The 277,828-nt window shown below is 47.6% G+C and overlaps 14 protein-coding genes, 2 long non-coding RNA genes and 3 pseudogenes across 65 annotated transcripts; 9 read left to right on the forward strand and 10 right to left on the reverse strand.

Moving 5' to 3' along the window:
• Nucleotides 1–9,494: 9,494 nt before the first annotated feature.
• Nucleotides 9,495–13,629, forward strand: LOC100897012 (uncharacterized). Its single transcript, XR_143977.6, has 2 exons — nt 9,495–9,641; nt 13,320–13,629. It is a non-coding gene; the product is annotated as an uncharacterized LOC100897012 (long non-coding RNA).
• An 8,270-nt stretch (nt 13,630–21,899) lies between these two features.
• On the reverse strand, nt 21,900–22,491 carry LOC100409104 (small ribosomal subunit protein eS12 pseudogene; annotated as a pseudogene).
• Nucleotides 22,492–25,785: 3,294 nt separating this feature from the next.
• Nucleotides 25,786–41,751, reverse strand: GNL1 (G protein nucleolar 1 (putative)). 2 transcript variants are annotated; one of them, XR_013533897.1, is made up of 13 exons: nt 41,392–41,751; nt 40,817–40,982; nt 40,317–40,453; nt 40,028–40,179; nt 39,843–39,914; nt 38,613–38,820; nt 38,348–38,443; nt 37,736–37,930; nt 32,115–32,293; nt 31,875–32,037; nt 31,706–31,764; nt 31,443–31,583; nt 25,786–31,049 (listed from the first exon to the last, which is right to left on the reverse strand). XR_013533897.1 is itself a non-coding variant. In XM_002746302.7 (12 exons), exons 1-12 carry the CDS (start codon nt 41,462–41,464, stop codon nt 30,808–30,810), a joined length of 1,824 nt encoding a protein of 607 aa, XP_002746348.1. In that variant the 5' UTR covers nt 41,465–41,751; the 3' UTR covers nt 25,786–30,807. The 2 variants fall into 2 exon arrangements, 1 of the variants encoding a protein (XP_002746348.1); XM_002746302.7 differs by lacking the exon at nt 31,706–31,764.
• Nucleotides 41,752–42,578: 827 nt separating this feature from the next.
• On the forward strand, nt 42,579–49,489 carry PRR3 (proline rich 3). 2 transcript variants are annotated; one of them, XM_002746304.6, is made up of 4 exons: nt 42,579–42,725; nt 43,442–43,504; nt 47,639–47,929; nt 48,182–49,489. In XM_002746304.6, the coding sequence occupies exons 1-4, from the start codon at nt 42,620–42,622 to the stop codon at nt 48,286–48,288; spliced, it is 567 nt and encodes a 188-aa protein (XP_002746350.3). In that variant the 5' UTR covers nt 42,579–42,619; the 3' UTR covers nt 48,289–49,489. The 2 variants fall into 2 exon arrangements, with proteins under 2 accessions (XP_002746350.3, XP_008992356.3); XM_008994108.5 differs by lacking the exon at nt 43,442–43,504.
• Nucleotides 49,490–57,360: 7,871 nt separating this feature from the next.
• On the forward strand, nt 57,361–76,866 carry ABCF1 (ATP binding cassette subfamily F member 1). 2 transcript variants are annotated; one of them, XM_035297498.3, is made up of 25 exons: nt 57,361–57,467; nt 64,873–64,919; nt 65,279–65,368; nt 65,533–65,662; nt 65,794–65,831; nt 65,916–66,020; nt 67,298–67,372; nt 67,452–67,565; nt 68,850–68,957; nt 69,521–69,643; nt 70,063–70,163; nt 70,267–70,352; nt 70,650–70,789; nt 70,876–71,024; nt 71,653–71,736; nt 71,957–72,081; nt 72,277–72,389; nt 72,531–72,702; nt 72,864–72,938; nt 73,031–73,101; nt 75,245–75,277; nt 75,363–75,531; nt 75,708–75,772; nt 75,865–75,937; nt 76,088–76,866. In XM_035297498.3, the coding sequence occupies exons 1-25, from the start codon at nt 57,395–57,397 to the stop codon at nt 76,252–76,254; spliced, it is 2,526 nt and encodes an 841-aa protein (XP_035153389.3). In that variant the 5' UTR covers nt 57,361–57,394; the 3' UTR covers nt 76,255–76,866. The 2 variants fall into 2 exon arrangements, with proteins under 2 accessions (XP_035153389.3, XP_035153390.3); XM_035297499.3 differs by having other exon boundaries at nt 65,536–65,662.
• A 2,825-nt stretch (nt 76,867–79,691) lies between these two features.
• On the forward strand, nt 79,692–80,493 carry LOC144582075 (uncharacterized). The gene is made up of 2 exons (XR_013533898.1): nt 79,692–79,815; nt 80,264–80,493. It is a non-coding gene; the product is annotated as an uncharacterized LOC144582075 (long non-coding RNA).
• Nucleotides 80,494–80,498: 5 nt separating this feature from the next.
• On the reverse strand, nt 80,499–88,451 carry LOC108591052 (translation machinery-associated protein 7 pseudogene; annotated as a pseudogene).
• On the reverse strand, nt 87,860–105,137 carry PPP1R10 (protein phosphatase 1 regulatory subunit 10). The gene is made up of 20 exons (XM_002746320.7): nt 105,079–105,137; nt 104,328–104,854; nt 97,764–97,881; nt 97,058–97,144; nt 96,759–96,894; nt 95,857–95,908; nt 94,154–94,231; nt 93,843–94,016; nt 93,522–93,627; nt 93,311–93,423; nt 92,413–92,513; nt 92,031–92,178; nt 91,791–91,949; nt 91,446–91,692; nt 91,214–91,277; nt 90,898–91,092; nt 90,639–90,714; nt 90,273–90,386; nt 89,404–90,114; nt 87,860–89,119 (listed from the first exon to the last, which is right to left on the reverse strand). Exons 3-20 carry the CDS (start codon nt 97,868–97,870, stop codon nt 89,010–89,012), a joined length of 2,778 nt encoding a protein of 925 aa, XP_002746366.3. The 5' UTR covers nt 97,871–97,881; nt 104,328–104,854; nt 105,079–105,137; the 3' UTR covers nt 87,860–89,009.
• A 567-nt stretch (nt 105,138–105,704) lies between these two features.
• Nucleotides 105,705–112,661, forward strand: MRPS18B (mitochondrial ribosomal protein S18B). The gene is made up of 7 exons (XM_002746309.6): nt 105,705–105,801; nt 107,031–107,139; nt 107,247–107,344; nt 107,462–107,530; nt 109,520–109,586; nt 111,164–111,223; nt 111,795–112,661. Exons 1-7 carry the CDS (start codon nt 105,724–105,726, stop codon nt 112,088–112,090), a joined length of 777 nt encoding a protein of 258 aa, XP_002746355.4. The 5' UTR covers nt 105,705–105,723; the 3' UTR covers nt 112,091–112,661.
• Nucleotides 112,662–113,128: 467 nt separating this feature from the next.
• On the forward strand, nt 113,129–134,475 carry ATAT1 (alpha tubulin acetyltransferase 1). Of its 6 annotated transcripts, none has more exons than XM_035297524.3 (13): nt 113,129–113,268; nt 113,744–113,804; nt 113,921–114,012; nt 114,136–114,196; nt 114,311–114,424; nt 114,608–114,709; nt 127,741–127,786; nt 127,901–127,969; nt 129,855–129,926; nt 130,456–130,699; nt 133,539–133,618; nt 133,711–133,753; nt 134,109–134,475. In XM_035297524.3, exons 1-13 carry the CDS (start codon nt 113,162–113,164, stop codon nt 134,287–134,289), a joined length of 1,272 nt encoding a protein of 423 aa, XP_035153415.1. In that variant the 5' UTR covers nt 113,129–113,161; the 3' UTR covers nt 134,290–134,475. The 6 variants fall into 6 exon arrangements, with proteins under 6 accessions (XP_035153415.1, XP_035153417.1, XP_035153418.1 ...); XM_035297529.3 differs by lacking the exon at nt 113,129–113,268 and adding an exon at nt 113,414–113,550; XM_035297526.3 differs by lacking the exon at nt 127,901–127,969.
• A 270-nt stretch (nt 134,476–134,745) lies between these two features.
• On the forward strand, nt 134,746–139,453 carry C4H6orf136 (chromosome 4 C6orf136 homolog). 3 transcript variants are annotated; one of them, XM_035297551.3, is made up of 7 exons: nt 134,746–134,913; nt 135,211–135,449; nt 136,465–136,866; nt 137,370–137,458; nt 137,645–137,845; nt 139,010–139,079; nt 139,159–139,453. In XM_035297551.3, the coding sequence occupies exons 3-7, from the start codon at nt 136,822–136,824 to the stop codon at nt 139,300–139,302; spliced, it is 549 nt and encodes a 182-aa protein (XP_035153442.1). In that variant the 5' UTR covers nt 134,746–134,913; nt 135,211–135,449; nt 136,465–136,821; the 3' UTR covers nt 139,303–139,453. The 3 variants fall into 3 exon arrangements, with proteins under 3 accessions (XP_035153442.1, XP_035153441.1, XP_078224625.1); XM_035297550.3 differs by lacking the exon at nt 135,211–135,449; XM_078368499.1 differs by lacking the exons at nt 134,746–134,913; nt 135,211–135,449 and adding an exon at nt 135,026–135,210.
• Nucleotides 139,454–139,480: 27 nt separating this feature from the next.
• Nucleotides 139,481–158,164, reverse strand: DHX16 (DEAH-box helicase 16). Of its 2 annotated transcripts, none has more exons than XM_078368497.1 (20): nt 157,794–158,164; nt 156,146–156,307; nt 155,899–156,061; nt 155,519–155,575; nt 150,787–151,041; nt 150,361–150,564; nt 150,091–150,282; nt 148,510–148,620; nt 148,243–148,358; nt 146,363–146,573; nt 146,067–146,165; nt 145,803–145,955; nt 143,294–143,434; nt 142,937–143,099; nt 142,729–142,847; nt 142,536–142,603; nt 141,709–141,871; nt 141,451–141,612; nt 141,000–141,173; nt 139,481–139,711 (listed from the first exon to the last, which is right to left on the reverse strand). In XM_078368497.1, exons 4-20 carry the CDS (start codon nt 155,543–155,545, stop codon nt 139,583–139,585), a joined length of 2,487 nt encoding a protein of 828 aa, XP_078224623.1. In that variant the 5' UTR covers nt 155,546–155,575; nt 155,899–156,061; nt 156,146–156,307; nt 157,794–158,164; the 3' UTR covers nt 139,481–139,582. The 2 variants fall into 2 exon arrangements, with proteins under 2 accessions (XP_078224623.1, XP_035153350.1); XM_035297459.3 differs by having other exon boundaries at nt 156,146–156,393.
• Nucleotides 158,165–161,525: 3,361 nt separating this feature from the next.
• LOC118153098 (casein kinase II subunit beta-like) lies at nt 161,526–162,298 on the forward strand (annotated as a pseudogene).
• Nucleotides 162,299–165,321: 3,023 nt separating this feature from the next.
• Nucleotides 165,322–175,677, reverse strand: PPP1R18 (protein phosphatase 1 regulatory subunit 18). 2 transcript variants are annotated; one of them, XM_008994115.6, is made up of 4 exons: nt 175,584–175,677; nt 172,908–174,540; nt 168,088–168,298; nt 165,322–166,225 (listed from the first exon to the last, which is right to left on the reverse strand). In XM_008994115.6, the coding sequence occupies exons 2-4, from the start codon at nt 174,510–174,512 to the stop codon at nt 166,206–166,208; spliced, it is 1,836 nt and encodes a 611-aa protein (XP_008992363.4). In that variant the 5' UTR covers nt 174,513–174,540; nt 175,584–175,677; the 3' UTR covers nt 165,322–166,205. The 2 variants fall into 2 exon arrangements, with proteins under 2 accessions (XP_008992363.4, XP_035153391.3); XM_035297500.3 differs by having other exon boundaries at nt 175,327–175,677.
• A 1,581-nt stretch (nt 175,678–177,258) lies between these two features.
• On the reverse strand, nt 177,259–179,987 carry NRM (nurim). Its single transcript, XM_035297554.3, has 4 exons — nt 179,845–179,987; nt 179,054–179,250; nt 178,301–178,477; nt 177,259–177,695 (listed from the first exon to the last, which is right to left on the reverse strand). The coding sequence occupies exons 1-4, from the start codon at nt 179,975–179,977 to the stop codon at nt 177,414–177,416; spliced, it is 789 nt and encodes a 262-aa protein (XP_035153445.1). The 5' UTR covers nt 179,978–179,987; the 3' UTR covers nt 177,259–177,413.
• A 6,141-nt stretch (nt 179,988–186,128) lies between these two features.
• On the reverse strand, nt 186,129–206,329 carry MDC1 (mediator of DNA damage checkpoint 1). 35 transcript variants are annotated; one of them, XM_078368510.1, is made up of 16 exons: nt 205,463–205,615; nt 205,092–205,310; nt 202,487–202,625; nt 200,504–200,884; nt 200,342–200,417; nt 198,303–199,744; nt 198,084–198,149; nt 197,663–197,752; nt 193,728–193,949; nt 192,983–193,050; nt 189,587–192,307; nt 189,384–189,503; nt 189,074–189,256; nt 188,722–188,847; nt 188,522–188,632; nt 186,129–186,944 (listed from the first exon to the last, which is right to left on the reverse strand). In XM_078368510.1, exons 3-16 carry the CDS (start codon nt 202,623–202,625, stop codon nt 186,777–186,779), a joined length of 5,913 nt encoding a protein of 1,970 aa, XP_078224636.1. In that variant the 5' UTR covers nt 205,092–205,310; nt 205,463–205,615; the 3' UTR covers nt 186,129–186,776. The 35 variants fall into 35 exon arrangements, with proteins under 35 accessions (XP_078224636.1, XP_035153327.3, XP_078224634.1 ...); XM_035297436.3 differs by having other exon boundaries at nt 193,158–193,949; XM_078368508.1 differs by having other exon boundaries at nt 197,663–197,755.
• A 1,768-nt stretch (nt 206,330–208,097) lies between these two features.
• On the forward strand, nt 208,098–212,224 carry TUBB (tubulin beta class I). Its single transcript, XM_035297523.3, has 4 exons — nt 208,098–208,310; nt 210,225–210,333; nt 210,578–210,688; nt 210,989–212,224. Exons 1-4 carry the CDS (start codon nt 208,254–208,256, stop codon nt 212,044–212,046), a joined length of 1,335 nt encoding a protein of 444 aa, XP_035153414.1. The 5' UTR covers nt 208,098–208,253; the 3' UTR covers nt 212,047–212,224.
• Nucleotides 212,225–215,322: 3,098 nt separating this feature from the next.
• FLOT1 (flotillin 1) lies at nt 215,323–226,453 on the reverse strand. 4 transcript variants are annotated; one of them, XM_003732611.5, is made up of 13 exons: nt 226,270–226,453; nt 225,873–225,929; nt 225,533–225,608; nt 225,355–225,445; nt 224,930–225,073; nt 224,439–224,558; nt 224,256–224,351; nt 223,918–224,070; nt 218,408–218,589; nt 218,177–218,222; nt 217,922–218,059; nt 217,516–217,680; nt 215,323–215,626 (listed from the first exon to the last, which is right to left on the reverse strand). In XM_003732611.5, exons 2-13 carry the CDS (start codon nt 225,913–225,915, stop codon nt 215,597–215,599), a joined length of 1,284 nt encoding a protein of 427 aa, XP_003732659.2. In that variant the 5' UTR covers nt 225,916–225,929; nt 226,270–226,453; the 3' UTR covers nt 215,323–215,596. The 4 variants fall into 4 exon arrangements, with proteins under 4 accessions (XP_003732659.2, XP_035153422.2, XP_078224655.1 ...); XM_035297531.3 differs by lacking the exon at nt 225,873–225,929; XM_078368529.1 differs by lacking the exon at nt 225,355–225,445.
• A 444-nt stretch (nt 226,454–226,897) lies between these two features.
• IER3 (immediate early response 3) lies at nt 226,898–228,211 on the reverse strand. Its single transcript, XM_002746312.6, has 2 exons — nt 227,977–228,211; nt 226,898–227,865 (listed from the first exon to the last, which is right to left on the reverse strand). The coding sequence occupies exons 1-2, from the start codon at nt 228,184–228,186 to the stop codon at nt 227,605–227,607; spliced, it is 471 nt and encodes a 156-aa protein (XP_002746358.1). The 5' UTR covers nt 228,187–228,211; the 3' UTR covers nt 226,898–227,604.
• Nucleotides 228,212–277,828: the final 49,617 nt, after the last annotated feature.

Consider the following 277,828-nt stretch of genomic DNA (forward strand, 5'->3'; position numbering starts at 1 on the left):
CACCTGAGGTCAGGAGTTGGAGACCAGCCTGACCAACATGGTGAAACCCCATCTCTACTAAAATACAAACAATTAGCCGGACGTGGTGGTGCATCCCTGTAGTCCCAGCTACTTGGGAGCTTGAAGCAGGAGAATTGCTTGAACCCAGGAGGCAGAGGTTGCAGTGACCTGAGATCACGCCACTGCACTCCAGCCTGGACAACAGGACCGAAACTCTGTCTAAAAAAAAAACTCTATCTCTAAAATAAATAAACAAATAAAATAAAAATACAAAAATTAGCCAGGCATGGTGGCACATGCCTGTAGTCCCAGCTACTCGGAAGGTTGAGACAGGAGGATCTCTTGAACCCAGGAGGCAGAAGTTGCAGGGAGCCAAGATTGCACCACTGCACTCCGGCCTGGGCAACAGAGTAAGACTCCATCTCAAAAAATAAATAGATAGATAAATACATAAGCAAAATGTATTTAAGTTTTGTCACTTCACTCTTACTGTTTACTATTCTAAGTTCTTAAATTTATAGATATCAAAACACTGCACAATTATTATTTCCAGATGAATAACAACACATTAACAATAGAAACAAGGAAAAGCCAAACAAATATACTATTTCGAAGTTACAGCAGTATGAGGATAATAATTAACTGATGATTTTCCTAAAGCACAAAACAGTGAATGTACAATGGTGACATGGCTGCACTGGCAGGTGGTGCCATAAATGAGTCTCAGATGTTGCAGTGCAGGAGGCCCATCCGTTGGTGATCACTGTGAGAGTCTAAGACAAAGAGTTAATGAGACATTAGAATTTTTAGTACTTCTTAATTTTACCACCTATCACGCATTCTATTTTCTGTAACAGTCAGTATGGCTGTGCTAGTGCACACCGGCTGGATGCCAGTGTGTGAGACAGTGCCATGAAGGGCTATATGAGCATGCACTACCATGCTGTGACTTTTAACATTAAGTATTGAGTGATTAGGTGCAAGGGTCAGATGGGGCACTTTTAGAAATTACAGTAATAGAGGCCCTCAGGAGGTAGGATTTTTTTTTTTTTTTTTTTTTTTGGAGACAGGGTCTTACCTTGTCATCCAGGCTGGAATGCAGTTGCGGGGTCTTCGCTCAATGCAACCTTTGCCCCCGAGTTCAAGCAATCCTCCCACCTCAGCCTCCTGAGTAGCTAGGATTACAGGCAACTGCCACCATGCCTGGCTAATTTTTGTATTTTTAGTAGAGTTTCACTATGTTGGCCAGGCTGGTCTCGAACTCCTGACCTCAAGTGATCCACCTGCCTCAGCCTCCCAAAGTGCTGGGATTACAGGTGTGAGCCACCGCACTGGGCCTTTTTTTTTTTTTTTTTTTAAGAGACAGGGTCTAACTGTGTCACCCAGGCTGGAGTACACTGACATGATCACGGCTCACTGCAGCCTGGAGCCCCAGACTCAGGTGATCCTCACACCTCAGCCTCCAGTACTGGGACTCAGGCAAGTGCCACCACACCCAGCTAACTTTTTAAATTTTTTTATAGAAATGAGGTCTCACTATGTTGCCCAGGCTGGTCTCGAACTCCCAGCTTTAAGCAATCTGCCTATCTCAGCCTCCCAAATTGCTGAGGTTACAGGCATGAGCCACTGTGCCCAGCAGTAGGTGGGATTCCTGCTCCTAATGCATGGTTCTTGTGGAATTGGGGGACAAAAGCAGTGGTCTATCTTTTCCTGATTCCCTTCAGTTAAATGAACAGAGACAAGTAATTGAGTTTGAATGAAAAAGAGAAATTGTCTCCACTTTGGTAGTTATGCTGTATATTGGTGGTATTGGTACTGCTGTTGATAGTTAGGTTCAGTGCTGACAGGCTACCTACCACCTGCAGCTAGCTGTAACAAACTGGTTAGTGCAAGGAAGGGGTTTACCAGCACTCTCTGGGTTGGTTATTTCATACTCTGAAGGAAGACAGGATGTGAGTGGATTTGTTTTCATTATCTAAATCAGTTGTCCAATAAAAACAGAATGTAAGTCACATGTGTAATTCAAATGTTTCCTGTAGCCACATTAATCAATTAAAAAGGAAAATAATTTAATAATATATTTTATTTAGCCCAGTATAGCTAATGTATTACCATTGCCATATGTACTCAATATTAAAAATATCAATTAGATTTTTTACATTTTTTATACTAAATCTTTGAAACTTGAAGTGCATTTTATATTCAGTTCCTCCCTTGCTCTAGCCAAAGTAGTCTCACTTTTCTCACCTTAAAATGGGAGAGAAATTGAACCTACTCACAGGATTGCTGTGAGGACTGAGACCTGTAAACATCTATTCCTCGCTCACTGGGTATCAGACACTATACGAAATGTTTGTGTGCACTTCATCCTCACATTCTTCCCGTGAACTAGGAACAGTTACCACCCCACTCAACAGATGAGCAAACCGATGGCTAGAAAAGGTTAAGGAATTTCCTCAAGGGTACACAATTACTAAGAAGCTAAGCTGGAATGTGGACCCAGACAGCCTGACTCCAAAGTTGGACATTTTATCCACTCTGCTAGAAAAGCAAAGGAAATATGCAGTCTATTTAGGAAAGAATGCATGAGTTTGTTCATAAAGCATAACAGTTGGTGTGGGTAAACCAATGAAGACTGCTTGATATATCCATTAAGCACAAATTCATGGGAATACACATAAGAGCACAGCCACCAGATTCCACAACAAAGTGCATGTGTGTGTGTTGGCATGCGTGTGTGTGTGTGTGTGTGTGTGCGTGCATGTGTGCACATGGGTGTGTGTGCTGGTGTGGAGAAAACCTGACTAATAATGTCCAAGCCGCTCTCCAAGACATCTTCCACTCAGGGTCCCAGGAGCAGATGGTGGGCAAAGCGTAGGCAAATCGGTCCCTCAAGCTGCAGACAAGAGCCATAAAATAGCCAAAAGGCAGTGTTTGGGGTGAAACTAAACTTATGATGCAAAGAGGAGAGACTGGGAGAGGGCTGCGAGAGGAAAACCAGGTGCGAGGTTGTCATGCAAAGCAGGTCCCTTGGGCTCATCACCTGTGGTTCACCAGGGATCAGGATAAAAGCCAGAATATCACATGCTATGGATAAAAAAACAGGCTTTGAGGGAATTTTCAATTCAGTGCCAGTAAGTAAAGAGAAGGCATGAGTCCCATTCCTTCTATTTTTCCATAGAAGAGCAAACTGGGCACGCTACTGGACATGCAGGCAGAGGGGAGGTATGCGGCAGTGGGTTATTGCTCTCCACTGTAAGTCAAGCATGAGAGCAGCCTTATCAATGAAGAGACACACAAACAGCGTGGGCACCTAGCACTCTTGATTAGCGTGTCAGTTATTGACAGGGTGTGGTAAGCTGACTTCTAAGGTGGTCTCCAGTAGTCCCCCATCCTGGTATTCAAGCCTTTGTGGGATCCTTCCCACCTTGAGTTTGATATGAATCTAGTCACTTAATTCTAACCAATGGAATATGACAAAGGTGAGAATCTATCATATCCATGATTACGCAATAAGAGTTTGTGGCTTTTATCTTGCTAGCTGACTCTCTCATTTACTGACTTAAGGAAGCAAGCTGCCATGTTAGAGAGGTCCGTGTGGTGCGGAACTGAGAGTGCTCTCTATCCAACATCCAAGCGGAACCAGAGCCTTCACCTACCACCCTTCCTGCTTCCTACCAGCAACTAAGCCAGTGAGCTTGAAAGCGCCTCCTTTCCTAGTCAAGTCTTCAGAGAAGACCCCAACTGTGATTGCAGCCTTGAGAGGCCCTGAAGAGAAGACCCAGCTATGCTGTATTGAACTGCTGGCCTGCAAATATTGTGAGATAATAAAGGTGTGTTGTTTTAAGCCACTTATTTTAGGGTGATTTGTATGCTATAATCATAACTAGTACACTGGGGATGTTCAGAAATGCCAGCTACCCAGGAACTGGAGACCTAGGGACCCATGGCTAGTTGCACGCTCCTCTGCCAGGAGTGAGAAAAACACCACTGGTTCCACTGGATTCTAACTTTTGGAAACCTCACTCACTAGAAGAAGGAGTCCCAGGTTCCAATTAGTTCATTTTTCAGGCAACCCAGAATGAGCTCCCAACATCATTTCCAGACAGTGCTGCTCCTGATATCACAACTATAGTACAATAACAGCAGACTGAGTAAATAGGACAGTAGGCTGCAGACCCCCTCATGTACCAATGATCTTTATAGACTTGAAACCTCACTATGCATGGAGTTGATAAAGGCGCCAAATGAACTAGACAGAGGAAGAAGACTTGAGTCGAGAAAATGTCTGTATCTCAACTAAGAAATGTTTCTGTGACCACAGAGAGGAGGAAACAGGAGGATGTGGTAAACTGTGGCAGAAGTTAAGGCTAAAAAAAGAAAAAAGAGAGAACCAATGAATTTAAAGATACTTAAGAGACATAACAACAAAAATCAGTAAGTGCATCTCTTTGGATCATAATATAAACACATCCATTTTTAGAAATAAGTTATTGTAATTATGAAGTTCATGAAGTTATGTCAAAGCCACATTTTAAAATGTTTACTGATGAAGTATGTCTGAAATGTTCTTCAAAATATCCAGCATGTATTGAGGGTAGGAACTCGATGAGGGTATAAATGATGCAAGATTAGCTATGAGTTGATGATTGTTGAAGGCAATTCACAAGTGAACCATATGATGGTTCATTGTACTATTTACTTGTGTCATACTTGAAGTCTCAATAATATTTTTTTTCAAAATAAAGATGCTGAAAGCCAAGATAAAAGAAATTCTTAAATAAATTAAGACGTGGCAGCCCTTTTTCACAAAAGAATTCATTGGCAAAGCCTAACGGCTAGCCTAAGTCATAATAATGTTTGGGAGAAGCAGCAAAACAGCAGACTAGGCAGAATTTTTTTTTTTTGAGAGAGAGTCTCACTCTGTTGCCAGGTTGAAGTGCAGTGGCACGATCTCAATTCACTGCAACCTCCAACTCCCAGGTTCAAGCAATTCTCCTGCCTCAGTCTCCTGAGTAGCTGGGACTACAGGCACCTGCCACCATGCCCAGCTAATTTTTGTGTTTTTAGTAGAGATGGGGTGTCACCATCTTGGCCAGGCTGGTCTCAAACTCCTGACCTCAAGTAATCCACCCGCCTCGGCCTCCCAAAGTGCTGGGATTACAGGCGAGAGCCACCATGCCTGGCCTAGCCAGAAACTTAAAAGGGAAATCAAAGGAACAAGAGAGCCAAAGAATGCCTTGGTAAAATACCATTTAACGTTGGTAGTTTTGAAGGCTGTGTGCATGCACAGGGCTATAACAGAGAAGAGACCAGAGAAGGCTATAGGAAGCTCCTCATCCCTGCAACTAAATATGAGGTCTCAGAAATAAAGAGAAAGCCATGGCTCACTTGTAAACTCTCTGAACTTTGAAAGCACCTTCCAAACCACACACAGCTCCAACAGCAAGGGTAGAAACCTTATTGGCTTAAGGCATTTAAGCACAACCTCTCACAGTTCACTGGTTGACCATTAAGCTATGCTGATCCAAGGGAAACCCCTAAGAATTCAGGTTTAAATAAAAAAAAAAGAATTTAAAAAGGAACTTGTGCAGAAATACTCGAAGCCTCATACTGCAAGGGAAAGGGACTCCACAGAATTAGTACAGGTAAGTCACTACACAAACAAAACAACAACCTCCTTCACCCGCAATAGAAAGAAATGGGAATCCAGAGCTGCTAGCATATATTGTCCAAAATTTTCTGTTTCCCAAAAAAGTTACAAAAGGGCAAAGAAATAGAAAAATGCAATCCATTTACAGGGAGAAATAGTCAATAGAAATTGTTGGCCGGGCACAGTGGCTCACGCCTGTAATCCCTGCACTTTGGGAGGCTGAGGTGGGTGGATCACTTGAGGTCAGGAATTCGAGACCAGCCTGGCCAATATGGTGAAACCTGTCTCTAATAAAAATATAACAATTAGCACAATAATCTTAATAGCTAACTTCTCATTAGTAACAAGGAATGTTAGAAGGCAGTAACATGGGCCAGGCACTGTGGCTCATGCCTGTAATTCCAGCACTTTAGGAGGCTGAGACAGGTGGATCATGAGGCTAAGAGTTCAAGACCAGCCTGGCCGACACGGTGAAACCCCATCTCTACTAACAATACAAAAATGAGCCAAGCCTGGTGGTATGTGCCTGTAATCCCAGCTACTCAGGAGGCTGAATCAGGAGAACTGCTTGAACCCGGGAGGCAGAGGTTGCAATGAGCAGAGATTGTGCCACTGTACTCCAGCCTGGGCAACAGAGCCAGACTCCATCTTGGGGAAAAAAAAAGAAGGCAGTAACATATGCAAATTTTGGGGGTAGTAGGGAGAAGCTGGCAACGAAGAATTCTATACCAAGCAAAATTATCCTTCAAAACTCAAGACAGGTGCCTAGGCACAGTGGCTCACACCTATAATCCCAACACCTTGGGAGGCTGAGGTGGGAGGATTGCTTGAGCCAAGGAGTTCAACACCAGCCTGGGCAACAAAGTAAGACCCTGTCTCTACAAAAAAAAAAAAAGCCATGTGTGGTAGTGCACACCTTAGTCCTAGCTACTCAGAAGGCTGAGGCAGGAGGATCTCTTAGCCCCAAGAGATCAAGGTTGCAATGAGACATGATCATGCCACTGCACTTAGACCTGGGCAACAGAGCAAGACCCTGTCTCCAAAAACGAAATTATTTAAAATTAATAAAAAAAAAAGAAGGCAAAATGAACACATTCTTAGATAAACAAAGACTGAAAGGATTTATTTCTTGCAGACATCTCTTACAAGAAATACTAAAGTAATTTTTAAAGTTATTCAGACTGAGAAGAAATGACACCAGATAATTCCAATCCAATGAAAAAACAATTATTATCTGTCAATTAAACATAAAATTTATAGCTGAGCAAAGTGGTGCACACCCGTAATCTCAGCTACTTGGGAGGCTGAGGCACAAGAATCACTTGAACCCAAGAGGTGGAGTCAGCTACCTGCAGTCATACCACTGCAGTCCAGCCTCGGCAACAGAGCAAGACTCCATCTCAAAAACATTAAATGAAAAAAAATAAAATGTGTAAAAAAACAAAGAGACCCAGAAGAAATAATATGTAGGTAATTATTTTTTAAAAACCAAAAACCACAAATATCTTCTTTTTCTTTTTCTTTTTTGAGAGACAAGCTCTCACTCTCTCACACAGGCTAGAGTGCAGTGGTGTGACCATAGCTCACTGCAGCCTCAAGTCCCGGACTCAAGTGATCCTCTCACCTCAGCCTCCCGAGTAGCTGAGATTACAGATGCACACCACCATGCCTGGCTCCTTTTCATTTCTTAACTGTTTTAAAAGAAATTACATAAAACAATAACTATAAAATTACAGCATTGGACGTGTAACATCTAAAGATGATGAGTCTGTATATATGCACTCACACCGACAGAGGATAGGGAAAAGATGGAGTTACACTGAAACAAAGGAATCACATCGATAGTAAGTCCAATCCACAAGAACAAATCTAGAATATCAGAAACACTAAATAAGTTTAGTATGAAAAAAATTTATTAAGCATATTTTACTCATTTCTTCTCTTAATTTTTTAGAAGACATAGAATTTGACTGGGCACAGTGGCTGACACCTGTATTCCCAGCACTTTAGGAGGCCAAGGTGGGTTCAAGTGTTCCAGACCAGCCTGGGCAACAGGGGAAAACTCCATCTCTACTAAAAATACAAAATTAGCTGGACATGGTGGTGCGTACCTGTAATCCCAGCTACTCAGGAGGCTGAGGTGGGAGGATCTCCTGAGCCTAGAAGGCAGAGGTTTCGGTGAGCCAAGATCGTGCCACTGCGCTCCAGTCTGGAGCACTCCCTACACCCACTCAGGTTCAGTCTGAACTGAACTGGAGATACCTGTGAAAGGAAAATAAATCTTGGGGCCCCAAAATCACTAAGCTCAAAACCACTAAGGGAAAAGTCAAGCTGGGAACTGCTTAGGCAAACCTACCTCTCATTATATTCAGTCACCCCTCTGCTCACTGAGATAAATACCCACCTGACTGCTGCCTTTGGAGAGGCTAATCAGAAACTCAAAAGAACGTAACCATTTGTCTCTTATCGAACTATGAACTGGAAGCTCCCCAATTTGTTGTTCTGCCTTTGCTTTGAGTTGTCCCACCTTTCCAGACTGAACCAATGTTCATCTTACATATGTTTATTTATGTCTCCTGTCTCCCTAAAATGTATAAAACCAAGCTGTACTCTGACCACTGAGGCTGTGTCACCGGCCCATGTCCTCAAACTTGGCAACATAAACTTTCTAAATTAGCTGAGAGCTGTCTCAGATATTCAGGGTTCACACTCCCCTGGGCTCCCTGACTTTCTTCAGGGCACTGGCCCCTTTCTTGTCTGTCTTTGGACACCCTCCAGGGAAGTCTTTGAAATTCTTGAGGCAGGAAGGACCATTTCCCAGCCCCGAATCTTGCATAAAGTGGGTCTCTTATAAATGGAAATAGGGCTTCTCCTCAAAGGCAGGCTGGGAATTTTGCATGTATGACCCTAGCGGTTCTTCATAGAGGGTTGTTTCACTTGCCTTTCCTTCTGCTTTTTTCTTCACTTGCTTCCCCACAGAGCAGGACGAAAGGAGCCAGCAAGGATGGCTCTGGTGTTGGGGTCTGCCTTCAGCCACCCAGGTGGAATTGCAAAGAGGAGGACAGGGATGGAAAGAGGAAAGTTTGATTTGATTTGCCTTTTTTTTTTCTTTCTTTCTTTCTTTTTTTTGAGATGGAGTCTCGCTCTGTCACCAGTTTATCACCAGTCTAAAGTGCAGTGGGGCAATTTCAGCTCACAGCAACCTCCACCTCCCAGATTCAAGTGATTCTCCTGCCTCAGCCTCCCGAGTAGCTGGGACTACAGGCGCGAGCCACCAACCACCTCCAGCTTATTTTTGTATGCTGATTTTTGTATTTTCAGTAGAGACGGGGTTTCACCAGGTTGGCCAGGACGGTGTCGATCTCTCGACCTTGTGATCCGCCCACCTCGGCCTCCCAAAGTGCTGGGATTACAGGCGTGAGCCACTGCGCCCCGCCTTGCTTGTCTTTCTTCTGGCACCACTTCCTCATACCAACCTCATCATCCTACCCCATCCCTACCGACCCACTGCGGGCGTCTGAGCCCAGTCCCCTTGATCCCTAAAATCTGGGAGAGGCTCTTTCCCCTAGGGGCCCTGCCTTCGCAGACTTGCCCGAGGTGGGGGCGGGGTGGAATTCTGAGTGGCTCAGTGGCCCCCGCCGCACTTGCTCACTGGAGAGCCCCTATTTTAAGGATGCTACTGCAGTTGGAGAAGGAACCCCACTTTTAGGAATCCTCTTCCGTGCAAAAGGCTGTCTGAGATCAGGCGCAAAAAACCTCCCGCTCAGGTTACCCTACGGGCTCGTTACCCCGGACTCCGCCCCCGATTGCAAAACAACTGAGGGGTGGATCCTTATTTTCCCTTCTACTCGCTTGTTCTCGAGGTAAACAGAACCACCGAGTTCCTCTCAGCGGACAACTGTAGCTGACCTTCCGGTGAAAACGAGGATGTGGGAGCGGCGGGGAGCGCGTGAGGATCAGGGCGACCGCTAAGGCGTAGAATAACCAGGTCAGAAGCAAACGTGAATGCTCAAATTCCATAATTATCAAATGTACTCAGATTTAAATTTTACTTTCCACCCTCCCCCCTCCCCAGACGGAATCTCACTCTGCAGCCCAGGCTGGAGTGCAGTGGCGAGATTTCGGCTCATGCAACCTCGGCCTCCCGAGTTCAAGTGATTCTCCTCCCTCAGATGAGATTACAGGCTAGTGCCACCACGCCCGGCTAATTTTTGTATTTTTAGTAGAGACGGGGTTTCACCGTATTGACCAGGCTGGTCTCGAAATCCTGACATGGTAATCCGCCCTCCTCGACCTACCAAAGAGCAAAGATTACAGGCGTGACCACCGCCTAAATTTTTTACTTGTGTAGAAAAAATGTAATCTGTTGAGAACATTTAATGAGAAATGGATCTTTATCGGGTCTGCGTCTCTGTCCCTGCTTCCTGAATAGGGACTACGCCTCTTTTATATCACAGGAGGCACCTTCTTCCTGCTGGCTGTGACAGCTGCGCACAAACTGGCTAGTGAATTTCCTGCACAGCCCTCCTTGGCTTCGCCCACAGCATGCTTATTGCCGCGCCCACATATGTGGCCTAACCGGCTTCAGTTTCCTGGTTCTGAGTTTCAGTCTTACTCAAGCATAAATTTCTCTTTTTTTGAGACAGTCTCGCTCTGTCACCCAGGCTGGAGTACAGTGGTGCAGTCTTGACTTGCTGCAGCCTCCACCTCCTGGGTTCAAGTGAGTCTCCTGCCTTATCCTCCTGAGTGTGGAACTTCTCTTTTTATTTATTTATTTATTTGAGACGCAGTCTCGCTCCTGTCACCCAAGCTGAAATGCAATGGCACGATCTCACCTTACTGCAACCTCCGTGTCACAGGTTTAAGCACCGCCACATCCAACTAATTTTTTGTATTTTTCGTAGAAATAGGGTTTCACCATGTTGGTTAGGCTGGTCTCAAACTCCTGACCTCAAGCAGTCCACCCACCTTGCCCTCCCAAAGTGCTGGGATTACAGGGGTGAGCCACCGCACCCTTTACTTGGAGGTTTTCTTTTTTTCTTCTTTTTTTTTTTTTTTTTTGAGACAGAGTCTCACTCTGTTGCCAGGCGCTGGGCTGGAGTGCAGTGGCTGGATCTCGGTTCACTGCAACCTCTGCCTACTGGGTTCTCCTGCCTCAGCCTCCCGAGCAGCTGGGACTACAGGCACACGCCACCACGTCCAGCTAATTTTTGTATTTTTAGTAGAGACGGGGTTTCACCATGTTGGCCAGGATGGTCTTCATCTCTTGACCTCGTGATCCACCCTCCTCAGCCTCCCAAAGTGCTGGGATTACAGGCGTGAGCCACCACACCCAGCCTTCTTTTCTTTATTTTTTACTTTATTTTTTGAGACAATGTCTGCTCTGTTGCTAAGGCTGGAGTGCAGTGGCGTGATCTCAGCTCACTACAATCTGCCAGCCTCAAGCAATCCTCCCATTTCAGCCTCCCAAGTAGTTGGAACTACAGGCGCGCCACGCCCCACTAATTTTTGTATTCGTTGTAGAGACGGGGTATCACCATGTTGCCCAGGCTCATCTCCGTCTCCTGGACTCAAGCGATCCTCTCCCCCCTAGGCCTCCCAGAGTGCTGGAATTTCAGGCATGAGCCACCACGCCTGCCTAATTAGAAGTTTTAGAGTGCGATGGAGATCACTTGGATAGAGGTTACTGTGGCCTTAATTAAATGAGACAATAGGTTTCATAAAACTTGGAAATTGTAAAGGATGGGGAATCACTCCAATTCAGAACATCAAAACAACCTTATTTTGTGTATGTTACCTGTCTTTTTCCCTACATATGTAATGTTTGTTTATTTGACATGATTACCATTTCCGTTTCCATAATATGTTTAATACTTTTCCTCCACTTAACAAACATGGCTACAGCTTGCCAAGTTGCAACCTTCACCTCCTGGATTCAAGAGGGTCTCCCACCTCAGCCTCCTGAGTAGCTGGGATTACAGGCACCTGCCACCACGCCCAGCTAATTTTTGTATTTTTAGGAGAGAAAGGGTTTCTCCATGTTGGCCAGGCTGGTCTCGAACTCCTGACCTCAGGCGATCCACCCGCCTTGGCTTCCCAAAGTGCTGGGATTATAGGATTATAGGCTCGAGCCCTGCCCAGATCAACCTTTTAAGTGTTCCTTGCTTTTTCTTTTCTTTTCTTTTTTTTTTTTTTTTTTTTTTTGAGACGGAGTTTCGCTCTTGTTACCCAGACTGGAGTGCAATGGCGTAATCTCGGCTCACCGCAACCTCCACCTTCTGGGTTCAAGCAACTCTCCTGCCTCAGCCTCCCGAGTAGCTGGGACTACAGGCATGCACCACCATGCCCAGCTAATTTTTGTATTTTTAGTAGAGAAGGGGTTTCACCATGTTGACCAGGATGGTCTCGATCTCTTGACCTCGTGATCCACCCGCCTCGGGCTCCCAAAGTGCTGGGATTATAGGCGTGAGCCACCGCGCCCGGCCCCTTGCTTTTTCATGTATAGATTTGACATTATCGGCTTTGGGGTAAGGAAGAAACCACCACGACTCTGAGGGTCGGAGACTCGCCCAGTCATAAGCTCAAGAGAATGGGTCTGTCTGGGCTAGCCTTGGGCTGTTGGATGAGTAGGGTTGGCCTTTTCATTTCTCTGGAGGGATTTTTCATTTTCTCTGGAAACCAACTCCAAATTCCTTCTTCCGGAAGGCGTTTTGGAACGCTTGACTGCCTGCATGCGACCTCGGGTTGCCTCCCTGGTTTCCTCGCCGCTTCCTGCTCAGCTACCAGTTTCTGTTCTCAAAGGACCCTCTCATACAGCATGTGCAGAAAGGAGAAGTGAGTCAGGCTGTCCCGCACTGTGTCCTGACTCCTGTGTGCTCCCGCAGTGGGGCCAGGGGCCTGGGGAGAGTTGCAGGAGAAACCCCGCGGTAGAGAAAGACTCCAACCTGGGAACCTCGGGTAGCGTCCAGTGACTTTCCAAAATCTTGGTCGGGGTGGTCACAGGCCCCTGCTCGCCATGCTGGTCTCTGGCAAAGAAAAGCGGGTGGGGCATCCAAGATGCTCATGGACCTCCTCTGAATTTTGCACCCCTGTGTGTTAAAAACAGGTATTTCTGGTCTTTAAAGACACTTAGAAAAGACAGACTTGCTGAATACTTAGAAAGGCCAAGCCACAGTCAAAAGCTTGGTATCTGGGATCCATTATCTCCAAGGTTTAAAAGTATCTTCCCTACTTTTTAAACTGTATGTTTGCTTTGTAGCAATATATTACATACGTTATAAAGTGTTTTCAAAGAGTAATTTTAAAAGGTATGATACAGATAAATGATTTAAATTTAAATGACAGTTTCAATTCAAAATACAAAGACTATTTTGCCCTTATAACATTATCAATTATAATACTTTCAAGTGAGAGCAATATGACTAGTTATGAAAAATTATTTTTGAAAATGATGCTTTAACAATTCATAATGCAGACATTTGGTGGTCTGGTTCTAAGGTGAGTTGGTGTTGCTGCTTGGTCTTAAAGACGGTTAGAGCTGATAGAAATAACTTGCACACACATCATACATTCATACATAACTGAGTCATTGATGTACTCATTAAAATGTGATGCATCCAGGAAAATCCCATCTCTAAATTATATAAAACTTTTTGTTTTCCTTCAGCTACTATATTTCTGTTCTCCCTTATGCAACATTGTCCCGTCTGCCAGCATGGTTGAGCAGCAGCTGTTGTCAAACTGCAGAGTACAAAGTGCACCGTAAAAGACAGATGGCAGATCCGCCTTCCTTGCTGGTGAAATGTTCACTGACCAGGGAGAAACAACCACGTGGAAAATTAAATAAACCCATGACATTCATATCTAGCAGCTCTGGTTTTGTAGGGTTTCCCCTGAGAAGTGGGACTATTTGCATGAGTCACTCTTTTTTCTTTTTAGAGTCTTCTCTATTTGTGAATAAATGTTTCCAATTAAAACATTGCTACTAAGCCTCAGTTTTCTCACCTCTACCATGGAGTTAAAATGTCTACTTCACACTGTCCATAGAAGAATTAAGATAAGCCAGGACCAGTGGCTCACGTCTGTAATCCCAGAACTTTGGGAGACAGAGGCAGGATCACTTCAACCCAGGAGTGTGAGACTAGTCTGGGCAACATAGTGAGACCCTGTCTCTTAAAAAAAAAAAAAAAGAAAGAAAGAAAGAAAAGAATCAAACTAAAACAAAAAACACAGAACAAGTGCGTCATCATAGTGCTGATAATTTTTAAGAAACTTTTTTTTTTCCTGTGTGAAACTAACTGATCGAATAAGGGAGTTTAAAGGAGTAGTGTATGGGCCGGGCGCGGTGGCTCACACCTGTCATCCCAGCACTTTGGGAGGCCAAGGTGGGCGGATTATGAGGTCAGGAGTTCGAGACCAGCCTGATTAACATGGTGAAACCCTGTCTCTACTAAAAATACAAAAAATTAGCCAGGCGTGGTGGTACATGCCTGTAATCCCCGCTACTTGGGAGGCTGAGGCAGGAGAATTGCTTGAACCCAGAGGCGGAGGTTGCAGTGAGCTGAGGTCATGCCATTGCACTCCAGCCTGGGCAACAAGAGCAAAATTCCATCTCAAAAAAAAAAAAAGTAGTGTGAACATTTCTATGTTGGTACATTTTTTATGTGCCTAAACGGACAAAGTCACCCAGGACCTGGCTGCTGGACTCATCCTTAGGAAGAATAGAGAAAAATAAAGTTTATCTTTAGCATCTTGCTCTTGGTGTTGTTTTTTCCTCACCACAGTCACGTCCTGGAATCCAGTGTCTCTGAACGTCTAGCGGCCTCTCACCCAGCATAACCCCTGATGAGGTCCAAGGTACGATGGTAGGAGTGGTTGCAGACGAGATAGACCTGTAGTTTGAGTGTCTAGGGTTTGAGTCCTCAAGAAGAACTTCTTGGCCGGGCGCAGTGGCTCACACCTGTAATCCCAGCCCTTGGGAGGCCAAAGTGGGTGAACCACCTGAGGTCAGGAGTTCCAGACCAGCCTGGCCAACGTGGTGAACCCCATCTCTACTAAAAATATAAAAAGTTAGCTGGGTGTGGTGGCAGGCACCTGTAATCCCAGCTACTCAGGAGGCCAAGGCAGGAGAATTGCTTGAGCTCGGGTGGCAGAGGTTACAGTAAGTCAATGTCACACCAGTACACTCCAGCCTGAGTCAAGAGAGTGAAACTCATTAAAAAAAAAAAAGCGGGGTGAAGAAGAACTTCTTGACTTGACACAGCAGGGCTTTTTCCATGGGTCTAGAGCTAGGTGTGAAGAGAGCGAGTTCTTGGTGAGAGGCGAAGGTTGCAGTGAGCCAAGATTTTGCCAGTGTACCTCAGCCTGAGCTACAGAATGATACTTTGTCTCAAAACCACAACAACAACAAAATAAACTAAAAAGCCAGGAGACTGAAGTCTTTTTAGAAGGAACTTGTTGGTGGAGAGGAGTCCACGCCCAGTGGCAGAAGTGGAGAGGTGGGTATGGGACACTCAGGGAAGCTGCTCTTTTTTGTCAGTGGCTCCTGTTGGAGGATGTGCTGTGGGAATGCAAGGAGGAGATGGAAAGAAGGTGTCAAAATAGCTTTAAAAAAGGAAAACAAAATGAAAAGAGTGAAACCACCCTTGCAAAAATTGTAACAGTGAGAAAATTATGACAGTGAAAAATATCTAATCTAACCATCTCGTTCTTGCCTTTAACCTCCATGTTGCACTTGGTCATTCCTGAGAATAGGCCAAGCTACTTTGGGAGAAAGTTCATTTACTGTTTAAATGATAATAGCCCTTCCGAAAACTGAACTGTCTTTGTAAAAAATAATGAAAGGCCACCAGGTTAGGGAGGATGAGAGGGGTCTGAATTCTGCTAAGATGCAGGCGTAATTAAACGATGACCAGCCATTGTTCCAGAAGTCATAAGACTTGTAACTTCCCCAATTATTCCTATAAATGACATCACTGCTGTAGTTGACCTTTTGGCCTTTTGAGATGTCTTTTCAGTTTTGTTTTGTTTACTTTGAGAGAGGTTTTGCTCTATCACCCAGGCTGGAGTGCAGTGGTCATAGCTCACTGCAGCCTCTATCTCCCAGGCTCAAGTGATTCTTCCACGTCAGCCTTGCAAGTAGCTGGGACTGCAGGTGCATGCCACCATGACTGGTCAATTTTGTTGGCTTTTAATTTTTGGTTTTGTGGGGGCGGTTGTATTTTTAGTAGACATGAGATCTAGCTCTGTTGTTCAGGCTGCTCTCAAACTCCTGGACTCAAGCAATCCTCCTGTCTCAGCCTCCCAAACTGCTAGAGTTACAGGTGAGAGCCTCTGCACCCAGCTCAGGCATTTGCTTTCCAGAAAACCAGATGACTCCACCCAGATCCAAGACTCAGGATTCACTTGTCCTGTGGCCCTACCCAGAAGTGGACTCAGTGCACAAGGACCATTTTCCACATCCCTATGATAGCAACACCAATCAATCATCACCACCCATTCCCTAGCCACCTGCCCACCAATCTATCATTTTTCTTCTTTTTTTCTTTTTTTATTCTTTGAGACAGTATTTTGCTCTGTCGCCCAGGCTATAGTGCAGTGGTGCAATCATGGCTCACTGCAGCCTCTACCTCCCTGGCTCATGTGATCCTCTCACCTCAGCCTCCCAAGTCACTGGGACTACAGGTGTACACAATTACACCTGGCGAACTTTAAAAATTTTTGTAGAGATGCTGTCTTGCTATGTTCAGGCTGATCTCAAACTCAAGAACTCAAGCAATCTTCCCACCTCAGCCTCAAAAAGTGCTGGTATTACAGGTTTAAGTCACCATGCCCAGCCCAAACTATCTTGAAAAAGCCCTGGCCTTCAAATTTGGGGGGAGGCCAATTTAAGTAATAATGAGACTTCAGTCTCCTGGCTTTTTAGTTTATTTTGTTGTTGTTGTGGTTTTGAGACAAAGTATCACTCTGTAGCTCAGGCTGAGGTACACTGGCACAATCTTGGCTCATGTTCAAGTGATTCTCCTGCCTCAGCCTCCCAAGTACTGGGATAACAGGCACGCAGCATCATGCCTGGCTAAATTTTTTTTTTGAGAAGGAATCTCACTCTGTTGCCAGGCAGGAGTGCAGTGGCGTGATCTTGACTCACTGTGACCTCCTCCTGGGTTCAAGTGATTCTCATGCCTCCACCTCCCAAGTAGCTGGGATTACAGGCATGCGCCACCACACCCTGCTAATTTTTGTATTTTTAGTAGAGATGGGGTTTCACCCAGATCCAAGACTCAGGATTCACTTGTCCTGTGGCCCCACCCGGAAGTGGACTCAGTGCACAAGGACCATTTTCCACATCCCTATGATAGCAACACCAATCAATCAGCACCACCCATTCCCTAGCCACCTGCCCACCAATCTGTTGGCCAGGATGGTCTCGATCGCCTGACCTCGTGATCCACCCACCTTGGCCTCCCAAAGGGAGGGATTACAGGCGTGAGCCACCGTGACTGGCCAATTTTTGTATTTTTTATAGAGACGGGGTTTCTCCACCTTGGCCAGGGTGGTCTCGAACTCCTGACCTCAGGTGATCCACCTACCTCAGCCTCCCAAGTTCTGGGATTACAGGCGTGAGCCACTATGCCCCGCCCCAGTCTTTTGTTTAACTGGCTGTATGTGTGTAAAGCTCTTTCTCTACTGCAATTGCCCTGTCTTCATAAATTGGCGCTATCTGAGCAGCAGGCAAAATGGACCCATTGGGCCATTACAACAGTATCAACATATACAGCAGAGTTGTAATATTCATCATATAGCAACTATAAATTACTTTTTAAAAATATATGATGTTGTTAAAAGCATATAAGTGATATGAATAAGTAATTTACAGAATAATAAATTCAACTGGACAATAAATATGAAATTATTTTCAACCCCTCCAATTATATAGTAAAAGTAAATTAAAACAATGTTTCATTTTGTTTTGTTTTGTTTTGTTTTTATACAGAGTCTTGCTCTGTCACCCAGCCTGGAGTTTAAGCAATTCTCCTGCCTCAGCCTCCTGAGTAGCTGGGATTACAGGTGCCCATCACCACACTTGGCTAATTTTTGTATTTTTAGTAGAGACTGGGTTTCACCATGTTGGCCAGGCTGACCTCAGGTGATCCACTCACCTTGGCCTCCCAAAGTGCTGGGATTACAGGCTTGAGCCACCTTGCCCAGCCTAAAACAATGTTTTAACCCCTTGCTGATAAGAGTGTAAACTGATGATGTTTGGGGGAAGTAATTTAGTACCTGTTAATATTAAACATTTTTATAACCTTTGATTCAGCATTTCCACTTAAATTAGTGTCTTAGTTAGTTTGGGCTGCTATAACAACACCACAGACTGGATGGCTTAGAGACAACAGAGGTTTATTTCTAGAGTTCATGGGGCTGGGAAATTCAGGTATCAAGGCACTGGCAGTTAAGCAGTTTGATGAAGGGCCTTTTTCTATTCCTAGTTCATAGATGTCCCATTTTCATTTTCCTTCTTTCTTTCTTTCTTTCTTTCTTTCTTTCTTTCTTTCTTTCTTTCTTTCTTTCCTTCTTTCTTTCTTTCTTCTGTCTTTCTTTCTTCTTATTCTTTTTTTTTTTTAAACAGATGAGGATCTATCTCTGTCACCCAGGCAGCTGGAGTTCAATGGTGCAAGTTTGACTCACTGAAGACTCAACCTCCTGGGCTCAAGTGATCTTCCCACCTCAGCCTCCTGAGTAGCTGGGACTACAGGTGCATACCGCCATGCCTGGCTAAATTTTTGTAATTTTGTAGAGATGGGTCTCACTATGTTACCCAGGCTGGTCTTGAATTCCTGGGCTGAAGCAGTCCTCCCACACCGGCCTCCCAGAGTGCTGGGATTACAGACGTGAGCCACTGCACTCAGCCCATCTTGCTGTATTCTCCTGTCCCACCATCTTGCCGTGGCAGGGAGAGCAATAGCCTCTCTTTATCTCTTTTTGAGGGTTCCAATCCCATTATACCCCCATGACTTTATCCAAACCTCATTACTTCCCAAGGGCCCCACCTCCAAAGACTATCATATTGAGAATTGGAGAGCTTCAAAATACAGTTCAAAGGGAAAACAAGCAGTCCATTCGTAGCAACTCGGAAGTTGTGGAAACACTCCCTCTAGTGTGCAGATAAGTAAGTACAAGAATTTTTTTGTTTTTTGTTTTTGGTGGTGGTGGTGGTTTGGTTTTTGTTTTCTGAGACACGGTCTCACTCTGTCACCCTGGCTGGATGGAGCTCATTAGCATGATCACAGCTCATTGAGGCCTCAATTTCCCAGGCTCAAGCAATCCTCCAAATTCAGCTTCCCAAATAGCTAGTACTATAGGCATACGCCACAACACCCATCTGATTTTTTTATTTTTTGTAGAGATAGGGTTTCTTGGCCAGGTGTGGTGGCTCATGCCTGTAATCCCACCAGCGCTTTGGGAGTCCAAGGTGGGAGGATCATGAGGACAGGAGTCCAAAACCAGCCTGACCAACATGGTGAAACCCCATCTTTACTAAAAACACACAAAATAGCCAGGTGTGGTGGTACGCGCCTGTAGTCCCAGTACTCAGGAGGCTGAGGCAGAAGAATCGCTTGAACCCAGGAGGTGGAGGTTGCAGTGGGCCGAGATCACGCCCATTGTGCCGTTGCACGCCAGACTGGGCAACAGAGCAAGACTCCGTCTAAAAAAAAAAGAGAGAGAGAGAGGGTTTCACCATGTTGCCCAGGCTGGTCTCCAATACCGGGGCTCAAGTGATCTGCCTACCTCAGCCTCCCAAAGTGCTGGAATTACAGGTGTGAGCCACGGCACCCATCCAATAATATTTTTTGAGGCATTATGTCTACTAATGAATAATGGGGGAGGCACTGGGGTGAGTACTGGAATAGTTAAACAGTGTGTGTATATACAATGAAATACCACACTATCATTTTTTAAAGATCTATATGTATTGACATGGGAAAATGAGCTCATCATAAATTAATAATAAAAGTTGTAGAACAGTATAAACTGGGCTGGGCATGGTGGTTCATGCCTGTAATCCCAGCACTTTGGGAGGCCCAGGCAGGTGGATCACAAGGTCAGGAGATGGAAACCATCCTGGCCAACATGGTCAAACCCCATCTCTACTAAAATTACAAAAATTAGCTGGGTGTGGTGGCACATGCCTGTAGTTCCAGCTACTCGGGAAACCCTATCTCTACTAAAATTACAAAAATTAGCTGGGTGTGGTGGCACGTGCCTGTAGTTCCAGCTACTCGGGAGGCTGAAGCAGGAGAATCACTCCAGGAGTCAGAGGTTGCAGTGAGCTGAGATTGTGCAGCCTGGTGACAGAGCAAGACTCCATCTCAAAAAGAAAAAAGAACAAAAGAACAATATAAACTAGAATAACCTTTTTTTTTTTTTGAGACAGAGTTTTGCTCTTGTTACCCAGGCTGGAGTGCAATGGCACGATCTCGGCTCACCGCAACCTCCGCCTCCTGGGTTCAAGCAATTCTCCTGCCTCAGCCTCCTGAGTAGCTGGGACTACAGGTGTGCGCCACCATGCCCAGCTAATTTTTGTATTTTTGGTAGAGATGGGGTTTCACCATGTTGACCAGGGTGGTCTCGATCTCTTGATCTTGTGATCCACCTGCCTCGCTTGGCCTCCCAAAGTTCTGGGATTATAGGCATGGGCCACCACGCCCGGCCCTGGAAGAACCTTTTTTTTCGATCTTCCCCCTCCATCCATCTTCACTGATATATACAAAAAGAAAAAGTGGGGAGAGAATACAGGAATAAGGAAAAAAACAGTTAACAATTGTTATCTCTGGATGTGATTGGGGGCATTTCTGTTTTTGGTTTTCTTTTTAAGATTGAATTTTGGCCAGACGCGGTGGCTTAAGCCTGTAATCCCAGCACTTTGGGAGGCCGAGGCGGGTGGATCACGAGGTCAAGAGATCGAGGACATCCTGGTCAACATGGTGAAACCCCGTCTCTATTTAAAATACAAAAAATTAGCTGGGCATAGTGGCGCGTGCCTGTAATCCCAGCTACTCAGGAGGCTGAGGCGGGAGAATTGCCTGAACCCAGGAGGCGGAGGTTGCGGTGAGCCAAGATCATGCCATTGCACTCCAGTCTGGGTAACAAGAGCGAAACTACGTCTCAAAAAAAAAAAAAAAAAAGATTGAGTTTCACTTTTTCACCCAGGCTGGAGTGAAGTGGCACCATTTTGACTCACTGCACCCTCCAGCCCTGTGGGTTCAAGTGGTTCTCCTGTCTCAGCCTCCCGAGTAGCTGGGATTATAGGCGTCCACCACCACACCCAGCCAATTTTTTTGGGTTTTTTGTTTGTTTTTTAGTAGAGACAGTGTTTCACCATGTTGGCCTGGCTGATCTTGAACTCCTGACCTCAGGTGATCCACCCACCTCAGCCTCCCAAAGTGCTAGGATTACAGGTGTGAGCCACTGCACTCCGCCATAGAGGGCATTTTTGCTTTGTGAATTAGGGTTCTCCAGAGAAATATAATACACATACATACATACTTGCAGAGAGCGAGAGTGTGTGTGATTTATTTTTAGAAATTGGCTCACAAAATTTTGGAGGATTGGTGAGTCCAAAGTCTGACAGGAGAGCCCAACAGGCTGGAGACATAGGAAAGAATTGAAGTTCAAGTCCAAAGATGGTACACTGAAAAATTCTGACTAGAACAAAAAGGAGAACAGCCTTTTGTTCTATTCAGGCTTTCAATCAGTTGGAACTCCTGGGCTCAAGTGATTCACCCACTTCAGCATCCCAAGTAGCTGGGACTACAGGTGCATACACCATAAACCAGCCGATGTTTTTTTTTCTGGTGATGGAGTCTCACTCTGTCGCCCAGACTGGAGTGTAGTGGTGCAATCTTGGCTCACTGCAACCTCCACCAGCCAGGTTCAAGTGAGTCTCCCACTTCAGCCTCCCTAGTAGCTGGGATTAGAGATGCCCACCACCACACCCGGCTAATTTTTGTATTTTGATAAGAGACGGGGTTTCACCATGTTGGCCAGGCCGGTCTTGAACTACTGGGGTTACAGGCGTGAGCCACCGCACCCGGCCCATTGCAATTTTGAAAAGATTTTATGTATATTGTAGGATAGACAAATAGGTAAATATATTAAGAGTGTTAAGAACCAAAACTTTCAGTTGCCCTGATAAAAGATATATAAATACAAAATCAAAGAAGAGGAAAAAATCTATAATGTACAATTTAAATTGGAAATACCAATATGAATTGGTATTCATATTTTTTTTTGTGAGCCAAAGATTGATCTCTTCATTTCTTGTGTTTGAAGGACTCTTCGATGACGTTCTTGGCCTGAGACTCCTTGCTGTAGTCCTTAACTGCTACACACCTGCAACCAACCACTTTACGGGTTTCCCTCTGTCAATTTTACAGAGGCCGACCCACTCCCCGAGTTTCTTGTTGTCATCACCCTTAATTAGGTTGATTTGGTGTTCAGCACAAAGGGCCTCCACCAACTTGACATTCACAGGCTCATCACGGTTGGATGCAAGCACACAAAGATGGGCTTGGCGCTTTTCTAAGGCTTTGGCAGCTTCGTGAATTCCACGTGCTAGGCCGTCGTGGATGAGGGCTGTCTTCAGCACCTCTTGTAAAGCAGTATTAACGTCCATGACACCTCCAGCAGCAATACCTTCCTCGACCATGGCGGTGGGTTATGGATGAAGCAGAATCTTGAACGCACCCAAGCCTTGGCCTCCACACAACCCGTCCACAGCAGGGAAAGAGCCATGGTTTTTTTAAACCCTAAATGTGACTTAAAGCAATGATACTTCTGCAGCAATGAGCTCTCCCAGCACTAAAGTCATGAGCCCAACAAGAGAATGGGTCTGGCTGGGCCCGGTAGGATAGGCCTGGTGCGGTGGCTCACGTCTGTAACTGCCGTACTCTAGAAGGCTGCGGTGGGAGGACTGCTTCAGCCCAAAAGTAGTTACTAAAGACCATTCTTTACTAAAACGAATTAATGTTCCTTAGAAAAATGGCTGATTTGGGCCAGGTGCAGTGGTTCATGCCTGTAATCCCAGCAACTTGGGAGGCTGAGGCGGGCAGATCACTTGAGGCCAAGAATTTAAGACCAGCCTGGCTGACACAGAGAAACCCCATCTCTACCAAAAATACAAAAATTAGCCAGGCATAGTGGCAATGCCTGTAGTTCCAGTTACTCAGGAGGCTGAGGTGGGCCTGATTGCTTGAACCCCAGAAGCAGAGGTTGCAATGAGCTGAAATGACATCACTGTGCTTCAGCCTGGGTGACAGAGCAAGACTGTCTCAAAGAAAAAAAAAAAAGAATAGAAAAGAAAAATGGCTGAGTCCACATCTGGAGCTGGGAAAGTAAAAATTGAGCCTGGGGCAACTTGTGTCAAAAGCAAGCAAGTGCTCACAAAACCTTGGGGCACGTCAGAAAGGATGTAGGCATTAGCTTAAAAGGGCTCCCATGGAACACATAAGTTCCAGTTCGAGCACAAAAAGAATAATAACTACAATCGATTGTGAAATATTACATGGAGGCCAGGCACAGCGGCTCATACCTGTAGTCCTAGCACTTTGGGAGGCCAAGGCAGGCGGATGGCTTGAGCCCAGGCAACTTGGCAAAACCCCATCTCTACATAAAACACAAAACTTACTGCAGTTTGGGAGACCAAGGTGGGTGGATCACCAGAGGTCAGGAGTTTGAGACCAGCCTGGCCAACATGGTGAACCCTGTCTCTACTAAAAATACAAAAAAGTAGGCCAGGCACGGTAGCTCACACTTGTAATCCCAGCACTTTGGGAGGCCAAGGTGGGCAGATTACCTGAGGTCAGGAGTTCCAGACTAGCCTGACCAACATGGAGAAACCCTGTCTCTACTAAAAATACAAAATTAGCCAGGCATGGTGGCATATGCCTATAATCCCAGCTACTCGGGAGGCTGAGGCAGGAGAACCACTTGAACCTGGGAGGCAGAGGATGCAGTGAGCCGAGCTCGAGCCCTACCCAAGGCAACAAGAGCAAAAGTCCATCTCAAAAAAAAAAAAAAACAAAACAAAAATTAGCCAGGCATGGTGGCACACACCTGTAGTCCCAGCTACTCACAAGGCTGAGGCAGGAAAATCACTTGAACCTAGGAGGCGAAGGTTCCAGTGTACAGAGATCAAGCCACTGCAATCCAGCCTGGGTGACAGAGCAAGACTACATCCCCCCCAAAAAAAAAGTTTAAATGGTTGAGAGAAGAGAATCCTGTATACTGTTGGTAGGAATGTACAGTGATTAGTAGAGCAATTATGGGGAACTGTATGGAGGTTCCTCAGAAAACTAAAAAAAAAATTACCATATGATCCAGAAATCTGACTTCTGGGTATTTACCAGAGATTTGAAATCAGTATGTCAAAGAGATACCTGCACTCCCATGTTCACTGCAGCAGTATTAACAACAGTCAAGTTATATAGTCAAACCGAGTGTTCATCAGCAGATGAATGGATAAAGAAAATATGGTGTATATATACTGTGAGATGCTGTTCAGTCTTTAAAAAAATTTTGTCACTTGAGACAGCGTTAATGGAATTGGAGAACATCACACTAAGTGAAATAAGCCAGGCATGGAAAGACAAATACTGTATGTTATCACAAAACTCAAAGAAGGAGAGAGTAGAATAGTGTTTACCAGAGACGAGCCTGGAGGAAATGGAGATATGATGGTCAAGGGTACAAAGCTTCATTAGACTTGAACAATAAGCTTTTCTTTGAGATATATTGCACAGCAAAGTGAATATAGTAAGCCCTGTACATTTCAAAAGTGTTGAGATAATTTTCTTTTTTATACTTTTAAATGTTTTCCCTCCACTATCTGAATGTAGAGAGTAAATTTCAAACATTCTCACCACAAAAAAAGTATTTAAAAGTGATAGATGTTAATTAACTTGATTTAATCATCCTGTGGTGTATTCATGAATTGTAACGTTACTTTGTACCCCATAAATATATACAACTATAATCTGCCAATTTACGATTAAAGATTAAAATTTTTTTTCTTTTTTTTTTTTATTGCATTTTAGGTTTTGGGGTACAGGTGCAGAGCATGCAATACAGTTGCATAGGTACACACAGGGCAGTGTGTTTTGTTTGCTTTCTCCCCAAAGATTAAAATTTTTAAAAATAAAAGGTAACAACAAAAAAATGGATAAGTAGATAGAAAAATCGATGAATACAGAAGCTGGTGAAAACTAGTAAAGCGAATATCGCAAAATGTAGAATTTGTTGAATATTTGAGTATTTGGGTGTTTATCGTTCTTTTTCTATGTTAGAATTTTTTTTTTCTTTTGAGACGGAGTTTCGCTGTTGTTACCCAGACTGGAGTGCAATGGCACGATCTCGGCTCCCCGCAACCTCCGCTTCTTGGGTTCAAGCAATTCTCCTGCCTCAGCCTCCCGAGTAGCTGGGACTACAGGCGCTCACCACCAGGCCCAGCTAATTTTTGTATTTTTAGTAGAGACGGGGTTTCACCTTGTTGACCAGGATAGTCTCGATCTCTTGACCTCGTGATCCACCCGCCTCGGCCTCCCAAAGTGCTGGGATTATAGGCGTGAGCCACCGCACCCGCCTAGAAATTTTTCAAAATAAAAAGTTGGAAATTCTGATATTCACACAGTAACAGAATCTAACATTCCAGGCTGCACTGCAGCTCATTAGTATTTCTCCTTCTTCCTTCTTCCTTCTCCTTCTTCTTCGACAGTCTCGCTCTGTCCTCCAGGCTGCAGTGCAGTGGCATGATCTCAGCTCACTGCAACCTCCAACTCGTGGGTTCAAGCGATTCTCCTGCCTCAGCCTCCCAAGTAGCTGGGACAACAGGCACGTGCTACCACGCCCGGCTAATATTTTGAATTTTTAGTAGAGATGGGGTTTCACCGTGTTAGCCAGGATGGTCTCCATCTCTTGATCTTGTGATCCACCCGCCTCGGCCTCCCAAAGTGCTGGGATTACAGGCATGAGCCACCGGGCCCAGCCAATATTTCTTTGTTCTCCTGAGGAATCGAAAGATTCTCATTTGTGGTATTTCAAAGGCACGTAAAGAAACATATCCAAACTGTTGACTCTTCATTCAAGTTTGGCTTTAATAGTAAAAATTATAGAATTTGTAAATATTAAAACACTGAAACTTGCTACAAGAACGACAGTGCACTAACAATAAAATCAAAGTAGAAGCTAAACTATTCAGAAGCAGTAGCAACTCCATGATTCCAAGGTAATTTAAACAGGCAATTTCAAAGAATGCTTCATGATGAAGGCGCAAAGCAGCCTCTCGGCCTGCAGTGATACGACGACACCGGCAGATGGCGTTGCAAAGCTTCTCAAATGCGGCGAGAAGTCCATTTACCAATGGCTGTTGCGATCTCTTAATTCGCTTGAACTGAGTTTGTATTAAAATTCATAATTTTTACTGCTTATTGCAGTTACTCGTATACTACTGACACTGGAACAGACGTGTTTTAACAACTGTTGAGCCGTACCAGTGCGAGCCAGCTGAATGTCAGCGCTGTTCCCTCCTATGACAGACGCCACCGGCGCCTGCCTGAGGGCACTCCCCTCACCGGGATTCTCAGTACCACGCCCACAGATCCCCAAGGCTTGTTCCGTCCCTAAGCCCCATCTTCCTGCATTCTCACCCTTCTCCTCCACTTAATCTTTCTTCCTAGCATCATGTTAACCGGCTCCAAACTAAAAAAATTCCTCAATTGCCTATACTCTGCTCCTTCCATTTTTTATTTCATTACAATCACTGCCAAACAACTTGAAAATTCTCTCCTCTACTCCACTGCCTTTACTCTTTTCCTCCAAATTATTCCTTAACCCTCTGACATCTGGGGCCTCTGATTCCACCTCTCCAAAGAAACTGCTCCCACCAACACCGTGGAGGCCTCTCTCGCTGCTGATGGATAGTCTTCATTCTCCACGCCACCACCTTACATCAGCAGCATGCCACACCGCCCTTCCTTCCTTCCTCCCCTAGCTTCATCACACCATGTTACTAGGTTTTTTCCTGTCTCACTGGCTCCTTTCCCTGCTCTCCTTTATGTTTCCTGCTTTCTTCCTCAGCCTTCTCTGCTCCCCACACCTATATGTTGATGATGCGCAAATCTGTCTCCAGCCACGACCTCTCTTTCCCCAAGCTCCATTTGCATAAACTGTCTCAGATGAGATCCAGGGCACTCATGGTGGTATGGCTGTAAACAACTGTCTCAGGAAACAGACCATGACCCACCCAGTTGCCAAGTGAGAAAGAGGATGTATACTCTTGACTTCTCCCTCTCCCCTACACAGCAAAACAATCCCAAGATAGAATCCCAATTCTATCTCCTAAGAAACCCATAAAACGATTTCTCTTCTTTCCATCTTCCATTACCCTAATTCTGGTGTCCATTCTCTCTCTCAGCGATGGCTGCAAAAGCCTCTGATTTCTCCCCTTTCCAAACCAGTCTCCACACTGCAACTATAGTGATCTTTCTAAGGCACAATTCTCACCTTTTCAGTCTTAGGCTTAAACTTCAATGTCCCTCTGGATAAAGTCTAATCTTTAACACAGCTGACAAGGCCCAGCAAGAGCTGGACCAAGCCCACCTCTCCAGCTTCACCTTTCCTCATTTCTCCTTTGCACCCTCTGCCCCTGAACAAGTTACAATCTTCCAAAGTTGTCATATTCCTTAACCTTTACTGTCTCCTCTGCCTGGAATGCTATTCCCCTCTGTCTGGAAAACTCCTGCCCAGTCTTTAGGCCTCAGCATGGACATCTCGTCCTCTAGGAGGATTTGCCTGATTCACCAAGACCAGCTTAACTGCGCCTACTGGCTGTTCCTGTAGCAATTCTTTACCATAGACTACTGATTATTACTATTTTTTTGGCAGTCTGACATAACTTGATTTACTAATGCAGCTTCTAGCCCTGTTCCCCACTTCTCCCTGATCAGTACCCCAAGATCCCTCCTATATGCCACTACCCCACAGGATCCTGTACCAACCTTCTCCCAGAACTTATCACACTTATTTTTATAATTGTTTCTATTCTCCAATAAACTGTGAGCTCCACAAAGAACCATTTCTATCTCACTTACCACTTGGAAGTAATGGCAGTAATTTCTCAACAAATGTTCTATGAGTGAATGAATCCTTTGGATAATTATGGTACTAACCACCTTATTTAGTTTTGACAGCTGAATAGATATACATAAAATAATGCTTTTATAGTTTACACACTGCTATAGAACTATTGTATTATTCTATCCCTACCCTCTATTCCTTGAGGGTAAGATCTTGCTTTATTAAATTTCGGTTATTGTCTCAGAACTCAGGGAGATATGTCTGGCATATATAGTTTTTTTGTTTGTTTGAGAAGGAGTCCTGCTCCGTTGCCCAGGCTGGAGTGCAATGGCACGATCTCTGCTCACTGCAACCTCTGCCTCCCGGGTAGAAGCAATTCTCCTGCCTCAGCTTCCCAAGTAACTGGGATTACAGGAATGTGCCACCAAACCCTGCTAATATTTGCATTTTTTTTAGTAGAAACGGGTTTTCACCATGCTGGCCAGGCTGGTCTCGAACTCCTGACCTCAGTCGATCCGCCCACCTGGGCCTCCCAAAGTGCTGGGATTACAGGCGTAAGCCAACATGCCCGGCCATGGAATATATTGTTTTCAACCAATTTTTGTTGACTGCATCAATGATTATAAGAAATGAACAAAGACCCAGATAATTGAACCATCCTGGACCACAGTTACCTTGTTCCAGAACCAGGACTAGAATCCTGTCTGGAAAAAGGGAAGCTTGGAAGTTGACTTCTACAGAAATTCCAGCATGGATGAGAGCAGCTCTGGTTTTTCTCCATCAAGAGACTAATCAGCTATGGAAGCTGCCAGAGCCCCAGACCTCCAAGATCAAGCGTTCACATAATAGAGACATGACCCAGACAAGAGGGTGTGAGGACAAGGGTATTTCAGCGTGGAAGGGAGACTGGGCCCTTGGTTTCCTGTGTCTTTGCAGTTAGTTCTAACCTCAGCCTCAGGCACTGGTGTTGGGGTCCTATTCATCCTGATCTGCAGGTCCCTGTTATTTTCCTATTTCTATGACCAGCAAGTCACTGGTAAGAGGCCTGGGAAGAGGTTTTACAGTCTATCCCAGTGGGGATGTTGTAGTTGCCTCCTGCCAAGTCTTCGGCATAAAAATCCCCGCTCCTCAGCTGCCTGTCCAGCTCAGCTCCCAGTTAACTATTCATCCCCACCCCTAGACCCTCTCAAATGCCCCTGATGAAACTCTTCAGGTGGAAAAAGATATAAACAAACAGAGAAGCAGTGCAAGAAACAGAGGTGCAAACAGAATTCTGATTTTTCTCCTTTCTCTCCACATTCTAAGGAAATGAATCCAATGTTCTCCCCCCACCTCCTGCAGCAGAGAAGTCCCCTGAGCATCTGTGAACATCACGAACCCTCAAAGTAAGCTTAGCTTGGGCCCCTTTTCCTTTTCCATCAGTGAGGCTAAAGAGCCCCAGATGGAAGACAGGTGGATTTTCCTCTCAGCTGGGACCTCTTCTCTTTTCTAGCACATTTTGGGAAACCTTCAAACATTCACATGCTGGTAGTATTTCAACTTTGCACTAGAGTGAATTCCAGCGGTTATGTCCTCACTGGAACCAACGGAGATAAACCTAAAGGAATATATGGGCAAACACCTCAGCCTCTTTTTTTCTTTTTCGAAGCTTCTTTAAACATACTTTCCTTTGCTCCTTGGTTAAGAGGACCTCTCTGCCCACGTTAGAGAAACTGCCCAGTGACTCTGATCCTGAAAGGGATGCTTTAGAGCAAAGGAGTCTGGTACTTCTCACTCCTCCATCTAGTGGTCAAGCTATCAAACTACACTTCTTGCTATCATCCAACCCAGACAACACTGGCAGTCAGTAAAACAAAGCCAAAAACAAAGCCAGCTCATTCTCCCATCTCTCAAAGAATTAAATCTAGGAGTCCACCTGCTGGCTTAGCAAAGGAATGTACAGCAAGGCCTAAGGTGCCCTGATTCATGAGAGAACTGATCTCTGCTACAATGCTGAGATGAAATCCTAAAATGATTCTGTCCACCTGCTAGCTTCTAGCTCAGACCCTGCACTGGGTCATCTTTGTTCTTCTACCCCCAAATCAGAGGAAATGGAATTCAGAAGGCTGGTTCTGTACCTGCCTCTATGTACCTCATACACTCATAGTTGCCAGGCTCTTGAATAATGAAACTTAACCCTGTACTTAAAGGGCTGTTCTGATCAAATCACAAATGTGCACGCTAGTGTTCTCCAGTAATTAAAACTCTACTCGTACACATCTAATCAACATATTCACAAGTGTTTTGCCTTAACTAAAAATTTATATTAACACAAAGTCCTAGAATTATACTGCATAAACCCCCCAGGATTTGGAGAACATCATTCACCCTTCTTAATCCAAAACCTTGGGTGCCTGAAGATGGGGTTTTGATCATGGCCAGGCTGCAAATTTAGGTCAGGCTCTGGTGGTACATCCTTATATGCTTGGTGCTTTGCACAAGTCAAGACACACAATAGACCCTCAATAAATATTTGCTGAATTTGAACAATTCCTGTAAAAAACCTCACTTAGAGACATCAGCTTGGGACACCTCCTCTCTTAATGTTCCTTCTCACAGAAGCTCCTGGAATGACCAGGTCTGGCAGCAGGGAGCACACGGGGCTGCTCTTCAAATCAGAGAATGGAACAAACTCCAAAAGGGAACTGGAGTTAGACCTCCCCTCCCCATGTAGATAATGGGATTCCTAAGGTGCAGAGTGGGAGAGTGGGTAGAGGAAGCAGGTTTCAGAGACTGAGAACCTACTAAATAAACTCCTAAACGAACTTTCCCTTGTAAAGAGAATGCATGAAAAAAGAAGGGAGAAGAGGAGAGAAGCCTCCCATAGCTGTTAGCCTGGAACAGCCGCTCTCACCTCAGTTCATCTGGGGAAGGGGCTACAAAGCAAACAATCTTTATTCACAATTGGGGCAGCAGAGGGGAGTTACCCCCAGGTCAGTCCAAAGCAAAGATATTGGGTGGGAAGATGGCACTGGGCGAGGAACTCAGCACTCATCCTCACCCAGCAGGGCATAAGGGTTTCGGCCAGCCAGGCTGGACCCTGGAGCCGAGGTTGGGGTGTCCTCATCCCCTTCTCCCTCCTCATCCGCATCCCGGTCCTCCTCTCCCTCCTCCTCACAGGAGCTGCTCAGCTCTTCCTCTTCCTCCTCCTCCTCGTCACCTGCTGGCCCCACCCTGCCCTGCAAAACCACCAGCTCCGTGGTCTCTGGATGGGACTCCCAGGTGCCTGGGGAACCAAAACAAGAAAAGAATGGAGGAGAGTTTTGAGCAAAGAACTAAAGCCAGAGAAAGATGGGGAAGAGGCAAAGAGTAGGAATAACAAGAATCTTTATACCTGCTTGCATTCATTCATTCATTCATTCATCCATTCAACTTCCTATGTGCAGATTGCTGAACAGAAGCTTTGTGCACATCAATTTCAGTCTTTACAATCACCATGCTAAGGGTCAATTATTACCCTCAGTTTGCAGATCAGGAAATCGTCTCAGACATTAAGTAACAGAGTTGGCCAACAGGGACAGAATCCAGGTTTGACCCTCTCTCTCTCTCTGGCCACAAAGCCCACACCCTTTTACCTATACCATAGCAGGGGACTGGGGAAGAATATCTGGGCTCTGACCTTTCTGTTCACTGTAGCCTGGGGGATGAAAACACAGGCTGAGGCGGCCATCCACTGCCAGCCGCAAGAGACTATTGGCTGCTCTGTACACATCATTCCGAGCTGCCTTGGCTGTCTTGTAACCACGTTTCTCTGCCCAGGCTGGAGAGAGGAAAGAATAATGGAAAGGGAAGGCATTAACCAGGTACCAGTTATCATACTCCCACTCCCATAACACAGTCCTTCCAAGTTTTCCCCAAAACATTCCAGGCCAGAGATCTTACTGGCTTTGCAACAAAAATCTAGGGGTGAGTGGACAGCAGCTTCATCAATGGCAGAATCTCTGAGGAGAGGAAAGGAGACAGGGTAGGGTAAAAGGCAAGGCCAGAAGGCTGGCAGGTAAGGAAGAGCAGCTGAAACCAGGTGGGGCGAAGCCAGGCACATGGAACTCACCTTCACAGATGTCCCAGGCACACCAGGGGTGTTCCATTGAGGGGTCCTCAGTCTCTGGGTGGCGCAGGTGGAGCAGGGCCTGCACAGGGATTCGGGAGGCCAGGTAGCCCACAGCGGTATAGGGTTCCTGGATCTGGGCAATGGGGTAGATCCCTGCCAGAACCTGAGGGGAATGAGCACTCAGTACCTTCCTCAATGTCGCACCTTCTCTCCTTCCCTTACCCACCCTCCCCATCATACCTGCAACTGCCTAGGCAGAAGAGATGGGAAGATGAGGCCCGGGCAGTCACAAAGCTTCACGGATGGGGTAAGAAAGTAGGTCTGAAAGTATCGGGTATGGCCTGGGGTTCTGGAGACACTCACAACTTTCCGCCCCACCAGCCCATTGATCAGCGAGGACTTTCCCACATTAGGGAAACCTGAAGAACGCAAGGAAAATTAATGTTTAACAGATCTTTACTCTATGATGGGAGGACTTGGTGCTATACCTATAGGTAAAAGGGGAACTAAGGCTCAGAAATTAAGGAAATGGTATTGCAGAATACAAATCACGCTCTGAGCTGCCAAGGTTAAATCTTGGCCCCTCCACTTACTAGCTTTGTGATATCAAGGGAATTAACTTTCTGAGTCTCTGTTTCTTCATTTACAGTGTGTATACCTCCTACTTCAGGGTGGTCAGGATTAAATGAGATAACCAAAAAATCTTGTGTGGGTCAGTGCCTGCAGTACAGTAAGTACCCAGTACCAGTGAGCCACATCTCATAATAATAATTATGACTTGGCTGGGCACAGTGGCTTACACCTGTAATCTCAGCACTTTGGGAGGCTGAGGTGGGCAGATTACCTGAGGTCAGGAGTTCAAGACCAGCCTGGCCAACATGGTGAAACCCCCATCTCTACTAAAAATACAAAAATTAGCTGGGCGTGGTGGCAGGCGTCTGTAATCGCAGCTACTTGAGAGGCTGAGGAGAATCGCTTGAACCCAGGAGGCAGAGGTTGTAGTGAGCTGAGATCATGCCATTGCACTCCAGCCTGGGCAATAAGAGCAAAACGCTACCTCAAAAATAATAATTATTATTATTATCAGGCCGAGTGTGGTGGCTCATGCCTGTAATCCCAGAACTTTGGGAGGCTGAGGCAGGCAGATCACAAGGTCAGGAGTTTGAAACCAGTCTGGCCAACATAGTGAAACCTCATCTCTACTAAAAATACAAAAATTAGCTGGGCGTGGTGGCAGGTGCCTGTAATCCCAGCTACTCAAGAGGCTGAGGCAGGAGTATAGCTTGAATCCAGGAAGTGGAGGTTGCGATGAGCCAAAATCATACCATTATACTCCAGCCTGGGCAACAAGGGTGGAAGCCTCAAAAAAAAAAAAAAACCTATTATGACTTGTCCAAGGAGACTGAAAGCCTTGGGGTTCAATGCCACTCTGTTCACAACCACCACCATCTTCCTTCTGGCTGACTTCAGTGCCTTCATCTCACTTCCAGAGAGCATCTCCTTTACTCCACCTCAGCTGTCCACTCCCATGGTAATACCTGCATCTTGTCACTTCACAGCTCCAAAGCCTCAATTTCAAGCACCTCTCTCTGCCCTGACAACCCATCTTTCCAGCAAACTTATTCTGGTTCCTCCATTCCAGTAAGTCTTTGACCCCTGACCTTATCAGAGAAACACTATGCAATACCCAACTCATGTCCTCAATTTTCTTAACTGACTCAGATTTCGTGATCCAGCTCCATAGCCAGGCCCATTCACAGACCTGGAACTCCCTAGTCCCACCTCTCCCCTCTATCTTACCCACCTCGCAAAATCCCAACCCTGTAAAATCCAACTCTGTCCATTCAGCACCTGCTCCTGGGCAGCTGACTGTGGCTCAGAAAAGATGTACCACTGTGCTGACTGCACCCCTTTACAACACATGGAAGTATCTAGGAAGAAGGGAGGGAAGGAGGGAGAAAACAGTTCTCCTTTGACAACAATCACCAGACCCATTTCTCTGATACTTTGTAAGAAAACCCCTTAAAAGACGCATCTACTTTTTTTCACCACTTCTTCATACTATCTTCTTTGTAACTGTAAACTGTTAACACATACAAAAATGCACAGAACATACCTGTGCAGCCTGATGAACCCCATACCACCCAATGTGTGGCAACACGTTCCATTTGACCTTGTTTTGTTTTTTTGAGACAGAATCTTACTCCCTCACCCAGGCTGGAGTGCAGTGGTGCAATGTCGGCTCACTCCAGCTGCAGCCTCCCAGGTTCAAGTGATTCTCGTGCCTCAGACTCCTGAGTAGCTGGGACCACAGGCATGCAACTCCAAGCCCAGCTAATTTTTTGTATTTTTTTTTGTAGAGGTGGGGTTTTGCCATGTTGGTCAGGCTGATCTCAAACTCCTGACCTCAAGCAATCCACCTGCCTCAGCCTCCCAAAGTACTGGGATTACACGCGTGAGCCACCACACCCAACCTCCATTCATCCTTCTTGATTATAATCCTCTCCCTCCACACATATGTGAACTTTATACTTTTAAGGGAATCTACTTCTTATGTTTCTCTTTAGTTTATGACCTGTGTATCTCTGAACAATGCAGCTTAATTTTGCAGCTTTCAAACTTTATACAACTGAAACTGTGCAGTATGTATGCAATTGTGTCAGGTTCCTTTCACACAACGTTATATGAGGTTGTTGCACCTGCTCTCATGGGCCTACTCCAATTTGGCTTTCTCCACCCCACTGAAACCACTGATCTTCATATTACCAAGCCCGCTGAGCAGGTCTCTGTTCTCTCACTTGGCCTGTAGGCAACAGCTGACACAGCTGATCCCTCCTTTCCTCTTCAAACACCTTCTTCATTTGACTTCTGGGACACTCCCTTGGTTTTCCTCCTTCTCACTCTCCTTTGCCCAGCTAAATGTGGCTTGTCCTGAAGCTCGGTCCTTGACCTCCTCTTCTCTGCCTGTTTCCTTTCTCTCCTATATCTCATCCAATCCCACGGCTTTTTTTTAGACAAAGTCTCACTCTGTCGCCCAGGCTGGAGTGCAGAGGCACGATCTCAGCTCACTGTAACCTCCACCTCCCAGGTTCAAGCAATTCTCGTGCCCCAGCCTCCCAAGTAGCTAGGACTACAGACATGCACCACCACACCCAGCTAGTTTTTTGTTTCGGAAGAGACGGTTTCACCATGTTGGCCAGGCTGGTCTGGAACTCCTGGCCTCAAGTGATCCACCTGCCTTGGCTTCCCAAAGGGCTGGGATTATAGGCATAAGCCACTGCACTCAGCCTAATCCCACAGCTTTAAATACCACTTATATCCATCAATGGCTCCCCAAATTTAAATTTTTCCCAAATTCAAATTTCCAGTCCTCTTCTCTCCCCTAATCTTCTTTTTTTTAATTTTAGCAATTCATTTTTTTATTTTATTTATTTTTTTTGAGACGGAGTTTCGCTCTTGTTACCCAGGCCGTTGTACTATGGTGCGATCTCCGCTCACCGCAACCTCCACCTCCTGGATTCAGGCAATTCTCCTGCCTCAGCCTCCCGAGTAGCTGGAATTACAGGCACGCGCCACCATGCCCAGCTATCTCCCCTAATCTTCTGACTATTTGCCCACTGCCTATTTGACATCTCCACTAGGGATATTTAAAAAGAATCTAAAATTTAATTTCTGATTCCCTTTGCCTCCCCAAAGCCTTCAAATCTGCTTCTCCCCTAGTCTTCCCATCTCAGTATTTGCAGTTGCTCAAGACAAAAACCTGGAAGTCCTTCTTTATCCTCACTTTCATGTGCCAACTGCAAGCCATCAGTGATCTCATTTTCTCTACCTTCAAAATACATCACGCTTCTGGTCCTGTCTCACCACCTCCAGCTCTAGCACCCTACTCTTAGCAACTCTTATTTCTCCTCTAGACTACTGAAATAGCCTCGGACTGCTCTCTCTGCTCCCTTTCTTGCCACTCCCCATCATTTATTCTCTACTTAGCAGGTAAACTGCTAAGAAAGAAAATCAGATCCTGTCATTCCCCTTTTCAAAACCTACCCTTGGCTTCTCATGAGACTTGGAATAAAATCCAAAATGCCTATCACAGCCTCAGGACTCTACATGATGTGGGCCCTGGCGATCTTGATGACCTCATCCGCAATACTCTATCCTGCCTCTCATACTCCAATTCCCTGGGCACTCTTGCTGGTCCCAGAATCTCCAAGCTCATTCCCACCTCAAAATCCTTTCCCCATAGCTCTGAATGGCTCACTTCATCTCATTATCCAGTTCTCTCCTCAGGGAAGTTTTCCCTAATCACCTCTCCCCTCGGCCACTCTTTATTCTCTTTCATTGCTTTACTTTCTTCACTGCCCCTACATGATTTCAGATCACAAAATCTATTTATTCACAAAACAATAAGCTCCATAAATGTACAGAATTTTTTGCCATTTTCATAGCAGTATGTCCCATTCCTAGAATATCTGGCACCTGGTAAGTGCTCAGTACATATTTGTTGAACGGCTAAATGAATGAGAGCTGGAGGGAAATACAAACGCAGGGGTACCTGTGCCACAGCAAACACACTCCTTCTCACACCATGTGGAATAGAGACCAGCTAGAGCAGAGGCTGCCAAGAGAGGGAACAGAGACTCCTTGTGAGGGGGAGCCTATGATCAGAAGTCAGGGAAGGGACAGCCTGGGGGAAATGACTGGAACGAGGAGCAATCACTCAGCAGTAAGGCAGGTTTTTCAAAAGACAAGAAGGACACTGAGAGATACATCAGGGCACTTCCAAGGAGCCCAACTACATACTCCACATTCCCCTGTTTCTTCTGGGTTGGGCCCTTTTTGGTTCCAGTATCACCTCAGATACCACAACCTGGCCAAGGTCTCTTCTTAACTCTCCTATCCAAAATGAAAACAGGCTCTGGGTCCTAATCATACATTCCTTTTTCCTCTACTGTGAGATGAGATAAAGCTCTTAATTAAGGAGAGATTCTCCTTGACAACAAACTTCAAAGGGTTAAAACCTAGAAGGAAACTAATACTTGCTGAGCTTCTACTATGAGTTGATAATCACTGTGCTAAAGACTAATTACTACAATTCAAACAGTTAATATATATAAACCACTTAAAACAGTGCCTGGTACATAGTAAGCACTATATAAATACTAAGTTTTAACAATACTAATTGTTACTATTGTTACCACTATTTGTCAGGCGTTCTTAGGCTCTCTCAATACTATCCCTGTCATTCTTCACATCCATTCTTTTTTGTTGTTTAAAAGACAGGGTCTCACTCTGTCAGCCAGGCTGGAGTACAGTGGCACAATCATAGTTCACAGCAGTCTTGAACTCCGGGGCTCAAGTGATCCTCCTGCCGCAGCCTCCGAAGTAGTTGGGACTATAGGTACACATCACCCTACTTGGCTAGTTTTTATTTTTTATCTTTTGTAAAGATGGGATTTCACTATGTTGCCCAGTCTAGTCTTGAGCTCCTGGTCTCAAGCTATCCTCCCACCTCAGCCTCCCAAAGCACTGGGACTACAGGCATGAGCCCTCATCCATGGCCCTGATCCATTCTTTTAATCAGGTATCAATGTCTTCATTTTAAAAATCAAAGTAACCAAGACTCAGAGTAGCAAAATCACTTGCTCAAGACTTCACAGCTGAGAAGAGGCGGAATTTAACTCAGGCTGTCATGATCTTTCCACCACAGCAGATGCCTCTTCTGCCTTGCCCGTGACCACTGGCAGAGATCACCCCTCAGACACCCTGGGGCCTAATAAGACCAGATCACCCACCCTCTTTTCCAAATATGAAAACTCTGTTCCTCCTTGGAGGCCACCAAGCATGAGCTGCCACTTCCTTACCCACACAACCGATGGTCACCACCCCATCCTTGTAGCGCTCCCGGGTTGGGCCAGTTGGCTCCATCGCTGAATCAGTCTGCTGCTCCACCAGGACTGCTGGCCCATCCTCTTCGTCCTCCTCCTCCCCGGAGCCATTACCCCAGGTGGCCCCAGCCACATCCCGAGCAATCTTCTCCCGCCAGCTGCTCAAGTCCACTGCTCAAAGAAGGAGAAGATGAGGAGGTTCTCCCCGGGGTTGCTGTGTATGATGGCACATACTGTGCCCTGCACAGATGATGTAAGATGGCACCCTCTGGAGTTGTACGGTGCCAACCTGAACAAAAGTAGGCCAGAAAACTCTCCCAGCAGTCACTTGACCCCACCCTCCCTGAAATCATGCACATTTCTGTGTCTGAGTTTCTGAAAAGTACTGGGAAGGCTGAAGGCAGTAAGCCACTGAGGCTCCCAACTACCTGCTGCCTCTCATCCCACCAAGTCAATCTGCTCCTTATTCTTTCCCTTTCCCTGGCTTCTCACACACATCCACCAGAGAGGTGGAAAGGTGAGCCAAATGATTCTGCATCTTGGGTCTCCCCCATGGTCCCCAACAGCCCTCCTCTAAGGGCCACATACCTTTTCCGACAGTGATGGCTTCACAGGCTCTCAGCAACTGCTCTGGCCCCAGGGCCCGAGTCCATCCTCTCCCCCGCCTCCGACTCTTCTTCAAGACTGAGATCAGAGCGTACAAAAGGACTGGCACATAGGCTTAGGTCTCTCATCTCTCCCAACACCCTTAGGCCTAAGACCAGGTGCCCCCTTGTCAACAAGCCTCTCTGTTCTCCCCTTTGTCCCCTGCCAACTCGCCTCTCCCTAGCTGCCCTCCTCATTGCCTACTCACCACTACTAGGGTCCTGTGGAGTGCGGGGGTCCCGAGGGAAAGAGGTGAAAAGGACGACATGGAGCTGGGGATAGTGTTGGTGGAAGTAGTGCTTCCAGGCAACCACAAGAGCTGGCGGGGCCAGATCCACCTTGTTCAAAACCAGCACGAGAGACAGCCCAAGTTCTCCAGTCACGTACTCATAAAGTGCTGGCGGGAAATTCACAACCTAGGACAGGGTTGGTAAGAGAATGGAGCAGTAAGAGGTCAACCCAGAGTTCTCTGCCTCCAGCTGCCCACTCAGCAGGCATAGCTCAGAGACAAGACCCTGGCAGTAGCAGGTTCTGGGCTGAAAACTATAAACTACCCAAACTGAACAAGGAAGACAAAACAGGGTTAGTAATACTTCTGAGTTTCAGGGGGCTTCCTATAGGTCATGATTAGAGATGGAAATAACCCAAAACAAGACAAGGAAACAGCATCCCTTAGCACACTGAGGTAAAGGCTGGGATCGGAAATAGGGATGGGGTTAGGGTAGAAATTAGTCTGTTTTTGTGTGCATACAACCATGTAAGTGTGTACATATGCATTTATGCATGCATGCAAGTACGTGCCCATGTGTGCATGTCTGTGTATTAAGAATGTGACTGTGAAAATGTGTGCAAACATGCCTGTGTATACTGATATGCACATGAACACATATATGTGTTTGTGAGTATGTGTGTATATATCATTAAGAAGGAGCTCCAATCTAAACGTCCTCACAGACCTCTCTTTCTCCCACTTGAGGACAAGAGTGAAGTGGCAGAGCCAGGATTCACACTGGGCAGTCCAGCAGCAGTCTACAGCCTTAACTACTACTCTAGCATTCCAGGTAGGTTCAGTAGCAACTGATATGGCTGTGCTAGAGAAATGAGATAAGGAAGAAAGGGCATCTTTGGGCTGGGCAGGAGAAAGTGCCCAACTGCATTCATAGAATCCCTTGAGCTCCACACTTGGATTTTCTATTGGTCTAACTGTGGTGGGCTAAAAGACAGGACATGGTGTTTTGAAGAGAGAGTGAACTGGCCAAAGGAGGAGTGACAGGCCATAAGACAGAATAAAAAACTGAGTTCCTAAGACATCAGCACTAGGTAAAGGTTAGAAAGACAGGAAGATGGATACCTGTCTCCCAACTCTTGCCTCTGACCTGTGCTCCCCAAAACCTTTTCTCCCTCCTCCCCCTTGCCCACCCTTATTGCTAGTACTCACTGGATGTCGGATATCAGTGATAAGCAGGACAATGTCAGACATCTCTAACACCCGCCACAGCTGCCTCCATGTCTAAGAAGACAAGATCCAGAAGAGAACCTCAACACAGAGTCTCTCTCCGCCTGACCCCAAACCAATTTGACCATGGGTCACTATGCCCCACTCTTGTCCCTACTCTGAGTCACCTCCAGATTGTGCTCAAAGTAGCTGAGTTTCTCAGAGGAGTAAGCCCCATGAATCTTCCCAAGATACTCTTGGAAGCTCCGTTCCTCTTGGCTCATTAGTTGCTCCTTGGACATCTCATAGCTCCAAGGAGGACGTCGAGGAAAGTCCAGAACTGGGAAATCAGGAAGAAGTCCAAGTGTGAGGAAATTTTCAGTATTCAAGAGTACATCCCAGACCCCTCCTTCCTCACAGTCGGCTCTTACCTTTCCAAACTCCTTCCCAGCCCATGCCTGTCTTGCTCTCACTCACCTGAGCCAGGCTGATAGACCTCTCGGATGTCCAGCTCCAACACTTCAGCACTGACCGGCTGTAAAACTTGCTCACGGGCTGCTCTCTTTCTCCTCTCTACCTCCTCCCTGCTGTCTCTTTCAAAATGCAGTCGGTATCTAAGGGAACAGGGACCGAGATATCCAGCGCAATCCTGTGGCCACAAACTCCCATTTTCTCCCCTCTTGGACAATCAACTTCGCAAAGCATTCTCTCCAGAGTTGTTGAAGCCTCCTGTCTCAAGTCAGCCTTCCCCCAAGTTCCTCTTTCACGCAATATTCAGCCTCCTCCTTTTAAAAGACAAATTCTCTCCAGCCTCTCTGGAAAGGAAGATTGTGACCTGCTCTGGGGAGCCGAGAGGCCAGCGGAGAACTGTGGCATCCTAGGCCCACCGTCTTCACCAGTAGCATCCTGCTTTCCCCCAAAGCTCTGACTTCCGGGTAGGCGGGAAAGTCGTAACCAGTGCCCCCTCCCACCCTCACCGATTTGGGTCGTAGCCTCGCGGACCCAGCCCCTGAGAAGGCTGCTGGTTAAGCCTGCGGATATGATGGGTCACAGACTCCCCGTCCGAGGTATCGGTCTGTTCCTCCCGCCGCTCCCGGCTCCCGCTGCGGCTGTTGGAACTGGAGCGTAGCCCATCTTGAAGCCCTGCGGAGAGGGGCGGGTGACGCCAGGGCTGGCCAGCTCTCAAGCGCCGTAAGACCCTCTCCCGCGTCGGCCTGACTCTCCTTCATCCCACTCAACTTCTTTGGAGGCTCCGTCCTCCCAGCCACCCTGTTCGGGACCCTCCCGGATGTGCGCGGGGGAGTCACTCCTCCAGGGAGCAGTGCGGACCGTGCCCTGTACGAGCTGAAGGGATTCCCCTCCCCCAATTCTCCATCTTTCCCCACCCCTTCCAGATGTAGGGGGGGTGGGGAATCCCCTCCGCGAAAGGCCTCGAGGGTCAGCGCTCTCCCACGATCCCCTCCCACGCCCCCGAGAAGTGCAGCTAGCACACCCCTCCTTCCAGATGTGCGGGAGCCTGAGCCCCGCCCCCTCCTCCCGCTCCCGCACTGACCTCTCTTCCGCTCCCGCTTGTCCTGCAACTGCTTCTTCTTCTGCTTCACGCTGAAGGGCTTCTTCCTCGGCATGGCCCGGACCAGTCACCTGGCCCGCCCTCCACCGAGCTCCCGCCGCCTCAACTAACTGCCCCCGGGGCAGCCCCCGCCGCAGGGGCCCGGGACCCTAGAGGAGGCGGGGCTAGCAGGTGACGTCAGCGGGCGGGCCCGACCGAATTGCCGCGGCGGCCGCGATGGAAGACGACCGAGGGAGATATACAGTCACTTCCCTCCAGGAGCTAGGCGAGAGGATGATGCGGGGTGGGCTACTGGCACGTGAGAGCCAGTGGCACCGAGAGGGCGCCCCGGCGGCGGCGAAGGAGGCGCGCGTGGGAGGACCGGGCTAACTCCGTCACGGACGCTACCAACTTGCGTTCGGAGAAGGGGGGATGCGTGTCATCACTACTTTGCGCTCCCGGGAGAAGCTACCACTCACCTGGAGGGGGCGGTGGAGTGGAGGGCGGGGCCTACTACCTAGGGGAGAGGAGGCGTGGACTCGCTGAGACTACAAAACCAACCCTCGGGCTAGACCTTACTGGAAAACCGAGACTGTGCGTCCCGGGTAAGAAGCCAGGTTGCTGAGCTACACCGGGGGCACGATCAGAGGTCTTTAGGGGAGGGCGGCGGTCTGAAGAGTCCTGGGTGCCGACCTGCTGGGACCCAAATTCCTTGTGAGAACGATGATAAGTAGCAGGTTTACAGATGAGTGCAAAAGGGGACGAGAAGGGAAACCCAAACGGCACAAGGACTTTGGAGGGAGGTCAGAGGGCACGAAGTTGTGCCTGCAGCTGTTACCATAGTAACCGGGGACCGGATGTGGCGATCTTACGGTGCGACAGTCCTCTTCTCAGGCCTTCTGGCCAGAGAGCCTCTTGACTCTGTGGCACACTCCGAGGAGCTGGTTGTGGTGGTTTCCAACGAGGGAAGAAGAGAGGAATTTTTTTCAAAGCAGTTATAGAAACGCAGCAAAGGGAAGGTGTGAGGTTGCCACCATGCCTAGCAGAGACGGACAGAGGCAGTTTACTCCAGAATGCGGCCGCTGCAGATGTTCCCCGCAACGTTCCGGAAATGGAATGGCGGGAGCCTCATCCTCGCTGCCCACCGCCCCGCCGGAAGCGGAAACAGAATCCCCGTGTGCCCCTTCCTCACTGCCCTCCAAATCCCGCTGCAGCCATTGCGGCAGCCACGATGCCGAAACGAAAGAAGCAGAATCAGCACCAGCCACCATCACAGCAGCAGCCCCCACTGCCCGAGCGGGAAGATACTGGAGATGAGGAGGATGGGAGTCCCATCGGTGAGGGGTCGGGGAGGGACGTGCACATGCCTGTCAGCCCGTCCGGGCGAGGGGCTAGGGGCTGGTAAGGTGCAAAGGAGGGGGCTGTAACGGAAGGAGGAAGGGCGCACGCGCTGGGGAGGAATGGAAGGGGCTGTCCCAAATGGAGCCTTGAACGAGGAGTTCTCTTACTGGAACCATCAACCTCAAACTGGCCCCAAACCTTTCTGGAGAAGGCGGGGGTGGCGAGAATAAAGAGCTCTTTTGCGCAGTCGCAGAACAATAGGGGAAAGGGACAGTAGAGATGTTGCAGATTGTGATGACTGGGATGACAGTTTGTATCCAGACTGACTGAAGAGGTGCAGGTGCAGCTTTCTCTGAACTAGTCCTCTGGCCAAGGGGAAGGAGAAGAGAATTGACTGGCCAGCAGTTGAGGGATTGGTTTATGTCTGGAGACACTTGGATTGTTTTGGATAGCGACGGTACGGTGAGGAAAAGAAAAAGTTTTGTCTTTTCCTGCATTATCCCCTTTGATTGAATATCTACTCTTTGCAAACCCGAAACAGCTTTGCAGAAAAAAGCGCAGGTAGATGGGGTGAGAACTCCTAAGACTGCTGAAAATATACCTGACTTTACTGGTTGAATTAAGAAATGAGTAATAGAAGAAAAACACCTAAGAACAGAATCATCAGTCCCTTAATCCATTCTGATGACCGTATTTTCATGTCTGCTCTTAGGACCACCCAGCCTTCTGGGCCCTCCCCCCATGGCCAATGGAAAACCTGGTGACCCTAAGTCAGGTGAGGAGGAAGGGGCCCTGATCCTTGTATTAGGTCGTGGAGAAGAGAGCAAGGGAGGGGATAAAACCCAGAAAGGACTTAAAAATCAAAAGATCAGGGATTCCATACCTAAATGAATGGAGAAAAGTTGTATATTTGCTGATTGAAAAACTCGATGTTGTTAAAATGTCACTTCTTCCCAAACTGATGTATAGATTTCATGCATTCCAAGCCAGAATATCTACAGTGTTTTTGTAGAAATACACATTTTTATAGGGAAATGCAAAATATCAAGGTGAGAGACTGTCAAGATGATCTTGAAGTGGGAAGGCTTGCTATGAATATCAAGATTTGTAAGCTGGGCATGGTGTCACATGCCTATAGTCCTAGCTACTCAGGAGACTGAAGTGGGAGGATCGTTTGAGGCCAGCCTGGGCTACATAGTGAGACCCTGTCTCTAAAAACAAGAGAAAAAGACTATAAAGCTATAATAGTTACAACGATGCAGTTTGGACACAATTATAGACATAAGTCAACAGGACTTAGGTCCTGAAGACTCCAATAACAGACCCATACATGTGTGGACACTTCCTTTATGATGAAGATGGAACTGAAAAGTTGGTCTTTTCAATAAATGATACTGGATCACTTGGATATTCATGTAAAAAAATGGAATTTCACCTTGCACTCATAATCATATATAAAGATCTATTTCAAATGGACTGTAGATTTAAGTATAAAAGGTAAGAGAGGCCAGGTGCGGTGGCTCACACCTGTATTCCCAGCACTTTGGCGGGCCGAGGCGGGCAGATCACCTGAGGTTGGGAGTTTGAGACCAGCCCGACCAACATGGAGAAACCCTGTCTCTACTAAAAATACAAAATTAGCAGGGCATGGTGGCACATATTCCCAGCTACTCAGGAGGCTGAGGCAGGAGAATCACTTGAACCCGGGAGGCAGAGGTTGCAGTGAGCCAAGATTGCACCACTTGCACTCCAGCCTGGGCAACAAGAGCAAAACTCCATCTCTAAAAAAATTAATAAATAAAAGGTAAGAGAATAATTATTCTAGACAATAAATGGGCTGGGTGCAATAGCTCATGCCTGTAATCCTAGCACTTTGGGAGGCCGAGGTGGTGGATCACCTGAGGTCAGGAGTTCAAGACCAGCCTGGCCAACGTGGTGAAACCCCACCTTTTAAAAAAAAAAAAAGAAAGTAAATGTATTTTCATGCTCTAAGAGTTCTTAAACAGACCAGAAATGCCCATATACATACTAACCATAAAGGAAAGATTGGTAAATTGAACTGTTAGAAAATATAAACTTGCTAAATGACACCATCAAGAAATTAACAGGAAACCATACAGTAGAAGATAATGGCAACAAATATAACCAATAGGCGGGGCGTGGTGGCTCACACCTGTAATCCAAGCACTTTGGAGGCCAAGATGGTCGGGAGTTCAAGACCAGCCTGACCAACATGGTGAAACCCCGTCTTTTTAAAAAAAAAAATACATATATATATATATAACCAATAAAGAGCCTGTATCTATAATACATAAATAACCTTTCCAGACAAGCTATTTGAAAAACTGACAAAAGACCAGAACAGTTACCTTATTAAAATGCAGATATAAACTAATGATCTAAATGAATAAGCATCAACATCATTAATAAATGCAAGACAAAAATATACCACTTTGAAATTAGAACTCTTGGCCAGGTGTGGTGGCTCACACCTGTAATCCCAACACTTTGGGAGGCTAAGAAAGGTGGATCACCTGAGGTCAGGAGTTTGAGACCAGCCTGGCTAACACAGTGAAACCCTGTCTCTGCTGGAAATACAAAAATTAGCCTTGAACCCAGGAGACAAAGGTTTTTTTTTGTTGTTGTTGTTGTTGTTTTATTTATTTTATATTTTTATTTATCCCTGTAATCCCAGCTACTTGTGGGGCTGAGGTAGGAGAATCACTTGAACCCAGGAGGTAGAGGTTGCAGGAGGTGGAGATCATGCCATTGCACTCCAGCCCGGGCAACAAGAGTGAAACGCTGTCTCAAAAAAAAAAAAAAAGAAAGAAAGAAATTAGAACTCTGTGTACTGCTGCTGAGATTATAAAATGGTAAACCTACTATAGAAAACAATATGAAGATGTTCCTCTAAAACAATTAAAAATAGAACTACTCAGAACTCCTGCTTCTGGATATATATCCAAAAAAAAATGGAAAACAGGGTCTTGAGATTTGCAGACTCATGTTCATAGCAGCAACCCACATATCCAATGATGAAAAAAAAATGTGGTGTGTACATACAATGGAATATTATTCAGCCTTATGATGGAAGAAAATGCTGTCATATACTACAACATGGATGAACTTTGAGGACTTTATGTTAAGTAAAGACATAGTGTATGATTCCACTTATGTGAGGAGTCTGAAGTCAAATTCAGGGGCCAGGCATGGTGGTTCATGCCTGTAATCCCAGCACTTTGAGAGAGCGAGGCAGGCGGATCACTGAAGGTCAGGAGTTTGAGAGCAACCTGGCCAACATGGGGAAACCCCATCTCTACTAAATACAAAAATTAGCCCAGCATGGTGGTACACGCCTGTAATCCCAGCTACTCAGGTGGCTGAGGCACAAGAATTGCTTAAACCTGGGAAGTGGAGGTTGCAGTGAGCCGAGATAACACCTCTGCACTCCAGCCTGGGCAGCAGAGCAAGACTTTGTCTCAAAAAAAATTATAAAAATAAAGTCAAATTCAAAGAAACAGAATGGTGGTTACTAGAGGCTGGGGGAAGGAAGATGGAAGAAGGGGAGTTTTGTTTAATGGGAACAGTTTCATTCAGTTTTGCAAGATAAAAAACTTTTGGAGATCTGTTTCACAACAATATGAATATATGTAACTACTGAACTATATATACACTTAAAGACAGGTAAGATGGTAAATTTTATGTGTTTTTTAGCACAATAAAAAGCAAACAAGATGAGACATGATGACTCATACCTATAATCCTAGCACTTTGGGAGACCAAGGTGGGAGGATCATTTGAGCCCAGGAGTTCAAGACCAGCCTGGGCAATGTGGCAAGACCCAATCTCTCATTTAAAAAATTAAAACACCACTTTTCACACTCACCAGAATGGTAAAAATTAAAAAACAATACCAAGTGCTGTCAAGGCTAAAGGACAACTGCTGGTGAGAGTGCAAATTGGTACAACCACTACGGAAAAAAGTTTGGGCTCATGCCTGTAATCCTAGCACTTTGTGAGGCCGAGGTGGGTGGACTGCCTGAGCTCAGCAGTTTGAGACCAAGCCTGAGCAGCATGGCGAAACCCCGTCTCTACTAAAATACAAAAAGTTAGCTGGGTGTGGCAGTGTGCACCTGTAGTTCCAGCTACTCAGGAGGCCGAGGCAGGAGAATTGCTTGAACCCGGGAGGCAGGGGTTGCAGTGAGCCAAGATCATGCCACTGTACTCCAGCCTGGGCAACACAGTGAGACTCCATCTCCAAAAAGAAAGTTTGGCATTATGCATGAAACTTGAGCATAACGTACACTCTATGACCCAGCAATACCTCTACTGCATATATACTCAACAGAAATGCATACATATGTGTAACAACATGTATAAAAATGTTTATAGTGGAATTTCTCGTTATAGCCCCAAACTGGATACCACCCACAAGTCTATCTGCAGTAGAATGGATAAATAAGTTGTTGTGTATGCATGCAATGGGATACTACACTGCAGCGAAATGAATGAACTACTTCTACAGGCAACCTGGATGAATCACACAAACATGATGTTGAGCGAAAGGAGCCAGACATAAAAGAATGCAGACTGTATGATTCCATTTTTTGTGAAGTTCAAAAACAGGCAAAAACTAACCTATGCTGTCAGGATAGTGGTTACCTTTGGGGAGGAGGGTGGATAGTGGGAAAAGGGGCACAAGGGGAGGATCTACTGAGGTGCTAATAAGGCCTTATCATTTGGTGGCGGAAAGTCAAGTGTGTCTACTTTGTGATAATTGGGTTGTGCACTTAAAACTGGTGTGTGTTTATGTATGCTGTTCTTCAATAAAAAATTTTTTTAAAAATCAGGGCTTATTAGGATTAAGCTGCCCATTGGTCACCTTTTTTTTTTTTTTTCCTCTCTCCAGCTTTTCACAGAGGTCCTCCAGGATCAAGGGGACCATTGATTCCACCACTGCTGAGCCTCCCACCTCCTCCATGGGGTAGAGGCCCAATTCGGGGAGGCCTTGGCCCCAGGTCTAGCCCATATGGTCGTGGTTGGTGGGGAGTCAATGCTGAACCTCCTTTTCCGGGGCCAGGCCATGGGGGTCCCACCAGGGGAAGCTTTCACAAAGAACAGAGAAACCCTCGAAGGCTCAAAAGCTGGTCTCTTATCAAGAATACCTGCCCGCCCAAGGATGACCCCCAGGTTATGGAAGGTGAGGTCCATTTTGTTATGCCCCTTACTCCCAGAGTGACAGAACATTCATGATCATCTCTGGGCTTTCCTTGTTTGCTTTTGAAGCAGAAATAGACCTGAATGTTATTTCTCCCAGAGGAAAGACTACCATTTCAAAATACCTGGAAATGGTAGGGGTAGGAAATCTGTCCTCCTTTTGTCTCTGCTTTTCATTATATTTGTTTTCTTTCTTGCTCAAATTTTTAAATGTTCAATTTTCACTTGTTCACAGACAAATCTGACCGCCCTGTCTGCCGACATTTTGCCAAAAAGGGCCACTGTCGATATGAGGACCTCTGTGCCTTCTACCACCCAGGCGTCAATGGACCTCCCCTGTGAGACTGTGCCTTCCCATCCAGGCTGGAAGGAGCTCTCTGTGACCTAGTGGCAATGCATTTCCCTGTAGCCCTGTGATGGCTACTGTGAGGCTCTTCCAACACCCTCAGTCAGTGACGCACCCACCCCATCCGCCACCTCCCCAATTTGGGGTCCACAGTTGTGTTGTGTCACTGGTGCGAGGTGTATGCGCTTTCTTCTGATCCAGCCTGTAGAGACTCACCTTCGGGACCCATCTTTGCTCCCTTCAGTTGCCTCCTGGATCTTCTTTCCCGTCATCAAATGACTGCTGAACAGGAAACTTCTTTGGTGCTGTTTCTTGTGCATCTCTCCACCTGCTCCCCAGTACTGCCCTCAATTCCTGAGAGCCCTGGAGTGGTTTCTTACCATTCCCTTCTTCTAGCTGCTTGTTTTGTTTTAAGTCATTTTTATGTGACAACTCCTACCCCCAATGTTGTCAGCTGCTTGTGAAACTGCCAGGTTGTCTAACCTGGGGTCAGGTTTTGGTGACTGGTGCAGAGTTACTTCCTACAAGGCCACTCTCCCTACTTTTGGATTTCATAGTTTCTGTCAGTAGCATGAGCCCCACCACTATGGTCTGTGATCACCGTGCTTTGTGGAACTGTGCATCCCCTTGTAGCCTTTTTCAGTGTCCATGGCATTTTTGTGACTTCCCAACACTAGAGTAAGTTTTTCTGCCAAAATGAGTGAGGCTCTTGGTGCCCTCTAGCCTTTCCCACCTCCCAACGTGGGAGAATTGTGAACTTTCCATCAAACTGCTTCCCTGGCCCTCCCCATTCTCCTGTTGGTTATTCTGGGTCTGACACAGGCCCTTGAGATGTCATGTAAAGCCTCCAGTGGCTTTATCCTACCTAGATCCCTTCTAGCCCATTTTAGTTAGACTGTCATTGTGAATGCACCAGTCATTTCATTTGAATTCTGTGAATCTCCACCTTGCCTATGTTTGGGTGGAAACTGGACAGTACTGTTGCCCTCTTCCAACCCCTCTTCCCCTACATCCTGGTACTGGTTGTTTTCTGTGAAAACAGCAGTGAACAGGTTCCGTTTTGAACTGACCCTGAGGAAGTGAGTCAGGAGCTGTACTGGCAAGAGGGAGGGGATGAGAGCTATTGGAGAACTGAGAATGAGGTTTTTTTTTCTTTTTAACATTTTTTTATATTAGTAATAAACGCAGTGGAAACCAGCATTTTCTTTAATCCCTGTGTTCTAGTCATCTCTGGAGATGCAGATGAAGCTGTTCTTACCTGGTGGAGTCAGCTCATTCTAGTTGAATGAGCTGACTAGAATGTTCATACATTCCCCATCAGTAGTTCATATACACTAGTGATGGGGAATGACACAATTTAAGGTTCTTTCAGGCTGAAAGAACCAATGGGGGTTCCATTAGCCTGTAGGCTTCAATCAGACCAAGCTGCCTTATGTTCAAGGGCAAAGTTTTGTAGGAAAAAGGAAAGGCCAGGTGTCCCTGGAGTTATTTTTAAACATTTTGCTTTATGGAGTTTTGTGTTTATGAAGTGGTTAATGATGGAGTCTTTCAGCAACAATTTGCAGAGTGTCTGTGGGCCAAGCAATATACTAAGCACTAGAGATAACTGACAGCCAAAGCCAATTTATTTAAAATGTACAGGGAAGACCAGTTTATCAAATAATCACAAATAGCATGTGAAGTTAAACCTGTCAAAAGTGGTGGGAAGAAGACAGGGTGAAAGGGAAGTGTGTAATAAAGGGAGTCAGGGAAGGGGATGCAGCTGAGACATGCTCCAAAGGAAAAACAGGAGGTTTTCGCTAAAAGACCAAGGGGAAGAGGAGCTAAGAAACCTAGGGACAGTGGGAGGTGACACAGAAGACCTCCAGACCACTCAGGGCCTTGGAGAACATGAAAATGTGGCTCTTTTCTTAGAATTGAAGGCTTTGGAGAATTCTAGACAGGTGAGTATCATGGCTTAGGTTGGCTTTTCAAAAAAATCAGCTTGTATGGAAAGGGCCAGCCTTGGACCTGGAAGTTAGTTAGAAGCTACTGGCTACTTCAGTAGTACAAGTGATGAAACAGACTTGGGTAGCAGAGGTGGAAAAAAGTGGGCATTTGAAAATTACTGGTCAAAACAAAGTATCAGATTTCACCACATAGTTCTGGCTTATGTAGCTGCCATTTAAAAAGAAAAGTATTGGGCCAGGAGCGGTGGCTCACAATTGTAATCCCAGCACTTTGAAAGGCCAAGGCGGGCAGGTCACGAGATCAGGTGTTCAAGACCTGATCAACAGGGTGAAACCCCTCAGGTCTCTATTAAAAATACAAAAATTAGCCAGGCATGGTGGCGCATACCTGTAATCACAGCTACTTGGGAGGCTGAGGCAGGAGAACCGCTTGAACCCAGGTGGCAGAGGTTGCAGTGAACTACGATCTCACCACTGCACTCCAGCCTGAGCGACATAGCGAGACTGTCTCAAAAAATATATATTGGCTAGGCACGGTAGCTCATGCCTATAACCCCAGCACTTTTGGGAGGCTGAGGCAGGAGGATTGCTTGAGCTCACAAGTTCAAGACCTGCTTGGGCAACAGCAAGATCGTCACAGTTTAAAGTGAAGATCTTGTCTCTACTAAAAATAAATTAGCCAGGAGCAGTGGCACACAGCTGTAGTCCCAGCTACTCAGGAGGCTGAGACGGGAGGATCACTTGAGCCCAGGAGGTCAAGGCTGCAGTGAGCCATGATCATGTCACTGTACTCTAGCCTGGGCAACAGAGTGAGACCCTGTCTCAAATAAATAAATAAAAATTGTGTGGCCGGGCACGGTGGCTCAAGCCTGTAATCCCAGCACTTTGGGAGGCCAAGGCTGGTGGATCACGAGGTCAACAGATCGAGACCATCCTGGTCAACATGGTGAAACCCCGTCTCTACTAAAAATACAAAAAATTAGCTGGGCATGGTGCTGCGTGCCTGTAATCCCAGCTACTCAGGAGGCTGAAGCAGGAGAATTGCCTGAACCCAGGAGGCGGAGGTTGCAGTGAGCCGAGATCGCGCCATTGCACTCCAGCCTGGGTAACGAGCGAAACTCCGTCTCAAAAAAAAAAAAAAAAAAAAAAAATGTACAAATGTCCCATTAGAAAATAGGCAGAATGCCGCTAATTAGCTTTTGGCATGGTTGAGTCTGAGATGCCTTTTAAGACATTCAAGCAGAGATATAAAGTAGGTAGTTGCATATACAGATTTTGGTGTTGAGATTAGAACTAGAGACAAATCTGAGTTATCTGTATATAAGTGCCAGTTGAGGCCATGAGCATGGATGTATTTGTTCACTCTAAGTGTTAAGTACCTGCAATGTCCCCGTTCATCAGGTTTAGGTTCACTTGTAATAGAAACCCCAAATTAGTCTTAAGATAGAAGTTTATTTCTCTCACAGGTCAAGAGGTAGACAATCCAAGATATGTGACAATGCCACCACTACAAGATCCCTGAGTATTCAGAACCTCAACCCCCAGGTTCTAGATTCACAATCACAAACTTCTATTCACAGGTTAAAGTGAAGATCTAGCTTCCTCGTCCATATTCAAACCCTTAGGATGAAAGAAGGGCCAAGAATACCAGTTGTCTGGGAAGAAACTTCTTCAAAATTAACTTACAGCTCTTCAACTTACAGGCAAGCATTTAAGTTGAGTTTATTAATTCTACAGAGGTTATCTCCCTAAAAGAGGGCTTCTAGGAATGACAGGATTAGGGTTTGTGTTCGTTGATTTCAAAAGAAGCAGGAAATTGTTCTGGCTTAGATGCTGTCAGAAAGCAGGGGAAATTCTATGATTACATCTTAATCTTACCTAGAAGGAGGGAGAAATGAAATATGGCTAAAGATGTAAGGCAAAAAAACCAACACATTTTAGCTGAGAGAGAACTGTTTGGTGGCTCATGCCTGTAATCGCAACACTCTGGGAGGCCAAGGTGGGCAGATCACCTGAGGTCAGGAGTTGAAGACCATCCTGGCCAACATGGTGAAACCCCATTTCTACAAAGTAAAAAATTAGCTGGGCATGGTGGCGTGCACTATAATCCTAGCTACTTGGGAGGCTGAGGAAGGAGAATCGCTTGAACCCAGGAGGCAGAGGTTGCAGTGAGCTAATATTGTGCAGTTCACTCCAGCCCGGGCGACAGAATGAGACTCCATCTCCAGGAAAAAAAAAAAGACATGTGGCTAGGATAGACCTCTCAGGAATCTGGGAATCTGTAGATGAAAGGCCCAGGACTTAGCCTTGAGGAACTCTGATGTTGAATGGCTGAGTGAAGAAGGACAAGGATAAGCCAGACAAGGAAACCAAGGAATGATGACGGAGAGGCAGGGAGAGATCTCAGAGTAGGGCACTGCCTGGCTGCTTCCTCTGTGTCAGGCACCATGCTAAGCTCTTTATAGGCACTATCTTATTTAAGCTTCACATACTTTTTTTTTTTAATAATCTTTATTCTTTTCTTTTTTTTTTTTTTTTTTTTCCTGAGATGGAGTTTCGCTCCTGTTGCCCAGGCTGGAGTACAATGGCTCACCGTGTAACCTCCACCTCCCAGGTTCAAGTGATTCTCCTGCCTCAGCCTCCTGAGTACCTGGGATTACAGGCATGCGCCACCATGCCCAACTAATTTTGTATTTTTAGTAGAGATGGGGTTTCACCATGTTGGTCAAGCTGGTCTCGAACTCCTGACCTCAGGTGATCCACCCACCTGGGCCTCCCGAAGTGCTGGGATTACAGGCATGAGCTACCGCGCCCAGCCCATACTTTCTTTTTTTTGTTGGGGGATTCAAGCGATTCTTCTGCCTCAGCCTCCCAAGTAGCTAGAATCATAGGTGCCCACCAACATACTCAACTAATTTTTTTGTATTTTTAGTAGAGATGGGGTTTCACTGTGTTGGCCAGACCAGTCTCAAACTTCTGACCTCAGGTGATCCACCTGCCTCGGCCTCCCAAAATGGTAGGATTACAGGCCAAAGTGCTGGGATTATAGATGTGAGCCACTGCACCCAGTCAAGCTTCGCATACTTTCAATGAACACTTTAGTGCCTACTGTAGGGCAAGCACTATATTAGGAACTGGAGATACATCGATAAAAAGGTCAAAATCCCTGCCCATACGGAGCTTACACTGTTTTGAGAGTGATAGACAATATACATATATAATGTAATTTTAAGTAATAGTAAGTGAAAGAAGTGGTTAAATAGTGACAGGTGGAAGAGAACAGGTTGATACAAAGAGAGGGCTTCTTTGAGGAGGTAACAGACAGAAACCTAATTAAAGAAGGGAACAAACCATATGAACGCACAGAAGAAGTGCATTCCAGGCATGGGGAACAGCAAGGGCAAAGGCCCTGATGTAGGAATGACTCTGGGGTGTTTGAAGTGAAAAAAGAAGGCTAGGCCAGGCATGATGGCTCATGACTGCAATCCCAGCACTTTGGGAGGCTGAGGCAGGAGCATCACTTGAGCCCAGGAGTTCACGACCAGCCTAGGCAACATGGTCAGACCCTGTCTTTGTAAAAATTTTTAAAAAGTAGCCAGGCCTGGTGGTGTATACCTGTACTCCTAGCTAGTTAGAGGCTGAGAAGGGAGGCTCCTTTGAGGTTATAGTGAGCTATGATTACATCACTGCACTCCAGCTTGGATGACAGAGCAAGATCCTGGCTCAAAAAAAAAAAAAAGAGGTCATACTGTACAGAGCCCTATAAACTACAGTAAAGCATTTGGATTTTATTTTGGATTTTATACTTTTTTATACTATTATACTATTATAAAAAAAGTATACTTTGAACAAACAAATTTACATTTTAAAACTATCTCTGACTGTAGGTGTGAAGGATAGACTAGAAAATGAGAATGACAGCGGCAGACCAGTTAGGAGACCAGTGTAGTGGTCTGGGGAGAAAAGACGATGGCTTGGTCTGGGGTAGAGGAGGGAAGCGGTCAAATTTGGATTATGTTTTAGTCTCAGTTGATGGCAATTCCATCTTTCTAGTTAACTCAGGCCAGAAACATTGGAGTCATCCTTAATTCGACTTGTCAAATATGACCCCAATCCATTAACAAAACTTGTTGGCTCTTTTCCAAAATATATTCAAAAACCAGCCCTTTCCACATCTCCACTGCTGTCACCCTAGTCTGAGTCACCATCACCTCCTAAGAGCTCCCTGCTTCTGTCATATCTGCCCACTTCCTGCTGCCCCACCCCCCACCCCCTGCCCAGGTTATTCTCAGCACAGCCTCCAGAGTCATCCTTTTTATTTATTAGTTTTAACATTTAAAAAAAATGTTGGCTGGGCGCAGTGGCTCATGCCTGTAATCCTAGCACTTTGGGAGGCCAGGTGGGTGGATCACCTGAGGTCAGGAGTTCAAGACCAGCCTGGCCATCACGGTGAAACCCCATCTTTTAAAAATTTTTTTTTTTACTATATACAGAGACATGGGGTCTTGCTATGTTGCCTAGGTTGATCACAAGGCTCAGGCAATTCTCCTGCCTCAGCCTCCCAAAGTACTGGGATTACAGTGTGAGCCACTGCACCTGGCCAGGTCATCTATATAAAATGTAGACTATCACATCACTCTGCTCAGAACTCTGCAGTGACTTCCATTTAAATAAACAGAAGAAGCCAAAATCCTTAAGATCATCTAAAAGGCCCTTCCCAATCCAGACCCTGCTTTACTTCTCTTTTCACCTTTCCAACATCTCTTGCTTACTCATGCTACTCCAGCCACACTTGCCTCCTTCCTGTTTGTTTCCCATGTATGTCCATACACTTCTGCCATTGGGCTTTATTCCAGCTGTTTCTTTTTTTTTTTTTGAGATGGAGTTTCGCTCTTGTTACCCAGGCTGGAGTGCAATGGCGCGATCTCGGCTCACTGCAACCTCTGCCTCCTGGGTTCAGACAATTCTCCTGCCTCAGCCTCCTGAGTAGCTGGGATTACAGGCACGGGCCACCATGCCCAGCTAATTTTTTGTATTTTGAGTATAGACGGGGTTTCACCTTGTTGACCAGGATGGTCTCGATCTCTTGACCTCGTGATCCACCCGCCTCGGCCTACCAAAGTGCTGGGATTACAGGCTTAAGCCACCGCGCCCGGCCATTCCAGCTGTTTCTTCTGCTGGAAAGCCCCTTCTCCTGGAAATCCATGTGGCCAAAACTAATCTTCTTCAGTGATTTGCTTGAATTTCACTTTCCTGAGGCCTCGTTTAGTACTAAAATCTGTTCTCCTGATACTTTTAAACTTGATCTGTATTTTCTTTTATCCATAGCATCATCTCCCCTGCTAGAAATGTAATCATAGGTCTTTATTTTATTCAGTAGTAACCCAAGAGCCTAGAGGAGTGCTGGACACATACTACATATTCAATAAATTATTTGTTGAAAAGATGAATGAATCAATGAGGCAGGCTTAGCTTGCTGATGGACTGATTAGGGGAGGAGGAATAGAGAAAGAGGATGACCTTTCAGTTTTGGCCTAGATAACTGAATGCCATGTGGTGCAATTTCATGATGGGGAAGCCTGGAAGAGACACAGGCTTTAGCAGTAAAAACAAGAGCTCCATTTTGTACATATTAGAGATACTTATTAAAGATCTCAGAGAAGATGTCCAGTAAACAGTTGAATTCATGGGCCTGGAGCTCGGGTCAGAAGTTGGGGGCCAGCAAGAAAAGTTTGGGAATCTTCATTGGTATTTAAAGTCAGGAGGTAATAGTTGATAAATCGAGATTAAAGAGAGTGTCAAAGATTGAGGCCTGAGGCACTTCAACATTTAGACTTCAGGAGGAGAAGCCCATTAGACACAAAGGAAACCTGTGGAGAGTAATATCCCTGAAGAAAACAAAGGAAAGAGGGAGTGAGAGACCAGGTGTATCACGTTATTGGGAAAGTGAGTAGGATGGCCCCAGATCTGTTGACTTTGGCAAGTGTAAATTCAGGGAATGGTAGGAACAAAAGTATACTGATTTAATAAAATCACTACTCACGCCTGTAAGCTGACAGAACTCGGGAAGCATCTAGCTCAAGCTCCTGTATAAATAGTATAGTTAGAAGTGAATCAAAATCTTGATTGTGGTGATAGTTTATTGGGTTTATGCATGTCAAAACTTATGTAAGCGTACACTTCGCGGTTTATTGTGTGTGCCATTTAATTTGTGTACAGTTTATTGTATGTCACTTTTATCTCAGTAAAGCTGTTAACGAAAAAAAAAAATGAACCAAAACTCCACCACCACTTCTGCATGTTTGGCCTAGGTAACTGAATGCCATGTGGTGCAATTTCATGATGGGGAAGCCTGGAAGAGACACAGGCTTTAGCAGTAAAAACAAGAGCTCCATTTTGTACATATTAGAGATATTTATTAATCTCTCTAACAGTTCCCTGTTCACAATTGTACACTTTTGTGTACAATTGTTGTTGAATTTTGTGACACAGTTCAACACGGGACCAATCAGACCTCTCCCTCAGTAATTGGACTGCGCTGTCTTTTCTGCCCATGACCCAGTCAGTCTCGCGCCCCATGACCCTCTCCTAAAACACGCACAATTTCCTCTCTCTCCCCCTTCTTCCCTTGTTTCTTCCTTGCCTACCAGCCTCACCTGATGGGCTCGTGCTCTATCCGTCCCCGATCCACTCGGGCTCTGGCGGCTGCTGTTTGGGCACCTTCGAGCATTGTGGTGGCAGAGCTAGACACGAGAGTTAGAGATAGAAACTAGAATATGCTTTAAAAAAAAAAAAAAAAAGCCTCAACACCTTCATACTAGTCCGAAATTATTATGTTCCATTTCTTGAGTCAGGAGGCGTCGGGAGGTCACGGGGAAAGGCTTCCCAGACAGTAGTAAACGCCGTGTGGACTCTACGGAAGCAGGCAAACAAGTGGGGAGCAGGGGGACGCCGACCCCGCCCCGTCATTTCAGGCCACGCCTCCACGGGACTAGGACCTTGGCTCTGAGAAGACTACAAAACTCGCACGTGCGCAGCCCGGGGGCGGGGTTGGCCGCGCCGGCGTAGAGAGCCCGCCCCGTCGCCGGGTTTCACGCCGCCGGAAGCGGAAATAGCACCGGGTGCCGCCACAGTAGCTGTAACCGCCACCGCGATGCCGAAGGGGCCCAAGCAGCAGCCGCCGGAGCCCGAGTGGATCGGGGACGGAGAGAGCACAAACCCATCAGGTGAGGCTGTTAGGCAAGGAAGACACAAGAGCAGAGGGAGAAGAAAGAGGAGACTGCGCCGGTTCCTAAAACCTAAAGAGAGTCATGGGGAGCGAGACTCTCCTAAAGAGAGTCATGGGGAGCGAGACTGACTGGGCCCGTGCGGGGATTACTGCGCATGCGTGCCGTGGGCCCGGGAGGAGTTTGCCGGGCAGGAGTGGGTTTGGAATCGGGGTTAAAGTAAAGAGATCCAGATGTCGCACGCGACCTAAGTGAGACTGGGCAAGAGAAAAGAAAGAGCATATGGTACCGAGGGAGAGATGGGGAAAAATGGGAAAGCTTTGCTTAAAAAATTTGGACATCCGCCCCACACACATTGTATTCCACAGGAATGTATAAGTCCTGCCTCGACCTCCCCATGCCCCTACGCGTGCACACATAAACTTTGGGAGCCTGTGATCCCACTTGTTTCTCAAAAGAGGATGACTCCTTCGTGGATTCTTTCTTAAGACACCCCTGTCACTCAAATGGAGCAAGAGTGTAAATTTTGGATGTTGGAATGAGGGTTAAGGTTTACTTAAAATCAGCGAACGTTTGTTAAACGTCTTTTTAATTAAGCACTGCATATACTGTGCTTTAAGACGGGAAGGAAAAAAACATGAACACATCCTCCCAGGGTTGAAATCACTTTTAAGGGGGAGATAAATGGACACAACTAACTACAGTAGGTATGCAGTGACTAATTTTAAAAGCACTTATTGGGTGCTTACTGTATACCAGGTACTGTGTAAAAGAATTGGGAATATAGAGATAAAAGGTAAGACTTTCCTTCAAGGGGCAACCCAGTGTAGTGAGGGGCCAGAGCATTAACCAGACAGTGGTTGTCAGAGCCTGATGAATGTGCTTAAGAATGCTATGGGACTGGGCCAGATGCGGTGGCTCACGCCTGTAATCCCAACACTTTGGGAGGCTGAGGTGGGTGGATCACCTGAGGTTGGGAGTTCAAGACCAGCCTGGACAAACCAACAGAGTTTGAGACCAACCAACATGGAGAAACCCTGTCTCTACTGAAAGCACAAAATTAGTGGGTGTGGTGGTGCATGCCTGTAATCCCAGCTACTCAGGAGGCTGAGGCAGGAGACGAATCGCTTAAACGTAGAGGCGGAGGTTGCAGTGAGGGAGATCCTGCCATTTCACTCCAACCTGGGCAATAAAAGTGATACTCCGTCTCAGGGAAAAAATAAAATGCTATGGGACTATAGAAGAGAGGAGCATCTACTCAGACAGGTAAGGGAGTGTCAGAAAAGCCTGCGAAGAATATGTAATAGCTGAGTCCTCTTTCTTTCTTTCCTTTTTTCCTCTTTCTTTCTTTCTTTTGAGGAACAGTGTAGCTCTGTCACCCAGGCTGGAGTGCAGTGGCATGAACATGGCTCACTGCAGCCTTCACCTCCTGGGTTTAAGAGATCTTCCTGCCTCAGCCTCCTGAGTGGTTGAGACCATTGGCATAGAACACCACAACTGGCTAATTTTTAAATATTTTGTGGAGATAAGATCCGGCTATGTTGCCCAGGCTGGTCTCAAACTCCTGGGCTCAAGTGATTGTCCTGCCTCAGCCTCCAAAAGTGCTGCAATTACAAGTGTGAGCCACCTCAGTGGCCACCTTAGTTTATTCTTGAAGGATCATTGTGAATTAGCAAGGGGAAGCACATTCCAAGCCAAGGAAGTTTGTGGAAAGGTAGAGATGTAGGTGAACCTGACTGGTCCCACTAGAGCCTAGTAACTAGTGTGATGAACTCAGAAAGATGCGCAGGAGACAGATAATGAAAGGCTTTAGATACAATTGTGTCTTTAGGATTAAACTCCTCAGGAATGGTATCTAAAGGTGGCTCATGCTTGTAATCCCAGCACTTTGGGAGGCCGAGGTGGGTGGATCACCTGAGGTTGGGAGTTCAAGACCAGCCTGACCAACATGAAGAAACCCTGTCTTTTAAAAATACAAAAAATTGCCCAGGCATGGTGGCTCACGCCTGTAATCCCAGCACTTTGGAAGGCTGAGGCGGGCAGATCACAAGGTCAGGAGATCGAGACCATCCTGGCTAACACAGTGAAACCCCATCTCTACTAAAAATACAAAAAATTAGCTGGGTGTGGTAGCATGCGCCTATAATCCCAGCAATTGAGGCTGAGGTAGGAGAATCGCTTGAACCTGGGAGGTGGAGGTTGTGGTGAGCCAAGATTGCACCGTTGCACTCCAACCTGGGCAACGAGAGTGGAAAAAAAAAATTAAAAAGGAGGAAGGCCTACTGAAGTGCATAAGATGAATGATATGATAACCGGTTCACCCTGCAGCACTGAGCAATGGAGAAGGGCCTTGAACTGGTCAAGATGGAGGCAGGGAGACCATTTAGGAGGCTCTGGCCATGATCTAGGTGAGAAGTAGTAATTGGATAAGCCAAGGCCTGAAGAATAAAGAGTTACTAAGGAGGTGGCATTGAGCAGAACTGAGAACTGATGAAATGAAGGGAGGAGAATTAAGAATGACACTTAAGTAACCCTGTGAGTAGTGGACTATTAACTGAGAGCAATAATGGGCAGGAGAGTAAAAAGTGGGAAGACAAAGTGTTGGGTATGGAGGAATCCCCTAGAGAGTGTTTGCAGATTGAAGCAAAAAGAAGGTGAAAGGTGGGAACCCTAAAGAACTTCAGCAATTGCAGGAAGCAGGTAGGAAAGGAGGCTGAAGAGATGAGGCTGAGAAAAGCAAACAGCCAGAGAAACTGGAGGCAAACCAGGAGTGAGTGGGATCCTATAAGTTAAATATGATGGAAGAGAACAAAAAAGGTGTGGAGGTAGGCAGCATGGAATGCTGCAGAGAAGTCAGACTGATAATCAGGACCAAAATATACTTCTAAGGGATCAGTGGCAACTTCAGCAGAAGTAATGTTCATTTGGGAATGATACTAGATTGCAGTGTTTCAAAAGGTATGGGAGAAGAGAAAGTGAAGCTCGTGTGAATTAGTTTTGAGACTCAGTGAGGACAAGGATACAAAACAGTATCGTGGGAGAGGGGGATAAGGGTAGCGAAGGTTTTCTTTTTTGCTTTGAAGGAGCAGCTTAATCAATACTCTAAAAGAGAGAAGACACAGTATATCTCTAGCCACACTTAACCTTTTTCAGTTCCTTGGGGCTTATACTTCCTCCCAGTGAACGAACCTGTGCAGAGGCTTTTCTTATCCCTATGATCAGGTAGATAAGCATAATTAAAGTACAAAAGAGTTTTTTGGTTTGGGTGGGTTTTTTAAATTTAATTTAATTTTATTTTTTGAGATGGAGTTTTGCTCTTTCTGCCCAGGCTGGAGTGCAATGGCACCATCTTGGCTCACTGCAGGCTCTGCCTCATAGGTTCAAGTGATTTTCCTGCCTCAGACTCCCGAGTAGCTGGGATTACAGGCATGCGCCACCGTGCCTTACTAATTTTGCATTTTTAGTAGAGATGGGGTTTCTCCATCTTGGTCAGGCTGGTATCGAACTCCCAACCTTTTGATCTGCCCGCCTTGGCCTTCCAAAGTTCTGGAATTACAGGCTTGAGCCATGTGCCCGGTCTGGTGAGTTTTTAGAGACAATATCTCGATTTGTCATCCAGGCTGGAATGCAATGGCATAATCTCAGCTCACTACAGCCTCAATCCCAGGTTCAAGCCATCCTCCCATGTAGCTGGGACTACAGGTGTACACCACCATGCCTGGCTAACTTGTGTGTGTGTGTGTGTGTGTATGTGTTTTGTTTTCTGTAGAGATGGAGTCTTGCTATGTTGCCCAGGCTAATCTTGAACCTCTGGCCTCAAACAGTCCTTTCACCTTGGTTCCCAAAATGTTGGGATTACAGGTGTGAGCCACTGCACCTGGCCACAAAAGAGACTTAAAGGAAGGAGAAATGGTGTGGCTGTGTTAGTCCTAGAAATTAGTGTCTAGGATGAGTCACTCCTGTGTGTTGATGAGGTGAGCTGATCCTGTTTTCCCTTCTTAGGTACTTCAGTAGATCTTTCCTCTTAATGCCTTTAGGATTAAACTCTTTGGAATACATATAAAGCCTTCTATTATTAATACTGCACAACTTTTCAACTCTCACGCTAGTCACCCAATACTGGGCTCAGATTTTTTTTCTTAATTTTTTGTTTGTTTGTTTGTTATAAGCATGCCTGGGACTTAATAAAGGATCAGAAAGAAGCCAGTATGAGACTGTAGGTGTGAGTAGGGAAACAGAAAAGATAGAGTAGGGCTCTTTTAGTCTGTGAGGCCTTAAATTATTGGGATTGTCTCATTATCTCCAGTTTTTTTGAAAAGTAGAAGCAGCATAAAACTTTACTGAATAAAGGATTACTTTGGAATACATGGAATTCTGGTCTGAGAATACTTTAATATAATGGATGGTAGATGCCATTAATTGATTTTTTTTTTTTTTTTTTGAGACGGAATCTCACTCTGTTGCCCAGGCTGGAGTGCAGTGGCGTGATCTTGGCTCACAGCAACTTCCGCCTTCCAGGTTCAGGCAGTTCTCCTGCCTCAGCCTCCCAAGTAGCTGGGCCTAAGGGAATGCACCACCACACCCAGCTATTTTTTTTTTTTGAGACAGAGTTTTGCCCTTGTTACCCAGGCTGGAGTGCAATGGTACGATCTCGGCTCACTGTAACCTCTGCCTCCTGGGTTCAGGCAGTTCTCTTGCCTCAGCCTCCCAAGTAGCTGGGATTACAGGCACACGCCATGATGCCCAGCTAATTTTTTATGTTTTTAGTTGAGACGGGGTTTCACCATGTTGGCCAGGCTGATCTCAATCTCCTGACCTCGTGATCCACCCACCTCAGCCTCCTAAAGTGCTGAGATTATAGGCATGAGCTGCTGTGCCTGGCGATTTTTTTTATGTTAAATACTGAAATGCTTATGGGTAGAATTACATAGCAGTGGATGGAAGGGATGTTTTGGAAGGGAAGATAATAGGCCTAGGTGTGAAGGAAAATCATGAGGCTGCTGGCTGCCTCCCATTCTGATTGTGGGGGCACAAGAGGAGGGAGTTAGATATGGTCTCATACCTTCAGGAAAACAAGGATGGACAGAGGGTAGAGCTAGAATCTGTTGAGTCAGTAAATTTTTATTGGCTTTCCTGGGAACACAGGCTATACAATCTCTCAGGTTACTCTCTAGAATGAAAGAATAGCACACAGACAGATAAATATGACACAGTGTGATTTGTGATATAATATTCAAGCACAGTAAGTAAGATGTAGACGCAGATATTCATTTGCTTACCAGATAACTCTATTTACATGGCCTGTAGGTTTTACGAACAACATGTCCCCCTGGCCAGGCACAGTGGCTCAGACCTGTAATTCCAACAGTTTGGGAGACTGAGGCAGGAGGATTGCTTGAGACCAGAGGTTCAGGATTAGCCTGAGCAACATAAAAAAATTGTTTTGTTTAACTATCCAGGCATTGTGGTGCTTGCCTGTAGTCCTAGCTACTCAAGAGGCAAAAGTGGGAGGATCACCTGGGCCTAGGAATTTAAGTTTACAGTGAGCTCTGGTCATGCCACTGCATTCCAGCCTGGGTGACAGAGCCAGACCCTGGTATCTTAAAAATAAATAACATCAATTTGGGAGGGTGTATGTGTGTGTACCACCAAGTACCAAGGACACACACATACACCCTCCCAAATTGAATGTATAATATCTTCTTTCTTCCTATAAGACCTTCTCTTCCACTGTCTCCTGAATCAGTGAGTGATACAGGTGTTCTGAAGGTGAAAGGTACACCAAGTCCAGCTAATTTTGCTAAAAACATGGTAGTCATCTCTGAATGCTCTGCTTTATTCCCCACCTCTAGCCCCATCCTGTGAATTCTACTTCTTTCTGTTCCCTTGTCACCATCCTAGACCAAGCTACCATTGTCTGTCTCCAGACTACTCCAACAGCCTCGCAACACATTTGCCACTATGTTTATTCCCTTCCATTCTTGCTCTACTCTGAAGCCAGAGTGAAACTTTAAAGTGTGAAAGTGGCCTATAATCCCAGCACTTTGGGAGGCCAAGGCAGGTGGATCACGAGGTCAAGTGATCGAGACCATCCTGGTCAGCGAGGTGAAACCCCGTCTCTACTAAAAATACAAAAATTAGCTGGGCATGGTGGTGCGCGCCTGTAGTCCCAGCTACTCAGGAGGCTGAGGCAGGAGAATTGCTTGAACCCAGAAGGCGGAGGTTGTGGTGAGCCGAGATTGTGCCATTGCACTCCAGTCTGGGTAACAACAGTGAAACTCCGTCTCAAAAAAAAAAAAAAAAGTGTGAAAGTGATCATACCAATAAAGTCCCCATTCCTTAATCTGATTACAAGGCCCTCACTCCAGCCTTACCTTGCACTATTCTCCCTTCAGTCTTTTTTTTTTTAAATATGGGGTTTCACCATGATGGCCAGGCTGGTCTTGAACTCCTGACCTCAGGTTATCCACCCACCTTGGCCTCCCAAAGTGCTAGGATTACAGGTGTGAGCTACCGCACCTGGCCTCTCCCTTCAGTCTTTAAGCTTAGCCACACCAAACCTTCCCCTGTCTCTCAGCGTGCGTGCTTTCTCACAGCTGGACCTGTGTACAGTACTGGCATTGCACTGTGTGTCTAACTTCTCATACTCTTTGTTACTTCAGTTATTAGCTTAAATGCCATCTTTTTAGAGAGGCCACTGGAAATGAAGCCAGCCACTCCCCACCACCAAGTAGGCTTTACCTTTTCTTTTGGAACCTTCAGTACACCTGTAATTAGCTATTTTTAAATCTCTTTTCCTGGTAAGGCGCAGTGGCTCACGCCTGTAATCCCAGCACTTTGGGAGGCTGAGGCAGGCAGATTGCCTGAGCTCAGGAGTTTGCGACCAGCCTGGGCAGCATGGTGAAACCCCATCTCTACTAAAAAAATAGAAAATATTAGCCAGGCATTGCAGTGTACAGCTGTAGTCCTAGCTACTCAGGAGGCTGGGGCAAGAGAATTGCTTGAACCTGGAAGGTGGAGGATGCAGTGAGCCAAGATCATGCCACTGCAATCCAGCCTGGGCAACAGCAAGAGACTCCATCTCAAGAAAAAAAAAAAACAAAACTCTCTTTCTATAGCTTGCAAACTCCAGAGGAGACCACAGTATCTTGTTCATTGCTATAATCCCCTACACTAGCACAATATCTGACACATGGTAGCTGTTTAGTAAATAAATACTTATTGGATGAATGAATAGAGATGGGAATTACTGTTTCTGCAGAAGTTGCGAGACACTGCAAATATCTAAGAAATGATAGTTAAGCCAGAAAAATAATAAAATAGGAGAGGCTATAGAGATCTTTGCAGGAGAGATCAGACTGCTTTGGAATTTGTAGATAACCAATCATGATGCTTAACTTTCTAGACAAAGTGGTGAAGAAAGGGAAGAAGGACAAGAAGATCAAAAAAACGGTGAGAAAATGAGGGTTGAGGATAAGAAATGAATATGGGTGTTTCCTACCTAAATAAATAGCCAGGCGAAAGAGGTGGGAGGACTAAGGGAGGAGAGGAGATCTTGTCAAGAGAGAGAGGCTGGGCACAGTGGCTCACGCCTGTAATCCCAGTGTTAGGAAGGCAGAGGTGGGAGGATAGCTTAAGCCCAGGAGTTTGAGACCTGCACGCTCTGTTCTCCACAAAAAGGAAAAAAAAAAAAAACAGAAAGAGAGACAGGAGGTCAGGTGAGGGTGGAGTAGAGGGCCAGTATGGCAGAGCAGAGCTTGATTGGATTGATCTTGGAAACATGTTTACCTGTATCTTAACTCCCTTTATAGTTCTTTGAAGAGCTAGCAGTAGAAGATAAACAGGCTGGGGAAGAAGAGAAAGTTCTCAAGGAAAAGGAGCAGCAGCAACAGCAACAGCAGGTACAAGTGCCATAGGGTCACCAATCCTGGGAGGCACCTGGGCTCCACCAGCCCCTTTCTAGCCGATGTTGCTCCACTCAGCTGATGGGGAACCCTCTCTGTGAGACAGAAATATAGCAGGGGCCTCGACTTCATTTTCTCACTCTCTTTTGTTTTGCTCTCAGCAGCAAAAAAAGAAGCGAGATACCAGAAAAGGCAGGCGGAAGAAGGATGTGGATGAAGATGGAGAAGAGAAAGAGCTCATGGAGCGTCTCAAGAAGCTCTCAGTGCCAGCCAGTGATGAGGAGGATGAGGGTAAATGACCTGAAGGGGAATGGCTACCCAGAATCCATGAGTCATGATACCTTGATCTTCGAGTTGGATTAAATTGGGGGGCCAGACATCATAATTCTTTCCTATCTCATGTTCTCCCCTTGTCATTTCAGTACCTGCCCCAAAACCCCGAGGAGGGAAGAAAACCAAGGTAAGCCATCTTTGTGGTAAACAGAGACCCCATGGGTACAACCTTGACCCTCCCACTGACTTCTGTGGCCCTTTCATTCTCTAGGGTGGTAATGTTTTTGCAGCCCTGATTCAAGATCAGAGTGAGGAAGAGGAGGAGGAAGAAAAACATCCTAAGCCTGCCAAGCCAGAAAAGAATCGGATCAATAAGGTGATAGTGGTGTCTCTATAAGTCATGCTCACTCCATTTAGCACCTTCTGGCCATGGTGGAGTAATTTCCTGCTTCTAAACTAGCTCCTCTTGGTCTGTCTTCCTTATACTGTCAAAATCATCTTTTTAAAATACACACCCAGGTGTAGGTGCAGTGGCTTACACCTGTAATCCCAGCACTTTGGGAGGCCGAGGCAGGTGGGTCACCTGAGGTCAGGATTGAGACCAGCCTGAACGACATGGTGAAACCTCATTTCTACTAAAAATACAAGAATTAGCCAGGCGTGGTGGCACATGGCTGTAATCCCAGCTACTTGGGGGGCTGAGACAGGAGAATTGCTCAAGCCTGGGGTGGAATTTGCAGTGAGCCGAGACTGAGCTACTGCCCTTCAACCTGGGTGACAGAACAAGACTCTTATCTCAAAATATATATATGTTATATATATTATATATTTTATATATATTATATATATTGTATATTATATATTATATATATTATATATTACATATATATTATATATATTATGTATTACATATATATTATATATTATATACTATATATATTATATATATTATATACTATATATATTATATATATTATATACTATATATATTATATATATTATATATTACATATATATTATATAATATATATATATGTATATATACCCTTTTTATCACTCAGAAATCTACAGTGATTCTATTGCTTCAAGCACAGAACCTGAAACAAATGCCCTCAGGTCCTCGCTCTTCTACTTGTGACTCTTCTGGGTGTGCATCTTAGTCCGTATCCATTTGCGCTCTGGAGAAAGCCTCCAGTGCTAGTGCCACACACTCTGGTTGCCCACTTGCCTGACTCACAATCCTTAGCCTTGCTGATGTTCCCTGGTTATCTCTTCATCATCTAGTCTCAAGCTGTAGTGTAGGGTTTTTCTGGGTCTCATTTTTCAGCAACAGCACTCAATACAGATGGTCTCTGACCTATGCTTCAGCATATGATTTTTCTGCTTTATGATAGTATGAAAGTCATACTCATTTTGTACACTCCTCAACTCATGATGGGATTATATCAGATAAACCCATCATAAGCTGAAACTATTATTTTCGACTTAATGATATTTTCAGTTTATGGTAGGTTTATCGGGATGCAACCCTATTGTAAATGGAGGAGCATTTGTATGGCTAACACAGTAGACTCTCTAGAAATGCTTATTATACAGCAAAGTAGCACAGTAATTTATATGTATGTGTTTAATGTGTATGTGTGTCTCCTCCAGGCCGTATCTGAGGAACAGCAGCCTGCGTTCAAGGACAAGAAGGGAAAGGAAGAGAAGTCAAAAGGGAAGGCTAAGGTGAGAGAGTAACTAGCAGGAGGAGGTATTGGGGCCTAGGAATTAAAGCATTTCATCAGATCTGTCTTTTCCCTGTTAGCCTCAAAATAAATTTGCTGCTCTGGACAATGAAGAGGAAAATGAAGAAGAAGAAATAATAAAGGAAAAGGAGCCTCCCAAACAAGGGAAGGAGAAGGCCAAGAAGGCAGAGCAGGTGTATATTTGGTCTTGGGGGAAGGTGGAGTGAGGGACTGGGGCTCCGTGGTCCTTACGGGAGAGTCAGGACCTGGGGATATAGTTACTATCCCAGCAAACTTTTTCTCTTTTTTGTTTTTTTGTTTTGGGGTGTTGGGGGGCTGTTGTGGTGGATGGTTGTTATTTGGGGGATTTTTTACTCAGGATCTTGCTCTGTCACCCAGACTGGAGTGCACTGGGGTTAACACGGCTTACCGGAGCCTCAGCCTCCTGGGCTCAACAGATTCTCCCACCTCAGCCTCCTGAGTAACTGGGACTAGAAGCATGCACCACTAACCCTGGCTAATTGTTTTCTTTTTAGTATAGAGAGGAGGTCTTACTGTGTTGCCCAGGCTGGTCTTGAACTTCTGGGCTCAAGCAGTCTTCCTGCCTCACCTCCCAAAGTGCTGGGGTTACTGGTGTGAGCCAGTGTGCCCAGCCAGCAGACTTTTCTATAAAGGGCCATTAGTAAATGTTTTTGGCTTGCAGGCCACATACAGTCTCTGTCACATATATATATATTTTTTTTTCTTAACTCTTTGAAAATACAAAAACTATTTTTATAAAGTTCAGGAGCCATATAAAAACAAGTGTCTGGTCAGCTTTGGCCCATGGGTGGTAGTTTGTAACACGTAATCCAGTGAAGAAGGGGCCTGGAATTTATCTCAGGTGATCTGGGTCCCGGCTCTGCCTTCACTGGCTGTGTGACCTTGAATACATCTTCCCATTTCCTTGGGTCTCACTTGTCTCCTTTGTGTGCTATAAGGAGGAGTCTTGAGATCTCTCATGCTTCTGGCACTTCCTGGTTTTGTGATTCTGCTTGATTCCTCAATGACTGTACGCTAGGGCTACCTAATCTTTTCTTTGCCTGTTAACAAGGAAACCACAGAAACTCATTTTATACAAATGAAATTCTTGAAATCCATTTACTCCACGTTCAGTTACATTTATAGGAACATACACATTGTTACATTTCTTTTTTTTTTTTTTAACCATTATACGATCATGGCAACATTGTTACATTTCATACATACATATTCATACCATTTGTCTTGTGCCATTCCTGGTAGCAGAAATTGATAAAGGTCTGCAGGGAGACCAGGGGCTGGACATGAGAATGAGAGAGGATCCCAAGATATTTTAGGACTCCCAAGTAGTAAAGGAGGAGCTAGCTGTGGAATTGGAGCAGGGATGGAGGGCAGATGATATGAAATCTGAGTTCTGAAAGGAATCCTTAGTTTTGACCATTCCCGGGTTCTCACAGGGTTCAGAAGAAGAAGAAGGGGAAGAGGAGGAGGAAAGAGGAGAGTCTAAGTCAGATGATCCCTATGCTCATCTTAGCAAAAAGGAGAAGAAAAAGCTGAAAAAACAGGTAAGACCTTGGTTCTTAGCAGTCAAAAGTAAGGGGATTGATTTTTAAATACTTCAACTGGGGGACATGTGACTGGGGACAGGAAGGAAAGCTTTGGGGGCTACTCCAGGTAAAACCATTGGAGTACGAAAATGATTATGTTCTGTGCCTTATCTCAATGTCTGGTTACATGGGCTGTGTCACTTTTGGGGTTTTTTTGGGGGGGTTTTTTGAGATAGGGTCTCACACTGTTGCCCAGGCTGGAGTGCAGTGACCTGATCTCTGCTCACTGTAGCCTCAACCTCCCACGCTCAGGTGATCTTCCCACCTCAGCCTCCTGAATAGCTGAGACATGAGTGGCATCACCATGCCCAGCTAATTTTTGTATTTTTTGTGGAGATGGAGTTTTGCCATGTTGCCCAAGCTGGTCTCAAATTCCTGCACTCAAGAGTTCCACCTGCCTGAGCCTCCCAAAGTGCTGGGATTACAGCTGTGAGCCAGCACACCCAACCAGCATGGGCTGTTTTATGTTGATGGGAAACTGGTAGCTTATGGCTTCAAATATAGTTTTTCTTCCTTCTCAGCTGGAGTATGAGCGCCAAGTGGCTTCATTAAAAGCAGCCAGTGCAGCTGAAAATGACTTCTCCGTGTCCCAGGCGGAGATGTCCTCCCGCCAAGCCATGTTAGAAAATGCATCTGATATCAAGGTTAGGTCTCAGGGGGCCCCTTCTAGTCCACTTACCTAGGGAAGAGCCAGTTCTCTCATCTTTCCTGAGTGGCTGTGGTGTGTGAATGGGTTAGTTCAGTGGGAAGAAAGATTGGAGACATTTTCCACACCTTGGGTTCTGCCAACTTGAGCAAGCAGATAGAAAAACCAGTAGAAGTGGGGTCTACCCTCAGCAGAAAATAGTGTGGGACAGACTAGACTAGCTGAGGATGCATGGGACTCCCATTACAGGCAGTAGACAGGGTGGGGACCAGCTGTGGGGAGTGGAAGGGGATTATGCTGGAGGTAATGGTTTGTCAGAGGCTTCCCTGCAGGGAGAAGGTGGTTGCTCCTGTCCCAAAGGGAGAATTTTCATGTGCTTTTCCCTTTCCTCTGCCCCCTCTCTCCTGATGGCTACAGCTGGAGAAGTTCAGCATCTCAGCTCATGGCAAGGAGCTGTTCATCAATGCAGACCTGTACATTGTAGCTGGCCGCCGCTACGGGCTGGTGGGGCCCAATGGGTGAGAAGAAGAGGGACCTAGAGGCAAAAAAAGGGCAGGGGCCTGGAGGGAAAAGAAGAAATTTCTCAGTGGTGGCCTCGTCCTAATAGCTTTCATTCCCCAGCAAGGGCAAGACCACGCTTCTCAAGCACATTGCCAATCGAGCCCTGAGCATCCCTCCCAACATTGATGTGTTGCTGTGTGAGCAGGGTGAGGCCAGTGGGGAGAAAAAGGGCTTGGTGTGATGGGCAGTTGGGTAGAAAAGCCAGCCAAGAATAGAAGAAATTGTGGCTATGGGGTTGGAAAGGATGTGGAGGGAGACTGGGGACCAGGAAAGGGATGCTAACAAAAGGAGGGGAGAGTCAATGAGGAACTTGAGAATGTTTCATTTGGAACAAGTAAAATATGCTGGGCAGGGTCAGGCGAAACAGAAATGCAACTGAAGGGAAAGAGGGATGAGACTTTTGGCTCTTGAGGCTGCCTGACTGTTCTCCCTCTGCTTCCCAGAGGTGGTAGCAGATGAGACGCCGGCAGTGCAGGCTGTTCTTCGAGCTGACACCAAGCGATTGAAACTGCTGGAAGAGGAGCGGCAGCTTCAGGGACAGCTGGAACAAGGGGATGACACAGCTGCCGAGAGGCTAGAGAAGGTAGAGGAGATGGCGCAGGGGACACGGGCTAAAACTCGGGGGTTCCTGGGGCCCTCAGACATGTGTCCTCTTCTCCCTCCTCCCAGGTGTATGAGGAATTGCGGGCCACTGGGGCAGCAGCTGCAGAGGCCAAAGCACGGCGGATCCTGGCTGGCCTGGGCTTTGACCCTGAAATGCAGAATCGACCCACACAGAAGTTCTCAGGAGGCTGGCGCATGCGTGTCTCCCTGGCCAGGTGGGCCATTCAACTCGCTGCCCTCCCTTCCAATCTCAGACCACCAGGGCCCTTTCCCTTCTCCTCATTCTTCAACGCCAATAGTGAGGCTCAAGGCTTACCTCTCTTTCCTTACTGTGTTGTGAGAACTTAGGGTCTTTCTCTATTTCTCTCCCTACCTGGTGGTGTGTTCTCATCAACATATCCTGCAGCTGGGCGCAGTGGGTTATGCCTGTAATCCCAGCACTTTGGAAAGCAGAGGCAGGAGGATTATCTTGAACCCAGGAGTTTGAGACCAGGCTGGGCAACATAGGGAGACCCTGTCTCTACAAAAAGTTTTAAAATTAGCTGGACATGGTAGCGCACACTTGTGGTCACAGCTACTCTGGAGGCTGAAGTCGAAGTATCACTTGGACCTGGGGGATTGAGGCTACAGTGAGCCATGATTGTGCCACTGCGTGCCAGCCTGGGCAACAGAGTGGGAGCCTGCCTTGGAAAAAATTAAACCACATCCTGCCCAAGAACTTCTCTGAGGAGAGCTTGGGAAGGAGTGTTCATGGTCTCAGGCTCTATCTCCCTGTTTTCTCTGGGGTTGTCCAAGCAAGGATCTTTCTCTCCCTGACCCTACCCTCTGCTACCCACCCTCTAGGGCACTGTTCATGGAGCCCACACTGCTGATGCTGGATGAACCCACTAACCACCTGGACCTTAATGCTGTCATCTGGCTCAATAAGTGCGTTGCCCGTGATTACGGCCTTTGCATCATTTGGTTCCCATTCAGCCCTTCCCCGTCCCTCCCTGCCCTCTTTTCCTTTAGCCCTTCTCCACTATGCCTATGACAGCTCTATCCAGACCTCCCTCTTTCCCTCCCAGCCCCCATTGTCTGCCTGCTTCCCCTGACTTATCTCTCACTTGACTGTTGTGACACTTACACCCTTTTCTCTGAAACCCAGCTACCTCCAGGGCTGGCGGAAGACCTTGCTGATCGTCTCCCATGACCAGGGCTTTTTGGATGATGTCTGCACTGATATCATCCACCTCGATGCCCAGCGGCTCCATTACTATAGGGGCAATTACAGTAAGTAGGATTGTATGTGGATACAGGGAAGAGATAGGACCTGAAGAGAGGCCTGGATGGGAGGGTGTATTTAGATCAACTGAATCCTGTCACAATTCCAGACAGTGATGCCTACCCCATCATCACTAGTCCCTGGTTGTCCCTTTGCTGGGGAGAGGAGCAACCACTGATGCCCAGTCCCCTCTTCTGCCCCAGTGACCTTCAAAAAGATGTACCAGCAGAAGCAGAAAGAACTGTTGAAGCAGTATGAGAAGCAAGAGAAAAAGCTGAAGGAGCTGAAGGCAGGCGGGAAGTCCACCAAGCAGGCAGTGAGCACTTGGGGGACTTCTGGGCGGGGGGGCACTCTTCTCTCCTGACAGAGGAGGAAGAAGGAGACTCGAACAGTGGCCTACCTTTGGAGGACTGCTGTGCAGGGTGCAGATTTCTCTTTTTTCCCTCTTCCTCTCTAGGAAAAGCAAACGAAGGAAGCCCTGACTCGCAAGCAGCAGAAATGCCGACGGAAAAACCAGGATGAGGAATCCCAGGAGGCCCCTGAGCTCCTGAAGCGCCCTAAGGAGTACACTGTGCGCTTCACTTTTCCGGATCCCCCGCCACTCAGCCCTCCCATCCTGGGTCTGCATGGTGAGTGCTGTGGACTTCTGCTGCTCTGCAGGAAGCACCAGAGGCGGTGTGCACCCTTAATTCTCCACCAAGGCTGGGATTGCTCCTGTTCTCCAAGGCCAGCACATCAGAGGAACTGTGCAGTGACTGAAAACAATATTGCTTCTTTTCCTGGCTTTCAGGTGTGACATTTGGCTATGAGGGGCAGAAACCACTCTTTAAGAACCTGGATTTTGGCATCGACATGGATTCACGGAGTGAGTTGGCAGGGGTGGCTCAGGAATGTGCAGCAGGAGCCACAGGGAGAGTCTCTGGGGACCTCTTTGACCACCTGTCTTCCATCTCGCAGTCTGCATTGTGGGCCCTAATGGTGTGGGGAAGAGTACACTACTCCTGCTGCTGACCGGCAAGCTGACACCGGTGAGTGCTGGAGCCAAGAAGGGAGAACATGAGAAATGTGAAAACACAGGTGCTTGCCAGAAGGTGAAATCAGGGAGCTTCTCAAGAATGGAGAGTTAAATACAGAACTCATCATAGATGATTCATTTCCCTAAGAGGGACAGTAGAGGAGGAGAATAGCTTAGATCAGTTCAGGAGAGCTAAGAGAATTGGGATCACATTTATGTGTTTTGGTCATACGAGAAATATATGTCTATTAGAGAACGATTAAAAATTGCATAAATGGGCCAGGCACGGTGGCTCATGCCAGCAGTTTGGGAGGCCGAGGCAGGCAGATCACCTGAGGTCAGAAGTTTAAGACCAGCCTGGCCGACATGGTAAACCCCTTCTCTGTTAAAATTACAGAAAATAGCCAGGTGTAGTGGCACGCATCTGCAGTCCCAGCTACTCAGAAGGCTGACGCAGAATTGCTGGAACCTAGGAGGCAGAGGCTTCAGTGAGCTGAGGTTGTACCATTGCACTCCAGCCTGGGCAACACAGTAAGACTGTCTCAAAAATAAAATTGGCCTAGCACAGTGGCTCACGCCTGTAATCCCAGCACTTAGTGGGAGGCTGAAGCAGATGGATCGTTTGAGCTCAGGAGTTAAAGACCAGCCTGAGCGACGTGGTGAAATCCCATCTCTACTAAAAATCCAAAAATTAGCCAGGCAAGGTGGTGAGCGACTATAGTCCCAGCTACTCAGGAGGCTAAGGGAGGAGAATTGCTCAAGCCCAACGGGTAGAAGTTGCAGTAAGCCAAGGTCATGCCACTACACTTAGCCTAGGTGACAGAGTGAGACTCCATCTCAAAAATAAAAGCTTAAGTCTAGAGAAAAATCTTGAGATAACTAGTATAAATGTTTTGGTGGATATCTTTCTCCTTTTTTCCTTTGCAAATGTGCATATAATTTTTTTAACAAAAATGGGCTGTCATGAATTGTTTTGCAGCTAGATTTTTCCAAATAATATGCATCATGCATTTTTCCATGCTAATAATATACAAACACTTATTTTGTATGAATCTACCATTTTATTTGAACTTTTGTAATATAGTGCTTCTGAAAGTTTGTAGGCATTTCTGCCCCCTCAGAGTGTTTAGAGGCCATTTTCTCACATCCAGAGATTAGATCTTTAGAAAGATGTTATTAGATCCTCCCCAAAACTCTAAACTCACCACATGAGGCCGTTACAATGTATTGTGAGTCTTTGCTGTATAGAGAGCAGGTGTTTAGCTATGGTTAGTCCCTCCTGCTTGTCCCTTTTGTCCTCCCTCCATTCTGCTTCTCTTACTCCTCTTTGGCCCCTTACACCTTTACTTTGCTCAGTGTGCCTTTGTCATATTAGGGAGAACATCCCTGTTTCTTCTCTTTTTTTTTTTTTTTTTGAGACCGTCTCACTCTGTTGCCAAGGATGGAGTGCAAGTGGCATGATCTCAGCAACCTCCGCCTCCTGGGTTCAAATGATTCTTGTGCCTCAGCCTCCTGAGTAACTGGGATTATAGGCATTTGCCACCATGCCCAGCTAATTTTTTTTTGTTGAGTCAGTCTTAATCTGTCGCCAGGCACCAGGCAGGAATGCAGTGGTACAATTTCGGCTCACCACAACCTCCGCCTCCTGGGTTCAAGCAATTCTCCTGCCTCAATCTCCTGAGTAGCTGGGACTACAGGCACACGCCACCACACCCAGCTAATTTTTGTATTTTTAGTAGAGACAGGGTTTCACCATGTTGGCCAGGATGGTTTCGATCTCTTGACCTCGTGATCCGCCTGTCTTGGCCTCCCAAAGTACTGGGATTACAGGCTTGAGCCACCGCGCCCGATCCCAGCTAATTTTGTATTTTTAGTAGAGATAGGGTTTCGCCATGTTGGCCAGGCTGGTCTTGAACTCCTGGCCTCAAGTGCCTCCTGACCTGCCTGCCTTGGCCTCCTAAAGTATTGGGATTATAGGCGTGAGCCACCACGCCTGGCCCCTGTTTCTTTTCTTTTCTTTTTTTTTTTTTTCCTTGTGCATACTTGTACCCTGGCCCATTTCTGGTGTTTGTCTCCCCTTCAGAAAAGTTGGTGTATGGAGCTGCAGTGCCTTTTCCCCTTTGCCCTCCTCTTAACTGCTTTCTCTTCCCTTGCAGACCCACGGGGAAATGAGGAAGAACCACCGGCTGGTAAGTTGGCTTTGGGATTTAGGGAATGAAAATCTAATGGAGGAAGTGTGACTTTAAGTGACCACCTCCCTCTCTTCTTGGGCAGAAAATTGGCTTCTTCAACCAGCAGTATGCAGAGCAGCTGCGCATGGAGGAGACGCCCACTGAGTACCTGCAGCGGGGCTTCAACCTGCCCTACCAGGATGCTCGAAAGTGCCTGGGCCGCTTCGGCCTGGAGAGTCACGCCCACACCATCCAGATCTGCAAACTCTCTGGTACCATTGTGGGACCAGGGAGGGTGCCCTTCACCTTATCATTCGTGTCTACAAACTGTACCTAGAGGAACCAGGAATGAGGAAATCTCAGCACACAAACTGGCACATCTTCAGGGTTTGCCTTTAGAATGTGAGGTGGTAGAAGGTATGACAGCCCTCCTCTTCCTTTGCTACAGGTGGTCAGAAAGCACGAGTTGTGTTTGCTGAGCTGGCCTGTCGGGAGCCAGATGTCCTCATCTTGGTGAGTGAGCTGGGCTGTGGGAGAGGGGTTAAGGGTAACAGTAATGGAAGATGGGAGTTGCTGTGCTCAATCATGGAATTCCTCCTCTGTAGGACGAGCCAACCAATAACCTGGACATAGAGTCTATTGATGCTCTGGGGGAGGCCATCAATGAATACAAGGGTGGTAAGTCAGCTGAGAGTGTGCCCTCCCCTCATGGGGACCAGGCTGTAGTGTCCTTCACTACAAAAGGGCCTAGAGCTCCCTTATTTCATGCTCTGATTCCCCTCTTCCTCCTTTCTTCCTGCCCTCTGTTCTTGCCATCTTTCTTCAAAGCTGTGATCGTTGTCAGCCATGATGCCCGACTCATCACAGAAACTAACTGCCAGCTGTGGGTGGTGGAGGAACAGAGTGTTAGCCAGATTGATGGTGACTTCGAAGACTACAAGCGGGAGGTGTTGGAGGCCCTGGGTGAAGTCATGGTCAGCCGACCCCGAGAGTGAGCTTTCCTTCCCAGAAGTCTTCCAAGAGACAAGCTTGTACGGCTTGAAGTCCCCTGTTGTCTCCCTTTCTCCTCTGAAGACTGCCTCTGACCTGCAGCTGACCTGGCAACCACTCAGACACATGAAGGTGGAATGTGACCTTGATGTGACCAGGATACCACTCTGATTGCATCCATTTCTCTGAAAGACTTGTTTGTTCTACTTTTCTTCAGATAACTGACCTGGCCTTATCCTTGGCATCCCTGTAAACAAGCAGAGGTGACCACCTTATTGTGAGGTTCCATCCAGCCAAGTTTATGTGGCCAGTTGTCTGAAGACTCATCACTGAGAAGCCTGCCTCTGGTTCACCCTACAGCTTCAGGCCCAGCTGCCCCCTGGTCTTTGGGTGGTGCTGTTCTTTTCTGGTGGATTTAATGCTGACTCATTGGTACAAACAGCTGTAGAAGCTCAGAGCTGGAGGTGAGGGTCTGAGGCCTTTGTCATTATCCAGCCCAAGATTTGGTGCCTGCAGCCTCTTGTCTGGTTGAGGACTTGGGGGCAGGAAAGGAATGCTGCTGAACTTGAATTTCCCTTTACAAGGGGAAGAAATAAAGGAAAGGAGTTGCTGACATATGTCACTGTTTGGAGATTGATGGGAGTTGGAACTATTCTCAGTCTTGATTTGCTTTATTCAATTTTCTAGTAGCTTTTAACAGTCCTTTCTTTCCCAGTAAGGCAGATGCATCTTATTTGCAGTCTTGCTGAACTTTGGACAGTGTTTGCTGTTTGAGGATCATAGGATCCCTTTTCCTCGACCCTTCACACAAGGAAAAAGCACAGTGATCGTACTCTGCCTCTTGGAACTTGTCTCTTTCCTACCTGCCCCCCACCCCCCACATCCCCTGAGTTTGAGTGATTCTCCTGTCTAAGCCTCCCTAGTAGCTGGTATTAGAGGTGTACACCACCAGGCCCAGCTAATTTTTTGTATTTTTAATAGAGAAGGGGTTTCACCATGTTAGTCAGGCTAATCTCGAACTCCTGACCCCAAACAATTCACCCACCTTGGCCTCCCAAAGTGCTGGGATTACACCTGTGAGCCAGTGTGCCCAAGTTCGTGTGTGTGTGTGTTTTGTATTTTGAGACAGGGTCTTGCTCTGTTGCCCAGACTGGAGTGTACTGCAGTCTCAACCTCCTGACTCAAGCAATCCTTCCACCTCAACCTCTTGAGTGGCTGGGACTACAGGTGCATACCATCATACTCAGCTAATTTTTTATTTTTAGTACTAGGCAAGGTCCTGCTATACTGCCCAGGCTGGTTTCAAACTCCTGGCGTCAAGCAATCTTCCTGCCTAAGCCTCCTGAGTGGCTGGGACTACAGGTATGTGCCACCACACCCAGCTAATTTTTTTTTATTTTTAGTAGAGACAGTGTCTTGCTATGTTGCCCAGGCTGGTCCTGGCAATTGCAAGCAATCTTCCTGCCTCAACCTCTCAAAGTGTTGGGATTATAGGCATGAGCCACCATGCCTAGCCAGAATTTGGGTTTCGTCCAAGCTAATCTCATGAATGAGGAGGTGCTTTGCTCTGTGGTCAGGGACCAGAGTATTGGTCCTCTCAAAGTTATTAAATCATCCAGCCAACATGTACAGTACTGTGGGGTATACATAAGAAGGGAAAAGACGAGATCTGCCTTCATTAATAGTCTGGTTAGAGAAGACTTTAAAATAAGCATAAATAGATCATGTAATTTGATCAATTGCCTAATATATAGTACTCTAGCTTCTAAGTTGCCACATACTCAAAAAAAAAAAAGGAAAAGATTGTCCAGGGCTTATTTGGCAGAGTCACTTGAGGGTGGACCTTGAAAGATGATTTGAAGCCGGGCACAGTGGCTCACGCCTGTAATCTCAGCTCTTGGGGAGGCTGAGGTGGGCAGATCAGGAGGTCAGGAGTTTGAGACCAGCCTGGTCAACATAGTGAAACCCTGTCTCTACTAAAATTAGCCAAACATGGTGGCAGGCGCCTGTAATCCCAACTACTCAGGAGGCTGAGGCAGGAGAATCACTTGAACCCGGAAGTCAGGTTGTAATGAGCTGAGCATACCATTGTCCTCCAGCCTGGGCAACAGTATGAGACTCCACTAAAAAAAAAAAAAAAGGAAAAATGATTTGAATAATCAGGGACCAGGGAGCCGTTTTTCAGAACTAGGAAAAGTAGTCTAAGGCTTGAGAGGAAGAACAAGCTCTCTGGGAGTTAATGGGTGATAGCTGGTTTGGCCATTTTTCTTAGAGTTAGGCTGGGAGATGGGTTTGGAAAGTAAAATAGAAACAGTGGATAGTGGTATTAGGTGGTGATGTGCAAGGTGTGTTACAGAAACTTGCAGGGCGAAGCCCATAACTTTTGTCATGGGAATGAGATAATTCAATCCTGAACTAGGTAGGGGAGATAGGGATGCAAAGAAAAAAGGCAGATGGAAAGAACAGATACGGAGGGTGGGGAGAAGAGAGCGATAGGAGAATGTATCCAGTTCCAGAGGAATATGGAGAGCTGTCTGGCTAAGACTTAACTGTTCAGACATTTAATTTGGGGAAATTATTTTCCAGCCAAGAGAATAAATTATACTGGACCTCAAGTGCAAGCTTCATAAAGGGAGTGAAGGTTTGGTGTGGGAACAGCTGCATAGGCAGTTAGGGAACACTCTAGAAATAAGGAAACATACCTTGTACGCAATTTGAGGGGGAAAACTCGGGGTCTTGGCAGTGGCCTTGGACAAGCTACTTAGCCTCTTGATACCTCTTTTCACAACTGTAAAGTGAAGGTGATAGTACCTACTTCACCAGGTTACCAGGGGATTTGATTGTACTTGCCTTAAAAATCTTTTGCTTTTGTTATATGTATTTTATATTACACTCTTTTTTTCTTTTTTTGTAGATGGAGTCTTACTCTGTTGCTCAGGCTGGAGTGCAGTGGCTCAATACTGGCTCACTGCAACCTCCATCTCCTGGATTCAAGCAGTCCTCCTGTCTCAGCCTCCCGAGTAGTAGCTGGGATTAACAGGCATGCACCACCACACCTGGTTAATTCTTTTTTTTTTTTTTTTTGAGACGGAGTTTTGCTTTTGTTACCCAGACTGGAGTGCAATGGCGCGATCTCGGCTCACCGCAACCTCCACCTCCTGGGTTCAGGCAATTCTCCTGCCTCAGCCTCCTGAGTAGCTAGGATTACAGGCACACGCCATTGTGCCCAGATAACTTTTTGTATTTTTAGTAGAGACGGGGTTTCACCATGTTGACCAGGATGGTCTCGATCTCTTGACCTCATGATCCACTCGCCTCGGCCTCCCAAAGTGCTGGGATTACAGGCATCAGCCACCGCGCCCAGCCAAGTTTTATAATTTTGGTAGAGATGAGGTTTCACCATGTTGGCCAGGCTGGTCTGAAACTCCTGACCTCAGGTGATCCGCCTGCCTTGGCCTCCCAAAGTGCTGGAATTACAGGCATGAGCCACTGTACCCAGGCTATACTTTCTCCCAGACTGAAGTTCAATGGTGCAATCTTGGCTCACCGCAACTTCTGCCTCCCAGGTTCAAGCAATTCTCCTGCCTTAGCCTCCTGAGTAGCTGGGACTACAGGCGTGCGCCACCACACCCAGCAAATTTTTTTGTGTTTTTAGTAGAAACGGGGTTTCACCATGTTGGCCAGGATGGTCTCGATCTCCTGACCTCATGATCTGCCCACCTCGGCCTCCTAAAGTGCTGGGATTACAGGTGTGAGCCACCGCGCCCGGCCCCAGGCTATACATTTTTTTTTTTTCCTCAAAACCTTATTCTTAAATGTACAACAGGGCCAGGCGCGGTGGCTCACACCTGTAATCCCAACACTTTGGGAGGCTGAGGCGGGGGGATCACAAGGTCAAGAGATTAAGACCATCTGGGTCAACATGGTGAAACCCCGTCTCTACTAAAAATACAAAAATTAGCTGGGCATGGTGGTGCACGCCTGTAGTCCCAGCTACTCAGGAGGCTGAGGCAGGAGAATTGCCTGAACCCAGAAGGCAGAGGTTGCGGTGAGCCGAGATCGTGCCATTGCACTCCAGTCTGGGTAACAAGAGCGAAACTCCATCTCAAAAATAAATAAATAAATAAATGTGCAACAGCTCCAAGACAACACAATTCCAGCTGTAGGTGGCAAAAGATGCTATGGCAGAGAATACAGATGTTTACGGATGAAATAAAGGTTCACCATCTTAGGGACAAGAAACAGCTTCCTTTTTGCCAGATTTCTTCATTCCAGCTGTGGCCAGGGGCTCCTTCCCCATGGCCTTTGCTTTTCACTCCTCGAGTTTCTTCTGCGCTTCTTTTTCTGCTTGAAAGCCTTATCTTCCTCATCCATCTCCTTGGCCTGCTTCTTGGACTGTTTCAGGGGCTGCTTCTTGCCACCTTCCCGGCCTACTTTTACATTTTAAAGTTTTTAACTCACTAGGGTAGATGAGTGTTACCTAAAATATATAGGAATGTTATTTATAAAGTGAATACCAATGGTTGCATTTCAAGTATTTCATCACTAATTTCACTACTTCGAACATAGTGGAAAAAAAAGTACTTCAAATGCTCCAAAATAACTCCCACCCCCTGCCACAGCATAAATTTCATCTGTCTTTTTTTTCCCTGTTAAGATGGGGTCTTGCTGTATTGCTCAGGCTGGTCTCAAACTCCTGGCCACAAATTTTATCTCCTCCAGTGTATATATTGTTTTGTTGTTTTAATTTCCATGGCCTCTATAGCCAATCATACATACTGTTAATGGAATTAATAATTCATTTACATCTGGCAATAATTAATTTTTTGCCCCTACAAAAAGCAGCATAGAAATGGAACACAAAAGGGAAACATTTACATGGTAGTAGATGGAAATTTCATTAAGCAAATAAAATTTATTCATAAACAGCTTATTACCTATAAGTGATGCACAAATGTGCACATAGTAAACATTGGAGAGATGTGTGTTTTGTTGTTTTGAGATGTGGTTTCCCTCTTGTTTCCCAGTCTGGAGTGCAGTAGCACAGTCATGGCTCACTGCAGCCTCAACCATCTGGGTTCAAGTGATCCTACCTCACCTTCTCAAGTAGCTGGGACTACAAGAATGCACCAACACACCCAGCTAATTTTTTAATTTAATTTAATTTTTTTGAGATGGAATTTCACTCTTGTTCCCTAGGCTGGAGTGCAATGGCATGATCTCGGCTCACCGCAACCTCCGCCTCCTGGGTTCAAGCAGTTCTCCTGCCTCAGCTTGTATTTTTAGTAGGGACAGGGTTTCACCATGTTGACAAGGATGGTCTCAATCTCTTGACCTTGTGATCCACCCGCCTCAGCCTCCCAAAGTGCTAGGATTATAGGCGTGAGCCACCGCGCCCGGCCTTTTCTTTTTTTTTTTTTTTTTTTTTTTTTTTGAGACAGAGTTTCGCTCTTGTTACCCAGGCTGAAGTGCAATGGCGCGATCTCGGCTCATTGCAACCTCTGCCTCCTGAGTAGCTGGGATTACAGGCATGCACCACCATGTCCAGCTAATTTTTTTTGTATTTTTAGTAGAGACGGGGCTTCACCATGTTGACCAGGATGGTCTTGATCTCCTGACCTCATGATCTGCCCACCTCGGCCTTCCAAAGTGCTGGTATTACAGGCATGAGCCACCGCGCTGGCCTAATTTTTTTATAGCAACAAGGTCTTGCTCTGTTGCCCAGGCTGGTCTCAGACTCCTGGGTTTAAGTTACCCTCCTACCTCAGCTCCTGAGTACTGGGATTATTTATAGGTGTGCACCACTACACCTGGCTGAAACGATTTTAAAAGGTAGTCATTCTTTACACCTTTCTAATGAGGAAACAGACTCAAAGAACACTAATCTGCCTAAAGTCACTCAGCCCGTAGAGAGGTGGAGCTGAGACGGTGGCCTTTATTTGACACCAGCATCTTCAGGTTTTCCTCCTTTATCTGTCGAAAGTGGACAGGATGACCGAAGAACACATCCTAGAGGGCGTGATAGCCAAGACTGGACTGTTCTAGGAACACACACGAGGCATGTTAGGGAAGAGCCTTGTGGCCATATGGAACTTAAAGGGAAACTGGGAGTGTAAGAAGTTAACCTTGTGTGGCCAGAGCCAAATACAACCACTGAGACCCTTGAACTGGTTATCAAAAGTGTCTCAGACCAGCATCATCTGGGAGTTTCTTAGAAGTGCAAAGATAGGGACTCCGGTGCCTTTGGAGCCAGTCAAAAGATACGAGCTTGGTGCTGGGGGTGGGAGGATCACCTTTAGGTTGATTGGAGAAGGGCTGAGGTCACATTAAAGCCAAAGCCTGAAAGTAGGAAAGGAGAGCCTTCAGAAAAGGGACCAGAATATGAGAATGTGCAAAGCCCCTGAGGCTGAAAAGAGGTGCATGCACATGGTCAAGGAATGTGGCTGCTGCTCAGAACTTGAGCAGGGACGAGTACACACGGGGCCTTATATGCCTTGACAGGGGGTTTGGGATGTGACTAGGAGAGGCTGTTTAGCCAGGAGTGCAAACTGATGCAGTTTTCCTTTTTACAGAATTGCTCTGGCTGCTGTGTGGCAAATAGTGGATGTGAGGAGACAGGTAAAGGAGATGCCAGGAAAAAAGTTCAATATTACTTTGAAGATTCTCTTCATCTAAGAATGGAAGGGAGATATTTCCATGTGAAGAGAAGGGGAAATGTTGCTCATAGACGATGGGACTCACTTTCTCCCAAACTTTGGTGCCGGAGAATCAAGAATAGACCGGGCAAGGTGGCTCAAGCCTGTAATCCCAGCACCTTAGGAGGCTGAGATAGGCGTATCACCTGAGGTCAGGAGTCTGCGACTAGCCAGACCAACATGGCGAAACCCCATCTCTACTAAAAACACAAATATTTGTCAGATGTGGTGGCATGTGCCTGTAATCCCAACCACTCGGGAGGCTGAGGCCTGAGAATCACTTGAACTCAGGAGGTGGAGGTTGCAGTGAGCCGAAATCACGCCATTGCACTCCAGCCTGGGCAACAAGAGTGAAACTCCATCTCAAAAAAAAAAAAAGAAGGGTTAGAAGTTCGCCAAGCAGCAATAAGTGTAGAATTAATGTTAACATTAATTTGTACTGGGCCAAGATAGTAGGATTTTGTAATTTTTCAACATTAGGTTCACTGCCCGGGAGCGGGAATGAAAGAAAAGGATAATTATTCTGAATGGAAGATAGAACCCGTTGCACCTGGGGAAGGATTGACAGGAAGAGAACGTTGAATAGCCAAGGGTATTTTTTTTTTTTTTTTTTTTTTGAGACGGAGTCTTGCTCTGTCACCCAGGCTAGAGTGCAGTGGCGCGATCTCAGCTCACTGCAACCCCCGCCTCCCAAGTTCAAGCGATTCTCCTGCCTCAGCCTCCTGAAGAGTTGGGACTACAGATGCCCACCACCATGCCCAACTAATTTTTGTATTTTTAGTAGAGACAGGGTTTCTCCATGTTGGTCAAGCTGATCTCAAACTCCCGACCTCAGGTGATCCACCCACCTTGGCCTCCCAAAGTGCTGAGATTACAGGCATGAGCCACTGTGCCCAGCCATTATGAGGATATTTTAAAGGGGAAAAAATGGAAGCAGAAAGGCAAAACAAACTGAAACAGCAGAGAGAAAAGTGCCTGCAGGGCTTGGTGAAGAAACATTATTGTAGAGAAATGGATGAAATGTTCGACCTATCTCCCCCTGCAAAAAAAAAAAAAACAAAAAACTTCTCTTTATATAGTCTAAAGCTTTTGCATCAGTAAAAACGAACAGGTAGGCCAGGCAATGTGGCACACACCTGTGATCCTAGCACTTTGGGAGTCTGAGGCAGGTGGATCACCTGAGGTCAGGAGTTTGAGACCAGCCTGACCAACATAATGAAACCCCATCTCTACTAAAAATACAAAAATTAGCCAAATGTGGTGGCAAGAGCCTGTAATCCCAGCTACTTGGGAGGCTGAGGCAGGAGAATCACTTGAACCTGGGGGGCAGAGGTTGCAGTGAGCCAAGATTGCACTACTTCACTCCAGCCTGGGTGAAAGAGTGAAACTCTGTCTCAAAAAGCTGGGCACGGTGGCTCACGCCTGTAATCCCAGCAGTTTGAGAGGTTGAGGTGGGTGGATCACAAGGTCAGAAGTTCAAGACCAGCCTGGCCAAGACTGTGAAATCCATCTACTGAAAATACAAAAATCAGCCGGGCATGGTGGCAGGCGCCTGTAATCCCAGCTACAGGGAAGCTGAGGTAGAATTGCTTGAATCTGGGTGGTGGAGGTTGCAGTAAGCTGAGATGGCACCATTGTACTCCAGCCTGGGTGACAGAGTGAGACTCTCTCTCAAAGACATAAATAAGAAAATGATCAAGCTCATTCTTAAAACACAGAAAAAAAATTAAACTCTCTTTAAAGGTTCTTGTGGCTTGTTGAAGGAGATAGAAGGAAGAGGGCGAGAAACAGGCAGTAGATGGAACAAGAAAGAAAGAGACACAATGTCAGGTGCAGTGGCTCACACCTGTAATCCCAGCACTTTGGGAGGCCGAGGTGGGTGGATCATCTGAGGTTAGGTATTTGAGACCAGCTTGGCCAACATGGTGAAACCCCGTCTGTTAATAAAAATACAAAAAATAGCGGGATATGGTGCATGCACCTGTAATCCCAGCTACTAGGGGGTGCTGAAGCAGGAGAATTGCTTGAACCTGGGAGGTGGAGGTTGCAGTGAGCTGAGATCACACCACTGCATTCCAGCCTGGAAGACAGAGCAAAACTCCATCTCAAAAAAAAAGACACAAAGTTGTGACCACTAGGTTGTGATATGTTGGGTTTTTTTTTCTCTTGAGCTGTGTACTTCTTGGGTATTTCAAATCTTAACTTGGTCCTTAGATTATGTCTTCTCAGGTCTTCTCCAGTGCACAGAGCAACCCTGGAGAACACCTCTGCCCACACACACACCAAGCCCGGGCAAGGGTAAGGTAAAACTACCCACTTTGGTCCTAAATGCAGTGAGGCCTTTAAGATATATCAATAAAACATTGTTGCCCTCATGTGGCCAATGCTGGAAATAACAGCTGAGACACGTGTTCTAGGCAGTGCAGCAGCATCAGCAACTGGGAATTTGTTAGAAATGCAAATATCTCAGGATCCATCCTGACATCCATCCTGACTTACTGAATTAGAATTTTGCTGGATCCCACCTTCAATTTATCTCTTTTTTTTAGATGCAGTCTCGCTCTGTCACCCAAGCTGAAGTACAACGGTGTGATCTTGGCTCACTTCACTGCAACCTCCACTTCCTGTGATTCTCCTGCCTCAGCCTCCCGGGTAGCTGGGATTATGTTATGGGCACAAGCCACCATGCCTGGCTTGCATTTATTTATTTATTTATTCATTCATTCATTCATTTGATATGGAGTCTTACTCTGTCACCCAGGCTGGAGTGAAGTAGCATGATCTCGGCTCACTGCAACCTCTACCTCCTGGGTTCAAGCAATTCTCCTCAGCTTATCCAGTAGTTCATAGTACAGGCACCCACCACCATGCCCAGCTAATTTTTTGTATTTTTAGTAGAGACGGGATTTCGCCATGTTAACCAGGCTGGTCACAAACTCCTGACCTCAGGTGATCTGCCTGCCTCAGCCTCCCAAAGTGCTGGGATTAGGGTGTGAACTACCGCGCCCAGCCCCAGTTTTGTTGTTGTTGTTGTTTATTGAGATGGAGTCTTGCTCTGTCGCCCATGCTGGAGTGCAGTGGTGAAGTCTCGGCTCACTGTAACCTACACCTCCCTGGTTCAAGGGATTCTCCTGCCTCAGTCTCCTGAGTAGCTGGGACTACAGGTGCATGCCACCATGCCTGGCCCCAATTTGTTTCCTAATAAGCTCTTCAGATGATTCTGATGAATGCTAACAGACTTGAAAACCAAACCACCATTCTTTTTTTTTTTTTTTTTGAGACGGAGTTTCGCTCTTGTTACCCAGGCTGGAGTGCAATGGTGCAATCTCGGCTCACTGCAACCTCCACCTCCTGGGTTCGGGCAATTCTCCTGCTTCAGCCTCCTGAGTAGCTGGGATTACAGGCACGCGCCACCATGCCCAGCTAATTTTTTGTATTTTTAGTAGAGACGGGGTTTCACCATGTTGACCAGGATGGTCTCAATCTCTTGACCTCATGATCCACCCGCCTCGGTCTCCCAAAGTGCTGGGATTATAGGCGTGAGCCACCGCGCCTGGCCCAAACCACCATTCTTAACCCACATGCCAACATCAGTATTTCCAACTGCCACATGCCAACATCAGTATTTCCAACTGCCCCATATCTGCCACACACATCCCAGTGATATACCCCTAATTTCTGGGTGTTTTTTTTTTTGTTTTTTTCTGATACAGAGTTTCACTCTTTTTTTCCCAGGCTGGAGTGCAATGGCGTGATCTCGGCTCACTGCATCCTCCGCCTCCTGGGTTCAAGCGATTCTCCTGCCTCAGCCTCCCAAATAGCTGGGATTACAGGTGCCTGCCACCACACCCCAGCTAATTTTTGTAGTTTTAGTAGAGACGGGGTTTTACCATGATGGTCAGGCTGGACTTGAACTCATTTTTTTTTAATTAGAAATGGAGTTTCCTGGCCAGGTGTGGTGGCTCCCACTTGTAATCCCAGCACTTTGGGAGGCTCAGGTGGGTAGATCACCTAAGGTTGGGAGTTTGAGGTCAGCCTGGCCAACATGGAAAAACCCCATCTCTACTAAAAATACAAAATTAGCTGCACGTGGTGGTACATGCCTGTAATCCCAGCTACTCAGGAGGCTGAGGCAGGAGAATCACTTGAACTGGGGAGGCAGAGGTTGCAGTGAGCCTAGATGGTGCCACTGCACTCCAGCCTGGGCAAAACAGCAAAACTCCTTCTCAAAAAAAAAAAGGAAAGAAAAAAAGAAGAAATGGAGTTTCCCTGGCTGGCTGCAGTGGCTCACACCTGTAATCCCAGCAGTTATTATTATTATTATTTTTTGAGACGGAGTTTCCCTCTTGTTGCCCAGGCTGGAGTGCAGTGGCATAACCTGGCTCTCTGCATCCTCCTCCTCCTGGGTTCAAGTGATTATCCTGCCTCAGCCTCCCAAGTAGCTGGGATTACAAGCACCTGCCACCACGCCTGGCTAATTTTTTGTATTTTTAGTAGAGACAGGGGTTTCAGCCTGTTGGTCAGGCTGGTCTCAAACTCCCAACCTCAGATGATTCATCTGCCTCAGCCTCCCAAAGTGCTGGGATTACAGGTGTGAGCTACTGTGCCTGGCCAATAATGGCTTTTAAAACAAACAGTCCAGGCCAGGCGCAGTGGCTCATGCCTGTAATCCCAGTGCTTTGGGAAGCTGCAGTGGGTGGATTGTGAAGTCAGGAGTTCAAGATCAGCCCGGCCAACATGGTGAAACCCCGTCTCTACTAAAAATACAAAAAGTTAGCCAGATGTGGTGGCAGGCACTTGTAATCCCAGCTCCTCGGGAGGCAGAGGTTGCAGTAACCTGAGACTGTGCCACCACACTTCAGCCTGGGCAACAGAGCAAGACTCCATCTCAAAAAAGAGTCTGAACAACCAGGGGTTAAATAAGCTGCTTCTCTTTCCACTGTTTATTATTAATGTACAAAATATACAAAACCAAAAGAAAAAGAAAATACTCATCCTCAAATCCATTGTGGCTCTAACCCAAGACCCTGCACAAGACCCAACCAATCCACTGTTTTCATAGAAAACAACTGATGCCAAGGTGAATGAGAGGACTGGGAAAGGGCAAAATCATCTTGTTGAATCCACCCAGGAAGGCACCTGGTGGGGATTCAGAGGCGGTTGACAGGGTGAAGCAGCAGGAAGCCGCCTTCACACTGACAAGGTTCCAAGTAGGGGCAGGGAGTGCGCTAACTCCCAAAGGCAGTGCATGTAGTGTGACTTTCAGGCCCAGCACGCCGGGCACAAGTTAATGAGAAGCTGGTCTCACTGAAGTACTTTATCAAGTCTACAGACTGGCTGTAGTTGGCAAGAGCAGACCAGCACCACTGGCCTCAACTCTGCCAGCTACTTTCACTGGATGCAGATATGAGTTCACGATCGTCGAACCCAGCAGACCCAGGACGCAGAATGGTTGTTCACACTAAGTTCAAGGTCCCACTTGAGAAAGGACTCTGAATGGAGCCCATGCTGGGGGAGGAGTGGGGATGATGTGTGTTCCAGAACTCAAATCCAGCTGATTGAGCCCCCTCAGTGCAGTGGGATATACAATACCCCTTCACCATCTCCCCACCCCATGAGTAATAATGAGCTTAGCTGGGATTTCTTAAGTGCAGCTGATCCTGTGTCAGAGTTCTGTGTGCATGTGGGGACCCGCAATAGAAGGGTAGGGGTTTTCTCCAGGATAACCAGCTTTACGTTCTCAGGCATTATGGGCAATACTGGAAAGGGGTTTGGGGTACAGGGCGAATCTTCTCAAAAAGTGAAGCCAACTGGGTCTCCTCTTCAGCAGTCCAGGGTACAGAACGTTACCAGTCTCTCTCCTCCCCAGACTGGAGGAAAATATGTACATCAATGCGCACCAGTGATCAGAAAACCCCCAGGAACCCAAGCAAGTGGGAACTGAGGGGGCTGGCTCCTCATCAGCTGGGGAAAGGGGAAAATGGGCCTCACAGAAGCCATAACAGGGTGGAAGGAGCGAGGCTGCAGTCCACAGGGGTTGTGTGAACAGGACAGGCAAATGGTCCCTAGGGCAGGGGGGGCCCATTGACACCCGGGTGGTAGAAGGCACAGTTGTTTTCATAGCGGCAGTTGCCCTTCATCATGAAATGTCGACAGACAGGGCGGTTTGACATGTCTGTGGGAACAAAAGCAGAACAGTTAGACAGGAAATGGCTGCGGGCAATGCCAACACCTTCACCACCCCAGTCCATGGCATCCTGAGAACTGTGTTTCAGAGACATGATCTTGTGGATCTGGGGGAAGGGCAGAGTAGGAATTGCTATGCATACTAGGACACCAAGGAAATAAGGGGACTTCACATTCTGCCTAGCTACCAACAGTGGTGACTCTCCCCACCACCACTCCCTAAAATCTTGTACGGCACATCAAAAGGTATATGGAGGCAGGGAGCATCCTCACCTCCTCCATGGCTGTGGCCTCCATCGTGCCCTCGGTGGCCCCCTCCCCCATGGCCAGGGCCATCATGGCCACGGTGCTCATGAGGTGGTGGCCCTCGATGATCATGGCCTCGGTGACCAGGAACATCATGAGGCCGGTGGCCATGGGGCCCCCCGTGTCCAGGGCCTTCATGGGGGCGATGTCCACCTCCGGCACCCATTCCTCCGCCAGGGCCTTCGTGGGGACGATGGCCACTGCCACCACTGATGCCACCGCCAGGGCCTTCATGGGGACGATGTCCTCCACCCCCGCCCATGCTACCAGGGCCTTCATGGGGGCGATGCCCACTGCCCATGCCACCGCCAGGGCCTTCGTGGGGACGATGTCCACTGCTGTTGCCCATACCACCGCCAGGACCTTCATGGGGACGATGCCCACCACTTCCAACCATGCCCCCACCAGGCCCCCCTCGTCCATTTGGGGGACCTCCTCCAGAGCGACCTCCTCTGGCGCCTCTGAACGGAGGAGGAGGAGGAGGAGGAGGAGGTTCGTTTCCCCCTCGGCCACCTCGGCCTCTATGGTATGGTCCAGGACCTGGTCCTGGACCCCCCCGCATTGGGCCACCCCTCATGGGGTCACCTGGGCCATCCCAGAAGGGATCACCCCCCCGGGGAGGGGGTGGAGGACCCAGGAGACGTGGACCCACTGGCCCACCAGGGCCTCCGTGGGGACCTGTAAGAGAGAAAAGAGAGAGCATCAGCTATCTACTACACTCAGGAATTGCCGTCTCCCAACAGAAACCACCACCTCCCGCCTTCCAGGCAATCCCATACTATTATCACTTGAAATTAGGCCGATTAGCCCATTCCAACCTCTTACTCACCACCTACCTGGCATAGGTCCCCCAGGTCCAGGGGGAAAGTGCTGCATGCCCTTGGGGCCCCCAGGACCCCCTGGTGGGAAACCATTGGCTATTGGGCCAGGGCCTAAGAGTCCATGTGGCACTGTTAATGAAAACAAGAGTAACACAGTCAGTATGAGCACTCTAGAAGACTAACATGATCTCCCGTTTAGGTGTGCCCAACTGACCCTCTCAGACCAAGCTGGCAGAGCAGTGCTCTCTGTCCAGTCTTCCCCTCCCACTTCTTGTCTAGTGGCAATAGCCCTATACTCTTTCACATCTGTGAAAACCTGCCTCCCCAAACTCCACTGAAGGCTTCCTCCCCCAGGCCTCTGGGGCTTGCCCTGAAGATTACCCAGCATCTGCTTGATCTTGTCTGAATAGTCTGGTTGTTTCAGTAGTTCCTCTGAAGGATGACTGTTTGGGCTACCCTGTGAGCATATAAGAAGGCAAAGTCAACAGACAGAAAGGGTAACAACCATCGCAAAAGGGACTCAAAGATTAGGAGTAAGTGGGTAGATGTGGAGGACCAAGGTAAGGTGAATGGGAGACAGAGTGAGGACAGTGCACTTAAGGAGGCTCCAAGGAGGTGGCGAAGGGAAGGGGGTGCATACCATGATGGAGGTAAGGATCTCCTGCACATTAATGCCTCCTCCTCCAGGGCCTTGGGGGCCCTTTCCGGCACCCATGCTTCCCATAAGATTGGCCAGAACTGGAGGCAACTTGGAGCCTCCTGCCCCATCAGGTGAGCCACCTGACCCCCCAGGTTCCAGGGTCTCAACATATGAAGTCTCATCCATGGAACACTCCTGAAAGAAGAAGAAAAAAAATCAGGCCTAACTGAAAGAATGGAGACATTTTCTCGTGAAAGATGCACCAAAATCAATGATCATCACAACCTCTATCATCACATAATATTGACTCACTCACCTCATCTAGGGGGATGAGTTTAGGGGGTATGGGCTCATAGGGCTCAGGATCAGGTTCATGAGGACTATCAGGAACAGCACAAGTGATGGAAAAAAGAATGACAGTTAAGTTATTAATTTAGGCCCTGAAAGTTATTTCTAACCTCCACCCATGCTTAATTACCCCAAGTCATGTTCCCCTTAGGAGTGTCCAAGCCCTCAACATCCCAGGGCACAAATCCCACTCTGCTCACCTCTCCTTGTTCAGGAAGAGCTCCTGAAGGATTCCCTTCTCCCGCTCAGCCTGGATATATCGCTCCTGACTATTGCTTCCAGGGGTGACAAGAGGTGATGGTAGAACCAGGGGCCGGGGGCACACCCAGGGCACCTTCTCCTCCATGTTGTCATGGCTCAGACGCCGGGCTGTCTCAAATGCATGTCGGTCTGACAGTATCTCTCGCTTAGCTGCCTCGCCAAAGTCCTTGATCTTATTCACATTTACTATCGGCAAGGGAAGAAAAGGAAGAGGGAAAGTAAGCACAACCAAGTCCTTTTAAAATCCCCTAAAGACACCTATTACATAGAAAATGACCTCTTACCTCGTTCAGTTTCATCCAATTCAAAATAGAAGTATTCCCTCAGTTTGCCCTCCTCAGGCCACGTCACAGTTTTCCTTTTCCTGCCTTTCCGGGTCAGCTGGTTAGGATCTCCAGGACTCTCCACTGGCTTGGCATCCAGAGCTCCTGGCTCCAAAGAGGCTGTGCACAGAAGAGGTTTCAGACCCAGATCTCTCCTTTCCAAAACCCCCTTGCCACAAACTGAACCAGTTTCTAAATTACCTGTATCCATGAGCTCTGGGACTTCAACAGGGGGAACTGGGGTGCCTGGACGGTCTGTGTCCATTGCCTCAGAAGGTGGTGCTGGTTCTGGGGAAGAAGGTTTGGCTGTGCTTGGTTCTGTGCTCGTTTTCCCTTCAAAGGGGCTTGGCTATTATGAAAGAAAAGGACGTTAATAAACTGACTGGAAAGCCAAGGGCAAGGCAGCTAGTCCAGCGTCCCAGGCACAATTCCTGTATAAAGGAAGACTCTGTCTCCAATATGGTCTCACCTGCACCAGTCTATACCCAAGGCAAAACAACAACTGACAACTCCTGGCTGCTGTGCCCTTTCTTCTGCTTTACCTTTTATACTGTCACTGAAACCTACTTCTTGGAGCCCATACCTTGGCAGCTGTAGGTGACAGCACTTTTTTCTTCTTCTTAATTTTGATGCCTGGAACAGGGGCTGAATTGAGAGCATCCAGAAAGCCGAGGCCCTCCATAGCTACAAAAGGAAAGAGCATCAAATAGCATCATCAGATCTCCTTCATAAGCCTACACCTGCAAACACTGTCCAGGCATAAAATGGGCCAATGAAGACCGTGCCTCAACTTAGGACACAATAAGCTCAAGAGGACCAGGAAGCACATGTAGGATTCTTCTTGTTATTTTAGGTTTCTCTTGGCAGGCAAGCCATAGCTTTGGATATGAATTAGAGCTCAGGTAAAACTGATGAAATGAACACGACATATCACCAGGTGCCCCTGACCAGTCACAGAATGGCACATCCCTCTATCTTATCTCCAAAATAACTCCCGGCCGGGCACAGTGGCTCATGCTTATAATCCCAGCACTTTGGGAGGCCAAGGCGGGTAGATCACAAGGTCAAGAGATCGAGACCATCCTGGTCAACAAGGTGAAACCCTGTCTCTAATAAAAATACAAAAATTAGCTAGGCATGGTGGTGCACGCCTGTAGTACCAGCTACTCGGGAGGCTGAGGCAGGAGAACTGCTTGAACCCAGAAGGCAGAGGTTGCGGTGAGCCGAGATCGTGCCATTGCACTACAGCCTGGGTAACAAGAGCGAAACTCCATCTCAAAAAAAATAAATAAAATAAAATAACTCCTAAGTGACCCCTGAAACAGGAGCTCCAGGGGTACAAAAAGTAAGGGATACCAAGAAATCAAAGGAAAATGGAGGGAAATAATAAGAGAAGGGAAAAAACTTCTCATTTCTGGGGACATTTGTTCCCATGATAAGAGTTTGCTAATTCAAAGTACATCTCCCCACTTCAGACTCACGCTGTGGTGGGATGATTTTCACTTTGATCTCTTTGGTGGCGTTAGGTGTTGTGTTGAGTGGCTTGTATTTCTTCTCTGCAGTGGGGACAGCATCTCCTGGGGCAGCTGCATTGCTGTCAAAAGAGGAACTGTCAACATCTGACTCACCCACTTCTTGCTCCCTTGTGTCCACAGATCTACCCCATTCAGAACCTGAGAACAGGAGCCATACCTCTGACGTTTGAGGGGGATGGGTTTAAGGTTGTACTTGTCAGAAACCACCACTGTGCTGGCATTCTTCTTCACAGGCACCAAGGATGGTGTCTCCAGCTCTAGTCCTGGGGAAAGAAGCATGGTATGGAGAGTCGAACTCAAACCCCCAGGCCGCTGAATTTTCCTCCCTGTTCTCACCCACAAATGTTCTTCTAGCCTTGTAACCAAAGCTTCTTCCCTCTTCCTTACGATTAATGTATCACACATCAAATGATTCCCCCATAAGGCTCTGGGAGTACACATGCCCACGAACGCTCCCGAGGCCAGCCGCCAGTCTTACCAGTGGAACGGAACTTGGCATGACTGGGTGCTGTGGTTCGAAGAGACTTGGGCTTCTCCCTCTTCTTCTCTGGGGCCTCCTCGGCCCGGGTCTCAGCCTTCACCTCAGTCAAAGGTCGCTCAGGAGGGGTAGTTCGACTTTTTCCCTCATCTTTACGTTTCTTCTTATCTTTCTCTGTTGTGAAAAAACAAAGCAGAAAAGGATTTTATTTAAATAAACACTGTCAGAGGTGAAGCAGAATAGGAGCATCTAAAGGCCATATCCCAATAGGAAACAAAAAAATATAAAGGATAAAGGACTAAGGAGCTCACCAGCGGGCTGGGTACTGCTCTGAGAACGGATGACAGCCATCCAGTCGCTGACAAGGACTGAGGCCAGTTTCCGGAGCTCTGCAGGTGAGAGAAAGGGGAAATGCCTAAATAAGGTAAAATATCATTCTTCTAGGAACAGAAAATGGGAAGTTTGAGAGAATACTGTGAAAATCTGTGCAATGGAGAAAGTAACCCAATGTTTTAAGAAGAACATGAGATATGCTTAAAAACCAAGCTCTTAAAAAATGGAACAATGAATTGGAATTGTGCTCTACTCAAGATAACTTTCAACTCTGATGCTATCGCACCAATATGAAGTAAAAAGACTTAATATTTATTTAAGAATATGTGGTTAAAATCTATTAGTAAAAGACTATACACTGGGTTCAGTGTACACTGCTCGGGTGCCCCCGACCCCTGGTTCTGCCATCACCTCTTGTACCAAAATCTCCGAAATCACCATTAAAGAGCTTATATATGTAACCAAAATCCATCAGTTCCTCAAAAACTAACTTTTTTTAAAAAACCTCCACTAGTTGCTTTACATATAACTCACCTAATTGTCACAACAATCTGAAGACATTTTATTTTCTTTCATAGATGAGAAAACAAGAAGTGAAGTTTGTTTCTAAATACATGAAAAAATACTTTGTTGTAGTTCTTTCCTTTTGTACTTGGTAAGTAACATCTTTGATATATGGTACCTCTCTTTTGGCCAACATTTCCACCTATAGACTCATTCCATAATTTATCATTTAGTAGTAAGATTTTCATAGAACATTAAAACTTAACTTTTCAAAACAGTCACACAATTGGCAATTTCTGTACCTAAGCCAACACGAACAAATCTCAATGCAAGAATATCCTAAAACCCTTCTGGAGCAACTGGTACTATGATCCAGTGAGACTTAACTACAGTCGACAGGGAATATACAAATTTCAATGAATGATGGTAATTAAATCCATATTCAGAGAGGGCAGCACAATTAAGCCAGCTGGAAACAGATTACTGCTCACTTGGTGGGGAATTAGTATCTTGTGCTCCTCGCTCATGCCCTGGGTAGAGATAAAGGAAACTCGTAATTTCTAAAGGAGACAGGCTTTTGTCTTCAAGCCAGAACTGTATGGTCCTTGCCAGAAGCTCCACAACCCTTTTAGAAAAGGAAAGAATCAGAGCTTTGATATATTCCAAGAGTCAAGATTTTGCCCATGTCCTACAAGAATATGTTTAATGGTAGAACTAGAACGAATACATTTATTGTTAGGAAAACAGATACTGAAGGTGCCAGAATATTATAGTTAGAAAAACAGTTCCACTGGAGGCTTTTTAAAGGAAAAAAAAAGAAAGAAAAAAAGAAAAGCAGAAGTAAATAACGACAAGCTACTCTAGGATCATACTATCTCCTACAGTGAATTTTAAGTGTATATGTTTTATACCAAGCAATCTTAGGAATCAGCTTCCGGTTAAAGTATGGCACCTTATCTTATATTCAACAACAAAATAATGAACAACTTCCACTTGGAATTAAGAACAGGAAAGAGGGTACAGGTTAGAGGAACTTTGTTTAAAAGGAGGAAAAAAGCAAGGTGAGATACAAAAAGAAAAGAAGTGAAGGGACAATCTAAGGATGGGAAGAGATATGAAGGTAATTAAGTAGAAGTAATACAGGAAAAGCCCATGAGAGGAAGGACTGGTACCCTACCTTCATCCTCACTTGACTTGCTCAGTTGCTTCACCAGTTTAGCTGTGTTGTTCTATGAGAGATGGGAGCAGCAGAAAGGTAAATGCGAAAAGAGAAGTAAGTCTACTTAGAGCTAACAACCACACAAGTTACAATCCCTTTTTTTTTGATACGGAGTCTCGCTCTGTTGCCCAGTCTGGAGTACAGTGGTGCAATCTCAGCTCACTACAACCTCCGCCTCCTGGGTTCAAGCGATTCTCCTGCCTAGCTTTTGAGTAGCTGGGACTACAGGCGTGTGCCACCATGCCCAGCTAATTTTTTGTATTTTTAGTAGAGATGGTATTTCACTGTGTTAGCCAGCACAGTCTCGATTTCCTGATCTCGTGATCTGCCCGCCTTGGCCTCCCAGTGTTGAGATTACAGGCGTGAGCCACCATGTTTGGTCGCCACACGCCTTTTTTTTTTTTTAAGGCAGAGTGTCACTCTGTGACCAAGCTGGAGTGCAGTGGTGCCATCTTGGCTCACTGCAACCTCTGCCTCCTGGGTTCAGGCAAGTCCCTGCCTCAGCCTCCCAAGTAGCTGGGATTACAGGCACCTACCACCATGCTCAGCTATTTTTTGTATATTTAGTAGAGATGGAGTTTTACCATCTTGGCCAGGCTGGTCTTGAACTCCTGATCTCATGATCCACCCGCCTCAGCCTCCCAAAGTGCTGGGATTACAGGTATGAGCCACCACACCTGGCCAGCCCCACACCTATTAAAGGAGATAAATTCAAACCAAGTCTTCTTATTCTAAATTCATTTTTTTTCTGCCATTCTACCTCACAGACCAAAGATTACATTCACACCAGTCAGTGTGAGTTTTTCATCTGTTAGACTAAACCAAAAAAGGAAGAATCAGGGTTTAAAGACTAAACGTACCTGCTTGAGATGGTCTACAGTGAGCGGCAGGTGCTGCAGGGTCAGTAGAATTTGCTGGAGGAGGGGAATGTTGTTGGTTGTCTTTGAATATGTTAGCCAATTGTTGAGAAGTTTGTAGCCACCGACATCAATAAATCTGCAGGCAGTCAGGAGAGTCTATCTGTAATGCCCTTTCTGGGTTTTGAAAGTACCACAGCCCACAATCCCCATCTCCCATTAATGACCCAGAAACCCCAAGCCTCACTGACCCCATCTTCTAGCTGTATCGTCCCATCCCAAACATCCAGATCCCCACTTACTTGACCAGTATTTCTGGTGAACGGGTCTGCAGTAGAATGTTCAAGTAAGTGCATCGACTCACCATCTTTCGTGCTTCCTTCATTAAACTGTAGATGAGTTAGCGTTAGAAATGAAGCAGCCAGTATGTTTTCTCTTAGCAAAAGTGCCTCTCTAATCTGTGAACTGCCTAGAGATTCCTGATGACTTGGGACTTTGCTCCAGAGAGGAGTGCAACATGGAAACTTATGGGAGAACAGACCCTGAAGTCTCTGAGCTGGGAAGGAAACCATCACTGCTTCCCTAACACACAGGATCAATTTCAATCTGCCTTCAGGTGATAAGGCTAGCCCTCAACAACTGTTCAAGACTGGCTTAGTTATTTACCCTCCCCTGGAAAACATGATAATCCCTGAAGGAAAGTAACATTATAGGTAGATGGAACACGAACCAAAACAATTTAGAATTCTGTCACCAGGCTCCCCTGCTCTCATTCCAACCCATGGTTCCCTTGAGACTGTGAATGTTCAAATCTCCAGCTTCCATTATGGTCAGAATCCAAGTGATCATCTTTTCCTATCCCTTATCCTAAAATTGTTGGATTTTAATCCTATTGCATTATCTTTCCCTTTCCATTCCAGAATCATTTCAGTCTGCCCCAACTGTAGCCATATTTTAACACACAATATTCTCTACTCACAATGAATCCAAAAAAGTTTAAAGACTCACCTGAATATCTTGGAAATGCCATCCACACTTTTGACTTCCCCATCTCGGTTAAGGAAGCTATCCAGGCCCTTGAGAAGTTCCTTGGGGTCTATGGGACCCGAACCCATGATGGTGGTTTCTATTGTTAAGAGGACAAAGCAAACGCACAGAATAAATGGGTGGCAAGGACTACTCGTGTACCCTGACTAATAAACCCCATCTCTATATTTGACAAAGTGTAGTGACTAATTATTCAACTACACTATTTTTTAGATACAAGAAAAGCAACACAGACCACTGTCACTACCAAAAAAATAGCCCTGGCAAGTTAAGCATGGGAAGCATACGTGAATGAACAGGAAAGCGATTTGACAGGATGAGGGCAGCTCACTGTCCCTCCCTCCCAGCAGCATCCTTCCCAGGATGGCTGAACTGCACTAGATCATACTAGAGCTAAGATTCAGTTCTCATAACAAGATGTTCAACTCTCCAGGGCATTTTTACCTATTCTTAAGTCCTGTCTTCCCTGGTTGCTGATAAATTTGGCTTGAAAAACAGCCTGTAGGCTTGACAGAAATTGGGCCAATCTTCGGTGTTCGGGCTAAATGTCTTGTAAGAGTTGATTCCTTTTTATCTTGGCCCATTAAGAATCATATTCACAAGTAACCAGATATGTATCAGCTGAAGTGGCAGATAATAGAGAACAAAACAAAACTTGAAAACAGAATCCCTCCCCAAGGAGATCTGGGGGTAGGTCCCAGAAAGGGAGACAAATGGATGCAATGAAATCAAGCAGGTCCTCTAGCCCTTGAATAGAATGTCACTCATTAACCAAACACTGCACAAGCTTTTACTGTCTCCAAGTTAAACTGAAGCTAGTGATTTGTGCTTTCAAAAGCAAAGATGCAAATCTGGATCTCCTCAAAATTCACACTGTCCAAGATCCCCAAGGAAAGCCTAAAATTGAAAACCAGGGAAGCTAAAGAATGGAACAAATAAAGCCAAAGGCTAGAAAAATGCCCTTAAATTTTAAGCAACTGTTTTAGACCAGAGTGGAAAATAATTTGTTAAAAGCTAAGCTCCTTTTATGGAAGGGACAGAAGTGTGAAGCAAGTTTTAGGCCACAGCTGAAGTTCCAGAAAGGTAATTCAGGATCAATAAGGTTCTAATTGGGATTTTTATCTACACTGCCTCTGAACACTTCCTTCTAAGAACCAAAAAAGAAGCCAGGTGCGGTGGTTCATGCCTGTTAGCCCAAGCACTTTGGGAGGCCAAGGTGGGCAGATTGCTTGAGCACAGGAGTTTGAAACCAGCCTGGGCAACATGGCAAAACCTCCTCTCTACAAAATATAAGCCAAGCGTAATGGTGTGCACCTGTAGTTCCAGCTACTCAGGAGGCTGAGGTGGAAAATGGGAGGACTGTTTGAGCCCAGGGACATCGAGGCTATAGGGAGCTGTGATTATGCCACTGCACTACAGCCTGAGAGACAGAGTAAGACCCTGTCTCAAAAACAAAAACCACCAAAAAAAGAAAACCATTTCAGCAATATCTGCCTTTGGGCAATAAGGACAACACTGGGTAGCAAGAAAGAGGCAAGGACAAAACCTTCCTCACCCTACGTCTAGCACAGAGATAACAGACACAATCCCAACAGAAGGAAAGAAAAATCAGTTTACAAACATGAGTATTTTTGTCTGTTTAAAAAAAAAAAAACAGGTTCCTTGTAAGATAATGCAAATCAGTTCTATTTGTTCTCAAACAAAAGAAAAAACATAAGCATAGCAATCTCAGGCTTTTAGTCCTCCCAACAAAAAGGTCAATACATCTCCAAATGTGTAGGTCCTAACAATCTGGGCAAGCAAGCAGAGGCAGCAGCCGGGAAGGGACGGGATAGGAGTACAATCTTGGCTCTGGAGATCACAACCTGTGGGCTGAACAGAGGGAGAGGAGATGAGGCAAGAAACATTGAGAAGTCGCTGCTGCCCTGGAACCTCCACAAGTACAAGTGGAACCTGAGGTCAGAGAAAAAACATTCAAGGAGAATACTGGAAAAGATTAGACGTCTGTGGGCCAAATCCACTCAAGTGTGGTAATTCTTACACACACAGAAATAAAGGTATTTTTCCCATGTAGTGAGATACTATAAAGTGATCTATAGAAACTATAGATAGATATGATAAAGGGACATATAAAACAGACTATCACATCTGCTGGAAACTGGAAAAGCAATGAATGGGTTCCAATAATAACATATCATAAGCAATCAAGAGACTAAGAAATTTTTAAAACTCTATATACACACATGTATCTACCATTAGATTCCCAAAGCAAAATATATGCAATTTGACAAAAGGCCTTGAATTAAACATCATTTCAAGCCAGTTCTCCTTGACTTGATTCAACCCAGAGCTGAATATATATAACCCTGGAGAATTCCCTTTTGTATATCCAACTACAGGCTAAGCCAATTGACCTGCTACCCCTATTTCCTTCAAACACTTAAAAAAAAAAAAGTCATCTGAGCTCAAATGTTCCTTAAGAGGATGGGAGATGAGAGGAGTCAGTCTTAGAAAGATGGACCAGTAAGAACAAAGCTAAATTCTGTCCAGTGCCCTCTGCTGGGAATGGGATCTAGGGACTTTTTTATTCCCATTTGTATAAACAGGAATAAAACACACTAATAGTCAAAGGGAAGCTAACAAAGCAAAATTAGTTAAATATTCATTTTCCATTACTTATATACTTTCTGGAACTATAAGTGAAATTATGTCTCATGAGCACCAATCTTGATAAAATATAAGTGGGTTTCCTCACAATGGCCTTCCTACAGGCAGATTAGTTCTTATTTAAAATTAAGGACCCCAAACGCCTTACAACCTAGTTTCCTTACTTTGAGGTCAGCATATTTTGGAAAAAAACCAAACAAGTTCGAAGGCACTCTAGTGGAAAGGAATGAAAAGTCCAACATTCCAGGCACAGGCCTACAGCAGAGAAGGCAAACTGAGTGGACACAGGCAGGCAGGGGCCGTGACTGTCATAGTTATTACCTACTCAAGATCTGGAGTCTAGAAAGCTTGAGAAAGCTTTTTGAAACCATAAATAATCCAGGGCATGATTATGTCTTCTTAGTGAGCTATTTCCTTGACTGCAGAACATACAGAAAGTGGGGGGTGAGGCAGCAACCCCCGGCCTACCTCCACCTCATCCTAAGCTATGCTTTTCCTTATGGAGAATGTTTTGGGGAGAGCCATGCTCTACTAGCACAAGGCACTGGGGAATTTTCTACCATTCTTACCAGATAAACATCTGTGACACCGACTCCTGTCTTCAAAATGGATTTTACTTGAGGGTTATTCAATTAAATAGGGTGAAAAAATATCCAGCCTACCTAAAGTTATTCCACATCCATCACCAATGAAACAGGACTAAACTGGTTCAGGACAAAAATTCTGTGCAAGCCAGAGCCCTTTAAAAAATGGTAATTGTTTTCTTACAAAAGAAGTAGTCCCAAATTTACCTGGAAATGAAAATGATTTGTACCTAACCCCTTATGTTCCCCTTCCTTTTTCTTCAGTGTTTTAGGCATTTTTTAGTTTGACTCAATAGTGGACTGAATTACATCTCTCAAGTGATTCATCACAAGGTCGTAGCTTTCTTCCAAGTAGTAAGCCCCTACCTTTCAAAGTAATTTTGTAAACCTGATACATGAGCTCCTCAAAAGCTTATCTGCCTTTCAATAAGGAGGCAAAATGATATACCACCCCTATTCATAAAGACCCCGGACTAGAACTCTGGCCACAAACTACAGGGATCAGCTTTTCCAAGATTCTCTGATGGATTTGGTTCCCTTATTAGACCTTGCTTCCCATCTCCCATGTTAAGGAAGACCTCTATTAATCCCCTGGCTCACTAGAGATCAGGAACCCCAGTGGGTAGAATGTTCAGCTCCCAAGGAAGATATGCTGCAGAGGCACATGGCAAACTGCTTAAAAGAAAAAAAAAAACAATAAAACAAAAAAAAAGTGTGGTCAATAGCGTGTGGAAGAGTCCCTCCCATCCAATCCAGAAGTTTAAGTAGTAATTTGAGAATCTGTATCCAGTAGAAAATTAGCCCTAAATCCTACATAAGTCACCACAGGGCAGTATACTTTCCATTTCTGCCTAGAACCTCCACGCTTCAGTGCAGGACTGTTAAAAATGAAAATTATATGGAGAGTCTGATAAAGATTTGACTTTGAAAAAGTTGGGTGAAGAAAAGAAAGGAACCAGACACTCAATACCACCCTCAGATAGGGCATGGCTTCTGAACATGCACCAAATGCCACAGCACTGCACGAGTTGAAAAATGAAGAGGACATTTTTTCATTAATGCTTTTAAGGAATTTCTTTTAGAAGGGAAGGAAAAAAGAAATTCAAAAAAGGTGGCTCTTTGGAAAAAAATAAATGAAAAGTTGTGAAATGTAATACCAGAAAGGTTTTGCTTACCAGAAACCGTAGCTTGATTCCCCCTGCCTTGAGTTTACAACTGCCGCCTCCTTTCCTAAAGATTCACTTCTCATCCTAGTACCAATGTACAGGAACTAAGCAAGTGGAGAACGTGATACAGCACTGAATACAGAGTTTATCCCCAAACTGAGGTGGGAATGAGGGTGATTTAGGAGAAAGTCCTTAAAGTACCCACCTTCCCCCAGTCCCATTACATAAAGCGATCAAATGCAGGAGGCCCAGACTGGTTCCTGAGCAGAAATGGCACATTTCAGTGTCATTAAGCCCCAATTTATCTCCAAGTTACTCTCGCAAGCCCTTGTGTTTTTCCCATCTCCCTCTACACACATATATACATACACACACACTCACACACATCCTCAAAGGTTCCCAGTCTTAGGTTTGCCTGTTTTTTCACCCCTGGCAGCTAAAGTGGGGAAAAATTACAAGCTGTTGTGATGAGAGAAAAGTGAAAATAAAAACTGGTTCTATAAAAACTAGAATTACCCAAGGAAATGGACAGCCTTCGTACTTAACGCCTATAAGCTCTTATCCCTTTAAGATATTTTAAAGAAAATAAGGAAAATGTCTTCTTCCTAAGCAGCAACGAGCACAGGGAGTGCAAAGGCATCTGCTCAGGGGTGGAGCTTCAAGAGGGTGGAGACAGGAGGAAGCAAGCTGATTACATCACCTTTCAAAGCTGCTCCTCCCCCTTGACCAAGTTTCTAGGGCGGCCCTAAGCTCAGGATGGCAGAAGGGGAAGAAAAACAACAAAGACGGAGGGACGCCATTTTGTAATGGAGAAAGAGGACTCAAACTTTAAAAAGCCACCCGGTTCTGCCGGTAGCTTCAGTCACATTGTAAAACACCTTTAGTAAAAAACCAAGTCAGTTCCCCATCCCGAATAATCTTTGACCTACTTTGAGCAGTAAGAGCGTAGTGAAAATTACAGCAATTAACTATCAAAAAGAACAGTTTTCTGCAGGGAAGAACTGAATTTGCAACGGAGGCTTAACCAGCTACCATCGACCACCCCCATCCTCCCTATAGAGGGAAAAGGGGGAGGAAGGACTTGGACCCCTCTCAACAAATAGGGTTGAGGTGGGAGGACAGGAAAAAAAATGGGTCAAGACACAACCTGCAACGCCGCTTGGAAGACAAAAGGACAAGGAAAGTCGCCATATTGAAGCAGGGAAGAAAAAAATTCCTTTTAACGACACAAATCTTTTAGAAAGCTAGCATTCAATTGCACTAAATGGCTTTTAAAATTATACTCCTAAATTCCACATTCCCCAACCTTTCCACCCTCTATTTAACTGTACCTCCCACCAAAAAATATCAAGTAAAAATGTTAATCATTTTTTTGCTTTTAAATACCTATGCAATCTGCAACAATTACAAGACATTTTTTACCTCCCCAACTATTATCTTGTTATGTACTGGCACTTTTTATATTTTGTCCTAAATTAAGTGTCTTGCAATCTTTATTCCTAGATTGCCACCTATTTTAAACCACACAAATATACCCCAAGCAAATTACATTAAAATTGAGAGGATTTAACATTTAAAGTTACAGCGAGCTATTTCTCTGCCCATCTCCTTACCCTGCAATCTTTATGTACAGATTGCTTATTAATCTGGCAAATTGAAAGGCACCCTACTTGTCTCACACACAAAGAAGTGGTACTTCTGGGCCACAAGATCCACCATCTCTTGTATGTGAGCTCATTAACCCTTTTGAAGACTGCTGCTAACCAGAGGAAGGTAACCATTCCTCCTTATATAACACGTATGGCTTTGGCAGTCTGGAAATTGGCTGGATTACCAAGGGTTAACCATCAAAATCCTCATTTTCTGGCCCTCCCTCCACCCTCTCCTTGCCTGCAGCAGGGCAGGGAAGAGATAGGTGGTAAGGGAGAGAGAACAAGACTGTTTAGACCCACAGGCCCTTTTTAACGGAGATTAAGTGACCAGATTGGTCCTTCTCCAGTTCTCTATTTGTTCTATGGTCTCATTTCTTCCTCTCATTATTTTTGGTTTCACAACGGGAAACGTTGATTTCTTGTTGCAAGGCTGGTTTTTGAAAATTCGACACTTACTATCCAATTTTTTTGCGACGTCAGCACCTCGGGCTCAGGGGGGAGGGGGTAAAATTTTGGAGGAAAAAAAATAAAACAACCAACCAGGACCCAAAACTCAATTATTTAGGGGGCCTCATTGGATCAAAAAGTCTTTTAAAAAAAATGAAGGCCAACTCAGTATTCATTTCCCCCCCCACCCAACTCCATTTAGGGAGGGGGGTCGCAGAAAAAAGTTCTGAGTGGATTCAAAAAAAGTAAACGCTGGATGAGTGAATTTGGGTGGTTTGGGAAGGGAGGGTGGTTGATTATTTTTGAAGTTATGTGGTGACGGTCCTTCGGCCACAGATTTCAAGTCCCAAGCAGCGTGGGCTGGTGGGGTGGGCAAGATAGTTGGGAAGGGGCAGAAGACACAAGTGGTTGGGCTGGTGGCTGCTGTTTTCCCTTTCCCCCCGCTCTCTCAGGATCCTTTCAAGGGCTTAGATGTTGCTGCGGCTTGTTTCTGTTTTCCTCGTGGCCGGCCTGTCTTTCTCCGAGAAAATTCAAACCTGGGATAAAAGGAACACAAGGGAGAAAGATATAATCAGCACGGGTTTCTTCAAAAACACCCAGAAATGCCATCTTTGTTGTCCGAAAACACATCTCTGCGTCCCATCGTAAACATAGCCGCTTTATGACGTGGATGTCAAATGAACCCATCCCTACCCCACTTCCCAGATGCAAAGACCTCCGCAAAACTTTACCCACTAAACGACAAAGCAGCCAAACTTACCTCTAAACGAACCCCAGAATGGCGGCCGCCCTCTCGGGTGGAGTGTTTTATACCGAGACGCCGCCCAACGCCCCCAAACGTGTTAGTGAAACGCCCTTGTCGCGAGACATTGTACGCGAGTCGTAAACTCATTGGTCAACCTAAATAACAATTCGCCAGTTGATTGGCTACTATCCCTTCGCCTTCGCTCCGCCCTTTCCCTGGCACCCTCTTCCGCCTCCTTCCTGGCCCCCCTGTAGCGTGCGCGTGACCAGAGAAGCTTAGCCCCTCCCTTTCCTCTTGCCTCCACCACTTCCGCCCTGGAAAACATTTCTCACCCATGATTGGCAGAAACGTTTAAGCGCATGCGCACTGAGAGGATCCCGGTCAAAATCGCTTGCAAAATTGCTTAAAACGCAAATTCTAACAATGGGATCTAGCAGCCGTAGTGACTGGTCCCGAAAAAAACCAATTTTGAGGTCTAATTCGATTGTGACGCAGTTGAAATTAGCTTCTCCCCAATGCCCTCGCTTTTACGCTTCCGTCCTGACGCAAACGTGCGGCCGCCTTCCGCACTGCGGGCTTGTCCTTGGCCCTGCCCTAGTCAGTTTCCTGAGGCATGCGCAGTTGCCTTTCCGTCAATTCCTGCGCTGGGCGTACGTCAAGATGGCGACGTCCGTATTAAACACCCTCCTGAGGCGGCTTCCTATGCGCTCGCTCTTCCGAGGTGTCCACAGAGTTCAGGTAACTCCTCGAAGGACATTTTGCACAACCCCAAGTTGGTTATACCTTCTTTAGGTCGTCGCTCCACTGTCAGGAATCCACGAGTGGAGACCTTTCCACGGGCTGATGTCTTGTCTCTAGGCAGTACTTCCTGCAACCCCCTCCCATACACAGTGCGTTTTCTAATTCCCAGCCGAAGACTAAGCGCCAGGGCTAGGTGTCATCCTTTTTCCAAAATAGAATCTAAGTAAAATAACTAAGTGATTGAATTGACCCCCGTCCACTCACGGTCATGTATAACCAGCTTCTGTTTTTTTTTTTTTTTTTAAATCATTCAGGGATCAGGCTAATCTTCTCTGAATCGTTGCAGTTTTACCATAACATATGTGCTCCCCAAGAGAGCGCCACAATCAAGTCTTAACTATGCAGGTGGTGTCTAAATCTGTGTTGCCCTGGAATGTACTGAGGGAAATTGGGGGTCCTAATTTCTACCAACCTTGCTATGTCCCAATAATGTCAAGATGTATTCTTATTACCTGAGGACAGTTTCTCGGCTTTTTTTTTTTTTTTAATCAGTTTTCTGTCGGAATTAGAAGAGCTTACCCGTTTTTCCCCAGTCTTATGTACTCACCTCTCTGAGGTTCTTGGTGGGGCACGGTGAGATAGGAAGGCTTGCCCAGCTGCCACTCCCTTAAGTGGAACTGAAGAGTAGTGACAGAGGTCAACACAGAGTTAATAACAGCCTTGGTAGTTTTAAAGCTAGCGTTAGGACTCAAATTTGTTCTGCCCTGTGGAATGTTGGCCTTCAGCTTTTATGAAACTGGGCAACTCAGTGACTTGATTGATTTGGAGACTAACCTGTCTTTTGCATCCCCTCCCCACCACACATCTTACTTCCAAGAACCTAGCCATCCCTTCTCTTACTTTGTTCTTCCACCAGACTCAATTCATTTCCAAAAAGCACAAATACCTTTTATGTGCCAGATTTTTTGTCTTCTGAAATAAGATTGTTTTCCAGGCATATATTCCCCAACTTAGCTTTTCTTTTAGGATCCAGTTGTAGAAAAGAAGAGTAGTTGTTGGTTTATGTCAGTTTAAACCCAACAACAATACTTAACATACATATGTATTCCTGTTATATTCCATTAATGCAATATGTGTGCATTCCCCCTCTTTCCAAAGTGTGATAAGCAAAACAATTGAGTGCTTTCCCTGAATTCATTCTTTTATTTTTTTCTTCTTGTTTATAGGTTCCCCTCCAGACTCTCTGCACCAAAGCTCTTTCTGAGGAAAAGTCTTTGCCCCCGGTTCCCATTTCTCCTTATGAGAATGAGCCCTGGAAATATCTGGAATCAGAAGGTACCTCTAAATGGGGAAAGGGAGGATCAGGAAGGATTTGAGATAAGTGGACAGAGCCACCCACTACACTCCCACCCAGGAATAACTTGTATGATTTTTCATTTCAGAATACCAGGAGCGATATGGTTCTTGCCCCATCTGGGCTGACTACCGCCGCAACCACAAAGGTGGTGTACCCCCACAGCGTACTCGGAAAACATGTATTGTAAGTTTCTGAGAATGGAATGTGGAGTAGGGATAGAGGCCACAGTGACAGTAACAGCAGCACTTTTTCTGACAGAGATTTGAACATCCTTAATCACCAGTTTTTTTCTCTCTACAGCGTGGGAATAAAGTTGCTGGGAATCCCTGCCCCATCTGCCGAGATCACAAGTTGCATGTTGACTTTAGGGTAAGGAGAATCTTTTGTTTTTATGGTAAGAAAAATAAAGATTTCGAGCTCCTTTGTAGTGCCAAGGAGATTACCGTAGGTGCCCCACATTTCTTCATATCCTAGAGCCCCTGCAGTTTACTTTGTAGTAACTGTTTCTGGCACTATAAAAAACATCCCTCTCTCCAGCCTTTTACCTTCTACTATGGGTTGTACTGAAAAGTTTTATCCCATGCCTCTGAAATTGTCTAAATTGGCAGGTAAAAGAAATGGCTATTTCTTTTTTTTTTTTGGCTTTGCTCTTTCAGTTTGAGAAATGACTATTCTATGAGAGAGCAGTATTCAAAGATACTCGTTTGTATTCTGTATATTTATTAGCAAGTATATTGGCCCACTTTCTTTTTCTTTTTTTTTTTTTTTTTTTTTGCGACGGAGTCTCACACTGTTGCCCAGGCTGGAGTGCAATAGGACAATCTCAGCTCACTGTCACCTCTGCCTCCCGGGTTCAAGTGATTCTCCTGCCTTAGCTTCCCAAGTAGCTGGGATTACAGGCACCCACTACCACGCCCGGCTAATTTTTTGTATTTTTAGTAGAGACGGGGTTTCACTATTTTGGCCAGGCTGGTCTCAAACTCCTGACCTCGTGATATGTCTGCCTTGGCCTCCCACAGTGCTGGGATTACAGGTATGAGCCATTGTGCCCAGCCCTGGCCCATTTTCTTCTTGAGGTTTTCTTTATTTCATTATCAGTGTTCAGTGGCATGCTGGGACCTGGGGCTGGAGAGCAGATAAATGAAGCAAGATAGAATCTAGTATTTTTCTTTTTTTTTTTTTTTTCAAAGATCAGGTTTTGCCATGATGGCCAGGTTGGTCTTGAACTCCTGACCTCAGGTGATCCACCCACCTCAGCCTCCCAAAGTACTAGGATTACAGGTGTGAGCCACTGCACCTGGCCGAGTCTAGTATTTTTCGAAAAGGCTTCAGTATGTGAGAAGGACAGGATTTGCTCCTTAAAGACTAAATATTATATTGGCTGGGTGTAGTGGCTCACACCTGTAATCCCAGCAGTTTGGGAGGCCGAGGCGGGCGGATCACCTCAGGTCAGGAGGTAGAGACCAGACTGGCCAACATGGCAAAACCCCGTTTCTGCTAGAAATACAAAAACATTAGCTGGACATGGTGGTGGGTGCCTGTAATCCCAGCTTCTAGGGAGGTTAAGGGATGAGAATTGCTGGAACCTGGGAGTTGGAGGTTGCAGTGATCCAAGAGCACACCATTGCACTCCAGCTTGGGCAACAGAGTGAGACTCTGTCTCAAAAAAAAAAAAAAAAAAAACCTCAGCATGCTATTAAGTACATTAGTTATTTAGACACACACATTACAATATCATTTTCTGGGTGATTTCTGGTACTTCCAATGACCAGCCCCAGTCTTTCACCTGAAGGCTGACTTTAGAACTTAACCTCTGCAGGCCGGGAACAGTGGCTCATGCCTATAATCCCAACACTTTGGGAGGCTGAGGTGGGTGGACCATGAGGTCAGGAGTTCAAGAACAGCCTAGCTAAGATGGTGAAACCCTGTCTCTACTAAAAATACAAAACATTATCTGGGCATGGTGGCAGGCGCTTGTAGTCCCAGCTACTCGGGAGGCTGAGGCAGAGAATTGCTTGAACCCGGGAGGCAGAGATTGCAGTCAGCCAACATCGTGCCACTGCACTCCAGCCTGGTGACAGAGCAAGACTCCATCTCAAAAAAAAAAAAAAGAACTTAACCTCTGCATAAGAAACTTCTGTGGAAGCACAGTGACATACAGAATATGGGATGTTCAAGGATGGATTCAGTGAATTGATGAAGCCAAACTGGGACATGAAGGAAGATAGTATCTGGAGAGCTATGGAGGGGTGAAGATCATCCATGTGGGTGTGTAGGGATTTTGTGCTTTCAGTGTCCAAAGGTTTTTCTGCTCTCCCTGCCTGTTTCCTCATGTTTCTCTACCACTCTCCCCGACAGAACGTGAAGCTCTTGGAACAGTTTGTCTGCGCCCATACGGGTATCATCTTCCATGCTCCATACACAGGTTAGCCCATCATCCCTGCACCACCAGGGTGCTTTTCCTTGTGACATGCCTTATTTATGCAATTGGTCAATAGGTATTTGTTCAATGGCTCTTAATTATAGCCTAGAAGGTCTAGCTGAACCTTTTGGAAATCGTGGCTTAGTAGGGGCTAAAGCAGTTAAGTGTGGACAATAGAAAAAGACAAGTACAGCTGGGTGTGGGGGCTCATGCCTATAATCCTAGCACTTTGGGAGGCCAAGGTAGGTGGATCACCTGAGGTTGGGAGTTCGAGACCAGCCTGACCAACATGGAGAAACCCCATCTCTACTAAAAATACAAAATTAGCCAGGTGTGGTAGCACATGCCTGTAATCCCAGCTACTCATGAGGCTGAGGCAGGAGAAACGCTTGAACCCAGGAAACAGAGGTTGCAGTGAGCCATGGTCTTGCCATTGTACTCTAGCCTGGGCAACAAGAGTGAAACTCCATTTCAAAAAAAAGAAAAGAAAAAAAACGACAAGTACTTCTGTAAGCAGACTATCTAAATTTATTTCTTAAATGATGAATGGTGATTAATTCCTTTCTATAGGGTCGTTTTATTTTTACAAAAGATTCTTCACAAATTGTCACAGAAGTTATTTTATATCATTGTCAATTCAATTAGATTTCCAAACTTGGAATCATAAATTTAACAATTCAGGAGTATATCTATTCCCTAACTATAGCCATAGGGAAATCTGGCCCCCTGCCATGTCCATTTGTTTTTTATTGTCTACAGTTGCTCCCAGGCTACAGTGGCAGAGTTGAGTAGCTGAGACAGAGACCACAGGACCTGCAGAGTTTAAAATATTTACTGTATGACTCTAGACAGAACTGCAGCCTTCACTTCCTGGGTTCAAGCAATTTTCCTGCCTCAGCTTCCTGAATAGCTGGGATTACAGGCACGTACCACTGTGCCTGGCTAATTTTTTTTTTTTTAGTAGAGACAGGTTTTCATCATTTTGGCCAGTCTGATCTTGAACTCCTGACCTCAAGTGATCCTCCTGCCTCAGTTCCCCCAAATGCTGGGATTATAGGCATGAGACACTGCGCCTGGCCTTGCAGAGTAAATAATCTCCTTAATCCACCATTATTGGGGGTGGCAGTACAATCAGTGTTCAGTTTGTCAGAGTTTCTTAGAGTCAAGCTGTTAAAGACGGAAGGGACTATTATTGTTACTTTCTCAATTGCTTTCCCCAACTCTGAAATCTCTTCTCCCTTTATTGAATCTTTCTCTGTGGATTGTTTAACTCAATCCTCTAACTAACCATACTTGCCCTTTAAATTGTGTTCTGCTCCCTGTCTTGGAGGCTTTACCATTAAATAGCTTCTCTGTAGTGGCTAGACCCTCCTAAATCTTTATCCCAGCTCTCCCAGATATAGGGGAGATTCTTTCCATTCAGCAGATGGGGAAACTGAGTTCCATGGAGGCGTCAGGTGAAAGGGGTCATTAGGTAAAGCCAAGCTTTCCAAATCTAGCCCTCTGTCACTATATGGAAGCAATTGTGTTCTGTTATTTACTGTGCCTTAAAGAACAAGTTATCCTTTTTCTCCCCACAGGAGTCTGTATGAGGCAGCATAAGAGGTTGACCCAGGCCATCCAGAAAGCCAGGGATCTTGGTGAGCATGAGACGGGGCACATGGCAGTTTTGTTAGGTATAAGGAAGATGACTTAGGGCTGGAGGATGGATATAAATGCTCACACCTGTTCAAGATGGTAGCACCCAGCATGTTCTTCCTGAGTCTCTTCTGACATTCCATTGTCCCAAGTCTCTTACTTTATCATTTCCCTGTCTCCTTGTTCTTTGTTTTTCCATTCCTTTCCCTTCTGTTTTACAACTGCTGGTCTCAATACCATATCAAGATTATAGGAAGATCTTTATATAAATGTCTGGCCCTGGACTACATGGCACTGTTGCATGAGTTAATAAAAGGTATACCCCTTTGTCGGAGCAGATGCAGCTTCATAGTCCTGGTGTAGGGTTGCACAGCTTTGTAAGCAAGAGCCCAGGCAGTATGTCAGCCCACACTTGCCCTCTGGGCCAGTTAACTGTTTGCATTATACAATATGCATAAATGTACCCAGTGGTTCTGACTGGTCCCTCCCTTTATTATCCTTTTTCTTGCTTTCTTAATCTAAACCACCCTCCTCATTTCCCTCTTAACTTTCTTTTCTTTTTTAATCCTTTAGGTCTCCTCAGTTACCACATCCCCCAGGTTGAACCGCGGGACCTTGACTTCAGTACCTCTCATGGGGCTGTGAGTGCTACCCTGCCAGCCCCCACCCTGATCTCAGGGAAGCCCTGGTACCCGTGGTACAACTGGAAACAGCCACCAGAGAGAGAATTGTCTCGCCTTCGCCGGCTCTACCAGGGTCATCTCCGAGAAGAGAGTGGCCCCCCACCTGAGTCAATGCCCAAGGTGCCCCCTACAGCATCAGCAGAAGCCTCCTCCACTGGGCAGATAGGCCCCCAGAATGCTCTGTAGGAGCCATAGACTGGGAAGAGAGGCCTGGCATGGTGGCTTATGCCTGTAATTCCAGCACTTTGGGAAGCCAAGGTGGGCAGATCACTTGAGTCCAGGAGTTCGAGACCAGCCTGGGCACCATGGTGAAACCCCATCTCTACCAAAAATTACAAAAATTAGCTGGGTATGGTGGCGCACACCTGTAGTCCCAGCTATTGGGGAGGTTAAGGTGGGAGGATTGCTTCAGCCCAGGAGGCGGAGGTTTTAATCGCATCCCTGCACTCCAGCCTGGGTGACAGAGCCAGACCCTGTCTCAAAAAAAGAAAAAGACTAGGGAAGAGAGCCAGGTCTAGGAGATATGCATAGGTTTACATAATGGGATATCACCCCGAATAGTCTTTTGTGGCCAAGGACAGATCCAGGGAATAAATGAATGTTGCTGATAGGGATAAATCTGAGGCTGAGGGAGGGCAGTACAGATGTGTATGGGAAACCCCAGCCCCTATATATGGCAAATAGATGGGCTGGACTAAACGTTGCTGTTTCAGACTTCTGCCAACTCAGCTTTTCCACAATAAAGCTTTCTCCTGTCTCTGGTTTGCTTTGGGCTGTTTCAGATAAACGCCATTAGTGGGGAGCGATGTTCTTCATATAAGCAAATTGGGTGGTGCTGCGGGGGGGGTGGTGAGTGTTGGGCTTAAGCCAGCCTTGCCAGTAACGCCGGGGACCAGAAACCGGGGATGGGCAGTTGTGTCACTCTGTCAAGATGCCTGTTGTGGGCCCCACTCCACATTAACAGCGTGGCCCACTGTTCACTGAGGGCTAAAAGGTTGGACAGTGAGACACTGGGCCAAGGAAGATAGGTCACGACGGCACTCAACTGCCATGGGATGCAGGGATGGGAAGGAGTGGCATTGCTAGGGACATAGCTGGTTTGGAAAGAAAAATGGGGGCCCTGGGCAGTTGCCTGGAAGCTAGGGGCAGGGTCTATGGGCGGGGCTCCTGGAAATAAAGACTCTAAGGGGGCGGTGCAGCGAGGGGAGGGGCGGAAGTGACGTCGTGTGGGGCGGGTCCGGCCGGGCACAATGGGCCATGGAGTTCCCGTTCGATGTGGACGCGTTATTCCCGGAGCGGATCACGGTGCTGGACCAGCACCTGAGGCCCCCAGCCCGCCGACCCGGAACCACAACGCCGGCCCGGTGACAGCTCAAACCCGCCCCATGGCCCTTTTCTCCCGGTTCCTCTCCAAACCTGGTCCAGGCACCACGCCCCCTTCTCACTGATGAGTGACCACTCCTTTTGGTGTCCTGGGTTGCCTTTTTGGTGACCTCTGACCCTGGGCCTAGTGGGATTGATCAGCGCTTGGATCTGTGACCTTTCGGCCCGGGCCCAAAATGTCCCAACCGAAAGATGTGGTTGACCGGGCCTTTCTGCTTCCTCACAATAACCTTAAGGGTGGAGGGAGTATGCCACCTTGAAATGTGTGAGAAAAGTTTGGGTTTCAGAAGGGTGGGGTGGGAAATCAGATTGGAAGACTCCCAGGTAAAGGCAGAGAGCCTTCAGTGTTGAGCCGGGGTTGGAGTTGTGGCCCAGGTTCCCAGGATCCCAGGACTGACTGCCCAGGACCCGCTAATTCAGTGAGTATCTGACTCTTTATTTCCTCTCTTTCTATAGTGTTGATCTGCAGCAGCAAATTATGACCATTTTAGATGAACTGGGCAAGGCTTCTGCCAAGGTACTGGAGAGTTTTTAGATGGAGTAAAGGGGGGGACCTCTGTGGGGATGGTAGGTAAGGGAGGCCTGGGTCCTCTGGAGGGACTTGCAGAAAGTCTGACTTAATCTTCCCTGCAGGCCCAGAATCTTTCCGCTCCCATCACTAGTGCATCAAGGATGCAGAGTAACCGCCATGTTGTTTATATTCTCAAAGACAGTTCGGCGCGACCGTGAGTGGCCACATGCTCTTCCATCCCACACTTAATTCCTTCCTCCCTTGGCCCTTCCCCAGTCTTTGACTACTCTTCCGGCTGGTTACCACACGCTTGTTCATTATCTTCCCTGTCCTACAGGGCTGGCAAAGGAGCCATTATTGGTTTCATCAAAGTTGGATACAAGAAGCTCTTTGTATTGGTGAGTGTTACTGGAAGCTGGGAGTTCGTATACGTTGGTTCCTGAGAACAAAAGTGCTGGAGGTTAGGAGGCAGCAGAGATGCTGGGGGGCCTAAAACATTTTTTCCTTCTTAGGATGATCGTGAGGCTCATAATGAGGTAGAACCACTTTGCATCCTGGACTTCTACATCCATGAGTCTGTGCAACGCCATGGCCATGGGCGAGAACTCTTCCAGTATATGTTGCAGGTATCACTTACCTCTTCACTGGTTTATCCAAACTAGGGACTCCTTTGCCCTGAGCCTTTCCAGAAGCCCTGCCTCCCACCTCCCATGTTCCCATGTCCTCCTATTCCCTTCCCAGGCTTCTGGCTTCCTGTTGGCTTGCTTTCCCCATACTTCCTCCTACCCTGAGTCTCCTTTTCCCTGCAGAAGGAGCGAGTGGAACCACACCAATTGGCCATTGACCGACCCTCACCGAAGCTGCTGAAATTCCTGAATAAGCACTACAATCTGGAGACCACGGTCCCACAGGTTAGAGGTTTCAGAGAATAGATCCCCGCTGAGCATTCACATTGAATTTATTTATTATTTACGGCAAAGAAGTAAATAATACTTTCCTTATTTCCTGTCATATAGGTTTCATTTTCTACAAACAGGCCCTTTCTTTGTGCTGTGGTACAATCTCTCATCTTATAGTGATTTCTTTCTCATGTATTTTGATTTTTCTTTTTTTTTTTTTTTTTGAGATGGAGTCTCGCTCTGTTGCCCAGGCTAGAGTGCAATGGCGTGATCTCGGCTTACTGCAACCTCCGCCTCCCAGGTTCAAGCAATTCTCCTGCCTCAGCAGGAATTCCCGAGTAGCTGGGACTACAGGCACCCACCACCATACCCAGCTATTTTTTGTATTTTTAGTAGACAGGATTTCACCATATTGGCCAGTCTAGTCTCAAACTCCTGACCTTGTGATCTGCTCACCTCAGCCTCCCAAAGTGCTGGAATTTCAGGCACGAGCCACCACACATGGCTTTTTTTTTTTTTTTTTTGGCAAAGTCTCCTACTGTTGCCCAGGCTGGAGTGCTGTGGCATGATCTTGGCTCACTGCAGCCCAACCTTCTGGGCCTCAAGCGATACTCCTACCTCAGTCTCCTCAGTAGCTGAGACTACAGGCATGTACCACCATGCCTGGCTAATTTTTTATTTTTTGTAGAGATGAGGTCTCACTATGTTGTACTGGGTGGTCTTGAACTCCTGCGCTCAAGAGATCCACTTGCCTCATCCTCCCAAAGTGCTGAAATTACAGGTGTGAGCCACCATGCCCGGACTTATTTTGATTCTTTACCAAAAGTTGTTTTTGGTGAGATGGAGTCTTGCTGTTGCCCAGGCTGGATTGCAGTGGCATGATAGCGGCTCACTGCAACCTCTGCCTCCAGGGTTCAAGTGATTCTCATGCCTCAGCCTCCCAAGTAGCCACCATGCCTGGCTAATTTTTGAATTTTTTAGTAGAGATGGGGTTTCACCATGTTAGTCAGACTGGTCTTGAATTCATGGCCTCAAGTGGTCTGCCCGCCTCAGCCTCCCAAAGTGTTGGGATTATAGGCATGAGCCCCGCACCTGACCCTTACACCTAATTTCCAACCCAAACATAGCCAGCTTATTTTCACCTCCTTGTTTTCACACAGCCCATTATTCATCTAGTCAGTCAATATTTATTAAGAGTCCAGAATAATATATATTCCCTGTCCTCAGGGAGCTTTGGCCTAAAATGGGGAGGGAGGTCTTGTTTATAACTAAGTAAACAAGATGTTACTAATGCTATCCATTCATCCAACAAATATTGAGTGCCTGGCAGTGTTCTGGGCATTAGGAATACTTTACTCAATGGGGCAACATGGCAAAACCCTGTCTCTACCAAAAATACAAAAAAGCTGGGCACGGGAGCTCACACCTGTAATCCCAGCACTCTGGAAGGCCAAGGCAGGTGGTTCACATGAGGTCAGGAGTTCGAGACCAGCCTGACCAACAAGGAGAAACCCCGTGTCTACTAAAAATACAAAATTAGTCGGGCATGGTGGCACACACATGTAATCCCAGCTACTCTGGAGGCTGAGGCACAAAAATCGCTTGAACCTGGTAGGTGGAGGTTTCAGTGAGATAAGATCATATCATTGCACTCTAGCCTAGGTAACAAGAGTAAAACTCCATCTCAAAAGAAAAAAATTTAGCCAGATGTGGCAGCGCAAGCCTATAGTCCCAGCTCCTCGAGAGGCTGAGGTGGGAATCATTGAGCCTGGGAGGCAGAGGTTGCAGTGAGCCAAGATCATACCACTGAACTATAGCCTGGGTCACAGAGAGAGACAAAAAAAAAAAAAGGCCAAGTGCAGTGGCCCACATCTGTAATCCCAGCACTTTGGGATACTGAGGTGGGTGAATCACTTGAGGTGAGGAGTTCAAGACCAGCCTGGTCAACATGGTGAAACCCCATCTCTATTAAAAATACAAAAATTAATGGGACATGGTGGCGGGTGCTTGTAATCCCAGCTACCCAGGAGGCTGAGGCAGGAGAATCGCTTGAACCCAGGAGGTGGAAGTTGCAGTGAGCTAAGACCGCACCACTACACTCCAGCTGGAGTGACGGAGCCAGACTTTATCCCAAAAAGAAAAAAAGGACTGGAAGGGATGTCTCACACCTGTAATCCCAGCACTTTAGGAGGCTGAGGTTGACAAATCACCTGAGGCCAGGAGTTCGAGATCAGCCTGGCCAACATAGTGAAACCCCATCTCTACTAAAAATACAAAAATTAGCTAGGTGTGGTGGTGTGCGCCTGTAATCCCAGCTGCTCAGGAGGAGAATCTCTTGAACCTGGGAGGCAGAGGTTACAATGAGCTGAGATTGAGCCACTGCACTCCAATCTAGGGAATAGGGCAAGATTCTGTCTCAAAAGAAAAGAAAAAAACTGACAAAAGTGCCTGTCTTAGTGATGGAGCTTATATTCTTGCTGGAGAGACAAACATAATAAACAAGAATATACTATGGTTAATAAGTGTTCTGGAAAAATGAGAGCAAGTAAGAGGGCTTGGGAATACTCAAGTAAGGTGGGGATGGGAGTATGTGGGGTTGAAGGTTGAAAGGGGATCATCACTGAGAATATGTCATTTGAGCAATAACTGAAAGGAAGTCAGAAAAGCCAAGGCTGGGCACAGTGGCTCACACCTGCAATCCTAGTACTTTGGGAGGCCTAGGTGGGCAGATCACTTGAGTCCAGGAGTTTGAGACTAGCCTAGGCAACATGGTGAAACCCCATCTCTACAGAAAATACAAAAATTAGCCAGATGTGGTGGCACACACCTGTGGTCCCAGCTACTTGGGAGGCTGAGGCAGGAGGATCGCTTAAGCCTAGGAGGTTGAGGCTGCAGTGAGCCAAGATGGTACCACTGCACACTCCAGCCTGGGTAACAAAGTGAAATTCTGTCTCAAAAAACAAAAAAGCCAAGTAATACCTGGAGAGAGAGCAGAGAGAGCATACCAGACAGAGGGTACCACCAGTGTGAAGGCCGTGCGGTGGGAATTTGCCTGAAAGAGCAAATAGCCTGTGACTAGCGCAGTATGAATGAGGCGGGAGTATGGTAGGAGATGAGATCAGAGAGGTAATGGGGAAGGAAGGTCCTTATAGGCTACAGCAATGACTGTCTTTTACTTTTAAGTAAAAAATAAGATCAGGCCTTGTATAGTGGCTTACACCTGTAATCCCAGCACTTTGGGAGGCCAAGGTGGGTGGATCACCTGAGGTCTCTACTAAAAATACAAAAATTAGCCGGGTGCGGTGGCGGGTACCTGTAATCCCAGCTACTTGGGAGGCTGAGGCAGGAGAATCACTTCAACTGGGAGGGCAGAGGTTGCAGTTAGCCAAGATCATACCACTGCACTGAAGCCTGGGCAACAAAGTAAGACTCCGTCTGAAAAAACAAAAACAAAAAAACAAGATTACTTTGGCTGTGATCTTGGTTTTTTGTTTTTGTTTTTGTTTTTGGTTTTGGTTTTGTTTTTAACAAGATCACCTTGGCTGTTAAGAACAGGCAATAAGGGAGCAAGAGTAGAGGCAAGTAGACTAATGAGGCAACAACATTCTTGTTGAAAAATGGTGGTGGCTCAGACCAAGGTGGTAGCAGTAGTGATGGTAAAGAGTGGTCACATTTTAAATATTTTGAAGATAAAACAAGATTTCCTGATAGACTGGATGTGGAGAAAGAGGACTTTAGGACAACCCCAAAGCCTGAGTAGATGGAAGGATCAAGTCACTTTAACTGCCATGGTAGTTAGATCAGCTTTGGGGGAAAATATTAGGAGTACATTTTTAATATGTCAATTGGCGATATCTGTGATATGTTCAGGTTGAGTAGACAGTTGGATACTTCCCTGGAGATCAGGGAGGAGGTTTGGGGACGAGAGTTTTCAGCAGACATCTGGTATTTTAAGCAAAGAGACAGGATGCATCGCCATAGAAAGATTATAGATAGAGAAGCTTCCCCCTGGGCCCTCTTTAAGTGAGGACCCCCAGCTGGCTGCTCTAAAAACCCATCTTTGCATTGTTCCTGGTTCGATGTCCTGCTCACCACAGTCACCTCCACCATGCACATCCTCTGCCACCTCAGACTCTGGCAGCTTAATCAACAGAGTCCCTGAACTCTTGCTTTCTTCTTAATCCCTTGCACCGGATCACTGGCGTGCCCCACCACATCAGACACCAGCTCCGCGATCACCACCAAGGACTTCAAGGAGAAGCTGTGGAGGAGGCAGAAAGTGGAAGAGATGCCCATGCTAATGGGAATGCTAATGAGGAAAATGGGGAGCAGGAGACTGAGGTACATGAAGATAGAGGAACAAGGTAGGGAGAAAGAGGAGGAGGAGGAAGGTGATGGTGAGGAAAAGAATGGAGTTGAAAACAAGGCAGCTGAGGCACTATGGACAAATGGGCAGCTGAAGATGAGGAAGACGACGATGTTGATACCAAGCAGCAGAAGGCCGAAGAGGATGAATAGACAACAAAAAAGGAAAAGTTAAACTTTAAAAAAAGGCCAGGGGTGGGCACGGTGGCTCACACCTGTAATCCTAGCACTTTGGGAGGCTGAGGTGGGCTCACAAGGTCAGGAGATTGAGACCAGCCTGGCCAACATGGTGAAATCCTGTCTCTACTAAAAATACAAAAATTAGCTGGGTGTGGTGGCACATGCCTGTAATCCCAGCTACTTGGAAGGCTGAGGCAGGAAAATTGCTTGAACCCGGGAGGTGGATGTTTGAATAAGCCAAGATCATGCCACTGCACTCCAGCCTGGGCAACAGAGCGAAGCTTCATCTCAAAACAACAACAACATAAAAGACCACCATGACCTATTCACCCTCCACTTCCCATTTAGAATCTAAACGTGGTCATCTTCGAGAGGCCTGCTTGCCCCCTGTGAGCAGCGCCACTGCAGATCACACACATTTGCCACCACCCAACCCAAACCAGAGAATTTGCAATGGGAGGAAAAAAGAACAAAAACTTCCAAGGCCTTGCTTTTTTCTAAAGTACTTTAAAAAGGAAGTTTGTATTTTTTATTTACATTTTATTTACTTTTTTTTAATACATATTGTTAGGGTCAGTCCTTTTTTTTTTTTTTTAGATGAAATTTCACTCTGTCACCAGGCTGGAGTTCAGTGGCACGATCTCCACTCGCCTCCCGGGTTCAAGTGATTCTCCTTCCTCAGCCCCCGGAGTAGCTGGGACTATAGGCACCTGCCACCACGCCCAGCGAATTTTTATATTTTTAGTAGAGAAGGGGTTTCACCATGTTGGCAAGGATGGTCTTGATCTCTTGACCTTGTGATCTACCTGCCTTGGCCTCCCAAAGTGCTGGGATTCCAGGCGTGAGCCACCGTGCTTGGCCACGTCAGTCATTTTTAATGATCTCGGATGACCAAGCTAGCCTTTGGAGGGTTCTATGTCCTATTTCTGACTTTACCTGTGGTATGATCATGTTCATTATAATCTCAAAGGAGAAAAAAAATCCTTGTAAAAAGCAAAAATGACAACAAAAGTCTTATTCTGAGCATTCCAGTAGCTTTTTTTGTGTATGTAGTTAGCTGTACCATAACTAGTTCATTTGTATGAGATGGTTAAAAAGGCCAAGGATAAAAGGTTTCATTTATTTTCCTTTTTTGTCTATGAAATTACTGCTTATTTATTTATTTAGGCCTATTTGATGTGTGTGAAACAATATTGTCCAACAACAAACCCAAATTTTACTTTGCTGAGTTCTAACAACAACAAAAAAAATGAGGGAAGAGAACAGCAAAAGCAACCAAGGAGAGAATAGTGAAGTAGATCAAAACAGGCCAGGTGCAGTAGCTCACACCTATATCCCAGCACTTTTGGAGGCCATTGTGGGTGGATCACGAGGTCAAGAGATGGAGACCATCCTGGCCAACATGGTAAAACTCTGTTTCTACTAAAAACACAAAAATTGGCTGGGCGTGGTGGCGTTGAAAACAAGGCAGCTGAGGCAGGAAAATCCCTTGAACCCAGGAGGCAGAGGTTGCAGTGAGCCGAGATCATGCCATTGCATTCCAGCCTGGGCAACAAGAGCAAAATTCCATTTCAAAAAAAACAACAACAACAAAAAATGGAAAGTAAGGTGACCTGAAAGGCCACTGAAGAGTGTTCCCAAAAGGAAGGAATGGTTTACTGGGTCACATGCTGCTGATCAAGAAGCAAAGAGGTCTTAGATGCTACCGTTGGATTTATCTCTTAGGCCATTGGTGATCTTGATGAGCAGTTTTGGTGCAGCAGTGTGTGGAAGCCTGGATGGAGTGAGTCTAGGAGACTGAGAAGCTAGGAATACAACAAGAATAGGCCACTCTTGTAAATGCTGGGGAACAGAAATAGAACAAGAGCTGGGGAGTGAAGTGGATCAAAAGAGAGTTGATCCTTTTCAGATGGGAGAACAAATAGCATGAGAATAATTTGGTAGAGAGAAAATATGATTCTGTCAGAGAAAGTGGAGAGAACTGTTGAAGTGATATCATTGAGTGGGCAGCTGGGGTTGGGATTTGGTTGACAAGTTAGACTTGGATAGGAACATGGACAGTTAATCCATTGTAACATGATTTGACAGACATCATTACAGAGGAGGCATAAGAACATGATATGAATGCTGTCTTGGGCTGGGGGTCAGGTAAAGAAAGACAACATGTCTAATCATTTTTTTTTTTGAGATGGAGTTTTGCTCTTGTTGCCCAGGCTGGAGTGCTGTGGCACGATCTCAGCTCACTGTAACCTCTGCTTCCTTGGTTCAAGTGATTCTCCTGCCTCAGCCTCCTGGGTACCTGCAATTACAGGCATGCACCACCGTAACCCGACTAATTTTGTATTTTTAGTAGAGATGGAGTTTCACCATGTTGATCAGGCTGGTCCCAAACTCCTGATCTCAGGTGATCCGCCCTCCTTGGCCTCCCAAAGTGCTGGGATTACAGGCCTGAGCCACCGCTCCCAGCGACATGTCTAATCTTAAAAGGCAAGTGGTGTTTGTCAGGTGGACAAAAGGCTAAAGTACATTTCATATAGAGGAACCAGCATGAGCAAAGGCAGAGAGGTATTAAATCACCTTTCAGGGCACTACAAGTAGTGTGGTGTGATTGGAGTGCTGGGCATGTGCTTCTTGGGGGAGGATGAGGATGGGTTGGTAGACATTACAGCAAGGTCAAGGCAAGGGACAGGTAGGGTGTTCCTGTGTTCCTGCAGTACATCATTGTTCCATTGAGAGGCAGCAGAGAGCAGTGGAAGGAGCACAGTATTTATTTATTTATTTATTTACTTACTTACTTATTTATAATTATTGAGATGGAGTTTCGCTCTTGTTACCCAGGCTGGAGTGCAATGGCACAATCTTGGCTCACTGCAACCTCCGCCTCCTGGGTTCAGGCAATTCTCCTGCCTCAGCCTCCTGAGTAGCTGGGATTACAGGCACGGGCCACCATGCCCAGCTAATTTTTTATATTTTTAGTAGAGACCGGGTTTCACCATGTTGACCAGGATGGTCTCGATCTCTTGACCTTGTGATCCACCCGCCTCGGCCTCCCAAAGTGCTGGGATATTTATTTATATTTTGAGACAGAGCCTTATTCTGTTGCCCAGGCTGGTGTGCAGTGGCATAATTTCAGCCTCCCAGGTTCAAGCAATTCTCCTGCCTCAACCTCCTGAGTAGCTGGGATTGCAGGCGCCCACCACCACACCCATCTAGTTTTTGTACTGATGAGGTTTCGCCATGTTGGCCAGACATCTCAAACTCCTGACCTCAAGTGATCTGCCCATCTTGGTCTCCCAAAGTGCTAGGATTACAAGTATGAGCCACCACACCCAGCCCTGGAGCACAGTATTGTATTTGACATGAAATGTATTACCCATGCAACAGCTGGGGCTGCAAAAAGAAAAAGAAAAAAGAAAGGAAATATATTACCCAGTTAAAATGTAAGGCCAGAGCAGTGTAGCATGTAAACAGTAACTCACATTTCGTAGGCTCTATGTGGTATCTATATGCATCATCTCATTGGATCCTTGCATGTCTTTCTGAAGTAGGTACTATTATTAAAACTATTTTGGGTTTATACAAATTAGTGACTTAACCAAGTTCACACAGCCAGTAAATAGTAGAGTTCACATTTGAACCCATAGCCATTTACCCAGTGAACTTTTTTTTCTTTTTGAGACAAGGTCTTGCTCTGTTGCCTAGGCTGGAGTGCAGTGGCATCATCAGGGCTTCCTGCAGTCTCCACCTCCTAGGCTCAAGAGATCTTCCCTACCAGCCTGGCCAACATGGCAAAACCCCATCTCTACTAAAAATACAAAAATTAGTTGGGTGTGGTGGCACGCTCCTATAATCCCAGCTACTCAGAAGGCTGAGGCAAAATAGTTTGAACCTGGGAGGCAGAGGTTGCAGTGAGCCAAGATCACACCATTGCATTCCTGCATGGGCGACAGAGTGAGACTCCATCTCAAAAAAAAGAGAGATCTTCCCACCTCAACCTCCCAAGTAGCTGGGATTACAGGTGTAAGCCACCATGCCTGGCTAATTTTTTTTTTTTTTGGTCTTTTTACTTTTTTTTTTTTTTTCCAGTAGTATCAGGATAGTCTGGATAATTTTAAAAAATATTTTTGTAAAGATGAAGTCTTGCTGTGTTGCCCAGGCTAGTCTTGAACGCTTGGGCTCAAGCTATCTATGTAAGCCAACATGCCCGGCCCCCGGTAAACTTTTTTTTTCTTTTTTGTGATGGAGTCTTGCTCTGTCACCCAGGCTGAAGTGTAGTGGCGCAATCTCAGCTCACTTACAGCCTCTGCCTCCTGAGTAGCTAGGATTACAGGCACACGCCATCATGCCCAGCTAATTTTTGTGTTTTTACTAGAGGTAGGGTCTCAAACTCCTGACCTCAAGTGCTCCACCCACCTTGGCCTCCCAAAATGCTGGGATTACAGGAGTGAGCCAACGAGCCCAACCCCGAGTAAACTTGTAATGACTACACTATTTTCCTGGCTGAGACACTGCAGCTGGAATCAGAAGTCTGGAATTTGAGGCCCAGCCCTGCCACTTGTAACTACTTGGCATTGGCCAAGCCAAGCCATGTCTCCAAGGCTGTATTTACCCCCCTTTTCTTTCAAATAGTGACTTCCAGGATTGTTGTGAAGGCCAAATTGAATGTGAAAATATAATGAAGTAACTATAAAATTAAGTTACTAGTTATCAAAGTAGCATCCTGGCCTCCAGCATATCTTTCCTTGAATTCTCCCACCCATTTGAACTCTGCTGAATTCTTTTTATTTTTTGAGACGTAGTCTTGTTCTCTTGCCCAGGCTGGAGTAATCTCAGCTCACTGCAACCACCACCTCCTGGGCTCAAGCAATTCACCTGCCTCAGCCTCCAGAATAGTTAGGATTACAGGTGCACACCACCATGCCTGGCTAATTCTTTTGTATTGTAGTAAAGACAGGGTTTCACATCTTGGCCAGGCTGGTCTTGAACTCCTGACCTCAAGTCATCCCCCTGCCTCAGCCTCCCTAAGTGCTGGGATTACAGGTATGAGCCATCATGCCCAGCCTTGAGCACCTTTTTATGTGTTTATTGGCCATTTGTATATCTTCTTTAGAGAAAAGTTTATTTAAGTCCTTTATCCATTCTTTTTTATTTTTTAGTCCAATCTTAAATTGTGTTCTTTGTTGTTGAGTTATAAGAGTTTTTCTTATATTCTAGACATAACACCCTTATCAGATGTATGAGTTGCTTTTTTTTTTGAGACGGAGTCTTGCTCTGTCTCCCAGTCTGAAGTGCAGTGGTGCAATCTGGGCTCACCACAACCTCCACCTCCTGGGTTCAAGTGATTCTCCTGGCACAGCCTCCTGAGTAGCTGGGATTATAGGTGCCCGCCATCACCCTCAGCACATTTTTGTATTTTTTAGTAGAGATGGGGTTTCGCTATATTGGTCAGGCCAGTCTTGAACTCCTGACCTTACATGATCCATTCGTCTCAGCCTCCCAAGGTGCTGGGATTACAGACCAGACTTTCTTAGTGAAAAGTGAAGCATAAGGTTTTCATTTTGGTGAGCCACGGTGGCTCAGGCCTGTTGTCCTGGCACATGAGGAAGTGAGGCTAGGCATTCAAGGCCAGCCTGAGCAACATAAAAACCTCTCATCCATTAAAAAAAAAAAAAAATTGCCTGGTGCAATGGCTCATGCCTATAATCCCAGCACTTTGAGAGGCCGAGGTGGGTAGATCACCTGAGATCAGGAGTTCAAGACCAGCCTGGCCAACCTGGCGAAACACTGTTTCTACTAAATATACAAAAATTAGCTAGGTGTGGTGGTGGGCACCTATAATCTCAGCTACTTGGGAGGCTGAGGGAGGAGAATCACTTCTACCTGGGAGGCAGAGGTTGCAGTGAGCTGAAATCACACCACTGCACTCCAGCCTGGGTGACAGAGTGAGACTCAAATCTCAAAAAAACAAATTTGATGGAGTATAATTTTTCTTTTGTTTCTTGTGCATTGGTGTCATATTTAAGAAACTTGCCACCTAGGCGTGGTGGCTCACGCCTGTAATCCCAGAACTTTGGGAGGCCGAGGCAGGCAGATCACAAGATCAAGAGATCAAGACCACCTTGGCCAACATGGTTCAATCCATTTCTACTAAAAATACAAAAAATTGGCTGGGTGCGGTGGTTCACGCTTGTAATCCCAGCACTTTGGGAGGCCGAGGTGGGTGGATCACAAGGTCAAGAGATCCAGACCATCCTGGCCAACATGGTGAAACCCCGTCTCTACTAAAAATACAAAAAAATTGACATGGTGGCACATGCCTGTAGTCCCAGCTACTCAGGAAGCTGAGGTAGAACTGCTTGAACCCAGGAGGTGGATTCAAGAAAAAAAGAAGCTTGCCTAATCCAGGGTCATGAAAACTTACCCCTATGTTTCAGTCTAATAATTCACAATTTTAGTTCTTTTTCTTTTTTGAGATGGAGTTTCACTCTTGTTGCCCAGGATGGAGTGCAATGGTGCAATCTCGGCTTACCGCAACCTCCACCTCCCGGATTCAAGTCATTATCCTGCCTCAGCCTCCCGAGTAGCTGGGAATACAGGCATGTGCCACCATGCCCGGCTAATAGAGATGGGGTTTCACTATGTTGGTCAGGCTGGTCTCGAACTCCTGACCTTGTGATCCGCCTGCCTCGGCCTCCCAAAGTGCTAGGATTACAGGCATGAGCCACGGCACCTGGCCCAATTTTAGCTTTTGTTTATTTATTTATTTATTTTTGAGATGGAGTCTGGCTCTGTCACCCAGGCTACAGTTCAGTGGCATGATCTCAGGCTCACTGCAACTTCTGCCTCCCAGGCTCAAGCAATTATCGTGCTTCAGCCTCCAGTAGCTAGAATTACAGGTATGTGCCACTATGCCCAGCTAATTTTTATATTTTTAGTAGAGATGGGGTTTCACCATGTTGGCCAGACTGGTCTCGAACTCCTGACCTCAAGTGGTCCACCTGCCTTGGCCTCCCAAAGTGCTGGGATAATAGGTGTGAGCCACCACACCCGGCCTGTTCTTTTTCAAGATAGTTTTTGGCTATCTGAGATCCTTTGCAATTTCTTGTGAACTTTAGGATCAGCCTCTTGGGGTCTGAGTTTTTTTTACTGTGTCTGTTGTCAAAGATAAGAAAGTTGGCTTTTGTTCTTCCTCCTATGATTTTCCTTACACAGGACTCTGTACCCAAGTATGTGCTGAGTGGCCAGCAGACAGCTATAGAGTCATGTGCTATAAAAATATGGTATAAAGATTATACCATATTTTTACTGTACCTGTTCTATGTTTAGATACATCAGCTGAACCATTATTATTATTTTTGAGACAGAGTCTCACTCTGTCGCCCAGGCTGGAGTGCAGTGGTGGGATCTCAGCTCACTGCAACCTCCGCCTCCCGGGTTCAAGCAATTCTCCTGCCTCAGCCTCCCAAGTAGCTGGGACTACAGGTGTACACCACCATGCCCAGCTAATTTTTGTATTTTTAGTAGAGACAGAGTTTCATCATGTTGGTCAGGATGGTCTGGATCTCTTGACCTTGTGATTCACTGCCTTGGCCTCCCAAAGTGCTGGGATTACAGGTGTGTGCCACCACACCCAGCCAAACCATTATGTTAGAATTGCCTACAGCTGGCTGAGCACGGTGGTTCATGCCTATAGTCCCAGAACTTTGGGAGGCTGAGGCAGAAGGATCACATGAGCCTAGGAGTTTGAGATTGGCCTGGGCAACATAGTGAGACCCCCCATCTCTACCAAAAATTTAGGCCAGGCGTGGTGGCTCACGCCTGTAATCCTACCACTTTGGGAGGCCAAGTTGAGTAGATCACGAGGTCAGGAGTTCGAGACCAGCCTGGCCAACTTGGTGAAACCCCATCTTTATTAAAGATACAAAACATGAGCCAGGCATGGTGGTGCATGCCTGTAATCCCAGCTACTTGGAAGGCTGGAGCAGGAGAATTGCTTGAACCCGGAGGCAAAAGTTGCAGTGAGCCAAGATCGCGCCATTGCATTCCAGTCTGGGCGACAGGGCAAGACTCCGTCTCAAAATAAATAAATAAATGAATAAATAAATAAAAATTAAAAACATCCTAGCCAGATGTGGTGACATGCACCTAGCTACTTGGGAGGCTGAGGTGGGAGGATCATTTAAGTCCATAAGGTCAATGCTGCAGTGAGCTGTGATGGTGCCACTGCACTCCAGCCTAGGTGACAGGGTGAGACCCTGCCTCTCAAAAAAAAAAAAAAAGCCTACAATATTCAGTATAGTAACATGATGTACAGGTTTGCAGCCTAGGAGCAATAGGCTGTACAATAGAGTCTGGGTGTGTTGTAGGCATAGTGTCTAGGTTTGTGTAAGTACATTCTGTGATGTTCACACAATGAAATCACCTAATGACGTATTTCTCAGAATGTATCTCCCTCGTTAAGTGATGCAGGATTGTATTTTGTTTATTTCATCTTCCAGGTGAACAACTTTGTGATCTTTGAAGGCTTCTTTGCCCATCAACATCGTAAGTTTTCTCGCCTTGTGTTGGTCATGTAGTAGGGGTGAGGGAAAGGAAAGAGATGGACTCTTGGTCCTGCTGGCCCCTCACTGAGGGGCACCGCTGCTTCCTTCCTCACAGGGCCCCCTGCTCCCTCTCTGAGGGCAACTCGACACTCTCGTGCTGCTGCAGTTGATCCCACGCCCACTGGTAAAGCCTGTATTGAAGGGGTGGAACTGTAGTGCAGTGATGGCTACTTACTCTAGACGCCACGGAGTACAGTGCTATCTGTGGGCAGTTTTAGGAAATTCTCAAGCAACCCAAGTCTCCTGCAGTCATGCCTGTTTGCCTTTGCCTCCATGGGAGCTCAGTGCATTTTGTACTTGGCAAGATTTTTAACCAAGCAAGCTCATTGGGAGCCTGTTTGACAACTGATGTCAATGGACCCTCTTGCTAGTTCAAGTCCAGCAACATAGGCCAGAGTCAGGCTCCTTTGTAAACCCCAGGCTTCTGTCAGCCAGTGAGGGACAGGCTGGTGCAAACAGCCCTTCAATTCGAAGTCACAGAATAGTGACACAAATGGCCCAAAGTTTAAATGTTACTTTTAGAAGATAACACTCAGAATTTATGTTTCAAACCCGATAATAAAATTGATCTGGGCCAGGCACGGTGGCTCAAACCTGTAATCCCAGCACTTTGGGAGGCCGAGGTGGGTGGATCACGAGGTCAGGAGATCCAGACCATCCTGGTCAACATGGTAAAACCCCGTCTCTACTGAAAATACAAAAAATTAGCTGGGCACGGTGGCGCATGCCTGTAATCCCAGCTACTCAGGAGGCTGCGGCAAGAGAATTGCCTGAACCCATGAGGTGGAGGTTGTGGTGAGCCGAGATCGCGCCATTGCACTCCAGCCTGGGTAACAAGAGCGAAACTCTGTCTCAAAAAAAAAAAAAAAGAAATTGATCTGGAGAAACCAAACCTCAGATGCACTAAAATGCTGTCCAGATTCCCCATCTCTCTCTCTCTCGCTCACACACACACACACACACACACTCTTACTGCCAGTCTTAGCCATACTCCTTCCTCTTTCTCACCACTCCACCTTATCAACTTCTAACGGCTGTACAATGCTTGTTTGCCCAGAAGAACCCCCTTCCTGAGCTGGCTCTGTGGCCAGGAAAGGGAGTAACCACCATCCAAAGAGCAGTTTGGAACCAGCTATGAGCATCGCAGTGTCAGGCACTGAGAGGCACCTCATGTCCATGACTCGCTTTGGTTTCCAAGGCTTCTCCCACTTAGCTCATGCTGAACCACAGGCTGTGAGAGGGATTGAGGGCCAACAAGGATGGTGAGGACTCAGGCCTTCACGGGAGGGTGCTGTGGATAAAGCCTAAGTGAATTCGCTGAGAAGTCTTTCATTTGCCACACATGATGGAGAATCTCAAGAGGGAAAGTGGGGAGCAAGCAGAGAAGTGCAGAAGAGGAGGCTGAACTGTGGATATTACATCAGCCTCCCGTTTACTTTGATAGCTCCTTTTCAGATGCCCCTATTTATTTTCTCCTCATCCTTTTTATTTTTTAACCTAATAAAACTTCAGTCTCTTCCCATCTTTGTATAGGAAGGAGAGATTCTGCCCTCCTTCCAAACCTCCCCTGACCTCTCCAGAGCAATTCCTGATTAACCAAGGGCTTTGTCCATCTCATCCAGAGGAGCCCAGGGTCCTCGTTGGCCCGGCTGGGACCATTCCATTGCCCCAGAATCCCAGGGGGCCGTGACAGCACCCACTGACAGTAAGAGCTCGCTTCCCTTGGCTACCCTACTCCTGCATCTCCCAGTCCCCAGAGTCTCCCCTTAGATCTTTCTCCCTAGCTCTGTGTTTGGCCTCCTCCTTCTGGCTCTCCTCAGAAGTGTTCCACCTTCCCCACAAATTCCCTTTTGGTGTGCTGGCATTGCCATTGTGCTGCTCCTGCAAGTTCCCAGGAGGAACTGCGGTGTCAGGGAGCAAAGGTTTGGGGTTGTGGGGTAGTGACTGGGAGGAGGGGTACAAAGTATGTCTCCTAACGCTTACCCTACCTGTATCCCCTCCACTACCAGCTCCAGCAAGGAAGCTGCCACCCAAGAGAGCAGAGGGAGACATCAAGCCATACTCCTCTAGTGACCGAGAATGTAAGAGGGGCAAGGGTTGGGTGTCTGGGCCTGGGGGACCTTAACACAAGGGAAGAGAATGCTCAGGGGACCCAGGGGAAGGATTCGTTCTCTCTAAAGACTCAGATTTCTTGGGCCGGGCATGGTAGCTCATGCCTGTAATCCCAGCACTTTGGGAGGCTGAAGCGGGTAGATCGCCTGAGTCCAGGAGTTTGAGACAAGCCTGGCCAACATGGTGAAACCCTGTCTCTACTAAAAATACAAAAATTAACTAGACCTGGTGGCACGTGTCTGTAATCCCAGCTACTCGGGAGGTTGATGCAGGAGAATGGCTTGAACCCGAGAGATGGAAGTTACAGCAAGCCAAGATCACACCACTGTACTCTAGCTCGGGTGACAGAGCAAGACTCCGTCTCAAAAAAAGAAAAAAAAAAAAAAGATTCAGATTCTTTTTTTCTACCCAAATCTTTGCTATCATGACTCTTATCTCTTCCTTCCCTCTCTTTTTTTCTTCTTTTTCTGTCCTGCTCTTCATTCTCCCTGTCCCCAGTTCTGAAGGTGGCTGTGGAGCCTCCTTGGCCCCTAAACAGGGCCCCTCGCCGTGCCACACCTCCAGCCCACCCGCCCCCCCGCTCCAGCAGCCTGGGAAACTCACCAGAACGAGGTCCCCTCCGCCCCTTTGTGCCAGAGCAGGAGCTGCTGCGTTCCTTGCGCCTCTGCCCCCCACACCCTACTGCCCGCCTTCTGCTGGCTGCTGACCCTGGGGGTAGCCCAGCCCAACGTCGTCGCACCAGGTAATAAGAGTTGAAGGACTAAGGAGCCTCACAGCTATCAAAGAGGATGTTAGAAATGGCAAAGGGCAATTTGAATCCATCAGAGAGATGGATCAATAAGATGGGTGGATTGGGGAGTTCTGGAACCTTTCAAGAAAAATACAAGTGCAAGTGATCTGGGGGAAAAAATACAGTGAAAGAGCAGAACAGGACTTTATATGACGCCTAGGGACCCTGGCTTTAATGTGAGAGTTGTGTGGAATGGTAGGAAGAACACAGATCTGTTGAGTTGGGGGAATGGAGCCTTCTGAGATTAGGGAGATCTTGGCTTAACTCTTGCTGGGGAAGGGGCAGCCACTGGCCTGTGTGCCAAGAGTCCACCCAGCAGGCAGGGAGTGGGCATTTCCTTTATTTCTCTCCCTAGCTTTCTCCTCACTTCTGACTTATCTGTTTTTCTCTCCCCCCCCATCTCCCCTCCCTTCCTCCCGTCCATAACATCCTTCCACAGCTCCCTTCCCCGCTCTGAGGAGAGTCGATACTGACAGACAGCTACCCTCTCCCCTCCCTGGGAGACCTGGGGTGGGCAGAGACACCCTCCCTGAGAACCCCAGACCCATTCTTCCATTGCATCCTGTAGGACCCAGTGGAACCTGACAGAGCCCCTAAGATTCCCTCTTTGACTTTCTTAGACATTAGGGTTGTCAGGGACTCAAATGGCCTAACACTTTCTAGCTTTTCTTACCACAAAATCACCCCTTATCTCCTAACTTGGGCTCTAAATACCTTACCCACAGACAGCCTGATCTGTTGCCAGACCCCTTGGTTGGGTGGCTCATACATTTAGAGAAGCACATTCTTGGTTGCTGTCAAACCCTAGAACACCATGGAAGGTCTAGGCGTCCTCTCCCAGGGAAACTTTAAGGAGTCTTATCCATGGGATAAACCCCATATTGCCTCTAGTGTCTACTGGTGGCTCTAATACTTGCCCTTTGAGCCTGAGAACGGCTGCCAGTGAGCAAGCTCTGCTTCAGAGCAGTCTAGTTAGGTAGGACAGGGACTTACCAGCTCCCCAAAGGGATCTACTCAACATTGCCAAACTCTTCATTTCCACATTTTGTGTAGGTGTCAGGGAACCCCAAACTGATGTTGCTTTGGGGTTTCTAAAGGAGACTGGCTGACACCACCTTTTCCCCTAGATCCATTCTCTGAGGGAGCGTGTTGCTTGGGAATAGATCCAGAGTCTCAAGGATCTGTTAGATCCTGGAATCCCCTCTTGCATCCATCCCTCCCTGGTAGCTAGATGCTGATATAGTCCCATCTTGTGAGATTGTCGAGATCAGATAGGGGACCATTCTTCCTCTGTCCTTCCTCTCTCGTTTACTCCATAGCAAGGACGACCTTCCCTGCTCCATGCCCAAGATATAGCTAGATCCTTTCCCCCTCCCTACCCTCTGAATGTATGCTAGATCAGGTGCCCCACTGTGTTTCCTGAAATCCTTGGGAGCCGGATCTCCTCCTCTCCCCTACTCACTCTTCCCTTTTCTTCTCCCTCTCAGTGTTGTCTCAATAAAATATGAATTCTTCTGTGTTTTCTAAATTGACATTTTCAATGAAAAAAAAGAATCACACACAAAAAAAGCTTGTCAGCCTCATTTGTGCGTCACCCTTTATTTTCCTGGGATCTCAGGGCCTCCCTCTCATTTCTTCATTTCTGAGATCTACGTATCTTTTACCCAGGAGCCTCAAAGCTCCTGTATCTGATGTCTGCCTATCCCCATCTTCACTGTTAGTCCTTCTTCAGATTCTGTCTCCTCTCATGTAGGTCCTGAATCCTTGTGCGTGAGCTCCTGCTACTCCCTCGTTCCTTCCAGGAACTTCCAGTTCTCCCCAGTGACTTCTACCCTTTACTCTGGGCCAGCCGTTGCTGAGATGTCAAGGCTTGCCATCACCTCTGTATCCACTAATTACCTCCTGCCTCCTGTATTCCTCTTCCCATTCTGATTACCTGATGTCTGCTCCACTAAACCCCTGGATCTCTCTTAAGACAAACCCTTACTTCTGTGGAGAGTCTAACACAATCTGTCACCCTATTTACAGAGGCCCCCTTCCTTTTCCTCCGAAATTCAAAATTCAGCCTTGTCACTTCCTGTTTCCCTTTGGTCTAACGAATCTTTTTGTTTTTGCTTTTTTTGTTTGTTTGTTTTTGAGACAGAGTCTCACTCACTCTGTCGCCAAGATGGAGTGCAGTGGCACGATCTTGGCTTACTGCAACCTCTGCCTCCCCAGTTCAAGAAATCCTCCTGCCTCAGCCTCCGAGTAGCTGGGATTACAGGAGTGTACAACTGCACCCAGCTAATTTTTGTATTTTTAGTAAAGAGGGGGTTTCACCCTGTTGGCCAGGCTCGATCTCCTAATTTTGGGATCTGCCCACCTCAGCCTCCCAAAGTGCTGGGATTACAGGCATGAGCCACCACACCTGGCCTGGTCTAAGGAATCTTATACTTAAGGTAACCCTGTTTTCCAAACCAAACACCAGAGTACCTGATCCAAGAAATTTTTGACTACATGTGAGTCTGTTCTTATGACATGATTTGGATCACATCTAGCCATAGATTTAACACATTACCTCAACTAGAAAGAACAGAGCAATAAATCAGAGGTGCTTCCGAAAATCTTGGGTATAAAATGAACTCCCACCACCCTTTTCTGGGGCACAGCTTTGATTAAAACCCCTTAGGAATGATAATTACCACCTTCTTTTTGTTCCTATGCTGTTCCTTTTACTCCTCTCCTCTGATTCCTCCATACCCACCCATCTTTCATCCAGTCTCCTCCCCATCATCTCCCATTTCTTCTACAGGGGGACTCCCCCAGGGCTGGTAGCCCAAAGTTGCTGCTACAGCCGCCATGGGGGGGTGACTTCCTCATCCCCCAATACAGGTAAGTATTAACTTCTCCTTACTGTCAAATCGAGTAGGCCACATTCACTATCTACTCCTGCCTTCCCATTCATATGCCTGATATTTCCACAGGCAACCAAGACTCCAAGCAGGGAGAACAGGAAACAAAGAATAGGTGAGGTCTAAACCCCTCCCCTAACAGCCTCCCACCACCGTCTGACTCCCTTCCTAACATCACTCTCAACCACTTCCTACTCCAAAATCTTAACAGTATGAAAACACCAGCTCCTCCCACAATTTCTTCTACCTTACATCCTCCAAGCTCCTTTCCCTACAAGTTCAACTCTGTACTTCCCTTTGGAATAAAGGTTCTCTGAGAGATTTTGAATTTGGACATACCACTAATGGTTCCAGCATCATACCCATCATGTGTCCTACATTAAAACCTGGCCCGAGACCTTGAAGAGTCTGTAATCTTAATTTCCTCTTTAGTAGTCCTATAGCTCACTCTCCATCTCCGCACCTACCAGGTCTGCCAGTGAGGAGCAGGCCTTGTCGCAGGATGGGTCTGCGGAGAAGCCTGTGCACACAGCTCCTCCACAGGCCCAGGCCCCAGCCCCACCAGCCCAGTCCTGGACAATGGGTGGGGACATATTCAACGCCAGATTCATTCGAAACCTACAGGAACGACGCAGCACCAGGCCTTGGTGACCGCAGTCCCGTGTCACATCTTCACAGTATTATTTCTCCCTCACTGCAGGAAAGAGCCAAAGCCCAACCCTCATAATAGATGGATTCATTCATTCATTCATTCATTCATTCAGCGGGCTTATCAGCTTCAAGTCATTTGTATCTTTCTTTTAACCAGAGCAATAAAAGTATTTATTTTTATCACAAGAGTTGTTGAAAAACTTATTATTTCAGCCGCCTCACCCCTCACTGTCGTTGCCCCGGGTTCGGCGCCGTTTTTGCTTAGCCTTTTGCGCAAATGTCTCAGCTGTGAAATCGGCGCTTGGGCTGCTAATTTGCGCAAGCGCATTCAGGCAGGCTCTGAGCCCGCGAGCGCAAGCGCACTTACTGTCCATAGAGCCCTACAGCCGCTTCGCTTAAGCCCGCGGTGCGCAAGCGCGCGACATCTCCGTTTCCCTCCCTCAGCCCCTTCCCCCCCTCCTTTCCCCTTCACGAAGCCGGCTCCGGGGCGCGCTCACCCCTGTGAGGAGGCCGGAGGTCGGACTCAAGAGGCTCCTCCACTCCCGGAAGATCATGTACCAACCCAGCCGGGGTGCGGCTCGGCGTCTCGGCCCCTGCCTCCGCGCCTACCAGGCTCGACCCCAGGTGAGAGCTGAACAGCGGGAGAGAGGAGAGGGGGCGGGGAGAGACCCCCCTCAGAACCGGTGCGCGGGGCGGAGCGCGCACCGGTTTCCGCGCAGGCGCAGTGACACCCACCGCCCCTTCCCACCTGTGCCCCGCGGCGCGTGGACTGGCTTGGGGTCGTTGGGGCGGGAAGGCGGCGTTGCAGGGCCTGGAGCGCAGGGAGTTCGGTGCTCCCACGGCTGAGGGCTTACAGGCGGGGTGAAGGCCGGGCAGCGGGGTGCGTTGTGCCCGACTGTCCTCGGTTACCTGTGCCTGGAGGTGATTTGAAGGGCAGGGGCGGAGAGATTCGCAGCCCGGCCTCGGCGCCGCCCCAGAAATCCGCGGCCCAGAGCAGACCCGCGGGGCACCCACAGCAGCCCGCGCATCTTGCACCCGGAGAGCGGTCCTGGCAGGAAGGCCGGCCAGTGTGCACCCGGTTCGGGCCCGTGCGCCGGGGCTGGCAAGATGGCCACGCCCCCAGCAGAGACGGCGCCTCTGGGACACCGTCGGGGACCGAGGTACCCGAGCGGTCGGCCCGCCTTCCCTGGAGTGAGACAGTCCCCCGGGGGGTTCCTTGGGAGTGGAGGGACTCGGGTCAGGCCTGACTTTGGGTGACCTCCCCTCGCGGTTTCAACGTCGGTAAACCCAGGAGAATGAAGGCCAGCCTATAACTGTCTCCTGAGGTTTGGCTGTCATTAGAGGGGCTGTCATTATCTCACATGGGCCTCATAACCCAGTGAGGCTTTATTGTCCTCATTTATAGGAAGCGGAGGCATAGGAAATGAGAGTACCTAAACTTACAGGGTAGAATGAGAATTTAGATTCCTAGCTTCAGCTAGTTGTTCTTTTCTCTGTACATTTGCCTAGCACACTTAAGCGTTGAGAGGTACAGTCCGCAGCATTTCATCCACAGTACAATAAAACCTGTTATTCGTTCACTCATCAAGTATGCATTACGTGATTCTTGCAATAAGAGAGATGAAACTGCCCCCAGTGTTGGAATCTTCAAGGAATGTGGCCGGGCGCGGTGGCTCACGCCTGTAATTCCAGCACTTTGGGAGGCCGAGGCGGATGGATCACCTGAGGTCAGGAGTTCTAGACCAGTCTGGCCAACATGGTGAAACCCCGTCTCTACTAAAATTACAAAAATTAGTCGGGCCTGGTGGCGGGTGCCTGTAATCCCAGCTACTTGGGAGGCTAGGGCAGGAGAATCGCTTGAACCCGGGAGGTGGAGGTTGCAGTGAGCTGAGATCAGGCTACTGCACTCCAGCCTGGGGGATACTTCGTCTCAAAAAAAAATAAAGATTTTTGCTACTATTTTTGGGAGGTACCAGTACTTGTACTTGTGTCACATAAAATGGTTTCCTCTTGTTTTCAGTGGAGGTGGCGATGAATCCATCCCTTTTTTTGCTATAGTAATTCCATCCATTCTGTCAGGAAAATATAGGTATTGGAAGCCTGTTGAGCATCCAAGGGATGAAGGGGTGTTAGGCAAGTGCATTCTTATGTTTTTACATTTTGTTCTCTCCTTAGGACCAGCTTTCTCCAGGGAGTCTACCATTCCCACTCCTTTGGCCCCCCTCCACAACAACCACTTCCCCATCTTATCCTCTACTCTGGTCTCCTCTGCCCCCACGGCCTCCCACCCAGCGTCTTCCCCAGGCTCCCCCACTACCTCTCCTTCAGATCCAGGCCCTCAACTCAGCATGGGTGGCTCTCCCTCTAAGAAATGGGGAGGAGGGACCAGAACCTGAGTTGCATAGCGGCTGCCTGGATGGGCTTAGAAGCCTTTTTGAGGGACCTCCCTGCCCCTATCCTGGGGCTTTGATACCTTTCCAAGCCCCTGGAACTGCCCACCCTTCCCCCACCACCCCATCAGGAGATCCTAGTATGGAGGAACATCTGTCTGTCATGTATGAGAGACTGAGACAAGAGGTAAGTCAGTGCAAAAGTGGTCTTCATCTACAGGGGGAAGGGATGTGGGTAATCCTTGGAAGTAGGGAGTTAGTCAACTGGATTCTTTTGGGAACCATGAGAAAGGCATAAAAATGTGTTATAAACATTTTCTTGGCTGGGCTTTGTGGCTCACACCTGTAATCCCAGCACTTTGGGAGACCGAGGTGGGTGGATCATCTGAGGTCAGGAGTTCAAGATCAGCCTGGCCAATATGGTGAAACCCTGTCTTTACCAAAAATACAAAAATTAGCCAGGCATGGTGGCACGTGCCTGTCATACCAGCTACTCCAGGGGCAGGGGGGGGGCGCTGAGGCAGGAGAATCACTTGAACCCAGAAGGCAGAGGTTGCAGTGAGCCAAGATCACACCATTGCACTCCAGCCTTGGCAAAAGAGCAAGACTCCATCTCAAAAAAAAAAGAAAACTGAAAAATAGAATTATGTTTTCTTTCCCACTGGGTCGATGCTGTCTTCTTGCACCTAGCTTCCCAATCTCTTCCTTCAATCCCACGACTACAGTCTGTATTCCTTGGATGTGGAATTCATCAATGAGATCCTCAACATACGTACCAAGTGAGAACTGGGGCACAGGTAGGGCCCTGGGGAGGAAAAGGACCTAAAGCTATACCCTTGACTCTTTTCACTTCCCAGAGAAGTTCCTAGACTGCTTCTCACAGCTGTTCCCCTTCCTTGGACAGAAGCCAGTTTGGTTTTCTAATTCTGCCATCGTTAGATTTTTTTCCTATCCCTTCTTCACAGGGGCCGGACATTGTACATTCTTTCACTGACCCTCTGCCGTTTCCTGGCCTGGAATTATTTTGCACAGCTTCGTTTGGAGGTTCTGCAGCTGACCCGCCACCCTGAGAATTGGACCCTGCAAGCCCGGTGGCGGCTCGTAGGGCTGCCTATCCACTTGCTCTTTCTGCGGTTCTACAAGCGTGACAAAGATGAGCTTTACCGGTAAGAGAGCTGAGAAAGGACCCAAACTATAATCATTCCCTTGTCTTTTTTTTTTTTTTGCGACGGAGTCTTGCTCTGTCGCCCAGGCTGGAGTACAGTGGCACCATCTTGGCTCACTGCAGCCTCTACCTCCCAGGTTCCAGTGATTTTCCTGCCTCAGCCTCCTGTGTAGCTGGGATTACAGGCACCCACCACCACACTCAGCTAATTTTTGTACATTTAGTAGAGACGGGGTTTCACCATGTTGGCCAGGCTGGTCTCAAACTCCGTACCTCAGGTGATCCACCCGTCTCAGCCTCCCAGAGTGCTGGGATTACAGATGATTTAGTCTCCCAAACAACCCTTGACCTATCCTGGCTTGACTGTTCAAGGACAGGGAACTTGTTTTAGTTTACGTTAGTTTTAAAAAATAATAGAGACTGAGTATATTAGAAAAACCTCTGAGCTTCAGTTTCTTCCTATACAGTACTTAGCACATGGTAGGTACTCAAATACTTACTGAACAGGCCAGGTGTGGTGGCTCACGCCTGTAATGCCAGCACTTTGGGAGGCCAAGGAGGGCAGATCACCTCAGGTAAGGAGTTCAAGACCTTCTGGCCAACATGGTGAAACCCTATCTCTACCAAAAAATACAAAAATTAGCCAGGCATGGTGGTGTGCATCTGCAGTTCCAGCTACTTGGGAGGCTGAGATGGGAGAATTCCTTGAACCCAGGAAGTGGAGGTTGCAGTGAGCCATGATCACACTACTGCACTCCAGCCTGGGTGACACAATGAAACCCTGTCTTAAAAAAAAAAGAAAATGTACTGAACAAATGAAAAGTGCTGTTTCATTTGTTGAGCCTTACAACCTGCTAAATTTCTGCCCGGGAGTAGAATCCCAAGAAATTGTTAGGCTCAGCCACAAACATTGGATGTAAGTATTTAAACCAGCAATTCTCAAATTGCTGCACAGTAGAAATACTCAAGGATTGTTAAAAAAAAATATTGACACCAAACACTCTGATTTAATTGGGACAGACACAACCTAAGCAGAGATGTTTGTAAATTTCCCGGGTGATAATATGTAGCAGAATTTAGGAGCTACTCGTTTAAACAAATGCTTGGATTAAGCTTTGGAACCAGTCACCTTCTCCCTCAGTAAGCTTCTCTCTCTGTTCCCCAGGACCTATGATGCCTACTCCACTTTCTACCTGAATTCCAGTGGCCTCATTTGTCGCCATCGCCTAGATAAAGTGAGTTCTAGGTAGGGCTGGGTGAAGGGTAGAACATCTCTGTGCTTCCCCCAACTGGCATTAACCTTTCTCCCTGCAGCTGATGCCTTCACACTCACCTCCAACGCCGGTGAAGAAGCTGCTAGTGGGAGCCCTGGTGGCTCTGGGGCTGTCAGAGCCAGAACCTGACTTAAACCTGTGTTCTGAGTCAGGTTCTTTGGCTTTGGAGTGGGAGCAGCACTGAAGACTGCTATGCCTAAGAGAAGGACATAGAGGCAGCCAAGAATCTCAGGAGCCAGCTTCCTCTCCTCTCTCTCCTTCCTTCCTTTCCATCTCATGCTGTGTAAAGCTGCTGTGTAATTTAACTTGTAAATAATAAAGTTTAACTGACTATATGAGATAGAATTTCTCTGAATCCCAAATGTTCCCACAAGCTTTATTCTAAAAATAATTTTATTTAATAGATATTAAATAATGTATAGAAAGAAAAGGAGCTGGTGTCAGGTTCCGTTCATGTCCTCCTTTCACCCTAGCTCTTCTCGTGTCTTGCCTATTTTTTTGGGCATTTTCTTAGCATGGGGATCTTCTAGCTCCTTGGCCTTATAATAATGGGGAGCCACCTCCAGAAGCCAACTGCTCTCAATCTCCAGTACCTAGGAGAGAGAAAAGAGCAATAGAGTTCTCATCTTTCCAACCTAGATCCTTTTTTATTGTTAAATTTTTTTTTTTTTTTTCTAAATTGAAACGGTTGGCCAGGCGCATTGGCTCATGCCTGTAATCCCAACACTTTTGGAGGCCAAGGCAGGCGGATCACAAGGTCAAGAGTTTGAGACCAGCCTGGCCAACATAGTGAAACCCTGTCTTTAAAAAAATACGAAAAATTAGCTGGGTATGGTGGTAGGCTCCTGTAATCCCAGCTACTCGGGAGGCTGAGGTGGGAGAATCACTTGGATCTGGGAGGTGGAAGCTGCAGTGAGCCTAGATCACATCATTGCACTCCAACCTGGGCAACAGTGTTGCTCTATTGCCCAGGCTGGACTGCAGTGGCTCACTGCAGCTTCCACCTCCCTGGCTCAAAGCAATCCTGCCTCAGCCTCTCAAGTGGCTGAGACTACAGGCACAAATCACAGTGCCCCGTTAATTTTTTGTATGTTGCCTGGGCTGATCTTGGCCTCCCAAAGTGCTGGGATGGCTTACAAGAATGAGCCACCATGCCCAGCCCCAGCCTAGATCCTTCTGTGTGTGGTGGAAAGTTATCTTTCCCCTTTGACTACATGGCAAGAGGTAAAGGTGCCTGGCTCTATTATTATATATCCAAAGGGCAGATACACCTTTATATGTTATTCAAGATACCAAATAAGCTATTCCTAAGAAAAGTCTGGAACATAAAGACTATAAGTACACTTGTGAAACCAGAGACTCTGCTTTGCTCATTATAGCCCAGCACCTATACAGTAGCCATTCAAATATTTATTGAATGAATGTATAGTTCTCAGATCTTGGAAGGTGCTGACACCTGTAAGGAAGGATGTCAGCCAGGCACCGCGGCTCATCCTTGTAATCCCAGCACTTTGGGAGGCCAAGGCGGGCGTTTGAGACCAGCCTAGCCAACATGGTGAAACCCCATGTCTACTAAAAATACAAAAATTTAGCTGGGCATGATGGCTTGTGCCTGTAATCCCAGCTACTGGGAGGCTGAGGCACGAGAATCACTTGAACCCGGGAGGAAGAGGTTGCAGTGAGCCAAGATTACACCACTGCACTCCAGCCTGGGCGACATAGTGAGACTCTGTCTCAAACAAAACAAAAAACAAAAGGATGTCTTTCATTTCACCCTACCTCCCTATTTTTGTATCAGGCTGAGCAACCTGAACCTGGGTTCTTAGCTTGCCAGGACACCTCTCTACAGACTCCACCTGTATGGGCACAGGATGTTCTCACCTGTCTCATGAACTCTTTGGTGGTCAAGACAAGTTCATGGTAGAGCAGCCAGCGTGGCTGTTGCTCAAATAGGGAGGAGTTGGGATGAATGAAGACCGTCTGCTGCTGTTTCACTGTGCGGTAGCCACTCCGAGTCAACCGTGCCGTGTGGTAAAAGTAACCAGCAGTGATGGCCTAAGGGGAAGGCAGGAAAGAAAATCAATGGAAAAGGCAGATATCTGGGGACCCTAAGTGCTCACTACCTTTTTAGTTCAAGCTTTGGGAAAACTAGCGAGGTAGGGAAGGCATGAAGAATCCCCCAGGAATGAACCTTCAGTGGTCTGGGGAAGAAAGCCCTGGGAGGAAATGTGGTACATAAGGGGAAGAGGGCATGTCCTCAGGCTGGAGGAGCTGCTGCATGCCACCAGGAAGCTACTGCGGGTAGAAGGCAGTAGGCAAAAGAAATGCTGACCTTGCGTACACGGATATAGTCCCCCTGGCAGGAACTGAGACCAACTTCTACACGTTCCAAGAGCCCTTCTAGCTGTTCCCGCACATCTCGGGCTCGGCGCATTGATCTGAACTGTACAAAGTTCTCATAGCACCACTGGGAAGAGTAACCACTCTCAGCCCACTGGGAAGAGAGTTAAAAAGAAAGGAGAGGTAGTTAAGTGTACAGCGAGACTGAAGTCCCCCCATGTCTCTTTCCCACTCACCCAAGCCCAGTGACCTGTGTGTAAACGTTTAGCAGAACCAGGTGGTCACCACCAGGAAGGAAGAAGTTGACACGGGCATTGTCAGCATGGACAACCTTGTCCTTTGGCCGGTAGAAGATGGAATTGTTGACAGACAGCATGGCAGCCACTGTCAGGATCTCCTCTGAACAGCTATACCTGGGACAGGAAGGGGAAAGCACGAGTTCAAAGCAAGACACATAAGCACAGATATGGTAGAGGGGGAAGTGACCGCTGTGTGATGGATGTTTCCTCATGTGGGGAAGGCTGGTTGGCATAATGGTTACAAAGCAGCCAGCAGATAGATTCTGGCAGCAGCTTGAGGGTCAAGGAGGTAGGAGCATAGATGAAACACAGTCACAAGGGAGGGATATCCATGGAGGCAGGAGCAGAAAACACTGGGGACTTCTGAGGTTTCTACAGAAAGTGTGCATTCACTATGTGCATTCGGAAAAGATCTCGACAGCAGAGGAATGGCATTTAAAGGTGGTCCCTCCACAGCTACATCTAAATGTTCTAGTTTGAAACCTTGGGAATGAGTAAGTTCCAAAACCAGCCCTCATTCAATAACCCTCCCAGATGGAAAATCTACTTTCGTTCATGACCCAGAATTTTCTGTCAGTCAGTCTTGCCCATTTAGTATAATCAAGGACAGGATCAAGGATCAAGTGTCTTACCCTTGTGGGCCTCAAAAGGGGGCATTCAGAGTTATCTAATAATTTATTATTTATTAAATAATAATATGAAGAGAAAAAGACAAAGAGACAAAGAAGACCCCAGAGACAGAGGAGGCCTGGGGGCCTGGGTGGAGAGGAGGGCTTACTTCTCAGAGGCTAGGATCATTTTGGACAGCATGGGATCCACCGGCAGCTCTGCCATCTTTCGACCAGACTAAGGAGAGAAGACAGAGAGTTGAGCCCGGTCCTCCCTCAGGATTCTCTCCATTGCTATAGGGGTCCCTGGAGCCATCCTGACCCGTATCATCCTGCCCCCACCCATGCTGCCCACCAACTCACCGTGGTGAGCTCCCCAAGGTGGTTGAGGGCTCCCAGGGCATACAGCTGCTCCAAAGCCAGCAGCAGTGTCTCATATGGTGGAGCGTCCAGGAAATCAAAGTGCATTAGGTCATGGATCCCTAGAGAGAGGTGGGAAGGATGGAACAGAATCCCTTCAAAGGACCATGACTCCAGCCCACCTCCCCCTTCTCTCAGGTAGCCCAGTCACCTAAGCTCTTGAGTAGCAACACGACATTGCCCAAGCTAGTCCTCTGGATCTCAGGCACTGTGGTTTCCTCAAGCTCGTGCTGATAGGCCCAGGCAGTATACAGGCGGAAGCACTTCCCTGCAGCCACCCGACCTGCCCTGCCAGCTCGCTGATTGGCTGAGGCCTGGAAAGAAAGGCGAGCAGGCTAGCTGACAATTTGGTTGGGGAAAAGAAAAAGGGCAGTATTTATGCAAGAAATTAAGATGGATGTAAACTGCTCATCCCCGTTTGCTAAGAAGCCCCCACCCTGCTTCTGGAGTTGGACCTTCCCTGTGGACCAATTCTACCTCCCTGACCCCCATGCATCCCCAAGCTGACCTTACTGCAGGGTATGACAGTGAGTGATTCCATTCCTGTGCGGGGGTTATAGCTCTTCTGCTTACAGAACCCTGGATCCAGCACATAAATGATGCCCTCAATGGTAAGTGATGTCTCAGCAATGTTTGTTGCCACAACCACCTGAGTGAGAGGATATGGGGTCACCCAGTGACCCTGCCAACCTCGTTACCCAGAAAAAGTCATCTTGGAAAGTTAGAAGTAGTAAAGCAGTTGCGGTAAGGGGCAGGAGCTGAGGGAATTAGTATCCAAGGTCAAGAGCAAGGGACAAGGACAGAAGACAGGGCAGAGGGAAATGGGGGCTGGGAGTCAGCAGGGGCACAAGGAGGAAAGAAAATGGAGAAGAGGACTTAGGGTGTTAATTTTTTCAGAAGGGGAATGGGAGTGTTCAAGTTCCTGTCCCGTCTTCCTCACCACCACTTCCATCTTCACACAACACTTCCTGTAAGAGCCTTCTAACACATCTCCCTGTTTCTACTCCCAACCTGTCAATGGCATCCAGGATGGTCCTTTTAATATATAAACATGTCATATCACTCCCCATCCTTCAGTGGTTTCCTATCCTACTCTAGAATGCAATCCAATCCCCTTAAAAGCCTGGATCACCTACCCTAGCTGCCTTTCTGACCTCATCTGCTAGCACTCCAACCCCTCCCTCACTCCTCCTGCACACTGCTTTGCTCTGCCCACGTACATGCACTCCTCACTGGATCATTTCATTTGCATCAGCTGTTCCCTCTGTCTGTGGCACTTTTCTCCCAAATATCAGCCTGGCTCCTCCCTCACCTGGTTTGGTCTCTATTCCACTTTCCCTTTACTGAAGGGCCTTCCCTATACCCCAAAACAAATATCTTCATGCCAGTCCTCACCCCCACCTCTCAGGAGTCAAGTTCCATCCTGCTATGCTGCCTTGTATCTCTTCACAGCACTGGCCATAAATTGACATTATGTATTTACGCATCTACTGTTTCCCCAACAGACCGCAAGTACAAGTAGGCTAGGGACTTTGTTTTGTGCATCACTGTATCAACTCATGTGTATCTGGCACCACACAGAAAGAACTCATGAAATATTTGTTGAATGAAAGTTACATCTCTGCTCAAAATCCTTTGATTGCTACTAAGCTGTCTAAAGTCCAAACTTCTCTGGACGTGGTGGCTCATGCCTGTAATCTCAGCACTCTGGGAGGCCAAGGCAGGCAGATGACTTGAGGCCAATAGTTCAAGACCAGCCTGGCCAACATGGCAAAACCCCATCTCTACTAAAAATTAGCTGGTTGTTGGCCGGGCATGGTGGCTCACACCTGTAATCCCAGCACTTTGGGAGGCCAAGGTGAATGGATCACCTGAGGTCAGGAGTTTAAGACCAGCCAGGCCAACCTGGCAAAACCCCATCTCTCCAAAAAATACAAAAAATGAGCAGGGCATGGTGGCATGTACCTGTAATCCCAGCTACTTGGGATACTGAGGCAGGAGAATTGCTTGAACCTGGGAGACAGAGGTTGCAGTGAGCAGAGGTCATGTCATTGCACTCCAGCCTGGGCGATAGAGCCAGACTCCATCTCAAAAAAAAAAAAAAAAGTATTAGCTGGATGTGGTGGTACGCACCTGTAATCCCAGCTACTTGGGAGGCTGAGGCACAAGAATCACTTGAGCCTGGGAGGCAGAGGCTGCAGTGAGCCAAGATCTTGCCACTGCACTCCAGACTGGGTGACAGAGCAAGACTCTGTCTATAAACAATAAATAAATAAGTCCAAGCTCTCCTGTCATCAAAGGCCCTCCCTAATCTTAGCCCCAAATTGTTTTTAGCCTTATCTCCTACTCCTGTACCGCATGAACCTCCCACTAAGCCTACTAGCTGACGTTCTCACCTCAGACGCACCTTGGGCCTTCCACTGATAACTTCTCAGCCATTTTTCTTTTTTGAGACAGAGTCTCACTCTATCGCCCAGGCTGGAACGCAGAGGCACAATCTCAGCTCACTGCAACCTCCGCCTCCCAGGCTCAAGCGATTCTCCTGCCTCAGCCTCCCAAGTAGCTGGGATTACAGGCACCCTCTACCATGCCTGGCTAATTTTTGTATTTTTAGTTGAGACAGGGTTTCACCATGTTGGCAAGGCTGGTTTAGAACTACTGACCTCAAGTGATCCACCTGCCTTGGCCTCCCAAAGTGCTGGGATTACAGACGTGAGCTACTGCACCCAACCTCAGCCATTTCTCTTAAAGGTCCATATCAAATCCCACCTCCTGGCCCATCAAGGACTTCCTATCTCCACTGAATCTACTGTGCTTACTTTGCAGATCACGTATTTGGCTCTCTCTTGGTTCATACGGTATTTCTCCTCTCTCTTCAGCCCCAGGGGTGAGAGAATGGCTCCTCAGCTATGTCTGCAGCAGTGCCCAGGACTCCCCTTGCATGGGGCAGGCACACACCTTTTTCACTACTGTTGTGTGAAGCATAGGTGTGAAGAGTGTGGGTTTCTCCAACTGACCTTTCGTGCCCCAGGTGGTGTGGGCTGGAAGATACGGGCCTGCATGTCGGAGGGCAGGTTGGCATAAATGGGCAGCACCAGGAGCTCCCGGATTTTGGAGCCCAGGCGGCGGCAGCGATCCTGGAGCATCTCACAGGCAGCCTCAATCTCTTCCTGGATAGAGAGTGGGGAGAGCAGCAAGGGTCCCAGGGTCACAGAAGACCAACATGCCAGCCTAGTCCTCCCCTGGGATACATTACCCCCTCTCCCAACCATATCAGGCACCTGTCCTGTCAGGAACACCAGGATATCCCCAGGGGGCTGGGTCACATGGATCTGCAACACAGATACGACACAAGCTTCCAAGTAGTCAGCCTCTGGAGCCTGGAGAGCAGAAAGAGATGGGGTCACAGGAGGGCCACCTGCTTAGGCAAATCGTTCCTCTCCTCCCAACTCAACATACACTTCATCCTAGTTCCCCTTTGGACTTTCCATTCCATCTTTCCCTCCTTGGGATAACCTCCTCCAAAGTCCCCAGCTTTTCCGCTACACACTTAAGCCCATCCTTCCTGAGGGGGCACCTTGGTATAGAAGATGTCCACAGGAAACCTGCGTCCAGGGATTCGAAACACAGGGGCGTCATCAAAGAAGGTGGAGAAACGGGCAGTGTCCAACGTGGCTGAAGCCACCAGGACCTTGAGCTCAGGTCGGAAGCGAGCAACATCCTTGATCAATCCAAAGAGAATGTCTGTGTGTAGGGTCCGTTCGTGTGCCTCATCCACCATCACCACGCTGAAGAGGTAATAGGGGAGCAATGAGGGAGGAGCGCTGGGTTATGCGTTATCAGACACCAGGGTTCCCTGGATGAGAGGGGAGTAATGGACACAAAGAGCTCAAGAATGACTGTTGAGGGAGGGGGCTCTAAGGAGACGCCACCATCCCAGTTACGTAAGACCAACAGAAAGTCAGAGAAGGCACAGCCCCGTGATCTGCAATCTATTCCAGCCTCAGCAGACAATAGGAGCCAAGATGTAGAGGCTGCACACTGACCCAGGACAAGTCAGACATGCCCTCTAGTTCAGTCAAGGGTCTGCTTAGACTCAGCAGCTCTTACTAGAAAAAGTGGAAGGATATGTTTTAAAGGAAAAAAAAAAAAAAAGTGGAGGGCAGGGTCCCCTTCAGTAAGAGGAGGCCACCAAGGCTGGCTGGGGATAATAGACCAGAGCTGCTGTGATTCAGACAGCCCAGAAGCTCCTGGTTTCCTGTGGAACAACTGCCTCTGGCATCCTTCCTGGCTCTGTTTCTTCTTTAGGAAAGAGGAACAAGTTAAGCCTTTCAACCCCAACTCTCAGAGGACTCTGCACATCCCTTGGTTTCCCCCAACTCAGTTAGGTACATGACACCTTCTTTCTCTTTGCTTTATTCTTTGGCTTTTCTGGGTGGCAGCCAAATCCCAGGGACTCATTCCCATCTTCCCCTACCCACCTTCCCAACCTCAACTCTGTGCCTAACCCTAACTGTGATGGTAAAGTCCCCAGCCATTCCACAAAGCACACTGGCTCGATGGGCAAAAACATCTGCATCAGACACTCTTGCACTGGCTGGCTCTCCATGGGTTCTCAGAGATTTTTTGCAAGGGATATGAAGTATCAAGTTCTATCTGTCCAATTGCTCCACTGTGATCTTCCAGGGCCAGAAATTCACAGCCTCTGAAGAGTTGAAAAGGCACATATTGTTCAGCTGGCCTGATCCCACCCCCAATCTCATTCATGAATCCCTTTTCCCCCTCAACACATGCTAAACCAACCCCTGGTTGGCCATTTCCAGCACTAAGAGCTCATTATTCACAGACCAAGCTACCCAAGACTTGTGTGGAGGACCAAGCCCCAGGGTCCAACCACTCTGACAAGCCCTGCAATCTGAGGGTGACTCAGCCATTTTGGTATGGAGCTGGAATCTGTCTCCCTGTAACCTCCCCATGGTTCCTAGCTATGTCCTGTAGGGTCACATAAAACAAGTCTGATCCTTTCTTCCATGTAACAGCTTTCACATATTTAGAAGAACCAGGATGCTTCCCCTGTTTCTCCCTCTGAGTTGAGCAACCCAAGTGTTTTCAAATGTTCTTCGCACAGCATTTTAGTCTCTGCAGCAATGCTCCTCTATTCTGATTGTTTTCTAAACCTTGGAGATGAGTAGGGACGGAAAAAGAGGTTTCTCTACAATCTCTTCTATCCTACAGCCCCATCTCCATGGTATCTGGAGGTCAGTTCAAGGACCATTTGAACCATAAAGGTTCAAGAACTGGTGGATTAATCAGAAGACAATGGCTGATTGGCTAGGTGGGAAAGGAGAGAAAGGCCAGAGATTAGAGATCCGGGAAAGCACTGAGCGGGAGGGAAGCGGCAGAATGTCAGGAAGAGAGTGTGGGCTCTCTCAAGGGAGAGGAGGGCCCTGTACGCACCTGTAACTTGCAAGGTCAGGCTCAGAGAGGAACTCCCGGAGAAGCATCCCATCTGTCATGTAGCGGAGGACAGTTCGCTCTGATGTGCAGTCCTCAAAGCGGATGCTGTAGCCAACCTGGTCAAGGGAATCATTAGCAACCAAATATGGGCTGGTGCACCCTGAAAGGAACTTCGGCAAAGGTGAAGTAGGACAGCACCAAGACTTCTGTGGGGACCTGAGGGCAGTGTAGACTGAGTCACAGATCCCAGTTCCCTAGAAATCTCACCTCATTCCCAAGCTTCACGCCCATCTCCCGGGCCACTCGGGCAGCCACACTCATGGCGGCCACTCTCCGGGGTTGGGTGCAGGCAATCTTCATACCCTTCTTTGTATAACCCTGAATGACAAGGAAGAAAGAATAGGTTTGCCCTTTGCTAAATATGCCCCCTGGGACCATGTACAATTCAGAGAAAGTTGTAAAAAGCCAGGCAGGAGGGGTCCAAAGTGGCTCCCGCCGGAGGTCATGGCGCTTGCGAAGGCGAGGTCATCAGTTCAAGGCTAACCTGAGCAACCTCATAAGCTCAAACTGATTGGCAAAAAAAAAAAAAAAAAAAAAAAAAGCCAGGCAGGAGACAAAGAGAAAAAGATAGATGCTGAAAACCAGAAAAGGGCAAACAGATAGGATGACAGACCCAGGGCCCTCAAAGAGCGTCCTCACTCAGCTCTGGATAATTAAGCTCATGGCTCTGCTGGACTTCAGCGGGAAAAGAACAGAATAGCTGAGGCAGACCCAGCTAACGTAAAAAAACAGGAAGGTAGCTGGGTGTGGTGGCTCATGCTTGTGATCCCAGCACTTTGGGAGGCCAAGGAGGGGGGAATCACGAGGTCAGGAGTTCAAGACCAGCCTGGCCAAAATGGTGAAACCCTTTCTCTACAAAAAAATACAAAAAATTAGCTGGGCATGGTGGCGCATCCCTGTAATTCCAGCTACTTGGGAGGCTGAGGCAGAAGAATCACTTGAACCCAGGAGTTAGAGGTTGCAGTGAGCCAAGATCATGACAACACACTCTAGTCTGGGCAACAGAGCAAGATTCTGTCTCAAAAAAAAATTTTTTTTAATATGGGCATAGTGGTATGCACTTCCCAGATACTCAGGAGGCTGAGGTGGGAGGATCTATCGAGCCCAGGAGTTCCAGGCTGCAGTCAGCCATGATGGTGCCACATCACTCCAGCTTGGCCATCAGAGCAAGAGCTTATCTCCAAAATAGGGCAGGGGGCGGGCACGGTGGCTCACTCCTGTAATCCCAGCACTTTGTGAGGCCGAGGTGACCAGATCACTTGAGGTCAAGTTTGAGACCAGCCTGGCCAACAAGGCAAAACCGTCTCTACTAAAAAATTAGCCAGGTGTGGTGGTACAAGCCTGTATCCCAGCTATTGGAAGGCTGAGGCAGAATGGCTTGAATCTAGGAGTCAGAGGTTGCAATAAGCTGAGATTGCGCCACTGCACTCCAGCCTGGGCGACAGAGCAAGACTCCATCTCCAAAAAAACCAAACAAACAAAAAGGCCAGAAAATAGTCCATTAAATCCTTGTCTTTTGGCAAGGCTGGAGTACAGGGAGGTCAACATTTACACACACATCCCACTCCACTTATCCACCTACTTGTCCGTCCAACGTGAATGAACGGAATGCAGGAAGCAAGAACAGAAATGTGAAAAGGGTATAGTCTTTATTCTCAAGAATTTCACAATTGAGTGGAAAAGATGGGTTAAATGTCTACTAAAAATATAACGTAAAAGGAGCTCTGACAAGGAATGAGGACGTCAATGCCTGGTACCCTGGCAAGCTGAAGGGTGAGATGACTATACCTCCTCAAAGAGATACTGTGGGATCTGGGTGGTCTTCCCTGAGCCTGTCTCGCCTTCAATGATGAGGACTTGGTGATTAGCAATAGCAGCCAGGAGCTCCTCTCGAAACGGGAACACCGGGAGGCTGCGGCGGACAGCCTGGATGGACTCTTTCTGCTGGGCCTGAGTTGAAGCAGGTGGGGGTGATGGATCCTAAGGAAAGAGAAGGAGGCATGAGCTAAATAGCTTGCTTCAGGTCCTCCTCAGAATGTCTCCCAGCTCCCCTCTTACCTCATCACCCTGGAGCTGAGTGGCCCGCACAAACTCAATGGTCTCCTCCTCCTCCAGCACTAGTTGATACTTGGGCTCCTGAGAGGCAGCATCTCGGGCCCCAAACTTCAGGGATGCTGCCCCAAGCCGAGCCTCCTCCCAGCGCCGCTGCTCCTCCCCAGGGGCTCCTGATTCCTCCTCCACTAGATCCACAGCTCGAGCTGGCTATGGAGAGAGGGCATATGTGAAGCCTCAAAAACAGGCTGTCCTCTTTGCCCAGCCCCCTCCTCCCGTTACTACCCCTGCCCACTGCCCACTTGCTTTGCCTTGCCCACTGGGAAAGGCAAGGCAAGAAAGGGGCTGGCCCAGATGTTGCCCAATCCCCTAAAGCCTTCCCCACAATTTGTCTTGGGAACAAAGACTGAAGCAGACGCTACTTTGCCTTACCTGTCCTCGGGTTTCCTTGGGCATGTGGTAGCGGTTGGTGGCCTCCAGCTTCTCCTGCTCCCCAGCTGCCCGGTACTCCCGGGCGAGATCCCGTACTCGCCGCTTATATTTGAGCTCCCGCCGCTCATGCCGGCTCAGCTCTACATCCCCAAAAAGGAACTCCTCATCAGCCAGCTCCGCCTCTAGGTCCTCAAGCTTCTCTCGTTCCCGCTTAGCCAGGTACTCTCGGCGAGATTTCTTCCGCAGCTCAGGGACCTAAGTTGGGAAAGGACAGTCAAATCCCTAACAGGGAAAAACTCCCTGACAGGCAGGCATGACAACCTAAGGATGCAGCCTCCACCTTGCCTCTGCAATGTACCACCAGAACAGTGACAGGCCTAAATCTGGGACTCTCTGGATGCAACATGCTGACCCCACACCCTACCTTCCTGCCATGGAATACAGCTGGAAAGTCCTCTTGGGCAGCATTACCATCTTTGTCAATATAGAAATATTACGGCAGTCTGTATATCTTATATTTCACTCTTACCATTTTATTCAAATTAGTGGAAAGGGGGAAAATAAAAGGCTAATCCAATATTTAGAAGCACAGGACTCAAACCGAAACAATTTAAACAAAGATGGCAACCAGTGGAGGTGCCAACAGGAGGCAATCTTCAGCCCCAGTTCAATGTTCCTTGGCTTTAAACTGAATGACTGTAGTTTGGGGAAGGGAGAAAAACTGATTATAAAAAGTTAGGACTACAGCATCAGTGTTTCTGTAAGGCAAATGTAATCAGGGATGTCTGGCTCTCTGGTACTCTCCCTGCCATGCTATATATGACTTAGCTTCTATACATTTACCTTTAATACAGACTTTTCAAGACACATTATAGATGACAGCAGAAAACTGCCAATATCTATAAGGCCCTTTCCTGCTCTAACCAGGAGTCCTACCATGATAACATCTTCTTCCCTGTGATCACAACTTCCTCTACTGTAGGGTCAAAGCCCCTCTAGTGGCCAGGCGTGGTGGCTCATGCTTGTAATTCCAGAACTTTGAGAGGCCAAGGTGGGTGGATCACCTGAGGTCAGGAGTTTAAGACCAGCCTGGCCAACATGGTAAACCTGCCTCTACTAAAAATACAAAAATTAGTCGGCATGGCAGTGAACACTACAATAATCCCAGCTACTCAGGAGGCTGAGGCAGGAGAATCGGTTGAACCCGGGAGGTAGAGGTTGCAGTAAGCTTAGATCATGCCATTGCCCTCCAGCCTGGGCAACAAGAACAAAACTCTGTCTTAAAAAATAAGCCCCTCAGGCCAGGTGTGGTTTGCATGCCTGTAATCCCAGCCCTTTGGGAGGCCAAGGTGGGTGAATCACAAGGTCAGAAGTTCAAGACTAGCCTGGCCAAGATGGTGAAACCCCGTTTCTACCAAAAACACAAAAAATTAGCCAGGCATTTTAACCAGACACACAAAAAAATGTGCCATTACTGGCATACGCCTGTAATCCCAGCAACTCAAGAGGCTGAGGCAGAAAATTGCTTAAACCCGGGAGGTGAAGGTTGCGGTGAGCTGAGATCATACCACTGCACTCCAGCCTGGGTGACAGAGGGCGATACCATCTCAAAATAAATAAATAAATAAAAATAAGCCCCTCTGCTGCTCTACCATTAAGGGGCCTGGTTCTATTTAGTTGCTTGGCTTTTCTTGTTTGTTCTGTAAAGACTTAAAATGCAGTTTATGATCATGACCTAATCTAAGTACCACAATCAAATATTCCTTCAATAGAAGAGGCAGATTTTTTTTTTAATAGGGGAAAAAAATCAGAGCAATTTAATCCTTAAAAAGAATAATGATGTGAGATTATAAAATACTGAAAAATAAAAATTCATGAGTCCAATGTGACACACACAAACAAAAAACAAGGGGGAAAAAAATCTGTCACTAGTGAAATGACTGTTACACCAAACTCTTTACCCTAAAAATTGGTATTTAAAAGAAAACATTTACTCTGCTTTTTATTTTTTTATTTTTTTTTGAGACAGTCTTGTTCTGTCGCAGTAGTGCAATCTTGGCTCAACTGCAGCCTCCACCTCCCAGGTTCAAGTGATTCTCCTGCCTCAGCCTCCTGAGTAGCTGGGACTATAGGCATGCACCACCATACCAGCTAATTTATGTATTTTTAGTAGAGATGGGGTTTCACCATGTTGGCCAGGATGGTCTCGATCTCTTGACCTCGTGATCTGCCTGCTTCAGCCTCCCAAAGTGCTGGGATTACAGGCGTGAACCACCATGCCTGGCCTACTCTGCTTTTTAATTGTAGGAGTTTGCACCACTAAACTCCTGCCTGGGCAAGACTCCGTCTCAAAAAAAAAAAAAAAAAAAAAAAAAACAGGAGGAATTGTAGCTTGTTCCTAGTTGTTGAGGAAAAGCTCTTGGTTATATACAAATTCTAGCCAATACATGTAACAGGAACGAAAGAATCCAAAAAGCCCCAACAAAATGACTTGCTCACGAAAGGATTAGCAGTGGCTGGTAAAACCATTAGATGAAAGGCTGCTGGTAGAAAGGATATCAATACTAACAGATACACAACTGGATAGTATGTCCCCGTGATACAACATAATATGAAGTGCACATCACCGCCCAAGAAGTATTCCTGCCACAACTATTTAATCTGAGTGTACACAAGCTTTAGATCCAATTCCTGCTTTAAAGAAAGCATAGGGCAGAGAAGTACTTAACACCACAAGATAAGGATCACAGAAATCCAAAATTCAGGACATTGCAAGGTGAGACAGAAAGAAACAGACTTAAAATCTAGTAACCAAATCCAATGTTTGAACCTTGACTGCATTCTTGTTAGGAAAAATCCGTTATTAAAGTTATTTTGAGAGTAATGAGGGAATCTTCTATTGTAGAGAGAGCTTAATAGACACGTAAGAATTGCTGTTCAACTTCTGGCTGTGACAAGAGCATTCTGGTTCTAGAGGACATTGTCTTTATCCTTAGGAGGTACACACTGATGTACTTAGAGATAAAATGCCATAAGGTCTAAGATTCTTTTAAATGGTCTGAAAAGAAAAAACATACCACATTTACATAGACAATGTAAACACTACACATAGTACTAGTCATTTTTCTATCTGAATAGTGTGTATCAGTATTCTTCATTCTATTCTTTTTTTTTTTTTTTGAGATGGAGTCTCTGTAGCCAGGCTGGAGTGCCATGGCGCAATCTTGGCTCACTGCAACCTCTCCATCCTGGGTTCAAGTGATTCTCCTGCTTCAGTCTCCCAAGTGGCCAGGACTACAGGCACATGTTACCATGCCCAGCTAATTTTTGTATTTTTTAGTAGACATGGGGTTTCACCATGTTGGCCAGAACGGTCTGGATCTCTTAACCTCGTGGTCTGCCTGCCTCAAAGCCTCCCAAAAGTGCTAGGATTATAGGCATGAGCCACCACACCCAGCCTGTTCTACTCTTTCAAATTTCCTATGTGCTTAAACATTTTTGTAATTGAAAAAGAAAAATTAAGGCCAGGTGCAGTGGCTCACACCTATAATCCCACCACTTTGGGAGGATGAGGCAGGTGGGTCACCTGAGGTCAGGAGTTTGAGATCAGCCTGGCCAACATGGTGAAATCCTGTCTCTACTAAAAATACAAAATTAGCCAGGCAAGGTGGCTCATGCCTGTAATCCCAGCTACTCAGGAGGCAGAGGCAGGAGAATCACTTGAACACGGGAGGTGGAGGTTCAGTGAGCTGAGAGCACAACACTGCACTCCAACCTGGGCAACAAGAGTGAAACTCCATCTCAAAAAAACAAATAAATAAATAAATTTTAAAAAAGAAAAAGAAAAGGGCTGGGAGCAGTGGCTCTCCCCTGTAATCCCAGCACTTTGGGAAGCCAAGGCAGGTGATCACAAGGTCAAGAGATCAAGACATCCTGGCCAACATGGTGAAACCCCATCTCTACTAAAAATACAAAAATTAGCTGGGCGTGGTGGCATGCACCTGTAATCCCAGCTACTCAGGAGGCTGAGGCAGAAGAATCACTTGAACCTGGGAGGCGGAGGTGGCAATGAACTGAGATCGCACCACTGCATTCCAGCCTGGCGACAGAGCAAGAATCCATCTCAAAATAAAATAAAATAAAGAACTCTAAGAGTCTACTGGGGAATCTAAGTATGACTTTACTTGACAAGACCAGGCCTTTGGAAAACAGCCTCCCCTACCTAGGCTCACACCATAAAAAGTCCAGTTCATGAATTACAAGGGCTCTGTACTTGTGAGAAGACAAATCCACATAAGGGGTGCAGAAATTAGGTGGTGGGAAGGTATTTGAAGATGGTGTGCCTAAGCTGAATGGTCAGCACATCCCCGTACAGTGGGACTGCTGCCTCACCCTCTAGCAACCTTCTCGACAGCATTCCAGCTGACTCACATCTCATTAGGACTCAGGAATAGGGAAAGCTCACAATTTCATTCACTAATAAGCAGTATATTTCATCCTGAAGAGTCAGGGAGGACTTATGGTAGCCTCCTTTCCCTTACAACTTAAGAGGGTTCCTTCCCTCAACAACCTAAGTCTGTCCTCAGCTGGTTCCTGTCAGCCAAGCCCCTCCTCTAGAGACGTGACCACCCCATCAGCTTCCATCCGGTGCTTGCTCCGTATCCTCTCTCCTTATACCTGACCACTCAGAAAGTCTTTCATCTGATCTGGCTCCCCGGGCCCTGGGACTCACCATGGCCTTTCGGTCTTCCTCGGCCATCTTGAGGCGCTTCTGAGCCTCTTCATAAGCCTAGAAGAAACCAAAAATGGAGGGATGTGAGGCCAAAGAGCCCCCCACACTGACAGCCACTCCCCTCTAGAATCACAAGGATCATTCAGACGTACCCTAACACAAAAAAAGTCACCTCTCAGTGAGGAATCTCTACGATTGCAGGTAGAGCAGAGAGTTGCCTTAGGAAGCCACAGGATGCACAGGGCTTCTCTCACTAGAGTGAACATCTCTCTAGAGACAGCCCCTTGTCTTCCCAGAGATCACTATCTCTGCAATCACAACCAACCTCAGATTTCACCCACAGATCCTGGGGATTGACAGAACATGCTGTTCCTATTCACCTTCTTGTCTGACCGCTCCAGGACATTTCGAGTCCGATCCTTGTCCCGCCGTCGAACCCGCTCAGCAAAGGCATCACGCTCCTCCAGGTCCTGAAGGCGCTCCCGCTCTGTCCGTTCCCACTCATCCTCTGACTCTGGCTTCTCTGTCTGCTGTTTACTCCCCCTGCAGCCCAGCCCAGGGAATTCAATAAGGGCATCGAGAACACTTCCACCCACCCCATCCTCTCTCGGCCTGCTTCTGACTTACCCCGTTTTCTTATTCCCCTTCTCAGAAGCCTCTTCCTCCTCTTCTTCCTCCTCTTCCTCACGCTTCTTCCTGAGATGTTTCCTCTTTTTACGCTTCTTCTGGAGGCTGCTCCCAGCCCTACTCACAGTTTCCTCACTGCTCTCTTCACTGTCTTCCAGCAACCTATAAGATCGGTTCTTCTCCAGCAGGGCTCGGGCCTCCCGCTCTGCTGCCCTAGCTGGCTTTTCTACCACTGCCTTTCGTGGTACCTATCAGTAGAGGGGAAGATAAGGAGGTCTGAGCAACTCCTGATCTCTGCCCTCCCACTTAGCTCTGCTCCTAATTTAAGCAATTACTTAGTCTTAAACCAACTAACCAGTCTCCGTTCTCTTTCTTCCTCATGGCTTCACCCCATGTACATCAACCTGAATGGGGCCCACAGCTTTTTTTTTTTTTTTTGAGACAGGGTTTCACTCTGCTCCTCTTGGGCTCAAGTGATCCTCCCACCTCAGCCTCCTAAGTAGCTGGAAACACAGGTGCACACTACTATGCCCAGCTAATTTTTAAATTTTTAGTAGGAACAAGGTTTCACCATGTTGCCCAGGCTGGTCTCCAACTCCTGGACTCAAGTGATCCTCTTGCCTCAGCCTCCCGGAGTGCTGGGATTACAGGTGTGAGCCACTGCTTCTGGCCCCCTCTGTTAATTGACTGAAAGGAAGTTCAGAAGTTGAGGGGGCCCAAGCATGGTGGTACACGCAGGCCTGTAATCTCAGCACTTTTGGGGGCTGAGAGAGGATTGCTTGAGCTGAGGAGTTAGAGACCAGCCTGTGCCACAAAGCAAGACCTTGTCTCTTTAAAAAAATAAAAATGAAAGATATTAGCCGGGGGTGGTGGCATGCGCCCAGAGTCCCAGCTACTGGGGAGGATGAGGTGGGAGGGTCACTTCAGCCAGGGAGGTCGACGCTGTAGTGAGCCGTGATGGTACGACTGCACTCCAGCCTGGGCGACAGGGCGAGCGAGGCCTTGTCTTTAAAAAAGAAAAAAAGAGGCCGGGCGCGGTGGCTCAAGCCTGTAATCCCAGCACTTTGGGAGGCTGAGGCGGGTGGATCACGAGGTCAAGAGATCGAGACCATACTGGTCAACATGTGAAACTCCGTCTCTACTAAAAATACAAAAAAAAATTAGCTGGGCATGGTGGCGCGTGCCTGTAACCCCAGCTACTCAGGAGGCTGAGGCAGGAGAATTGCCTGAACCCAGGAGGCGGAGGTTGCGGTGAGCCGAGATCGCGCCATTGCACTCCAGCCTGGGTAACAAGAGCGAAACTCCGTCTCAAAAAAAAACAAAAAAAAGAAAAGAAAGAAATTAAGATCCCTACTGAATCGCAATCTGCGTTTTAACAAGGGCCCTAGAGGCATGTTAGAATTTGAGAAACACCTTCCTATTGCGCTTAACCCGACACACCTCTTTCAATCTTCTCCACTAAGCTGGGGGTCCAGCAGCTCAACGGAAGGGAATAAATGCTTGTGAACTGAGCTTACTTAACTTCTCGGAAAAGGAATAAATGCTTGTGAACTGAGCTTACTTAACTTCTCGATGGACCGTTAGGCCGGCCTCACCGGAACAAATCACAGGGCCCCTCCCCTGCTCCACTTCCCACCCATGACTGCACCTTGTTCCAGAGTCTCAGGGCGAAGTCCCGGGCCGGACCACTGAGGTCCAACGTATCAGTGTCTCGTAGGCGCTGCACGAACTCCTCAGCCGAGGTGCAGCGCTGCGCGGTACCGATCAGGAACTGGGCGACGTGCCGCTCACTCAGCCCCAGCACCGAGTGCAGCTCGTCCTGAACCCAACGCTCCAGCCCCGCTGGCGTCGCCATGGCGACCCACGCCCCCTGCTCTCGGCCCTGAAGCCTCCGGCAGGCTCGCTGACGGCTAGGTTCGGTCGGAGGTCTGGAGCCCTCGACTGGAGCCTCAACTTCTCAAGGCAGCTAACGTGGGACGCCTAGGATCAGTTTCCGACATCCCAAACCCATCTTCCCTTACCGCGGAGACCGGAAAGGGCTGCACTTTTTCGGCCTCTAAGCACTACGGTGGCCGAGCGAGTTCAAACCTCGCGGAACCTTATCTGAGGTTGCGGGGTAATTCTTTTTCCTTCATTTCCGCCTCTATTCAGTTTCTCTGACGCCCCCTGATGGTCAGTCCGTGAGTGCGCCGCTCACGCATTCCTTCAACAAGTGAAATTAATTTAATGGGCTCCTAATGTGTGCTCATTGTTTTCCGTCGCTGGGGATACAACAAAGAACAAATCAAAAATTTCTTACCGAATTTACATTTTGCAGCGGGGGAGAGACAGGATACATAAAAAATAAAGTATGGAAGTTTTACAGAGCCAAAAACTATACAAAGTAAGGGGGGAACCGAGATTCTATTTCAAATTGTTAGATCGGGTCCATGTTCATAAAATACATTAGCAGTGTTGGCCGGGCGCCGTGGCTCACGCCTGTAATCCCAGAACTTTAGGAGGCCGAGGCGGGAGGATCACCTGAGGTGAGGAATTCAAGGCCAGCCTGGCCAAGATGGCGAAACCCTGCCCCTACTGAAAATACAAAAATTACCTGGCCTGGCGAGGTGTGATCTCTGGCTCACCTCTGTAATGTCAGCACTTTGGGAGTCCGAGGCGAGAGGATCACCTGAGGTCAGGAGTTTGAGACCAGCCTGATCCAACATGATGAAACTCCGTCTCTACTAAAAATACAAAAAATTAGCCGGGTGTGGTGGTGGGCGCCTGTAATCCCAGCTACTCAGGAGGTTGAGGCAGGAGAAACGCTTGAACCGGGGAGGCAGAGGTTGCAGTGAGCTGAGATAGCACCACTGCACTCCAGCCTGGACAACAGAGTGAGATTCCATCTCAAATTAAAAAAAAAAATACAATCCAGAATTTACAAAGAACTAAAACAGATTTACAAGAAAAAAACAAACAAGCCCATTCAAAAATGGGCAAAGGATATGAACAGGCACTTTACAAAAGAAGACATACATGAGGCCAACAAACGTACGAAAAAATGCTCATCATCATTGGTCATTAGAGAAATGCAAATCAAAATACATTGAGATACCATCCCACACCAGTTAGAATGGCAATCATTAAAAAATCTGGAGACAGCAGATGCTGGAGAGGATGTGGAGAAATAGGAACACTTTTACACTGCTGGTGGGAGTGTAAATTAGCTCAACCATTGTGGAAGATAGTGTGGCGACTCCTCGAGGACCTAGAAATAGAAATTCCATTTGACCCAGCAATCCCATTACTGGGTATATATCCAAAAGACTATAAATCATTCTACTATAAGGACACATGCACACGAATGTTCATTGCAGCACTGTTTACCATAGCAAAGACCTGGAACCAACCCAAGTGCCCATCAATGATAGACTGGACTAGGAAAATGTGGCACATATACACCATGGAATATTATGCAGCAATCAAAAACCATGAGTTTGTGTCCTTTGTAGGGACATGGATGAATCGGGAGAACATCATTCTCAGCAAACTGACACAAGAACAGAAAATGAAATACCGCATGTTCTCACTCATAGGCAGGTGATGAACAATGAGAACACATGGACACAGGGAGGGGAGCACTACACATTGGGGTCTATTGGGGGGAATAGGGGAGGGACAGCTTGGGGGGAGAGCTGGGGAGGGATAGCATGGGGAGAAATGCCAGATGTGGGTGAAGGGGAGGAAGGCAGCAAATCACACTGCCACGTGTGTACCTATGCAACTATCATGCATGTTCTGCACATGTACCCCAAACCTAAAATGCAATTTAAAAAAATACAAAAAGCCAAGAGCGGTGGCTCACATCTGTAATCCCAGCACTTTGGGAGGCCGAGGCGGGTGAATCATGAGGTCAAGAGATCGAGACCATCCTGGTCAACATGGTGAAACCCCATCTCTACTAAAAATACAAAAAAATTAGCTGGGCATGGTGGCGTGTGCCTGTAATCCCAGCTACTCAGGAGGCTGAGGCAGGAGAATTGCCTGAACCCAGGAGGCGGAGGTTGCGGTGAGCCAAGATTGTGCTGTTGCACTCCAGCCCGGGTAACAAGAGTGAAACTCTGTCTCAAAAAAAAAAAAAAAAATTACCCAGGCGTGGTGACGTGCACCTATAGTCCCAGCTACTCAGGAGGCTGAGGCAGAAGAATCGTTTCAACCTGGGTGGCAGAGGTTTCAGTGAGTCGAGATGGTGCCACTGCACTCCAGCCTGGGCAACAGAGTAAGACTCCATTTCAAAAAAAAAAAAAAGTGACTTTTGCTAGGACTTAGGACTGGTTTGTCTGTAGCAGGAGTGAAAACAGGTCAGACATAAGGGAAGACCTCTGAACAGGAAGAAACTGGGAAACTGGGAAAGTTGTTAAAGACAAAATCTCCAAACTAAGGAATGGGCAAACTGTGTTCTGCATTTTTGCCAACAGCTTGAGAAAATCACCGGTGGCTGCTTATTTAAAAATAAGTAAGGCCGGCTGGTTGCGGTGACTCATGCCTGTAATCCCAGCACTGTGAGAGGTCAAGGCGGGCAGATCACGAGGTCAGAAGTTCGAGACCAGCCTGGCCAACATGGCGAAACCCCATCGCTACTAAAAATACAAAAATTAGTTGGATGTGGTGACAGGCGCCTATAATCCCAGCTACTCGGGAGGCTGAAGCAGGAGAATTGCTTGAACCCAGGAGGCCTGGGTAACACAGTGAAACTTCGTAGCAAAAAAAACCTGAAAATAAATAAGCAAAGCCAGGTGCAGTGGCTCTTCCTATAATCCCAGCACTTTCGGAGGTTGAGGCAGGAGGATCTCTGGAGCTCAGGGGTTTGAGACCAGCCTGGGCAATATGGTGAGACCCCCCAGTCTCTACAAAAATACAAAAAATTAGTCAGGTGTGGAGGTGTGCACCTGTAATCCCAGCTACTCTGAAGGCTGGGACAGGAGAATCACTTAAGCCTGAAAGCCAGAGGTTGCAGTGAGCCTAGATCAGTCCTCTGCACTCCAACAGACCGAGACTATGCCTTAAAAATGTCTGGGCCCAGCTGGCGTGAGCACCAGGATCTGTCAGTTGGGGTCCTACTTTTACCTAACGGTGCCCTTTGCCTTCCTCAATGTGGCTCCCCACTCCAAGCCCATTTTCGGGAGCTGAGAATCCACTCTCTGGGTTAGTTTAGGAAAGGCCCTCAGGAGGCGGAGGGAAACCTGTGGAATGCCGAGAAGCTGTGAAATGAAATAACATCACGCCTGCCCCTCACCATTACTCTGATCAGGGTTCTAAGGTCACTCTTAGAGCATAACAAAAAATGGAGAAGTGCAAGGGGACTAGCAGAATGGCTGGCACCACCTCGGCTGATGTGAAGATGAGCAGCTCAGAGGAGGTGGCCTGGATTTCATGGTTCTGTGGGCTCTGTGGCAATGAATTCTGTGAAGTGGTTGAAGACTACATCCAGGACAAATTTAATCTTACTGGACTCAATGAGCAGGTCCCTCCTATCGACAAGCTCTAGATATGATCTTGGACCTGGAGCCTGATGAAGAACTGGGAGACAACCCCAACCAGAGTGACTGGATTGAGCAGGCAGCCGAGATGCTTTATGGATTGATCCACACCCACTACATCCTTCCCAACCCTGGCATCGCCCAGATGTTGGAAAAGTACCAGCAGGGAGACTTTGGCTACTGTCCCCGTGTGTACTGTGAGAACCAGCCAATGCTTCCCATTGGCCTTCAGACATCCCAGGTGAAGCCATGGTGAAGCTCTACTGCCCCAAGTGCATGGATGTGTACACACCCAAGTCATCGCAGCACCATCACATGGATGACGCCTATTTTGGCACTGGTTTCCCTCACATGCTTTTCATAGTGCATCCCGAGTACCGGCCCAAACAACCTGCCAACCAGTTTGTGCCCAGGCTCTACGGTTTCGAGATCCACCCGACGGCCTACCAGCTGCAGCTCCAAGCCGCCAGCAACTTCAAGAGCCCAGTCAAGACGATTCGCTGATTCCCCACCCAACCTGTCCTGCAGTCTTTGACACTTCCTTTCCTTTTTACCACCATTTCAGAAACCCTGTATGGTTTTTAGTTTAAATTAAAGGAGTCATTATTGTGGTGGGAATATGAAATAAAGTGGTAGAAAAAAAAATATGCCTGGCCAGGCACAGTGGTTCACACCTGTAATCCCAGCTTAGGGAGGTAGAGGTGGGAGGATAGCTTGAGCCCAGGAGTTTAAGATCTGCCTGGGTAGTATAGCAAGACCCTGTTCTCTACAAAAAGGAAGGGAGAAAAGACCAAAAAAAAATGTGTAAAAATATGCCTGGTGTAGTGGCTCACACCTGTAATTCCAGCACTTTGGGAGGCTGAGGTGGGCAGATCATGAGGTCAGCAAATCAAGGCCATCTTGGCCAACATGGTGAAACCCAGTCTCTCCTAAAAATATAAAACTTAGCTGGCGCATGCCTGTAATCCCAGCTACTCAGGAGGCTGAGGCAGGAGAATTGCTTGGAATTGGGAAGCGGAGGTGGCAGTGGGTGAGCTGAGATCATGCCGTGGCACTCCAGCTTGGGCAACAAGAGCAAAACTCCATCACACACACACACACAAACACACACACACACACACACACACACACACACACACAGAAGCCTAGTGCAGTGGCTTATGCCTGTAATCCTAGCACTTTGGAAGGCTGAGACAGGCGGATCCCAAGGTCAGGAATTTGAGACCAGCCTGACCAACATGGAGAAACCCCGTATCTACTAAAAATACAAAAAGCTGGGCATGACAGTAGGCACCTGTAATTTCAGCTACTCAGGAGGCTGAGGCAGGAGAATTGCTTGAACCCGGGAGGCAGAGGTTGCAGTGAGCAGAGATCTCAGCACGGCACTCTAATTTGGACAACAGAGCGAGACTCTCTCACAAAAAAGAAAAGAAAAGAAAAAAGCTGAACTTGTCACTTGATGCTCTGCTGTCTGATTTGTTTGATTCTGCCTCATACCTTTATCGTTAATTGGAGTTACCAGAACCTACTGTTAGGAAATGAAACATTGTTTCTCTCTCTCTCTCTCTCTCTCTCTCTGTGTGTGTGTGTGTGTGTGTGTGTGTGTGTGTGTGTGTGTGTGTTGGAGTTTTGCTCTTGTTGCCCAGGCTGGAGTGCAGTGGCATGATCTTGGTTCACTGCAACCTCTACCTCCTGGGTTCGAGGGATTCTCTTGTCTCAGCCCCCCAAGTAGATGGGAGCACAGGCGCCTGCCCCACGCTCGACTAATTTTTTTTTATTTTTAGTAGAGACAGGGTTTCACTTTGTTAGCCAGGATGGTCTTGATCTCCTGAGTGATCCACCTGCCTCAGCCTCCCAAAGTGCTGGGATTATAGGCGTGAGCCACCGCACCCGATACATTTGTTTTTTTTTGTAAAAGGGTGGGGTATCCTCTGACCGGTCTGCGAGTAGCAACTTGTAGTGGCAGAAGGACTGTGAATACCCAACCTTGTCTTTATTAGCCTGGAGAGCTTACAACAAACAAAAACACCTGGCGATTAAAATATTGATGTTACACATTTATATAAGATATTCTTTGAAATGGGAAAATCTCGAATATCAACTATATGGACAGGAAAGTCATTAATTATCAAGATGGTTTGTAAACCTTTAAGGATGTAAAAATCCATTGTCTTATCAATGGAGAACTTTTTCCAGGAAACTGCACTCCTGTACATACTTCATTTTGCAGCAATTTCAGATTTACTAGTTATGGCCCCAACTCTTGGAGTAAATATCCCTGAATTAGCCACATCGGTTGTGTGTTATACACTACCTAGCTGCCTGCATGGCAGCAGGCTTTTGAAAACTAGAACTCTTTGACTCAGTGTCCTCTGCTTCTAGAATTTCAACCCATTTCATCTATTCATTCATTTGTTGTGATTCATTCTAGAAATAATTTTGTGTCTACTAGTTGATAGGTGTGGGATATTGCAGTGAATCCAGCTGATGTAGTCAGCCCTCATGGTACTTCCAGTCTAGTGGACACTTCAACTGCCCTTTCTTATGTAATCTGCTTGTCCTGGATGAAACCCATACACAGCTTTCCAGACCCCTTTTTACATGTCGGTGCTCAGTTCCTGGTTCATCCCCCATCATTTTCCTCTCTGCCAGCCACCAGAGCCTCCCTTCACATACCTTATTATTTTTCTTTTTTTTTTTTTTGAGACAGAGTTTCGCTCTTGTTACCCAGGCTGGAGTGCAATGGCTCGATCTCGGCTCACTGCAACCTCTGCTTACTGGGTTCAGGCAATTCTCCTGTCTCAGCCTCCTGAGTAGCTGGGATTACAGGCACGAGCCACCATGTCCAGCTAATTTTTTTTTTTTTTTTGGTATTTTTAGTAGAAACAGGGTTTCACCATGTTGACCAGGATGGTCTCGATCTCTTGACCTCATGATCCACCCGCCTCGGCCTCCCAAAGTGCTGGGATTACAGACGTGAGCCACCGCGCCCGGCCTTATTTTTCTTTTTTTAAGCTTTTTTTTTTTTTTTTTGAGACAGAATCTTGCTCTTGTTGCTCAGGCTGGAGTGCAAGTGGCAGTCTTGGGTCACTACAACCTCTGCCTCCCAGGTTCAAGTGACTCTCTTGTCTCAGCCTCCCAAGTAGCTGGGATTACAGGCACCCACCAACACACCCAGCTAATTTTTATATTTTTAGTAGAGATAGGGTTTCACCACGTTGGCCAGGCTGGTCTTGAACTCCTGACCTCAGGTGATTCAACTGCTTCAGCCTCCCAAAGTGCTGGGATTACAGGCATGAGCCACTGCGCCCACCTCCCCCCACTTTTTTTCTAAAGGAGAAGCAAGCTGGATGCTGCAGTGGCTCATGCCTGTAATCACAGCACTTTGGGAGACTGAGGCAGAGGATCATGAGGCCATGAGTTTGAGACCAGCCTGGCCAACATGGTGAACCCCTATCTCTACTATAAAAGCAAAAAATTAACCGGGCGTGGTGGCACATGCCTGTAATCCCAGCTACTTGGGAGGCTAAGCCAGGAGAATCGCTCGAACCTGGGAGGCAGAGGTTGCGGTAAGCCGAGACTGCGCCATTGCACTCCAGCCTAGGCAACAAGAGCAACACTCCATCCTAAATAAATAAATAAGGAGAAGCAGAAGAGTTGGAGAAAACTCCATTTTATTATGGAAAGTTAAAAAACAAACAAAACAAAACAGGCAATTGATAAAGGAGGCACAATGGGAGAGGAGAGGTGAGGTGTCTCCTTCACCACCCCACACCATCTCAGTTCAGTTCAATTGTGAACCACTAGGAGAAACAGAATTAAATAACTATCAAGGGATACAGAGTTAAGATTTCCAGCCTTCCCTCTTGGGGAAAACTGAGGCAAAGTAATACTGAGAAAAAGTGGAGGAAGCCGCACCTTCAGGCCACTCCAATGAGGAGATAAGAGGGGACAGAGGAGAGAATTCCACGCAGACACAGCAAGTAAGTGTGGCTTGTAAACCTGGGACTTTGGCAGGTGGAGCTGGGAGCTGGTGGAATTTGTAAACCAGGCTGTGGTCAAGACAGGAGGCAGGAACTGTAAACAAAGGGGCAGTGACTTAGGAAATAAAGGAGATGTGTCTATAAATGGAATGGGGTCTGGGCCTCCCAGAGAAACGAGTGCTTAAATCCTGAGATCCCCCACGGGATGGTGGGGAGGAAGGCTATGGGAAGAGCGTACCCTGCCACGGGGGCGGGGGCAGGTGCTCCATCTCCACCCTCCGGGAGTTCCGTGCTCCTTCTCAGGACTTGGTGCTCACTCTTGGATCACCTAGGATGCACCAGCACGTTTAACCCCACCCACACTAGGGATTTCGGATTAGGGTAGAAATTGGGCAATTGGCTCTGCCCCCAGAAACAGGGTGGGGAAAGCAAGTTAGAAGACGGTGGTTGCCCTTCCCTGCCAGGCTCATTATTAGGGTCTGTCTGCCCTGAATCTTCCAGGCTCCAGGATCTTCAGTTATAGGAAGGAGGGACGTATATCCCTATATTGGAAGATGGTCACCGCCGGCAGGACTCATCTATGGGAGAGGAGGCAATAATGACAGAGAATGAGTGAGAGCCTCTACTTCCTGCCCTCCTTTCCCCCCCCCGCCCCCGCACACAAATTGAAGGGCAGTTGGCATGCAGGAAGTCTTATAATAGCTTTCATATCTAAAGCACCTTCCCACCAATAACATCATCCATCTCTCATTTAGCTTGAACTCTGTGCCAGGCATCCTTCCAACTGTTTAATCTTACCATAACTCCAGGAAAGAGTAAGTAATTTGATATCCAGCTGTGGCTCTCGGCGCTTCACAAAAATTACTTAATCTAATCCCAGCACTTTGGGAGGCTGAGGCAGGAGGATCACTTGAGGTCAGGAGTACAAGACCAGCCCAGCCAACATGGCGAAATCCCATCTCCACTAAAAATACAATAATTAGCCAGATGTGATGGTACATGCCTGTAATCCCAGCTACTCTGGAGGCTGAGGAATGAGAATCACTTGAACTTGAGAGGCAGAGGTTGCAGTGAGTCGAGATTGTGTCACTGGATTCCAGTCTGGATGACAGAGGAAGAGTCTGTCTCAAATAAATAAATAAATAACTTTCTTTTCAACAACTCCAGGAAGTAGCTTTTTTTTTTTTTTTTTTTTTTGTGATGGAGTCTCTGTCTGTTGCCCAGGCAGGAGTGTACTGGCACCATCTCAGCTCAGTGCAACCTCTGCTTTCCAGGTTCAAGGGATTCTCCTGCCTTGGTCTCCCAAGTAACAGGGATTACAGGTGTCCACCTCCATGCCTGGCTAAGTTTTGTATTTTTATTTATTTAATTAATTATTTTTTTTAAAGACAGGGTTTCACCATGTTGGCTGGGCTGGGCTTGAACTCCTAACCTCAGGTGATCCACCCACCTCGGCCTCCCAAAGTGCTGAGATTATAGGCGTGAGCCGCCACACCTGGCCTATTTAATTTATTTTATTTTATTTTTTTGAGATGGGGTTTCACCATGTTGGCCAGGCTTGTGTCGAACTCCTGACCTCAGGTGATCCACCCGCCTTGGCCTCCCAAAGTACTAGGATTGTAAGCATGAGCCACCATGCCTGGCCAATTTTTGTATTTTTAGTAGAGACAGGGTTTCACCATGTTGGCCAGGCTGCTCTTGAACTTCCGACCTTGAGTGATCCACCTGCCTTGGCCTCCCAAAGTGCTGGGATTACAGGTGTAAGCCACTGTGCCAGGCCTGTTTATTTCTTTTGAGACAGGGTCTTCCTCTGTTGCCCAGGTTGGAGTGCAGTGGTGGTACACTGCAGTCAGCTCATTGCAGCCTCCAACTCCTGAAGTCAAGCGATCCTCCCACCTCAGCCTCCTGAGTAGCTGGAACCACAACTGTGTACCACCACACCTGACTAATTTTTGTATTTTTTTGTAGAGACAGGATTTTGCCATGTTGCCTAGGCTGATCTTGAACTCCTAGGCTCAAGCGATCCACCCATCTTGGCCTCCTGAAGTGCTGGAATTACAGGCACGAGCCACAGGAGGTAGTTATCATTAACTTCATTTCATAAATAATACACTAAAGCCAGAGATCAGACGGTTTCTCTGAGATTACACAATTAGGAGACAAGCTGAAATTCCAACTCAGGCCTGTTCACCCACCCTGTGGTTTTAACCAGATTACAGGACTTGGGAAGTGTTCTGGTTTTGAAACCTGAAGACTCAGTGTGTATTTCATTTCCTGGGACCTCAGTTTGCTCATCTGTTAAAGGAGCAGGTTGGACCAGAGGACCTGCCAAGCCCCTTCCAAGCGCCTACATGAAGTCCCTCCCTTCTCTTCCCTCCTGGACCACAGCGCCCAATCTGACAGCAGGGGGCGCCCTCGGGCCGGCGGAGCCTCTGCTTACCCACAATCAGGGCCTTGGTGCGAAGCCCGCCCTGGAGCTCTGGCTGCAGTAGCAGCAGCTCTTCCTCATCCTCTTCATCGTCGGGTTGGGTTGCTGGGGGGTTGGGGGAACTGGGGACCTCAGGCTCCGGGCCCAACTCCTCCAGTACCGAACTCTCGGAGGGGTATTGGTACGTGGTCTCCAGGGCTGTCTCGCTGAAGGAGATCTTAAGCTGAAGGAGGGAAAAAAGGGGGCAGGAGACAAGGTCAGTGAGGGAGAAACCCGTGGGGGGTTGCAGGGGAATCCGGGGTTGAGGGGGAGTCTACAAGGGGGCAGGTGGGACACGTGGAACATGGTGTTGGGGCTGGACTTAAGCACCCCACTCACTGTCCCCATCCACTCTGGGATCCAGTTTTCCTTTCCATACTGACTCTCCAATCCTAGAGCTTCCCTCTTCGATCATAGCATTTCAAAACATCAGACTTTGCCCTGTACATTGGCAGGGGCTTGGGAGGCAGAGTGAATAATATAGGACCAAGGTCCCTGCTCCTTCGACTGTGGGAGGCAGAGGGGTAAAAAGAAATTAAAATACATGGAAACAAGTCTTATGATCAGAACTGAGTCTTTGGGCACCTTGGGGCAGTGGAGTAGATTTCCCGGAGGAGCCAGCAGGCTGGCCAGTGGGGAAGGAACTAGCTGGGGAGTGAGTCTCAGCCAAAAGTAAGGTTTTCATATCCACAGCCCCTTGCTGTCCTATGCAAAACTCAGGACCCTGGGCACCTGTTCCCTCCCACTCCCCTTATTCCTCTCTCCTATCCATAGCAAAGGGGGTCTAGGGCCTGGGAAGAGATGGGAGACGAACAGAAAGGCCCAGAGGAACCAAGAGACTTCTGCAACACACGGGAAAGGTGAGCCTCTGAAACCCTGAAATGCTGGGGGAGATGACAATGGCAGAAAGGAAAGTCCACACAGACCTGGGGTGGGGGTCGACAGTGTGTCCGAAGGGACAGGTACAGAGACAGAAGACCAGATAGGGCACAGAAAACCCTTGGTAATCACACTGTCCCAAGAGCAGGAGAGTCCCAGCTGTTCTGACTGCCTTTCTACCCTTCCCCTTTGCCCTCTTAAGAAGCTCAGGGGGAAGGGGCAGGGTGGGATTAAGTCTAGGAGCCAAAGGGATTAGGGAGACAGCAGGAGGATTCCATGTGAACTACTTGGAAAGGTCCAAATGATCTTCTCAGGCCTTCCCTGGCATCTGTTGGGAAGACTTGGGGCCAGCTGTACACATCCCTGAGTCCCCTAATGGACTGAGGTATGAAAAGAGGAGCCAGGAGGGTGGCTGGGCAGGTGATTGCTAAGAGCTGCATCAGATATGACAGCAGTCAGGCACGGTGGCTCATGCCTGTAATCCCGGCACTTTGGGAGGCTGAAGTGGGAGGATTTCTTGAGCCCAGGAGTTGAAGACCAGCCTGGGCAATACAGTGACGCTGTTTCTAATAAAGGGAAAAATCAGATATGACACCTGGGTCCCCAGGGGAAGGTGGAACTCAGGGGCTGTATGTGTCACGCCTTATTGGCTACAAACCCTGCAGTGTCTTCCCATCTTACTTGGAGCAAAAGCCAGAGCCCGATCAAAACCTACAGGGTCGCCCAATGTGTCACCCCTCCCCTTGTCTCTGGCCTCTTCCTCCACTGCAACCACACTGGTCTTGGTTCTATCCATGCACTCCCACCTCAGGACCAGAACAGTACTAGCTGTTCCTCCTGCCTGGAACACTCCCCCAGATATCGGTATGGCTCTGACCCTCCTGATAACCCTATTTTGAAGTCTCCATATTCACTCCCCCTACCTCCTGAACCTCTAAGTTCCACTGTCCTATTTTTTTTTAATAATCACTTACCACCTTCTAACTTACTAGAAAATTGACTAATTTATTATATTTGTGTCTGCTGTTGAAAGGATCTTGGGGCTGAGGAAGGTGGCTCACACCTGTAATCCCAGCACTTTGCGGGGGTGGGGGGGCAAGACAAGTGGATCACTGGAGGACAGGAGTTCGAGACCAGCCCAGCCAACATGGTGAAACCCTGTCTCTACTAAAAATATTAAAATTAGCCGGGCAAGGTGGTGTGTGCCTATAGTTCCAGCTACTCAGGAGGCTGAGGCTGGAGAATCGCTTGAACCTGGGAGGTGCAGGTTGCAGTGAGCTGATATCTTGCTGTTGAACTCCAGGCTGCAAGATAGCAAGAACATCTCAGAAAAAAAGATAAAAGAGAAAACAAAGGAGCTTGGAAGTTGCTACAACACAAGAGGTTAGGGTTTGTGCAAACCTCAGATGAGATCCAAACAGAGGACCGATGCTGGGGAAACAATCTGGGGTGGGCTAGCCTGTACACAGTTGATCCCCCGTTCATGTCTGTGGAACTGCTGGTAGAATCCAGCGACAGCAGCCAGGCTGCTTATACCCCAAGTTCTCAGGAAGGACTACTTAGGTTTCTGTTACTGACAGATTTACCCACATTTCTGGGAACCCATTTTTGTTTTCTTCTCATATCCTCTTTTGGAATAATAACCTCTGTAGTTTATTATCTACTCTGAAAAGAACTTATTTTATTTCATTTGCTCTCAGTCTATGTTTCTATCTCCCCCGCACCCTGCCTCCTCACCCCAACAAACTTCTGACTGGGCTTCTCAGGAATGCACAGCCTGCATGGGAGTGGGGGAGCGGGTGTAGAGAGGGTGTGATTCACTCGCTCCTCTCCCATCAGCTATATAAGGTCACAATGGGGCCGGTCTCTCAGCCCAAGAGGCCTCTGGGGTACGCACCAGCCACTGCCATCCCCTTGGCTCCAGTGGCAGGGCTGGGATTTCTCTCCTGATGGCAGGGATAAGTTTGATGGAATTAGCCTGCAAATGAGTTATTTAGGGAAGGTGAAGAGGGGGTTGGTGGCAGGGTCCTCCTATCTCCTATTCCTGAGTCAGTGTGCTGCAGCAGAGCTGGGACAAGGCACCCAGTCCCTGAATACCAGGGTGCTGAGAGAGGGGAGAAGGCGGAGGGCGAGGCATCTGGGTCAGAGGAACTCTGTGCTGTCTCCTCCCCACCCCCACCCCAGCAGCGGCTGCTTCCTTATTCTCTCACCACATCCTGAGCACAGCTCTGGCAGGCCCAGGGCCCAGGGTTCCCCACTCAGCCCCACCAGCCTTCCGGCCCCCACCCCAGGCTTCCTGTTTGGGCGATGTGCTTCCGGCTCCCCTGCTCTTGGGCCTAGGTATGGTCACCAGCACAGGTCCTGCCCTGCACTTGCTTCCTGGCTCCCCTGGAATGCTCCCTGGGCTTTGAGCCCCAAAGCTTCATGCTTCCCTCTGCTCATTCTTCCCCAAAGGCATAAGCCTCCCTCAGTAGGAAGTGGCTTTTCTGAACACCTCTCCTTGGTACCATTTCCTGACTTCTGTCTTTTTCGTCTGCCCAGCCCTGTGGGAAACAACTGGTAGAGGGTGGAGGGTAGGTTCCCAACCATGGCTCAGGGGCAGGAGCTTAAGCTTCACATGAAGATGAATTGGGGGGGTCAAATGAACTCCCCTCCACCCTGGACTTAACCAGTATCTTTAGTCCCTGTGGTTCCTTGCTGACACTGAGGACACAAAAAATCAAATCTGAGGATGTTAACAAATGGATGAGAATGAGACTGCGCTTCCCAGGCTCTGAGGAGACGTGTGTGACTGGAGAGACGTCTGAGTGTGGGACCTCTCTCTCCCTATTTTCAAGCTGGAAACAGATGGGTGTGCATAGGAAGAAGTGAGGTGAGGGCCAGGGGAGTCAGCCTGGCTGCTCCCCCTTTCCTGCAGGTCCTTGTTGCAAGTCTAACCTCTGACCCTCTGCTGGCCTCAACCCTCACCCCTGTCCAGAACTCCCACTGTGCTCCCTGGCCAGTGCCTGCTCTCAAAACTGTCTCCAAATTCGCTTCTCTTTTTTGCTACCCTAGGGGTGGAAGAGTCCAGGATGGCAGGAAGAGAGGGGAAAACCGATCACTGAGCCAGTTCTGGGGAGGGAGGGGAAACCCAGGGAGGAAGGACGGGCGAGTGAGGGACGGGGGTATTTTGGAAGAGAAGGCTTTTCTTGTCCCAAGAGAGAAGGGAGCACTGTCTGAAGCAGTGGCCCAGCTGGGGGTGTGCAACCCCAAGGTCACCCACTTCAAATGGCCTCTCTGTGTCTCTCCCATGGGGCAGACTCAGGGTTCAAAAGCCTTCTCTCTGCTCTTTGGCCAGCCCAGTTCCATCTCTCCTCTCCCCTGCGTCCTAGGATGTCCCTATTCAGCTCTGCCCTCCTTCTCATGGGGTAGTTGGAACTTCCTCCATTCACTTCTCCCTGCAATTTCTCCCTAGAACCCAAAACTCACCCCCTCCACACCCCAGGCTCCCTACCCCTTCTCCCCAGAAAAACTGCAAGTATTTTCACCTGGTGACCCTGCCCTCACTGAATCAAGCTTGTTCATTTGGGATCTCCCACTGGATGGGCTGGGGCAGGTCAAACTCAGGAAAGGAAGGAAAGAAAAGCGGGTAGGAAACTCAGAGCCTGAGGGAAGGGACAATGAGCAGCCGGCACACCCTGAAAGAGACACACCCAGAGACAGCCTTTGCTGGGACAGGATCTTTTGGGTTCAAAATGGAAAAGGAGGGCTCAGAGAAGGAAGGGTGTGTGTGCAAAGGGAGGAAGGGTGGTGGCAGGAATTGACAAGAAATAATAGAGGAAAACAAGAATACAGGGGTATAAAAAAGAAAGACCGGCATCCAGAGAGAATTGACAAGTGGGCTTCTAAGAAGTCTGGCTCGGCTGTTCCCCTACCTGTTTGTGGTGTCTTTCGGGGGACCCCTTGGCAAGGCAGCTGCGGCTGAGACGGAGGTAGCCCCCCAGAACCAAGATCTCCTCGGCAGTTGGGTACCGCTTCTTCCCAGCCCCCAGGGCTGCAGCATCAGCTGTGGCTGGAGAGGCTGGGGTGGCTGGGGGAGTCGTAGGGAGCACAGACCGCCGGGGGTTGACGGTGAAGGTGTGTCCACTGCGGCGGGGGGCCCCCACCCCTGGCCCTGCTTTCACCCCATAGAACAGGCGGCTCATGAGGGGATCCCCAGGAGGTTGGGGGGCAGCTGGGGCTGGGGGTGGGGGAGATAGAGGGGCTGGTGGTGGGGGCTGGAGTTCCACTGCTTCTTCTTCCTGCTGTCTCAGGCCTCCAGTCCCAGCGTCCTCTGGTGGGAGGGGGGAGGGCACAGAGCAGCAGTTCTGCAGGGCTCTCAGAGGCCTGCCCTGAGCTCCCGCCTCCTCCTTCTCAGCCTCCCCTTCTCCAGCTTCCACACCGGGAGGCTCCAGACGCTTTTCCACTGACTCTGGAGGTTCTGGTTTCTGAGTTTGAGCCTCGTTGTCGTTGGGTGTCCATTCTCGAGCGTTCCCAGAGTTCAGGGTCCATTTCCACCCTTCTGTTGGCTTCATGCCCCTCTCACTGTCTCCCATAGGCCTCTGTTCTGCAGCCTCCACTCCTGCAGAACTGCTGCCTTGGGCCTCCTTTGTCAGGGTCTCTGACAGCTCTGTAGTCTCTTCTGGGGCCACCCCTGGAACTGGCCTCCCTTCTTTTCTCCTACATTCTTCTGAGTAGCCTTTTCTTTCTTCTCCTGACCTCAGCCTCCACTCTGTTGCCTCTGGTTGTACCAAACTCTGTTCCTGAGACTCTCTGGAGTCAGGTCTCCATTTATGGGCCTCTGTCAGGCCCAACTTCGGGTAGGCAGATTCCCCTGGGCTCAGTCTACTTTCCACCTCTTTTCTTCTGGGGCTTTGCTCTCGAGACTCTGCTAGTCTCAGACTCCGCTCTGGAGTTTCTACAGGACTCAGCCTCCATTTCCGTGCCTCTGACAGTCGGGAGCTCTTGTCTCCCGCCTCTCCTGGGCTTTGCCTCCAGTCCCGAGCCTCCAGAGGCCTCAGGCTCGACTCTTGGGCTCCCCCTATCCCCAGCCTCCTCTCTCTGGTCTCCCTGGGACTTAGTCTCTCTTCTCTTGACTCTCTTCTCTTGGGGCTCTGATCCCGCATCTCCCCAGGGCTGGGTCTCCGCTCCCGGGCCTCCAGAGATCCAGGCTTTCTCTCAGCTAGCAGCTCTTCACTCCGTTGCTGCTGCTGCTGCCGCTCCTGCCGGATGAATCGGTTCTGGTGCACTGGCCCGATGGCCTCCTGAAGGACCGCAGATTCATCTGTGTCTGCAGGTCCGGCTTCTGCAGTCCCTGGCACAGGGCTAGGCTCCCCAGGGGACAGCCCAAGCTTGGCCCGGCGGCGCTCCAGAAGCCCTCGCTTCCAGGCTGGCATCTGGGATAGGCGCTCCCGTTCTGCCTTCTCCCGGCCTCTAACGGACGCCTCCTCCTGCCGGCGCCGGGCTAACAGCTGTAGCTTCCAGTCTGGGATGGTGGTCATGGTCGCCTTGAGGTGAGGGTAGGGAGCACTGGGGGCAGAGAACAGGAAGAAGAGGCTCCAGAGAGGCCCAGGGAGTGAGACTGAGGGTGGGAGGGGAGGAAGTGGAGGGGGAGAGGTGGGACCACGAGCAGGGCAGAGGAGCTGAGGATGAGGACCAAGGGAAAGAGGGACGGCAGAGAACAGGGGAAATGGAAAAAGTGAAGAGAAGTTATGAGCCCAAGTTGGGGGTGGTGGGGGCGATGTGAGAGGAAGAGTCCAGATTGGAGGCAATGAGGACAGGAGCCAGATGTGGCAGTACAGGGTTAATGCGTATTAAAGACAGTCTCTAGGATGTGGGAAACAGAGAATGGGAGAAAAGAAAAGTTGCTATGAGGGTGAAAAGAGAAAAGGGGCAGGGATGAGGGGAACCCGGGTGCAGGCCTGGCTGCCTCAGCGATACCCCAGGGAGGTGAGTGTGGGAAGGAAGGACCGGGAATCCCTCCCGAGGAGGGCAACGGGACCTGAGGGGGTGTCGAGGAGGCAGGGAGGAGCGGAGAGCGAGCAGGTCTAGGGGAGAAGGGAAACCAGGGAAGAGGGGAAGGGAGCGCGGCGGTAGCGGCCGGGAGCGTCTCAGCGCGGGCCCCAAAGGTCCCTGCTCCGCTTCCAGTGCCGCTGGGGCCACGCCTCTCCCCAGCCCCCACCCCTCTGCCCCGCACTCCGCCCCCGAGGCGGGTCGGGGGAAATACCCACCCCGGGACTTTCGGAACCCGGGCGTCGGGGCTGCCAGCGCGTTCCCAGAACCCTGGTATCCACCCCCACCCAGTCCCGTCAATACCGCCTGCCTCCCCCGCCGTCTGCGCCCGGCGACCCCGGAGTGCCGAGGGCCGGCTCCATGCCTCTTCTCTCCAGCGCCTGCGAGTCCCATGCCCGGTCCCCGCTCTCATGGAGCCGTGACAGAGCCAGCTGTCTCCACCCCGCTCTGGCTGCACAGACTGACAATCTCGGCACAAAGAGGAGACAGCCAAGGTCCGGGCCAGGGACGGGAGCGAGGAGACACCCCCTCCCCAAGTCTAAGCCCCTCAGTCAACTCACACGCCGTGGGGCCCCCCTGGGAGGGGGTGCGGAGGAGCCGGGCGTCCAGAGAGAGGAAGAGGAGGAGAGAGGGACCGAGGGAGATCCGGAGACTGGAGGGAGGGGAGGAGGAGGGAGAGGAGGAGGGAAAGAGGCAGCAAAGGAGGAGGGACGGAGACAGAGATCAGGGGGCCGGGCGGGGGCGGCGACCGCTTTGTCTAAGGACAATGAGGAGAGGGAAGGGGGCGCAGGGCGGAGCCCGAGGGGAGGGCGGGGCTCCCTCCCACCGCGCGTGGGACTGGCTCTGGGACTGCCCCCTACTCGCCCCAACCCCTGGTCCTCTGCTCTGTGTCCCCAGGGGCCCTCAACCGCTTCCCTCCCGGTAGCCCTGAAGAACCCAGGTGTCCAGATCCCTTCCCCCAGCTCGCCGACCCAGGGCGGTGGCCCGTGACTCAGGCCCCTCGTGGGACTTTGGGAGGAAGCGGCAGCTGCTAGGAGCCGGGCCCGCCCTTCCCATCTCCTGCCTCTCAGCCCTCCCCGCGATTTTGCCTTCTCCGGCCAGTCTTTGTTTTTGCCGGGTCGAGGGCAGCCACCAGGAGGCCTTGAGGAGGGGGCGGCAGGAGAGGCGCTCAGAAGCCAGCAGTTTTGGAAGCTCGTTCTCCTACCAGAGCTGCTGTCCCCACTCTTTCTAGCTTCAACCTGCCTCCCATGAGTCTCTTGGTCAGCTGCGGGGTTGGGGAGTGGGGGAAGGGGATTTGAAGGAATGGGGACCCGGCCTCTCTGGCAAAGTGGGGGCGGGTCAGCGGGGGCGCGGTGGTCGAAGGCCAGCGGTTGCCAGAGGGCGTGGTGGCTGCCCAGACTCCACTTCGCGGGCTCGCAGGCTCCCTCTGGCTTTCCTTCCCAAACTCAGCCCTGCAGCTTGGGAGACACTGACAGACTACATGCAGTACGTAGAAAAATCAGGCTTTTATTTTCCTGCAGAGCATCCAGAACAGGAAGCCCCAAGTTAAGAACGGGAGAATCCTCTTGACTAGGTTCAGAGGCAGGGCCTAAGGAGGTGCAGACACTAGGGCCGGGAGTGCTGAGGCAAGGTGTGGGGCCTGGAGGGACAGCCACTGCCTTTGAACTTGCAGACCCTGGTCCAGCTTCTCGGAGTGGAAGCCAGAGGTGGCGAAGTGGGAGGGGGATCCCAGAGGCACAGAGAGAAGCAATGGTGCCCGCCAGCGGAATGGTCAGGGCAGATCCTTTCCTTCTAGGAGACTGTTGAAGGGGAGCATGCCATGCCCTAAACAGTGAGGAGACAGATGAATTCCATACCCTGCTCTTCCTTGCTGGTGAGATGTGGACTCTTGGAGTTCAGTGGCTGAAACTCAGAATTTAGAGTATGGAGCTGGACCCAGAGAATAAAGTAGCAAGTAGTGGAAGGGGCAACTCCTTTAGTCCATGGATTTGAGCCTCTGGCCTGAAGCAGCCAGGGCCTGGATGTTAAAGATTTAGAATTCAGGGGGAGAGAGACTGGGCGTGGTGGCTCATGCCTGTAATTCCAGCACTTTGGGAGACTAAGGCAGGCGGATCACAAGGTCAGCAGTTCAAGACCAGCCTGGCCGACATGACGAAACCCTGTCTCTACTAAAAATACAAAAATTAGCTGTGTGTTGTGGCGAGAGCCTGTAATACCAGCTGCTCAGGAGCCTGAGGCAGGAGAATCACTTGAACCTGGGAGGCGGAGGTTGCAGTGAGTCAAGATTGCGCCATTGAACTCCAGCCTGGGCCACAGAGCAAGACTGCATCTCAACAACATAAAGAATTTGGGGGAGGGGAAGAACAGGGCTTGTAACCAGAGTGAGCTTCTCACTCTGCCTCCCCATCCTGGGGTCGAGAGAGCAGGTGGAGTTTTCTTTGCAGCTGGGCCCGGAGGTAGCGGAGGTCTTGCTGATCAAGCCCATGAGCCAGGCCCAGGTAGAGGGTAAGGAGGAGAGCAAGGAGGAGACGGTCTGTGCCAAGCGTGGGCACCACCCACAGCACTGTCAGCAGCTCCACACACACTGGGTGGCGCAGGTGGGAGAAGAGTCTGAGAGCCCGGGGAGACTTCAGGGCCAGAGGCTCGCCCAGCCCCAGCACATGGTAGTACACCTAAGAGAGGGAGAAGAGCTCAGAAATGAAGTCAAGCCCTTTTCTCAGCTTGGGCACTTCTTTCCTTCTCTTCCAGGAACCACCCTCCTAGAACTCAGGCCCAGGAACCCCCTTCACTTGGGCTCTGACCCAGACTTCTTTTTTTTTGAGACAGAGTCTCACTCTATCACCGAGGCTGAAGTGCAGTGGCGAGATCTCGGCTCACTGCAACCTCTGTCACCCAGGTTCAAGCAATTCTCCTGCCTCAGCCTCCTGGGTAGCTGGGATTACTGGCGCCTGCCACCATGCCTGGCTAATTTTTGTATTTTTAGTAGAGACGAGGTTTCACCATGTTGGCCAGGCTTGTCTTGAACTTCTGACCTCATGATCCACCTGCCTCGGCCTCCCAAAGTACCGGGATTATAGATGTGAGCCACCATGCCCAGCCCCTGACCCTGACTTCTGATCCATGTACCTTCCCCAGGCCCAGGAGGCCCATGGTTGCTGTCCTTTTGACAGAGAAGCAAGAAGAAGGTAGAAGAGCATGGGAGGAGAGAAACCTTTGAAAGGGAAAGCGGAGTTCTAAAACGGGCCAGAGGCCGTAGGTAGGGATCTGGGAACCTCACCTGTTTGAGGCCCATGAGCTCAGCGTAGTCAAAGACGAGAAGGATGCTGAAGATGAGGAGCCAGGAGATGACATGGAGCACAAAGCAGAGGAGGGGCACCCAGGTGGCCCATGGCTCAGCTCGAGCCTCCCACAACACGGGGCCTCTGGGTATGGGCTCCCAGTACCGCATCACCAGCTGTGGAAGGATAAGGGGCTGGGTATCCCAGTGGCCTACCCTGCCTGCCCTTGGGAGACTCAGACCCAGAGCTGCCCCCACCATAGGCTAGCTTGCAACTCTCCCCCACCCCTCTCCTGCCTCACCAACAAATATTCACCATGTGGAGGGTGCTGGGTGAGGTCCCAGAAATGTAAGGATCACCTGTCTCTACTCTGAAAACTTACAGATGGGGTGAGCTGATATCTACATAAAGTAGTAGCCTATGCCAGCCACCCAATGAGAAGACAGACGAGTATGATGGAAAGCCTTCTCTTCGGACCTAGGGAAGTGGTTTTGAAGAAAGGATAGGTCTGAAGAGAAGTTAAGGAAGGGATCTCAAGCAGGACATGAACAAAGTTGCAAAGAGAATGCATATATTGAGCTTGGGGAAGGACAAGTACAGCCTTCTTGATAAAAAGTAGGATATGTGCTGTGGAGGAATGGAAGCTGAGATTAGCTCCTTAGTTCTCCTGAACCCATATTTTGTCCCTCTAATCCAGGGCACCCCTCCCACACTTGGTGTCCCTTGGGGACTCAACTGCCAGGGCCTCATACCTGCAAGGCCAGGGCAGTGCAGGCCACATACAGTGACCTCTGAAGGACCCCAAAGTACCGGGATGTCCATGCTTTCACTCTCTCAGCTGCCATGAGGCTATGCTGCCCAACAAATAGAAGCAGGAGGCCCAGATCCCATGCCAGGGGGGCAAGGATGCTGCGGTCCTGCAGGGCAGCCAGCCATCCCTGGCGGGCATCTATGGGAAGTTGAGGGAGAAAGAGACAAAAGATCAAAAAGGGGGCAAAATGTTTCCCCCACCCTCATCTCCTCTTGGAGCCCCAGGCCATATCCCTTACTGCTTTCAAGAGCCTTAATACTTCCTCTCTACGCTGTGCCCATCTCACTTTTGCATTCCTACTTTCTGCCCTCTTCCCTAGTCCTCCTGCAAACCTGGGGAAGAGGATTCACAGAACGAACAACGCATGTTGGGCAATTGCTAAAAGTATGGCTGGAGAGGTCACCGCTGGATTGCCCCTCTTATTTCGGTTCTCCAAATGCTGCTTCTTTTTAACACTCTTTTCTCAACTGTCCTCTCTACAAAACACTTTACTTACAATACTTCGGTTATCGCCCTTTCCGACTCCCTCAATCCTCACTCTCCCTCCTCTCCAAACTTCTAATCCTTGAGTTCCTAATTTAGTCCTCAGGTCTCCCACCCCAGGAGCTTCTCGGCGGCTTTCTTGGTTCGAGTTCCCTCTCCCCTGTCATTTGTTTCCAAGCCCCGCCCTCGATCTCTCTACAGCGGCTCCACCTTCCTACCCCCAGTTCATACTCGATCCCTCCCGCTCACCCGGACCAACAGACTCCGGGATCCCTCCAAGAAGTGGCTGAAGGGAGGCAAAGCGCACGAACTCCACTCCGGTGCCAAAGGCCAGGATGAAAGAGGCGAGGGCAGCAGGGACCAGGAGCAGTGCAGGGGCCATGGCGAGAAATGGAGGGGTGGGGAAAAGGGCGGGGTCGGGATTCCCGCGGCCACAGACCCCGCCCACTTCCCCGCCCCCCCGCACGGAATCCAGCCCAGGAGGGCGGGGCTCCTGCACGCCGCTCCCTGCCCGACTTCCGGCCCGCCGGGCGCCTATTGTCACACCCAGCTGCCGACCTGTACCGGGATTCTTGTCCCAGCCTGCAGTGTCTCCATCACAGAAGGGAATGTTAGAACCCCGTCTGTGTTAGAGACAGAGAGCTGTTAGGGGTAGCGGCTCTGCAGCCCATCACATGGATTGAATCTCAGCTCGTCTAGTTTTCCCATCTAAAATGAAAAGTAGGCCGGGCGCGGTGCCTCACGCCTATAAGCCCAGCACTTTGGGAGGCCGAAGCCGGTGGATCACGAGGTCAAGAGATCAAGACCATCCTGGTCAACAAGGTGAAACCCCATCTCTACTAAAAATACAAAAATTAGCTGGGCATGGTGGTGCGCGCCTGTAGTCCCAGCTACTCGGGAGGCTGAGGCAGGAGAATTGCTTGAACCCAAGAGGCAGAGGTTGTGGTGAGCCGAGATCATGCCATTGCACTCCAGTCTGGGTAACAACAGCGAGACTCAGTCTCAAAAATAAATAAATAAATAAATAAAATGAAAAGTGACTATTTTACAACAAAATTAATTAATGCTTATTCTGTAACTTATTATGAAGTTGAGTTGTTGACTGGCTAGTTTCTAAGAAGGGCAAGTAACTTCTCTGTAAATGCTGAAAGGTTTGTTGTCATAGTGCTAGAGATTGTTGATTTGTAACCACCAGAGTAAAAATGTTAAAATATTTGTGATAGTAACCTTTGTCAGAATTAAAGATCATGCAGCTAAGGACCTTGTCACACTAGCTGTGCACATAGTAGGGACCTTAGATATCATTAGACTAATTCCATCAATTTATAGATAGAAGAAATAGGTCCAGAGTGATGAAAATTGCCTGAGAGTTAGGAAGTGGCTAATCCTGCAGGCTAAGGGACTGGAACATTGCTGAGCAGCCTCCCGGAAAGCTTGACATTCCTTCTCCTCCCTCTCCTGGGCTCAGTACTCCTACCCTCCTCTGAATCAATGCTGTTGTATGCTGTACCAGACATCTTATGTTTTCTCTTAAATTCACTCTCCACCCTGCTTTCTGCTTCAGGAAGTTGTCCCAAATGGACCGCATCAATGAAAGTCACAGTTTTGGCCGGGCGCAGTGGCTCACGCCTGTAATCTCAGCACTTTGGGAGTTTGAGGCAGGCAGATCACAAGGTCCGGAGATCGAGACCATCCTGGCTAACACGGTGAAACCCCGTCTCTACTAAAAATACAAAAAAATTAGCTGGGCGTGGTGGCGGGAGCCTGTAATCTTAGCTACTCCGGAGGCTGAGGTAGGAGAATAACTTGAACCCAGGTGGCAGGGGTTGCAGTGAGCTGAGATCGCGCCACTGTTCTCTAGCCTGGGCGACAGAGCAAGACTTCATCTCAAAAAAAAAAAAAGAAAAAGAAAAAAAGTCACAGTTTTTATTGAGGACGTCCTCTCTACACCACTGCTCCTTCCTCATCTTTTTGAGCTTGGAGGTGTTCACAACAGAGCTGTGGGTATTAAGGCACTACACTATTCTTTCTGATTTCCCTACACTCTGCCTACTTATTCGTAATTATCACTTTATTAAAATGTCCCACAAAGTATCCTAATTTGACTGTGCTATTCATTTCCTGCTATGACTGAATAGAGACACTTACCATGCAAAGCAATGTGCTACAAGCTGTGGGGTTCATTGGAAGTGTAAGAGGCCAGACATGGTGGCTCACGCCTGTAATCCCAGCACTTTGGGAGGCTGAGGTGGGTGGATTGCTTTAGGCCGGGAGTTCGAGATCAGACTGGCCAACATGATGAAATCCTGTTTCTACTAAAAATACAGAAACTAGCTGGGTGTGGTGGTATATGCCTGCAATCCCAGTTACTCAGGAGGCTAAATTAGGAGAATCATCTGGGCGATAGAGCAAGACTATCTCAAAAAAAAAAAAAAAAAAAAAAAAAGGAAAAATACCAGGAAGTGTAAGAAAAGATTCTTATTCTCTAGATGTTTAAGCTGAGGCACTTAAATAGTACTACTCATGAAGAGAGAGTGTAGCTGAGTGCTACATGGTGCTCTACAGACACCAGTTATGGTAAGAAATCAGGGCCTCTTGCTGGACGCAGTGGCTCATGCCTGTAATCCCAACGCTTTGGGAGGCCGAGGCGGGTGGATCATCTTATGTCAGGAGTTGTAGGCCAGCCTGGACAACATGGTGAAACTTCATCTCTACTAAAAATACAAAAATTAGCTGGTGGTAGCGGACGCCTGTAATCCTGGCTACTTGGCAGGCTGAAGCAAGAGAATTACTTGAACCCAGGAGGCAGAGGTTGCAGTGAGCAGAGATCATACCACTACACTCCAGCCTGGGTGCATGGCTTTTTCTTTCCTTTTTTTAAAAAAAAGGAAAGAAAAAGCCATGAGGGACATAGACAATTTCACAGAATATAAAAGCTTTGAGTTGTGCAAGGGGACTAATATTTACCTGGGTCCTACTGTCTGCCACTCCCACAATGGCTGTGCTTAATGTATATTATGAGATTAGACATGTTTAAAAGCCAGCAGTGCTTGGCAAATCTCATGCTATTTCTACTACACCAGAGTGTTCTAAACTTAAGTATTACTTACATGCAGAAAATGGTACAAAACTAATCAACTCTTTTTTAAAAATTGAAATTCATACAACATAAAATTAACCTTTTTTTTTTAGTTTGGGTCCCATTCTGTCATACAGGCTGGAGTGCAGTGGTATAATCATGGCTCATTGCAACCTCAAACTTCTGGGTTCAAACGATCCTCTTGCCTCAGCCTCCATAGTAGTTGGGACTACAGGCATGTGCCCACATTCAGCTTTTCAAAATTTTTTGTAGTGATGGGATCTCACTATGATGCCCAGGTTGGTCTCAAACTCATTGGCTTAAGTGATTCTGCTGCCTCAACCTCCCAGGGTGCCACCATGCCCTGCCTAACCACTTTATTTATTTTGAGATGGAGTTTCACTCTTGTTGCCCAGGCTGGAGTGCAATGGGGCAATCTCAGCTCACTGTAACCTCCACTTCCCGGGTTCAAGTGATTCTCCTGCCTCAGCCTCCTGAGAAGCTGGGATTACAGGTGCCCACCACCGCACTCAGCTAATTTTTGTATTTTTAGTAGAGATGGGGTTTTGCCATGTTGACCAGGCTGGTCTCGAACTTCCGACCTCAGGTGATCCACCCACCTCAGCCTCCCAAAGTGCTGGGAATACAGGTGTGAGCCACTCAGCCCAGACTTTTTTTTCTTGAGACAAAGTCTCACTCTGTCGCCCAGGCTGGAGTACAGTGGCACAATCTCTGCTCACTGCAACCTCCATTTCCCAGGTTCAAGTAATTCTCCAGCCTCAGCCTCCCGAGTAGCTGGGATTACAGGTGTATGCCACCACGCCCAGCTAAGTTTTGTATTTTTAAGTTGAAACAGGGCTTTTTGCCATGTTGTTCAGGTTGGTCTTGAACTCTCGACCTCAGGTGACCCACCCACCTTGGCCTCCCAAAGTGCTAGGATTACAGGGATGAGCCACCATGCCTGACCCATTTTTGTATTTTTTGTAAAGATGGGGTTTTGCCATGTTGCCCAGGCTGGTTGCCCATGAACTCCTGGGATCATGCAATCCTCCTGTCTCAGCCTCCCAAAGTGCTAGGATTACAGGCATGAGGCATCACACCCAGCCTGGACACCTGTTTTAAATTCTTTTGGGTATTCACCTAGAGCAGAATTGCTGGATAATTTGGTAATTTCATGTTTAACTTTTTTTTCCCTCCAAGTAGAGAGCAGGTACTGTTTTATTTATTTATTTTTTTTGAGATGGAGTTTCGCTCTTGTTGTCCAGGCTGGAGTGCAATGGCTTGATCTCGGTTCACTGCAACCTCTGCATCCCAGGTTCAAGCAATTATTCTGCCTCAGTCTTCCAAGTAGCTGGGATTGCAAGCATGCACCACCAGGCCCGGCTAATTTTTTAAATATTTTTAGTAGAGACAGGGTTTCTCCATGTTGGTCAAGTTGGTTTCGAACTCCTGACCTCAGGTGATCCACCCACCTCAGCCTCCCAGTGCTGGGATTACAGGCATGAGCCACCATGCTTGGCTAAGAGCAGGTATTATTTAAATGACTAATTAGAAAAACAATCATGGTAGACCACTTAGTTCATTATTCTAATAAGCCTGTTGATCTGGTCCTCCCTGTTGCCAGCATCTCCACTTTCTACAAAATGGGTGGTCTTTTTCTTCATTCCACCTTGTGGAAAGGATAATCTGAAGGATCACAAGAAGTTATTTGCTTCTTTGAAGCATTTTCCTACAGTATAGATCGCATGAATCAGATCTTCCATGCAGGTGATGCCATATTTACCAAGAGATTGAGCAATCAAGGTGTTATCTGTCAAAGCAATTTGCTTCTTACTGATTTTGCCATAACCACACTGGTAGATTAGTTCATTTACTGACTTCAGATTTGGGTACCTCCATGCAATATATCGTTCTGCAATCCTCAGCATGTTAACTGAAGCCTTGTTAAGCTTCACAAAGGTTCCACTGAAGATTTGACAAAGGCAAAGAAGCTACAACAGCTTTCAGACCTTTGGGCTCAGCATCGATACCTCTGATCCTGATGACAAACATCACTTTGGGTTTTGCAGGTACATAGAAGTTGCCAGCTTTTCTAGCCATCCTTGCCACGTGAATTTCAGTTCTGTCCATTTGCCTATATTCCTTGTGATAGTGCTTTGCTTTTTCATAGATAAGCGATCTTGCTTTTTGAAGCATCTTTTGGGCAAATTTCTTTCTCAGGCCATTGATCTTTGGCTCTGCGAAATTCCTTTGCATTTTAAATTCTGGCCTAGTAGGAACCTTCTTTTTCTTCTCTACAACACCCTAAATGGTTCCAGCCAGAAAAGAGGCTTTTTTTTTTTTTTTTTTGAGACTGAGTCTTGCTCTGTCACCCAGGCTGGAGTGCAGTGGCGAAATCTTGGCTCATTGCAAGCTCCACCTTCCAGGTTCCGGAGATTTTCCTGCCTCAGCCACCCAAATAGCTGGGATTGCAGGCACATGCCACTACACCCAGCTAATTTTTGTAGTTTTAGTAGAGATGGGTTTCACCACATTGGCCAGGCTGGTCTCGGACTCCTGACCTCAGGTGATCTGTCCATCTTGGCCTCTCACAGTTCTGGGATTACAGGCATGAGTCACCACAACCAGGATTTTTTTTTTTATTGAGACAAGGTCTCACTCTCCTGCCCAGGCTGAAGTGCAGTGGCTCAATCTCAGCTCACTGCAGTCTTGACCTCCTGGGCTCAAACGATTTTCCTCTCAGCCTCCCAAGTAGCTGCGACCACAGACATGTGCCACCATGCCAGGCCAATTTTTGTATTTTTGGTAGAGAAGGTTTTGCCATGTTGCCCAGGCTGGTCTTGAACTCCTGAGTTCAAGTGATCCGCCCACCTTGGCCTCCCAAAGTGCTGGGATTACACGTGTAAGCCACTGTGCCTGGCCAGATGTTTAACTTTTTGACGAACCATCAGATCGTTTACCATAGAGGCCAAACCATTTTACATTCCTACCAGCAATGTGTAAGGATTCTAATTTCTCCACATCCCAATTTGGCTGGGCATGTTGGCTCTACTGTAATCCCAGCACTTTGGAAGGCTGAGGTGGGTGGATCATTTGAGGTCAGGAGTTCGAGACCAGCCTGGCCAATCTGGTGAAATCCCGTCTCTACCAAACAATACAAAAAAAAAGAGAAAATATTAAAAATTAGCTGCGCATGGTGGTGGGTGCCTGTAGTCCAAGCTACTTGGAAGGCTGAGGTGGGAGTATTGCTTGAACCCAGGAGGTGGATGTTGCACTGAGCTGAGACAGCACCACTGCACTCCAGCCTGAGTGACAGAGTTAAGTCCCTGTCTCAAGAAAAAAAAATTTAAGAAATGCTATATAATTTGCCCTAAATAGAAGATAATGATGAATTAAATATAAGTCCCTGACTTTGTCTTGAGACCTAGACATTTTTAAAAACTGCACTACAACATAAGGCACAGAGTGAATATTTATTTATCACAGAGGTCAAGCCTAAGGTCTAATTTTATAAGTTCTGGAAAAGCAGGCCAGAAAAGTACAGAGGCTTGCCCAAAGTCAAAGCTAAAGATCCTCCCAGAGACTGAGAGAGAGAAAAATGTTTGAGTAGCACTCTATAACTGGACTTTCATATCTACTCACTCTAAGCATCCCTTCAAGTTCCTGACCCCAAAGTAAGAATCCCAGTAAGAAAACAATAGAGATGGTTTCCAAATAGGAGGTAGGACACCGTGAGTACCAACAAGCAATAACAGTCTGGCTAAAGATAGCTGCCACTTAAGACATCTGAGCATGAAACAAGCTCATTTTAAAATGGCCATTTAATAAATGCATGCAAGAAATCTGCTCTTGTAGCCCCTAAATCTATACAAATAAAAACATACAAGTAGAGATAAAATAAAATGGCCATTAAAAAAAAAAACAAAAACTCTGTGGTCCCAATTGCCTTATCTTTTCATTTATTCATAAATATTTCTGGTCCCACCCTATGTTCCAGGACAAGTCATATCAATATACCCCAATCCTTTCTAACGTCCTAAGTTCTTTCTTCCAAATATCTTCTAATATTTTATTTAATGGAGGTAAAAGGGTAGTGGAGGTCTCAGGTGGATGACATCTCCAAAGGGGAAAGGACAAAGGCCTCTGGCTTGGCTTCCTGCTTCAGCACTCCAGTCAGCAGGAACTCAGGTGAGAGGAGGGGCAGCCCAACCCGTCGTGGAACAGAGCATCGAGGGAAGTCCTGGGAGCATGTGATCACAACTCTCTGAGGCTGGGGAAGACAGAGCAAAAACAAAATTAGGGGTGAAAAAGAATCCTAAAAATGGGTTCTGGACCCACTAACCAGTCTTAGTATCACTAAAATAGTACCTCCTAATATGAAGCCACGTGAAGCATACTGCAAACTGTCTATAAAATATTCTTGCTAGAGGTTGGGCATGGTGGCTCATGCCTGTAATCCCAGCACTTTGGGAGGTCGAGGTGAGTGGATCATGAGGTCAAGAGATGGAGACCATCCTGGCCAACATGGCGAAACCCCGTCTCTACTAAAAATACAAAAATTAGCTGGGTGTGGTGGCGCATGCTTGTAGTCACAGCTACTCTGGGGGCTGAGGCAGGAGAATCGCTTGAATCCAGGAGGGGAAGGTTGCAGTGAGCAGAGATAGCACCACTGTACTCCAGCCTGGCAACAAAGCGAGACTCAGTCTCAAAAAAAAAAAAAAAAAAAGAAAGAAATACTCTTGCTAGAAAGATGAAATCAATTTATTCAAGCTTTTACAATTATCTACAATTTCCAGGAATATGGAACACAGAGGAACAAGATACAACAAGGAGGCAAACTCAAAAATCCATACTGAGGAACATTCTAAAGGAAAAGTGACCCAGTTTCTGCAGGAAATTGATGGTATAATAAAGGCTGGGTGAGTTAAGGAATGCTCTAGAGTAAAGAGAATTCAGAGGGTAATAGATGTGGCAGTATGTGGACCTTATTCGAATCCTGATTTGAACAACTGTATAGAGACATTTTTCAGACAACAGGAGACATTTTATTTATTTTATTTTATTATTATTTTTTTTTTGAGATGGAATTTCACTTTTGTTACCCAGGCTGGAGTGCAATGGCGCAATCTCGGCTCACCGAAACCTCCGCCTCCTAGGTTCAGGCAATTCTCCTGCCTCAGCCTCCTGAGTAGCTGGGATTACAGGCACGCGCCACCATGCCCAGCTAATTTTTTGTATTTTTAGTAGAGACGGCGTTTCACCATGTTGACCAGGATGGTCTCGATCTCTTGACCTGGTGATCCACCGGCCTCGGCCTCCCAAAGTGCTGGGATTACAGGCGTGAGCCACCGCGCCTGGCCGGGAGACATTTTATTAATGGAGTGTGAGCAAATAATCAATAAACTATTGTTAATTTTGTTTTGGATCAATAATGTCACTGTGATTATGAAATAAAATGTACACATTTCTTAAATATGTATACTTAAGTATGTAGGAAGAAATAATATAATATTGGCAGTTTGCTTTAAAATACTTCAGCAAAAAAAAGGAAAAAAAGAAAGAATAAAAAAAAGAAAATACTTCGGCAAAGAAAATCAAAGGAAAAAAGAGATAGATGGAGCAAATGTAATGTAATCTAAACTAAGCTGCTGATTGATGATTGTTAGGGGTATCAGCAGATCTCTCTCCTCATTCCTATCCCTTTCTATACCATAGGTTTTTCCCCCACCCTCTCTCTACTCTATATTCCTTTCTGTACCTCCATTTCCCCCCCCAACCGTTGCCATTCCAGCCACCTCTTTAACTGCCACTGCCACCTCACCCAGACCCAGAGCATCCTAACTATACCTTATAGGACCGAGGCATGCTGGGTAGGACAGTGCCTCCACAGCAGCTGATGATCTCTCCCATCTGAGGTGGTGGTGGCTGGACTCCAGGGGTCACATGGATCTCATAGCCCTAAGAGAAAGAAATGGTGGAGGCAGTAGATGTATGTTGGGAAGCACTGGAGGGAGGGTTGAAGCACCAATCAAAAGATAGCCTCTCACCTCCAGCAGCCTTCGCTCCCGAGCCCGGCTCAGAGCATCTTGAAGGCTAAAGCCAAAGTTCTTCTCTTGCTCAGGATCAGTCACCACATATTCATCCGGGGGTAAGAAGCAACCAGCCTTGCGGGACTAAGGATGGCAGCAGTCAGCATCAAAACTCAGCCCAGCCCCTCACCCAGCTCTGCTGCCTAGCATTTATAGAGAGCTCACAAAATATCTTTTAAATAAATTCAGGCTCCTGCCTCACTAATGTCTCTGTCTTCCTGTAACTCCTCTTCCTCCCTACCATTTTCTAGGGTGCTACATGAGCAGTCTTGTCACTATATTGGTCTGTCATCATCTCTTGGCCTCTCACCTGATGCAGCCAGTCCAGGGAGAGAATGGGGATTCCCCGCCCCAGGGCACACAGGAACTTGACTGTCCGGCGGATTCGATCAGTGACCAGGTGGGAAGCCTCTGCCGCTGAATCAGCCAGACTTCCCCCCAGTGCCAGCACGGCCCGCTCTCCCTGGGCATCCACCACTCCTGTGAAGAGCACCTGTGGAAGGGTTGGCCTGAGGTGGTCACAGCAACCTATGCCATCAGCATCTCTACAGTCCCCGAGGTCTCCTTGTATCCTCCCCTCATCTCTGTCTCCCACAAAGTCTCATGCCCTTGTCTCTTACTTTGGGGGCTGTTGATTCCCGGGTAAATTTGGTCCGTCGGAGGCTGCGGCTCTGTATGCTATTGGGCTCCTCCTCTGCCTGGTCTCTCTTTTTCTTGCCTGGTTTTGGAGTCATGACATCCTGAGATAGAGAAAAATCTTAGTGGGAGTTTCAGAGCCCTGAAGCCCTTTTTCCCAGCTTTGTGGTCCCAGCCTTCTCCTCACCTCTTCTTTCCCTGGCTTCTCTGTAGTATCTTCTAACTCTTCCTTGAGAAACACTGTCTTCTGGGAGACTTCTCTTCGGGGCTGTTTTTGAAGTGGTGGTGAATCCGTGGTAGCAAAAGCCCTCTTGCGGCTTTGAGAGACCTTAGGCTGGGGCTCTGAGGTAAACCTAGATCTACCTACTGCTTCCACCTTTTGGATCTGGGAGGCATGAGTTGGTGTCTCAAGAAGCTGGAAAGAGGCAGGCTCAGGAATGGCTGTAAGGGATTCAGCTTCTCTAACTGCTCCCCATCTTTGGTTCCTTGAGGCCTGGGATTTAGTTTCCAGGGGTGCAGAGCAAGGCTTATGGTCAATGGGAGTTTTGAGGGAGCCAGGATTCCCAATGACTCTCTGCCTCTTGCTGCAACTAGCTTGAGGAATAGGCTCAGGGGAAATAGGCTGATCTGTGGTAACAGGGGACTGGAATTCAAGGGTGGTAGGAACGGACACAGCACTTACTATAGAAGACCTCAGTGTTTTGCTCTGACTACCCTGAGCTATGGCCTCAGGGGTGACAGGCAGGTCTGTGGGGATAAGAGGCTCAAGATTAGAGGCTGCTGGTTCAACTGGTTTGGGAGTCTTGACAGAGGACCTATTTACTCTTCCTCTAGTGGCTCTAGATGTGGGCTTAGGTGTGACAGGCTGGTCTATGGAGGTTGTAGGAAGGGGCTCAGGGGCTGTGGGGACAACTGGTTCAGGGGTCCTGACAGAAGACCCATCTGTCCTGCCCCTAGTGGCCCTAGATGTGGGCTCAGGGGTGACAAGCTGGTTTCTGGAGGTCGAAGGCTGGAGCTCAGGGGCTATAGGGACAACTGATTCAGGGGTCTTGACAGAGGACCTATTTGTCCTGCCCCTAGTGGTCTGAGATGTAGGCTCAGGGGTTACAGGTTGAACTGTGGAGGCAGAAACCTGGAGCTCAGGGGCTGTGGGTACGACTGATTCAGGGGTCTTGACAGAGGACCTGTTTGTCCTGCCCCTAGTGGTCCGAGATGTGGGCTCAGGGGTGACAGGCTGGTCTGTGGAGGCAGAAGCCTGGAGCTCAGAGGCTATGGGGACAACTGTTTCAGGGGTCTTGACAGAGGGCCTATTTTTTCTTCCCCTAGTAGCCTGAGATGTGGGCTCAGGGGTGACAGGCTGGTCTGTGGAGGCAGAAGCCTGGAGCTCAGAGGCTATGGGGACAACTGTTTCAGGGGTCTTGACAGAGGACCTATTTTTTCTTCCCCTAGTAGCCTGAAATGTGGGCTCAGGGGTGACAGGCTGGTCTGTGGAGGCAGAAGCCTGGAGCTCAGAGGCTATGGGGACAACTGTTTCAGGGGTCTTGACAGAGGGCCTATTTTTTCTTCCCCTAGTAGCCTGAGATGTGGGCTCAGGGGTGACAGGCTGGTCTGTGAAGGCAGAAGCCTGGAGCTCAGAGGCTATGGGGACTACTGTTTCAGGGGTCTTGACAGAGGACCTATTTTTTCTTCGCCTAGTAGCCTGAGATGTAGGCTCAGGGGTGACAGGCTGGTCTGTGGAGGTGGAGGCCTGGAGCTCAGGGGCTGTGGAGATAACTCGTTCAGGGTTCTTGACAGAGGATCTATTTTTTCTTCCTCTAGTAGCCCGAGATGTGGGCTCAGGGGTGACAAGCTGGTCTGTGGAGGTGCAAGGTTGGAGCTCAGGGGCTGTGGATACAACTGATTCAGGGGACTTGACAGCGGACTTATTTGTCCTGCCCCTAGTGGTCTGAGATGTGGGCTCAGGGGTGACAAGCTGGTCTGTGGAGGTGCAAGGTTGGAGCTCAGGGGCTGTGGATACAACTGATTCAGGAGTCTTGACAGAGGACTTATTTGTCCTGCCCCTAGTGGTCCGAGATGTGGGCTCAGGGGTGACAGGCTGGTCTGTGGAGGTGGAAGGTGGGAGCTCAGGGGCTACAGGGACAGTTGATTCAGGGGTCTTGACAGAGGACCTATTTGTCCTGCCCCTAGTAGCCCAAGACGTAAACTCATGGGTGACAAGTTGGTTTGTGGAGGTGGAAGGCTGGAGCTCAGGGGCTGTAGGTACAAATGTTTCAGGGGTCTTGATAGAGGACCTATTTGTCTTGCCCCTAGTGGCCTGAGATGTGGGCTTGGGAGTGACAGGCTGGTCTCTGGAGGTGGAAGGGTGGGGCTCAGGGGCTGTGGGGACAACTGTTTCAGGGGTCTTGACAGAGAATCTATTTTTTCTTCCCCTAGTAGCCTGAAATGTGGGCTCAGGTGTGACAGGCTGGTCTGTGGAAGTGGAAGGCTGGAGCTCAGGGGCTGTGGGGACAAATGTTTCAGGGGTCTTGACAGAGGACCTATTTGTCTTGCCCCTAGTGGCCTGAGATGTGGGCTTGGGAGTGTCTGGATGGGTTGTGGAGGTGGAAGGCTGGGGCTCAAGGGCAGCTGAGGTAGCTGGAAAGGGTGTCATCCTGGAGGACTTCTGAGTTATGATCTTAGGCTTTGGATGAAAAGGCTCCAGCTCTGAGGACAAGGGAGTCCCTGGAGCTTCCCGATTCCCATTTTGCCTGGTCTTAGGAATGGTTGGCTCGATAGAAGGTGGAAAGGGAGAAAGAAGGGGCTGAGGTGCAAGACGTTTCTGGCTCTGAGAGTTAAGGGGCTTTAGGGGTGGGGCTGACGTTTCAGGCACTGTAGGATGCAGACAAGCATCTGGAGATTCCTGATCACCCTAGGGAGAAACAGAAGCAAGTGATGGACGGGAAGTGGAGAAAAGAGATACAACTTGGATACTGTTCTTGATAACTTGTTTATGGTCAGATATGCTCACTGGATTTTGGCTGGGCACAGTGGCTCACGCCTGTAATCCCAGCACTTTGGGAGGCTGAGGCAGGTGGATCACCTGAGGTTAGGAGTTAGAGACCAGCCTGGCCAAGATCCCACCACTGCACTCCAGCCTGGGTGACAGAGTGAGACTGTCTCAAAAAAAAAAAAAAAAAAAAAGATATGCTCACTGGATTTCCCTTTCTGATGATGATCTCTCTTCCATTAGACTGGGAACTACCTGGGAAGCTACCTTTTTCCCACAGACCTGTCTCCATAATGCTACTATAGTGTTCTCCACACATGGAGGATGGTAATGAAAAGGATGGCTGGGGCAAAGAAAGAAGAAACAAGAAAAAAGGGTCTTTCTTTTGAGTCAGATAGAAGATACAACTTGGGAAACAGTTATGGAAAACAACGGGTGCCAAAGATAAAGGAACAAAAGCCATTCAAGGAGTGATGAAAATGGAAGAAAACTGAATAATAAGAAAGGAATAGATTAAAGTGAGGCTAGGTGAGGGAGAATTGAGAGGATATAGAGAAGACTTGTGGAGTAGGAGGAGGTAGAAAAGGCAGCTCTCACCCTGGAAGCTTTCTTAGCAGCTCTGATCCTGGAAGCCTTCTTAGCAGGTGGCATCTTGCAATTCAGGCCTAGACAGAAAGTAAACACAAAGGTGGCTGAGTTCCAAGCAGTTGGTTGCTCAGGGGTTATCATGAAGCCTGTGTACCATCTTGGGTTCCCCTCCGCCTTCACTTACCTTTCTGATGCCTCCTGGGGCTCACTGGGGATCCCCTTTCACCTGACTGGCTCCCAGAAGGTATGGGGGCTGAGGCAGGTTCTGGAAAGTCCCTCGCCCCCACCCCAGGCTCTGGTGTTGGGCTGGAGGCCTGCCCTTTCTGGTCCCGGCTCCCTCCCTCTGGCTCCCCCCTCTGTGTGCCTCTCTCCAGGATCACTTTGGGCACCTTCCCTTCTAACTCAGCTGGCTCACACTCTCTGTCTGCTACTGGTCTCTCTACGTCTCTCTCAAATGTTTTGCTTGGAAGGGTCTGCTTCTCTACTTCTTTCTCCTGTATTTCCTCAGATGTCTGAATTTCTACCTTTGAACTCTCCCTATTTCTTTTAGGACTTGCACTTTCCCCCTTTTTGCCAGATTCTTGTCTCTGACTGTCTCTAGCTAACAACTGTTTTTGTTCTCTGTCCTGCATGCCCCTGGTTAATTCTTCCTCTCCTGTTACATCTGTCTGTCTTTCTGGCATCAGTTTCTCAGTTTCCCTCTCCAATGGCACTCTCTCAGGGGCCATCCTCTCTGTTGTTTCTTTTGGTATACCCATATCTTTATCCATAGTCTGCATCTCTCTGCCTTGAATCCCCATTGGCTCTGTGTGGACTGGGCTCTCTGGATGTTGGTCTCCTGGTATTGCCCTAGGTGGAGACAGGCAAGATCCACAGGCCTCAAGGTAGGTGTCAAAAGGCTGGGTCTCAGAGTCCTTGGACTCTCTCAGACAGAATGGCTGTGTAGCCAGGACCTCCCATGGTTCATCTAGGCTACCTGGAAGTAAAAAGAGAGAAAAAGAAAGAAAGAGAAGGAGAAGGAGAGGAGGAGGGAAAGAGAGGTACAGGTTGAAATAATAAATACATTGAGAAAGGATTAAGATAAACTCATGAATAATAAATCTAAACAGGTAATTAAAACAAAGCTGGGAATAAGGGTGGTAGCTATAACTTATTATTATTATTTGAGACGGAGTCTCACTCTGTCGCCCAGGCTGGAGTGCAGTGGTGCAATCTTGGCTCACTGCAACCTCTGCTGCCCAGGTTCAAGCAATTCTCCTGCCTCAGCCTCCCAAGTAGCTGGGACTACAGGTACATGTTATCATGCCCGGCTAGTTTTTTGTATTTTCAGTAGAGACAGTTTCACTGTGTTAACCAGGATGGTCTCGATCTCCCGACCTCGTGATCCGCCTGCCTTGGTTTCCCAAAGTGCTGGGATTACAGGTGTGAGCCACTGCTCTTCGCTGTTTCTCTCAAAAAGGTCATAGCCTTGGGTGGGTATGCTAGTTTGATCTGTAATCCCAGCACTTTGGGAGACAAAGACATGAGGACTGCTTGAGGTCATGATTTCAAGACTGGCCTGGACAACATGGCAAAACCCTATTTCTACAAAAAATTAGCCAGGCGTGGTGGCGGGTACCTGTAGTCCTGTAGTCTCAGCTACCTGGGAGTTAGGAGGACCACTTGAACCCCGGAGGTCAAGACTGTAGTGAGCTATGATCATACCACTGCACTCCAGCCTGAGTGACAGAGAGACTTTGTCTCAAAAAAAAAGAAATGAAAAAAGAGAAACATCATAGCTTAATATGAGAGTTCCCTGAGTAATCTCTTCCTCTCTTTTTTTTTGAGACAGAGTCTCACTCTGTCACCCAGGCTGGAGTACAGTGGCATGATCATGGCTCACTGCAACTTCCAGCTGTTCGGCTCAGGAGATCCTCCCGCCTTAGCCTCCACAGTAGCTGGGACTATAGCATGTGCCACTGTGCCTGGCTAATTTTTTGTATTTTTGAGACATAGTCTCGCTCTATCACCAGGCTGAAGTGCAGTGATGCGATCCCAGCTCACTGCAACTTCTGTTTTCTGGTTTCAAGCGGTTTTCCTGACTCAGCCTCCCGAGTAGCTGGAACAACAGGCACGCATCACCACGCCTGGCTAATTTTTTGTACTTTTAGTAGAGACGGGGTTTCACCATGTTGGCTGGGATGGTCTTGATCTCTTGATCTCGTGATCCGCCCACCTTGGCCTTCCAAAGTGCTGGGATTATAGGCATGAGCCACCATGCCCGGCTGGAATTCCCCTCTTTTTAAAGGTTGAATAGTATTCCATTGTGTATATATACCACATTTTCTTTTCGTTGACACATAATAATCTTTTTTTTTTTTTTTTTTTTTTTGACAGAGTCTCACACTGTCACCCAGGCTGGAGTGCAGTGGTGTGATCTCAGCTCACTGCAACCTCTGCCTCCCAGGTTCAAGCAATTCTTTTGCCTCAGTCTCCTGAGTAGCTGGAATTATAGGAAGTAGTACTTCCTGTAATTAGCTGCCACTATGCCTGGCTAATTTTTTGTATTTTTAGTGGAGATGGGGTTTCACCATGTTGGCCAGGCTGGTCTGGAACTCCTGAACTTGTGATCCACCTGCCTCAGGCCCCCCTGGGACTAATGGCGTGAGCCACTGCGTTCAGCCCTATAATTGTACATTTTTATGGGGTACCTGTATTATTTTGACCTGTGCATACAACGTACAATGATAAAACCAAGACAACTGGGATATCCACTATCTCAAACATTTATCATTTCTTTGTATTGGAAACATACCAAATCTCTTCCAGCTATTTTGAAATATACAATAAATTATTAACTATAGTAACCCTACTGTGGAACTAGAACTTATTCATTCAATTGACTGTATCTTTTTTTTGAGACAGAGTCTTGCTCTGTTGTCTAGACTGGAGTGCAGTGGCATGGGCTTGGCTCACTGCAACCTCCACCTCCTGGGTTTGAGCAATTTTCCTGCCTCAGCCTCCTAAGTAGCTAGGATTACAGGCGGCTAATTTTTGTATTTTAGTAGAGATGCGGTTTCACCATATGAACTCCTGACCTCATGATCCACCCGATTCAGCCTTCCAAAGTGCTGGGACTATAGGTGTGAGCCACTGTGCCCAGCCCTGACTGTATTTTTGTATCCATTAACCAATCTTTTTATGTGTCCTATCCCTCTACCATTCTCAGCCTTTAGTAACCACCATTCTACTCTCTACTTCCATGAGATCCATGTTTCATGTTTTTAGCTCCCACATATGAATGAGCATGCACTATTTGCCTTTCTGTGCTGACTTATTTCACTTAACATAATGTCCTCAGGGCTCATCCACATTGCTGCAGATGACAGGATTTCATTCTCTTTTGTGGCCGAACACTGTTCCATTGCGTATGTATACACATTTTCTTTTTTTTTGACATTGAGTCTTACTCTGTTGCCCAGGTTGGAGTGCAGTAGTGTGATCTCAGCTCACTGGAACCTCTGCATCAAGGCTCCAGGAATCCTCCTACCTCAGCTCCTGAGTAGTCCCAGCTGGGAGGGACTGGGAGGGATTCCTGGAGCCTCCTATCTCAGGTGCACAAGGCAGGTGCACACCACCATGCCCAACTAATTTTTGTATTTTAAGCCATCACACCCAGCCTATACATACATTTTCTTTTTGTTTTGAGATGAAGTCTCATATTGTTGCCCATACTGGAGTGCAATGGCACGATCTTGGCTCACTGCAATCTCTGACTCTGGGGTTCAAGTGATTTTCCTGCCTTAGCTTTCTGAGTAGCTGGGACTATAGGCACCTGCCACCATGCCCAGCTAATTTTTGTATTTTCAGTAGAGACAGAGTTTCACTATGTTGGCCAGGCTGGTCTCAAACTCCTGAACTCAGGTGATCCACCCACCTTGGCCTCTCAAAGTGCTGGGATTACAGGCATGAGCCACTGTGCCTGGCCTACATTTTCTTTATTCAGTCATCTGTTGATGGACATTTAGTCTGATTTCATATCTTGACTATTGTGAATAGTGCTGCAACAGTGTGTGTGTGTGTATGTGTGTGTGTTTTTAACAGATATTGGGGGTGGGGGTTGAGGGAAACCCAGGGTGGGCTCAAATGATCCTCCCATCCTGGCCTCCCACATAGCTTGGACTAAGGTGCTCACTACCATGCTGGGCTAATTTTTTCATTTTTGTGGAGATCAGGTCTCTCTCTGTTGCCCAGCCTAGTCCCTAAATATTTTCAATCTGCAGTTCGTTGAACTCACAGATGCGAACTTGCATATACAGATAGCTGATTGTAATCCAAGAGTATGAAAGAAACATGTAGGAAGGCAAATCAAGAAAGAATGCAGGCAGGTACGGTAGTTCACGCCTGTAATCCCAGCACTTTGGGAGGCCAAGGCAGGCAGATCATTTGAGGTCAGGAGTTCGAGACCAGCTTAGCCAACATAGTGAAACCCCATCTCTACTAAAAATACAAAAATTAGCTGGGCATGGTGGTGCATGCCTGTAATCCCAGCTACTCAGGAAGCTGAAGGAAGAGAAGCCCTTGAACCTAAGAGGCAGAGATTGCAGTGAACCAAGATTGTTCCATTGCACTCCAGCCTAGGCAATAGAAGGGGGGAAAAAAGAAAGAATGTAAAATTGGGGGCACAGAGGAGGAAAGAGTTTATTGTACCTGGTGTCTGGAAGCTGCAATGGGAAGGGCCAGGTTCTTGGGGTGGAGTCAACATGAAGGTCTGGGTAGGTTCATCCTCCATACTCTGGACTGCTATACAAGAAGAGATGGCCTAAGGACATCTCCATAGTACTGCAGGGTCCCATTCCTGGTCTCCTACCCTACCCACACTAGCCTTCACCTTTTTTTTTCCTCTTTCTTTTTTTTTTAAAATAGAGATGGGGTTTCACCATGTTGGTCAGGATGGTCTTGATCTCTTGACCTCGTGATCCACCCACCTCAGCCTCCCAAAGTGCTGGGATTACAGGTGTGAGCCACCGCACCCGGCCAAGCCTTCAGCTTTTAAGGATTAATCTAATCAGTCTAATCTCCCAGCTCCCACTGGTACTAGGATTCAAACAAATAACACCAAAGTCCTCACCTTCTAAGCTCTGATTCTTTCTCTCCAGAAAGCATTGGGTAGCTTGTAGGTCCAGATCTTCAGAATCTGGTAGGGAAGAATATAAGATAGATAATTACAAAAAAAATCATACCTGACACTAAACTCCTTAATTAATCTCTACCATTCTCTCCCCAACCCCAGCTCTTAGAACCCTGGTTTATTTCAGAGGTCAAGGAAGGAAGAAAGGGCAGCACTCACCATCACAGTTGTCTTTAGAGTCCTTGGTTCCACCCACATGTGGTTCTCTCTCCCTTCCTGTGGGGACCTGGGCTCCCTCTCCCTGTCGCTGGGTGGATTCCCCTAAAGCATCTGTATCCACCACCAGATCTGTGAGGTTCTCTCTTGAGATAGGGAGGTCCTGCTCCATTTGTGCCACAGGTGATTGACCTTGGGCCCCCACCTTAAGAGCTCTCTCCTGCTTAAGAACAGCTGTTGCCCACTCTGCCCCAGCATCCCCTTCTGCTGGAAGCTGGCTCTTTCTTACATCTGCAACTGCTGAGGCTGCCAAGGAGGTGCCCTCCTCTGCATCTGTTTCACAGAGCCCATGTGGAGGAGGCCAGGCTTCTTCTAGAGATACCACAAGCAGCTTTTCTCGTCCCCCACCTGCTTCCACATCTGTTTGATTTGTCCCCTGCATAGGCACCATGGCTGACTCCTTCACTTGTGTGTTGATGTCCACTGTGGTGGAGGCTTGGCTTCTCTCCAGGTGGATCCCAGGTGAACTCTTATCTGCTTCCACACTCTTATCACTGTCCCTAAAAGAATGTTGGTTTTTTTCTGAATGCGCTCTAAAAAGGGCTCTAATCTTTGTGTGACCCTTGGGGACAGCTTCTTTATTTTCCACTGGGAGCTTTTCCTCCTCATCTGTGTCACTGTCTCTCCCAGTGGTGGTTTGGCTTCGCTGCAGAAGGACCACAGGTTGGGCCATGTCCTCTTCTGCATCTCTGTTCCATAGAGCAGGTTGACTCTCTTTCAGACGTGCTAAAGTCAGCGCTGCTGAGACTTCTTCCTCATCATCTGTATCGCTATTGATCACCATGGAAGCTTGGCTTTTTTTCAGAGGGACAGCCTGTGGGGCTTTGCCCTCCTCCATATCTGTATCACTACCAGCCTGACTCTCCTGCAGATGGGCCAGCCCTGGTGCTCCAGGACCCCTTATACCAACTCCATGGAAGATCTTCCTCTTCTTCATAGGAACTACAGCTGGGGTTGCTGGGATCCCCTCTTCTTCTATATCAGTGTCACTGTCGATGAAGCCAAGAGGCTGAACCCTTTCTAAATGGACCTCAGCTGGCCTTCCAGGAGGCCTGCTGTCATCATCCACATCTGTGTCACTGTCCTCTGCAGGAGGTTGGCTCCTCTCCAGCATCATCCCAGCTAAAACAACCCCATTCCCTGCACCCCTCTTGACTTTTGTGTCATTGTCCCTCTCCTTCACTGAAGGCTGATTCTTTTCAAGCTGGATTTCAGTTGTGACTTCAGCTTCAGACTGCTCTGGCTCTATAGCAGCACCTCTTCTGGCAGCTGAGGAGGCCTCCTCTGTGGCTGGTTGCTGATCTTCTGCAACTGTGTCACTGTTCAAAGTGAAGGCAAAAGGCAGCCCAGGGCCACCCAGGACAGGGGAATTCCCCTCTTCATCACTGTGAAGGGAAGAAAAGAGAGTCTATTGAATTTATTTCCCTGGAAGGGATACCCCAACTCAACTGTAAGCTCCTTGAGGGCAGACATAAGGTAGTATTTCTTCTGGTGTTTCCAGCAATTTGTTTTCCACTTGGCACATCAGAGGTGCTCCATAAAAATTCAGTTGAGTGGGGCTGGGCATGGTGGCTCACGCCTATAATCTCAGCACTTTGGGAGGCTGAGGCAGGTGGATCACGAGGTCAAGAGATCGAGACCATCCTGGTCAACATGGTGAAACCCCGTCTCTACTAAAAATACAAAAATTAGCTGGGCATGGTGGCACGTGCCTGTAGTCCCAGCTATTCCGGAGGCTGAAGCAGAATTGCTTACACCCAAGAGGTGGGGGCTGTGGTGAGCCGAGATGGCGCCACTGCACTCCAGCCTAGGTAACAAGAGTGAAACTCCATCTCAAAAAAAAAAAAATTCAGCTAAGCGAATGAATACATATGGTTTCTCAGCCCCAACTCCATGATAACAATCTTTCTTAGAGACTGATCCTCCAGCCCCTGGTTGTTCCTCGTTTTGAAGACTCAGGTATCTAACTCTTTGGCACTCACCTCTCTGGAACTATCATTCCCACGGAGGAAGATGTTGTCCTTGATTTTTTTATCACACACCTTTCAGAAAGAGAATCTGTCAAGAATAGAAAGGAGCAAGTTGACAACTGTACACTCATCGTCCCTGTCTCCTCATTCACCCTGCCAATAGACAAAACTTACCTACTTCCTCCTCTGAGTCCTCAGCCAACAGAAGCCTCTGGGGTTGAGTTCCTCCCTGTACCCTGGGTGTCTCTTCTACAGTCAGAGGGCCCCGGGAGACAAAGGGCAGGGGGACATCCAGGCGATGGTACTGGCAGGGCAAGTCAGCAAAGAGAATCAATTCCTGGTCCCTCAGACGGTGACTCACCCCAGGGCTCAAAACCTTAGGAGGCCTCAGGATTTGAGTACCATTAAGGCTCCCACAGTCTCGGAGGATAGGTGCCTTGTCCCAGGCTGAGATTTCAATCTCTGCATGTTGTTTGGAGATAGATGGAAAGGGCAGGGCCACAGAGCAGCCAGGCATTCGGCCTATCACATTCTTCCCAAGGTGTAGTGGGAAATCTAAGAATTAGAGAGGTAGATAAGTTCCAAGGTCAGAGTCCTGGCCTGTCATTAGGAAAAGGTGTCTATTAGGTACCCTACTATTCACTCAAGACCTCCACATGCATTAGAAAAATAAAAGGCCTTAGGACATCTAGGCACTGAAAGAGTATATGCAATACCCTATCTATGCACACTGGATTTTTTTTGAGACAGAGTCTCGCTCCATCACCAGGCGCCAGGCTGTAGTACAGTGGCGCCACCTCCACTCACTGCAACCTCCACCTCCTGCGTTCAAGCAATTCTCCTGCCTCAGCCTCCCGAGTAGCTGGGACTACAGGAGCGCGCCATCACGCCCAGCTAATTTCTTTTTTGTATTTTTAGTAGAGACGGGGTTTCACCATGTTGGCCAGGATGGTCTCAATCTCTCGACCTCGTGATCTGCCCGCCTCGGCCTCCCAAAGTGCTGGGATTATAGGCATGAGCCACTGTGCCCCGGTGAATTTTTTTTTTTTACTGTTATAAAATACACATGAACACAAAATTTATCTTTTTTTTTTGAGACGGAGTTTCACTCTTGTTACCCAGGCTGGAGTGCAATGGCGCGATCTCATCTCACCGCAACCTCCGCCTCCTGGGTTCAGGCAATTCTCCTGCCTCAGCCTCCTGAGTAGCTGGGATTACACGCACGTGCCACCATGCCCAGCTAATTTTTTGTATTTTTAATAGAGACGGGGTTTCACCACGTTGACCAGGATGGTCTCGATCTCTTGACCTCGTGATCCACCCGCCTCCGCCTCCCAAAATGCTGGGATTACAGGCGTGAGCCACCTCACCCGGCCCTAAAATTTATCTTCTTAATAATTTTAAGTGTACAGTTCAGTGGCATTAAGTGCATTCACACTGTTGTGCAATCATCACTATCATCCATCTCCAGAGAACACAATTGGATTTTATTTGAATCTTTTTTTTGAGACAGTGTCTCATTCTGTCATCCAGGCTAGAGTACAGTGGCATGATCATAGATCAGTGTAATCTTGAACTCCTGGGTTCAAGAGATCATCCTGCCTCAGCCTCCCAAGTAGGTGGGGCTGCAGATGCAAACCATCACACCCAGCTAAATTTTTTTTTTTTTTTTTAAGATGGGGTTTCACCATATTGGTTAGGCTGGTCTCCAACTCCTGACCTCAGGTGATCTGCCCGCCTCAGCCTCCCAAAGTGCTGGGATTACAGGCGTGAGCCATCGCGCCCGGCTCATATCTGGTTAATTTATAAATTTTTTGTAGAGACAGGGTCTTGCTATGCTACCAAGGTTGGTCTCTAACTCCTAGTCTCAAGTGATCCTTCCACCTTGGCCTCTCAAAGAACTGGAATTACATGTGTAATTACACTGCACCAGCTTCATTTCAATCTCTTAATCTTTTCTTACCAAAGGAAAGTCATTTCCAGTGAGTCTAGAGCAGTAGCCTGGAACAATCAACTCAATTGCCCCATCTCTTCCATTCATTTAAAAAAAAATTCACATATCTTTGAAACATATATAAGCTTCGTGCAACCCTCCAAATACCTTCCCCCAAAAACAAAAGACCTGTACCAATACTTCAGCATCTAATACCCCCTGACCTTTTTCTGGTCCATGGGCACCACTAAAGATATGTAGCCGCCCTACTGGCTCCAAGTTACACCCCAAGGATTCACAGGATTGCTCTGTCTCCTCCTCTTCTTCAATGTCCCAATCAATAGCTTGGGTGTCCTCCATCATCTGGGAAGGATACACATTATCAATTATCCTCATCACTGGGTCACACAAACAGCATCAGGGTTATTAGACTGAAAACTGGGGAGTAAACTGTATCATAATGAAGGCTGATGTTTCTCTTTCCACCAATCTTTCTGTTGTTAACCTTCTGAAGCACTTAAAACATTTTTTTTTTTTTTTTTTTTTTGAGAGGGAGTCTCATTTTGTTGCCCAGGCTGGAGTGCAGTGGTAAAATCTCTGGCTCACTGTAACCTCCACTTCCCGGGTTCAAGCGATTCTCACACCTCAGCCTCCCCCGAGTAGCTGGAATTACAGGCACCTGCTACCATGCCTGGCTAATTTTTGTGTTTTTAGTAGAGACGGGTTTTTGCCATGTTGGCCAGGTTTCATCTTGAATTCCTGATCTCAAGTGACCTGCCTGCCTCGGCCTCCCCAAGTGTTGGGATTACAGGCATGAGCCACTGGGCCTGGCTCTTAAAACGTATTTTGACCATGACACAGAGTAAGAAATATTTTAAGGTCTCAAGCACACAAATAGGTGCAAACATTTGCTTGTTTATAGAAACAAGTTTTGAGAAACAATGTTTAGCCTTACTATGAACAATACACTGATACTTATCCTTCTTTTATTTTTGTTTTATATTTTTTAAATGCTGATTTGTAACCTACTAAATTGATTTCACTATCCACTCCTGGGTTGCAACCCACAATTTGAAAAATGCTATTCTGCTAATACATGCAAAGCATGTGTTGGGCATTGTCTTATGGTCAGGCATAGTAGGCATATGAGGCAGGCACTTAGGAAATTAATGCTAAAAATATATTCAATAGTTTGCTCATGATATCCCAGCAGGTTAAGTGAACAGGAATAAATGTGCTTCTGGCTGCAAAGCTCATGCTTTTTCTTTTTGTTTTGTTTTTCCTTCTTTCTTTTTTTTTTGATACAGAGTCTCGCTCTGTTGCCCAGGCTGGAATGCAGTGGCACGATCTCTGTTGACTGCAACCTTCACCTCCCGGGTTCAAGCCATTTTCCTGCCTCAGCGTCCCAAGTAGTTGGGACTACAGGCATGAGCCGCCATGCCTGGCTATTTTTTTATTTTTAGAAGAGTTGGGGTTTTGCCATATTAGCCAGGGTGGTCTTGAACTCTTGACCTCAGGTGATTTGCCCACGTTGGCTTCAAAAGTGCTGGGATTACAGGTGTGAGCAACCGTGCCCCACCATTTTTCTTTTTTAGCCCATGCTTTTTATACTTCACCAGACCACCTCAGTATGATCAGATACAATTGCAAAAAATGGTAACAAAAGATGAAATATATAGAGGGTTCCTATGTGTCAAGCACTGTTCTAATTATTTTATACTGACTCTGACTCATTTAATCTTCACAAGAACATCACAAAATAGGTATTATTATCTTCCATTTCTTCAGATAAAGAAACTGCAACACAGCTGGGTTCTGACTTTCAGATCTCCTTGAAACATATAAATAAGCATATATAAGGTTAAGACTTGCCCCAAATCACCCAAATAATGTCTCTCCTCTAATATCTTCTGATGGCTTTTCATGCCCACAGAATAAGACCTAAACTCCTAGCAAGACCTTCCATGAGCTGAACTTTACATCTTGTAATGCCTGCCCCATCACCCCCAAAAGACACAAACTTTTTCCCCAATCTCCAAGCACACTGTTCTTGTCCCCCACATCTTCTTGTCCCTTACGTCTTCATTCCTTGGCCTTTTTTCGTCTAGTTTTCTGGTCCGACTTCTACTTATCCTTTAAGATTCAGTTCAAATGTCACTTTCTTTTTTTTTTTTGAGACGGAATCTCGCTCTGTCACCCAGGCTGGAGTGCAGTGACACTGTCTTGGCTCACTGCAACCTCTGCCTCCTGGGTTCAAGCACTTTTCTTGCCTCAGCCTCCAGAGCAGCTGGGATTACAGGTTTCCGCCACCACGCCGGCTAATTTTTGTATTTTTAGTAGAGACGATGTTTCACCATGATGGCCAGGATGGTATTGAACTCCTGATCTCAGGTGATCCACCCACTTCGGCCTCCCAAAGTGCTGGATTACAGGTGTGAGCCACCTCGCCCAGCCTAAAATGTCACTTTCAAATCAAAGCCTTCCCTGGCGTCTTCCCTGCTTTCTGGTGTTCCTGGTGTATCCTCACTGTTCCACAGTGGTCAATGGACTTGTGGTTACCCTAAGATCTCTCACTATATTGGAACAATTACTTTCCATTTTTGCCTTCGCACCAGGCTCCAGGACTGGATTAGGGAAGCTGTGTCTTTCCCCTAGGGTCCATCATATTCATTCAACGGTTATGGTGTACCTAGTGCTGTTTTAAGTATTCAGGATATATCTGTGAACCAAACATAACCAACCCTGCCCTCGGGAAGGCTCATCACCGAGCCTACTGATGAAGGAACAAATGAAAGGAGATGGAAACAAAATAGCATAAATAGAATTCACCTGAAAAGATGCCACTCTAGAGGGAAACTGTTGACAGGTAGGGAAAGTAGGACGCTCCACTGAGAAACCGAGAGGCGGAGGTTGCGGTTAACTCCGTCCTTATGACAGGCCAACTCAGCGGGCACCCACCACGCTTGGCTCCAATTCAATTAGCCACCATCTTTGGTCCACACCTCAGTGGGTTCCCTGGTGGCCCAACGTCTCCCTGTGTCTTCATACCTAAACTCGGGGCGGGGCGTCAGGTAAGATAAGTCCGAGAAGCGAATTTCCAAGTCACCTCCGCCCAGTCACACCCAAGGCATGCCCCTTCCGCTTTCCGGGAAAGCCAAGATGGCTCCCGGGGAGCCGTGGGCGAAGCCCCTAGAACTCACCTATTTTGAGTCCCCGCGCGCGCCACCAGTAACGGTCGCGACCCGGGTGGAGCGAGTGCACGCGCCGAAAAAGAGCCGACTCGCTGATTGGCTCCTGCTACTGTCTTTCACAGCCCTGCTGCAAGTTCCAGCCAGCCGAGCGGAGGCATACTCGGAGCCCCGCCCCCTCTCCACCCCCTTACGGCTCAAAGGGGAGGGGTCTCCCAGGATGCTGAAATCAGTTAGGTGAGACGGTAATTGAGGGCCGCTGTGCGCCCACAGAGTAGTGCGCCTCGATTGGGCAGCTCCAAGGGACAACGCACTCCCGCTTGCCCGCCTACCACCCACTTCCCGCGCTGCTTTCCAAACCGAGACCAGAGAGTCTGGCGCCAGCTGCCGGCAACGGATAGAGGGGCTGTGCCATAGACGTCTGATGTGTCTGGCACGGCCAGAGCGCCCTTCCTCGGTCCTCCTAGACATGGTGACCGCTGACTCATGAGAAATGAAAGTGGGTTGCGGGTTGCAGTCGTGGCTGGAGGCTGCAGCTTGGAGAACAGCCCGTAGGCGTGGCATTTTACTCCTTGTTGCAATGGAATTTCATTTCCTTTTGATTTGGTTTGTAGTAGAAGTCATGTCATTTCTTCCTGGGAATTTATCTCTGACGGACATTTTGAGATCATTTTCTTAAATCCAATATCCTGAAGTAAAGATCTGTAGGCGAACAGAGAAAACTGGTTTGCTCTCTATCTTTAAAGGTTGTGCTCACCTTTCGAGAGGCGAGGGAAGGATGATAAAAATCACTGAGACGTTGTTTCGCTCTTGTTGCCCAGGCTGGAATGCAGTGGCGCGATCTCCGCTCACCTCAACCTCCGCCTCCCAGGTTCAAGCGATTTTCCTTCCTCAGCCTCCCGAGTAGCTGGGATTACAGGCATGCGCCACCACGCCCGGGTAATTTTAGTAGAGACGGGGTTTCTACACGTTGGTCAGGCTGGTCTCGAACTCCCGACCTCAGGTGATCCTCCGCCTTGGCCTCCCAAAGTGCTGGGATTACAGACGTGAGCCACGGCACCCGGCCCATTTTTATCTCACAATAAGACATTAAGAAAATGGTAACTATAACATTTGTATAATTCATTAAAGTTCTTTCGGTTCGTTATCTCAATTCTTTCCACAACAGTCAAATAAGCAGATTTTACAAATGAGGAGTTGAATCCCTGCAAAGTTAAAGGACTTCCCTAGGTTCCTTTAATTTGTCCTAGAGACAAATTGAAACAGGTTATCGAATTCTGTATTTTGGGTTATTTCTACTTCCACAAAATAACTGTTACTTCCCTAAAACATAAGTTATATTTTACGTGGGTAGAGAGGGGCTTATACAAGTTGATGTTCCCTTATTTAGAAGGCAACTTAGAAATACATGTATCTGTGTGTCATCGAATGTGAATTAACAATGACTTTGACTTGATACCACATTTCTGAGTGCTTACGACATTTTATTGACTGTATGCTTCTCAGCAGCCTGCAACATCCTGGAGTACAGGGAGCTAATTCTTAATCATTTCGTATCCCTAGTTCCTAATTTGGTGGATACATAGTATCTATCAAATAAGTGAATATATCTCTGGGAAGAAGCAGATGGACTCTGTCTTGGGCGCATCCAATTTCCCCCCATCCATCACCTCTCCTTTTTCAATACTGGATCTCTGGCAGAGTTGTAGAGACGGCGGCCACCTGGTCAGTGAAATCAGCGAATTGAAAAACCACTGACTTCATCAACGTGTCTAGAGAGGTAGGCTGAAAAAAATTGAAAATCTATCAGGCATCTCATAACACAGTTCCCTATCTGACAAGACCAAGGTGTCTTCAAATTCTGCCCTAAGGTCCAGATTTCCTATGTGGATGGAGACTTCTGGCTTCAGAAATCCCCGACATCGGTTTCTCTAAACCATTCATTTTATTCTTTGAACATACTCTCCAGATATCTCTATCTTGAAAAGCCCTTGCTGCAATTTTGTTTCTCTTTCAAAACAATGATTCGAAAATTCCCAAAGAAACAGCAAGAGGGCAATTCCCTCCTTGAAGTGTTTGAGGGAGCAGAGGCTTACTGAAGTTCAGGCCTTGGGTCACCAAGTGCCAGAGGTAGCAGACTACCTCGGTGCCACACTTCTCCCAGTTTTCGCTGAGCTGAGCAATCCTGTCTTCCCCAGAGATACTGCAGCCGGGAGCTTTCAAGGCGTGCCTATCGCACCACCCAACTTCTGGAACCCCAGACTTCTGAACTGCCGTATCCCCGAGAACTGATCACTTTTTGTACAAACACCTCAGGCACAGAGGAAAGGAACCTTGCGCAAGGTCGTTTTTCATTTACAAAACGAAAACCCCACAAAAACCAAACCGGTATCCACCCATTCGTCACTTCATTTTGCAGCGTGGACAACAATAGGTGACTACAACTCCCAGAGAGGACTGCAGTCGTCCACTGCCTCAGAGGCCAATGGACGCCCGGTACATGACCGACATCGACTAATCAGGGCCAGGCTCGATGAGGCTTTGTCTTCCGACCGCGCGAGGGGCCGATTCTCCCGCCTCCCAGCCCCGGCGCACGCGCGCCCCGCCCAGCCTGCCTTTCCTCCGCGCCCTCCCCTCTCCTTTCTCCCTCTCAGAACCTTCCTGCCGCCGCGTTTGCACCTCGCTACTCCAGCTCTGGGGCGCATTCCAACCTTGCAGCCTGCGACCAGCAGAGAAAAATAATTACCTATTTTTTTTTGCCCCGTACATACCTTGAGGCGAGCAAAAAAATTAAATTTTAACCATGAGGGAAATCGTGCACATCCAGGCCGGTCAGTGTGGCAACCAGATCGGTGCCAAGGTAAGAATTTTACACCTCTTTTATTTCTTTTTAGAAGGAAAAATCCAGGTAATTTATGAAAAAATGGTTGTGGGGCATTTGCGCCCTTCATCCTTAATCAAGCCTTGCCTCTCCCAACCAAGTTTGTAACATTTATATACATAACAGTTGTAGCTAGCATTGGCTTTTGGAAAGCTGGGAATCATTTTTCTTGGCAGACACATTTTGGAGAAACTAGCAAAAGGGCTCTTCGGGTTTCGGGGGCGGGAAGACGGAGGATCTGTGAGCTTTTCACTTAGAAGGGCTTCTAACGGTCCGAGAACCGGGCAGGGAGAGAGATGCGGAAATGGTCGAAGACAAAGCGGGGCGAGGTTTTGCCCATGTGCATCCCGCCCAACCCCCCTGCGGGGTTCGAAGGGCCAAACCCGAGCGGGTAAGGGCGAGGCAGTCGGGCTGCTGCGGAGAGCTCCAGTGCAAGGGTGGGGGGGCGACGCGCCAGGGTGGGCTGTGCTGCGGGCTACTCTTCACAAAAGACCAGGGAGCCCAGCGCGCCCGCGACCCCGGAGAGCGGATCGTCCCTGAGTGGAAGGAGAATAAGAGCGGGATTAATTTTACTTGCTTTCATGGTCCCTAATAGAGATCATTTTAGGGCGTGAAGGGATATGGGGAGAAAATGGGGTGTGTGACTTTTTTTTACCAAGTCCCTCAGGACTTAAGGGGAGAGAAAGAATGCATTAAATCAAGGGGGGGAAATCTAGCGAAGGAATAAAATTCGAGGCCAAGGGGAATTTTTTTTTCTTTTTTTTTTGCGCGCGGTTACAGTGTAGCGGGGGAGGGGCGGGAGGAAGTGCGGCTGCTACGTTGTAGCAGAAGGGCGGGGCCCTGCGGGGCGGGGCCGAGGCGCGCGCGGGGACAGTGCGGTCCTGCCCGCCGGCGGGGGCGCGCTACCTTGGGCCCCGCCCCTCGTGCGCGGAATTCTTGCCCCTGGCCCCGCCCACGCGCGAAGCCTTTTGTCGGCGGCTCGACCTGCGCGTGCGCTGCAGTCACATGGAGGGCGGGGGGTGGTCGACTGCGGCAGCCACTCACTTCTCGGACCCCCAGTCCCCGGCCTTTTGTGCTTGGCGCGGTGGGGCGGTGCCCCGCGCTGTGGAAGGAGAGCGGCGCTTATCTTATTGTGGTCGACCTCCTTCCGCCCACCCGAGCGCTTAGGAATCGCTGCACATACCTCACCCCAATCGGAGAAAGCTGTGACTTCCCGGGGGAGCGAGTGTCTAGGGGAAGGGTGTGGCAGGCACACGGGATGCCAGGCCGTAGAACAATGGCCTGAGGGCATATGGAATTAAAATAGGAGGTGTGGGGCCGAGGCGGGCGGATACTTGGCAACAAAGCGAGGACCGCCCACCCCCCACCCCGTCTCTACAAAAAAAATAAAAAATTCACTGTGCACCGCGGTGGCGCGCGTCTGGGGTCCTAGCTACTCCAGAGGCTGAGGTAGGAGAATCGGTTGAGCTTGTCAGCTCCAGGTAGTATTGGAGCTGTGATTGCGCCACTGCTCAGGCTGGGCAACAGGAAGACCCTGCCTTAAAAATTATAAAAAGAGGCCGGGTGCGGTGGCTCACGCCTGTAATCTCAGCACTTTGAGAGGCCAAGGATCACGAGGTCAAGAGATCAAGACCATCCTGGCCAACTAAAAATACAACAATTAACTGGGCGTGGTGGCCTGTGCCTGTAGTCTCAGCTACTTGGGAGGCTGAGGCAGCAGAATCGCTTGAACCCAGGAGGCAGAGGTTGCAGTGAGCCAAGATCTTGCCACTGCGCTCCAGCCTGTGTGACAGAGCAATACTCCGTCTCAAAAAAAAAATAAAAGATAAAATGGTACTTTCGACATAGTTGGCTGGGACTTGAGCTGTTGTACTTTTTGCTCTCACCCGGCAGTTCTGGGAGGTGATCAGTGATGAACATGGCATCGACCCCACTGGCACCTACCACGGGGACAGTGACCTGCAGCTGGACCGCATCTCCGTGTACTACAATGAAGCCACAGGTGAGGGCAGGAGCCCGGGCAGCTCGGGTTCCCTTCCGTGTGTCCCACTTCTCTGGGTCTCTCTACATTCTTGGGCACGCCTTACTCTTTGGGTGATCTGTCATCCTTTGCCTTGGGTGAGCCACCGTCAGGGCCAGACGTCTGCTGCCACCTGGTGGCAGCACCTGGAATGACAGGTCTGGGGTCCCCGCTGTCTCCCAGCCTTCTCTGCCAGATCTCACAGCTTTTACTTTATTTTCTGTAGGTGGCAAATATGTTCCTCGTGCCATCCTGGTGGATCTAGAACCTGGGACCATGGACTCTGTTCGCTCAGGTCCTTTTGGCCAGATCTTTAGACCAGACAACTTTGTTTTTGGTGAGTTATACAGATATTAGCAGATGATACACCATTGTGTTCAACTTACTTAGATCCAAAGACAGAGCAGAAGTTAGGAGATGATGCCCTGGCGTGCTAATACAGAACTATGTTCTGAAATGTAATGGAGGGTAGAGGTAGTACTGCTATTGCTGGTAAATTATGGGGCAGTGGGGGGAGAATACATCACAGAGAAGGAGAAAGAAGATACATCCAAGGGAATTATTTCAAAAGCTGAAAGATGGAAACATGTATCTTCCATACCCTGTTAATTGAGTTCTTCTCCTGACTGCATTGCAGGTCAGTCTGGGGCAGGCAACAACTGGGCCAAAGGCCACTACACAGAGGGGGCCGAGCTGGTTGATTCTGTCCTGGATGTGGTTCGCAAGGAGGCTGAGAGCTGTGACTGCCTTCAGGGCTTCCAGCTGACCCACTCACTGGGTGGGGGCACAGGCTCTGGAATGGGCACTCTCCTTATCAGCAAGATCCGAGAAGAGTACCCTGATCGCATCATGAACACCTTCAGTGTGGTGCCTTCACCCAAAGTATCTGACACCGTGGTCGAGCCCTACAATGCCACCCTTTCTGTCCATCAGTTGGTAGAGAACACTGATGAGACCTATTGCATTGACAACGAGGCCCTCTATGACATCTGCTTCCGCACTCTGAAGCTGACCACACCAACCTACGGGGATCTGAACCACCTCGTCTCAGCCACCATGAGCGGTGTCACCACCTGCCTCCGCTTTCCTGGCCAGCTCAATGCTGACCTCCGCAAGTTAGCAGTTAACATGGTCCCCTTCCCACGTCTCCATTTCTTTATGCCTGGCTTTGCCCCTCTCACCAGCCGTGGAAGCCAGCAGTATCGAGCTCTCACAGTGCCCGAACTCACCCAGCAGGTCTTTGATGCCAAGAACATGATGGCTGCCTGTGACCCCCGTCATGGCCGATACCTCACTGTGGCTGCTGTCTTCCGTGGTCGGATGTCCATGAAGGAGGTCGATGAGCAGATGCTTAACGTGCAGAACAAGAACAGCAGCTACTTTGTGGAATGGATCCCCAACAATGTCAAGACAGCCGTCTGTGACATACCACCTCGTGGCCTCAAGATGGCAGTCACCTTCATCGGCAACAGCACAGCCATCCAGGAGCTCTTCAAGCGCATCTCAGAGCAGTTCACTGCCATGTTCCGCCGGAAGGCCTTCCTCCATTGGTACACAGGCGAGGGCATGGACGAAATGGAGTTCACCGAGGCTGAGAGCAACATGAATGACCTCGTCTCTGAGTATCAGCAGTACCAGGATGCCACCGCAGAAGAGGAGGAGGATTTCGGTGAGGAGGCTGAAGAGGAGGCCTAAGGCAGAGCCCCCATCACCTCAGGCTTCTCAGTTCCCTTAGCTGTCTTACTCAACTGCCCCTTTCCTCTCCCTCAGAATTTGTGTTTGCTGCCTCTTATCTTTTTTTTTGTTTTCTTCTGGGGGGTCTAGAATAGTGCCTGGCACATAGTAGGCGCTCAATAAATACTTGTTTGTTGAATGTCTCCTCTCTCTTTCCACTCTGGGAAACCTAGGTTTCTGCCATTCTGGATGACCCTATATTTCCTTCTGGTGCCCATTCCTTCCATCTGTCCAGTTAATATTCCCCTTTTAAAAATCTCCAAGAAGCTGGGTCTCATCCAGATCCTGTTTAGAACCAACCAGGTGCTGAAGACATGTAGATAATGGCAACCATCCTAAGTACAAAGTAGAAAATGGTAGAAGGTAGTGGGGTAGAAGTCACTGTAAGGAAAGGGATGGAGTTTTCCATTCTAAAAGTTTTGGAGAGGGAAATCCAAGCTATTAAAAGTCATTAATCTCTAGGTATTTCCATTCCCGCCTCAGCTAAAAGGGAGGTGTTAGCAGTATTATTTCTATTTTTGATCTCCCTCCAAGCTCTACCTTGTGGAGGGGTCTGCCTCACTCTATCAAGTGGAATCCTTCCCTCTCCAACTCTACCTCCCTCACTCATTAAACTCCTTTACGCTGATCAGAGAAAGAGATAAGGGGGGAAAGAGACCAGCCTTGGTCCCTAAACCTCCAGAAATGTCCTCCTAACCCCCACCTTTCCTTGTCCCGGAAAAGGAATTAACATCCCTGACTGTGGAACGGTGTATACTGCCACATCAGTGTTTGAGTCAATGCCCAGAGGAGAGAGGGGGACCCTCCATCTTTTTTGCAACATCTCATATTTCCTTTTGCTGTTGCTTCCCCACACACACACTTGATTTTGTTCTATCCTACATTTGAGATTTCTATTTTGTGTTGAACTTGCTGCTTTTTTTCATATTGAAAAGATAACATTGCCCCAAGAGCCAAAAATAAATGGGAATTGAAAAAAGTTGCGACGTGTGTACTTCTTTAGGGAAACAACTGCTGGTGGAGACATGGGGCCTGAGTTCAGCTGCACTGCTCTCCTTAAATTGAGACGTTACAATACTGAGTCCCTGTTTATCTGTGAGTTCTGCATCCATGGATTCAACCAACTTGATATTGGGAAAACAGTACTGGACATGTATAGACTTCTCATTCCCTAAACAATAGTATAAACTTGACATAACATTTTAGTTAGATTATGTGTTTAGGTAATATAGAGATGATTTAAAGTACACAGGTTATATGCAAATACTTCTGTCATTTTATATGAGTAACTTGGGCATCTGCTGATTTGGTATCTGAGGGAGGTACTGGTAAGAACACTGACTACTTGATACACCCTCACATCATCTCTGGTATCTAAACCAGTCCCAGCACCAGTCATTCTTTTCAGTGGAGTCTCGGACGGTTCACTCCAGCCAGCCTTGACCTGGGCTTAAGTGATCCACCTTAGCCTCCCAAGCAGCTGGGACTGTAGGCAGTGAGCCAGTGTACGGGGCCCACAAACCAGTCTTAACTGGGGAAGGCAGTACCCAGGGATGGAAAATGGAAGCTGGACCAATGACAAGTCGTACATAACTGGTTCCCAAACCAGCATCAGCATCCTCTAGGAACCTGCAGAAATAAACACAACTTTTTGGTCCCACTCAGTTGTACTGAACCAGAAGTGGTTGAATTGCCCTTGGCCATGCAGCCCAGGACTCCTTTGGGTTATGTGTACCCATGGTCATTTACTGTGATGTGTGCTTTCTTAGTCAACCTATGACACCAAGATTACTAGTGGAGCCTGGCATGGTGGCTCCCACCTGTAATCCTAGCACTTTGGGAGGCTGAGGCAGGAGGATGGCTTGAGCCCAGGACTTCCACACCAACTTGGGCAACAGTGATATACCATCTCTACCAAAAAAACAATAAAGGCATGGTGGCAATGTCTGGTTCCAGCTGCTGGGGTAGGGGTCGATGGTGGTGGGGGTTTAGGTGTAAGGATTGCTTGAGTCTGGGAGGTTGAGGCTGCAGTGATACCTGACTACACCCTAGCCTGGGTGACAGAGCAAGACCTTGTCTTTTTTTTTTTTTTTTCTTGAGACAGAGTCTTGCTCTGTTGCCCATGCTGGAATGCACTGGTACAATATTGGCTCACTGTAACCTCCGCCTCCTGGGTTCAAGTGATTCTTCTGCCTCAGCCTCCCGAGGCAGGGATTACAGGTGGGTGCCACCATGCCTATTTTTTGTATTTTTAGTAAAGATGGGGTTTCACCATGTAAGCTGGTCTTGAACTCCTGACCTCAAGTAATCCACCTGCCTTGGCCTCCCAAAGTGCTGGGATGATAAGCATGAGCCACTGCGCCCAGCCCAAGACCTTGTCTTAAAAAAAAGTAACTAGTGGGGAACGCTACCTTATGGTCTTATTCTAAAATAATCTGTTCCATCTAGTACCTCATGCTTGTATGTTCACAAAAAGTCTCAAAGGTATCTTGAAAACAATAACTTAATATTTCCCTTTGCCATATTTTCAGGAATTCAAGGAACTAATACTATTCTCAACATTCCTTCTATTTTAGCATGATTTTCTGACTATAATAGACTCTTGTGGGGGGCGGATATTAAAACTCTTGAGAGTATATAAGTAACTTGCTTTTCTCTCATTCTAGAAAGCCTATTGTAGGCAAGGGAGCAAGATACACTCTAGCATTCATTTATTTACTTTTTTTGAGACAGAGTCTTGCTCTTTCGCCAGGCACCAGACTGGAGTGCAGTGGCACAATCTCAGCTCACTGCAACCTCCACCTCCTAGCTTCAAGCAATTCTCCTGCCTCAGCATCCCAAGTAGCTGGGACTACAGGCATGCGCCACCACACCCAGCTAATTTTTGTATTTTAGTAGAGACAGGGTTTCACTATGTTGGCCAAGATGGTCTCGATCTCTTGACCTCGTGATCTGCCTGCCTCGGCCTCCCAAAGTGTTGGGATAACAGCCATGAATCACCATGCCTGGCCTATTTTCTTTTTAATAGAGCCAGGATCTTGCTTTGTCACCCAGGCTGGAGTGCAGTGGTGTGATTATGGCTCACTATAGCCTCAGACTCCTGAGCTCAAGTGATCCTCCCACCTCAGCCTCCCAAGTATCAGTACTTAATAACAGCAATTTATTTGGCGAGTAAAGTTGAAAACCTCCAGCCCTTCCCTCAGTCTTGGTCAGGAAAGTATTCTAGACAACAGGCTCAAACAGTCTGATTTAATTAGGAAGCTGAGGTGGAGTAGAGTGGGATCATCAGAACGCTGACATGGGACCCCTGGAGTTGGCAATCACAGCAGTGTGAGGTTGGCAAGGGGAGCAACCCCATTCAAGGCAAGGCACAAACTAGTTGGCAAGGAGAGATAAGGGTGGGACCCCACTGTCAATGGACATGCTCAGGGAGGCCAGTGGATTACATGCAATAGGGAGATCATTCGGGCAACTTCAGCTACGAGACTGGGCATCTGTGAGGGCTGAAGGCTCAGGCTGTTCGCAAAGGTTTGTGATTCACCTGGCAAAAAGACAACAGTAGATGACGCTTGAGAACCAGGTACCCTGCTCTCCCGGACCCCCACTTAGATGAATGGGCTATAGAGAAAACACACACGTCCAGGAGTCTTCTTTCTGGTGCCCTACCTCATCCTGTTTCCCCAAGCAAAGACATCAGGATCCACATATAATAAATCACTGAAGAGAGGAGAGGGGGCGGAGCCTTGTTTGTAAAAACTCTCCTTAGCTCTGAATATTCCACTGCAGGCCTCCAGGAGGCTCCAAGGAACCCAGCTTGAAGATCACTGTATGATCCAGTGCTTTTATTTACATATGCTTCCCCCACCAACCCCACGGAGTCTCACGCTGTCACCCAGGCTGGAGTGCAGTGGTGCAATCTTGGCTCACTGTAACCTCTGCTTCCTGAGTTCAATTGATTCTCCTGCCTCAGCCTCTCAAGTAGCTGAGATTACAGGTATGAGCCACCATGCTCAGCTAATTTTTGTATTTTTGGTGGAGATGGGGTTTCACCATGTTGGCCAGGCTGATCTCAAACTCCTGACCTCAGCTGATCCACCCACCTGGGCCTCCCAAAGTGCTGGGATTACAGGTTTGAGCCACTGTGCCCAGCCTAATTATGTGCATTTCTTTCTCTCTCTTCCTTTTTTTCTTTTTTTAAGATAAGAGTCTTGCTCTGTCACCCAGGCTGGAATGCAGTGGTGCAATCTTGGCTCACTGCAACCTCCACCTCCTGGGTTCCAGAGATTCTTCTGCCTCAGCCTCCAGAGTAGTTGGGATTACAGGCATGCACCACCAAGCCTGGCTAATTTTTTTTATTTTTTAATTTTTAGTAAAGATGGGGTTTCACCATGTTGGCCAGGCTGGTCTTGAACTCCTGACCTCAGGTGATCTGCCTGCCTTGGCCTCTCAAAGTGTGGAGATTATAGGTGTGAACCGCTGTTCGCAGTCCCATTTCTTTCTTTTCTTTTTTTTTTTTTTGAGATGGAGTCTCACTCTTTCACCAGGCTGGAGTGCAGTGGTGTGATCTCAGCTCACTGCAACCTCCACCTTCTGAGTTCAAGCGATTCTCCTGCCTCAGCCTCCCAAGTAGCTGGGACTGCAGGCATGTGCCATGACGCCCAGCTAATTTTTGTATTTTTAGTAGAGACATGGTTTCGCTGTGTTAGCCAGGATGTTCTCGATCTCCTGACCTTGTGATCCACCTGCCTTGGCTTCCCAAAGTGCTGGGATTACAGGTGTGAGCCACCATGCCCGGCCTCCATTTCTTTAACATACACATAATGCTTACTACATGCCAGGCACTTTTCTAAACACTGCAAATATTTGCTCGAGCCCCTTAACAATTCAACGGGATAGTTTCTAAGTATTAACCCAATTTTAAGGCGAGGAAACAGATATAGAGAGGTTGATTATTTGTCCAAGATCACAACTAGTAGGCACTGTAGCTAGGATACACAAGAGTGGTTCCAGAGCCTGTTTGCTGACCTCTACCACGATCTACAGGTGAATTAACCGGGCACCAAGAAAAGCAGTGATCTGCCCTGGAATTAATTGTCAACAGGCTGCAAATAGTTCCCTACTAGTGGGGTAACCACAAGCACAGGTTGCAGAGACAGTTGGCCTGGGTTTCAAGCCTAGCTGCAGCAGCAGAATGAGTAGGAACATGCAGGAAGTTCAGTTTCTTGGCTTTGTAAAATCCTGTATACCCTAAGGGTAGTTTGATTTAAAACAACTCATTTATGTAGAAGCATAGCACTGTGTCTGGCACACAGAAACTGATTAATAAATGTCAATGAGTGGGCCTGGATGCTGGTTAAATGCTAGGCCTGTTGCATCACACAACACAGGAACCCAACAATTCTGCTCCTCAGCCCCGATCTGAGACCTCACCTGGGAGATGCTGACGCCTGTGAGTCTTTCCACACTCTCTGGCAGGTGGCTTAGAATGTCCAGTACTTCCCCAGTCACTTTGGCTGCCCCCATGGTCCCACTGCCACTGGACACCAGTGTGATCTTATTGGCCGAAGTCAAGGGACCACTGATCTCCTCTGCCACCTGGCAGGAGAGAGATACCTACTCAGTACCCATAATCTGACCACACTCCTCATAAAACAACTTACCCTGGGTTTTAAGGTCCTTGTTCCAACGATCATCCTTCCTCACTTTGATCACTAATAATGCCCCCCTCTAATTTATGGTCCCCCAAGCCTGGTTCTCCCTAAGTCCCTCATTTCACCCCACTCCTTAGTCCCTGGTTCTATTTCCTCCTTTCTTGGTGCCCACATAACCTCCAGACCTGGGGCAGCTTCTCTAGCAGCATGTCTAGTTGAGCAGCCTCTTGGTACAGCTGGAATGCTTCTGCCTTCTTGGCCATCTGCTCAGCCTCAGCTCGGGCTCGGGCCCCTATGGCAAAGGCCTCAGCTTCCCCACGCATCTGAGGGTTAAGGATCCTTGTTGTGAGACTGACAAATCATTATGAACAAAAAATCCCAGCTCAAGCAGCAACCCCTCAACCTCTCTGCAAGCCAGCAGGAGCTGCCTCTTAACTCACCCGAACAGATTCGGCTTCTGCCTCCGCCTGCATAATTAGCTGGGACCTGTGCACAGAAGGGAAGTGGAGGGTGGAGCCCAGGGTCCCTTACTCCCAGGAGAAAGGCCCAGTGATGCAGAGGCTTCTGCAACCTGAGATCCATAGAAGTCCAGGTGGCGAAGGCCTCAGTCCTTCATCTTGGGGTACCTAGGTGGCAAGGGAGCTAGAAGGGGTCAGGGAGGGGACATTTACTTCTCTGCCTCAGCTAGGCGCTCCAGCTTGTAGCGCTCGGCTTCGGCTGGCTTCCGCACCCGGGCCTCCAGTTCCTTCTCCCGCCTGGCGATCTCCTGCTCCTGCACTGCCACCTGCTGGGCCCGCTCCACCACCTGCACCTGCACCCGCTGCTCCTCAATCTGCTGCTTAGTCTTGGCCACCTGGGTAGGAGGGGTGCTCAGAGTCAGAGGTGAAGAGCAAGTGCCCAGGAACCGGAGCTCCAGGGTGGGACATTAAAAATAGGAGCAGGTGGCCAGGCGTGGTGGCTCATGCCTGTAATCCTAGCACTTTGGGAGACCAAGGAGGGTGGATTGCCTGAGCTCAGGAGTTCTAAACCAGCCTGGCTAACATGGTAAAACCCTGTCTCTACTAAAATACAAAAAATTAGCCAGGTGTGGTGGCGCACGCTTGTAGTCCCAGCTACCCGGGAGGCTGAGGTAGGAGAACTGCTGCAACCTGGGAGGCAAAGGTTGCAGTGAGCTGAGCTTGTGCCACTGCACTCCAGCCTGGGCAATACAGCAAGACTCCATCTCAAAAAAAAAAAAAAAAAAATAGGAGCAGGTACATGAAGGTGGGTTCCCTGTCTGCTTGGCCAGTCCAGTGGAGTCCAGTGTTCCTCTGATGAGTTCCCTTTAATCTATTTTTCCCACCTGTGTCCCCTTCTAGAGTATAAATACCTTGAGGGCACTGAACACATAATGGCCTTCTGCTACCTCCAGTCTCACCCAAATCCCCCCATTGCTGCTGCTGCCATAACCTTAGTGCTAGCCTAGGCTACTGCAATAGCTTACTGACTTATTTTTTGCAGGGGTGGAAAGAGGTAATCTTTTTTGTCTTTTGCATATTGTGCAGATTCAACAGAAAAAAGTAAACCGTGAGAAGTAAGGCTGCTTCCTAACTCATTCTCCAAACCACCGGGGCCCCTTTCCCAGCAGCAACCACTGAGACCAGCTTCTTGTGTATCCTTGTGAGGAGTTCTGAGAAGGCGCTTTTTACTTTTTCCTCTTATTTAACCAGCCTACCACAGCTGCACAAGCACTGGATGCTGCCAGCTCCTGAGCCTCAGATCATTTCACAGTTTCCCCCTTTGCAGGTTTCAAGCTCAGCTGTCTCATACCTGCTTAGTCAGTTACCACTGACTTCCAGCTTCCAAAATGATGCTCTGGTTTCTGTTCCTATTTTCTCCATCTTTTTTTTTTTTTTTAAAGCCTAGTCAGCTGGGTGCAGTGGCTCATGACTGTAATCCCAGCATTTTGGGAGGCTAAGGCGGGAAGGATCCTTTGAGCCAGGGGTTCGAGACCAGTCTGGGCAACATGGTGAAATCCCATCTCTACAAAACATACAAAAATTAGCCAGGTGTGGTGGCACATGCTTGTAGTCCCAGCTACTCGGGAGGCTAAGCTGGCAGGATTGCTTGAGTGTGGGCAGTTGAAGCTGTAGTGAGCTGAGATTGCACTGCTGCACTCTAGCCCGGAGGATAGAGTGAGACTTGGTCTCCAAGAGGAGAAGAGAAGGAAAGACAGGAAGAAAGAAAGACTAGTTAAACGCAGTAGTGAGAAGTGGGTAAAGAGCAGAATAAGGAGTTCAATCTGTAACTGACTGAACAATCAATTGAAATAACTCACCTTTGGACCAGCCTCTATCTATCTTAAAAAAAAAAATCACTTTGGCTTTAGTGAGGTTTTAAGAGAAAGTAACGTTAGTTACATTAGTTTAATCCATCATCTCTGAAAAAGAGCCCAACTCATCTCTTGCTTCCTCTCTTCTGGCAGCCTGTTCTCCGCAAAGCAACCAGACTGATTCCTATACAAAAATAAATAAGACCATGGCACACTCTGTTTGAAGTTCTCCAATAGCTTTCCATTGTGCTTTCAATTCTCTTCTATGTCTCCATCGTGACCACACAAACCTTTTGTGATCTGGCCCTGCCAGTCAGCCTCTCCTCCTTACTCACAGCACACCAGCCACCACAGATCAGAAACCTTTCTGTCTCCACTTTACAGCCTTTGCACTTACTGGTCCCCCTGCCTAGCCATTAGCCATATAAGACTGACTATTTTATTTTTCTTTTTTGAGATGGAATCTCATTCTGTCATCCAGGCTGGAGTGCAGTGGTGCAATCCCGGCTCACTGCAACCTCCACCTCCCTGGTTCAAGTGATTCTCCTGCGTCAGCCTCCCAAGTAGCTGGGACTAAAGGTGTGTGTCACCATGCCTGGCTAATTTTTGTAATTTTAGTAGAGACAGGGTTTCACTATGTTGGCCAGGCTGGTCTCAAACTCCTGATCTTGTGACCTGCCCACCTCAGCCTCCCAAAATGCTGGGGGGCATGAGACACCACGCCTGGCCTCTATCTATTTTAGAAGGAGTCACACTCTGTTGCCCAGGCTGGAGTACAGTGGTACGATCTTGGTTCACTGCAACTCCTGCTTTCTGGGTTCAAGTGAGTCCTGTGCGTCAGCCTCTTCTGAGTAGCCGGGATTACAGGCTCACACCACAGCCGGCTAATATTTTTTGTAGTTTTGGTAGAGACAGGGTTTTACCATGTTGGCCAGGCTAGTCTCAAACTCCCAGCCTCAAGCGATTGACCTGTCTTGGCCTCTTGAAGTGCTGGGATTACAGGCATGAGCCACCGCGCCCAGCCACATATGACTATTTAAAAAGCACAGGCAGCCTGGCACAGTGGCTCATGCTTACAATTCCAGCACTTTGGCAGCCCACAGGGGGTGAATCACATGAGGTTAGCAGTTTGAAACCAGCCTGGCCAACATGGTGAAACCTTGTATCTACCAAAAATACAAAAATTAGCCATTTGTCATGGCGGTAGCCAGTAATTCTAGCTATTTGGGAGGTGGAGGCAGGAGAACTGCTTGAACCCCGGAGGCAGAGCTTGCAGTGAGTCAAAATCATGCGACTGCACTCCAGCCTGGGTGACAGAGCAAGACTCCTTCTCGGGAAAACAAAAACAAAACCACATAAAATGAAAATAAAAATAAAGAGCACAGGCTAGAATATTCTTGGCCCGGAACTCTGCATTGTTCCTTATCTTCAGGTCTGATCTCAAACAACACTTCCTCATACAAACTTTCTCTCACTGTCTCCTGACCTAATATACTAACTCCCCTCCCACAGTTTTTCACATCACCCTGTTTATTTCCTTCATAGCACTTAAACAAGAATTATGGCCTGGAAAGGTCATTTACTTGCTTACTGTTTTCCTGTGTCATAATGTAAGCTGCGTAAGAACAGGAATCTTTTCTGTCTCATTCATATTTATAGCCTCACCTCCAAAATGATGTCTGGCACACAGGAGACACGTAACAAATATTTGTTGTATAAATAGCACATTGTGTGGTGCATAACAAGAAACTGGTAAAAGTGGAACAGAGCCCAACCAGCCCAATCCCTTGATCTAAAGACAAGTAAGGTCATGTTTAGAAGGTTAAGAACCTTATCCATAGCTTTACCGCAAGCTAGCAGTTTCCATTATGGTAATCCTTTTCAAACTCAAACTCCAACGTGCATACAAATCACCTAGGAATTCACCTTGAGATTTTGTTAAAATGCACATTCTGCTTCAGTTGGTCAGGGTCAGGACCTGCAATTTTTCTTTTTTTGGAGACAAAGTCTTACTCTGTTACCCAGGCTGAAGTGCAGTGGTGCAATTTTGGCTCACTGCAACCTTCACAGCTTCAAGTGATTCTCCTGCCTCAGTGTCCTGAGTAGCTGGGATTACAGGTGCATACCACTATGCCCAGCTACTTTTTGTATTTTTAGTAGACAGGATTTCACCATGTTGGCCAGGCTGGTCTCGAACTGCCGACCTCAGGTGATCCACCCACCTCAGCATCCCAAAGAGCTGGGATTATAGGCCTGAGCCACCGTGCTTTTGTATTTCTAACAAACCTTCACAGTGATGCTGCAGCTGCTGCTAGGCAGAAGACAGTTTGAGTTGCAAAGCTCTATGCCATGCTCAACCTGTCAAGTCACCCAGGAATTTAACATAATAACAAAAGAAGTTTTATACCTCCATATGCTTTCAGCCAATACCAACTCTTGGCAAAAACAAAATGCATAATATTGTTATCCTTTGGGTAAAAGTCTCAAATACAGTTGATTTTCACTACTCTTGGTAGTTCTGCTCTATAAAGTAGCCATGAATGCTGAATTAGTTAATATCTAATTTGTTCCTAGAGGAAATACAGGGCTAGGTTCCTGTGAACCTCTTGTCACAACATTTTCATCAACTGATCAACATAGAGCCTTGCTTGCTTTATGTGTGTTTCTGTTTAAAGACACCTTATATTACACATATTGTTGATTCATGAGCACTGAACTCATGGCTAACAGCACTATAATTCATGCATAAATGAAGCTTATGTAACACATGTATTTCTCCCATAAGGCATATCATAGCCTACTTGCACTAAAGGACACCAGACAGCACTCCAGCACTGATGCTTGGGGTCCACTTCAAAGAGCGAAATCACCAAGAAAAAGCACAAAGATGTAAAAAACATGACAGTAAGTATACTGTGAAAATGACACAGCTTACGGTATGATAGCTGAAACAAGAAGGCAGAGCATCTTCTTGTTCAACCTCACCTGGGAACTGCACATTAGGTGGCTCAGATATCTCACCACTCTGTGCAATGATCCTGAAAGTGCAGCAACTTTACTGGTAACTTTTTGAGGTTACCAATACATTTTAGTAAATAGGCAAATTCTCAGATATGAATAAAGACCAACTATATCTCCTCAACCAGGGCTGCTGCTAGCCCATAGCATGCCCCTGTGTAAATTAGAAATTCCTCTGTGTAGATGAGACCGGTATCAGAATGCACTGCTTGAGTAGTGGGGGATAAGGCAAATCTTAGCTAGGATCCACTTTCTCAATCAGATACCCTTGCACAGACACAGCCTGCTCCAAACATATGACCAGCCTTATTGATCATATCCCTTCTTGGTTCTTTTTATTTTTGTTTTCTTTTCTCTCTCTCTCATTTTTTTTTTTTTTGAGATGGGATCTCACTGTCACCCAGGCAGTGGTATGATCTTAACTCACTGCAACCTCCACATCCTGGGCTCAAGCAATTCTCCCGCCTCATCCCCTCAAGTAGCTGGGACTATAGGGCCAAGCTGCCACACCTGGCTAATGTTTGTATTTTTTGTAGAGACAGGGTTTCACCATGTTGCCCAGGCTGGCCTTTAACTCCTGAGGTCAAGTGATCAGACTGCCTGGGCCTCCCAAAGTGCTGGGATTACAGGCATGAGTCACCACACCTGGCTGGCCTTTTCTTTAAAGCTTTTCAGCTGTAACATCTGAGTCTTTTAAATCTTTCCTCAAATGGGGGAGTTGAGCCAGAGATGGAGACTCAGAATAAGATCAAAGAGTATGAGAAATAGTGGTGTCCTGAGATGGACAGCCTGAGAGGAATGGGGAAGGGGCAGAGAGTGGGCCGGCCGTCTGCCCAGTGCGGTGGCTCTGACCTGAAGTTGATAGGCCAGATCAGCCTGTGCTCGTCGGGTGTTGACCTCGATGTCACAGGCGGCCTTCTTCAGCTCGTAATCTCTCTGTGCCTTGGCCATCTCGATCTCACTCAGGTACTGAGCAGACACCTTTTCCTGCTTGGCTTTAGCTTCCTGTGGAAGCAGAGATCAGGTAGGAAATGTCAGGGGAGGGAGAGGAAAGGCCATGGTGAGAGCCACTTCCCACCAGCGTTCTTGGTCTGCCTCATGTATTTTCCCTGCTCACCCAGCACTCCTGCTCCTACTCAGTTGTGCCACTTCTATCCCCTTTCCCACCAAGCAACCCCCATCTCTCTCACCCGGATCCCAGCATCTCTCTTGGCCTCTGCTTCTCCAATCCGTGCATCTTTTTGAACTTGAGCTGTTCGAGCCTTCCCCAAAGAGTGCAAATAGTCCTGTAGGAGACATGTAGAAATTAACCCTTCGGAGGGCTTAAGAGATGGGAGCAAGGAAATGGGGAAGGATCAATCACCTAGTTTTACCTGGTCATCGTGAATGTCCTTCAGAGTGTAGCTAACCACGCTGATGCCCATGTTGACCAGGTCTGAGGAGGCCACTTTGAAAACCTGCTCTGAGAATTTCTGTCTGTCCTTATAGATCTCCTGTAATAACAGGATGGTGGGGAGAGGGGATGTAAGCTCTTTCGTTTTTGGCTTACTGCACCCTCTACCTGCTGGGTTCAAATGATTATCCTGCCTCAGCCTTCCAAGTATCTAGGATTACAGATGACTACCACCATGCCTGGCTAATTTTTGTACTTTTAGTAGAGACGGGGTTTCATCAGGTTGGCCAGGCTAGTCTCGAACTCCTGATCTCAAGTGATCCACCCACCCTGCCCTCCCAAAGTGCTGGGAACCACCCTGCCCGGCTGGGATGGAAGCTCTTGGATCCACTGTCTCTCACAGGCTAGTGTGGTCCTTGGGCCCCCCTCATTTTGGCATCCTTCCAGATCGTTCCCTGCCCCCAGGCCAACCTCCACAGTCATGTGGGCCATGATGGCTCTCTGGTGGCCCTCTAACGTCTCCAGGGCAATGTGGGCAATCTCAGCCTCAGTCTTTCCCAGGAACATCTGACAGGCGGCTGCCAACATCTCCTTGTTCTGCCCCTGGATTTTTACCTGCAGCCAGAATAGGGACAGGAAAGGTGTGGTGGGGATCTCATTAAGTCAGAGAAGAAGCAGAGAGAGAAGGGGGAGCCCGCTAAGAAATGCTTCTTCCATTTCAGGGAAAGAAAGGAGGAGGAGCCAAGTGCCTTGTGGGTGCCTGGAGAAGATGAGACTAGCAGAGAAATTTCTCTGCAGGCAAGGATTGCAAAGGTTGTGGCCGGAACATGTCTTAATGTCTGGGAAAGAGGGTAATGGGGAAATGGACTTTGGGGAAAAGGCTCTGAGAGCCTCACCTGGGCAATGCCAGTGACTGAGATGGGGACCCCATGGCGAGTGTAAACCTTTTCACTCTTGACATTGAGGGTCAGTGTGTTGAGAGAGATCCTAAGGGAAAAAGAAGGGGCAGACAGTAAGAAAAGGAGGAAAAAGAGAAAACGGAGGTTCCCCTTCCTTAGTTCCCATCTTGCCTACCTCTGGATCTGCTGGATGCAGGGCAGGACAAAGACACGTCCTCCAGCCACCATGACAGGGGGGCTTCGGCAGAACCCTGCAAGGTGAGGAGCAGTGAGCAACTGTGGCAGAGCTTGAATGTGGAAGACTGAGGATCTGGCGGGGGTGAGGGGAAAGCAACCCACAGGAGAGTATCTGGGAGCTGGAGGGGAAGCAGTTTGGGCCTTGAAATGGTGGGGATGAAACTGGGCAGTTCGGGGGCATAAGTCTGGCGCTGGGAAGCTGGTAGGAAGGGAGAAGGGGCAGAAGCCAGACTCACAGAGGTTCTGGAGCCACTGGCTGGGAAGGGAAAAGTACTTACCGGAGACCACCATGGCCTCATTTGGGCCACAGGTGAAAAACATTGTTTAGGCTGGAGCTGGAGGAGGGAGGGAAAGCCTTTGCGAATGGGGAAGCGGGGCTGTGGCGTCCACAGGGGTCCATCCTTTACCTTCCCCATCAGGCCCTCCCAGTCTGCATCCGCCACAGCCCGTCCCTTCTGCATCCATGGGTCTGCTAAGGCTTTCCCCTGCGAAATCCTTAAGATCCCAAGCGACCTGTTCCCCGCCTGTTTACGGTTCCTCCCTTCCCCTAGCCGCTCTCCCGCCTCGGAGCCGACGGTTTCCCCTTTGATAAAGGTCCCCCGCGCCCAGAGACCTGCAGCCCTTTCCCCTCCCTCCCTGCTTCTCCGCAGCCCCAGGCTCCCCTCCCCGACTCACCTTCCCGGACGCGGGTGGCGGCCGGGCTGGGGTCTAGGGAAGGGCGGGGACGCGCAGGGACCTGGAAGCCGAGCAGGGGCCGCTCGCCGACCAGCCTTCCTGGGAGCTGGGCCTGCTCCCGCGTTCCCCACCCTGCCGCACCCTGTTGCTGCGGCAGACGCGACCCCGCCCCCCGCAGCGGACTAAACACCCCCACCTCGCCACGCCTCGGCCCGCGCGCTCGTCCCGCCCCTTTCCCGGCAGGCCCCGCTCGGGTCCGCAGCCCGGGGCCTGGTTAGCCCGGGGAGGGCCAAGGCCCTGCCGCCCAAACCACCGCCCTTCCTGAGAGGAGAACCGCCCAGGCTGTTCCAAGCTCCGCCCCAGGCGCGGGACTTGACCTCGGCGGACCCGGCACCCCGGCGTAAGGGTGATTGCCACATTTCGGATTCGCCGCGGGGCAACTACCTGGGAAAACCGCAAACTAGGCAATGAACGACTGCATCCGGCAACCGGATGCTGGGTTCTCTGACTCCAGTTAAAGGGGCTCGCTGGCTGGGGACTTGGCCACTGCGCCTCCCGCCGGTCCTCGGCATCTGAAGACGGGGAGGAGTGGGGAGTCGGCGCTTGCAAAGACACACTTAAGACTGCAGACAGTAAATCAAGTTTATTTGTTCACAGAACATACTCGGCGATTTCGACAGTCGCCCCGTGACAGCCCACCAACCCCCAACCTTCTACCCCGCAGCCGCCCTTTAAGGGCGACTTCGAGGAGATCGAAGGCCACGGATCTCCTGCCCAACGGTCCGCCAAAGTCTCACAGTAGACAGACGGAGTTGAGAGGCTGGAGGACGCAATGTCACCTCCTAAACCTACGACCCACCACCAGACTTGACCCCAGCCGGGACGTCCTCCCCCACCCGAGTCCTCCCCATTTCTTCTACTCTGCCGCAGTTCCAGGTGTCCTGCCTCCACCAGTCCCACAAAGTTCAATAAATACCAAGAGACTTGCGTTTACAGTAGGGGGAACATCTCACACCCTTGCATAAGTTAAAATAAATATTACGTGCACCCCTCCATCACCTAGGAGGATGTACATAAATACATATAAATATTAATTAGGAGCAATAAGAAATAAATTAACGACGCTCTCCTTCCCACCGGGCCTAGCCCCAGCGTGGCCGTGCCTCGGTCTCTGTGCGCCTTGGCCCGCCTCAAGCACCTGCAGGAGTCTCCGCTGTAGTGTTCTGAGTTCGAATTGCCTCTAAGTCCCAGTTTGGGATACGCTCTTTCGGACCAGGTACGCCTGGTGTTTCTTTGTGGTTTTTCGGATTCTTTTTTGGAAGTGCGGAGTCACAGTTAGAAGGCGGCCGGATGTTGCTGGAGGAAAGTGCTGAGGTCCAGAGCGTAGTCCGAGGGCTCCGAGGTCAGATTAAAGGCCTCGAGAACAGGGAGCACAGGGGTGGAAGCCGGGGATGCGGCGCTGGGGGCGTCCTCCGGAGGCAGGGGCGCCGGCACACCCTCTTCAGCCATCAGGATCTGGCAGAAGACGATGGTGAGCAGCAGAAAGAGAAGCCTTTTCGCTGGGTTCGGTTCCTCGACTGGCAGCTGGCGCCGGACCTAAAGGGAGACAAAAAAGGAGACAGGTCAGATCAGGCTTCTGGAGTCCGGTCGTTCCCCAGTGACTCCAGGGCAGCGCGCCCTGCGAATGCCCCCTCCGGCGATGCTCACCACTCGAGGATAGAGAACCCTGCGGCTGCGCTTTCGGTGCCCGCGAGAGGCGCTGGGGCGCGCTGCTGGGGCCGCTGAGGGCTCCGGGAGAGGGTCGAAGGTGAAGATCTCAGGACCGGAGCCCCGCCGGGGTCCCGGGTTGGTCGAGGGGACCGGGGTAGGAACCTGCAGGACGGTCATGGTGGGGTGGGAGCTGCGAGAGTGACACATGGTGCTCTGAGCGGAGTGTAAAGCCAAGTGTGGGCCGGCGGCGGCAGATGTAATTATGTGCTCCTGGAAATTGGGCGGGTCCTTCTAACTCCTCCTTTCGCAGCTGGGGAGCGGTTGGCTTCTGCAGGGCTGGAAATTCCGACAATTAAACAAAGAGCGTGGGTGGAGACTTGGCGTGCGCAATCCTAGGCGCCCAACAGCATGTTGTGAATGTGTGAGTCGTGAGTGGGGGTGGGTGAGATCCCGGGCTGTCGGCACATGTCGGGGCATGTGGCAGCTGGAGAGGGGCCCACGACAGCCTAAGAGATGGTTCAGACACAGGATCCCTCACAGGCCCCAGCCCTGGAGAGGCAAGAGGGCTTTTTATTGGCGATCGGGCCATCCTGCTACAATACGGACCCAGTTACACGCGTATTCATGCACTCGTAGGTATCCATAGAAAATACACTCCCCAAGAAGGAAGTCGTTACATAAATAGTCAAGATTAAGAGAAAAATGAACGCACTAGCACACACAGACACAACCCTGCCTGTCTGAGGACACATGAAGACACACACCGTGTAGCCATAAAAAAGAACAAAATTAAGTGCTTTGCAGCAACATGATGCAGCTGGAGGCCATTATTCTAAGTGGACTAATCCAGGAACAGAAAACCAAATACCAAACATTTTCACTTATAAGTGGGAACTAAATATTGGGAACTCAATGGACGTAAAGATGGCAACAGCAGCAACTGGGGACTACTAGAAGGACCGAGGGAGCGAGGCAAAAGTAAAAACTATAGGGTACTGGCCTGACGCGGCGACTCATGCCTGTAATCCCAGCACTTTGGGAGGCCAAGGTGGGCAGATCACAAGGTCAGGAGATAAAGATCATCCTGGCCAACATGGTGAAAGACTGTCCCTACTAAAAATATGACAATTAGCTGGGCGTCGTGATGCGTGCCTGTAATCCCAGCTACTTGTGAGGCTGAGGCAGGAGAATTGTTTGAACCTGGGAGGCTGAGGTTGCAGTGAGCAGAGATCACGCCATTGCACTCCAGCCTGGTGACAGAGTAAGACTCTGTCTAAAAAAAAAATAACAAGAAAACAAAAAAACTATTGGGTACTATGCTCAGTGCCTGGGTGACAAGATCATTGGTACCCCAAACCTAAGCATGATGCAGTAACAAACCTGCACATGTACCCCAGAATCTAAAATAAAAATTAGGGGGGGACAGAGGATGGATGGATTTTAAAAAATACATATTGGCAGGGCGTGGTGACTCTTGCCTGTAATCCTAGCACTTTGGGAGGCCAAGGTGGGAGGATCATTTGAGCTTAGGAGCCTGGGCAATATAGTGAGATCTTGTCTCTATAAAATAATAATAACAATAGTAATAATAATACACAATGAAATATTATTCAGCCATAAAAAAGAATAAAATTCGGCCAGGCACAGTGTCTCATGCTAGTAATTCCAGCACTTTGGGAGACCAAGGTGGGTGCATCATGAGGTCAGGAGTTTGAGATCAGCCTAAGATGGTGAAATCCGGTCTCTATAAAAATACAAAAATTAGCTGGGCATGGTGGCACGCACCTGTAATCCCAGCTACTTGGGAGGCTGAGGCACAAAAATTGCTTGAACCTGGGAGGCAGAGGTTGCAGTGAGCTGAGATGGTGCCATTGTACTCCAGCCTGAGCAACAAGAGTGAAACTCCGTCTCAAAAAAAAAAAAAAAAAAAAGAAATCCTGGAAAAAAAAAACACAAACCACATGCACATACCAACACACATGTACACAGCAAAGGTGCAAAGACTGATTAGGGACAGTTCAGCAAAACTACTCTCTTAGGCATGTGCAGAAATATTCACATAAAGGCTGGTGCAAAGGGCCACAAATACAAAAGCAATAGGTCAGCACCCACCCAGATTTGTCCGTTGCTGTGAGTCAAGCGACCAAATTTATGGGAAGAACATTCTAAATTGTGAGACATTATACAAATGTTACAGTAATGGTAATTACTCAAAGCAGATGGACACATTTCCATAACTTCCTTACAGACAGCTGCTCATCGACACAGAATTTAACTTTTTTTTTTTTTTTTGAGACAGGGTCTGGCTTTGTTGCCCAGGTTGGAGTGCAGTGGCATAATTTTAGCTTACTGCAACCTCCACCTCCTGGGCCCCTGCCATCCTCTCACCTCAGTCTCCTAATATCTGGGACCACAGGTATGCACCAACATGCCTGGCTATTTTTTTTTTTTTTTTTTTTGTAGAGCCAGGGTTTTGCCATGTTGCCCAGGCTGGTCTTGAGCTCCTGAGCTCAAGCAATCTCCCTGCCTCAGCCTCCTAAAGTGTTGGGATTACAGGCATGAGCCACTGCGCAGAATTTAACGTTTTTTGAGCATATACCTGTTTCAGGGGCCCTCTGTTGAGGGTACTGCTGTTGAGAATCCTGAGGCTAGTTTCAATGTAAGTGTTGTGCCATGCAGCTGCCTGAGGAAAGCCAGATAAAGCTGGCACTTCAGCCGTGAGGGCCTTACCGTCCAGCATGAGGAGGGGACCACGACCAGGAGAGCTCTCTCTCTCTCTATCACTCTCTTTTTTAGTTACATTGAGTTTCTGCCTGAAGGAAAGGCAAGCTTTCTTTTTTTTTTTTTTTTTTTTGAGACGGAGTTTCGCTCTTGTTACCCAGACTGGAGTGCAATAGCGCGATCTCGGCTCACCGCAACCTCCGCCTCCTGGGTTCAGGCAATTCTCCTGCCTCAACCTCCCGAGTAGCTGGGATTACAGGCACGCGCCACCATGCCCAGCTAATTTTTTGTATTTTGAGTAGAGACGGGGTTTCATCATGTTGACCAGGATGGTCTCGATCTCTTGACCTCGTGATCCACCCGCCTCGACCTCCCAAAGTGCTGGGATTACAGGCTTGAGCCACCGCGCCCGGCCAAGGCAAGCTTTCTTAAAGATCCTAAGAAAGGCCAGGATCAGTGTCTCTCACCTGTAATCCCAACACTTGGGGAGGCCAAGGCGGGTGGATCATCTGAGGTCAGGAGTTCACCTGGCCAACATGGTGAAACCCTGTCTCTACCAAAAATACAAAAATTAGCCAAGTGTGGTAGCACATGTCTGTAATCCTAGCTACTTGGGAGGTTGAGGCAGGAGAATCAACCCAGATTCTTGCAGCTAGCCCAGATCTCGCCACTGCACTTCAGCCTGGGTGACAGAGTGAGACCCTATTTTACTAAAAAAAAAAAAAAAAAAAAAAAATCCTAAGACTAAGTGTCCCAAAGAGCTAGTGTTCACATCTGTCCAATCAACCAGGGGAGGCTTCATGGAAGAGTGGCATTGGAGGTGACCTTGAATACTGGGTGGGATATGACAAATTCAGATGTGGAGGATGACTGTAAGAATGGAATTAGCAAAGGCCTTGAGCTGGAAAAGTACAGGATGTGTTTGGGGAATCACAAGAAAAACAATCTCAGAGTAAGTTTCCTGTAAGGGAGTAGTTGGAAGTAATAATGGCTGGAAAGGAGTTGGGCAGAGTGGGGAGAGCAGAGCTGCCAGGTCAGGAGCCTGAGTTTCAATCTAGACTGCAGTACCTGTGGGTTTCTGGATGAGATAAAAGGAGGCAAATTCAAGCAGGGAACTGATTAGAATGAGGAGTAATGCTCTGGACAGCAAGAGACTGAGGCAGGAGATAAGAGGCTATTGGCGGGGCTCAGGTAGATGATAACAAGAGCCTGAGAAGGTGGCCTTAAGAGACATTCCTAGGATAAGATCATCAGAATTGGGCAATGAGATGGATATCATTAGGGGAAGGGAGCATGGGGGCAGGAGGGTTGCCAACAGCAAGAGGATCTGAGATGACTCCAGAGACTGGAAATACCATCTGGCTCAGATCTTTCATTTTAAGCCTTGTGCACAAAGTGAATACAGATAAGACCTCTTCCATTGAAGACTGTGTGATACACATCTTTGTGTCCTCCTGAGAACCCAGCGTGGTACCTTGTAGGCAGCAGTTGCTTAATAATCTTGTTAAATGCCAGATGAAATGTAGAACTGTAAGTTTGTATGTAGTATTCCCACACTGGCTGGGTCACACCAAGCTTCTGAGATGTGGCTACACTCCTCCAAATCACTCATACAAATGTACAACATCTTTAGAAAAGCTGGGACAAGGCTGGGTACAGTGGCTCAGGCCTGTAATCCCAGCACTTTGGGAGGCCAAGGGTAGATCACTTGAGGTCAGGAGTTCGAGACCAGCCTGGCTAATATGGTGAAACCCGTCTCTACTAAAAATATAAAAATTAGGTGGGCATAGTGCTGCATGCCTTTAATCCCAGTTATTCAGGAGACTGAGGCAGGAGAATCGCTTGAACCCTAGAGGTGGAGATGGCAGTGAGCCAAGATTGCGCCATTGCACTCCAGCCTGGGCAAAAAAGCAAGACTCCGTCTCAGAATAAAAAAAAAAAAGAAAGAAAAGCTGGGACAATTCTTACACAGACACCAAACAGGAAACACTTTTCCCCCCTCCCACTTAGGGAACACTTAAGGGCATCTTTCAACCAAGAACATGTAGAAACACAAATAAGAGCACAGGCCACAACTGGCTAGAAATAGATACACTCTTGCTGTGTGTACAATTCCTGGGCCTACAAGTCACTTTATACTCACTACTCTTATCTAAACACACAAGATCCCTTCCGCATGCATTACACACCTTTTCCTGGCCAGCATAAAACACGCCTCCTCTGTAAACAAAGGCACATTGCTTTCCCATGCCTGCCTTCATACCTGCCATCATTCTTCCACTTACACCCAAGCACAGGGAGCTCCTCACCCCCAACATCCTTATTCTGAGGCAACTCACACACTACACAATGACCAGCATAAACCTATGACTACTTACACATGTGGGTAGACCCTCACACTCTCACAGACATAAATTGGGAGTAGGGAGAGATAGTGATGATGGAAGAAAACTAGTGGGTGGGAGAGAGAGAGAGGCACCTAAGGTCAGGAATGCATTACTTGTTTATGACGGAAAATTTCTCTAGGGCATTAGGCAGAGGAGGGGAAATGCAGGGGATGTCAGGATCTTGTCTTGCCACTACCTCCCACATCTGGAATCTGGGCCTCCATCTGGGTCTAGTTATCTTCACTGTCCTCCCGGCACAGTGAGACCTTTCTCAGTGGCAAGACCAGAATGCGACAAAGAGAAGACCCAGGAACCCGGACTGCTCACCATTCCTTCCCAACCTAACCCATCCCCATGCCTGCTACCTTCAGAGCCCTAGGGCTCTTCTCCTGCCTCTTCCTGCCACACAGGAAGCTAGGGAAAGGTTGGGAGTGAATCATTAAGCCAATAAAGGGGATGGGGGGTGCAAGCTGGGGAATGAGTTAAGGCCAGAACGTGCCAGGGGCTGAGACAAGCAGCTGGACTGGTTCCCACTGACCCTAACCTGGAGAAACAGGCCCTCAGCCTGTTCCATCTCCTCATTTCCTTTCCATCTTCCCCAAGATCACTATGTTCCTTCATTTCCCTGGTTTGACCTGTTACCTTGATCTACCACCACTGCTAACCCCTCCTTCTCAGCCCCTTGTTTTTCTTCATAACACATATCACATTGGGGAATCATGTTATGTATTTGCTTTTATTTTTTACTTATTTTTATTTTTTGAGAGGGAGTTTTGCTCTTGTTGCCCAAGCTGGAGTGCAATGGCCTGATCTCGGCTCAGTGTAACATCTGCTTCCTGGGTTCAAGCGATTCTCCTGCGTCAGCCTCCTGGTTAGCTGGGATTACAGGTATGCGCCACCACGCCCAGCTAATATTTTTTGTATTATTAGTAGAGATGGGGTTTTACCATGTTGGCCAGGTTGGTCTCGAACTCCCAACCTCAGGTGATCCACCCGCCTCAGCCTCCCAAACTGCTGGGATTACAGGCATGAGCCACTGCATCCGGCCCATACTTGTTTTTTGCTGCTGTTTGTCCCACCTACTAGAATATAATCTCATGAGTGTACAGGGCCAAATCCGACCTTTTTCTCATTGGATCTCTGTAGTATCTCCAGTACTTGGCTGTCACCTAGTAGGAGCTTAATCAATATTCTTTTTTTTTTGAGACGGAGTTTTGCTCTTGTTATCCAGGCTGGAGTGCGATGGCGCAATCTCGGCTCACCGCAACCTCCGCCTCCTGGGTTCAGGCAATTCTCCTGTCTCAGCTTCCTGAGTAGCTGGGATTACAGGCACGCGCCACTGTGCCCAGCTAATTTTTTGTATTTTTAGTAGAGACGGGGTTTCACCATGTTGACCAGGATGGTCTTGATCTCTCAACCTCATGATCCACCCTCCTCGGCCTCCCAAAGTGCTGGGATTACAGGCGTGAGCCACCGCGCCCGGCCCTCAATATTCTTATATTCATCTCCTCTGAGGAGCTAAACCTTATCTCCAGAGAGGTCTGTTTATCCAGTCATATTCCTTTAGAGGCCCTCATGTTTTCTCTTCCAAGAGGAGGCTGGGGGCACTCAGGTGTGGCTCAGGTGATCTGCCGCTGAATCAGGAAAAATTGTGCAGTGACGACAGCGACAGCAAAGCCCTGGTCCGCGCCCTTTACAATCCCTGACATAGGAGTGAGTCAGGCCTGCTGCCCCACCTGGGTACTGCTGCACTGCTGACCACAGGCCCAGAATGAGGAATGGCAGGAATGGGCACTGGCAGAGGCAGAATGGGCAGGGGAAAGGGAGACAGACATTTGGAAATGGGAGTGTCTGAAAAGGGAAAGCAGGGTGGAGGGACAGTGCCAGGGTCCTGGGGTCAGGGAATGACAGGTGAAAGCTTCAACTGCTCCTAGTATTCAGTAGATCCTCAATAACTATTTGTTGACTTGAGACAGGTTTGAGATAGAAAGGGAACAAGGAATAGCAAAAAGGACATGTTGTAATCTAGTGGCGTTAGAGGAAATTGGTTTAAGTACCAGCTCTACTACTTATTAACTAGGAAATATTGGGTCAGTTTCTTAAGGTTACTGAAAATCTGTTTCCTCAATTGATAAATGGGCAAATTGACCTTTAGGTAACCACAAAGATTAAGAATATAAATATACTCCTTCGGGGCACATAGTAGGTGCCTCTTGCATTATTGCAAGCATTAATGGGCATTATTGTAATTAAGAGAAGAGGGGCTGCTTTGGAGCTGGGATGTGCAGGAGTGAGCCATCCCAGGAGTAGGGGACTGGAATGAGAAAATAATCTCCAAGTGCTAACATCTCGAGGAGATATGAGTTCTTTTTCTCTTTTTACTCCACCTTCCCTCCCTCTGCAGGTTTTGTGGCTCTTCATTTTCTCCAGAGAAGCAAAGACTTCCGCATTTCCAGGTCCTGTTCAACTAATGTGAGTGATTTTATTTTTTATGTATGGTATTTATTTATTTTTTGAGACAAGGTCTCACTCTCTCTCCCAGGCTGAGTGCAATGGCATGAACATGGCTCATTGCAACCTCAACCTCCTGGTCTCAAGTGATCCTCCCACCTCAGCCTCTTGAGTAGCTGAGACTCCAGACATGCGCCACCATGCCCAGCTAATTTTTATTTATTTTTGTAGAGATAGAGTATTGCCATGTTGCCCAGGCTGGGCTCAAAATCCTGGGCTCAAGTAATCCTCTTGCCTCAGCCTCCCCAAGTGTTGGGATTACAGGTGTGAGCCACAAAGCCTGGCCTTTATTTCTTTGTTTGAGACAGAGTCTCCTGTTCTGTCACCCAGGCTGGAGTGCGGTGGCACTATCTTGGCTCACTGCAACCTCTGCCTCCCTGGTTAAAGCGATTCTCTTGCCTCAGCCTCCCAAGTAGCTGCGACTACAGGCACATGCCACCACACCTGGCTAATTTTTTGTAGTTTTAATAGAGATGGGATTTCATCATGTTAGCCAGGATGTTCTCAATCTCTTGACCTCGTGATCTGCCCACCTCGGCCCCCAAAGTGCTGGGATTACAGGCGTAAGCTACCATGCCTGGCTGCCTGGCCTTTATTTTAAAAATTTAGGCTGGTCGCGGTGGCTCACGCCTGTAATCCCAGTACTTTGGGACACCAAGGAGGGCGGATCATGAGGTCAGGAGATTGACACCATCCTGGACAACACGATGAAAGCCCGTCTCTACTAAAAATACAAAAATTAGCTAGGCATGGTGGCGTGGGCCTGTAATCCCAGCTACTCAAGAGGCTGAGGCGAAAGAATCGTTTGAACCCTGGAGGTGGAGGTTGCAGTGAGCCGAGATTGCGCCACTGCACTCTAGTCTGGTGACAGATGGACACTCCATCTTAAAAAAAAATTTTAGTTTGGCCACACACAGTTGCTCATGCCTGTAATCCCAGCGCTTTGGAAGGCTGAGGCAGGCAGATGACAAGGTCAGGAGTTGGAGACCAGCTTGACCAACATGGTGAAATGCTGTCTCTACTAAAAATACAAAAATTAGCTGGGTGTGGTGGCACATGCCTGTAATCCCAGCTGCTCAGGAGGTTGAAGCAGGAGAATCACTTGAATCTAGGAGGCAGAGGCTGCAGTGAGCCAAGATTGTGGCACTGCACTCCAGCCTGGGTGACAGAGCAAGACTCTGTCTCATTTAAAAAAAAACTGTTCTCTTTTGGGTTTTTTTTTGTTAGTTTTGAGACAGAGTCTCACTCTGTCGCTGAGACTGGAGTGCAGTGGCACGATCTCAGCTCACTGCAACCTTTGCCTCTCGGGTTGAAGCGATTCTCCTGCCCCAGCCTCTCTAGTAGCTGGGATTACAGGCGCCTGCCACCATGCCCAGCTAATTTTTGTATTTTTAGTAGAGATGGGGTTTCACTATGTTGACCAGGCTGGTCTCAGACTCTTGACTTCAGGTGATCCACCCACCTCAGCCTCCCAAAGTGCTGGGATTACAGGTGTGAGCCACCATGCCCATCCAAAAAAATTAGTTTCTACTCATCACTATACTGACAAGGAACGGGTGATTTTAAACACCCTCTGCCCCCTACATTTTAGCTGGAACAATTCTCCAGAGGCATGGGGGTAGAGTGGGGTGGTGAGTTCTAGGCAGCAAGTTAATAAATGACCAGTAAAGATGTTCGTCTAGGCTCTAGGAGGCCCAAGATCAGGCCCTGGCAGTTCCTCTGACGCAAAACCATGGCAAGAGTGCCAAGAGCGCCAAGGCAGGGTCACAAAAGTGGCACAATGACCTTGCCCTGGGATGCAGCTCAGCCTGGCCCAGCCTAACTCAGCCTGGCTACCCCAGAGGCTGCTACCAGCTGGGCTGGGTGCTGGGAAAGGGCCCAGCATTCCTGTCCTCCTGACAAAGCTGGCTTCCTAGGACCCCAGTGTTGTGGCTCCTCCTTCGACTCAGTTTCCTTCCCACCAGATTATAACTCCACCAGAGCAAGATTTTATATAATTTTCAGCTCCTAGAACTGTGCCTCTCCATCAATACAGGCTGCTGAAAAGGGTGGAAGTACAGGATCGTTGATGTCATTGCTGTCACAGCGTCGCTCCCATGGGAAGCAGCCTGCATCTCTCTGCAGGCCGCTCCCATGTCAACCACTGGAGAATTTGATTGGGATTTAAGTCAAAACATAATCATAGGGGAAAAACACACAACGAACTATTTCCCCTTTTGTGTGGCCTTTTAAGACACCCTGTATTTACTGGGTGAGTTGATCTACAAAGTGAAGGTCAAAATTAAAGGCTCTCATGTTTCTTCTCCTCTGAAACCCCATGATTCAGCAGCGTCTCCCATGTGTGCTCAAAAGTTGGACGTGCCTCCTGCCTACCCTCCAAAGCAGCTGCCATAGGCTCTTTTCCTCCAAGGTTGGGAGGGCCAGTTCATTCCCCGAGCAGCCTCTCCAGGGGCGGAGGCGGGTGCTGGGGCTGGCCTGCCTGCAGCTCCCCGGCCCTACCCAGTGGGGATTGCGTGTCAGGACTGGGGCTTGGTGGGCTGCCAAGGGGTGAGCCCTGAGGCAGTTTTCTGGGAAGGATAGATGCCATGTGTGACTCAGAACCAAGTTAGGGAAAAAATAAGCTCACTCAATTGCCAGCACCCTCTGCCTTGCCTGGCTTTGACCATGAGCTCATGAAAGAGGAAGCTGGGCCAGGCAGACAGTAGCTCTGCTTTCCCTCATGTTTTCTCCCCACGCCTCATGGATTCTCTAGAGTGTCTGGGCCTCAGGCCACCGTCATCCTAGTTCCTGCGCCCTGGCTCTTTTATGACACTTTCCCTTCCCAGACACTTGGTCATTTCTTTCCCCAGGTTGGGAATCCCACCTACCACAGAAGGAGAATTGCACACACGGGAGGTTGCAAGTAGCACCGTGTCCCTCGGCCCTGCTGAGCCCTCCACTGTTGGGCATGACCATTTGGGTTTGCGCCTGTGGCTGCTGTGTCTCTGACACAGACCAGCTGATGCTGACCCTGGGAGCCTGAATTAGGTTTCTTGAGAGCTGAGATTCCCTGGTTCAGGAAGGAAAAAGGGGGGACCAAATGACTGGGCAGCCGAGCCACCCTCAGGCATGCAATATTCCTGCTGGGACCAACTTACCTGGTACTTTTGGCATTCAGAACAGTTCACTACCAAAAAGGCACATTTTATTTTAGTGAAAATGGGACAGTGATGGGCCACAAAGAACCTTCCTAACTCTTGTCCGTCCAGTTCACCTTCTATGCCCCCCAGGGCTTTCTTGTTCAAAGACAGACTTGACCATGTCCGTGCCTGCTTTAGTAACTTCAGTGGCTTCAAACTCTCAACAGGGGCCTCCACTGACCTCCAAACCCGAATCAAGGTACCTTGCATGCTTTCTCTTTCAACCCCCATTGCTTCTCGATGGTGTGCCTCTCTAATTTTGTGCTTTTTCTCACACATGCCGAACTCTTACCAATTGGATCATATACCCATTCTATTTCCTTTCCTTTTTCTTCCCTATTTTCCTGGGAAAAAACCATCCCTGACTCTGCTGTGCAAAATTAGTTCATCTACATTATATAGAAATCCCTCAAAGCATCAAACACAGAGTAGTATGGTCATTTGTCTATGTATCTTTTTGATTGACTGGAGGGGACCCTGCCATTGTGATGTAGCCATTTTAATGCTGGGAACCTCTTGACAAGGTCCAAAATTATTATTAAATTGTCACCATTAAAAAAAATCAGTAAGAAATATATAAACCAGATATGCTCAACCTATCCCTGTGGGTTGAACTCATCCTACCTCTGACCCTGAGCCTTTTACATAGAATTTGGTAGTATTTGGTGATACTGCATTTCGTTGTAAAAAGTCAGGTAGATTGAAGTATAACTTACATACAGTAAAATTCATCCTTTTTAGGAGTACAGTTTTCGATGAGTTCTTTTTTTTTTTTTTTGAGTTGGAGTTTTGCTCTTGTTGCCCAGGCCAGTGTGCAATGGTGCGATCTCTGCTCGACACAACCTCCACCTCCCAGGTTCAAGTGATTCTCCTGCCTCAGCCTCCCAAGTAACTGGAATTACAGGCATGCACCACCACGCCTGGCTAATTTTCTATATATATGCATTTTTTTTTAGGAGAGGCAGGTTTCTCCATGTTGGTCAGGCTGGTCTCAAACTCCCAACCTCAGGCAATCTGCCCACCTCTGCCTCCCAAAGTGCTGGGATTACAGGCCTGAGCCACTGTGCCTGGCCTTTTTTTTTTTTGTGAGACAGAGTCTTGCTCTGTTGCCCAGGCTGGAGTGCAGTGGCATGTTACTGCAACCTCCATCTCCCTAGTTCAAGCCCTTCCCTGCCTCAGCCTCCAGAGTAGTTGGGATTACAGGTGCCTACCACCACACCCTGCTAATTTTTGTATTTTTTGTAGAGATGGGGTTTTGCCATCTTGGCCAGGCTGGTCTTGAACTCCTGATCTTGTGATCTGCCAGATCACAAGAGGCGGGAGAGGCTGAGGCAGGAGAATCACTTGAACCTGGGAGGCAGAGGTTGCAGTGAGCTGAGATCATGCCATTGCACTTCAGCCTGGGCAAGAAGAATGAAACTCCATGTCAAAAAAAAAAAAAAGAAAGAAAAAGAAAGAAAAGAAACTACAATAGACACTCTTTCATGTCTGGATTCTTTTGCTCAGTGTAATATTTTTGTGATTCATCCATGTCATGGCATGAATCAGCAGTTCTTTCCCTTTGACTTCTGGAAAGCATTCCATTATATAAATATATGACAGCTGGCTTATTAATTCACCATCGATGAGCATTGTGTATTTTCTTATTTTTGGAAATGATGAATAAAGCTACTATGAGCATTCATAGACAACTCTTTGGAGACACATATTCTTATTTCTCTTGAGTAGATATTGAGGAGTAGTATAACTAGGTGCATATTTTGCTTGATAAGAAATTGCCGTGGAGCCTGGTGGCTCACACCTGTGATTCTAGCACTTTGGGAGGCAGAGTTGGGAGCATTTTTTTTTTTTTTTTTTGAGAAGGAGTCTAGCTCTGTTGCCCAGGCTGGAGTGCAGTGGCATGATCTTAGCTCACTGCAACTTCCATCTCCTGGGTTCAAGCAATTCTCCTGCCTCAGCCTCCAGAGTAGCTGAGCTGACCACCATACCCAGCTAATTCTTATATTTTTAGTAGAGACAGGGTTTCACTATGTTGGCCAGGCTGGTCTGGAACTCCTGACCTTGTGATCTGCCTGCCTCGGACTCCCAAAATGCTGGTATTGCAAGCATGAGCCACCGTGCCTTGCCTTTATTTTTTTAGGGAGATGGAATCTCCCTCTGTTGCCCAGGCTGGAGTACAGAGGCACTTCCCGACATCAAGTGATTCTCCTGGCTCAGCCTCCCAAATAGCTGGTATTACAGGCGTGCACCACCACACCCAGCTTATTTTCATTTGTTTGTTTGTTTTTGAGACAGAGTCTTACTCTATCGCCCAGGCTGGAGTGCAGTGGCGGGATCTCAGCTCTTGAAACCTTCACCTCCCGAGTTCAAGCTATTCTTTTGCCTCAGCCTCTTGAGTAGCTGGGACTTTGGCCACACTGGTCTAGAACTCCTGATCTTGTGATCTGCCCGCCTCGGCCTGCCAAAGTGCTGGGATCACAGATGTGAGCCACTGTGCCCAGCCTAATTTTTGTATTTTTAGTAGAGACGGGTTTCACCATCTTGGTCAGGCTGGTCTCGAACTCCTGACCTCAAGTGATCCGCCCACCTTGACCTCCCAAAGTGCTGGGATGTGTGAGTACTGTGCCCGGCCTAAAGGCGGGAGGATTTCTTGAGCCCAGGAGTTTGAGATCAGCCTGGGCAGCATGGAGAGACCTCGTCTCTACAAAGTTAAAAATTACACCAGGCATGGTGGTGCATGTCTGTGATCCCAGCTACTCTGGGATGCTGAGGTGGGAGGATCACCTGAACCCAGGAGTTGAGGCTGTGGTGAGCCGTGTTCACACCACTGCACTCCAGCCTGGGAGACAGAGCGAGACCCCATTCTAAAGCAAAAACAAAAACAAAACAAAACAAAAAAAGGAAGTTGCCATGCTGTTTTCCAAAGTGGTTTGCCATTTCATACTGACAGGAGCTATACTCATGTTTTAAGGAACCTGCATCAAAATGTTCCTTTTGTAATTTCTTGCTTAAAATCTGCCAAAACTAAATGTTCTTTGTTAGAGAACAGGTTCCCACTCAGATTGCCTCAAGGGACAGAGATGGGCTGGAATGCAGCCATCTCAGTGGCCAGCAACCTGCCCTCTAAAGAACCAGCATGTCCTCTGGAAGCCACAGTGGCTTCTAGTGCCCAGTGGCAGCCCCAGGAGCACACCCTGCTTCCCTGCCCAGACCCCGGGTGGCTCAGCATCTCTGTCTGCAGTGACTGGCTCTGCCCAGGTCTTGCAGCGTAGTGTAAAGTGACATTAGCCCACACACCTGAGCATGTATGATGCCACATAGGCACTGTTTTAAGAGCTATAATTGGCCAGGCGTGGTGGCTCATACCTGTAATCCCAGCACTTTGGGAGGCCAAGGGGGGCAGATCACAAGGTCAAGAGATCGAGACCATCCTGGCCAATATGGTGAAACCCTGTCTCTACTAAAAATACAAAAATTAGCTAGGCGTGGTGGTGTGTGCCTGTAGTCCTAGCTATTTGGGAGGCCGAGGCAGAAGAATTGCTTGAACCCAGGAGGTGAAGGTTACAGTGAGCCAAGATCTGCCACTGCACTCCAGCCTGGCAACAGAGCAAGACTCCATCTCAAAAAAAGAGCTATACTCATATCGATTCATTAAGCCTTCATACTCCAACTGTTATTTTATCTATGCTCCCATTTTACAAATGAGAAAAATGAGGTTCAACGAGGCAATTCACTTTCTTAAGATTGTGTAACCAAGAAGTAATGGGAGTTAGATGTGAACCCACGTCTATCTTGTTCTAAAGCCCAGCAGCATACCTATTTGTCAGAGCATAGATGCTAGAGCCAGTCTACCTGGGCTAAACTCCATTTTTGTTTGTTTGTTTTTTGAGATAGAGTCTCACTCTGTTGCCCAGGCTGGAGTGCAATGGCACAGTCTTGGCTCACTACAACCTCCATCTCCCAGGTTCAAGCAATTCTCCTGCCTCAGCCTCACTAGTAGCTGGGATTACAGGCACCCAACACCATGCCCAGCTAATTTTTGTATTTTTAGTAGAGTTAAGGTTTCACCCTGTTGGGCAGGCTAGTCTTGAACTCCCGACCTTGTGATCCACTCACCTTGGCCTCCCAAAGTGTTGAGATTACAGGTGTGAGTCACCATACCTGGCTTATTTGTTTATTTTTAAAGTCTAGGTCTTGCACTGTTGCTCAGGCTGGAGTGCAGTGGTGCCATCATAGCTCACTATAGCCCCAAACTCCTGGGCGCAAGCAATCCTGCCACATCAACCTCCCAAGTTTCTGGGACTACAGACATGTGCCACCATGCCCAGCTAATTAATTAATTTATTTTTGTAGAGATAGGATCTCACTTAGTTGCCCAGGCTGGTCTCAAACTCTCAGCTTCAAATGAGCTTCCTGCCTTAGTCTCCCAAAATGGTGGGATTACAGGTGTGAAAGACCATGCCCAGCCAACTGTATGTTTTAATTCACTTAGTTTTCATGGTACACCTCTGAGAGGGGGGCATGATAACACCCATGATACAGGTGCAGTGACAGCACAGAGCTCTATGAAGCAGGGGAATGACAGAGTTGGGTTTGGCATCCAGGAAGTTTGTCTCCAGAGACAAAGCTATTGCGTTCCACACTTTCCTGCCTTTCAACAATCCTCATTATCAATGTTATTATTCAGCCCACTGACCTAGCTCTTTGTGTCTTTGGGGTTTTACGCTGCTCTGACGTTCATGTCCTTGCTTATGTCTTACATTGAGACTCTGAATGGGTTGTGTACACATGCCGAAGGATACAGTAAGGTTATTGGGCATTCTCACCTCTGTCTGCATCACTGGCCTCTTGCCAGCTCTTGAGAGCTGCCCCTAGCTCAAGCAAGGATGCTAATTTAGCAGATGAGGTCAGGGCAGGAAGATGATCTCCAGGGTAACCTATGCGCAAGGACTCTCTCCCAACTGCTTTTCTCAAGAGGAGGTGGTGTAACCAGAACACACTTTAAGGTCTTGAGGCCATCCCCAATGATCACTTGCTTCCTCAAACAGATTTTGGGCTTTTTCAGGTGAGAGACTAATTACTGAACTCGCTCTCAGTATTCAGCACTGTGCTGATTGATATATACTAGGTACTCAATGACTTTGGTTGAATAATGAATAAATAAATGAATGAATAAAGAGACCCAGATTCTCTTACTTTAGGTCTGTGTTGTCTAATACAGTAGTAGCATGTGGCTATATATTTTATTTTTTTTGATGGAGTCTCATTCTGTCGCCTAGGCTGGAGTGCAGTGGCACAATCTCGGTTCACTGCAACCTCCGCTTCCTGGGTTCAAGCAGTTCTCCTGCCTCAGCCTCCTGGATAGCTGGGATTACAGGCACATGCCATCATGCCCAGCTAATTTTTGTATTTTTAGTAGAAACGGGGTTTCATCAAGTTGGCCAGGCTGATCTCAAACTCCTGACCTCAGATGATCTGCCTGCCTTGGCCTCCCAAAGTGCTAGAATTACAGGAGGGAGCTACCACACCTGGCCTCATGTGGCTATTTAAATGTAAATTCTAACTAGTCAAAATTTAAAATTCATTTTCTCAGTTTCATTAGCAACATTTCAAGAGCATAATAATCCCGTGTGGCCAGTGGTTACCATATTGGAAAACGTGGAAATAGAACATTTCCATCATTATAGAAAGATCTTTTGGACAGCACTAGGCTAGATGACAGATGGGGTGGGGGAAGATAAAATGCTGCATTGGGAAAACGGTATAGGCTGATGGCTTTAATCTGTTTTTGATACTTTAAAAATAGTCAAGATCAGTCCTGCCTCATTTTTTTTTTTTTTTGAGACGGAGTTTCACTCTTGTTACCCAGGCTGGAGTGCAATGGCGCAATCTCGGCTCACCGCAACCTCCGCCTCCTGGGTTCAGGCAATTCTCCTGCCTCAGCCTCCTGAGTAGCTGGGATTAAAGGCACGCGCCACCGTGCCCAGCTAATTTTCTGTATTTTTAGTAGAGACGGGGTTTCACCATGTTGACCAGGATGGTCTCGATCTCTTGACCTCGTGATCCACCTGCCTTGGCCTCCCAAAGTGCTGGGATTACAGGCTTGAGCCACCGTGCCCGGCCCAGTCCTGTCTCATTAGATTGTGTCGCACACTGCCCATTCAGAGGTCCAGAAACCACTTCTTCAGAAATCGTGTATTGAGAAAGGGAAACTAGTTTCTGATCACACACATGACCCACGCTTCTTCAGAAAGGAAAGCATGAGGTTGAAGGGGGAACTGAGACTGCTGAGCTCTTCTGCCTTCAGCCACAGGAAACTAACTGATCCATGATGCTTTGTACCCATGAGCTCATCTAGTCCTCCCAGGGCACAGGAGAGTGGTGAAAATAAGTGGCCATAGTTCGCAGATTTTTCAACTGGTGGAGGCTGGTTCCTATACTCAAAACATCAGTAGATTGTCAAATGTGTCAAGTAAGAGCAGTGGAAGGCAGAAAGGTGTATAGAATATGGGCCTTAAGAAGTTTATAACCAAGTTAAGGGAAATTAAGAAATCAGCCTATAACTATATTATAAGTATACAAAACTATAACTGTATCTGTAGTTACATATATGTGTGCATCTATTTATTACCTACCTACTTATCTAATAACATGATTAATTAAAATTTATTTGATATGTTAGAGCTTCACAAGTACTTTTCCTCATATGAAGACCGAGCAGATCCCCATGATGAATGTCAAACAAATGGAATGTTGGTACAGAGAGCAAGCACTCTAGGCATTCGCAGCAGGGTGAGATCACTGTGGGGTGAAGTGATGGGGGAAAGCTTTTGTGGAGGCAGAACCAGCAGGAATGCAGGGCAGTCACACAAACATGGGTACAACTCCTGGCTTCCCTCCTAGACACTTCCCAGACTCTCCATTGCTTGTAATTTTTGTTTCTTTGTTTGCTTTTTTTTTTTTTTGAGACACAGTCTCACTCAGTGGCCCAGGCTGGAGTGCAGTGCAGTGGTGTGATCACGGCTCAGTGCGGCCTCGACTGCCAGGGCTCAAGCAGTTCTCCCACCTCAGCCTCCGGATTCGCTGGGACCATGGGTGCATGCCACCACATCTGGCTAATTTTTTGATTATCTGTAGACATGGGGCCTCGCTATATTGTTCAGGCTGGTCTCAAACTCCTGGGCTCAAGTAATCCTCCTTGGCCTCCCAAAGTTCTGGTATTACAGGGGGAGCCACCACACCTGGCCTGTTGCTTGTAGTTTTTTAAATCAGGTAATTGTAAATTTATTTTACTTTATAAAAGATAAAATGTTGATGTAGAGTTCTTAGCGATCTATGTTTTCTGTCCAGTCCGCCACCCAAATAATTAACATATTTAAAAAACTCCCACATATTTCATAGTAATTCTAGAAATGTAGAATAATTTGGATACTCCAAATGCAAAATGGTTTGAGTTACCCTTATTTAATAATCCTGTGATAAGCGTGCGAAGACATATCTCAAATAACTTAAACTCAGGCTTATATAACATTAGCTCTGCCCCAAATTCCTGCAGCGTAGAACACATAAAAATCCAACCCTGCAGTCTGACCAGTCTTGACTAGGTTTTCCTTACATAATCATAACCGCTTCCCTGCCAGGAGCAATTAAAAAAAAATGTTCTTCTGAAGCCCTGTGTACTTTGCCTCAGCTTCCTTTAACTTTTCTAAAGAGCTTCTACTTTTCTTCGTTGGCATTTACATTTCTTTGGCTTCAAGCCACAAAAACGATTGTCCTTAACTTGAATACAATAGTGGAGTCTTGGGAAGATACTGAATAGCTCATAGAATCAAAGGAAGGCCAGAGAACTAGGCTCAGGAAACACAGAACCAGGGTAACTCCCACGGATGGGGAAGCAGGAATCTACAGTCTTGTCCTGGCTACCTGCTGAAATGAATAAGTGACAAAGGGATTTTTCTGTCCCTTCTGTTTTTGTTCATCATTCGAAGCCCTAGTAGAGAGAATCTGATTAGCCTGGTTTAGGTAAAGGCTGGGGGAAAAAGCACACCTTCACCATAGCTCATTAGGACTGCACACAGATAATTCTCTAAGGAATCCAGTGACTGTTCTCAGCAGAGAAGAGAATGCATGCAGGATGGTCAAACCTCAGAAAATACCCACCACGTTCCCATTGACTCTTACCTCCATTTTCCATTTTTTAAATTATTCACAATAGGGGTGACTAACATATCTTCCAACGTTGTGAAAAACATATAGAAAAATAGATCTACCTGTGCTGAACTTTTTCCCAGAAGGATTAATGGTTAGGAAAGTTTGGCCCTACTTACCCCTCAGTGTTAGGATTAAAGAAAATATATGCAAAATGCCTAATACTGTACCTGGCATGTAGCAAGGTTTATTACGTGTCAGTCCCATTCCAACTCTTCCCATTCACCCACTGTTATGCTGAAGCCAGCTCTCAGCCGCTCATGAGAAGAATCACTACATTTTCAGGAACTTGATAAGCCAACTGGCATAACATTGGTAGCTGGAAGTTAGCCTTTGTAGGGACAGAAAGATGTGATTGCTTTCTGCACCCATCATGAGTCATCACCAATACTACCATGACAAAAGACAGGTGAACAAAAAAAGCATAACAAATTTATTTTATTTATCTACTTTTTTGAAATGGAGTCTCACTCTTGCTCAGGCTGTAGTGCAGTGGCATGATCATGGCTCACTGCAGCCTTAACCTCCTGGGCTCAAACAATCCTCCTGCCTCAGCCTACAGAGTAGCTGGAACTGCAGGGGTAGACCACCACACACAGATAATTTTTGTGTTTTTTTTTTTGTAGAGATGGGGTTTCACCATGTTACCCAGGCTGCTCTTGAACTCCTGGCTCAAGCCATCTGTTTGTCTCGGCTTCCCAAAGTGCTGGGATTACAGGTGTGAGCCACTGTGCCTGGCCAACAAATTTATTTCATCAAAATTTTACATGACATGTGAGCCTTCAGAAATGAAGACCCAAAGACTCAGAGAAAACTGGTTTTTTGATTAGTTTCAATAAAGAATGGAGAGCCAAGGCTGGGCGCAGTGGCTGACACCCATAATCCTAGCACTTTGGAAGGCTGAGGCAGGTGGATCACATGAGGTCAGGAGTTCGAGACCAGCCTGGCTAACATGGTGAATATTTACACCACAGAAATTGGAAGTGTTGCAAATCAGGACTTTGATCTACCCTCACCCTCCACTGCCTCCGAGAGTTAAACATTTACAGGCCACTGCCACATCTGGGCCTTTCTTTCCTTCATGAGATGTGAGGAGAACCAAGTTAGGATTAGGCTGACCTGTGAGTAACAAAAACCAAATAGAACAATGGCTTCCTAGATGCAAGTCCATTTCTCTCTGACAGAAACAAAGTCCAGAGCCAGGCAGGCAGCTCAGGGCTGGGATAGCTCCACCTCATGGCCTCACCGTCTTTTTTTTTTTTTTTTTCCCTGAGATGGAGTCTCACTCTGTCTCCCAGGCTGGAGTGCAATGGCTCTATCTTGGCTCACTGTAACAACCTCCACCTCCTGGGTTCAAGCCATTCTCCTGCCTCAGCCTCCCGAGCAGCTGGGATTACAGGAGCCCACCACTGCGCCTGGCTATGCCTCACTGTCTTTGATGCATGGCTCTTCATGATTTCGGATGGCTGCTCAGGCTCCTTGTTCAGGCCAGGGGAAAGAGGACAAAGAAACACACACCCCAGCCTAATGAAGTCCACAGACAGAAGTAACCCATAACATTTCTGCTTATTTCATAGGTTAGAAGGAAGTCTCTCTGCCACATCTGGCTGTGGGGGAGGCTTAGAGCTCTCTTGCTTTCTGCAGGCAGACATGTGCTTAACTGGGGGCTGAGAAGGGGAGGGCAGGTGCTGGGGGGCAGCTGAGAAGCTGGGCGGGATTCGAGAACTTGTAGGGGAGAGGGAGAACTGGCGTTGGTGTGATGGGAATAAGCATAGCTTGTGGAACTCTGAAGGAGCTGACTGGAATAGAAAATTAAAAATACTGAGAAATGAGGTTAAATACACAAGGTGGAAGCCAGAGCTCAGTGAGGGTCCAGGAAAGCAGACAAAAGAATCTTTATCTCCTGCCATTGGACAGTGGAGGCACTGAACTTTCCAGTAGGGGAGCTACATGATCAGAGGCATTTCAGAAATTTTAATCTCACACTGAAGTGCTAGACATATTGGAAGCAGGAGGAAAAACAGGAAGCAGCAGGGAGGCTGGAAAGGAAACGGAGTTCATGAGCCAGGTGTGAGGTGATTACATGGGGGTAATGGGAATGAGGAGGAAAAGCGAGAAGCATTTGCTAGAAAACGTATTCAAATTGATGGCTGGTCCGAAAGGGAGTTTTGGGCTGGGGTGATGAGAGACAGAACTCATAGCAACAGGGTAAATGGAGTAAACTTGGCTTGGTTGGTGTTTTATTTTTAATTTATTTATGTATTTATTTATTTTGAGATGGAGTTTCACTCTTGTTGCCCAGGCGGGAGTGCAATGGCGCAATCCTGGCTCACTGCAACCTCTGCCTCCCGGGTTCAAGTGATTCTCCTGCCTCAGCCTTCCGAGTAGCTGGGATTACAGGCATGAGCCACGGCGCCTGGCCTATTATTATTATTTTTTATTTGGGACGGGGTCTTGCTCTGTCACTCAGGCTGAAGTACAGTGGTGCAATCTTGGCTCACTGCAACCTCTGCCTCCTGGGCTCGAGTGATCAGTCCTCCCATCTCAGCCTCCCCAGTAGCTGGGACTACAGGTGTGTGCCACCAAGCTAGGCTAATTTTTATTTCTATTTTTTGAAGAGGCAAGGTTTTACTGTGTCCAGCCTGTCTCCAGGCTGGTCTTGAACTCCTGAGCTCAAAGCAATCCACCCACCTTGACCTCCCAAAGTGCTGGGATTACAGGTGTGAGCCACCACGCTCAGCAGCAGGTGTTTTAGTTTGGGCTACCTCGAAGCAGAACCTAGGGTGGGGACTTTTGTTCAGGAGATACATTGGGAGAGGCTCTCAGGACAAAGATAGAAAAAAACAGAATAGGGAAGGGGAAGCTAAGCAAGGATGTGAGCTTCAGCCTGAGCCCATGGGGAAGCTCAGGGCAGCAAGTTGCACCAGTCAATTGCACTTGGAGGCATGGGGGCTGGCGTTTTGTAGACCTGCTTCAAGTCAGGCAGCCACTGGGAGGTCTGTTCAGAGCGTGTGCAGGGGAGAAGGGCTTGGTGCTTGGCTCCTGTTTGGCCCAGAGCAATTCTCCAGAAAAGGGGATAGTTGTGTGTGGTTAGCAGCTGATATTCGCAAAAGCTGGAAGGTGAGTGGACCCACTGGGAAAAAGGACCTGGGTCCAAACAGCATCCAGGACAGTGAATTCATTTTGGTTGTGTTGGATTTGAGGTGGCAAAGAAATAAGGAACTAGCATATGATTGTGGGAAATTTGAGATACGAGACAGGAGTTCAGGTGAAAAGATAGGACTAGGTATAGTAGCTATTGGAGTGGGGGACTTTGGCACACAGATGATAGGGTTTTTTGGGGGGGGGTTGTTTGTGAGGGTTTTTTTTTATTTTGTTTTGAGAGATAGGGTCTTGCTCTGTAACCCCGGCTGGACTGTAGTGGCGTGATCATAGCTCTCTGCAGCCTCAACCTCCCAGGCTCAAGAGATCCTCTCACCTCAGCCTCTTGAGTAGCTGGTACTAGAGGTGATGTGACCACTCCTAGCTACTTTTTAAAACAATTTTTGTAGAGATGGGGGCCTCACTATGTTGCCCAGGCTGATCTCAAATTCCTGGGCTCAAGCGATTCTGTTGCCTCAGCCTCCCAAAGTTTTGGGATTACAGGTGTGAGCCATGGCGCACGCCTAGATGATAGTTCAAACAAGAGGGAATTTGTATATTTGTCACTTTGGGGGTTTCTAGTGGCCTTTGAAGGAAGAGTCACAGCATGACAGAGTATGAAACCATATGGTGAGGTGAGGTCTGGCAATGCTTTGCGCATTTAATGTCCTTCCATTCTGACTAACTTAACACCTCTAGGATACTTTCCGTGTCACCTTATGCGCTGCTCATTCTGGCTTGTCCTCTGTGTTCTGGTTATTTAATGCTGCCTAACAAATTGCCTCAAAATTTTGTGGCATGAGACAACCCTTTGTTATGTTCATGGATTCTATGGGTCAGGAATCTGTGGGTCACACACCGCTGAGGGGACGGCTTGTCTCTGCTCCTAGGTATCCAGGGCTGCAGCTGGAAGAATCGAAAGCTGAGAGACTGAAATTATCTGCAGACACTTTGCATGTCTCACGTGTCTGGCAGTGGATGCTGGTGGTTGGCTCAGGGACCTCAGGTTTTCTACTTGTGGTCTAGTTAGAGTTTCTCTTACATGTTGGCTGGGTTGCTGTGAGGGAACCAGGCATCAACTGCTTTTTTTTTTTTGAGACAGGGTTTCACTCTGTTACCCGTGTTGGAGTGTAGTGGTGCAATCACGGCTCTCTGCAGCCTCTACTGCCTCAGTCTCCTCAGTAGCTGGGACTATTGCCAACACGCCTGGCTAAGTTTTCTATTTTTATCATTATTATTATTTTGTAGAGACAGGGTCTCACTATGTTGCCTAGGCTGGTCTCCAACTGCTGGGCTGAAGCAATCTGTCCATCTCAGCCTCCTAAAGTGTTGGGATTATAGGCAGGAACCAGTGTGTCCAGCCACATTCTTTTTATAACCTCATCTTTTTTTGATCTGCATCACTTCCCTCATACCCTATTGGTTAGAGTAGTCACAGCCCTGCCTCCATTCAAAAAGAGGGAACATGGCCCCCACCTGGAGTGTCAGTCACAGGAAAAGGAGAGCAAGTAGAAAGGGGCACCCAACTTTGGAAACTACCATCGGTCACACTATCAGAGCCTCCATTTGCTTCTTATGAGTGGCGTCATTTATTCAACTGTCATTGGGTCAACAATAACAGCAAGTTGAAGAACTTCCTGAGCGCAGGGATCTGTTACTTTTGTCTACTTTATCTTTATATCCTGAGCATTGGCCCAGGAGTAAATATCTGTGGAAGGATGGGATCCTTCTAAGCCTCTCATCTATTTTCATGTACACTGCATCATTGGATTCCAAACTAGCTGTCATTACCATTTCACAATTGAAGAAGTTGAGGCTTCGAGGGGCAAATGGTCTGTCTCAGATGATTCAGGTCTTCTGGGTTGATGTGGCTTTTATTAAGAACTTGCTGTCTCCAAACAGCAAATAACATCCCTAGGGGCTGGGGCTGTTTCTTCAAGACCCCTGCCTTCTGCACTCTTGTAGCAGCACAGGCCCATCTGCAGGGCTGTGGACAGCATGCCCTCAGCTGCTTACTGACAGGTTTGCATTCGATATACACAATTTATTTATTTATTTAGTTATTTAAAGACAAAGTCTTGATCTGTTGCCCAGGCTGGAGTGCAGTGGTGTGATCTCCGCTCACTTCAACCTCTGTCTCCCAGGTTCAAGGGATTCTCCTGTCTCAGCCTCCTGAGTAGCTGGGATTTCAAGCATGTGCCACCACGCCCAGCTAATTTTTGTATTTTTAGTAGAAATAGGGTTTCACCATGTTGGCCTGGCTGGTCTTGAACTCCTGACTTCAGTTGATCCACCCACCTCGGCCTTCCAAAGTGCTGGGGTTACAGGCGTGAGCCACTACGCCCAGCCTACATGGTGATTTAATATGAAGATTTAGTGAGATTTTGCATCTCTTTTTCACAGAAGCAGGGTCAGGACCAGGGTCCTCATGCTGAATTCAGCTTCAGGGCTGGGTAGAAGACTGGGATGAAGTTGCTCCTCATCTCTCTGTCCTGGCTATGAGCAGGCAACACCTGGGTCAGGAGTGCGAGGTGAGTGGGTGATGCTACGGGGGTTCAGGTGGAGCAGTCAGACCATGCTGAGTAACTCCCCTGGAGGGAAGTGGGAAGTGGTGGAGGCAGTTCCTGTAGGCCCAGCTCAGAGGGGAGAAGGGAGCCAATTAACACCTCCTCCCCAAGTCACATCCCAGCCCTGGGAATACTTCATAGGCTCCGGGGGAAATCCTGGCCAAGTGGCAGTGTGGGTGGTGGGGTGCTTATCACTCAACATCAGGAGTGGGTGGGGCAGCTCTTAGAACTTGCTTAAGGCCTCAATTTTCCAAATCCTGCCTGTGATCCACCCCCAGCCCCACCAGTCAACCTTTGACTTTATCTCTTTAGTTGATTTTCTCAGAGATTGCCGATCAGGAAGGGCCTTTGGAAACCACAGCTTCTACTTCCGCTGTGAGGACAGAAAGGACGGGACAATCTAACCCCTTCATCCCTGGAAAGTAACAAGGAGGACTCTGCCCTTACCAGGTCCCCATGGTCCTGTACCAGCCGCACAGGGACCACTGATGGGGGCTTTTTCTCTCTGGTTCCTCCTCACCCTCTCCTCTGCTCAGCTGTGTGCTCTCACCCTCTCCTCTGCTCAGGTGTGTGCGCTCACCCTCTCCTCTGCTCAGGTGTGTGCTCTCACCCTCTCCTCTGCTCAGCTGTGTGCGCTCACCCTCTCCTCTGCTCAGCTGTGTGCTCTCACCCTCTCCTCTGCTCAGGTGTGTGCGCTCACCCTCTCCTCTGCTCAGGTGTGTGCGCTCACCCTCTCCTCTGCTCAGCTGTGTGCGCTCACCCTCTCCTCTGCTCAGGTGTGTGCGCTCACCCTCTCCTCTGCTCAGGTGTGTGCACTCACCCTCTCCTCTGCTCAGCTGTGTGCGCTCACCCTCTCCTCTGCTCAGGTGTGTGCTCTCACCCTCTCCTCTGCTCAGGTGTGTGCGCTCACCCTCTCCTCTGCTCAGGTGTGTGCGCTCACCCTCTCCTCTGCTCAGGTGTGTGCGCTCACCCTCTCCTCTGCTCAGGTGTGTGCTCTCACCCTCTCCTCTGCTCAGGTGTGTGCGCTCACCCGCTCCTCTGCTCAGGTGTGTGCGCTCACCCTCTCCTCTGCTCAGGTGTGTGCTCTCACCCTCTCCTCTGCTCAGGTGTGTGCTCTCACCCTCTCCTCTGCTCAGCTGTGTGCGCTCACCCTCTCCTCTGCTCAGGTGTGTGCTCTCACCCTCTCCTCTGCTCAGCTGTGTGCGCTCACCCTCTCCTCTGCTCAGGTGTGTGCGCTCACCCTCTCCTCTGCTCAGGTGTGTGCTCTCACCCTCTCCTCTGCTCAGGTGTGTGCGCTCACCCTCTCCTCTGCTCAGGTGTGTGCGCTCACCCTCTCCTCTGCTCAGGTGTGTGCGCTCACCCTCTCCTCTGCTCAGGTGTGTGCTCTCCCTGCCTACTCGGTCTGACAGCAGCTCCCTGCGACTTCTCATATCACCTTCCACTCCCCACCTCACCTCCATGGGCCCTGGTGCCCTGGCTTTGGCTATGTCTTTTGTGAGTCACCCATGCTGCTTTTTTCCAGCCCTACCGCCGGGGCTCCTGCTCTCCCCCACACAAGACTTACTCACCACTCATGTCATCAATCCCTCTGGAATGCACCCCCTACTCCAGACACCCATCCTCCCCACATCCTTTATTATTTTGTTTAAACTAACAATTTCTCCCCCCTCCAACCCCCATGATTAAAATAGCACATGTTTGTTGTGGGAAATCTGTAACATGCAAAATGCATCCAAAAGAGAATAAAAAGCACCGATAATTCCATAACCCAAATTAGCTAACATTACATTCTGGTGGATTTCCTTCTGGCATTCTCCTCGCCAGAGCTCTTCCAGCTTCAGGCCTTCATGTGTGCTTACTGCTTCTTCTAACTAAAGAAGCGCTCTCTCCCTCCCTCCCTTTGTCTTTCCCCTCCTCCAATCTGTGAGCAAACCTACTCATCCTGATTGTGGTAAAGGTCATTCTTTCAGAGAAACCTTCCCTCTACCCCCAAGCTGGTCTCTTTATTACACACTCAGAATACCCAGTACTTTTCCTTGTAGCACTCACCACCACCAGAAATAAATCATCATTTTTGTCCTCTTGTGTTTAATGTCTGCTTAACTACCTGACGTAAGGTCTGGGCTGGTTTTGTTGTTTACTCTGACGGCCCTAGCACCCATCACAGAGCCCCGTACACAGAAAACACCCAACACATCATCATACCAAGATGCCTTCCCAGAATAACCATGGGCCTGTCTTCCCAGCACTCTACAATAATCCATTTAACAAATATAATTAATCAATTACTATGTGCCTGGCTTGGTTTCAGGTACAGGATACCAAGCAAGACGATCCAGTTCTTGCCCTCAAGGAGCTCTCAGTCTTTTGAGGGAGACAGATCAGTGACAGGAGCGTTCTAATGCACGGCTAAGTATACAGTGATCAATAGTGTTAGCTAAAGTGTGGAGGAGACGTCCCTGAACCATCCTGTGGAGGTGCCACCATTGTTTTATCTTGTCCTTGTTAATACATTTACCTCACAGAATCACAGGATAATGGAATTGCGTGGCACCGTGAGATCAGCAGGCCCATCTCTTCCTGTACAGATGAAGAAACTCAAGGGTAGCAGAGTGACTTAGTCAAAGCCATTGGGTGACAGAGCTGGGATTAGAACTTGGATCTTTAGATTCCCAGCCCAGGGCTTTTTTCACTATACCTACAGGCCTTTGGACTCCCCTTCCCCTCCCATTCTATTAATCCCTAATTCCTTTGATTTTCCCCGCAGGTCTCTCCAATCTCTTTACTTTTCTCATCTCCATATCACCAGGCTCCAAGCCTCCATCATCATCTCCAGCCTGGGCGCCTACCCTCACTTCCTACCTCATCTCTCTGCTTCTAGTCTTGCCCTGCTCGGATCCCTTCTCCACTCTCAGCCAGAATGAGCCTCACAGATGTAAGTGTGAGCATGTCTGTCCCTGGCTTAGAATTCCAGTGGCTTCTCACCAGGCTTTTAGAAATATGCTCAAAATTCTTATATGATGTATTAGTCAGCTCAGGCTGCCTTAACAAAATACCCTAGACTGGGTGGCTTAAACAACAGAAGTTTATTTCTCACAGTTCTGGAGGCTGAGAAGTCCAAGATCAAAGTGCTGGCGAGGTCAGCTTCATTCAGAGTCCTCTTTTCTTCTTTCCTTTCCTTCCCTTCCCTTCCTTCCTTCCTTCCTTCCTTCCTTCCTTCCTTCCTTCCTTCCTTCCTTCCTTCCTTCCTTCCTCCCTCCCTCCCTCCCTCCCTCCCTCCCTCCTTCTCTCCTTTCCTCCTTCCTTCCTCTTCCCTCCCTCCCTCCTTTTCTTCCTTTCTTTCTTTTTGACAGGGTCTTGCTCTGTCACCCGGGCTAGAAAGCAATGGAATGATCTCAGCTCACTGCAATCTCTGCCTCCCGTGTTCAAGCAATCCTTCTGCCTCAGCCTCCTGAGTAGCTGAGATTACAGTCACCCACCAACATGCCTGGCTAATTTTTGATTTTTAGTAGAGACGGGACTTCACCATGTTGGCCAGGGTTGTCTTGAACTCCTGAACTCAGGTGATTTGCCCGCCTTGGCCTCCCAAAGTGCTGGGATTACAGGCATGAGCCACTGCACCTGGCCCAGAGTCCTCTTTGCCTGGCTTGTAGGTGGCTGCCATTTTGCTCTGTACTCACATGGCCTCTTTGTGCATGTGGTGAGAGAGAGCTGTCTTGTGCATCCTGTTCCTTTTATAAGAACACCAATCCTGGCTGGTCGCAGTGGCTCATGCCTGTAATCCCAGCACTCTGGGAGGTCAAGGAGGGCAGATCACCTGAGGTCAGGAGTTCGAGACCAGCCTAGCCAACATAGCAAAACCCCGTATCTACTAAAAATACAAAAATTAGCCAGGAGTGGTGGTGTGTGGCTGTAATCTCAGCTAACCAGGAGACTGAGGCAAAAGAATCACTGGAACCCAGGGGGCAGAGGCTGCAGTGAGCCAAGATTGTGCCACTGCACTCCAGCCTGGGTGACAGAGCAAGACTCCATCTCAAAAAAAAAAAAAAAAAGTAAGGACCTCACCCTTAGGACCTCATTTAACCTTAATCACCTAAAAATTATCTCCAAATATAGTCGCATTGTGGGTTAGGGCTTCAACGTATGAATTTGGGGGGACACAATTCATTCCATAGTGTTGGGTCCACTGGGCCTTTCTTGGTCGTGCCCACTTTACCACCCTCTTCTAAACCCCACCCACTTCTCTGCCCCTACGCTTTTATATCTTGGATTTATTTTGGTTCCTCCAACTTGTCTGGATCTCTTGTCGCTTGGGTTCCCCCTTCCCCTGCTCTGATGTTTTTATGTTTTCATCGTTTTCAAGTCTCAGTTTGAATGTTGGCTTCTGGGGGGGGCCTTCCCTGATCCGCATCCTGAGTCAGGTCCTCTGGCTGCACATGCCTCTGGAACCCTGAACTCCACCGTGTGTAAGAGCCACCACCTCAGTCCTGTGTGTTTCATATCTGTCCTTCTGAGCTCCACAGGGATAGCACAGTGCTTGGCGCCTACTAAGCAGTCAGTCAAGGTTAGCTTTTATTGGTAGATGTTCAATACATTTCCATTGACCTGAGCTGTCCTCAGAGAGTATATGTATTTTGTTGTCTAATTTGGGTTGAAATTTCTCAGAAGGGTCCTATCTGTTCCTTACTTGAAATCCCCTGTCCCGTGCCCATCCTGGGCTGCTTCATTCAGGAAACATTCCATAAGTGATTATTAATTGATCTTCCTACAACTTTCCCAACATGTATCACATTTGAAGGAACAATCATATTTAAAAGAATATGTTGTATAGCAGGACAGTTTGTTATGAATGTCATGTAACAACAATCTATTGAGAATTAAAAAGAAATGAAAGTGATCCTCTTCTCTCCCACCTCTGGGCAACCAGGACTTTGTGTCTTTGAATTAAAAAGAAATGAAAGTGATCCTCTTCTCTCCCACCTCTGGGCAACGAGGACTTTGTGTCTTTGAAGTTGTGGATTTCCTGACTTCTGAGGTGTTTGGCTTTTTGTGTATGTTTTAGAAGGAACAGAAAGAATCAGGCTGGGTGGGGCTGTAAAGGAAACCCACCCTAAGCAGGCCTTGTTTTGGAAGAGCTGGAAAGATATCTGTGGTGCCAGATGGTCTGAGAGTGTAGGGTGTGAGGGCAGAAGCCTACTTCTTGGTTGACTCTTAGACCTCTGTGAACTCAAGGAAAAGAGAGGGGGTGCATGATGGCTCACACCTGTAATCCAAGCACTTTGGGAGGCTGAGGTGGGCAGATCACTTGAGGTCAGGAGTCCAAGATCAGCCTAGCCAACATGGTGAAACCCCATTTCTTTTCTTTTCTTTCTTTTTTTTTTTTTTTGATGGAGTCTTGCTGTGTCACCAGGCTGCAGTGCAGTGGCCCAATCTCAGCTTACTGCAACCATCACCTCCCGGGTTTAACTGATTCTTCTGCCTCGGCCTCCAGGGTAGCTGGGACTACAGGTGCATGCCACCAAGCCCAGCTAATTTTTCTGTTTTTAGTAGAGACCGGGTTTCACCCTGTTGGCCAGGATGGTCTTGATCTCTTGACCTTGTGATCTGCCTCGGTCTCCCAAAATGCTTTGATTACAGGCGTGAACCACCACGCCCGGCCCGTGAAATCCCATTTCTACTAAAATGCAAAAATTAGCTGGGTGTAGTAGTGCATGACTGTAGTCCCAGAATGCAAGAGGCCAAGGCAGGAGAATCCCTTGAACCTGGGAGGCAGAGGTTGCAGTGAGCCAAGATTGTGCCACTGCACTCCAGCCTGGGCAGCAATTGCAAGACTCTGTCTCCTAAAAATAAAAATAAAAAAGGCCGGGAGCGGTGGCTCAAGCCTGCAATCCCAGCACTTTGGGAGGCCGAGGCGGACGGATCACAAGGTCAGGAATTCAAGACCAGACTGGCCAACATGGTGAAACACTGTCTCTACTAAAAAATACAAAAAAATTAGCTGGGCATGGTGGCTTATGCCTGTAATCCCAGCTACGTGGGAGGTTGAGGTAGGAGAATTGCTTGAACTGGGACTCGGGAGGTTGCAGTGAGCAGAGATGGCGCCACTGCACTCCAGCTTGGGTCACAGAGCGAGACTCCATCTCAAAAAAAAAGAAAAAGAAAAAAGACTGTAGAGTAACACTAAAAATATAAATATTGGGCTGGGTGCAGTGGCTTATACCCATAATCCCAGCACTTTGGGAAGCTGAGGCGGGAGGATCACCTGAGGTCAAGAGTTTGAGACCAGCCTGGCCAACGTGGTGAAATCCCCCTCTCTACTAAAATATACAAAAATTTGCCAGGCGTGGTGGTGGGCTCCTGTAATCCCAGCTGCTCAGGAGGCTGATGCAGGAGAATCACTTGAACCCAGGAGACAGAGGTTGCAGTGAGCTGATGTGGTGCCACTGCACTCCAGGCTGGGTGAAAGAATGAGACTCTGTCTCAAAAAAAAAAAAAAAAAATATATATATATATATATATACACACACACACACACACACAAATGCATGTGTGTACACACACATAAAAATACACATATATATACACACACATATATATAAAATGGTGTCCTCCACCTCCAATGTAATTTTTAAAAACCCAAACAACTATATGAAAACAAAAATAGCCTGAAGGATGTGCTGTGGACATAGGACTTTCCCTAGGAACATGACTACCTTGATGCTCTCCTTCTCCTTCCACTTTCTCTTCCTCCTCCCTTTCTTCTTCTTCTTCTTAAATATCAAATTGTTTTCAAGGTTTATTTGTTCATTTTCCCCCTGGCTTCACTGATGCCATGCTTGGAAGATTAGAAGCAGCCCAGGGCAGTTGAGCAGCCTGACTTCTAATGGTCCCCACAGGCCCAGGCAAGCAGCTGGCAGCGCTGACCACGTGGCCAGAGGAACAGACTCTTCGGTTCCATTGGTACTGCATAAGCCTGGGCATCTGTATGACCCGAGGGAGGGAATCTGAAAACTGTGACACTGGAGTTCCAGTCAATGGTGGCCAGGGCTGGGACCAGATTCTATTTGAGTGAGTCCACAAAGAAACAAGACATTCTTTGTATCCCAGAAGCTGTGGGGCAATCATACCTGTTGCATATATGTGGACATACATGTCTACCTTCACATAAATGTTTCTAGATAGGTAGAGAAGGATCTAGTAACAGGTATGACTCTAGGAAGTGGGACTGGATCTACCTTTTTTTTTTTAACTGATTTTTAAAAAATCGAACAGATGTTATTTGTATAAAAAAAGTGTTCTTCAATAATAGAATGACAGGAGTAATAAACTCAGATTGCTAAATTCTTCAAATGATAGGACCGCTAACCCGGCTTATAGGAGGAGTGAGCTTGTGATCCAGGTCTTGACAGTGATGTCTCCCAGCTGTGGCACATCCTCTGGGCAGCTGAAGAGGAGGCTAAACATAGAATAGCCTGTGGAGTGTGCCAAGATGGATCAGGCCTCGTGCTAGAACATTCCTTCACTCTGTGAATGAGCAACCACCTCGTACCTGCATCCCAGGGACCAGGGGCGAAGGAGTGAGCAAAGCACACTGGGTTCCCAGACCCCCAGACTTAGGTACTCCAGCCTAGCAGGAGGACAAGGAAGAGAGCAGGAACCACTGAGGGCCCAGGAAGATCCCAGGCCTGGTATGGGGCAGGGGGGAGGGTGGTATGCCTTTTCCACGGTGGCCAGCTCCTTTTCAGGAACTCCTCTGTGCTATTGAGGGGCTGGAAGGTTTCTTTTTAATTAAAAATAATTTTATTTTGAAAATTAACGAAGTAAAATAGATTTTTTCAGTAGACAGGTCTATGAGTTTAACGTGTGTAACGATTCATGTAATCACCACAATCAATCACGTAATCACCACAACTGAAACAGAACAGCCCACTGCCTAAAACACTCCCTCGGGCTACCCCTTTGCAGTCCCATCCTCTTTCCTGCCCCCCACAAACTCCCTGCTATTTTGCTATTTTGATCTAATCTCTGTTGCTATCGTTTTATCTTTTCAAAAGTGTCACATAAATGGAATCACACAGTCTGTAACTTTTGAGACCAACTTTTTTTCACTCCGTGCAATGCCTTTGAGATTCATCCAAGCCGTTGCATGTGTCAGTAATTTGTTTCTTTTTTTCATTTTAAGTGTATGCAGTTTGATGTTTTTTGGCTTTTTCTTTTCTATTTTTTCTTCGAATTTGAGATGAAGTCTTGCTCTGTTGCCAGGTTAGAGAGCAGTGGTACGATCTCAGCTTACTGCAACGTCTGCCTCCTGGGTTCCGGTGATTCTCCTGCCTTAGCCTCCCAAGTATCTGGGATCCACCATGCCTGGCTAATGTGTGTGTTTTTAGTTAGAGATGGGGTTTCACCATGTTGGCCAGGCTGCTCTTCAACTCCTGACCTAAGTTGATACGCCTGTCTTGGCCTCCCGAAGTGCTGAAATTACAGGTGTGAGCCACCGTGCCTGGCCAATTCTGACTTCTATGACCATAAATTAGTTTTGTCTGGAAGGTGTCTAACAATTGTGGTGCAAGTTTTATGACCCACCTAGTGTTGTCTTGGGAACTGGAAGTCTCTCAATGTTTTGGACAGGGATTCTGCTGCCCCTCACCAGACATCATGCTCTGCGGCTGGTGAGCAAAGCTGGGCTTCTTATTCTCTTTATTCCTGGGCTCCAGGAAGCCATGCCTCACAGCAGGGTCCAAAAAGTTGATAGAAAAGGGCTAGCATATTTTTTTTTTTTTTGAGACAGAGTCTTGTTCTGTTGCCCAGGCTCGAGTGCAGTGGCACAATCTTGGCTCCTGCAACCTCTGCCTCCCATGTTCAAGCAATTCTCCTGCCTCAGCCTCCCAAGTAGCTGAGATTACAGGCATGCGCCACCTCACCCAGCTAATTTTTTGTAGTTTCAGTAGAGATAGGGTTTAGCCATGTTGGCCAGGCTGGTCTCAAACTCCTGGCCTCAAGTGATCTGCCTACCTGGGCCTCCCAAAGTGCTGGGATTCCAGATGTGAGCCACTGTGCCTGGTCAGGCCTAGCATCTTAAAAATCCAGTGGAGGGGAAGGTCAGAGTCCTAGGAGTCAAAAGACATGGGTTCAGTTCCTCTCTCTGACATCTGCATGTTCCTGAACAAACTACGTAAACTTCTTGAGCCTCAGCTACCTCATCAGTAAAGTGGGAACGGTAATTTCCACTGTGATTGTCAGACCTATTCTCAAATACTTGAGTCCCTCTTTCCTGCCAGGGATATAAGAAAACTGAACTTTGCCACTTCATTTAACTCCTATCCGTTAATCTAGGCATGACTATGTGACTTACTTAGGCCAATTAAAGTGGTCCCTTCTAGGTGGAAGTTTTAAAAGCCAGTGTTTGCTTTGCCACATTTTTTTTCTTTTTTAATGATAGTAATTGGCAATAGCCACTATGTGACTGCTCTGTCAACCTAAGTCCTGGAGTTACGACAATGACGGCTTAGAGCAGAGCCTTGGCCAATCCACTGTGAATATACAGCAGGAGAGTCAATGCTTTGTCGCATAAAAGCCATGGAGGTTTGGGGGTTGTTTGTTACTGAAGCATAACGTAGCCTGCTTCGTTGATATGCCATATTACACATTTATTGCCAAGATTACGTGAAGTAAAATGTTGGAACTTCTTGGTATATGATAAAGCTTGATGTTCTTCCTTTCACACTCTCCTTTTTCTTACTGAGAGTCATAAACTCAGATTCTCTCTCTCTCTTTTATTTGGAGACAGAGTCTTGCTGTGTTACCCAGGCTGTTGTACAGTGGTGTGATCATAGCTCACTGCTGGCTTCACCTCCTGATTTTTTTTTTTTTTTTTTGATATGGAGTACTGCTCTGTTGTCCAGGCTGGAGTGCAATGGTGTGATCTCTGCTCACTGCAACCTCCAACTCCCGGGTTTAAGCAATTCTCTTGCCTCAGCCTCCCGAGTAGCTGGGGTTACAGGCAACCACCACAATGCCTGGCTAATGTTTTTGTATTTTTAGTAGAGACTGGGTTTCTCCACGTTGGCCAGGTTGGTTTCAAACTCCTGACCTCAGGTGATCCACCTGCCTTGGCCTCCCAAAGTGTTGGGATTACAGGTGTGAGCCACCGGGTCTGGCTCACTTTCTGATTTTAAGTTATCCTCCAGCTTCAGCCTTCCAAGTAGCTGGGACTACAGACATGCTCCACCATACCCAGCTATTTATTTTATTTTTTATAGTGACAGGGTCCCACTATGTTGCCCAGGCTGGTCTTGAACTACTGGGCTCAAGTGATCCCCCTACCTTGGCCTGCTAGAGTGCTGGATTACAGAGTGAGCCTATGCACCTGGCCCCCAGGAATACTCTTACCAGCTTCCGACTGTGGCTAAAGGGCAATAGCACAGAGAGCCACTCAACCACAAAAGAAAGAGGAAGAAAAAAGGATATAAAGCAACAAAGGCACAGAAATGTAATACCAAGGAAAGGAAAAGAAACAAAAGTGATAAAGAAGGTGAAACAGGCCGGGCGTGGTGGCTCACGCCTGTAATCCCAGCACTTTGGGAGGCCAAGGCGGGTGGATCATGAGGTCAAGAGATCGAGACCACCCTGGCTAACATGGTGAAACCCCGTCTCTACCAAAAATACAAAAATTAGCTGGGCATGGTGGCGCATGCCTGTAGTCCCAACTACTTGGGAGGCGGGGCAGGAGAATTGCTGGAACCCGGGAGGCAGAGGTTGCAGTGAGCTGAGATTACGCCATTGCACTCCAGCCTGGCGCCTGGCGACAGAGCGAGACTCTGTCTCAAAAAAAAAAAAAGAAAAAAAAGAAGGTGAAACAAAGTATCAGAATAGGAAAGAAAGAGAGGTACAGAGGGGCCAGGCAGGGTGGCTCAGGCCTGTAATTCCAGCACTGTGGGAGGATGGATCACCTGAGGTCAGGAGTATAAGACCAGCCTAGCCAACGTGGTGAAACCCCATCTCTATTGAAAATGCAAAAATTAGTTGGGCATGGTGGCACAGGCCTGTAATCCCAGCTACTTGGGGGGCTGAGGCATGAAGATTGCATGGAACTGGGAAGCAGAGGTCGCGGTGAGCTGAGATTGCGCCACTGCGCTCCTGCCTGGGCCACAGAGTGAGATTCTTTTTTTTTTTTTTAAGGTGTAGGGGATGTCTGAGGCATAGAGGTGATTCTTAGAAAAACAAGAGAAAACAAAAGGAAAAAAATCACTGAGGCAAAGGGAAACTGTATTTCTTGGAATTGTTTGCCCCAACCCCAGGCAAACAAGGTCTTCCCTTAAGACGGAATGAACGAACAAACATTGGCTAATAGAACTTCTGGGCATGCATTCATCAGTCTTTCCACCCAGTGTCTGCTGAGTGCCTACTCTGTGCCTGACATTGTGCTTGGGCTGGGTTTACAGAGGCAAACACCACCTAGAGCTGGCCTCTGCCTTCAAGGAGCGCTTAGACTGGTGTGAAACAAACACGTGATCATTGGGATATAATCTGGCTTGTGCAATGATGGAAGTGCCAGGAGGAATTAAGGGAGGAGAAGGGGAAGCAGGCCCCGCACAGGGGCTTTCTGAAGATTTGAGCCTGAGTGTCTTGAAGGATAAGTAGGAGTTAGCAGCGGCAGGGTTTGAGAGGAGAAAGAGGGGACCATGTTGGGCAGAGGGGCAACAGGAGCTAGATGGCAGAGGTGGGAAGCTGCAGGTAATTTGGGGTTGCTGGAGCCTTGATGAGAGGCTGTGGGCAGCAGGGGATGAGGCTGGAGAGGGATTTGGGGCCTATCACGGAGACTCAAATGTTAAGATGTTGGTCTTTCAGTGGATGGGCTGTTAACCAGGGAAGTGACATGGTCAGATTTTAGCTAAACTGCTCTGCCTGTTGTGTGGACAGTAGGTTAGGGCAACGTTTCTTTGCATGGGATCTCTGGGGATTGGGCTAAACACCCACCCAGCCCAGGGCCTGCAAGTATACAGTATGGCCTCTGGAAGAATCATCCTAGCCACTGCTTCCTGAGTGTCTCAGGGGAGCAATGGCTAACGGGGCTGGTGGTGTGAGGGCAAAAGAATGTACTGACTGGGCGTGGTGGCTCATGCCTGTAATCCCAGCACTTTGGGAGGCTGAGGTGGGCACATCACTTGAGGTCAGGAATTTGAGACCAGCCTGGCCAACATGGTGAAATCCCCTCTCTACTAAAAATACAAAAATTATCCAGGCATAGTGGTGGATACCTGTAGTCTCAGCTACTTGGGAGGCTGAGGCAGAAGAATCGCTTGAACCTGGGAGGTGGAGGTTGCAGTGAGCTAAGATTGTGCCACTGCACTCTAGCCTGGGTGACAGAGCAAGACTCTGTCTCAAAAAAAAGAAAAAAAATTTACCAAGGCAGTTATAGGTAGAGAAAGGCAGATTTATTAGAGGAATTAGGAAAACATGTTGCCAGGGAGGCATGGGCAGCCTGTGAGAGAGCAGCTGACTGCAAGGAAACAAAGGCTTGCTGGGGATTTGGTGGGATGAGGATGGCTCTGAGGCTGCAGAGTGTTATGTGCAGTACTGATAATGCCAGGGTAGCAGGGAGGTAACCTGCATTTTTTTGTCAGCTGGGATGTCTGGAAAATTGAGGTGTTTGGTGGTAAGCTGGAAGTCTGCGTTGTTATTGGAGTAGGAGCTGGGGCTTGCAAAGCAGCCAACAGTGGAGCCTGCCATCTGTCTCCATGTTTGTTATTTTCCTACTCCTGTCCTCCTTATTTTGTTCTTGTTTATAGAGACTGAGGAGGCTAATTTGATAACTTTCTGCATAGAGTCCATGCTGTGTTATACAAGAAAATTAGATGTTTCTTTCTGAGAGTTTGGGGGTAGAGTTTGTCCCAATTCTTTAAAATACAGCCTAGAGGTGAGTTTGCAGGAAGGATGGGGTTTGTCGCATGGTGGAACTGGAGAGCACGCTGCTCAGGGGCAATGTCTATTGGGCATGAACTGCACTTTTCTTGGGGGGCATCTCGCTGAGATGAACAGAAGGTTTCACTTGTATCCGCAGAGGGACTCGGGTGCACTTTCCAAAAGGGGCATCCCACCTATGAGAAAAGACCTCTTGGCCCGTTGGGGGCCTCAGGCTGGATGGTCAGTCCGGGCACTCACTTATGTTGGGTGATCAGCCCAGGTATGAGGAAAAAGAAGGGTAAAGGAAGGTCTCTACTTGGTGCTGGCCCAGGAGACAGGGCGGGTAAGAGAAGACTCACTGTTCTGAGGCTGTCTGACATCACCTGGTTTAGCAAGGCCCAGAACAGGATGGCTACCTGACTCCACAGGAGAATTTAGTGAGAAAGAGAGGGTTCGAGTTACCTAAAACATGTGTGAATTTGCCCAAAACAAGCTTCTGCTGTCAATTTTGTCACACACAGGGACGAGGGACTTGCGATCAGAGAAGATAGGAAAGAGCCTTTCTCCCTTGCGGCAGAGCAGGTAGCCCCGTTCACCCTGGGCCTTCAAGCAACACCAGAGAGTGGCCCTGGCCAGTTACCTTCGATTGCCAGAGAGATATTAGAAGCTGGCTGCTGAAAGACTGAAAAAAGAAAGAACTCAGGTCCCTCACCCAAACCAGGCGATGGTGATCAGACGCTTCTACATGGACTGACACCTTTCCGTCCCACTGGAGTGTAGCTCTGGCCAGAGATATGCAGTTGTCTTTGTGCTTAGATGCTGTCCTTCGAGGGTCCCGAGTTGGAACAGGGAAAGGAGAGAGAGTCCCTGTGTGGAGAGGGAGAATTCCCTGTATGGGCCGCCAAAATGTTGCAGGGAGCAACAACTGTCTGGGCTGGTGGCCCAGGGGTAACAGAATTCACCAAGTCAGTTGTAGGTAGAGAAACGCAGATCTAACAGAGAAAGTAGAAAAACACATTTCCAGGGGTCAATAGGCAGGCCAGCAGAAGAGCAGCTGACTGCAAGGAAACAAAGGCTTGCTGAGGATTTTGTAGGATGGCTCTTAGGCTGTAGAGTGTTGTGTGCAGTACTCATAATGACAGGGTAGCAGGGAGGTAACTTTTTTTTTTTGCTCAGCTGGGATGTTTGATAAATTGAGGTGTTTGATGGTAAGCAGAAGTTTGTGAGTTACGTACATTATCTGAGTAGGAGGGCCATATGTCTTGAGCCATTTGCCTCATTCCTTTGCTTTCCCCTGGTCCCACCAGCCTGACTGTGTTTTCCTAATTTTTACTCTGCAGTGAGTACTGTCACACGCTGGGCATTGAGCTATGTGCTCTATGTGGAGTAACTCACTCACTGTCCCCCACCCCCAAGACCACCCTGTGACATGGGCATTCTTATCCTCATTTTGACTGAGTAACTGGGCACAGAGAGGCTATGTTATGCATCCCAATTGCAGAGCTAGGCAGCGGCAAACCCACTTTCACATGGTGCCAGCTGCCTGGCTCTGGGATCAGCCTGCAATTGCTCTCCATTCTGCCCCCTGGGACCTGCTTCTCCCAGGAAGATGCTCACAGAGGCAGAATTTTGCCTTGGCATCCTGCTTCAGGTTTATGAAATCTTTTATACAGATGACCTCATTCCAGTCTTGCAATAATAGCTTCTGTGAGGTATTATTATTCATAGCTTTAAAAAAGCCAGTTGAAGGAAATCCAGTGATTTGTCAAAGGTCAGAAGTTAGGTGGCCACGCTCCTACTCAGACTTACGTTTTCTGACTTGGAGTCCAGTGCTCCAGTCTCACGTTATCCATCAGCTGACCTTGCCACCAGCCTCATACTCAACACGTCACATGGTTTGAAGGCCAGGCCACTTGCCACTACTACTCAGCTGCCTTCTCTCTAGGAAAATGCTTTTCTGGATTGAGGGAGACAGTCATAGAGAAATGTGTTGTTGGCATCAATTTCCTATGGTTGGGCAATGGCTTCCGCCATCTGGACCAGGTGACGTCAGCTGTCTGGACTTCTGCCAGCATTCTCCCACCCAGGAAACACTTCCGGCTGTCTGGGCTCTGAGCCATCTCTGGCCTCCTGGGTGAGTGGGTCTCACAATTTGCAAAGTGAGGAACTAAAAAATCAGCTCTAAGGGAAGATTTCATTGAATAAAGTCAGGTAAAAATGGGGAAGAGGCATTCAGGGGACATGGGGTCAGAGAGACAGGGAGCCCTTCTATCTGAGTCTGGGCCTTTCCCAGATGAGAGGGGAGGATCTAGTGATCAGATAGGGAGGTTGAAGATCTTTTTTTTTTTTCTTTTTTACCATTTATTAATTTATTCAATTATATATTTATATCAATATGGACACATGAATACTTATTTTATACTTTAGGTTGTAATCCAATATACATTATTTATTTTGCTGCCCAGATTGTTTCAGCTTTGACCCTTGGGTACTCATTCAGTTGACATCTATGCTTCTTTGATGCACCTCATCAATATGTGGAGACTTTGTTGCTCTCTCTTTGTCTTCTTATGAACATTTCTTTATTTTCTGGCACTTCAAGATGCTCCAGGCTCATCTGGCATATTTACATTTCCTTGGCAGAAGAATTTTGGTGGATGAAGAAACTAAAGAATAGCCAGGCCAGGCTCACTCCTGTTGGGAGGTTGAAGATCTTTGTGACTAAGACTCAAGTTAATTGGGGGTGGATGAGGAATAAGGTAAGCAAAGCTAAAAAGAATCTGGGGAAAGATACACATAAAGATACAAACACGGAAGGTCAAATATTGGCCAAGGATAGAATGTTGATCCCAAAGCTCATACACTTTTCTGTGGACACTAAGACTTGAACAAATCAATCACTTGAGAATATAAACAGCCCGCCATGTCTATATTTTGTTGAGTTATAAAAGTATAACAGTTGGGAGAAACCTAAACAATAGGTAAATGTATTAAGGTAGAAAGTTAAATTGTCCCTCTACCCCTCCCTCTCCCATTCCCAACCCTGCTCTCCAGGACAGGCTCATAAATGTTGTTACTCATTTTAGCCATTCCTTCAGCCAACATTCATCTCCTTCATCCTCACAATCATCCTATGAGGTAAGAGCTATTATTATGCCTTTATTTTTAAAATTGTAGTAAAATAAAAATTTTAATCATTTTTAAACACACAGTTCAGTGGCATTAAGTACCTTCACATTATTATTATTATTATTATTTTGAGACGGAGTTTCATGCTTGTTGCCCAGGCTGGAGTACAATGGTGTGATCTCAGCTCACTGCAACCTCTACCTCCCGGGTTCAAGAGATTCTTCTGCCTCAACCTCCCGAGCAGCTTGGATTACAGACATAAGCCACCACGCCTGGTTAATTTTTATATTTTTATTTATTTTTATTTTTTGAGATGGAGTCTTACTCTGTCACCCAGGCTTGAGTGCAATGGCGCAGGTCTCGGCTCACCACTACCTCCGCCCCCCTCACTACAACCTCAAGTGATTCTCCTGCCTCAGCCTCCCAAGTAGCTGGGATTATAGGTGTGCACCACCATACCCAGCTAATTTTTGTATTTTAGTAGAGATGGGGTTTAACTATGTTGGCCAGGCTTGTCTCAAACTGCTGACCTTGTGATCTGCCTGCCTTGGCCTCCCAAAGTGTGGGATTACAGGAGTGAACTACCATGGCTGGCCAATTTTTGTATTTTTAGTAGAGACAGGATTTCTCCATGTTGGTCAGGCTGATGTTGAACTCTCGACCTCAGGTGATCCACCCACCTTGGCCTCCCAAAGTGCTGGGATTAGCAGGTGTGAACCACCACACCCAGCCAAGTACATCCACATTACTGTTCAACCATTACCGTCAGCCACATTCAGAACTTTTTCATTTTCCTCCACTGAAACTCTACCCAGTAAACAATATCTTCCTATTTCCCCCTTTCCTGAGCCCTGGCAACCACCGTTCTACCTTCTGTATAATTTAACCACGTTAGGTGCATTTTATAAGTGGAATCACAGATTGGGCATGGTAGCTCACGCCTGTAATCCCAGCATTTTTGGAGGCCGAGTCTGGCGGATCACTTGAGGTCAGGAGTTCGAGACTAGCCTGTCCAATGTGGCAGAACCCCATCTCTACTAAAAATACAAAAATTAGCTGGACATGGTGGCATGTGTCTGTAATCTCAGTTACTCAGGAGGCCGAGGCACAAGAATCGCTTGAACTCAGGAGGCAGAGGTGCAGTGAGCACCACTGCGCTCCAGCAAGACTCTATCTTAAAAAGAGTGGAATCATAACATATTTTTCCTCTTGTGATTGGCTTTTATTTTCACTTAGCATAATGTCTTCAAGGCTTATCCACGTTATAGCTCATATCAGACTTTTCTTTCTTTCTTTCTCTCTTTTTTTTTGAGACGGAGTTTCGCTCTTGTTACCCAGGCTGGAGTGCAATGGCGCGATCTCGGCTCACTGCAACCTCCGCCTCCTGGGTTCAGGCAATTCTCCCGCCTCAGCCTCCTGAGTACCTGGGATTACAGGCCCTCGCCACCATGCCCAGCTAATTTTTTGTATTTTTAGTAGAGACGGGGTTTCACCATGTTGACCAAGATGGTCTTGATCTCTTGACCTCATGATCCACCCACCTCGGCCTCCCAAAGTGCTGGGATTACAGGCTTGAGCCACTGTGCCCGGCCCAGAATTTTCTTCCTTAAAAAATATTCCATTATATGTATATAATATTTTTTTTTTTTGGTGGAGACAGAGTCTCCCTGTTGCCCAGGCTGGAATGTAGTGGTGCGATCTCAGCCCACTGCAGCCTCAGTCTCCCTGGCTCAAGCTATCTTCCCACCACCTTAGCCTCCTGAGTAGCTGGGACTACCAGTATGTACCACCATGCCTGGCTAATCTTTGTATTTTTGGTAGCGATGAGGTCTTACCAAGTTGCCCAGGCTGGTCTCGAACTCCTAGGCTCAAGCAAACCTTCCACCTCAGCCTCCCAAAGTGCTGGGATTACAGGTGTGAGCTACCACGCCCGGCCACATTTTGCTTATTCATTCATCTATTGATGGACACTTGGATGGCTTCTACCTTTTGGCTATTGTGAATGATGCTGCTCTGAATGTGGGTATACAAATGTCTGCTCAAGTTATGTCTTTATTTTTAATAATAGCTATATTGAGATATAATTCACATACTATATAATTCGCCCTTTGAGAGGTGGAGGTGGCAGCACCGTGAGCTGAGATTGTTCCACTGCACTTCAGCTTGGGGGACAGAGTGAGATACCATCTCAAAAAAAAAAAATTCACCCTTTAAAAATGTACAATTAAATGGTGTTTAGTGTATTCACAGAGTTATGCAACTATTACCACAATTTTAGAACATTTTCATCACACTCAAAAGACACGCCATGCTCATTTCCGGTTTTACCCCCAATCTCTCCCCTTCCCAGTCTTAGGCAACCACTAATCTACTTTTTATCTCTATAGATTTGCCTATTCTGAACATTTCTGATCATATGATGTGTGGCATTTTGTGTCTGGCTTCTTTCACTTAGTGTTTTCAATGTTGTGGAATGTATCAGTACTTTCTTTTTATTGTTGGATACTATTTCATTGTGTGGATATACCACATTTTATTTATACATTCGTCAGTTGATGGACATTTCTACTGTTTCCAAATTTTAGCTGTTATGAATAATGCTAGTGTGAACATCCATGTGTAAGAATTTGTATGGACATCCGTTTTCTCTTTGGTATACATTTAGAAGTGGAATTTCGAGGTCATATAGTAACTTTATGTTCAACTTTTGACAACTGTTTTCCAATGCTGCTGAGCCACTGGACATTCCCACCAGCAGTGCATGAAGGTTCCAGTTTCTCCACTCTGTCTTTTTGACTCTAGCCATCTTAGTGGGTATGAAGTGATGTTTCATGGTGATTTAGATTTGCATTTGCAAACATCTTTTTTTTATTGAGACAGTCTCGCTCTGTCACCCTAGCTAGAATGCAATGGCACCATCTCAGCTCACTGCAACCTCTGCCTCCTGGGTTCAAATGATTCTCCTGCCTTAGCCTCCTGAGTAGCTGGGATTACAGGTGTGCAACCACCATGCCTGGTTAATTTTTTTGTATTTTTAGTAGAGATGGGTTTCAGCATGTTGGCCAGGCTGTCTCAAACTCCTGACCTCAAGCGATTCACCCACCTCAGCCTCCCAAAGAGCTGGGATTATAGGCTTGAGTCACCATGACCAGAGTGAACATCTTTTCATGTGCTTGTTGACCATTTGTATACTTTTGGAGAAATGTTTATTTAGATCCTATGCCCGTTTTTAAATTGGGTTGTCTTTTTATTGTTGAGTTGTAAGAGTTTGTTACAAATTCTAAATATAAGTCTTTTAACTGATTTACAAATATTTTATTCTATCCTATGGGTCTTCCTTTCTTTCTTTCTTCTTTTTTTTTTTTGAGACAGAGTCTCACTCTTGTCCCCCAGGCTGGAGTGCAGTGGTGCTATCTTGGCTCACTGCAACCTCTGCCGCCCAGGTTCAAATGATTCTTCTGCCTCAGCCTCCCCAGTAGTTGGGATTACAGATGCCTGCTACTGCACCTGACTAACTTTTGTAGTTTTAATAGAGACAAGGTTTCACCATCTTGGCCAGGCTGGTCTTGAACTCTTGACCTCACGATCCACCTGCCTTGGCTTCCCAAAGTGCTAGGATTACAGGGGTGAGCCACTGCGCCTGGCCTTCTTTATTTTTATTTTTATTTATTTATTTTTTTAAAGACAGGGTTTCACCATGTTGGTCAGGCTGGTCTTGAACTCCTGACCTCAGGTGATCCGCCTGCCTTGGCCTCCAAAGTGCTTGGATTACAGGCATAAGCCATTACGCCCGGACTTTTTTTTTTTTAAATAGAGATGGGGTCTCGCTTTGTTGCCTAGGCTGATCTTGAACTCTTGGGCTCAAGCAGTCCTCCTGGCTCAGACTCCCAAAGTGCTAGGATTACAGGCATGGGCCACCATGCCCAACCTATTTTTTTTAAGGTCCTTTGAACCCCTAAAGTTTTAAATTTTGAAGTCCAGTTTATCTAATTTTTTTTTTCTGCTTGTGCACTGTGTCATAGCTAAGAAACCACTGCCTAATCTAGGGTCACAAAGATTTACATCTATGTTTTCTTCTAAGAACTTAATAGTTTTATCTCTTACATGTAGGATTTTGATCCATTTTGAGTAAAGTTTTGTCTATGGTGTGAGATAAGGGCCCAGCTTCATTCTTTTGCATGTGCATATCCAGTTGTCTCAGCTTTAGTATGCCTTGTTACAGATGAATAAATTTTCAGCTCCATTAAAATAAAGGACCGTGGGCCTGGCAAGGTTGCCTATGCCTGTAATCCCAGTACTTTGGGAGGCCAAGGTGAAGGGATCACTTGAGCCCTGGAGTTCGAGACCAACCTGGGCATTAGAGTGACACCCTGTCTCTACTTAAAAAAGAAAAGGAAAGAAAAGAAAAAGGACCGTGCTTGGTTTTGCTCACCATCATCTTCCCAGGATTATCTTAGCCCCATGCAAGACACATGCAAGATGCTCAATAAATCCAGCCTTTGCGAGTGAACATATGAGTGACTGAGACTCAGAGTGGTTAAGTAACTTGCATAGGTGAGTCAGTTAGAAAGTGGCCAGACATGGCTCAAACCCAGATCTTCTCATCTAATTCTAATTAAGAGTTTTTGTAGGCTGGTTGTGGTGGCTTACGCCTGTAATCCCAATACTTTGCCATGTTGGCCAGGCTGGTCTCGAACTCCTGATCTCAGGGTGGATCACCTGAGATCAGGAGTTCGAGACCAGCCTGGCCAACATGGCAAAACCCCGTCTCTACTAAAAATTAGGTGGGTGTGGTGGTGGGCACCTATAACCCCAGCTACTGGGGAGGCTGAGACAGGAGAACAGCTTGAACCTGGGAGGCCGAGGTTGCAGTGAGCCGAGATAGCGCCACTGCACTGCAGCCTGGGCAACAAGAGTGAGACTCCATCTCAAAAAAAAAAAAAAAAGAGTATTTGTATAATACTTCAAAGTTTCTGAAACGTTCCTGAGTTACCAAAAGCTCTTTGCCACAAGGAACCATATTTTTCAGGCTGGGGGTGGTCGCTCACACCTGTAATCCTAGCACTTTGGGTGGTTGAGGTGGGTAGCTTTACCTGAAGGCAGGAGTTTGAGACCAGCCTGGCCAACATGGCAAAACTTCGTCTCTAGTATAAATAAAAAAATTAGCCGGGTGTGGTGGTGGGCACCTGTAATCCCAGCTACTTGGAAGGCTGAGGCAGGGAATCCCTTGAACCTGGGGGCAGAGATTGCAGTGAGCTGAGATCATGCCACTTCACTCCAGCGGGGATGAAAGAGCAGGACACCGTCTCAAAATAAATAAAAATAAATAAAGATGAAAAATAAAAAGAAACCACATTTCTCTAAAGTTTCACTTGCTGCCTCTGCTGTATGATCCCAATCATTTCACTGTTTGTGAGAAGCAAAACTTCTCAAATCTAGGGAGCCTCGTGACCCTTCTGCTTCTGACTCCTCCCCCACTCCAGCCACAGAGTCAAAGATTCCACTTCCTCCGAGGGTGGTTTTATAGTTGGAAAGTTCTTCTAAATCTCTGACCACAGGCTCCTGCTACACAATCATACCATAAATTCCCATAAGTGTTTGCTGTAACCGTTGATTATGGGACCTGGCTTGATGTGGGAGGCAATCGGGGCATGTGGAAAGCTTTATGTGCTCTGCCCTGTACAAAGGGCAGACTTGGTGCAACCGATGCCCTTGCTCTGGCCCTGACATGCTGCTCCCTTCTTGGAGTGTGGTTTCTGATTCTGGGTACAGCTTACCATATCAGAGGAGAATGAAGGCAGGTGGCATGAACCCCAGAAAATTTTGATGAACTCACCTCTTGGAATGAGGACAAAGGAGAGTCTTGAAGCAGAAAAGAGCTGTGCTCCCTGAAGGGATCCACAGTTAAAGCCAACGCTGGGGTGCAGTGGGTAGACTTGCCTCTTCCCTCTTTGACAGTGTTGCATGTGGGCTTTTCCTATTGCATCCTTTGGAAATAATCCTTTAAACTACAAGAAAATTAGGACAGGGTGGGGGCAAAGGAAAATATATATTGAGAGCTTGCTCCATGTGTTTGTTAGGCATTTAATCTAGGTATCTCATTTTATCTTCAAAGTAATCCTGTGGGTTGGTTTTATCAATCCTACTTTGCAGATGTGGATGCTGAAACTTGTAATCACACAAAGACTTGAACTCAGAGCTTTTCTAAAGTCTATACTCTTTCCAGTGCTCTGAGCCAGGGGAGCCAGCGGGCAGAAATGACGCATGAGGTCCCTCCCTCTCCCTTTACTTCCATGGGATCATTTTGTCAAGACATCCTGGGTCCCAGGGAAGCTCCAGTGATTCTCCTGAACCAGTGCTGTGCTGGAGCCAGCTCAGACCTGCTAGCGAGAGTGTTAAATATTCAGGAAATTTGCAAGCTGGTTGTTAACGGTTAGTGGTTGGAAATTGGTCATGGGAGGAAGTATCTATACCACGGAAACTGATAACTGCTACAAACCGGGATCTCCATCTCCTCCATAAGCTGGTTTACTAGCATATCATTGTCTTTTTTTTTTTTTTTTTTGAGATGGAATCTCACTCTGTCACCCAGGCTGGAGTATAGTGGCGTGATCTCAGCTCACTGCAACCTCCGCCTCCCAGATTTGCTATTCTCCTGCCTTAGTTTCCTGAGTAGCTGGGACTATAGGTATGTGCCACTACACCTGGCTAATTTTTGTATTTTTAGTATAGTTGGGATTTCACAATGTTGGTAAGGCTGGTCCTGAACTCCTGACCTCAGGGTGATCTGCCTGACTTGGCCTCCCAAAGTGCTGGGATTACAGGTGTGAGCCACCACGCCCAGCCCAGAGCACTAACCTTGAGACCCCTAGAGAGAGCTGAAGAGAACAGGAGCTGCCCCAGTGGTCAGACTTTCAGCTGCAGACTGTGGAAAGACAGATATTATCTATTGGAAAGTGAGAAAGTATGTGCACAAAGGAGACAGAAAAGAGTCTAGAGAATATCGATTATTCACGCATGAACAAAGTACCAATGTTAGTAATCCCAGAGATTTTGCAGGGAGGAGTTCTGGCCTGTTATTAGAGTCCTTTTCTTTCCGAGCAAGGAAAGGGAGATATAATTCATGAAGAAACTACAAAAGTGCCCTGGATTGTTGGGGGTGCAGTGGGGGGTGGAGCACTGCATGACACAGAAGAGGGGAACTTTGACTTTGAGCCTGAGGTCGTGGGCTGAAGAGCAGTTTGTGGACCAGATTCCTGCCCCTGGAATGACAATAGGAACCCCTTTGCCTGCCAGGTGGTGACCTTCCTCTGGCCAGGTCCCCAGATTCCTAAGGCTTAAGCAATCCTCCCACCTTAGCCTCCCAGGTAGCTGGGACTACAGGTGCTCATCAACATGCCTGGCTAATTTTTATACTTTTTGTAGAGATGGGTTATGCCATGTGGCCCAGGCTGGGGTCTGTGAAGAGTGGAACAGCGCTAGGCCCCGGGGAAAAAATCTGCATTGCTGACTGTCATGCCACTTTGAGGCACTCCATGTGAGACCTGGAATCAGAGGCCTTCCTCAGCTTGTGTAGATGCTGCAAAGAGGCCGAGTATGGTGGCTTATGCCTGTAATCCCAGCACTGTGGGAGGCTGAGGCAGGTGGATTACCTGAGCCTAGGAGTTTGAGACCAGCCTGGTGTAACATGGTGTAACACCATCTCTACAAAAAATAAAAAATTAGCCAGGCATGTTGGTTAGCACCTATAGTCCTGGCTACTTGGGAGGCTGAGGTGGGAGGATTGCCCCGGGGGTTTCAGGCTTCAGTGAGCCATGATCATGCCACTGTACTCCAGCTTGGGCAACAGAATGAGATCCCGCCTCAATAAATAAATAAATAAACCAAAAAGATGCTGCAAAGAAACAGCAGCCTCCTGTAATAAAACAAGTGGTGCATCTTTTGTGACGGGATCATCTCCCTGAGGAGCAGAAGCTGGACATTGAAGCCCTACCGTGTCCCAGAGATTTTTCTGTCCCTTTATGTCTACGAACAAGTACAGCTGAGCCATCAGCACTGCAGACACCTGGAACGGTCTTGTTGAAACAGGACTTCCCTGAAGGCCAGGGGCTAAGAAAAGAGTGTAGAGGATTGGGCTGCAGGTAACTGGAATCCGAGTCATCGAAGGCAGCTGCAGGAATTGCTCCTTCCTGCCTCCTGGCTTGCTGCCTTCCTCCCATGGTGACTCCCTGAGTCTGAGTAGAGAAGGTTAGAGACGCATGGAGGTTCCCACCCCTCCTGTGAAAGGCTCCCCTTCTGAGTTCCAGGTCCCTATCTGATGACCCACCTCACTGATGCCTGCCTAATGCCTGAATGGTCATCTGTTACAGAAACCACCTCTATTCACCGGTGTGTGGCCTCCTCCTATAGAGCACAGTGGGTACAGTGGGAAAACCACCATCTCCATGTAACCCCAACACAGGGAGGGGTGGAGCTGGGAATGTGGTCATTCGTTTCAAATTTTGTTGACTCTTGAGGTTCAACCCAGGGCTAGAGATTGTGATTAAAGAGATACCTAAATTGGGCGTGTATGCCAAGGGCAAGAGCTATGAGACCATGTGACATTTAGGATTAATTAGTCCCCTCCACAGGGCAGGCTGCCACTCGCTGGTACAGCTCCTGGGCTGAGACTGGCGGAGCTCATTAGCAAGGCAGACACTGGAATGTGTGTGCTTAAACTCAGAGGCTGCTGGCTCCTATCAAACGTTAGAACTTTGTGGCACAGAAACTGATATCAGCTAAGTATTGGCTGGTCACCAGCCCTGCACCATCTTCCCTAATCTTTGAGAAAGTCTGTTCCTACTGTTTATCACATCCATTCACTTAACAAACATTTATTAATTTTCTCTTATGTGCCAAGTGTTACACAAGGTACTAGCTATAGCAGCGAACAGGACAACCTGTCTTGTCCCTATGAAGGTCACAGGACAATGAGAAGAAAAACTTTTTTTTTTTGAGATGGAGTTTTGGTCTTGTTGCCCAGGCTGGAGTGCAGTGGCATGATCTCAGCTCACTGCAACCTCTGCCTCCCGGGTTCAAGTGATTCTTCTGCCTCAGCCCTCCT

This window comes from Callithrix jacchus, chromosome 4 (assembly GCF_049354715.1).
Source record: "Callithrix jacchus isolate 240 chromosome 4, calJac240_pri, whole genome shotgun sequence".
NCBI lineage: Eukaryota > Metazoa > Chordata > Mammalia > Primates > Cebidae > Callithrix > Callithrix jacchus.

Bases quoted from the DNA above. Each gene is read 5' to 3' on its own strand.
- GNL1 (XM_002746302.7), bottom strand. From the start codon at position 41,464: ATGCCGAGGAAGAAGCCCTTCAGCGTGAAGCAGAAGAAGAAGCAGTTG. The intron at 32,038-32,114 runs GTATGATGGGGA...CATTCCCCTCAG, and splicing joins TTCTGCCTAGGCAGTTGCAG to GTTCTGGCAGGGATCTACCC. The intron at 31,584-31,874 runs GTGAGTTCCATG...TCCTCTCTCCAG, and splicing joins TGCCTGGGACATCTGTGAAG to CCTGGGCAGAGAAACGTGGT.
- PPP1R18 (XM_035297500.3), bottom strand. From the start codon at position 175,385: ATGGAGCCGGCCCTCGGCACTCCGGGGTCGCCGGGCGCAGACGGCGGG. The intron at 174,541-175,326 runs GTATTGACGGGA...CTCTGCCCCCAG, and splicing joins GACGGCGGGGGAGGCAGGCG to TGCTCCCTACCCTCACCTCA. The intron at 168,299-172,907 runs GTAGGGGAACAG...TCCCTCCTTCAG, and splicing joins CCGAAAGACACCACAAACAG to CTTAAGATCTCCTTCAGCGA.
- ATAT1 (XM_035297524.3), top strand. From the start codon at position 113,162: ATGGAGTTCCCGTTCGATGTGGACGCGTTATTCCCGGAGCGGATCACG. The intron at 114,425-114,607 runs GTATCACTTACC...TTTTCCCTGCAG, and splicing joins TCTTCCAGTATATGTTGCAG to AAGGAGCGAGTGGAACCACA. The intron at 127,787-127,900 runs GTAAGTTTTCTC...CCTTCCTCACAG, and splicing joins CTTCTTTGCCCATCAACATC to GGCCCCCTGCTCCCTCTCTG.
- IER3 (XM_002746312.6), bottom strand. From the start codon at position 228,186: ATGTGTCACTCTCGCAGCTCCCACCCCACCATGACCGTCCTGCAGGTT. The intron at 227,866-227,976 runs GTGAGCATCGCC...GTCTCCCTTTAG, and splicing joins GGGTTCTCTATCCTCGAGTG to GTCCGGCGCCAGCTGCCAGT.
- PRR3 (XM_002746304.6), top strand. From the start codon at position 42,620: ATGCCGAAACGAAAGAAGCAGAATCAGCACCAGCCACCATCACAGCAG. The intron at 42,726-43,441 runs GTGAGGGGTCGG...GTCTGCTCTTAG, and splicing joins GGAGGATGGGAGTCCCATCG to GACCACCCAGCCTTCTGGGC. The intron at 43,505-47,638 runs GTGAGGAGGAAG...TCCTCTCTCCAG, and splicing joins ACCTGGTGACCCTAAGTCAG to CTTTTCACAGAGGTCCTCCA.
- MRPS18B (XM_002746309.6), top strand. From the start codon at position 105,724: ATGGCGACGTCCGTATTAAACACCCTCCTGAGGCGGCTTCCTATGCGC. The intron at 107,531-109,519 runs GTAAGGAGAATC...TCTCCCCGACAG, and splicing joins AGTTGCATGTTGACTTTAGG to AACGTGAAGCTCTTGGAACA. The intron at 109,587-111,163 runs GTTAGCCCATCA...TTCTCCCCACAG, and splicing joins CTTCCATGCTCCATACACAG to GAGTCTGTATGAGGCAGCAT.
- FLOT1 (XM_003732611.5), bottom strand. From the start codon at position 225,915: ATGTTTTTCACCTGTGGCCCAAATGAGGCCATGGTGGTCTCCG. The intron at 224,071-224,255 runs GTGAGAGAGATG...CTGCTTCCACAG, and splicing joins AGAGAGATGCTGGGATCCGG to GAAGCTAAAGCCAAGCAGGA. The intron at 218,590-223,917 runs GTCAGAGCCACC...CCTCCTACCCAG, and splicing joins ATCTGGCCTATCAACTTCAG to GTGGCCAAGACTAAGCAGCA.
- C4H6orf136 (XM_035297550.3), top strand. From the start codon at position 134,842: ATGTACCAACCCAGCCGGGGTGCGGCTCGGCGTCTCGGCCCCTGCCTC. The intron at 136,867-137,369 runs GTAAGTCAGTGC...TCTTGCACCTAG, and splicing joins ATGAGAGACTGAGACAAGAG to CTTCCCAATCTCTTCCTTCA. The intron at 137,459-137,644 runs GTGAGAACTGGG...CCTTCTTCACAG, and splicing joins ATCCTCAACATACGTACCAA to GGGCCGGACATTGTACATTC.
- NRM (XM_035297554.3), bottom strand. From the start codon at position 179,977: ATGGCCCCTGCACTGCTCCTGGTCCCTGCTGCCCTCGCCTCTTTCATC. The intron at 179,251-179,844 runs GTGAGCGGGAGG...AACTTCCCATAG, and splicing joins CCCGGAGTCTGTTGGTCCGG to ATGCCCGCCAGGGATGGCTG. The intron at 177,696-178,300 runs GTGAGGTTCCCA...TCCCTCTCTTAG, and splicing joins AGCTCATGGGCCTCAAACAG to GTGTACTACCATGTGCTGGG.
- PPP1R10 (XM_002746320.7), bottom strand. From the start codon at position 97,870: ATGGGTTCGGGTCCCATAGACCCCAAGGAACTTCTCAAGGGCCTGGAT. The intron at 92,514-93,310 runs GTGAGTCTGAAG...TTCCTTTTGTAG, and splicing joins GAAAATCATCCCACCACAGC to CTATGGAGGGCCTCGGCTTT. The intron at 91,950-92,030 runs GTAATTTAGAAA...TTCTGTGCACAG, and splicing joins CCCAGAGCTCATGGATACAG to CCTCTTTGGAGCCAGGAGCT.
- DHX16 (XM_035297459.3), bottom strand. From the start codon at position 158,000: ATGGCGACGCCAGCGGGGCTGGAGCGTTGGGTTCAGGACGAGCTGCAC. The intron at 148,359-148,509 runs GTGAGATTTCTA...TCCCTTGACCAG, and splicing joins GCGTGAAGCTTGGGAATGAG to GTTGGCTACAGCATCCGCTT. The intron at 139,712-140,999 runs GTGAGAACATCC...TCTCTCTCCTAG, and splicing joins CCAAAGAGTTCATGAGACAG to GTACTGGAGATTGAGAGCAG.
- MDC1 (XM_078368501.1), bottom strand. From the start codon at position 202,625: ATGATGGAGGACACCCAAGCTATTGATTGGGACATTGAAGAAGAGGAG. The intron at 192,308-192,982 runs GTGAGAGCTGCC...GTTTCTCCCTAG, and splicing joins CTGCTAAGAAAGCTTCCAGG to GGTGATCAGGAATCTCCAGA. The intron at 189,504-189,586 runs GTGAGGAGAAGG...TCTCTATCTCAG, and splicing joins AGAAGCCAGGGAAAGAAGAG to GATGTCATGACTCCAAAACC.
- ABCF1 (XM_035297498.3), top strand. From the start codon at position 57,395: ATGCCGAAGGGGCCCAAGCAGCAGCCGCCGGAGCCCGAGTGGATCGGG. The intron at 70,790-70,875 runs GTAGAGGAGATG...CCCTCCTCCCAG, and splicing joins CTGCCGAGAGGCTAGAGAAG to GTGTATGAGGAATTGCGGGC. The intron at 75,278-75,362 runs GTAAGTTGGCTT...CTTCTTGGGCAG, and splicing joins TGAGGAAGAACCACCGGCTG to AAAATTGGCTTCTTCAACCA.
- TUBB (XM_035297523.3), top strand. From the start codon at position 208,254: ATGAGGGAAATCGTGCACATCCAGGCCGGTCAGTGTGGCAACCAGATC. The intron at 208,311-210,224 runs GTAAGAATTTTA...CTCACCCGGCAG, and splicing joins GCAACCAGATCGGTGCCAAG to TTCTGGGAGGTGATCAGTGA. The intron at 210,334-210,577 runs GTGAGGGCAGGA...TATTTTCTGTAG, and splicing joins GTACTACAATGAAGCCACAG to GTGGCAAATATGTTCCTCGT.